The sequence below is a fragment of the Syngnathus leptorhynchus genome, chromosome 7 (assembly GCF_054491065.1).
Source record: "Syngnathus leptorhynchus isolate UIUO chromosome 7, UIUO_Slep, whole genome shotgun sequence".
NCBI lineage: Eukaryota > Metazoa > Chordata > Actinopteri > Syngnathiformes > Syngnathidae > Syngnathus > Syngnathus leptorhynchus.
Genome location: NC_141201.1, coordinates 982,230 through 1,190,272, shown reverse-complemented (window position 1 = coordinate 1,190,272; position 208,043 = coordinate 982,230). Strand labels below are relative to the sequence as shown.

Sequence of the window (208,043 nt, the reverse complement as noted above, 5' to 3'; positions counted from 1 at the left end):
GTTTGTCCAATTGCTAGTTTCTAATAATTTGATTATATTGTTATAATATTATGTGCTGGCATCTTCTCCGTTTCGCTCCACTGGCTGTGACTCAACGGAATGGACACAAGCAGCAGTCAGGTAGCGATATCGTTGCAAACTCTTGGAGGCTCTGAGGTCTTCTTTGGTATATGGACTTGAACAATCCATCAAATTGTTGGAAATGTCTGCATATGTTACTGGCGGAAAAGTCGCCATTTTTAGCTCTTCCTAATCACAGGCCACTTCATTAGGGAAAAATCATGGTCAAAGTTTAAATGAAGGTGAAAAGTGCCACACCCGCCCTCACCCCCACTTTCTGATTGGCTGTTGGATCTGTGACGTCACACGGACACTCCATTAGGTACATCGCCATTTTCAGGTGTTCCTTATAACAGGCCACTTCATTAGGGAAAAATCATGGTCAAAGTTGAAATGAAAGTAAAAAGTGCCACACCCGCCCTCACCCCCACTTTCTGATTGGCTGGTTGAGCTGTGACGTCACACTGACACAGGTGTACCTAATCACTTCATTAGGGAAAAAGTTTACGTGAAAGTGAAAAATGCCACACCCGCCCTCACCCCCACTTTGTGATTGGCTGGTTGATCAGTGACGTCATCCGGACACTCTATTAGGTACACCGCCATTTTCAGGTGTACCTAATCACAGGCCACTTCATTAGGGAAAAATCATGGTCAAAGTTTAAATGAAAGTGAAAAGTGCCACACCCGCTCTCACCCCCACTTTCTGATTGGCTGGTTGAGCTGTGACGTCACACTGACACAGGTGTACCTAATCACTTCATTAGGGAAAAAGTTTACGTGAAAGTGAAAAGTGCCACACCCGCCCTCACCCCCACTTTCTGATTGGCTGTGTGATCTGTGACGTCACACGGACACTCCATTAGGTACACCGCCATTTTCAGGTGTACCTAATAACAGGCCACTTCATTAGGGAAAAATCATGGTCAAAGCTTAAATGAAAGTGAAAAGTGCCACACCCAAACAACCCCCCACTTTCTGATTGGCTGTGTGATCTGTGACGTCAGAAGGACACTCCATTAGGTACACCGCCATTTTCAGGTGTACCTAATCACAGGCCACTTCATTAGGGAAAAATCATGGTCAAAATTTAAATGAAAGTGAAAAGTGCCACACCCAAACAACCCCCCACTTTCTGATTGGCTGTGTGATCTGTGACGTCACAAGGACACCCCATTAGGTACACCGCCATTTTGAGGTGTACCTAATCACAGGCCACTTGATTAAGGAAAATCATGGGCAAAGTTTAAATGAAAGTGAAAAGTGCCACACCCGCCCTCACCCCCACTTTCTGATTGGCTGTGTGATCTGTGACGTCACCAGGACACTCCATTAGGTACACCGCCATTTTGAGGTGTAACTAATAACAGGCCACTTCATTAGGGAAAAATCATGGTCAAAGCTTAAATGAAAGTGAAAAGTGCCACACCCAAACAACCCCCCACTTTCTGATTGGCTGTTTGATCTGTGACGTCACAAGGACACTCCATTAGGTACACCGCCATTTTCAGGTGTACCTAATCACAGGCCACTTCATTAGGGAAAAATCATGGTCAAAATTTAAATGAAAGTGAAAAGTGCCACACCCAAACAACCCCCCACTTTCTGATTGGCTGTGTGATCTGTGACGTCAGAAGGACACTCCATTAGGTACACCGCCATTTTCAGGTGTACCTAATCACAGGCCACTTCATTAGGGAAAAATCATGGTCAAAATTTAAATGAAAGTGAAAAGTGCCACACCCAAACAACCCCCCACTTTCTGATTGGCTGTGTGATCTGTGACGTCACAAGGACACCCCATTAGGTACACCGCCATTTTGAGGTGTACCTAATCACAGGCCACTTGATTAAGGAAAATCATGGGCAAAGTTTAAATGAAAGTGAAAAGTGCCACACCCGCCCTCACCCCCACTTTCTGATTGGCTGTGTGATCTGTGACGTCACCAGGACACTCCATTAGGTACACCGCCATTTTGAGGTGTAACTAATAACAGGCCACTTCATTAGGGAAAAATCATGGTCAAAGCTTAAATGAAAGTGAAAAGTGCCACACCCAAACAACCCCCCACTTTCTGATTGGCTGTTTGATCTGTGACGTCACAAGGACACTCCATCAGGTACACCGCCATTTTCAGGTGTACCTAATCACAGGCCACTTCATTAGGGAAAAATCATGGTCAAAATTTAAATGAAAGTGAAAAGTGCCACACCCAAACAACCCCCCACTTTCTGATTGGCTGTGTGATCTGTGACGTCACAAGGACACTCCATTAGGTACACCGCCATTTTGAGGTGTACCTAATCACAGGCCACTTCATTAGGGAAAATCATGGGCAAAGTTTAAATGAAAGTGAAAAGTGCCACACCCAAACAACCCCCCACTTTCTGATTGGCTGTGTGATCTGTGACGTCACAAGGACACTCCATTAGGTACACCGCCATTTTCAGGTGTACCTAATCACAGGCCACTTCATTAGGGAAAAATCATGGTCAAAATTTAAATGAAAGTGAAAAGTGCCACACCCAAACAACCCCCCACTTTCTGATTGGCTGTGTGATCTGTGACGTCACAAGGACACTTCATTAGGTACACCGCCATTTTGAGGTGTACCTAATCACAGGCCACTTCATTAGGGAAAAATCATGGTCAAAGCTTTAATGAAAGTGAAAAGTGCCACACCCAAACAACCCCCCACTTTCTGATTGGCTGTTTGATCTGTGACGTCACAAGGACACTCCATTAGGTACACCGCCATTTTCAGGTGTACCTAATCACAGGCCACTTCATTAGGGAAAAATCATGGTCAAAATTTAAATGAAAGTGAAAAGTGCCACACCCAAACAACCCCCCACTTTCTGATTGGCTGGTTGATCTGTGACGTCACAAGGACACTCCATTAGGTACACCGCCATTTTGAGGTGTACCTAATCACAGGCCACTTGATTAAGGAAAATCATGGGCAAAGTTTAAATGAAAGTGAAAAGTGCCACACCCACCCTCACCCCCACTTTCTGATTGGCTGGTTGATCTGTGACGTCACAAGGACACTCCATTAGGTACACCGCCATTTTCAGGTGTACCTAATCACAGGCCACTTCATTAGGGAAAAATCATGGTCAAAATTTAAATGAAAGTGAAAAGTGCCACACCCAAACAACCCCCCACTTTCTGATTGGCTGTGTGATCTGTGACGTCACAAGGACACTCCATTAGGTACACCGCCATTTTGAGGTGTACCTAATCACAGGCCACTTCATTAGGGAAAAATCATGGTCAAAGCTTTAATGAAAGTGAAAAGTGCCACACCCAAACAACCCCCCACTTTCTGATTGGCTGTTTGATCTGTGACGTCACCAGGACACTCCATTAGGTACACCGCCATTTTGAGGTGTAACTAATAACAGGCCACTTCATTAGGGAAAAATCATGGTCAAAGCTTAAATGAAAGTGAAAAGTGCCACACCCAAACAACCCCCCACTTTCTGATTGGCTGTTTGATCTGTGACGTCACAAGGACACTCCATTAGGTACACCGCCATTTTCAGGTGTACCTAATCACAGGCCACTTCATTAGGGAAAAATCATGGTCAAAATTTAAATGAAAGTGAAAAGTGCCACACCCAAACAACCCCCCACTTTCTGATTGGCTGGTTGATCTGTGACGTCACAAGGACACTCCATTAGGTACACCGCCATTTTGAGGTGTACCTAATCACAGGCCACTTCATTAGGGAAAAATCATGGTCAAAGTTAAAATGAAAGTGAAAAGTGCCACACCCGCCCTCACCCCCACTTTCCGATTGGCTGGTTGAGCTGTGACGTCACACTGACACAGGTGTACCTAATCACTTCATTAGGGAAAAAGTTTACGTGAAAGTGAAAAGTGCCACACCCGCCCTCACCCCCACTTTCTGATTGGCTGGTTGATCTGTGACGTCACACGGACACTCCATTAGGTACACCGCCATTTTCAGGTGTACCTAATAACAGGCCACTTTATTAGGGAAAAATCATGGTCAAAGCTTAAATGAAAGTGAAAAGTGCCACACCCGCCTTCACCCCCACTTTCTGATTGGCTGGTTGATCTGTGACGTCACTAGGACACTCCGTTAGGTACACCACCATTTTCAGGTGTACCTAATAACAAGCCCTCATTTTTAGGCAGCAATCATTTCTATAGTTGATGCAAGACTTTGGATCAGCTTGATGACTTGGTCTCTTGTTTCTGCGGCGAAGGGCGTGAGGTCTTTGCGAGCGCTGTTTGGAGTGCATCTTGATGACAGCCGTATGTTTTTGCGCCGACCTTTTAATTGCACTTCCTGCATGCTTAACGTGCTGTTAGCGTATCAATACATCTGACGGGCCCAGTCAGCCAGCCAGCCAGCGAGCCAGCCAGTCATCAATTCAAACAAGGAGCTCGCTCTTAGTATGCACACGTAGTGCCGTGCTGCTTGATGTGGCTCCAACTGGCCCCTGGATGTGGAATAGAAAAAAAAAAAAGCCCAAAGTATATTACACATTTTTTTTTATTGAAGATTGCAGCTTACAGCAAGATTTTCTCAAAACGTAAAGAAGATTGGAGAAGAAAAGATGCGCAGTCACCTCCTACTTTGACGATATTTAACCGAGACAGACCAAACAAGGTCACAGCTGGTGCCAAAACTCATTTTTGTCTGCTGTGTGACAGCCCAAACCGCTTCATTAACATCCTTCTCAAACGAGGAGATAATTAAGGCAACATCTGCGCGCTGTCATCTTCGGAAGACGACGTTGCAGATGCGCCCGAAGAATCTCACATCTCTTTCTTGTGATTTCAGACCGCAAGTGGGGCTCAGTCACAATCATGTTGAAAAAAACTTGACCTTCAAGCTTCAAACAAGTTCTGACTTTGGGGCCTCATAAAAAAAAAATCAAAAAAAAAATCAAGCAGATCGAGGTAGCTAATGAGTTGCATTACGTGTCGTTCGTTTCCAATGAAGTAGACGTCTCAAAACGAATCGATTAATTGGCAACAAATCAAAAATTAATAAGTAGTAGTCAAGTGATGAAAGCACCGGTGATACTTGTCATCATGGTCCCGAGCAGCAGATGGAGGATGCCAGTCAAGCTTAGACTGGACAAGCGCATCCGAGTGCAGCCCGTTTTGCTAGACCAGCCTTGCTCCTGATCCATCTCCTTATGTTCCAAAGTCTGTTGGAGGGACTTTTTTTGGCCAGCTTAGTTTTACTGTCGGAGATAATATTCGCTACCCATAGCAGCTTGAAGTGAGCTCTTTGGAGTTAATTTCTCAAAAACGACAGCGTGGAGGTGTACCTAATGTAGCGGACTGTCACTTGTGGTATTAAAAGTCCATCAGAGCTCGATGAAGACGGATGGCTGCACACGACCGTGGTCTCAACTTTGCAGCATCTGCTACTTTTGGGGGGAAAAAGAAAGCCGCAAATAGGAAAGGGCAAGACATTGGTCAGAACAATGTCATGACATTTGAATATTCTATTAACCTTTTTGTCCTGGTGTGTGTGTGTGTGGGGGGGTTGAAATATTGGCCAATCAGGATGAAGCCCTCACTTTGGATGGTGAAAGTCAAAGGTGTTCCTAATGAAGTGTCCGCTTGCCATCCTGCAGCAGCATCGGCATGAGGTCCAAGTTTTAATCACCTGCGCATAATTGGAATGGTTCCCTGGTCTTGATGTGTATTTCAATCCATCTGTATAATTACGCCCCCCCCCAAACACACACACACATATACACACACACACTTGATCGGCTGCAATTAAGCAACATCCTGAGAGAGGGAGGAAACGACTCTTTTGTGCTTTCATTTTTCGCACGCATCAACAATTAATGCATCCCGACAGTGTGTGTGCGCACGGCAGCCCCCCCCCCTCCATTAGCATATTGCACCTTGACTCATTAGCCTCATGCTGTTGTGAGTGCTTTCGAGAAGCCGGCTTGTGTTAGAAAAGTACAAATAACTGTGTACGATTTATTTTGAAACCCTAATCCTTCATTCAAGCGCAAAATCTAGACCCTAACCCAGGCCATAAAGAAAAAAAAGCAACCTTAAACCCTAAATATGTTCTGAAATCCTCCTCTAAAAGGCTAACAACGGCTTGACACCCTACTTTGAAACCCTACCCATGATTTGAATTTGTAAAATTTGAAAAGCTGTCTTTAAACGCTGGTTAGTAAGCCCACCCAGCCGCCGACTCGACGGGAAGCATTGCGCTTTTCACTAAAGTCTTGGCTTTATCCGCTCATCTCGTATCCCCCCCTCGCTGCCGCCCGCCCGCCCGCCGCTCAGCGTATCCTGTTAATACCTTATTTAATGAAGCGTGCTGGTACAAGTGTAATACAAGATTAATTAGACATCTCCCAGCTAGCTGCGCGCTACATTCTTATCTGATGACAAAAGGCAACAGAAAGATGGAAAACTGATGGTATTATTTCTGTATCTTCTTAACTCCAAACCATTACCCTAACCCTGACCCTTAACCCTAATGTCAAAGCCTACCCTAACTCCAAACCGTACCCCTAACTCCAGCAACATCTTGTGGCCGCATCTCAGCCTTCAGACTTGTGGACGTTCCACCATCCCTTGGTGTTAATTTGCTGCTTCAGTGACACACATCATTGAAAGAGGGCTGGGCATCTTTCCTTCCTCTTTCTACAAGTCAGGTGCCCACGCAGCGTTCAAATGATGAAGCATAATAGCTACAATGGTGCATTCCTAAAGCTTGCCATCAGTGGCTGCTTACGCCGCCCACGTGTGCCCCTCGGTGCACGCCCACTTATTTGCAATCATTTCTTTTTTTTTAATAGCCTAACTATACATGGTCATTTTTGTTTACTAAAAAAAATGGCTTAGTATACATGGTCAGTTTTTTTTTTTAATAAATAGAAGCCTTACATAGTCAATGTTTCCTATTTTTTCATGGTCTTCAAATGTGACTATTTTTTTAATGATTAATATTTAATGAATTAATTTAAATAATTAACTAATTAATATTTCTTTCCTTGAATTACAAGGATAAAACATCGATCAACGCGAAGCTACGTGAAACTTCAAAGTTTGGACGACATGGTTGATTTTCAAAAATATTTTATTTGATATTGAGGCGGGTACAAGGGAAACCAAAAAGAACATGGATTCATTTTTATCTTACAGGAAGGAGGACAGTGAGATGTGCATGGCCGTCAGTTCTCTTTTTGGGGACGAGGAGGACATGCAAGTGAATTCAAAGGAGGACGTGGAAGAGGACGTGACTTACAAAGCAAATGAAGCGACTGTAGGAAAGACGGCTGGCTGATCGGGAACGGACACAAAGATTTCCCCCGACCACTTCTTTTAACTTGCATTTTTTTTCCTTTTCTTTTTTTTTTTTCCAATTAAGAAAAAGGCAACACACACAAAAAGGCTACAAAGAAGCAACAACTTTGAAAGTAAAAGAATTTGGGCTCCTCCTGCGTACCGTAACCACCTCATACGGAGCGCCTCGCAACTTTACGAATAAAACAAAAACACATTTCGTACACCACAAATCGTTATGCATATTCCACGTTAGACTTTTTATCTTTTTTTTTTTTTTTTTAATAAATACAAAAGGAGGCCGTGGTGTCAACGTAAAAGGAGAAACACGATTATTAGACGTTAAAAATTTGGTCTTTGTCGGAATGTGGGGGGGACCGACCGCATGTGGATAGAACGTTTATGTATACATACATAAATATACACGTATATATACATGGACACCAGCAGAATGAAAAAGAACCTGAGATACTCTCGTGCACCTCATTTCCAGAAACACTGGCCACTGTGCGGACTCAAAAGATGAAATACCATCACAACAACCTCAAAAAACAAAAACATTATCCAAAGCACAAAAATACTGAAGAGCAGCAGAGTTTTGGTCAAAGGCAAAGAATCAAACAAAGGATGACATTGTCTGATGTTTTGGGTGCGCGCCCAAGTGTCATCCTCGTTGCGTATTTATTCTTTCAAAATGTCTTTTATTGTCTGAGAATTGCAGCATTTTCTTGTAGAGTAGTTTCGAAATTTTTGTCATTGAAGACACCTTGTAAACATCTGTCATTTTCAATGATCATCCCAATTGAACAAATATCAGCCCTGAAAATCATTCATAATAATCTTCCAGGATACATATAAACGATTTTCAAGAAATAGCATTTAGTAGTCGGTAAACGGCTGTGCGTGTGTGTGCGTGTGTATGAGTGTGCTAATGTCCATTAAGATTTCAGACAAAATCTTGTTAAAGCTCCAATGAGGGCGCTTGAAAATCCACTGAGGAGCAAAGCAATAACGTGCTCCTCAAAAGAAGATTCATTCAAAAGATAAAAATCAATATGTAAACAATTGGGGATGCTCCACATTTTGCTTAAGTGCTGAAACATCACCTCAGTGTGGTCAAATCATTCAGAACCGAGTATAAAAAAAAAAAAAAGAAAAAAAAAAGACCCCCAAATGAGTAATTGCTCGCCTTAAAGTGACAGTTTCCTCTCTGAGCTTCCCAGCTGGCTTGCCATTTTTTTTTTTTTTTTTTAAACAAAACATCTCTCTGTACATTTCTCTCTATATAATTATCTTCTTCTCTTTACAGTACAGAAACTCCTCTTCACATCTACTTTTTCTTCATGTCAGCAGGAGCTATGGTCTTTTTTTTTTTTGTGCTTATCACCAAAACGTTGCAGTGCAAAAAACAATAATTAACCATAATAATAATAATTACAATAATTAATGGCAACCATTAGCAGATTGTTTGGAAAAAAAAAATAAAAATGACAATTTTATGGCACAGCAGCCACACCGTTCACATATTGTACAAGAAGAAACTAAATAATAATCATAAAAAAAAAACAGTTGGAGGCTTGCATAGCAACAGCAAGTTCAAAGAAGATATTTACAAGGAAATTAGAGATTTTAAAAAAAGGGCGCTCACCACAAGTGGCTCTCTTTCCGACACACACACACACATACATATACGGAGTCAAAGTTTTCCTCAAAGACCAAAAGCATAGTGAGATGTCCAATATGTCCGTGTCTGTACATTGTACGTAGAACATGTTCACCTGCGACCGCTCCAGCCAAAACCTTGTCGGTCCGTCTGTCTGTCTGTCTGTCTGACCGGCCGGCCGCAAACCAGGCGAGCGTGTCGTTGTTGAGGGGGTGAGCGTCACCGTTGGGTCATGTGAGACACTCTGTGAGGGAAGGAGGGAGGGAGGGAGGGGCGGAGTATAAAGTACATACATAGCAAAGTCATAAGAAGACAAGCTCATTGGTGGGACTCACATAACTCTCCTGAGTACTGCCCTTGCCCGTTGGCGCCCAGGAAGTCGGCGTGTTCCATGGCCGTCCACTGATGCGGCTGCCGGGGACCGTCCGTCTTGCGGGGCCCCGTCGAGCCCTTGGAGGAGGCGGTGCCCGACGAGCTGTGGCCGCTCGCCGACGGGAAGGACGGCCGGTGGTACGGCAGGCAGCCCTCCTCTGAACGCAAAAACGTTTAGACACGTGTCAGCGACAAGCCACCACGAGCACGGCGACTGACGGCGCTCCGTTTCCGACGCCAACGACCGGGTGCCAACACCCGGTGGATAAATGTGTGGGAGTCCCGCCGAGACGGGCTCGCCCGGATCCGTCTGCCGCCGTCGCGGGGACGATAAAAGCCAAAGTCATTCCCCGGCGACAAGCGGCGCCTGCCAAAGGCTGGCACCGGCTTCAAGGGGGTAGCGAGGGGCGCCATTTTGGAAGCGGGGGAGAGATCGGGGAGAGCCAGCGCAAGTGTCAGACAGTGCCATCTGTTGACCGCGCCGCAGCATGAGCGCTAATTTTCACACGGAGGAGGACGCAAGCGAGGGAGCGCGCAAACGACCAAACTGCTAAGCGAGACGAGCAGCCTCGGTCGGAGGCAACTTTTCCAGGAAGCGGAAAATATTGAAAATGCCTCACCTAACGCTAAATGCTATCATGAAGGGCTGTGTTGGTATTTGATATTGTACAGCGGGTCCGTGTGTTTTAGTGCCAATTTAAATTGACCCCAAAAAAAGGCACGAGAGAATTACACGTACCGGTTTTGTGGCCTGGCCGCTCTTGGCGGTGATGCTCCAGGGTGGCACGCGCCAACTGCCTGTCGTCAGCCGCGCCGGAAATGGGCGGGCGCTCCAGGGACGTGGCCTTCCTCTCCGGAGGCGGGATCATGCTGTTGAGGCAGCGGCCCGTCTGGGCTCGGGCCTGGATCTGGCCGGGCGGGGGCTCGGGAGGAGGAGGGAGGTCTGTTCGGCAAATGGCACAAAAGGGTTTAGACACCCGGCGGAGATATATTCCCGTTCAAGTCAAGGAGAACCCACCGTCTGCAGCGGCATCTCTGCGCTGGGGCGCGGCGGCCTGGTTCCGGGCTTTGCGTGGCGGCCTGGCGGCCCTCTGGTGACCCAGGCTATGCGTTCCCACCGTGCTGCCATCCGTCGAGAACGGGCTGCCGGGCCGGTGTCTGTTGGACGAGCCTTTATCTGCGGAAAACAAACATTAAAGTTAATTGTGAATCACGACGTTCGCATCTAGAAAGACAGAGATCCGGAAAGCCAGGTAAGTCGCGGTTAGCCAAGGTGAAAACCAGGAGAAGCGAGTCGAGGCAGCCATCCCCCAGCCACAAAAGAGCCATGCGCAAAGTGGGCATCCGTAGCAGAAAGGAAGAAGGTGCGTGCCCACGCCGGCGGGAGGGCCGGACTCTGGTCGGCGCACCGACCTCGTTTGCAACGGCCTCGTTTGCTGAGGCCGCCGCCGCCGTCCAGCCGGTAGCCCGCCTTGTCGGCGGCGGCCACCAGGGCCTGGGCGAAGCTGCACTGGGTGAAGATGGAGCCGTCCGACGAGCTGGCCGAGCTGGAGCGCCGGCTGGAGAAATTGCGCTCGTCTTCCGAGGCCGAGCCCCAGCCGTTGGCCATGGAGCCTGCAACGCCGTCAACGTTGGTGAACCGAGCATCTGGCCAAAATTGAGCGACTGCTACCGGAGGATTGTGAGCAAGTTTGTGGTGGCGTACCCTTCACCTCAACTTTGACCTCAATCCGCCCTCCCTCTTAGCAATCTAGCCCCCCCACCCCCCCCACCTTTGCATAATGGCACTTGGGCAGGTGCCACTTAAGACGTGTGTGCCAAAGCTATCACATTAACATGCCTGCTCTGGCGTTCGCCAAAGTCACAGATTTTTACTGACTGGCTGGCTGGCACCTTTTTTTCTCCCCCAGCATCTCCAAATGTGGCCTTGAAGAAAAAGAAATACGAAGGCAAACGCATTCATCTCTTTTTGATCAAACCGAGTCGGGAATATTTTATTTTAATTGTTTAAATTTCCTCTTAAAATCAATGTCACTGCAAAGAACTCGCTTACAAAAGATCCAATTTAGAAAAAATAGGCAACAAAAACAGACACTCTTAAACTTCTACCAACCAGCCGGGCTAAAAAGAGCTCTTCCCTGTCATGTTTCGTGACGCCAAGTACTACTTTTGTACAAACATTTTGCGGTAGGGGTAAAAAAGCGGGAGCAGCCTTAACAAGCTGCCTCGCCACGCGGTCCGGAGCCGACATCAAAAGAGCCCAATGAGCTGCTCATCTCCTCCAATATGGATGGTGAGGGATGCTGATAGCATTATCATTTATTTACATACACTGGCAAAGCCCCTTCAAAGACTTTCCACTTCAAGAGTTGCGCCTTCTCCCCCAAAGGTTGCAACATATTTGGACTTTTTCTGCAGTCGGAAAGTTCCCCGATGAAAGGAAACTTGTGAAAAATGAACGCTTGCGTCAGGTACAGGAAGCTATCAAGCACCCACACACTCCAACATTTGATTTTTTTATGCCGCTGGAATCTGAGGTGGTAACTACTTTGAAATTCCTTGCAGACGTTGGCTCTGAGACAGACAGACAGACAGACAGACAGACAGAGATTTCCAGCGGGTCCAATCCCGCCACGAAGAATAGCGGTGATAATGAAGTGGCGAAAGCTGCCGTAGCTTTGGAGGTGGAACACTGCCTCAGTATATCACAGAATGACCCCCCCTTCCCCCCCGCCCCCTTACTTTCTCTTTCACATCCGCCAACAGCCACTTTCCACTGCAGCGCTTTCATTCCCAGAAAATAGCGCCGCAATCAAAAATGTCGACAAAGTAACGTAATTTGATAAAAATTCAATCAAGTTTTCTCTTGAAGCTCCAGGGGTGGAAAAGTTCTCCGACTTTTTTCAAAGCGACTCTGGATGACACAAATTGATGGGAAAAGAAAACTTCTAGATAAATTATTCTATTTCTCGTCACGTTGGAGAATATGGGGGGGGGGCAAAAAAACATTTTGTTTTGGGGGGGGTTACAAAAACCAACACCTCAGCACTTTGTTGACCCAATTGGACTCGCCATTGAAAATATCTACGATTGACTGGGCTTCAAAACGCCATTTCTTTCCGTGTTTGTCCAAAACAATGACAAACGTGTGGAGGATTGACAGGAAGCTTACGCTTATTTGTACAGCCGGCGGTGGCCGCAATAAATCTTCAGCTGTCGCTATCTCTGGGAAGGAGGGGAGGGGCTGGTGGGGGTCGCGAGCGACGAGCAGATAGATTAGAAGAAATAGTGCTGTCTTGCCAGTAATACAGTGCGGGCGAGATGCAGCAGATTAGGCCGCAGTCAGCGCTAGCAAGTGTCAGCACAAGCTCAACCGCACTTCCATCACGCCACGCAAAAGTACTTTACTCAGCCAGCCAAACCTTTGATTCCCTTTTTTACGTTTTCTCGACAACGGCGTTTTACGGCCCTCGGGGTGGCCGGACGGCAACGCTCGTTTCTTTAACCCGCAACTTTGCGGCGGCCGGCGTGTTAGCCGTGTCGTGCCCTTCATACGTCCCCCCCGATCGTTTTGACAGATGGCCGTAAAAGTTTTCAGAGAGTTATAAAAAAAAATGGAAAACGGTCTGGAATGAAAATAGGCACGTGAAATTTATATCAAATCTCCTTTGTGAGATACGGCGGGCGCCAGACTCCTTGTTAATTTCCCTCGCAGTCTCCTGCTTAAAATTCATGGTCTTTTTTTTCTTTTTTAGGAGGGGGGGGGGGTTAATTATAATTCCCCTGAGTGGGCTAGCGGTGCTTAAAAACTTGATTGAGGGACATTGTGTGGATGTTCTCATATCTACGAACACGTTGCAAAGCCACGCGGAACACGCCGCCTCGTCAACAACAATAATCGGGCAGAACAACGAAGATGAAGGAAACAACGCTGGCTAAGCACCGAGGAAGGCGGGGGGGGGGGAAAAAATCATCCTCAAATCATCCTCAAGTGTTGTCGGTTAAAATACAAGCACACAATTCCCCTGAAATTTAGCAGTGTTTGTGCAACCCCAGCGTAAATCAGGTCAAATAAAACAAACTCGTGCAAGTGTTCTGACCTGTCAGCGAGCTGTCCAGGTTGTCCATGCTGGAACCCGGCGTGCGCTCCATCCCTCGGGGCCGCCTGGCTCCGTAGCCTTCGTCTTCCTCCTCCTCGTCTTCCTCCTCCTCTTCGTCCGCCAGGTCGGTCTCCAGGTCGGACACCATTGTGCTTGACACGTAGCCCACCGGCGGCGCCGGAGCTTGGGGCGGGAGCGAGCCCGCTTGCATGTGCCTGTTGGCGAGTCGAGTACTCATCGACGTGTGTATCACAATAGAGCACGTGGTAAGCCATTCATTGTGGAGGAGGCCGGTGAGGCCCCCCCCCCGCCCCCACCTTTGTTTACGCGGCCTTTGACGCAGCAATGGCGTGTAATTAGCGGCCCTCCGGTGTTGTCACAAATGCTCTCCGAGCAACATCGTCATTACTGCGGCTAATGTGACATTTTCTTCCTGACAATAACCTCCCCACCCCCCGAAGCAACGGGTGTCCTCGTCCTGCTACAGAATGGCTGCGTGGCCTTCATCTGACTTGCATGAACAGCCCTGGAATGTGCGTGCATAAATACTAGGACACGTGTAGAAGTGCGGCAGGCGGCGAGCGTGCCATTAAAATGAAATGATGAATGGGTTTATCTCCGCTGCGCACACAGGCGACACAAAGAGGAACGGCGAGGGCAGCAACAGAATCAATGCCGCCGCCGGCGGCGACCAATATGCGTACGCTAAGCCTTTTCAAAGAACACGCGTGTGCAGGTGCGCGTGTCTTTCATTTTCAGGCGGAAGCTGCGGCTCGTACTCAATGCTTCCGTTGTTTTTCCTCTGCCGGCTTCAAACAATCCCCGGTGAGACCGTTTAGTAGAAAATGCTACAAATGGAATCTGGAAAGCATTTTGCTCATGTTGTGCAGCGAAACAAGATGTTTTGATACCATGTCTGCTTGGCCACGTCCATCTGGTAGGCTCGGGTCAGCTCGTCCAGATGGGCCTGAAGCATGGGCTGCATCTCGTCGCGGGGCGACGGGGTGAGCGTGGCCGTCGACTGCTGGCCGAAGGAGACGGCGGCCGGCGAGGAGGCCAGCCCGCGCACGGGCGGGGTGGGCACGCGCTCCTCCTCTTCCTCCAGCTCGTCCTCCATGCCCTGGTGGAGGTACGTCTGCACCGGCATGGGCGGACCCCAGCCGTCGCTCTCGTACCTGGTCGGCAAAAGAGGCCGTGTAGCTATTTGCCGATATTGAGGACAATTATTATCAAAAGAATTTAGTGTTTTTAAAAACGATCCATTGACTTGTTTTTTTTTTTTTGCAATGAGAATGCTGAAAGATACGCGCCGCTAGCTGTCCTCATAGCAGAATTAAGAAAACGTTTATGAGGGACATTTGTCAGCGGGCGGCCGTGTCGGACGTTGGACGGCTGGCGTTTGGAGATTTACAGCGCACGCCGCACCTCATTTGGCGGCCAGCCTATTAAAGCGGACGACTCCACTAAATTGCAAACCTACCCTCCTCCGTCGTGGTGCTTGCCGGGGTAGTGGTCCAAGTCGGTGCCGGGAAGAGGGTGGATGGGGGGTGGGGGCAAGGGAACATTGGCCCAAGTGGAACCGTTGGCTTTGGCGCCTTTGGAAGAGGCCTTGGTCTTCTTCTTCTTCCCTCCTTTACCACCTGAAACGGATCGCCGCTATGAGAGCGAAAACAAGCCGAGGCAATACAAAAGAACTCAAATGGTTTTGGAGGCAGCTTCCGAAAAAGAAGCGCAAGCTTCTTTGAAACGGAGGCAGCCTTTCAACCGGCTGCCGCCTACACACAAAAATTCAAGGTCGCTTGATGAAAAGCATCCTCCCGTTGATCGATTGGCTGAAAAGGCGCCCATCTCCATAGAAACAGCGGCGAGGAGCTGTCCTCGCGTTTTGCCGCTCCACCCGCTTTGTGGAAAGAAAGAAGGGACAAGGAAGGAAAGAAGGAAAGAAAGAAAGAAAGCTAACGAGCGGCATGCGTCTCATCCTTTCCGTCTGTCTTTGCTAAAACGCTAACACATCACAACGCAGAGTTTTGCATGTGTGTGTGTTTTTTTTTTACTTTTGTCAGAGGAAACACAATTTGTCATTTTAAACGTTCAAAATCTGTCAACTGCCTGACGACTCCAGCTCCTGCTTCTTCTTTTTCTAGGAAGTGTGGTGGTCTGGCAAGGAGGTTCCCTCCAAATATGAAAAGTAGAGAGCGCGAGGGGCCTCTCGGCTCTTCTAAATTTAGACGCCTTGGGGTTTTTGGGGCACATAAGTGCAGGATTGCTCGTGTTTTCATTGGGTGCAGAGGAGGGAAAGCCGCACATAACTCAAAATAATCGGAAAGCATCTCCTATTTGATTTGGCTTAATGGCCCAAAAACAAGACAAAAATAGCAGTAAGGTGAGACGAGCATGACGGACGACAGCGGGAACTCAACCAAACTGGTTTGCTTGCTTGGCATCCGTACGTGGACCCAAATAAGAAATTCTGCTGGGGTATGGCTTGGAAACTGTAGGACTATTATTTCGGAACATGATGACCACGGCGGTCGTGCTCCACCATTAAAAGGCGTACGCAGGCAGCAAATTTGGCTTTTCAAATTAGGCTTGTAAAATGGCCGACATCACATCTTCTGAGATGATTGAAAAGGACTTTTTCAGCTAACCTGGAAGAGGGTTAGGTTGGCTTTTTAAAAATGTTTTACTTCTCGGGCGGGGGGAAAGGGAGCTGTCGAGTTGAGGCTCAAGAGGCTAATTGGGCCACGGCGTCCATTTGAGGGAACGCAGTCATGACAACGCCAAAGCGGGGGAGGCAGCGCAAAAGCTTCACCGGCGAGGGAGGGAGGGAGGGAGGGACGGCGTTCATCAAAAGCGTCGCGGATGTCGGCCTTGTACATGCAAATTCCAAATCAATGAAGCAATTAGGAGAGCTGTCAATCAAGAGGCGGAGCGGCCCCGGGGGAGGCGTGTCCCGCATAAAGAAAGCCAACCAACCTGAGAGGCTGCCGCTTCGCTCGGAGCTGTTGTGAGAGCTGCTGGTGCTGAAATCTTGCGAGTGGTTGTGCGGAATTCGATTAGACGGCCCGTCGGTCAGCCGGTAGTCGGGAATGAAAAAAGCTACAAGTGGGGAGGAGGCCCAGGACAAGCAAAGCGTCAAAGTGGCGTCAGGTGACAGGCAGCGCCAGCGCATGCGGTTAAAGCGCCCAGCCAGCCAGCCAGCCAGCAAGCACGACGGGAGCCCAACTTGAGTGACATGACATTTGAAAAATGCTTTTCTTCTTAGGAAATATTGTTTTTCGGAAGTGTAAAAGATAAATAGATTAAATTATAATAAACTGTAATCAATTATAAGATGTGAAATACATGAAAGTGGCGCCTCATTATTCTTTGGCTCAACATAATGCACAGTGGCACCAAAGAAACAAACATAAGCGGAGGCTTCAAGACGCGTCTTCATTTACAGATCATGTTTTTCCCAACAGGCGGAAATAGCGCCATCATTCACACGCACGTGTGCATTCTATGGCCACAAAGTGGAATCAATCACTTTTCAGACTGTTGGCAAATGAGACCATACATATGCATGAGATCCCGTCTGAGGAATACTGATTCCGCCATTTACAAGTAATTAATCTGTGTCGCTTTTACAATGCGAGTCAAGCTTGGTTGAATTATAATTCACCTGGGGAACCGGAGCTTGTTTACTCAAGATGGGAGGAAACGGAAGGAAGAGCTCAAACAAAACCACACGAGGTATCGGGGCCGACCGACGCCGTCCGGCTGCCCACTTACTGTTGTTGCAGGAGTTCTTGTCGGGCAGCGAGTAGCCCAAGTTGGCCATCTCCTGCTTGGCCTGGAGCGAGGCCTTCCACTGAGACTCGGGCAGCTCCACGGCCAGCTCGTGGATGCTGCCCGAGTGCAGGATCTGCGTGGTGGCGTAAGGGGTGGCCTGCGACGCCTGGCCCGGGCTGCCGTAGTTGCCTTTGGTGGTGAAATCGATGCTGCTGTAGATGGCGCCGTCCGACAGCATGGTCCCCGTTTTGTCACCCTGGTTGTTCGGGATATCTGCCACAAAAACGGGGAAGAAATACAAATTGTGTAAACAGCGCACGAATGTGGCAGGGGCGGCGCTAGTCTAGTTCCGTGCAGGGCCGGGCCACCCCAAACATGTTGACTTACCACCTTTTTATAGACAACGCAGGTGGGTATCAAATGATGTGCTAAAATCAATGCTAATTTTGCAGACGCTACAATAATTGTCCACCCAATGCTCTGCTTCTTTGAAATAGCCAGCCCTGGCTTCTATCTGTCCAAAATTTGTATGCACGACGCTGGCTGTGAGTGAGAGCGAGCCTGGGAAGTAGCAGCCATCTCCCCCGCCCTGCTCACATGCCCAGCCAAGGGGAGATGATGTAGAGCCACGGCGGAAGCTTCCGCATCTGCGCCAGTCGAGCTGCGCCTGTCCTTCACGACTGGCTGCCTCACATCGTAACCCCCCCCCCCCCCCCCAACTCCCGTTCCTCTGCTCAAAGCAACGACGAGGGTGTGACAGCAACAGGATGAAACGTTCTCCATTAGTCACCCCGGAGGCTTTGCGCCGTGCGTATCCTACGCATATGTGCACGCGAGCGGACATGATATGGGTAAAAGCGGCGAGGAGATCTCCCCCGGCTCACCTCCGCGGCCATAGTTGGCCAGATCATTGGGTCCCCCGGAGCCGCTGTTGACAGGCAAGCTGGTGGCGGGCCAGGAGTCGGCCAACCAGGGGTAGCCCGGGTCGCTGGCGTTCAGTAAGCCCGGCCGACTGGGAAGAAAAACAAAATGAGAAAGCAGCTCGTCGTCTAATGAGTGGCCTAAGCCTCATTTAATACCGAGCCCAACCTTAACCCTTAAAACCTCGGACCTGCTCCCCCCCCCCCCGCCCACGCGGTTTCAGGCGTGAAGAACAAACGCCCGGCAGCAGTCGGCATCCAAAGTCGAAATGCAACACATGTGAGAGAGTTGCCAGGTGGCGGTGCGAGATAAGCAGACGGCGAGCCTCTGAAGAACCGTGAGAAATCCGCCAATATATTTCTCCCCGCCACAAAGTCGCAATTCCGTTTGGCAAAAAGCGTGGCTTCATCTCCATCGCTTCTCCCGCTGAGTTTTTGTCACGCGAGAATGCGCTAATTCACACATTTGCTTTTATGACCAGCTTTTTTCTTTTTGACTGCATTTAATGTCCAGACAGCTCCAAATCTTTACAGTCAACGACACTCGCACTTTTTATTGATGGGCCCTCGTGCACGAAAAGCCTTGTAAATAAATAAATCATAATAAAAAAAAGAATACACAAATAAATAAGCAAATAAATAAATTAATAAAAAAATATACACAAATAAATAAATCTGTCTTGTCCTACTGCATGTGTGTGTGTGTGTGTGTGTGTGTGTGTGTCGCCCTCCCCCGCCAGCCCAGCGGTGAGTTTGAAAGACGAGCGCCTGACAGCTGAATGGCTGCGTCGTCCTTGCATCCGTCACACCGCCGCACTCCTGCTCGGGATAATTAGAATAAGACTGATTTCTTCTGGGGATATTTGTGATACACACACACACACACACACACACACACACACACACAGCGTGTCAGTGCGGACGGCGGCGAATGGGCTGCTCACGGCGAGGGGGCGGTCATACATCCAATGAAAAGTTGACACCTAACTTTTAATCCCCCGCCTGACCCAAGATGGATGGCAACCTTGGCGGATCAAATCTCATCGGTGTCGCGTTGGACTGACAAAAAGCGCGCCGTAAATATGCCAAACGGAAGGAAAGTTCATTCATCAGGTGTTTATGGTCTCGGCCGACGGGCCCGATGGGTGGCGGATTAAAAAAATTGACGTGAGCCAGCGTAAAACATCCCTTTGGCCTTCAAAAATTGCCAATTGCCGTAGCAACAATGTCGAGCGGCCCGAGTTGGCCGCTCGTGGAAGTGAATCTTCACTGCTGAAATATTGATCAGAGCAGATATTAGCCGGTGAGGAATTAGTCCGAGTCGTCTTTGATCAATTTCAAGCGGGAAGCAAATCTACCAATCTGCTGACTATTCATCTTCCACAAACCATTTATTCTATGATTGATTGGGCCTAATTGTTCACTCATGGTGATTTGGCAGCAGCCAATGAGAAAGCTGGAATGGATTTATGATCATCTCATTTAAGAAGAAAAAATACCCCAACCTTGGTCACGCTATGAAAATGCTGCATGTTCTTATTTGGGGAGCAGATGGGCAAGCTGCAACATCTGGAATTTGACAAGCGGATTGGCGAGCTCCTAGAGGCGTCGCCCACGCTTGGCTAACTTCCGATATAACGGGCGTTTCAATTTTCTATGCCGGCGTGCAAATCAAAAGTGCTCTTGAGAGAACAACTTGGGACACACAACAAGATGGAATCCATGCCAACCAAATATTGCCAACTTTGTCTTTCTTGCAAAGGTTTGTTTATATAATATAGAAATATATATATAATCAAAATATATAAATAAATATAAATATATATAATATTTAGTATATTTACATATATTTATATGAAAAAATCTAGAAATAAAAATAGGTTAAAAGGACATGTTGATCCGTTTTGTTGGCTTATTTTTGCCCCGACTGTTTTTACAGTACAGAACACAAATAAGCACACACATGAATGATGTCACCAAGATGCTCTTTCAAGACCTTTCAGCCGGATGGAGCAGTCTGCACTTGGGGGTGGGCTCGGAAAGCGCACGCACACACTCACACACACGCACGCACCTTTCTCCTGGGTAATTATTTTTACATTATTACACGTGCTCAGATCCCGGCCGCCCACGCGAGGTGACAGGCAAATTTATCACTCGGGAGGGCTCCTGGCTTCGCCCGCAAAGATAAATGACAAAATAAAAGCCCTCTCTGCTTAAATTGTTTCGCTTAAATCCGCCGAGGAGATTGATGAGTTCATCTAGCGATGCATGAACGCACGCACGGGATGCGGCCCGAATGTATATTTCCGTATAATGTGCAGCTTTTTAGGAGCCGAGAGGAGCACAAACATCTGCTGGGTCGTGATGCATCACAATGTGCGTAGCTTTGGCAAATGGAGTCATAAAGAACGCAACTTCCTGTTTTGATGTGTGGTGGAAGGCACAAGTGGTGTGACCCGCTGATTTGTGCATTTTTGTGCATTTAATATATATGACGTCTATCATCGTCAATGACACTGAATGAGTTCAAATCTATTTTATACACACACATTTGAAATGCTTTTTTGACTCACCTCCCGTTGCTCATCAGGCCGCCGCCGACTCTCTGGAACGTGACTGCAGCAGGAGAAAAAAAAAAGACAAAGCAAAAGTGGCGACATATTAAATTTCCATGATTGCATTTAGTCAGGGGAAAAAAAAAAACAAAAAAAACAAAAAAAAAGGCCAATAATGAGTGTGACATGTTATCGCTTTGCATATGTCGGAGACGTTAGGTGTTGCTCAAGGACACGGCAAGCAAAACTCATTTTGTCTTATTTTTGCTGCGAGCTTCTTCTCATCAGGTGCGTGATTAAATCTGGAAAAAAAATGATTAAAAAAAGGCAGCGGGATCGTTCATCAAAGTGTCTGAATGTGCCTGATGCAGATAACAACATTGGCAGCCTTTCATCTGGCAACAGCGTCCACGCGTGTGGACGTATCCATTTCAAACCTTAACTCTCACTTCAAAGCCTAAATATCATTTTTGAAACCCTACCTCTGACTTTGAAACCACAAAGCCCCAAATGACAGACCAAAATGAAAGCCTAACCTCGTCTTGAACTCTTAACTACCACCAGAAAGCCAAACTTGATATTGTATCTTGGATTTTAAAAGCCTAATCCTTTCTGGAAACCCTGAGAACCCCACAAGCTTGAAACCCTACTACGAGAAACCCTACCGACATGAGTGGCAAACACTTTCTAAGCATCCCTAACCTTGAGCGGCTAGCCTGAATTTGCAGCCCCAATTATTATTTTTTTTTAGGGCGGCCTCTCAAGTTGACAGGCTCCAAAAAACACTTTGAAGCGGGACCGGCGTGACGTTTGCAACCTCTGTCGCCGCCGCCACCTCACAGAAGCGCCCGATGGCGCTCGGAATGCAGATGAATCTTTTTTTAATCAGCACTAAATGCAGGCAGGCAGGCAGGCAGGCAGGCAGGCAGGCAGGACATGATCAGCGTCTAAAAAAAAAATGCCATCACATCTCGCGGGCTGCTGATTTGACTTCTCTGGAGCTGACAGCTTTAGGAGGCCCAGACGTGACACATACATCACCTTCTTGTCAATACAGGCAAGAGCAGAGTCGCTCTTCACACTAATGTTGGAAAAATCACCCTGAGCCCCTGCCCCTGCCCCCCCTCCTACGTTTTATCTTTCTTTGCAGTTTCTATTGGAGCAAAAGAGATTTGGATATCACCAATGACATTTCCAAAATGTTCAACAGTTAAAATCGTAAGAAAATTTTTTGGGGGACTGTAAATATGGGCGAGGAAAAAAAAAATCAAAAATCAAATAAACACTAACAAATAACGCTAAGCCTGCAAGCTTGCGTTTTTTTTGTTGTCACTGTGCTCTAGAGGATTTTTTTTTTTTTTTTAACACACACCACTGGCTGCAATTCAAACACATACACACAAACAAAGAGAATGCAAACATGTAAGAAAGACTTTTGGGTCACAGCCAATATTTGGAAAGAAGACGTGGGCAAACTTTTGTTTAAGGGCCACAATTGACTTAAAACCAGACGAACGGGATGGAAAAAGTCATTCAAAGCTGGAGATTGTTTCACTTCCTCGTTTAACCTAACCACACAGACGCATTTACATACTGACATTAAATACAATTAAATCATTCACTGCCAGCCCAATGGACATTTGACATTTATAGCCGTCAATGGGAGTGAATGAGTTAATAAAACACCACGAATGGAGGTCTTGTAACCAACAAATATGGAGGGAAAACATGGATAATATTGTACGACGGGACTCGGTGGGTCTTGCTCGCCCATTCCTGCTTTATAATCCGTCCGATTAACATTAGCCATTAGCACAAGACGTTTTTGGGGGTGATGAGACGGGACAAATGAACAGTACCTGCAGGGGTGAAGGTGAAGGACTGAACTGCAAAACAAGAAGACAGAGAGGTTGCGTGTTAAAGCCTGAAGAGGGAAGCGCCGCTTTGGCTCAGGTGGGGGTGGGGAGGGGCTGTGTTTGCTGTTGATTGAAATTTTCCATTGCTATCGACTGCTTAGGACCAAAGAAGGTGCCCTTAAACTTAAGATGAACGCCCAGCTGGAGGCGAGGAAAACAACCACAGAGGTCACACCAAAGCAAAAGTGAAGAAAACACAAAATGGCACAAATGAAGTGCGTCACACAAGCCGCCATGGCGCCTATCAACGTTCCACCGCAAAGCTTCCCTTGATTGAGGGATGCCGACCTGCATAGTTGCTCAGGCCCTTCCTCTTCTTCCTGCGCCAGTAGAGCCAGATGCTGAAGCCCATGAGGATGACCCAGCAGGCGCCCCCGATGCCGGCGATGAAGGCGGGCTGCTTGACCACGTCGGTGATCTGCTCCGTGATGCTGTTGTTGCGGTTGCCGTGGATGATCACGTCCTGGGAGGCCTTGCCTGCCAGACAGACAGACAGACGCCGCACCAACTTTAAAACCATGGCTCCATTTCCAATCCCGAACCGAAACGTGACGCGGGCTAGCTAACCCTGGTGCTAGCTTGAAACTCAGCCTAAATTTAGCGCGCAAGCCTAGCATCATCTCGGAAGCCCGGTTTGTCGCACCTTCTAACTGAAGAGAAGCAACCACAGACAGGTGCAGAAGTAATCCAGTTGTGTGGAAATGGGAGTCAGAACATTGATTAACCTCAGACAACGTGCAATGATTTTCTGTGAACGATATCGACCGACGGAGCGTGACACCGAGTCGCCAGTGCAATATAATGCCGGTGAAAAAAAAAACAGCGCAAAGACAAAGCTTATAAGAAAAATCCCCAGGTGAGCGGCTTGTTTGCCAAGCCGGGGCCTTTAATTCACTCGGAGGCTGCTAAAACATAGCGACGGCGAGCCAAAGCTAGCGAGCGGACACACGGATCGATGGCCGGCGTGTTCCAGCGCTTCACACTTTTGATGCCGCCAACAGAGTCGGGCTGTGTTCTTAGGGAGTCACGCTGGGGAAATAAGGCCAACTACACTCAGAGTTTGGGATCATAATAACGGAGGGGGAGGGGGGGAAGCCCAATGGACACTCCATTAGGTACAGCTAAAATGTCCTTACCGATAATGATGGACTGGGGCTCACTCTTGACTCCGACCCCCGCGCTGGTGCTGGCGGCCACTTCCACCCGGTACACCACGCCCACCTGCAACCCGCCCACCACCACCGAGCGAATGGCGGCGTCCACCGTCTTGTTGACGTGGAAGCGCGTCTCGTTCGCGAGGCACCAGATCTGGACCCAAGAGACACAAATGGACGGAAGTCAATCAAGAGAGTTGAGAGAATTTCAAACTGGCTCACTCAAAACAGACATCAGAAGTCCACGTTGTAAGCTAACGAGGACATAGCTAACAAGCTCAGCTAACCTGGCATCCGTGTGATATCAGTGATTTCCGACATAGTCTTGTTTTTGGACTGACCTTGTACTCTTGGATGATACCATTCTGATGGTCGGGCGGAGGGGGGTCCCAGGAGATACTGATCGAAGTGCTGTTTTGGTTTCCCACGGTGAGGACGGTAACCTGCTGAGGTGGCGCGCTGGGGGCTGTGAACACAAATGGGATACAAGCGTTAGGAAGTGCTCACAGTCAGAAATGAGAACCATGCCTCACTATTGGCGCCACTCGGTCCTTGTACGTCGACAAAACAGTCTTCAAAATGTTTTCTCATTTCCGCAGCGGGGCGGAAGCAGAGCTCCGACTACTGACAGGTCAATTACTGGAGCGCCGGCTCCGGCTCACCTCGCCTCCATCCAAAATGGCACTTGTCACCCAGTAAATCTGGGCTCATCCCTCAGCGCCACTGGCCGTGGGTTCCCAAGATGAATGGGCCCCCTTATGAAGTCGCCACCTCCAGCAGATTAGAAACAATCCAGCCAAGGAGAATCTGATCAAACGGCCTTTAAATCCAGGTGACTCGCCGCGGCGCCGCAGCCAATGTCCTTCAAAGTCAATGCTAAGAATGATTTAGCGGCTTATTATCATGCATATTTGTGCTAAACAATTCCCATTTTTCATTAGAGCCCACCCTCAGAGGGGCGCTAATAGAGCCATTAGCCGCGTGATGTATGGCGGGCGCAAATGTGACCTCCTGTCTCTCATGTCGGCGCCAACGCCGACGTGCCGGATAATGAAGAAATACAAACAAATCTTACGGGAGTCGGCTACGATTGCTCATCGGACGATCGGGCTGCGTCACTTTGTCAAGATGACTTGCGGGATAGAAAAATAATATATTATTTCTGAGTCAGTTCAGTTCTAATGAGCACAAATGGAAGCTATGAGACTGATAAGGCCTAGGTCGATATTATTTGTCCTCGACAAACAGGTGGTGACAAAGCGTTTTTTGCTTTTCCGGAGACCATCTTGGGAAATAAGAATCGGACACCACGTCCAGCCACGACTTCTATCTTTACGGAACAACACAACCAATAACGACCCGTCCAAATGGACTCCGAGGGAAATCTGTAAAGGTGCCGGCTAACGGTCAGCGCTAAATTTTAATCACTCCCAAAACTTGACTTCTCCATCCATCTTCCCGCTGTCTCAGAGGGGCTCGGACGGACTATCGGCTCCGAACAGGCTCGGCGGCGGTGAGAGTGGGGTGAGGGTGGGGGCTTTCAGGACAGAAATAGAAAGCGCTCAATCGCTCCGAGATGCAGATAGAAGCTGAAGCGGGAAGCGTTATCTGCGCCGGTCATAGCTGGGACGCAAAGAAGAACCCTCGGGGGAGGCTGCCCGGCGTGTTTTCTCGGTCTCTGACGACACTTCCATCGCTGCGAGTGGAGATACGCTCTCTCGGAGCAAGGGCGGGGAACAAATGGACCTGTCACCCTGACGGGATGTGAACAACACACGAGGCGAGCCGCCGTGCGCCGAGGCGAGATGGCCTTCGTCACCGCAACGACCGTCACGTCTGTCCCGGGAGTTTGCTCTATCATTTGAAGGCCACTTATAACGGCCCAACTTCCTCATTCCTCAACAAAGCTCCTCGACCTTATCCTCTCCCAATCGGGTTCCAGTTAACGAGTCGTTTTTTCCGAAAATTCCCCCAGGATGGCGGCCATTTTATTGACATATCGGCTGCAGCCGTGCAATAAACAGAAGTGTGTGTTGGGTGGGTGGGCTCCCTCTCGTGGTAGGTGGGTGCAAAATCACCGCTTAAACACAGTTCAGTTGTATTTCATCTTGAACTCATTCACTGACAATGACGGGTATAGCCGTCAAAGATCTATTTTAACTAGCATTAAACGAGTTAAATTGGAAGCATTTTCATTTAATCTTCTTCTTTTTATGGACACATTGCGCAATGCACAGGCAGTTGTCGTGATTCATGCCGTCACTTCTCTCAACAGCTTTTTGTGAATCATCGTGGGGATAAATACAACTACGAGAAATATTTCACTCATAAAGGAGACAACGAGCACCCCGGGCACGAATTGTACAGTCATAAGATTAAAGCCATCATCATCGATCGCGTCGTTTGTGATACCGTCGACGTGTCAAAGCAGGCCTGAGGTACTGTTGAAGAACCTCAAACATAACGTTGGATCCTAGAAGTCAGAATGGTACAGATGTGCCAACACCAAAAGCAGACCAGGTACAAGATGAGACCTGCAGCCAAAGTGAGCGCAGACTAATTGACGGCCGGGAGCACCGATGACTGATTCTGCAACGGTGCAATTAGAAGTGTGAGCGTGTTGGGGGAAACTCCCGTGCACTCGGGACATTACGCCACACCGATGAAGACAGTGAAGTCCGGAAATACTGCAATGTATCTCAAGGGGGTGACAGCAAGTTGTTCCCCGAGGAGATACTCGGCTTCAGCAAAAAAAAAAAAAACTTTGCTCCAAACTCATTTGGGCTGCGGAAAACTGGGTTCTTTAACTTCAATAACATTGGTTTTAATGTTTCCTACTTTACTTTCTACCAAGTCCAGCATCATAATATGCCACAGTTAATATTATTTTAATTTTGTAGTTTGAATCCCGATAGTCTGGTAGCTTTATGCTCCGCTGAATATAAAGATTATTTCCGCAAAGCAATTCCCGGCCCGGGTCATGAGAGTAACTTCGGCCGTGCACAGACTTGTTTTTTTGTGCGCCACACCGCTCTGCAACCTTGTCAGAGCTTGTCCGAATCAAACGCGCCCGCCGCCATCTTCGCACGGCTCCAATGGCACCTCATGCCGACACCCGCCGGGGTGATGGATTAGCGGTCAGGATGCAAACGCCCCGCACACACACGTAAACAAGTCGCCGGGCAAAAAAAAAGCAGCATTTCGTCTCGGTATCCGAGCGATATGACAAACGGCGGCCTCGGGCCCTCACGAGTCAGCCTTGGCGTGGCGAGACATCGTACCTTCCTCGGTGGTCCGCGCCGTCTTGGATTCGCTGTCCGTGCCTTGGAAGTCGTTGAAGTAAGGCCGTGCTTTGATCTCGTACACGATGCCCTTCTTCAGGGACGACAGGAGGGCGCCGCGCTCCGACGGCACCTTCACTTCCTGCGTCTGCCAGTGTCCCGGCGAGGGCAGCCCTGACGTCTGCCTGTACAGAACTCTGTAGCCCTGGATGAACTGCGACAGGCGATCCACCTGAAAAAGCCCATCAGAGGTTGGTAAAAAACCCCCCAAAAAAACCATTGAATGCCATTGACGGGAAATGTCGTCAACAAGCCTCTGCTTAGTTCATATTCCATGAAAAATGAATCCAAATGTTACGATTAGACGAGTGGGGGAAGATAGAACACATTTTTGGAAAGACAATTTTTGACTTGAGTTCCCCTTTAAGACAACTATTTTAAATATGTCCTTAGAAAGTGGCCCTATTAAAAATGACAGTTTTTTTCCTTTTAGGCCATGTACTCCCTCATATTGCTTCCATGACACTTTAGAGGCCGTTACTAATTTAATGGTCACTTTTATCACCGGCAACGTCCACGTTTAGCTTAATGAACGCTCCGACATTAACGGGCGTCGCCCGCCTTACGAGTTACCACCTTGAAAGACGTCAGCGTGTATTCTAAATACCAGCCAGCACCTCCCAAATGCGTGCCATTAAATAAAGACAAGAAGCCCCCACTAAGCAAAAGATCGCAATAGTCGCATCATTCATCGTAATGGCTTGTTAACAGTACAAGCAAAAGCCCAGCTTTCCAAACGACATATTAAACAGATGCTTTTTTTTTCTCCCCCCCCGCCAGAGTAAATCAGTGAAATGGCATCGGCTGACTTATTAAAGAAATGATTTGGGAATATAAAAGATCTCGGAGCGGAGGTTCGGGCTGTTTACAGAAGGCGCTGGTGATTGATGAGGGTAGTCGCTTTTTGCGTTGATTGGACGTTGTCGTCGTAAAATAATAATATTTTTTTGAAAAAAGCCTTCGTCTTAAATTAGCTCGGCGAGTCCCGAGGTGATACTTATTACTCGGGTAAATAAACATGTCAGCGGGAAAACTGCTAATGTGGTGCGCCTTTGGAAATGGAAACAAGCGCCCCCCCCCTCTTCTTCATAATAGATGCGTGCGTGTGTGTGCGTGAAGACCTGAGTGATTTATACGAAAGAAAAAAAAAAAAATCAGGTTAGATGAGTTTGTGGCTGCTTGGTGATTTGTCACATGCGGCAGAATGCGCTGATGCTGTGAAATGTAAGCGTTTGCACATACGGCCAAAGAAAGCAAGATAAATGCGTCACATCATAGCAGGAAAAATACTGTTTGCTAAACACTTTATTACCATAAACATTCATTTCTGTCAAATTGAAAATGCGGCTCGCAGAATCAAAACAAGACGGATCAACGACCACGTGGTTCTACTTACTTGGAGCTGCTTCTGCTGTAGATGTCAATTACCACCAATGTGTGTGTGTGTGGTTTTTTTTTTTTGCACTCACCGTCCAGGTGACCTGGATGGCCGTAGGACTCAACACCACAGGGTTGTGCAAGCGGACGATGACCTCGCCCAGCTCTTTCTGCACGTGTCGGTGGTCCACACCTTGAGCCGGAGGACTGATGTCTGCAAGAGCACAGAGATCTTTTTATGAAGCGCCCGCCTTGATGCTATTTAGCCAAAAGGCTGATCATCATCAACTGTAATAAAATCTCCAACGAGGCGGTAGGAGGTCCTTTCTGCCCGTTATATTCATTAACGTAGCGGGGACGACAGTAACTCACTTAAGCCGTTCCGAGAGCAGACATGCTCACTTCTCGTAATTGCTTAAGTGTAGGCAGTAATGAGGCCGGGCTGAGATGGACCCATTTGACCTCTGGAAACCTTCTGCCGTATTTCAACGCAAAGATGACGGCCTACCTTGCGTTCTGACAGGCTCGGACATGGGACTCGGGTCGCTCACGCCGTGGTTGTTGACCGCCCGGACCATGAACAGGTAGATGGTGTTGGGCCGCAGAGCCTTGACGGTGAACTGGGTGGTCTTCACGTGATCGGCCACCGTTTGCCAGCTGTTGCTCACCGACTGGCTGCGAGGGGCAAAGTTCAAAGTAACAATAAAAATACAATCGGAATTGACGGCCAGCGAACCAACCCGGTTGAAATTTCAAACCTGAAGGCCTCGATGACAAAGGAGCTGACGGGCGACGCGCCGACCAGCCCGGCCTGCCAGGATAGCGACACGCTGCTCTTGGTGACGTCGGTCACCTGCGGCTTGGAGGGCGGGCCCGGGAGCTCGTCGTCGCCGTGGGGCTTTGGGAGAGATACGCCGCCGGCTTCTGCACAACGTGAGAACGGAAAATAATAAAAAATAACGTAGCAAATTGAAAAGCGCCACCATGTACGTACCTTTGACCTCAAGAAAAGCGCTCCATGACGTCTCCCCGCTGGAGCTGGTGGCTACGCATGTGTAGATCCCCGAGTCGGATAGCTTTAACAGAAAAACACACCAAAAAATTAAGGCTGGACAACTATCAGTAGGTTGCGGGCGAAATTTAAATGTATCGAGGACACGCGAAGGCTGTCGATACCAGCCACAGCAAAAGAAAACACTTGAGTCCCCTTCGACAACAGAGGGCGCTACCACTGCGGTAGCCTCACCTGTCATTGTGTTCAGTGAAATTTGACGTCCTAAAAGTCATCAAGGGTGAAAACTAACCTCATGCAACACCAATGTGAACTGGACCACTTGTCAGAAACACACACACAGAGAAGAAAAAAAAAAAATCACTGGCGTTCCAGGGCCGTAAAAGCGCTGGCGGCGACTTTTACGAGCGGGCTATGCCTTCCCGGCGCTGACGCTAATTTCCTAATGAATTTCATTTCCTACTCAGCACCCTTCCATCACCATTCGGGCTTCCTTCTCTCGGTTTCATCGCCGTCCCTCCCGCCGACCACAACAAAGCTAATTCACTTAGGGCATGCCGGGCGGGCCGCACCGGCCCCCGGGAGCGACGACAGCTGGCCCGTCCCTCGGTCCGTCCTTCCTTTGTTTTTGCTTGTGTGTTGTGTCAAGCGTAATCGATATTCCGCCGAGGCCTCGGAGTGTGGAAAGGAAGATGAGGGCGCTTTCGATTTAATCTACTCTAAAAGTCTGCATGTGTGTGCAGCGTATCCTCCAGCTGGAGACCATCCAAGTGTTGCTCCATCAAACTATTAAGAGCAAAAATCAATGCAGCCTATTCATCTCCTCCTGTCAATCAACTTGATCGAAATGCCTGCCACAAGTCAAAGCAACTTTTTTTTTTTTTTTTTCTTACCTTGAGGTTGGTGATCTGCAAGCTGCCCAGTTCCTGCAGGGACATGCGAGGGTCTTTCCCCAGCAGACTGATGCCGTCCTTGAGCCAGCTGACCGAAGGGATGGGGTCCCCCGACGCCTGGCACTTCAGCAGGGCCACGCCGTCCATCCCCAACGTCTGGTTGGAAGGCCCCTGACGGATGACGGGCGGCGGTCTGTCCGACAGGACTGCCGAACCACAAACGGCAAGATGAAGAGACCTTTTGGACCTTCTGTTATTGGTGCTTAACAATTATAACATGATTCCAGCACTTTCATTTCTTTCATTTCAGTTGATTTGTTTTCGCAGACCATATAAAAAGATGTGGGGGGCCGTATCTGGCCCCCAGGCCTTGAGTTTGACACCAATGCTCTACAGGCAACTTCCTCAGGTAATGAAGCGTTTGTGCTCAAAAGAGTATTTCTGAGGGGGGCGGGGCAGGGGCGGGGCTTCTTTCTATGACAGAGAGGACATCAAAATGTGAACTCAGGAATTAACTGCGGCGCATTGCAGCTGAATAATGGCGCGCCCCCCCCTCGGCGAATCACAGAAGCCACATTAATTAGACGCTATGGATTAATGACACCAGACCTGCGGGGGGGGGGGGGTAATTAGCCAGTCAACTACCTCTGTAACCTTTCAACACGTTATCGCAGCCTTCCCTTTTTACACGAAGGGCAGAATTGACGTGGTGATTTATTTTTGTTTTGGGGGATTTCAAATGAAGCTGTGGCTCCACCATGTAAATCAAAAAAAGGAGGCGAGGCAGGCGCAGCTGCTTCTTTTCCAGAGCCTCCCTCTCGGCCTTGACCACCAAGGCCCGGTTGAGGATGCGCCCGTGCGTTGTGGGAACGCGGGCCGCATTCCGAGCCTGATGGATGTGCGAGAACGACGGCGGGAGAGCGGGCCGAGGGGCCTTGGATTTCCGGATCAGGAATTTCTCATTACCGATCTCCTTGACCCCGGCTGACACGTCGTCAGTAAATCACGTAGCGGCCGCCGCGGCTACACAAGGCGCAGCCCTGACCTCCCTCCCACCTTTATAGCCCCCTCGTACCGTGTCACCTCGTATGTTCATTCCAACTTCCTGGCCAGATGGGGGAGGAGGGGAGGGGAGGGGACGGGAGGGGGTCGTCTCCCTCACTATTGCAGTCACTCAATCACAGAGTCTCTCAAGCAACCGACGGGCTCAACTTGAACTCAAGGACGGTGATTTAGTGGGGAATTGACAGACCTTGTAGTTTGTTCTCACCTCCATTGTCAAAGAACAAAACAAATTCTGCCTGGCAAGAAATGGTCACCCAGCCAAGAGTCATCATTTGTTCATCTGTTTGATTTGATTTGGAAAGTTGCTAGGAGTGCCATTGGAAAGGAAAATGGGTTTTTACCGTCGGTGACCTCCAACTGCGCCTTGGCCAGGATGCTGCCGGCCACGGTCAGCGCCTGGCAGATGTAGTAGCCGGCGTCGGCCCGCTGCACCGAGGCGATGGTGAGGGCGCCGCTGGGCGACACCGAGAAGCGGCCGTTGGGCTGCTGCGGCTGGTTGGGGAACATCAAATTCTGCGACGAGAAGAATCAACGGCCCAATTAGACGCACGCTAGCCCGCTTGCTAACACCACCGAGAGAAATCTTATCAAGACACCTAAGAACTGATCTACGCAAGGAAGGGGAAGAAAAAAAGTCTTGGCTCTTCGCCGCTGGAGAGCAAACACATTAGAATTAATGACGGCAAACTGCTTGAAAGCAACAAACGATGAATTTAACAAATTAGTTTAACACTCCTCGAGAGGGAAAAAGGCGGCAAAGAAACATCGTTTTCCGTCACTTAGTCCAATTAACGACGCCGAGTTGGGTTGTAAATAATTAGCGTCGCACCTCTGCGGAACCCGTCCGCCTCCGTTCAACAGCCAGACACTCGCCAAAACATGTTCATTTGCCGGCGGTTTAGCGCTAAACGTCACGCCGATGACGTGCCCCTCTTCTACGGAGGACTTTGATGGCCTTCGGCGTGTGAATCTGCGTTTGTTTGAAACCGCGGCTGAATCATATCAGCGGGCTTCATCGACAAGTCCCGACCGGCTCCTAATTGGCGCTGTTGTCGAGTGTTGCGACGACTCGCAGGTATTTGAATGGCTTAACCGCTCTAGAGAGAGACGGGATCCTTCTTATCGGTGCGCCGGGTCACAGGGAAAAGCGATTAGCGCGCCGCCCGGGCTTTCCTCCGCCGGTGCATCGGGAGCATCAAGATGCTGATGGCAGATTGAGCAAGCTCTGTGGATTTCTTCGCGCGGGGATAGAAAGTCAAAAAGGCGTGGAATTTGATCAGGCAACCGATCCACAAACGACTGCACGCGGGCAATAAAGACGACAACGAGCATAGCGTTTACAACTTCGGGAAGTCGCACGCTCCTACCTGACTTCCTTCCTTCTGCCAGAACACGACAGGCTGCGGGTTGCCTTTGGTCTCGCACGGAAAGGCGGCGCTTCGTCCCTGGGCCACGATCTGGTCCCGCGGACGGATGACGAACTGCGGGGGAGCTGAAATGACAGATGACGTCAAACATCGGCACGCCCAACCAAAATCCACACAGCCTGATAGCTGCTTTTGCCTTGAACTCCACAACCCTCATCGCCATGGCAACCAGGCTGGCCATTCATCCAAAGAATGAATGGCAGTCACACTGACAATCACAGCAATCGCTACACAGGTCAGGTGCTACCATTTTTACCCGAAATGGGAGTCGGAGGCAAATGTTTGCCGCACCTCACGTCCGACGAGTCAAGTGTCAAACTTTGAAATGGAACGGCAAAAAGCCGGCGCGGTCGATAGAGCGGTAACGCGCTGCCGGTCGAGCACCCGAGTGAGACGTCGCGCCGTTGACAACTTGACAGAGGCGGTTCGATAATAAACACCAGATGGGAGACGAGCTAGCTTACTAACGGCTTCTCTCTGGAGCCTGCAAACAAACACGCTGCGGCTCAGCATCTTGACGGCTTGTGCGCTTTTCTCGGGAAACGCTCCTACCGATGCTAAGGATGTTAGCATTCAAATTGGAACTGATTGACTTTTGTGATCGGACCTCATAAGACTTGAGCGTGACAAAACAGCTATGACTTTTTTCAGTGTCCGCTAGCATGCTACGATTTAGCCGACGATTGCTACACGGCAACATGGCGCGCCCCGCTTCTTTTTTTTTTAATCATTTCTCAAGTTTGACAAGGCAGCTCGTTCCAGCGAGGCCAAAGTCGCTCCCATTTGGCGGCTTTTTCCGTGTAATCCCTCCGTCCGTCCCTCCCTCCCTCCCTCCCTCCGTGGGTGTGTGTTGCATTTGTGCAGTTGGGAAGGGTACAGATGGCGGCAGATTTACAGCCTTCTCGCTTGGCCTTGCTCGGCTTGGATATCTCAAAGCCGGCGACTGATACTGAGCTCCTAAATCTCGTTCTGGCGGGGACTCGGCCGCCTCCCTCGCCTTCCGCCATCCCACGCATCACATCGATAAACACGTCCAAAAAAAAAAAACTGCCACCGGCCGTCTTGTCCTTTCTCACGCTCTTTTATTTTTTTTTTTAAAGCCATCTTCATCAAATGTACCCACGCAAGTTAACTCATTCAGTGCCATTGACGTCAAAGATATGACCTGGCTTGGCAATGAATGATTTCATATTTACATAACTCGAAATGTTGCTATCTTGTTTTTGAGGCTTTCTGCAGGTCGCCAGGAAAGCCTGGGCGAGAGAAATGGGTCGATGGAAGTCAGCGCATGATCCTTTCGCAGCTTGAAAACTGATCTTGTTTTGATTTGGAACACATTAATGACACGTGAGACTCGGCATCCTGTCGTCACCCTAGCCGCAAAGAAAATGATCGTTGCCCATATTTAATTCGTGACAAGTGACATTTATCGGTCGGACAGGAAACCCGAGTAGAGAGGTTCATCTCCTCCTTCCGTGTTGTGCTAAGAGGTGATTGGATAAAAATGCAATTGGTGGCCTATTTTGGTGAAAAGCAAAAAAAGTGCACGGGGATGCAAAGAGGGCATGCGGGATGGAATCAAATCAATAAGGATGGTTGCTTACTCACCCACACGGCCTTCTGGAGACACGACAATGGAGGGGTGGACACACACACACACACACACACACACACACACACACACACACACACACACACACACACACACACACACACACACACAAAGAAAGAAAACACATAGGAAAAACATACAAAAAAATAAAGAAATCAAAGTCAGAATGAATGAAACCAAGCAAGACAGGGAAGGTCCAGTTTTTGCTCCCAATCTACAAAGCCCGCAAATTTTCAATGTCCAGTTTTGGGAGGTCCAACGCCCCCTGTTGGCAGACACTGGACCTTCTCTGTTTACCATCATGAACGCTACAATGCGACGTGTGCTTTGCAAAAAAAGCCAGGCAAGGGTGCAAAACATCTCAAAGGTGTTATTTCAATTTTAAAACCCCAAGATTGCACAGAAGCTGACATAAAAACTCTCGGGTAGGCACCCCCCCCCTCCCCTCCTCCTCGGGCCGCCTTTAAGCGCTCCCCCGCCGGGACCTCCGACGCGTGGCGTTTAATGGCGGCCAGAGTGCCGACAATGGCGGGAAATGATGGTTAGGGCCTTTTTATTAACCCCGCAAAGCCCCAGGTGAGGCAGTGGCGGCGTGCGCCAGCAAACTGGAAAATGGCTTGGCTGGCGACTGGATGATTGCGAAAGAGGGAGGGGGCTCCTCGCGATGGTAAATAATTAAACAGATTCATAGACTGCCGGCATCTCTGCGGGCTTGCGGGTGTCAGCGGTCGATGCAAACCTTGACATTTGGATTTTGCCCCGTTTATTTAACGGGGGACAAATGGACGTGATCCTTGAAAAGATGTATTGTTGGATAATATAAAGTGCATCAGAGGTTTTGGGACACCCTGAAGAATGTGTGCGTTACCTCGTACGGTGAGGGTGGCGGAGGCCTCCAGTTTGCCCACGCGGTTCTCCGCCGCGCAGCTGAAGGTGCCTTCGTCGGCGACGGACGCTTTCCTCACCCTCAGCACGTAGTCGTCCTTGTCGTACTTGATTTCGTACCTGCCGGGCGAAACGGATGATGCGTCAGGTCTGACAAACAAAAAAAAAACAAAAAAAAGACAACCAAAGTCCAGCTCCTGCCCGCCGCCGCTCATCCTGACAAATGGAGATTGCGAGGCGGATCAATTATTCAACGACGTTCGCTCGCAACCCTGCAAACGTCTTCAATATTCATGGAGTGTTCTTTTTTTTTTCTTTGCAAGAGAGTGCACGGTGTGCATCTTCATAAAGCGAGCATGGGGAGGAGGGGGCTCAGGCTTTGACTGAATGCGTGCAGGAAGCACACAAAAGTGCTTTCAATTGGCCCGCGGTAATTAAATATGTGTGCATTGTAAAAGACGTCGTCAGGATAAGCGTGGGGTGAAGTGGTGGTGGTGGGGGCTTTGCTTTGCTTGAAAAACGTTTGCCGCCGCCGCAACAACAGAATTGGCGACGTGAAGGCCATTTCACAGAAGCAACTCAATGAAAAGCATTGTGTGCTTATGCGTAGGCTGGACGATGACGATGGCGAGGAAGATGAGGATGGCTACGCACCAATCACGCAAAGTCTTTACGAAAAAAAAACACACACACAGACAATGCAAGTGAATTTGAAAAGAAAAGTCAAGTGTACCGACCCGAACGGTACTTAAGGAGTTGAGATTTTTTTTTTCTGCCTGTATTTCTAACACACTTTGTGTTTTTACGAGGTCATGAAAATCAATAATGCGTGCGTGTTTTCACGAGTCACGCGGCGCAAGAGAGCAACTTTAGAGGGATCTCAAAAAGGTGATGGACGCTATTCTTTGAAAAGCCCAGCGATGGCGAGCGCCGTTTAGCGCCGCTGATTCTCTGGACAATTTCATCTGGCGGCAGTTTGCAAGCGTACGCTCCATTTCGTCCTGAGCTGGAAACGCTCCACACACGTGCCGAAAGCACAATCCGAGCCGCCCGCCAACCTCTGGAATTGTTTCTTTTTATGTTGTTGTTTTTTTCTTGTGTGTGACATTTACCATTTAAAAACAAAGCAATTTTGTTTAGTTGCTTTTGATTCCATCCTTTATTTGTTTGTTTGATTATTTTTTTGTTTGATTTAATAATTTCAAAAGCAATGTATTCTTCATTATTCTGTGGCAAAATAAATGAGTAATAAATAAATAACAAATATTGAATAAATTAATATATAATGAATACATAAATAAATGACCAAGATAAATGAATACTTAAATGAAGGCTTTCTCATTGGCCCTTGATTTGCTTTTAAAGCTCAAAGCCAAAATGTGTCATCATCTTTCAAATTGGAATCAGAATCCCCCACGAGCTCATCGTGGCCACATGGAAGCAGACAACAACAAGGGAACAGTAGCTCTTTGTTGGCCCGTAACTCTCTTTTCCACCACCGCAGGAATGCCTGACCACAGCGCAGCCAACTTCACTCTTCCTGTACACACGCGTCTACAATCATCCAACACATCGTTGGCAGAGTGAATCGAAGAAAGTGCCGAGAAGCACTTTCCTGCCCCGATGTCTGTGGAAGGTACTACTGAGATAAAAAAAAAAAAAAAAAAAAAACGGGCCTTTAAAGAATTCTTATTTCTTTTACTGGCATGTTTGAGAAGCCATCAAAATAGCCCAAAAGGTCCGCAGCCCATTTTGAGGAGGCGGAGCGGTCTCATGCAAATGAGCCATCACGGCTAGCCCCGCCTCCTCTGCCGCAAAACCAATGCCGGGCACATTTTGTTGGCACATAATTGAGGAACTTGAACGTGGTCGACCAATTGTGATTGCAAGCGTCCCCCACCCTAGAGCTGTATGATGATGATATATGAAAATAGAATACAATGATTCAGAGGTTTCGATCCCCCCCCCCCTCGCCGTTTTGTTTTCCGCCTTCCCATAATAGTCCTCGCGTAATGAGACGCACTGAGGAACATATAAGATCAGCGGGCCGTTCAAAGAAAGCATCTGTTATGTCTTGACAACTTCATTTCCCATTTATGGATCTTTTCCCTGACATGTGCCAGATTGTCGTTTTAATTGTTTGCAACTCCCCGCGGGGTTCTTATGCAATTGCGAACAATTGAAAAGGTCCTCCGATGGTATCCTGGCACAGGGGATGCGTTTGGCTCTCGGCCGCGTTTGTTTGTTTGCTCAGCCGAGGCACCAGCTTGCCTCCTCCGAAAGGCAAAAGCGTCTATTCTGTGTCGTTTTCAGACGTATCAAAGTCAAGCCATGATTCCTTTTCCCGTGGACAAATCAATGAATTGGGATCTGGCCCTTGGTTGATCATCTAACTTGGAAGGTGAAAAGATGGTCTTACCTCCCACGAGGGACGTCAACGTCATCTTTCCTCCAGCGAACGTTGGGCTGGGGGTCTCCGGTCACCTGGCAGCGGAACTCCACCGTCTCGTCCTCCAACACCACTTGGTTGATGGGCCGGCGAACGAAGCTGGGTCGTTCTGCCAACGGAGAAAAAGGTAGACGCCAGTGTTTTCCAGCCCACGGGCGGAAATCAATCTTACCAAACACGGTGACTTGTGCCGTCTCGCTGTCCCGTTCTCCCACCATGTTGGTGCCCACGCAAATGTACATGCCGGCGTCGCTTTTCCTGGTGTTGGAGATCATCAGCTTGCCTCCGCGGATCTACGACAACAAGACGAGGCGTGAGTTTGGAGTTGGCGGACCTGGAGCGGGTCGGGCTCGCTCGGGCGCTCACCGTCACTCTGTCGTCCTTGTCCTCGATGCGCACTTTGTCCTTCTTCCAGTAGATGGTGGGCTCGGGGTGACCTCGGGGAGGAACGCACTCCAAGATGGCCGGCTCGCCCGCCGCCACCACCACGTCGGTCGGGTTCTGCCGGAAGTCGTCGCGCAGCACTACGAGGCAAGAAGTGAAAAGAACATTTTCAGCCATGCGGCTAGCTTAGTCGACGAGTTCCTCGTACCAATCGACCGTGAAAATCGATGAATCGCTCATCCAAGACTTGATGAATTCGCCGAGCCCTTTAAGTGTTGAATTAGCCGCTTCTACTTCACAGGGACTGGGCGAGCTACGGGAAAGCTAATTGGAGCTAATGGGTGTCCCGGCGGAGGGCGCTGAACAAACACAGACGGAGAGCCCCCGAGCTGCCGGCTAACGAGGGCCTCGCACATACGCCAAGCGCCCCAACCCCCTCCGACAGACGGCAAAAAAATGCCAGTGACAATATCGATAGCTGCTATCGCTATCGGGTACTTGGCCAGCCCCACTTAAAGCCCTAATTTGCAACCCAGCTCTGGTTTGAAACCTTAACCTTGACTTCAAACCCTAAATTGAAACCTTGTCCGAATCCCTTATTTGAAAACCTAACTAAGGTTTAGATAAGGACTTAAGGAATCCATGGGGGGGGGGGGGGGGTCGCCCTGACCTCGTCTCGCTGCTCTCAACTGCCCCCCCTACACTAATCCCTGGAATGCCACTTGGGGAATCCCCCATTGCGCCTGTGATGGATGAAGAGTGCCTTGTCCACGCCTGTTGGAAGTCCCTTGATGAAGGGGCGGCCACAGGTCCTCATGTCCATTCCAAAGGGCTTGTAAGAGGGGATAACTGGCGGCCGCGCCCTTTTTAGCCTCTCGGCGGAGAAGCGCGCCTCGTATTTATTTCCGGCGGGTCGAGGCGAGGGGAAGCTTTCAAGGCAATTACGCCGGGCTGGAAAAGGGGACTTGGAATGCAAATGAAGGTACTCCACGCAAAACACAGAGAAGGTAGGAGGACGTGGAAGGAAATTAGCCACAGCCCCGACCCCCTCTTGCCGTATGCTGCCCCGCCCCCTCCTCCACTTTTGTTTGCTTTATCCATGAATGAACCCCCGTGGTTAAAAGCATGGCCACACACACAATATGTTGTTTGCGTTTAATTGTTCCCCTCCATTCCGTCCTGATGGCACCCGAGGGAGTCGAGTCACAAACACACATTAGGTGGATGATTGAACGCTAATCTAATCTAATCGAATCTACCCAGATCCACCCGAGCCTTGGCAGTAAAGCCAACATCTGGTGAAAAGGAAAATATGAAAACACAAACTTTGATGTGAAAACCAAATTGTATTCAAATCCGAGGGGCAAACCCTAACCCCGTCTTGAAGCCTTAATCTGAAATTTTCTCTGGCTTTTGTTTTCCAAGAACAAAGTATTCTGGCAGCGCTCCCGCTTGGTGGCCCTGAAGGCATCCAGACCTAGATGAAGCATAATTGCGTTCCCGTGAAACAATCGCAACAACACCGTTGCCTCCCACTGAGTCCGAGGAGAGCAGCCTGCACCCCCTACAAACTCTCCCGCCTGGTTTATTAATATTTATATATTTGGTTGCATTGACCCCCCCTCTTGTGTTGGCAAGCGTTATCAGCGGATCGGGCTTCGGGCTAAACAGGAGCCGTATCTGAGAAGTGCTAATCGCCTTACAATTTCTAGGCCTCTTTTCTGAGAGGAGTGGGTTGCTTTGAAGAAGGCAGTTCCTCTGCAACATCACCTTGAACCGGAGACACCGTGGAGCTGGCCAAGGGGCAGGTGGGTGTTGCCTGCCAAAATTGGACTCCCACGCAATGTTTGCATCATTACAAAATGATGATACAAAAGCATCGGGACGCCAAGAAAACCCAGGGAAAATGGACAATGTGGAGGAGATGCAGCTATTAGTTGTGCCACACCTAACATTACTCACACGGCGGCCATGACATTGCCCGTCAGTAAGATGAGTGGGCAGCCTCGACCGAGGCATCCTTCCTACCAAGAAAAGTGCTGACAAAGCCATTCGGTCACAGGATAGGACCTCAAGCACAGATTCACAGAGGACACCTTCAACGTGGAAAAAAAAAAAATAGGATGTCGGCAGTGAGCGGGGTCGCAGGCCTTGTTGGTCAAACTGGTGACCCCTGTCCTTGAGATAACTGAATTTGAACAGGACGTGGCCTTCCACAAACATGCAGAATTGACTAAATTTGCCTGACTTGGAAGTATATTTTCCATAATAGAACACCATGTGTGTATTTTTATTGCTCCCCCCGCCTTCCAGTTTACAGCAGAAAAGACCTTTTGTGCTATTCGAGATACTCTTGCCAGGTCAGGAGGCTAAGAAACAAGAGAGGCCGGCCGGGTCGGGCCGCTCGGAAGCCCCGGGGATATACTGCGGCACCGAGCGGATTGCTCTGATTGGAAAAATCAGGCGCGAGCCGCACAATATCTGGACTGGCTGTAAAGAGGTAGCTCGGAGCTACCGTATCATTTCATTGGAATGGAGTTTTTACAAAGAGTGCTATTATGTACGTTGGTTTCAATTCCGCCCTGAGAGGAGGCAGCCCGTATATATGTCAGCAAACAAAACACACCAGCGCGCTGACGCTATTCGCACCCCGTCTCCGTGCTGAAGGCAGTCCGGGGCTAATAGCGGCTCAATCTGTTTGCCCCTACCTCACTAAATTCTGAGGTTAACCTGAGTTAAGTTTGACTCCCAGTTTCGCTGACATCTTTGTGTCAAAGTAAGCTAGCTAGCTTGCCACGTACCTACGTTGCAGCAACAAAATAAGGCCATGATTTGCAGATTAAAAAGAAGACGCACGGGGCTTTTCACACTTGACCGAAGGGCTCCATATTGCACCACGCAAACCGCCTCGGATCATTTGCAGTCATCACTCTGACTGCAGATGCCGTCTCAATGAACCGCGGCCCACCGAGCCCCCCGATAGCATCTCCCGACGCCATCCTCCTCCATCGCGGCCCGGGGACCGTAAATAACACTGTCACTTTTTTAGTGATAAGATGCGGCAAACGCGGTAAAGAGAAGACGCGCACGGCTGACGGGGAGACATTCAAAAGGCGCTGGCGATATGATGCTATGAAATGCGCATCTTTTAGAGACGCCTCGGAGGGAAGATGGAGGAGAATATTCGCTTTGATGGAAAAGAGGCGAGACAATAGACACGACAAGGCGGCGTGATGAGAAGGATGCTCGCTCAAGGTCAAAGCGAAGAGGCGGCGGAAGACTCGAGAGGTTCTGTTTACACGGATGGTGAGAAAGGCAAACAACACATTCTGCCCATTTGGACAATAAAGACAAATAAAACTGCATGCAGCCATCAACAAGGCTTTCATGTGCTTTTCCCAAGGCAAATCCTTCAAGTAATCATCAAACTTGGCTCCGCCCACATTGGCTAAAGGAATAATTGACCAACTGGAACAACCATCTGCGTATTACAGTAAAATCAAGTTTGATACTTTTTGGCCTACTTTATCGGAATGTTGTCGTGATGGTCGTACTTGGAGAACCGATAACTTTCGGATGGCGCTTAGTGTGAAAGGTTCGAGACATCGGTCTTCATGATGGCGGTAGTAATTGAAGCTTTTGATTACGCAGGCCCGTCCCAGAAAGAAAACAACAAAAAAACAAAAACTAATGTCGCTCCTGAGAAACAATATAATTAAGTCTTAATGGACCTCTCCCCTTCGCAGGCAGCAAATGCTCAAGCTGCAGCCTAATCCCTGCGTTGGGGTAATGTATAGCTCATTAAAATGTTAGCTAAAAACTCATTAGCATTCCCTTGAAGAAGTAATGGCTTCATTACCGTAATGTGCTGAAAAGCAAAGAAAAAGACGGGAAACAAAGGGAGACGCCGAGCGACAGCTTTTCTCATCACTTAATTGAGTCGCAAATGGTACTCATTTGCATAATAAATAATGACGCGCCCGCCGCAGCCTTTGTGGCTACGGTTAAGGATGCGTTCGCCCGCATCATCACTTCTTGTTGACGCTTACGAGTGTGTTTTTCGAAGGGGGGGGGGGGGGCGATTTGGTTCACGGGTTTCGGCTTGGCACGTGCCTTGGGCGCGCCGAATGCCGAGCTGGCCGATACAGATGAACAATGCGCCTTCGGGGTTTTGTGCCCACTCCGATAAGGCCCGACGCCCAGCGTGACGGCTAGGCTCAAGTCTGGAGTGGACACTTTACAGCCAGAAGGCGGGAGGAAGATGGGAGGAAAATGGGGGAAGAGGAGGGAAGGGATTGATTTCCTGCCAGTGTTGGCGGGAAGGCAGCGCAGATTTTGTTACAGAGCTGGTGCCTTCTGTACTTAGGGGGGGGATAGAGAGGAAGTCGAGCAAAACGAAAATGTAAACCTACGAGTGAAGGCAGGATGCAATTCAAAAGACTCCTGCAAATGTTTGAGGCTGAAGAGACTGAAATGAAACCACCAATTTATCTTTTGGAGGTTACATTTGAAGGCAGTGTAAGCTAAGCTCGCTTGTTAGCCAAAGAAGACTCCCTGTAGAATGACCTCATCAATAAATCGGAGGTATATTCACAATCGTATTTATTTGTGAAACATTTTGTGGCAGGGTTTGGTTTAAAAACTAACACTGAATTTGAGAATGTGCTAACGTTTCCGTTCATATATGCACTAGCCAGATAGCGTCATACCACAAAAGAAATAGCGGTACCCTGTGGCGCAAACGGGAAATCTGACAACTTCTGTTAGCTAGCTTCTGATGCTACATTAGTTTCTGTAGAGTGTGACATCAGTGTAGAGTTTGGAACATACGCCGTCCTCTCACTCCCCGCCGCCATGCCGCTTGCCCTCAAGTGCTACAATCGAGGAAACGCGATACAGTTTTGGTGGCCTTCGGGTTCATTGGTCTCGGGAGGGTGTCACTTTGAATTAGCGCTGGCTAGCATGTTTTGTAAGCGGTCGTCTTGGAAACAGTCGACTCGCCAGACCAGTCAGCTCCAACCCAGAGCCCAGATTCTATTTATGACGTCTGCGTGAACCCGCGGGTCGGAGAAGGGGAAATGAAAACCATATTAGCTCGGGTTGCCTTTCTCAACCAGGCGCGTGAAGCGTACAATATACAATAGCTAACGTCAAGTGCGCGCCCTTTATCTAGTAATGCGCTGCTTTGCCTTTGAAAACTCAGATTATTTGAAGGGGAATGAATCCAATTTTCAGTTTGTGTATAAAAACACCGGATTCCAATTAATAATGCGCTCATGGAATAAGAGATAAGCATTCACATTTAGAAACAAATCTCGGAATTTATTTAGTACAGGTGGCATGTACTATGCACTTATATCATATTTGTGTATTTTGGATGAATAACATTTGACATTATGAAACTAAAATAGCTTGCAGTGCGTGCACGAGTACAGTGTGTTCACTCCAATGATATTGAGGTATTGACCTTCCGCGGGGAAGGATAATCCTTGGAGTGCTGTTTAACAGAATGGATATTACACACACACACACACACACACACACACACACACACACACACACACACACACACACACACACACACACACACACACACACACACACACACACACACACACACACACACACACACACACACACACACACACGTACAGTACATAAGGTGAGTGGCACACTTTACACACGAGCACCAAAGCCCTGCAGCAGCTCTTGCAGTAGTCTTCTGCGTCAATCTTCTTGTAACCATTAATGGCCCCTTTTCTTTCCCGCTATCAATTTAAATTATGCGGCAGCCTATATTTGACAGCGCTGCGTCTTTCCCTTTTTTATTGTTTTGCTCCATAATTGGATTGGCAGTAAGGGGCGAGCGAGTAGTTAGGAGCTTATAAAAAGGTGTCAGTCGGCGTTTTAATGAAGCACTCGGCGGGAGATGTGCGCCTCTTTCTCTGACTTCCCGGCGTGATCATGTGACCGTGGCCGAAGAGGAAAGAAGGGCTGAGAGCCAAGCCCCAACAAATAAATGAATGAAGGAATAACATTTTTGAACCACCACTACAAACTTGAAGCTTGCTGCGTGACACATATTGGAGGAACATTTGTAGTTTTTTGTTTTTGCTTTAACAGCAAAAAGAAAATGGTTTTTTTTTTAATGCTAATGTGTTTGCACGCGGTAGAGATACAAAGAGGATTAAAATGCAGCATTTGTGCAGTTTGTGACAGAGCCCCACCCATCAGCCATGTGCGCTCGCTCATGTGCTGCAGATGCAGAGCCGGCTGCGCGACACAGGCAGCAAATGGAAATCTTAAAAGACAAAAAAAACAGCTCACATCGCTGTAAATCATACACAATTGCGGCTTTTTTTTTTTACGAGCGGCAATGCGCAGGGACGGGTTGCTTTTTGAGCCCTCTGCCGAGCTCCTCGCTCGGATCATCTTTCCCTCGGATCGATACCGGCCGAGAGGGTCAAATCCAACACCTCCACTGTAGCTCAGCGGTGAGACGTTGGCCATATGGCGAGAAGCTTCGCTCAACCAGTCCATGAGACACCAAAGGTCACTATAGCCCAACCCGAAGACCTGTGAAGCCTGGATTCAACTTGATGTGTTAAATCACCTGAGGAGACATTTATTGATCACTTTATTGATCTGAACTCTGGGAGGAGAGCTAATATTATACAGGTAGGGTTCCTGTGCAAAGGTTTGCCTTGCGAAAGTCTATTTGTCCGAATTCAAGCAAAACATGCAAAATGCCATTTTAGTTTTTTTTTTTTCCTTTTCTTTTCATGAACTCTAACCCTGGTGATTACGAGATTGAAATTGTCGACAAATTGGTGACGAATCACTGCCACATGACACTTGCGTACACAAACAATCGATTTACATACAGACATACGCACGCCAGCACACAGCCACGACGCAACAAATTCACTCCCGTTTACGAGTGGGAGATTTATCGCAGCTGCGCCTGGCCCTGGCGTCGTCCCGCCGAGGCCGCTACATCTCGGGAGGCGGAGGCGGCGTGACAGGCCTCGCTCGCTTATTTGGCAATCCAATTTGCGTTAATTGCGTTACGGTGCGAGTAATTGTGTTAGCCGCATCTGTAATAGGCTCTCTGGCTCGCTGCGCTTGCATACTGTTTAGCTTTACACCAGCTCCATGTCACACGCTAACGGGAGGATTTCATTCAAAGCGGAGGCGGAACCACAGCAAGGTAAGCTAACGCGAGCGCGTGGGCTTGCTAACAAACAACAAATGAGGTTATAATACAAACAAGACAAAAAAGTTCTATATTTCAAGTCAGATTAACCCTGATTTGGTTTCAGATGAGTCTTTCAAATTGAGATTGTAAACCTCAGTTAGGTTTTAATTCAGTGTTTGAAGGCAGCGTTATGATTTCAAGCGAAAGCGGAGCTGTGGCTAGCCGTGTTGTACGGTGGAAAGCACATCAGACAAACAGAATCATGCCAATGTTCCTACTTGTCCGATTGCGTTACTCGAGGTCGCGCTTGTTTGCGTCTCCACGAGGTTAATCTTTCAGGCAAAGGAACAAAGCTAATGAGGCGACTGGTAATCTGGAGCTCCGTGTACGCCGGAGTTGTGTCAACAGTATCGACGGCGGAAGGGACGAGATCTCGTGACCTACACGGCAAGGACGAGGCAGCGGTGATCCTCTTTGCGCATCATCGGCATGCATTTCCATTTCATGAGGCTTTAGTGCCGCCTTTTATTGCGCCAGATTGCGGCCGTCCACACGCCCAACGCACAATCAATAGCCATTCCAGCTGACAATTAGCAAATAATTCAATGGGCTGCGACCACTCAGCCAGAACGTGGAAGAAAGTAGTCACCACCATCTTAGGTTGAGTAGAACAACAGATACATGAATCCAAAAATTAGTCTGAAAAAAAGAAGTAAGACAGTAAACCTTCATTTATGGCGCGAGGGTTATCTTCACACAAAACATCTTCTCGAGTACAACATCAAAATATTTTGCCACCAGCGGAGAGCATCAATAAGGATGCTGAGGGTGGGCGTGGAGGCTATGAGGGAGAAGATGAACCGCATTGAAGCAAGAGGGATGATGAGAAGAGCTCCACGCTGTGTCATCGGCAATCTATACGTCATTAAAATGATGGCTGGCGTGCTTAGTCGGTACTTTTTGGAATCATGCCTCCGTTACATGATTGTTATCTGGTGTAAATCTTATCTGGAGACAGCTATGAATCAATACTAATTGCTTGCTCTTTTAAATTAAACACGCTGCAAACAGAGCACACTCACTTGGGGAAGACCTGCACTATCTTTAAAGTAAGATCAACAATTGACCTTGTTTAGCTTTTTTTTTTACTATTTTGTTTTCTGGTATCTCATTCAACACGAACATCATCAACGCAATGGCTAACAATAAACAATCATCTCAAATTTAGCAATCGAAGCCTTCTGGTCTCTGGACCTTGGCCACCAGGGGGCAGTATAACACAGACTTAGAGGTACAAACAAAGAAGAGTTTCACAACAGACCGTAAAATATTCGCCTGTGAGTTTTGTTATATTGTCTCTCAACGTGTTGCTCCACCATTTGTGTTTGAACCCGCCAAGACAATCGACTCCGATAATGTTTGCCTTTGGCCAAAACGAAGCTCTTTATTAGCACATTAGATGCTTCAAAGCTATCAATTACACAGACACGAGAGCACCGTATCTTAAAAGGATAATGTGTTCCTCGCCCCCCGAGGGGGGGGGGGACGGAGACCTAAATGGCCATTTCTACATCCCGGCCGCCGCTCAATGGCACAGACGATTCCATCAAGACTCGGATCAAAGGTGACGCTTCCTGCCATTTAGGATGGAAGGCGCAATTTTTCCTCTGATTAATTCCAGGTCCTTAAAAGGTCGGCGGCGTACGGTGACATTTCAAGCGGTCATGCCTCACCCCAGAGAAGGCGACGCCAGGGAGCCATTAGCGGCCACGTCGTTGTTTGCCGGAGACGCGGCAGACGCCACTCCCGACACGGCGGGGGTCCCCGCGTCGCACGTAGCGGGAGGCCGTATGCGTACGCACGTCCGTACAAAGACCAGCGTGTTATATACATGCGCCTTGTAGGTTTGCGTTGGCCGCAGAAGCCAATTAGCGGCTGCACTTTTATCGGTTAAAGCCACGTGTCATCAGATCCAAAACGACGATTGGCACGTATGGCGCTTCTGCATCTAACATCTATAGACATCTTTTTTTGAGGGGAGTGGGGTCCTCAATTATTCACAGATTTCCACAGCAGGGCGGTGTCGCGACCCTTAACAGTACGGCACGGCGCCGCAGATGCGGCTCGTTGAGGTAAACAACAGAAATAAAGACTTCGCAATCACACAGCTGAATTTCCTTCCCTTCAAACGAAGGTGGCGGCGGCGGCGGCGCTTTCTCCGTGCCTTCAAACGCCTCCCGAGCGCAACGGGGGCGCTTCTTTGCACCAGTCTGAGCTCTTTGATTGCTGTCAAAGACACGGCGCCGGCGAATGTGAAAGAAACTAGCACGGAAAGCAGGGATTCTCACATTTCAAATGCTATTCTTTGACTGGCACGGCATGGCCCCGCCCCCTCCCGCCAGGCAGCCTTTCGCATCCTATTTGCTAGTTGGCAATTTAGCATCTGAATAAAGCATCCACCCAAAATATTGGTCTCAATGCGACTAACCCGGTATCAAATCAAATTTGTAACGACACATGGCACCACATCGTCCCTTCATTCAATGCAACTTGACTTACTTGAGGACTCTGGAATTCAAAGTATGCCAATGGCTGGAGTTCATTAGGAAGCTTTGCCAATGTGACAGTGATTGATATCATTTGATTAGCAAAGACTTGGCTGATCATCTTCAATTCCTATTAACATTATTGAACAGCAAACTCAATTTGAGTGACTCCTCTTCCGATATTATTGACGCCGGCGCTCAATGAGAGTCGGGAGAGAGACGGACGGGGACAAACTAGCCGGAGTGCTTTTGGGTTGTTCTTTGTCTTCCATTATTCAGCCTGGTGCCGTGATGGCACACACACCAAGAGAGTTGTATATTTCATAAAGCGTGTCTGGAAAAATAACACCACACCATCCTCCTTTTAAATGAAGAGCTGGCAGCATGTACGAGCGTTTTCTCGATGTTGCTTTCCATCCTTTGCTCGAAAAGGCAATAACTTCCACCAAGTGTCTTCCATGAACGAACGTGCCTTCGTATTATGTTTGTCTCGAAAAGTAGGCCAAGATGGCCACGCCCTTTACCCGCGATTGTCATTCTGCCTCTGAATTAAATATGACGGTCGAGGTGAAGAGGAGGCCGGGTTACGCCGAGTGTTTTGTTTTGCACAGATGCAAAACAAACAAAAGCGGCGGACAAAAAGCCGTCATTAAAGCAGATCATTTCACAGAATAAAAGGCTCACCTGACTTTTAGTCGATCAACAAATTGCTCACTGGCTATTAGCATAATCGCTTCCTGCTCGGTCATATTTTCCTAAATGCGTTGCCGGCAATTACACGGGTTAAATGCAACCCGGGTGACGGACGGGGGCATCAATCCAAACGAGCCAGGCACATTTCGTCAAGTTAGCTCCAAAGCGGAATCCTCCCAGACAACTCATGGCCGCTCGTCTTGAGTCGAGCACCTCGGAACGCTCGCTTAGTTATCAACCTTCATTAATGGCCGACGCTTAAATGAACTGGCGGGCTATTAATTAACACGGGCGAGGCCGGGCTTGGAGTCGGACAGATGGCGGACCACTGAGATGGATGGATGGATGGTGCTGCGTCTCGCCTTGTTTATTCTTTAAAAGCGAATTCCAGATGCCTGCCGTTTATCGCCTTCTGCCCAGGAGCGAGAACTCCCGCTAAACGGCAAAATAAACATGGGGATTACAAGCGCCGCATAGCGAGTACCTGTCGCCGGATGAGGCGTTGGACTTTTTCGATAAGCCGACTACAGTAGCCGTATGGATTTACGCAGCGATACCAGACGTCCGTCCATCTATCTTGCGCTTTTTTCCTGATGAGTTAATTTCCCTCCTATCGTCCGACGAGCCTGGAGATTCTCCTCGCCATTGATCAGCTAGGCGGCCGCCTGTCAGACGCGATCGATACGTCATTCCTTCAGTAACAAGGGATGGCTGGTACTCCCGCATCTTATTATGATTTCTGGCTGCGGATCGATGCGGTGAAAAACAGGCTCACTGTAAAGCACCTCGCAATTAAAGCGCCGGCTAATCTCCTTGTTGACGCCTTGTTGTCTCCTGCACAAGCAAATCAAACACAAATGATCATGAATTCTAATGGGATTTCGTTTTTGGATTGGGGCTTTCTTTCAAATTTGTGCTTTTGATGGGCAGACTGGATTTGAGATGTTTTTTTCTTATCTGACATCACTTGGCACGACAATGAAATCGCAATGAACTCCTGCATTAACAAGGCAAATTTTGTGACAAGAAGTCATTAAGTGTTGAAATGTCAGAGCCCGTTTTACTGCAAAGCTTCCGACAGCATCATATTTCCTCTTAATAGTTCCAAATGGTCTTTGGCGTTTATAGGAAAAGCGAGAGAGAGAGAGAGGGCGCTAATTTTTGCAATGTCATCACATTAGCATTTGGTTTGAGGAGAGACCAGAAATAGACGCTGTGCTAATTTGATCATTGAATCATGGATTAAGCACGCCTGTGCAGTTTGGCTTGAGGTTTGAGGGGTCCGTCCGTCTGTCTGCTTTGGTGGTACGCTCAGCAATTAACAGATCCCCCCCCCGCCTCCACCCACCGGTTTGACATTTAAAAGAGGGCGGCTCGGACCTCTGATGTGCCGTTTGCGAGTCTTTCCGTGATGTGGGAGTCGCTAACGAGGCCTCATCCATTACCTTCTGAGCCGTAGCGTAATTAGCGTCGGCGACGGTGGGATGGAGTACGGCCAAATAAGAGTGGCTCAATATGGGCTCGTCTGTTGGCCGCCGGGTGGCAACAGCTGAGGGATGAAGTGGAAGGAGACTCCCTCGGGGCGGAAGAAAAAGATCTGCGACCAGACGCACGGTCGCGAGGCTGAACCGAGCTGGCGGCAACAAATTCTTTGAATGAGTTTCTCAAAATACAACATATGGTTATTTTGACACGGCAGTGACAAAGTTTTAACTCATTCAGTGCCATTGACGGTTATAGACGTCAAAGATATTACCTGGGTTGGCAGGGAATGAGTTAACTCATGCCTGAACTAGCTCGCTATTAAGCAGCCAAGTCAATCAGTCAGATCTTTATAAAAAAGCTTGTGGGCACTGTTAGCTAATCAGTTACCTACTAATTATTTAGCTATCAAGCTAGATAGTCATTTAACTATCTATAAATAGTCGGTTAGTCGGCTAACTAATAGTCGGTTAGTTAGTCAGACTGCCACTGAACACTGTAGCCTTGCTCTTATTTAATATGTTGCTAACATTGCTAGGGATCTTGTTAGCTAGTCACTTAGCTCGATTGGAGGAGAGTTAGTTTGTCAGTCAGACATTTAACTCGTGATTAAATTATCCAACATTAAGAACGAATTTGATCAGAAGTTGCCTTCCATCCTTTTGTGTAAGGTTCTAGCGTGATGGATTAGTCAGGACTCATGTCATGACCTCGGGTCACAGCAGGGTCAGGTCAGGTGTGGCTCTGTTAACTGTTTCAGTTAACCTTTCACCCCCCCATGGAGGGGTTGGGCTCCCCCGGACACAGGGTGCTAAGAAGGGGGCGCGTGGGTCACGACTGTTTGCGTTGGACATCAAAAGCCATTTAATAAAATCCTAATGAGCCATTCGTCTCCATCTCGTCATCTCCCAATGCTACAAATTGAAAGGCTTGGAAAAAGCTGGGTGGCCGGATCTTTCCAGAACACCTACACACAATCCACCTCGCACTTGGCTTTCTGGACATCAACAACAGCTGCTGGCAACAGCGTGCAACACGGAGACGGTGAAATCAATGGAGCCTGGAGGACCTTTTCCCCGCTCCGAACATCCCCGCTTCACGATTAACGAGCAGATCGTGAGGCCCGTCCGCTCTCGCCCGTGGACACGCGCTGGAATTACCAGACGTGAATCAACGCAACATTTATGGGGCTTGTGAAAGTGTCTCTATCTGCAAGGGCGAGCAGACCTTGTGTACATGAGAAGATCATAGGCTCCAGAAAGATTCAAACGGAATATATGAGGGAGGTAGCGCGTTTGGGAAAAAAATACACTCGTAAATAGGAATCCAAGCATCTGCTTAGGTATCGGCCCTCATTTGAGTGCATGACAACAGTAAAAAGCCATTCAGATAGAAGAGAAAGGATAAAAAAGGACAAAGGCAATAATATCCAAACAGGCCGTATAAATTACAGGCATGCTAAAACAATAAAAGGTAAACAAACAGTAAAAGCTGAAGGGGGGAAAAGGGCTTTTAAACATTTAAGCACGCTGGCGGCGGCGGCAGCGGCGGGAGATGCCGCCGGGTGACCCGTAATGGTGGACAGAAGGGGGAGGCGAGGGCGGACTTATAAAAGCCTCATAAAATAAGGGCGAGGGTAACCTTACTTCTTCTAAAGAGACGCTTTGGGAGCCGGCGAATCGGCGTCATCGTAAAACAACAAGATACGCTTCTGCTAAGTGTCCGTCCGTTTGATCCCAGAGAGCGACAAAATTAAATACAATGGGAACAAATGTATCATTTACTCAAGACCATACAACCGCTGTATATCACGGCTCACGATTAGCATTAGCACCTGGAGTTAGCCTTCCTGAGAGAGCTTGATTTTTATTTCATTTGATTTCATTTTACCCGAGTACAACCACAAACGGCGTCGCTGTTGCGAAGACTAGCTTCGTTTAACGACTTTTGAGAGTGGCGGCCTTCTGCCTTGGCGCCTTGATACCTTTTCAATGCAACGCACTCTTGTTTGTAGGTCATTGTGCTTTTCTGACAGGATGTCAAAGCATGTCAAAAACTAAAATGCCTCAAAATTGGTGCCCTGTATAAAAAAAAGGTGGGGAGGGGGGCCTTGGGACCAGACCACTCACCCCCCTTCCATCTCCGGCGTGACAGTCCACCACGGTGGGGGAGACGGTCTAATTTTCCTGCAGCCTGACATCCATTCAGCTTGAGTGATGAGAGGCCAGGGCTGCACGTAGTCACACAGTGCACACGTGGAGAAAATGATGGTGAAGCGGTAAACTCCGAGTGAGCTCGCCTGTGTTGACAGGCCCATTAACTGGCCTCTGCCTGCCATTTCAGTCTCGTGTCACGCCGGACCATTCCGGGGGAAATATCCCGGGCTCGGGCCTCCGGTACGCTCCGGTGCACTGGAGTCGGTCTCGGGCACTGTCCGCTTAGCAATGAGAAAAGCAAACGGCTTGGACCTAATGGGAAGCCATTCCACCTGTCATCAGGTGCTCCTCCGGAGAAGGCTTGATGAGAATATGCACGAAGCCTTCGGGGCAGGTTAGAGGCAATGAAGGCGACACGGCCAGAAATAGGGGGAGGGCCCCCTGGGGATCAGGAGGCCTCTGCTGATGAAGATAAATGGACTGCACTGGTCCATTCATGGATGTTTCGGAAAATGCATGGACAGTTAGCCGCTGAACTTGAATTCTAATTGATTGTATTTTGGCAAAAGCTAAGGAAACAGTACAACCTCCAACACAGCACAGATTGGCGGCAATATCTCAACCCGCTTCCGCCAAGTGTCCATGACACTAACCCAGAAGCGTGTGAAGGGCTTCCTACAAAATGCTTTTATTGTCTTTACGGGCTTGACTTTGAGGAACGACGGCGTCGGCGGCCACCATTGGAGGGCGGCGGCCGGAAGGCTTTTACTGCTGACTGACAAGACTAATCGCGCCTGGGCTCTGATTGGAGAAGAATGAGACACAGATGACCATTAGGGGAATCCATGTGAGAGAAGCTTCTGAAGCCTATGATTTGCTACCAAGGCAACACAAAGCGCAAATGGAAAAACATTTATTGTCGGAGTCTTGGCTAAAGTCCCAAAATAATGGCTGGGTCAATACCATTTTTTTTTTTAAAGGTTGGGGGAGGATTAGAAAGAGGCGTCATTTATTTAAATCCACGTCTGGAGCGTCAAATGTTTTCTACCGGCCAAAAACAAACAATTGCGTCAAAGACTTCAGTCCACAGTTCTAGCTGAAAACAAAATGCCAAATGATGAATTATTTTACTGGCAGGAAAGCGAGAACGGGGTTGTGTTAAACGTGAAAAAGAGGCTTTATTTATTCAACAACCACAATCAGGCACGATTAATTTTCCGGTGGGCGTCGGGAGGATTAATCACAAACATAATTGCCGTGCGGATGTATTTCAAAGCGCTCGTATAGTTCAGGATGTGATGTATTTATTGATACTGCAAACGAGCCGGCGTATTTTACCTCGAGGCCCCGAGGCGGCAGCGCTATCGCATTTTCTGTAAAAATGACGAGACAAAAGACAAAACGGCGCACAAAACAAAACCGTCTGGCTTCGGCGGAGGGGGGGACAGGGGGCGGGGGTCTTTATCTGGAGGCACCATGTGGGAATGATAATGACCATCTTGGATTGAAACCAACACGCATTCATCTTGAAGCTCCGGTCCGCCTGGCAAAAACTCTTAATCCCCTTAAGACCCACAGGAAAAAAATGGCACTTTGAAGGCCACAAAAACGAGCCGTTCTTCGTGAGCGTTTAACAAACCCGCGGAGTTCCCTCCATCTGCTCGCCGCCATTGAGAGCCTCCTCACACCTTTTAACTGCTAAGACTGAGTCATGAATCATTGCGGCCATCCTTCCTTCCTGAACCAAAACAACGAGGCAACTCCACCCGCCGATAAACGATTGAAAACTGGCGATAAAAGCAGAGGGAGGCCACAAGGCTAAAGGCGACGCGCTTCTAGCCGTGCGCTAAATCTGATGATGTGTCACGAGCGAGGCCGCCAAGCAAAGCTAAGTGACCCGACGGATGAGTAAGTGGATAAATAAAGGAGTGAAGATTGCCGTGGCCGCCTGCCACATTATTTGTGTACACAAGCTGCCGCCGCTTCCTTTCTGCAAATGACTCCACGTTGGCGCGAGTTCTGCGTCGGCGAGCTAATTGCACCTCGGCGAGCGCTCGGCTGCTGGAGTGGAAGATGAGGTGAGTCACCGGGGATGCAGATGGAGATGCCAGCTTGCCGTTTCTCACCTCAAGGTCTCTCACAGCGCAAGTTTAGAGGAGGAGAATGGGCCCCGTGGGGGCCATTACAGACCCCGCATTTGCTCCTCGAAACAAGTCCTATTGCCATCCAATCTCCATGGCGACCACTGGGGTACTACTAAAAGGAAAAGGGAGGATGACACCGTGCCCATGCCAGTTCCATATTGAACTGTTCATTTGAAGCTGTAGTTCAATGCAGAGCCTCGGTTGACCTAACACTTGCCCTCTGACCGGACCCCGACCCCAGACACTAGCTCGACTTAAACGTCCTTCACGGGTATCAGACTTTGAACAAATCTCTTCAAGAGAACGGGATGGATGAGGGTAGATGTAGCAAACCAAATTGGGACTGAGTGTTCCAAAGTGCAACGGAGCTCGATACCCGACACGTAGTGGACTCGACAGTTTAGACATTCTCAAATGACTCTATCCGAAGCTTCTAACCATAGCAGCTCTTTAACCCCAAGCAAAGTGGAGTTAGCCACTTTGAAGACATGACTAAACTGGAGTTAGCCACTTTGAAGAAATGTGGCTAATCGGTTCCAAACCGCACCATGACTTTAAGCCTAATCCTTAACCATGATACCTAAGAAGAATCAACTTTAGGGAGGCAAAACGGATGCAGCATGGAAAAGGGCCATCATAGATGGCCGCTATTTCTTTTTCCAAATTTCCCTTTCCAAAATCCACGGCGACCGCTGAGGTAACCCGATCGCAGGGTGTCAGCGGCACCGAGGCCGGAACTCCTCCGGTCCCGCTCTGCCCTCGGTGCCAACAAACACAAGGAGTTCACTCTGGACAAGCTGGCAAAACAAACACGGCGAGCCGCGTCCTTTCTTAAAAGCCAGATGGGGGAAGAAGGAAAACAAGTACGGATGATTGCCCCTCGTTTCCCAGACATTATTAGCCGTCATGTAACCGTTAATTGAACCGCGGTCTCGTCCTAATATGAGGCCGGCTGCACTTTTTCTCATTAGCCGGACCCTAGCATAGCGGCCAGCGTAATAGCGGCTGGTTGAAAATGTGCTCCGAAGATGGAAGCAGATGATGGGGGCTCGGCGGGTAATTGGGCTCCCCATCCGCCAATTAAAGGGGAAGGAAGAGGCCGTCACTTCTTTAGCCGCTTAAGCGCCGGCCGGTGAACAAACACCTCTCACTTTGTGAACACTGTTTAGCAAATAACTTTTCACATCAACACAATGGATCAAGAGCAAAGGTGAGGGGGCGGGGCATGGGATCACTTTGACAAACCGGTTAACCATTGCAGGAATGAAGCAATCCAAGGACATACGTGTTTATTTGGACGATTGTGTCCTCCTTATCCATCCCAAGCTTGACTTAGTAAATGAAACATGGAAGTGGGCGTGGTCGATGAAACTTGATGACATGTCACGGCCACACGGTCGTACCATGTCTGCTTGGCGGTTTCCACTGGGTCTGAACATGAAGTGAGGGGAGGAATCCGTTTCATAACATCATTTTTAAATAACAATTAGCCCTGACTCACTCGGGCAACAATTTCAGGAATGCTCTCTGGAGCTTTGGCTCCTTGTCAAGGAAAATAATTCAAATAACACAGCAGGTTCCTTCCACCAGGGATCTTAGCTCGAGTTCAAAGCTTGAGTCATAAAGGAAGTCCAAAGTGGACTAATATCACACTCTCGTGGATTCTTAACAACTTCTGGATGGTGTGTAGCTTTTATTTCAACAGTGAAAAGCCGAGTGTGGTTTGGCAGGGACGACCAGCGCTTTCTGTATGACCGTGAACGAAGACAATGACAATGAGATGACTTTGAGGAACGACGAGCTTTCTACACGAAAACGTTTTCAGTATACCAAAAATGGAGTCAATATTTCACTTTGATGTTTTCATGTGATTAGGGATGACATGGCCTGTTTGCATTCGGGCCAGAGCAAAGAACCCCCCGATGGGTTCAGACTCTGCGGGGAGGCGGACGTGTTCCCATATCACCTTGGAGGAACCCATCAGAAGCCGAAATCTTTGTGCCACTTGCAAACGAGCCAAAATTCACTCCATGTCAGTAACGCGCATTCAAAAAGCTAAATCTGTCAGACGCTGGAAAAACTTGGAAGGCTTCAGACACAGAAACACACGCTCACCCGCAGACAAAAGAAACATGGTGTCAGCAAGTAGGGGAAAGTCCAAGAAAAAGAGGTTGAGGGACATCCAAGACTTGCTGCGCGGCCTGTGCCAGTAATTACAAAAGGAACTGCTGAAGCATGGCGTTTACTGAGACTCATTTACAGCCTCTTATGTCATCAAATGCCTCTGGAGAAGAATAAAAAGGACCTTCTGGCTCTTTTCAACACATGTTCATCACCTTTCCAACACATTTAAACACGAGTGAGTCTACATTTAGATACAGATTGATCATCGGAACCACAGCGTGATCGGGACACGGTCTGTCTGGATCTCCTTCCTGGAGGCCTTGGATTCTGTCGGGCTGGTATCGTACTATCCTTACAGGTGTGCGGGCCAGATGCCAAAATGATGCATTGTCGGGGCTGTAAAGGAGCGGGACCTGGCCTCCGACCACGGGGGATTTAGCAGCTGTCGAGGGCGGAAGGATCACCGCAAATAAAAGTTTAACGAGTCCTCGATACGACACGGCGCGACTCCGTCCTCCATATGGAGCTGCGGGGAGGCCTTGCTTCCTGTTCTATGTCCGCAAAGGGACTTCTCAGCTGCTCCTCGCTAACGGTGTCCATCTGGTGCCAAGTACCCCGCCCTGAAGGACTCGCGTTCCGGATAACTTCACGTTACGACCGTCGCAAAAACCTCTCGACTTGATTTGGTTGGGTTTTGCGCTTCTTCCTGGCTCTGCGCTCCCCACAGAATCCCAGCTGGGCTTAAGCACACACCAGCCGGCTGGGTGTCCTTCGAACAAATATTAACTCCTCATCTAGTGGGATTCTTTTTGAAGTGGGTCATTGGGGAGCCAACAGAACATGTGAGGAGCTATCCTATTAGCGGCATTAGTTCTAAACCTATTTGCCCTCTTTTTTCTTGCATCTGTATCACCAATTGTAACGGAGCCACCAATTACATGCATTTAAGCGGCACTTAATATGCATGTAAACTAACCAAACAGCATTTCTATTAACTCATTCAATGCCATTGACATTAACTGGGTTGGCAGTGAAAGATTTAAGGGGTAGTATCAATAGCAGACGAGAGGAAATGCTATGATACTTGTAGATGCCGGGTTTCTTCAAGAAAATTGAAAAGACCATGGGTGGTAAAACAGGAAAGCAGCAACATTGTAAATGCTTCCATATGATAAACGATGGTGCAACGATTGTATTCCCATGAGCGTATTCTGCGCACGGCTAACTTCTCTCCCCGCGTCACCTCTCCCTCTGACATCTGCTAATCCTCCCGACCCTTGACCTCCCAAGGAAATGCACTCCCTCAACCTTGACCATTTTTCATTCTTTACCCCGCCTGGCCAAATGCCCGGCGGAGGGTCCCTATTAGCCATCAACATTGCCAAGAGAAACAATTTGAATTCCCGTGCGCATACATGCACTCGCGAGCTCAACGGAACCAGGGTACAAAAACCTTGAGAGGTGTTATGCAACCGGAGAGGGATCAGGAACGGACTAGCCAACAGTTGGATTGTTTCTACATTTCATCGCACACGGATGATACTTTTTCCAGATGATGTTTGTCCTGCACATTAGCGCGGACCCAGTTGGTGATGTCTGCGCATTGAGCCACCTGCTCAGAAACCCATGCCAGGTTATTTCTATACCGATGAACATATGGCGTGTCTAGACTGCATCTCTCGGTGGATGGGAATGCCAGGAAATGTCCACAGAACCTCCCAAAGGCTGAACGTGCCACTCTTCTCCGCCGTTCTTGCTTTTTTGCTTTGAAGTCGTCATCCGTTACCTGAACGCAGAGCTCGGTCCTGTTCCATTATGAGAACATAATAAGTCGTAGCTCTCTCCATTAAGGGTGACATGAAAAGCCGAGGCGGGAATCAAATTGTTCCTGCCAACTCAGTGGGCTGTGTAAGCTCTTTGACACAGCATGTCGAAAAACATGATTTGAAACGGGCGGCATTGCTCCACGGAGGCGTAGATTAATACAGGCTGTATTCCGCTCGCTTTCTTTCTGTTTGTGCGGAGAGACTTGTAAAACAAACTGTACAATGACCGAGCCGGGAGGTCGTCAAATCTTCAAAGTCTCTCAGGTGGTTAGCGTAGTAGCTCACGTACACAAAATGCTACACTAGCAGAGTTGTTGAGAATGGATGCGTAGAAAATGCTTGCGTTGTCTTCAACTATTAAAAAAATAAACACGAGTGTAAAGTATGCCCATCTGAAATCTGAAACGTGAAAACACGCAAGCTAGCAGTAGCTGATGTAGCTGGCCACAGTAATAGCCTGACTAATTATTGCTGAATTCACCAATTCCCACATAAGATTCACAAGGATTCTCTTGAGTTGACACTTTCTGAAAGAATAGTAGACACTTGATTTCCAGGATATCTACTCTCAGCAAAGTCGCAGATGCATTTTCCAGACTATTCCATCTGGCTTTCCACAGCTATTTTGCCGCGCGCTGCGGCAGGCATGCCATGACCACGCTTTGGCCATAATGCTGCTTTTCTAGTTAAAAAAAAAAAAAAAAAAAAACATGAGCGAGAGCGAGACGCAAAGAGGGAGAGGAAATGACACCACCCTCATCTCATTTCATGCATCTCTTCCCTCAGGCGGGCTGCTCGAGCTCAAGTGAATTGAGGTGGAGTGCTGCGGAGAAGTGGATTTGCGTGGAAAATATCCAAGAGGACGCTGGCCCCATCTCTTTCAGGTCAGCGTACTAAGCGTTTTGAGACGCCCCCCCCCCGGTCATTCCTAAGTAAGGATATCCAATCAATTCCGATAGCACCCCCCCAGGGCCGCCACCATCCCGGGAAGTGCTCATCCCCTCTTTTGCCCCAGATTGGCAAGCTTACCCGTTGAGTAGATTGCTGTTAATTGCTGGAGATGTGACCTTGCGCCGATGACGGCAGGGATTTTATTTGCAGTTGTTGCCTTGGCCGCTTATCTACACAATGGGAACGGCCCAACTTGTGGGACTGAGAAGATAAGAACTCCCTATTAGCTCCCTATTGAAATTAGACATGTCAACTTCCCCCTATATACAGAACATTTCCATATTTCCATATTCTATCTACATGCTAAATAAAGTTTCACCGAGATGACACTGTGACATCACTCAACTTGTTTATGTCATCTATGTCCATATTGAGCCAATTATCTTTGCTAAAATATGCAAAAGTCAACTTCAAAGGACACAAGATGCATATTTGTTATAATGACATGTCCCCCCCCCCAAAAGAAAATCCTGCTCACCAAGGCCCGACTGTGGCGTGTGCTTATTTTGGGTCACATCGCAGCAATTAAACGAGAGCCCGTGATGTCTTTGCTGTTATTTTTACGCTGGCCATCCGAGCCGGAGGACGGGGGGGGGGGGGGGAGACCACAGCGAAGCCAGTGGCCCGCTCCGCTTGCGGTTCTTCTGGCGCGTTACAAATACAGCTCGGCCACCCCTTCTTTTCCACCCTCGACTTGGCTGGAGCAACACGACGAACGCCGGGCTGCATTGCGCTCTGACCTTAGAACGGTGTCATTTTCCACAATGAAGAAACCGGGCCTACACGTACACAAACAAAACGCACACATTTTTTTTTCTTTTTCTGGTCCACATCTGCTTCTGTGCTGGTTATTAGTGCACACTTAAAAATACGCATCCGAAAATAAGACATCTGCACATGATCAAAGTCTCTCTGCTGTGGTTAAAACAAAGCCGAGAGGGATCCGAGAGGCACGCAAAAATGCTTCTTCTCAAGCGAAAGACGGGAGGAAGAGGGAGGAGGCCGACAGCGCGTAAAAAGAAAGAATATATAGAATAAAAAAACTCTCCGTGGCTCGTAAAAGCAAAAAAAGCAGAAAATAGAGTGTTTACACACAAGTCATTAAGAGCCAATAAGGTGAAGTGGAGGCTGCTCATTTGTTTGCGTTAAGACTCCCGCCTCCGTCTCGCCGCGCAATAATAGAATATATTTAGCATGCTAACGCTGGCCTAAACACACACCCGCCGCAGCTTGAGGGTCAAAGGTGAGGAAATGCATAATGAGGATGAGCTCGGCAACAAAATCTGCCACAATAACTATCAGCGCTCCATTTTTCTTCCACGCTTTTAAAAGTGCATTAAGATAACACATTTGGTGTAACGAGCATCTTTAACATTCTGCTTTTAATGAAGTCCATTGATTTTTTTCGACACAGCATAAGGTACATGGAGATAACACTAAGCTGTGTGTGTTATTGATGGAAGACACATCTGAAATGCTTTAAAAAAAAAAAAGTAAAAAAATCATGTAAAAAAAAAAAATAACTTGTACAACACAAACGCAAAAAATAAAATCATGTTTACATACGGTGGTGACAAGCGTCATGTTGAAAGTGTTCAATGATCTGCTGGAACCAACCAGCGGGCATCAAGCCTCCAACAAGCGGCCACAATTACAGACAGCTACCTGCGCCGCCGACCGGCCGGACGCACCCACGCCTGAGCGGCGGCCTCATTACTGCCGCCACGCACTCGAGCGTGAGCCGCAGTGGAGGGCCAAACCGTGAGCACTTGGCAGAACGGCAGGAAGGGGGGAAAAATGTGAATCTGCTGTTTGGAGAGCCAATTACATGAAAGGAGGGCAGGACTGCGGTGAGACGCCAACGATTCACAAAACATCTGCTGCCAAAGCGGGTAAACTTGGGCAGTGGCGGACAACCTACTCCAACGCAAAGAAACGGAAGCAGGCGCCGGCTAAAAATAGCCCGCCCGCCAAACGGGACGAGGATTCTTCCGCCTTTCTGCAGCTGAAGCCTTTTTGCTTGGCTTGGGCACAAAACCTCCAGCTGTGCCTATGCCACCATATGCATGAAAAAGGCCCATCAAAGAACATATTTCTTTCATTCCAGGCAATTTCCCTAATCCTCGATGAGCTGCAGGGGATGCTGGGGGTGAGTGAGCAGGTGGTGCAGGCGAGGGAGAGAATGTCACACGTGTTTATCTGCGTGCATTATTGTCGACTTACAAAACATTTCTTTGTATTTGTCAGACAAGTTTGTTCCAGAAGAAACATCTAGATCTGGAAATACAACTCAAGGATTTGGCTCGCCATTCTGCTCAAAGCTTTAATATGGGCAAGTGGACTTCCTGGAGGTGTAAATATGAATTTACAAGGAGCAAAAGGTTTGGGTTGCAAACATGACATGGTTGTCACCAGCCAAGCCAAGCAAAAACAAAAGCTTCTTAGCCCCGCCCCCAACACTGCATCTAGTTGGAGAACTGCCATTGTTAGTTGAGGGAAAAAAAATGTCAGGTGATGACTGGTGGATTGGTGGTGGTGGTTGCAGGGAGGGGAGGGGAGGGGAGAGGGAAGGTGCCCTACGGAAAGCAGTCTGTTCAATTTCCCCCACGTCACCACCATGCAACCAACCTGACAGCTCTGAGATGTGAGTGGCAATAACGAGGCGGGCGCGCTGTGTCAGCATTTTCATTCCCTTTGCACTCTGACGAACCTCGGGGCTCTGACGGGAGGGAGGGAGGGGAGGGAGGGAGGGAGTGGCGCCAAGGGACAACTTGTTTTTGGGAACCCGTTGCAGGGCAATGTGCTCAGCTTTTATGTTGTGATGATAAATGTTTGTGTTTCCCGTCCTTCCAAGGTCAGCGACCGCTTCCATATTGCCACAGCAATGGGATGGAAAGAACCAACGTTGATATGATGGGTCTGCCTCGCAGTCCATAAGTTCTGAGTTGAAATCCCACACGGGTGGATGTGCCATTGGCTGACATGCGTCTAGAAAATGGATGGATGGATCGCAAAAGAAAAAGAAAACTAACAAGAAGGTCAAGTCAGAGTGCAGTCAAGCAATAGATGAGACAAGCGCAATTAAATACAGAGCCGCTCTTCTTCTTCCACGCACGGGATAGCAGCTACAAGGGAGTTTCCATTTCTTTTTGGCTAACCATCTTGGCAACGACAATAAATAGAGCGGGCGGGCGGGAGGGAGGGAAAGGGGGGAAAAATGAGAAATGGCCACCTTCCAAGTCTCCTATCCTTCTCTTTATCTGAACCCTGCCCTACACTCTGCCTGGCTGCCCGCCAGCGAGACAGATTTATTATTCCCGCGTACTGGTCGCATCCTCTCGCTGGCGTCTCTGCGGTAAGATTGCCTTCCGCGCTTCTGTTTCACGCGCTACGCCTCCCACGGCAAAGGTCATTACTCACGCTACGCATGCTACGCATCTGCCTCTGCTTCCGGTTCCCCTTGGTGGGTAGAGTCGGTGGGTAGACCACACCACAGCAGCCACCCCTCGTTCTTTATTCTGCGCAGATTGACTGACGTGCAGGTACGTACAAGCCACCCCGACCTCGCCAGTTCTGGAACTAATGTGCTGGAACAAGACATCTAACGGTCGCTGCTGGTATCAAAGGCAAGCCTGCCTGCAATGGTGGGGAAACCCCCCCCCAGGCAACAACAGAATTGGGAGTAGGCAGGGGGGCTGGGGTCCCTGTGTGTTTCAGATCACAGAGCAACCGCACCAGGAGTGTAATAGGCTCCCATCATGACGAGAACCCAAATGAACACACATGTGGAGATCAATGCGGGGTGTTGATTTGCCATTGAAACTTTCAATGAGATTTCCATTCAATGTGTGTTCCGAATCAGCGTATGCAATGATGTCCCAAAAAAATCAAAGGTCTTGTCTTCTACAGTGAACGCATATGGACACTTGAGACCTTTTAGCCCGCCGGCCGGCACACTCCGACGACATCCGTGCTGCGTTGTTAAAAGCATCGGCGGAAATCGTATTGCTTAGTTTGATGACTTGCACCGAGGCGCCCGCCCGTCCCCCTCGGACGCCCCTGGAGACTGTCAGTCCCCGCCCAGATTTGCCCTTGCCCTAACACCGCTTGCTATTGGTGCTGTTCCCAAGGTGGTAGAAACCACTTTGGATATTTGTCCTCTTTGAGCATCAAAACATTTCTGATTTATTGGCGCTCTCCGTGAAGGTGAAGTCAAATGAGGTGTCCAATGCGCCGGCGGCGGCGCGAGGGCACACGTCAGGACGATGAGAGCGCCGGCCTCCAGTCGAGTGACGAGGCAACACAACACCTTTGCTAATTAGTGTAGCACAATGTCCTCATAATGACACCTGATCACCTGAGCGTGGCAGCGACCATACGGCGACGGAGCGGCGGCCATATTGGCCGAGAAACCGCCGGGGAGAGGAATGAAAGAAAAGGGGCAAATGCAAAAAAGGCGTTTGCCACTAAAACATGCATGACAGACTTGCAAATTGTGCTCCTACTCTCAGGCGGCACGCTTAGGTGTTGCACCTCGGATTAGAGGCGCCTCTAATTAGCCCACTGGGCACCGCCGGGAAAGGGGGAGGAGCCGGTAGTTGATTTTGCGCTGACAGCCATTTCCTGCTCAAATAAATCATCCGTCCTTAGTGCTCATAGTACACTTGAGTTGCTAAATTTTTCACGATATGTTTTTACCGCCGTTGATTGGCCGTCAGGAAGACACTGGCCAGATGGGGTGCAAAGTATCGGTTCACGGGACTTTGACCGTTATGAGGCTGCCAAACTAGCAAGTCACCAGGTGTGGTGATCAATACGAATCGGGGAAAAACAGCATTTCCAGGAGGACGCTTGGGTCTTAATAATTGCTTTGCTTTTCTGCTATCACTCCCACAAGTGTGTGTGTGTGTGTGTGTGTGTGTGTGTGTGTGTGTGTGTGTGTGTGTGTGTGTGTGTGTGTGTGTGTGTGTGTGTGTGTGTGTGTGTGTGTGTGTGTGTGTGTGTGTGTGTGTGTGTGTGTGTGTGTTGCCATAGTGAGCGAGGCACTGCTGGCGAGATATTGCTCGGTGGGCGTGTAGAGGCTTGTCGTGCCTGCCTCAACTTCCAACTGGTCGGTGCATCAAAGAAAAATGGCAAACCTGCACTCAAAAAACACTCGAGGGACACCGCCGACTCCTTGGCACTATCCTCATTTCCGGATCGGATTAAGCAAGCCCGGGACACCGCGGGGACAAGTGGGAGGTCAAAGCACGTGGTCAGGAAAATACAAAGTCTGACTTTCTCCTTGCAATATCCGTAAGAAAAAAATAGATAGTTTCAAGCAAGATTTTTCCGGCTACACACTGAGATCAATTGAAGACGAGGCTTTGAGCAGCCCCCGGTATGCCTTGAACTCGGCGGAAGATGTCTCTCTGCAGGGAAGGGCCTTAAGAGGGGAGCACTATAATCATCTCCCTGTACATGCGTCTGGGTGGTCGGTAAGGGGGAGGAGCCGGGGGAAGATGCATCCAAAACCAGGGGGGCTTTTCTGACAGCGCCTGGGAGTCTAGGCCAGATGGACTATTGTCTGCCGAGTCCAGGGGAGTGGGTGCTCAGAGTCGTCCTTGTGTGGCCCATTCTTTAGCCGCCCGTACCTCAGCTTAGGGCTTTGTACCATACATCTTTTATTATTTCCAGAGAGGAGGTCGCTCATTTTTCTCAGCTGGTGCTTTCTGAGGAACACGTCGGAAAGACAGCGGGAGAATGCTGAGTCGGGGCGTTTGGCGGTCCCCGCCTCCCTCCCAAGGGAAACAAAATGATGAGAAGACCAGCGTATAAATCACGGGGCGAAGGCAAACCACGCTGGCTGAATCCGACGAGGACCACCAACCAACCGCCAACGACCCTGAAACAAAAGGATACTCCAACGTAACACGATGGGGACCACGGGCGACCTAGTAAACTGATGACATTGACCTAAAGATGGACGCCATGGCCTCATCCCATTGAGCTGCCTCGGATGCTCGCTTCCGATCAGAGTTGTCCAAATTGATAACGGGATGCGTCAACACGCAGCAGCTACATGGAATCAAAGCCTCGCCTACGCAATCAACCTGGAAAGCCAAAGCTTGCGTCACCGTGTCCTATACTTTTCTCAGGCCATTAAGAAAGACTCTCTCCATATGGTAGCATTTTTCTGGCCCGCTGCGGTTTTCTGCCCCTGCTCTGTTTCCAGCCATTAATTACATCGCCGCTTTAATTCCGAGCGATGCCTTTACCGCACTTAGAAAGGTTTTGAAGAACACCAAAGATGTTAAGGTCCTGTATCTCCCACCACCAACAAGAAGGGGCTGCCTCTGTAATAATTCTAGCCTCTGAGGTTGTCTACTTGAGCGTTACAAGGTTGAAGGAGGTGCCTGGAATAACAATCCTCCGACGCCTGTCTCAATAGCTTGAATCAGCAAAAGCCCCGGCAGTGAAGTTACGTCGCTTATAAAATAAATCCTGGGATTATTTATGCTTCCCTATAAAAGCTCCACTTAATTACAGCGTTTCAGACTTATAAATTACAGATTGCAAAGATGCTGCTATACTTAGAGCAGAAGAGGGATGGCCTGGCTATTCCAAGAAGGAGGGCAAAGAAGAAACAGGAGTGGAGCAGGATGAGGCCTCAGCGACTGATGTGGTCCACGGCGCGGCCCTTGATCGCCGGGCCATGCGGTGTCCCAGAGTTGGCCAGGAGCGATGGCGGCCATGTTGTCTCAATCAACTAACTTAGGTTTTTTTTTTTTTTTTTCCCCGACTACGATGCAGTGCTACTAAACTGAGTCTCATTGCAATGACCCAACGCTGACTTACTGATGTTTTGACAGAATTACAACTTTGGTCTGGTTTTGCTTTGAAGCCATTTTCAACCAGCTTCCAAAAATGATCTGCTTCTCAGGCATGCCGAAATGGCCATTTGCCACTTCCCGCTGTTTAGGTCCTAACGAGCGTGTTCGACTGTCTGTCTCGGCGGCCGGCTGGCTCGACACTCTCCCAAAGAGGTGGGAAGCAAATGCGCAAGTGCACTTTTTACTTAACAAGCCACCTTCGCCGCATGACGTCTCTTCTTATTGATCGCCTCTTGGCGGGGGCCTGGGCCGGCATACGGTGGGATGCTAAAGAGGGTTAATCCCGGTCATCTCCACACTCATTATCTGAATTATCAATGGCCTTCAGCACAGTGCAACATATGAGGACACAGGGTGGTCGTTCAGCCCTCCCCACGCAGAAACGCCCCGAAGCCGGCGAACACCCCTGAGATGTCCACGGTGTCAAAGGTTAAGCCAGTGGTCAGTTTTAATGCACTGCAGAGGGTCAACTTGATCACCGTGACCGGGCCAGGGCTTAACCACTTATGATCATTTCAATTCTATTTCCGACAATATAGAAATAAAATACGATTAATTTGCAATGTGGCAGTGTGGCTTCTGCCAGATCATTTGAAACTTGGACTTGCACTGCACTGTTGTGGAGCGCAGGTCAAAGAGTCCAGCTGAGGTGCTGTTTGTGGAGGTCAAGCCTGCCATTTCTCATTTGCACACATGTGGCCCGAGGGCTCGAGTGGAGGCGTAAGGTGTTACACCAGCTCAGGCTGCTGACGCCGAGTTGAGGAAAGAAAAAAAAAGTCCCTCAGGTGAAGAGGGGGGGGGGGAGACACTCGGCACCACAAGGCATCTTTACAGGCTAAGATTCAACTAATCCGAGGGATTGGTAGCTTGCTTAGAAGCAAACAATGCTAACAGTTAGATGCTGAACAGAAACCTCTGAAATTCAATTCCTGGCACTGGTCCTTGAGATGTTTCGAGCTTTTTTTTGTTCCTGGTTGAGTTTGGGAGCGTCGCCAAGATAAAATCATTTTAACCAGGGAAAAACTCATTGACATAAAATGCGCTCAAGACCACCACAAAGTTTGAATCTTTTTACCAGACCCATTAGTAGTGTTCATGCAAGAATCCCAAATTGGCAACAAAGTGTCACTGGAGGCAACACTCAGCCTTTGACACATTATAAGCCCCCCCCCCCCCTTGGAGCTAATATGCCGCCTCCTCCCTTCCTCCCTGCCTCCCATCGAGCAGCTCGATTCTTTCCACGGGCCTCGGGCTACATGGACCCCTGGGCTCATTAGGGGGTGCTGACAGGACCAGTCGTCACCGTGATCCCTCATCATTAAAGCATGTAAATCTGCCTGTCACGCAGACATACACGTATGCCTCTGACATCTTTGACAGGCTGCTTGCTGGGATGTGGGGGGGTCCCATCACTTTCACCTGAAAATTTAGAAGGTCCTGCTCATGCATACGCTATGATCATAAATATGGAATGGGCCAGGAAATGGAATCATATAAGCCTTCCATTCAAAAGGGGTCAATAGTCATGAGCACATTTGCACACTTGCTAGTTAAGTACACCTACAATTCCTATTTGAATGTTTGAAAAATTGCTATTGAGAGCATTAGAAATTGCACATTTCTGGGACTCATTTATTGTAAGACCTCGGACCGGGTGTCTGGTTTTTGGGTGTCAAGTCGAGTCAAATTTATTTACACAGCCTCAAAGGGCTTCACATAGCCACTCTACAAGTCAAACCGTCTTTTATATCATAGGTGTCAAACTCAAGGCCCGGGGGGCAGATACTGCCCGCCACATCATTTCTTGTGGCCCGCCAAGAGAAATTTTGTGTCATTACTAACATGACAAATTGTCTTCACTTCAAATTGCCTTCACTGCTGACATCATATCCCAAAATGAAGCACACTGTCTTTGTGTGCAATGACGTTTGGACAGCAGCAACCGAAAAAGGTGTCCCGCAAGTTCGCCCAGATCATGCCAAAGGACTTCATGTGGATTTAAGCAGACACACCGCACGCTAGAAAGCATTTGGATTGCGGAAGCAGCCGAGACAAAAGTGGCCAAGCTGGAGGGGCGAGCATCTGCTGCGTCCCCCCCAACACCGAAGACGGCTACATTTATAATTCACACTCGGCTCGGCTCTCCTTTCCTGCAGACGCGGCATATGGAGACTCGAGTGGGAAGTGGGAGCGGCTTTAACATACTCGCCGGGAAGCGAGCAAACAAGTTCGCCTTGTTGATTTTACCGCGTGTCAAACCACTACGTACTGCGGGAACATTTCCAGCCGCACAAATGCCATATCATACATGTCATTTTACAGTTAAACACAGGGTGTGTGTGTGTGTGTGTGTGTGTGTGTGTGTGTGTGTGTGTGTGTGTGTGTGTGTGTGTGTATATATATGATATATATATATATATATATTTTTTTTTATATATAGCGGAGGCTGGTATACTCATCAAAGACCCAATGAACTCATCCATCAATTAAGCGATGACATGCACAAGAAAAATATGAATGAATGTCACTCACCTGAATGTTGCCATTTGCAGCGGAAACATGAAAGACAAAAAAAAAGGAGACATGAGTTGCGGTCAACAAAAACTCAAGCCAAAGTATTGTCAAATAGTCTAATCTTATAATTAAAAAATAATTTAAAAATAAATAAATAAATGTATAATAAATAAATTGAAATAAATTAAAATAAGTTTTAAAAAGTCACTCATCAGGTATGTATTGTGACGACTTGAAGTTGCAAAACACACACAAAGCAACACTTTGTGTCAACATACTTATCAGGCTCTCAATCATTGGCCAGCGGCACGCTCGCAACTTTACAAGCATTGTTCTGTCATAATCTGGCCTCTGACTGCTAATTTAAGGCTGTAAAGTGACTTCCTTAAAAAGATAGCAGGAGGAGAGGAAACGGCAAGACAGAAAAAAGACTGTTGGATGATGGTGGCCTCGCTGCGCTTTAAGCGCAAAGTAAATACAGCCCAGGTCGGCTAATGCGGGTCGGCAGCGATGATATTTGATAAGGACGCTGAAGTAGATGGTATCGGGGCAGATGGACGACTTCATGCCTGGTTTGGACCTGCTCCACTTCAAACAGCAACGCCGACACTCATCCTTCATCTTGCAATCTCTTTGTTTGCTTGGATTTCATTCTTTTCTTAGTGTCGCAATTCACTTCTGAGTCTCATTGTAAATTCAAGGTATAGAACTTGCATGAAATCTGGTTGTTTTCTAGAAATATCTAAAAATATTCATTTGTAAAAAAAAAAAAAAAATACCAAAAAATATATTTGAGCTATGAAGAGCCAATATTGAATTTTGTAGATTACTGGTTGCTTCACAAATCCACATTTTACGACCGTTCTAAAATGAGTCTCTGCAAGCATAATTGAGCATTTCAATCTGGCTTTGCCCATAAACCTTTTCCATCTCCCACGTGACCGCTAAAGAGGGAGGGGCTCCGCGTATCCCCCCGGTTGGCCAAATGACCTTGCTTAAGCGACGTTTGGAAAGCCAGGCGGAAGTAATGACCCCATAAAGAGAAAAAAAAAAAAAAGGCAAACTGGGTTCCAGCTGAGGAAAATATTATGTCGCCTGGACGGAACTCCGGGACGGGTGCAGAGGTTAACAGACAGCAAAGTCAAAGGACAGCTCCCGTGTTGTTTTCACGTAGACGAGCTTACAATGGAGACAATGTGCAAACATGCACGCACACCTTCGGCTCCCCCTTGCAATACAAGTTCTCGGGGCTTGGTGTTGACACCAGCGAGGTGTGAAGCCTGTGATGGGATCACCCTGGCCTCTTTCATCCAATTACTCAAGCGTCCGGCCCGGGTCTAATCTCCTTCCTCCAAAGCGCCGAGGCTTGGAATCCAAGCAGAAAACAGCGGGTCACCCGCCGGGCCACGCCGGCTAATTTCGGGGTCACTGGTTCACTGCATTGCTTTTATACATACTAATGCAGGCAGGCACGTGTCCCGTCTTTCATGGATCGACTTTTAGCAATGAAGCTCGAGTCAATAATAGTCCGTCCATCTATCCGTCTTCAATTCTGCTGATCCCAACGGACTTGAAGCGACTTGTTGCCAGCCACTCACATGTAAACAAACAAGAGTCCGCAAAATTTAGAATCTTTAGCTAGTAGCGGGAATAAATTCTCGCATATCCTGGATGGAAAAAAGTTCAAAGGCAAAATGCAAAACAGTAAGTAGGACATATGTAAAAGGGCAGTTCCAATCAAAGTCGGGTCGGCGTGGCTTTGCTTGGGCATCCGTCATCGTCTATCCGTCAGCGAGCTAATGAGAATTAACACCTGAAAAATCGGCCATCGGTTCATCGGGATTGAAAATGACTGATGGCTCCGAAGGCACCTCTCAAAATACCGAGCGGCCCTCGGGCCTTGCCTTGCCTTTGATCCCCGGTCTCAAATTCAATTGACTGTAAGGCTTTCAGACAGCTTCCTCGGTGTCCTTCAGATCCCAAGTAACGGTTTCATCAGGTTCTCATCGTGCGGATTTCCCCGGAGCCATCCGCGCCCACCAAGCGGGATTGCCCTCCGTCGGTTCTTTGCAAGACGACGGTGGCGAAACTCAAGATGGCGTCAACATGGTGCACAAAGCGGGACAAAGCGGCTTCATCCCTGGCAGCCGGCCCAAATGCCCTCACACTCAAGGGCGACCACTTGGCCTGGCATGCCCACGGCAGCTGTTCCTCATCTTGTAGCTGACCCTCCACATCTGGTGTCAAGACTGCCAACAAAGACTCTGTCTTAGTCCCGCTTATTTTTTTTTCCTACTTCCATTCCACTGTAGCCAAAGGGAAACGTTGACCTCCATCATTCTCGGGCTGAGCACCTGTCCGCCGTGTATCCGAGGGCGCTCAAAGGTGAAACGATATATTTCCTTTTATGGTAGAGCTTAAGGTCTCTCGCACCACGCCTCCGACACTAAATTACTCGGCACGGCATCACCCGGCTGCCATTAGCCGTTTTTTCAATATGCCTGCCTTCAGCGTGACGAGCCCCGCGGCAGTTCGGGATGGTAATAATGGTGTGTACTCGACCCCCCCCCCCCCCATACCTTTAACACCCAATCAGATATATTCCACACCACTATTCAACATTTGTGCAGATTCGGCGTGCAGCGTATTGACTTGGGTGGAGGGTGGGGGGTTGACTTACAGATGCAATACCCCCCCATTTCAGTCTCTGAGCAGACGTTCTCATCCATTAGCGACAGAGAGGGGCGGACACCCTGTAAATTATAGACGAGCCCCGGCGTAGCGAACAAAGGCGCGTCCATTCTGTAGTCGCCCGCTGTTTCTGCATTCCTCTGCGGGCATTTCCCAAGAAATACAACAAGCACATTTGTTTTCAAGGCCAAAATAAAAGCCATTAGCCACCTCCCGTTTAAAAGAAACATTGTTTAGCTTAACACAGGTGTCTCCATAAGGCTTTTTTCTCACGGAGTCACCAAATCTTCCAACCGATACTTTGGCCAACTTTTCTTACACGGACATTTTTGGGGCCTGCCAAAGAAACAAATGTAAGACCGAGGGGCGGCTTCTTTGCACTTTCCAAAGAGTAGACAGTTAGCGCTGACCTTAGCGGGCCGCAAGATAGATCGAGCCGCTGGCACAAAAGCCGGCTTTATCAGAACAATGAGTCGGAATCATCCGCTCGGGGAAAATGAATGGCGATAATTAACATTCTCCCTCTGTCAGCATCCTTTCCCATTAAACACGCATTAATGAAAGCGCCAGATAAAGATGTGAAATATCCTCTGTCACCCCAATTCTCATTTCTAGAATGAGGTGATTCTTAACTCGTTCGCTGCCGACCGACCCAGTTAATACCTTTGACGTCAACGGCACCGAATGAGTTAAAAGGTGCCGATTATGTTTCCAGATGATGGGATCGAGGGCTCGGTGTATGGTTCGGAGTCTCCGGCGGGTTTAGTCCCAGACGGTGACCAATAGATTGTCTCAGAAGAATCCAATTGGATTCGAAAGTTGGCTTTTCAAAGGTAACGCAGCATGACGCCCGCTCTCGGCCGACGCTTGGGTTTTGTAGTCTTTCTTTCCACGCTCATGCGTCAAGCCGCGTTGCCGGGTCTTCTGCTTGAAATGAGATGCCTTCGCAGGCTCCCATATTCCCCCAAGATGGGCTCGCGTCTAATCCTCAAACACTACGAACGTGTTCATCCATTAGCAGCCCGGCCGGTCGGCCCGGAGGCCTTTCCGCGAGCCCTCCAACCTCTCCACGGAGAAGATGGGGTTAATATTAGATTGGTGCGGGGAGACATTTCTTATTTATTGAAAGGCAGTCTAGCATGAAAGAGTGTTTGCGGGCGGGGCGGCCCCAGTGAATTACCTGACCCCCGTCTTCGCCTTCAATCGCATCGCGGAGGCCCCCGCCAATAGAAGAGACGGACGGCGGCTTTCCTAAAGCCTCGACCCGCGTCTCGGCGCTAACCTGATTATTTACAGGTTTCCAGCACTGGATGCTCGCCTTCTTGCCCTTTGTCCGAATATCTATCGATGTTCATTTGTGGGGGGAAAAAAAAAATAGATCAAACAATCAAACAAACGCCAATGTCACCTTAATAAATAAGTCAAAACTGTTTGGAATTATTTTGGAAAAAAAACAAGTCCTCCGATTCAAGGGCCATTGCCACGCAATGACAAGAAGCACTTCATTGGACGAGAGCAAAATCACCCAGAAGAAGGACAACGGGGACGTGGAGGCGGCAAGTAATCAGGAACGCAAACACGCTGATGAGCCAGCCGGCCGGCCGGCGAGCCAGCGAGTCGCTTTCAAGAGAAAAAAACATCCAGCACGACCAAAACACAATCCAGATGAAAATTGGCTATGGCTCAGCTCGCATTTTTTTGTTGTGAAGCATCTTGTGATAAACATTAGCGTCTGCCATTTAAATATGGAATCACCGTATCCTCGATTCCTCGATAGCGGAAAAGAGAAAAGCCAAACATCTCCGGGAGCGCTTTCGCACCCGACGCTAATTAGCACGTGTCGAAGATTTGCATTTTGCGCACCTCGGGATATCAAAGTACCACGGTGAGTTTTGCACCCATTTATTTGCAACGCCGGTATCCGCGAGGGGGCATTATCCACTTTATTAATTGGCCTCTTCTCGCTAGCGGGGATGTTGACGCCTCAAAGATGCGGCGATATTCACAGCCCGGTAATTGATTGTGCCGATTCCTGGTTGAGAAGGTATCGTGTTGCGGGCTAGGCCAGGCGGCTTAGCAATGGGATGGTGGTTGGTTGGGAGGGGGGGGGGTGCATATGGTCCCTCCTTGACCCATATACTTACACCCCAGAGCTGCACGTTCAGCTATGGAAAATGCAGGTGGAGTGATCAGCAAAGTGTGATTCACGGACGGAATGCTAAGTTACAAAAAAAAAGGTCGTTTTTACGAGCAGACTACACCACAAGCAGCAACATCCGGCACCGGCGTCAAAAAACAGGAAGAATATATCTTGACTGAATCATTTGTAGTAAATTGGCCTAGCAAGGTGGAAATAATTTCCAATTTAACGCACCAGCGCTTCCAGATTTTCAAGGAGCAACAATGGTGACAACAACTGCGCTATGCAAAAGCAGACAGCCAAGAAAAAACGTGCACCCCCGCCGCCTTCGTCAAATGGTTCAACCCGAAGCCTTGGAGCAAAAGAGGTCGCTGTGAATTATTCACAAGGATCAATATTGACACAAGCTTCACATTTTATTGCACTAAATCTTTCACTATGTCGCCACACACAATTACTGCGATTCATTGGGTCGGCCTCGTTACGAAAGCGCCGCAAACAGCCCAGATGACCAAAGATATGGGAATGAGTCCTCCTTTCTTTGAATGGGCTCAAGTGAGATTTTTAACAATTGACCAAACGTACGTTGATCACCCGACGATCGGTCGCCATTTCACCGAGCCAAACGAGCACTCGGAGCCAAGTTGCAATATGAAACGGCTCAGCTCAGTACAAAGTGATGTCAATTATCGTCTATGGCGGCCCAGTACAAAGCGATGTTTGACGTTGAGTCTCGTCTCTGGTGGTGAAAGAGTTAATGGGGGTTGACACCACGGGAGGGAGGCAGAATCTGGCGTCGCCCGAGACAGCACGGCAAATTAGCTGATAATTACATTTGGACTTCATTAGGGAGAACGGCGAGTAATAACCGGCGCGGTCGGACCGGCGTCGACCCTCTCGTGCAATCTGTCGTTTTGACTTGACACAATAAAAGGAGTCATCGGGCTACAGGTGCGCGGCGGCGGCGTGAGCCTCCAGCTGCCGATGCCACGGCCTCCAACTTCTTGCTCACTCATCCGGGGAATGACCTCATCCGGCCGTCCGACCCCCCCCCACCCAACATCGGTTCTCAACAGCTAACTTTTTAGTACGAGGGGAGCAGCTGTTCAGGTGCTGCGCTCCCATATCTTGTGGGGGGGGGGGGTGGGGGGGCGGTTCTTAGGGCGCACAGCAAAGATTTACTTTCTCTTTTCCAAATGATATTAAATCAGGAAAAGAAAAGTCTGTCAGCTGTGAAATTACAGCTTCTCTCTTGTTCCCGCAGAAGGCGAGAAAGCGGGCGAGGACGACGGGGGGCTCAGCAAGGTTGATTGCGCCCCCCCCCCCCTTCCGATGATGGCGGCCACCAAAGCCGTCAGAGGGTTACGACCTTCCCCTGCGAGCTCACCTCCGGGGTCACCCGACTCCAAATGTCTTTTTTTTTTATTTACCCACGCCGACAGCTCGATGCCCAGAGCGATTATTGTTGATTACCTCAGTCAAGAGTCAAAGTGAGACGTCGTCTCGAGCGGGCTGAAATTCTGTTAAAGTAGGAAAAATTGGAAGGTGGAGTCCTGGCTGTCAATTACAAACGTCATTTCATTTCAAAATAACTGTAATTCATGTAATATTTTTATTTTTTTATTAATTTTTTATTGTTTCATTATTCATTATTGTATTTTTTTGTTGAATTTTATTACATTTTTAATATTATTTTTTTTGGGAGGTGCATGGCGGACAGACAAAATGTTTTGTTTTTTTTTGCTGCCACTGAAAGATTGATGTTGGTGTTGTCCACCATGCATGGCCAGAGTTCCCCTTTACTTCTTTTGTGGCACTCCACACCTGTTCTTATGTCCCATTCTCATTCCATCGTCAGCAGGGGCTGCGTCAGCTGGACTGGATCGGACTGAGCCGGGCCGGGCCGGACAGGGGGATCAATTCCGGGGGAAACGGCCTTATAATGACTCGGATTAATGATGAAAAATGTGATGTCATCCGGACGGCTCCTGGTTATTTATCACATGGCGAGCGTGGAGGTTTTGCCAATAGTTTGCCTTTTAGCCCGACCCGACCGGGAGCAGGAGGGGGGGTGGACAAATGCGGTTCCAGCTGGTGGCGCTCTCTGGGGGCATTCATCCAGAACCACAAGAGGAGGGACACACACGCTGCTGACACTGTTGCTTTTTATAGACTCGAGAGATGACGTAAGCAACACTTTGAAGACGTTTTTCTTCATTGCATATCCAGCCCTGCAAAAACTGGGCTGGGGCTCGGACCACGTCTGGCGGTCTTCGATGCTTTTACAAACGTGTTACATCTCTGGTTTTACTTTGTACATCAAAAGACAGCGAACAGATTTCCGGCTCAACTTGATTCCCGTAATCCCACGTCAGTACCTTGCTTACATGGTGTGTGTGTGTGTGGGGGGGGGGGCAGTGTGAAAGGGGCTCACGATTGCTATCATCATGTGCTGCATGAAACTCCATTACCATGGCAACACACGTCGGTAAAGCTGAAAACACAGCTTGACTCAAGTAGCAAAAAATGTGAAAAGAAAATCCAGAGCTTTGGGACTTTGATCATCTCCTCATCGGGAATGAATCCATCCCCGAAAGCCATCCTTGACTAAATTGCCGCGCTCTCTACGACTGAGTGTTAAAGTTGGATGAATTTTGCTTTCGAGGAGCCATTTCAGCCAAACTAACAGCAAACTCCAACGAGGCGAAATTATGAACCGCTCGTGTCCGTGCCTAAACTCGGTTTGATGATGATTTTGAGCATTTGTGCGAGCCCCTCCCCCTGCTCCTCATCTTTGGAGCGAGAAGACAAGCCTTCCCGGCCGGCGACATTGATTCCTCTACGTTGCGCCCACGCCGACACAGCGCTAATGGACACCGGGTCGCTCTTCGGCAATGTGGAGCATAAGCAGATACGGAGACCCAAAACAGGAGGTGGCGGGGAGCAATTAAGTCTGCGGCGCTGGGAGCCGCGCAGGTGTGCGCCCCGGCGATAAGGACAGCCGCACCGCCATTACTCATCCGCCAGCCGCGCCAGCAAATGGACTGACGGCTCGGCTCGGCTCTGGCGGCCCGCTTAAGCTTTTTGCTTTTTTTTTTTCCTTGCCGCGAGTGTGTGGCGGAACAGAGTGGATAAGGGATAAAAGTACCATTTCATTATGCCCGAATAGACACGAGATGGAGGGGGGAGGGGCGGAGTCAAAATGCGGCACCGCCACATTAAGTGGACTTGAGTCGCCAAGTTGAAAGAAATCCAAACAAAACCTGTGCAAGCCTGATATCCATTTCAAGAGAAGTAGTCAGATTTAAACGCCGAGGTCAAAGGTCATGAGGCAGATTGCGTCGGGGCTTCCAATCCTCCTTCTCGGCCCCTTTCCGACGCTCGGCGCATCTTCACCGGCCCGGAGGGGGACCCAAGGACGTCCCGTCGACAAGCAGATGCGCATCCAAATGGGTTCAAGCGCTTGACAAGAGATGGAGACCCCGCGAGGGTGTTGCCGGCGCTCGGGGGACGGCGGGAAAAGGGCATCTCTCTACGGAGACAAACTCGTTGTCATCGGTGACATTTGTCGGCGTGTCGCCAGGTAAAGCCGCCTCGTGTCGCAATTACATGATGAATGGGCCGCTAAGCATGCGAAAGGAGGAACAAAGGAGCTCGGATGGATAGCGCCGAGCACAACCAACGTAGAGCGAGGAAAGTCGCTTTTATTTGGTGCGTTTGATTGGAGCTCGTCCATCTCATCACTTTTGAAATGATCACAAAATCATGAAACCAAATTTGAATGAAGATGGGTTGGAGAGTTTTTCCTTTTTGGATAATCCCACTAAGGGACAAAGGAAGAAAGCTCAAGGAAAAAAAAAAACAATAGCTCCTGAGCAGAGCCTGTTTCCATGTTTACAGCAAAAACATCCCTTCTATGACTTCTTTTCTTCTCATTGAAAAAAAAAAAAAAGAAACAGCTTACGGCTGCAGATGTGTGCAGCGCTTTACTCCCCCACATGCACGTCAGGCTGAGAAAGCCCACCAAAGCTTCCCGCGGTTCAGTCACAGGCAAGCTAAAAGTCAAAACTGGCTCTTATTTGCGGGCGGAGGCGATAAGTCGCAGAGGAAAAGTGAAAATATGCAAATGGGATCTTGTTGGGCAAGCGGATAAATAAGCAGCGGAGCTGGCTGGCATCTAGGCAGGACCCCCCCCACACACACGCCCCCCCCCCCCCCCCCTCGCATCATCAAGCCATCACCTCGCTTTAATTAGCTGCCAGTAATCAAACAACGTGCAGATTAAGACGCCTGAAAATACTGGAGGCAGATGATAAATCCTCACGAGAGACAAAGGCCTCGCCCGGCAAAAACAAAAATGCTGAAACTGTTTATTATGTTGATTTGCGGGTGAGGATTGGACGAGAGAGAAGGGGAGGGGGGGGGGGGGGGTCTTATCGTCAGAATACCGAAAACCCCGGTGGGGGCGAGCCATGTGGAAAGCACCAAACCAAGAAGAGGACTGCAATAATTAGACCACACGTCGAGAACAAAATATATCAGTATATATAACATCATAAAAAATCTATCAATAAAATAATGTAGAAATAAAATAAAAGCAAATAAAATTAAGAAATACATTTCAAGTGCGGCTTTTGGTATGGCTTTTGAAATGAGCCTGGAATGTGGTTTAAAACCCGGATTGTTAGTTTCAGGGTTTAGGTTGTTGCTATGTAAGGGTGCAGCCAAAGTATGCGTCAAAAGCACTTAGAGTCTCATATCAGATCCTTCCCATGAGTCATACTTGCTGAAAAATTCATGGCCATTAAAACGGCAAGATTTGCTTACAGCTCCATAAAGAGCCAAACGACCAATCCATACACTTTTTACTTGGCGTCAACCCAATGGCGAAGACGAGAAAAGAGCTTCCTGCCGCGGGAGGAAATTCGTGACTCGCCTCGGTTGCCCGTTCTCTCCGTCTTTTGTCTGGCCCGGCGCGACGCGTGCAGACAGGGCCCGCGGACACGCCGAAATCGGCGGCAAGCTATTCGGCAGATGAAGCGGCGCTACGGGGCGGCACCCCCCCTCCCCCCGCCCCTCCGGATGTTAAATGCAAGCACAGAAAAGACAACACGGTCAAACGTGCGCTCATTTTGCTTTGGGCTGCTTTTTCTTCCTGACGGTGACCCCAATTTCTCTCCCGCACGAGGCGCAGCACGCCAAGGGTGATCCTCAGGAAAAGCCCTGTTACAAATGTTGACGGAAGACCCAAATACAACTTTGCGCTTTCTAAAATAGATATATATATCCGCACGAGTGCGTCCGCCGAAAAACGGCAGAGGTCAATACGACAAAATTGACGCCATTGATCTCTCGGGCCGGACTGTCTATCAGAGTTGGAACGCCAATTGAGTGGCGGCTCTCGGGATATTGCTTGACGAGCGGAGGGAATCCAATGAAGCGCCGGAGTCCTTGAGATAGCCGCATAATCAAGCGCCGCGTAGCAACGCTCATCGATTGGTCAGGGGAAGAAGAAGAAAATATCTTTGCTGAATTATGTACAATATTTTAACGGTGGCGATGTGAGATTAGTAGCACGCGGCAATATTGTCTCCATCTCCACTGAGGATGGGAGCTTTTGTTTTTTTTCCCATCCGCCACGGCTTGACCTCCATCAAATGTGGCCTTCCTGCAATTTTCCAGCTAATGTCCTTCACAGTTGACAACATTGAAATGTTCCATTTTATTTTTGGGGCCATACCACACAGCGGCCTTCGAGTTCTTCATTCAAATCCGACGATTAGCTGTGTTCTCCGCAAGCCATCAATCCGTTTCATTGCCATTATGTCTGTCGGTCAGAAGGGAAGAAAAAAAAAAAAAGTCTGCAGCAGCCTCTCATCTCCTCCTCTTCCTCAGCATGTCGGCCTGCGCGTCTGTGAGGATTCATCATGCATCCTTAGGACTCGATCAAGGGGAAAACACCCTCCCTCTTGCTTTGCCTCCTCCGGCTCTTCTTGGCCTCATCCAACATTAATGCTTCTTGCTTTTTTAATGAGGAAGTGAGTGTCCCTGTGCAGCATGTCCGTAGAGGGCTTGCAGCGGAGGGTGGGGGGAGGGGTTGGAAGGGGTGGGGGGGTGGGGGGGGGCAAAGGGATGAAAAAAAACAAAAAAACATCCCCTGGCTGGTGAGGCTCAAATGCCAGCCTAGCAGGGTAGGACGGAAGGAAGGGAAAGGGGGTGGAGATTGTTAGGCCTGCCTGGAGGAGCATGTATGGGGGGGGGGGGCTCTCAGTAAATATTGCCATGCCCCCAATCAGCCTGCAATGTGGAAAAACAAGCCGAGCGCAGCCTTGGGATCCGTTAAGATGAGCGAGCTGATTTTCCATTTTCTTGTTGACTTCTGCCATTGTTGCCAATTAGCCGACGTCTCTTGCTCTACACACATATTGCAAAGTCAATCACTTGGCGCCCCCTATAGGCGCGCTTGTGTTTCTGGGTCAGCCTGCGGTCGCAATGCAGGCTTGGTGTGGGCGCGGCCCTTTGTCACGACTCCCACCCCTCGCTATCTGCGCGCCGAATCGTCCCGGCACTCGCTCGCTCGCCGCCGCAGCAGTGGCGTGTTTTTTAATATCGCAGATTTATGTTTTTAATAAGCGCTCGGTTGCTCGGCGGTGAGCACGGCGGCTTTTTTGCAGCCAAATGAAAGCCAGCGTGTTTGGAACATAAATGCAAGACAGATAAAAACAGCAGTGAACTTTTAAGAGATCCTTGGGAGAGATTACAATTTTGGCGGGGGACAAATTTGGGGCTTTCACACATTCATTGATGAATTTCTTTATAGCAGTTATTGAACAGTCTACGACTGAAAAACACATTTTTGTCGCGGGCCCCATCGTAGTCATAGTTTTCTTTCTGAAAGCCATGATGACTGTCAACGCCTTATAGTATTGTATATATTGTATACACAGTATAGGCTACACAAAAAAACTGATGAATGACTAGTTTTAAAATCAGAGACTAGGAAAACTGTTTAAATATTTTGAAAAGATGACAATGTGCCAAATAAAATGATTTGGTGGGTCGTGTCTGGCCCCCGGGCCTTGAGTTTGACACCCATGGTCTACATAGTCAACTCACTTGAAAAATCTCTCATTCAGAGTACAAAACAAAGGAGGACATCTTTGTTTATTTTGCCCAAGTTAAAAGAAGTCCGCTCAAAAGCAAAGCTAAACAAAACAGCTCCACGCCGACACACTTTTCGGGGGCATGTTTGTGTCTATTAGCCATCAAACAGAGGCACAAAAGACACTTGTTTGATAGGCCGCTCCCTCCCTCCCTCCCTCTCTCCCTCCCCCGGCTAAAAGCACACAGCGTGCATTTGGAAATGATGTGTAACAAAGACGCTGGCAGCCAATTAAATAAAGGAAATGGCCTTCATCATTGTAGGATTAATGGAGCGCGCCATTAGTGCGGCATAACGCGACCTCCCGCCCGACCTAGCAACACTTCCTCCCTACCTGCGCGCGTCCCCGGGGTGTCGTCGCCGGAGGTATTCATCTCCTCCCTCCCGAGTGATAATTCCACTCTTATTCAGACGGGAAACGGGACGGGGCGGCGGCTGAGTCCGTGATAAAGCACCGTGGCCTTTAGAAATTCATTTACAGACGCCATTCATCTCCTTCCCATTCAATGGCGGCGAGAACTCGCTGGCCGGCGGGCGGGCCGGCGAGCACGCTGCATGGGAGACTTGCTTGCCAGACACCGTACACGCACTCAAAGACGAGTCTCTAGGCGATCATTATCCACCCCCCCCAAAAAAAGAAAAGAAGGGTGACATCAAATTGGAGAAATGGATCCATGCAAGTACTAGTCGGGTAAATGGAGTTACAAATAAAGTGGAACTGATGCCAACGTACGAGTGCCGAGCAAAGAAAAAACAATTTTTTTGCTCCGAGCAGAAAAATAAATTCTAAATCTTTTTTGTTTGTTGTTAAAAATGGATCCAAATCAAATGTGTTTACTTCCTGTGCAGCAGCCGCTCGGGATGAATACATTTGAAACTAGTTAATTGAGCTTTGAAGGACCCCAAGTGTGTCTTTTACACTGTGGAATGTTTCCAGTCTAACAGCAGGCCGGGACGTGTAATGTCCTTTTTTTGCACGGTCCCTCGACCGCCCTTCAATGACCGGGTCACAAACACACCTCCCCAAAACATCTGTTGGCCAAACTAAAGCTTCCACCCCCTCCAACGTCCACTTAGTCCACCCGCCCCCCCAAGCAAAGCGCTCCAGCTGCCCACTCTGCGTCCATATGTACACTCTCCCCCTTTAGCCAAAAGTAAAAGGAGATTCCCCAAATTTAAGGAGGGGGGGGGGGGTCAGTATTGGCGCCACACCACACAAGTTTCTCTACTGCCAACCGGCGGGCCGTTCTTCCGACCCCCCCCGCGTGTGTTAATAGGCAGGGCCGTGCGCTAATTGCGCGCTGGAACGGGATCATGTTTAATCTTGGAATTCATTAGGTGCCGGCTCGTGCCAAATGAAGGACGACAAAGGCGTTATTGGAGCAAATGGAAAGAGACAGCAGCGGCGCCAGGAAGGCTTTGACGCGGCCACATGGCAGATGTTACTCACACCTGGCGAGTGGGGAGGGGGGTTGCTCCTTCCCATTAATATTTTCGTGCTTCTCAGCGCATCCCGACTGGGAACACATTCGTGCCCCTTTCGGAAGTGGAACGAGTCCAAACGGTGATCTTGGACTTCATATCTTTGTCGTCGATCACCGTCAATGGTACTGAATGAGTTAAGCGGCTCGGAATTGGTCGTACAAATTCAAGGACATGGAAGACGGTGAACCGGGAACATCAATACAAGAAAATGTTCCATTCCCATTTTTTTGCTCGATGTTTTAACGCCCGCTCGGCCATCCGCTGGCCGATGTTAACAGCGGGAGTCGTAAGCTTCTTTATTTGACGAGACTTTCAGTCATTGCTCACGCGGGACAAAAAGTAAAAAATGATTTTTCAGAGCTCGGAAATTCCAAAGGACAACATTCGTAAACCAAAGCGGAGTCTCAAACGCAGAAGTTATTGCGTAATGTTTAATTGATCCCTCGAAAGCCGGCCGCCATCCATCACGGAGCCGCTCGATACGTTGAATAGTCGCACGCGAGCCTCGACGTAATTGCTCAGCGACGAAGGCAAGCTGACCCAAACTAAAACGTGTGTACATTGCACAATTAATCCTATTTCCTATCAATTATGCATCCAAATAAGCGCGGCGGTTGATGTTGTAGCGGCGGCGGCGTCTAACATCTGTTCCGCATTAACGATTCCCGCCGCAGCTCCCGACCTACTCCGATATTCACGAGGTCGAGCGGCGAGCGCCGTAATTGGGATGCTCAATGCGGCGCCAACCGAGGGTTCGATCGCAACCAAAGACTCATCAAATATGTACTGAAAACATTTGCTTTGGGCCCGAGTCGACAACCGTGCGCGGGCGTGACTTTGACCGTCGCCAGGAAACGAGGCTTTAGGAGGAGGCCGAAAATCATGGCCGGCCGCCCGCCCGCCACGCAGCCCTTTAGAAGTTCACTCTTCTGCTACTGTTCCTTCAATTGCTTTGATTGTAATTGTGGGATGGGGGAGATTATTTCATGTATTTATTTCCATATATTCTTTTTGTATTTTATTTTTATGTCTGCTAATGTACCAAAGGAGTGCGGTCAATGGAAAACTGCACTTCGCGCAAGCATTTCAATTGCAATACTGCCGTATTTGATTACGCAGAGTTATTAGACAGGTCAACAAAAGCAATAGTTCGAGGTTTTACAAAATGCCACTAGCTTTGCACGGAGGATCTTCTGCCAGAACTAATCTAACGAACGTCATCCTGATCGTAATCGAATGTTAACTTTCCCGATCAGGACTAAATGATTGCTCGCTATTAAGTTTTACAAGAGCATTAATTGCATCCCGGAGTAAATGAGGCTTCCTCGGCCGGCTGCTTAACAAGAAACTTGCTTGGCAGACTAAGGGCCTGGCTGCTGCTTTGGATGCGAGAGCGATCGGCACGGTCGCGCCATGCATCAACGCCGGCTGACGCGCCCATCCCAGGGGCACCGCCCCTCCCCCCCTCCAACATAACAAATGGCCGGGCCATCGAAGTCTTACTAATTGATTACGGAGAAAACAGAGTATTACTCTGCCGGCGATGGCATCTCCTAGGGGCGGAGGGATGTTTGGTCGATGCTTTATGTTGCTCCTTGTCCACGCTAGAGGGACTTTAAATAGCACGGCTTGGGCCCTCTTGCAATGTGTGCGTGCGGGGTAATAGTTTTATATTTCTATTATCCGTTTGACTGGCGTAATTGACACGATTTGAGCAGATGAAGAGCAAAGCCAACCAACCAGGTGTGATTTTTGAACACCTCCAGGCATGCACACAGAAGGTAAAGGTCCATTGTCTTTGATGAACTCACATTTCCCCCAGGGAGCCCCAGCCGAGGTCGGGACCCGTCCAGAACGAGTCATTTTGGGCCCCTCTAATTGACTTTTGTGCGGCTCGTATCATTTGAGCAGCGGAGGAAATCGGCGACGCGCTACAAGACACTCTGGCAACGAGTTGTTATCGCCGCGGCTGAGGGCTTTTTTTGTTTTTTATGGAGCTTATGCTTAGTGTGCAATATTGTAATTCGAGTTTAAATATCAGGGAGATTTGCTCCATAGACCTTTTCACGTTTGACAAGCGATAGAGTGATCTGGGAAGGAACGGCAAGTAAATGAACCTTTTGATGTGGTTTGAAAAGGGCAAAGCTATTGAGAAAACAGAGTTAACGGCTTGCGTGATGACTTTAGCCTTCGTCGTCTCATTTACAAGACATTTATTTTCATTTTACAGCGATGCCGCCGCAAAGTTGGGCCAATTCTCAAAAAGAGGTATGGGAAAATAAAAAGCCTCTTATGTTTACAGAACTTGCGTTAGGGCAAGCTCGGGACAAGTTGCTGCAGGGAGAGCAATGAAAGGCATGACTGTCTGGAATTAAAAAAAAACATTATAATTCACTTTAATTATATACGTAAATGTAACACGGTTGTCATTTTCACACGTTGGCATAGCACCACCTCAAATGCTGCAATCGTGGGAAGAACACACACACGTTTTAAATTGTAATGCTCCTTAGCGCTTTAGTTAGCGTCTGCAAATGTTAGCAGCAGTCTTACAGAAGTAGCTTTGTGTTTGTGTGCTTGAATTTTTTTTGTCTATTGTCTTAATATCTGCGCTAACCTTGTTTTTATTTGATTAGTAGTTTACATGTAATATCAACATTATTTCTCGGGCTCTTGCTAGCTAGCGAGCCAATATTTGACGTTAGTGATTTCCGAAGTGTTTCACGCACATTTTTGGAATATTTCAGTAGTTTACAAGTAATATCAACATTATTTCTTTGGCTAGCCAGCGAAGATTTGACGTTAGCGATGATTTCCGTACTGTTGCACGCACACATCCTGGCCTTGACCGATGTGGCTAGAAGGTGAAAGAAAGACAAGGCGGCTGGCTCAGAACGGATGGCTCCGGTCTAATTGAGTCCTTTGGGCCTGGGCCGATCAGAGACTCGTTACAGGAATCCGGTTTCATGCTTTCTACACAATAAGCTTTCAGAGAAGGGATTTGGCCTCCTTTGGGAGCTCCTGCTAACCTTTGTGTGACTTGTGCGCTTCTCTCTTGGTTGGCGGCCCCCCACGTCTGCCTCCATGTTGAGTCCAATTATGATCAAAAGGTGACACGAGTTGAGCGCAAGGATTCCAGCAAAGGGGATTTTTGACATGAATGGACCACGTCCAGATTCCATATGGGGAGAAGCGCACAGTAATGGATGCTCGACACAAACAAAATGGCTGTCCGATTTGGCGCTAGTTTGTTTAGCATACTTGCTTCTCATTTTGGATGAGCCACAATTCCTGCGCACAAACTGGCGCTCACTCCCTCATCAAGTTCAAGTCTTTGCCTCAAGGTAACATAAATCTTTGGACCGCGTTCTGACATGCTGTTTGAGTCACAAACTGAGGTCGATTGACAAGACAGATAAGTGCGCTACCTGATTTACACCAATTGAACACTCTGTATCGGATTAAAAAACAAAAACAAAGGACAATACAAACTTCAGGACTGCGGCGTAGGAGCCTAATCCCTCCCGCCGCCTCCCGTCTTTGTAAACAGTTCCCGTGAGATCGCAAGCAATAAGAACAAATGACTTTGGCCTTTCAGCAGAGAAAAAGAAGAAGAAAATCTCACTCAAGGTGTTCCTCGCCACCACCCCCGCTCGCTCGCTGGCTCGCGTGTTGGTATCAAACGGCTCGAGCGACAAAAAGCCCGGACAAACACGGACCCGATGGCGGTTGAAACAAGGGCGAGCCTGCTGCGCTCAAGTGCGGCGCTTCATAAATTACACAGCAAAGCAAAGAGAGAGGCGAAGGCGAGCAAATAGGAGCACGGTCAACACCGCAGAGAGCTCGGGATCGTCACTCACCCACGGCGGAATGTGACAAAGGAGGAAAGAAGGGAGGATGCGAGCAAGGAAGGAAGGAAGGAAGGAAGGAAGGAAGGTAGGGGCGTAGATCTTTGCCAAGAGTGGACAAAGGAGCTCAGAAGAATGAGACAAAGGGACATAGTCCTCAAATAGCTTGAAATGACCACATACAATGAAATTTGCCCTTGGAAACTTTCAACAAACGGGTGAAAGGTGAGCTGCAAAACATTGGAGTCCACATGGCGACGGCATAGCGGGAAAAACTCCACACAATCAAAGCCAGCCAAGCCTGAGCTGTAAGCTTTGTTTTTCTTGTAGGAGGGAGGGAGAAGCCACCTGATGCCATCGCGCATCCTCGTGTGGCCTCCTTTTGTAGCCCAAAGAGAAGGACGCTATCAAACAAGAGACAAGACTCACTGCGGGACGCTCTTGTGCCATCACAAAGCCGGCCCCCGATGCCTCGTTAGCTGAGGGGGCGACGACGAGCCGCCCGTCGGCCCCGGCCGGCAATAAAACGCACCTGTTCCGAAGGAGGTCCAAGCCCTCAGCGACCCTTTTCACACTTTTCGCCAAGATCGTTAAAGCCGACGATGGCCACCATTAAAGGGGCTCAAGTGGGGTTCCAACGTGCTTACTTGACATTTCCACCAACTGTCACAACGCCTCTCGTCATACAAAGCAGCGTTAGCACGCCAGGCTCGAGCCAAATAAATATGCGGGCATTTGTTCCGGCTCCGTACGCCGTCAAAAGCGCTCCAAACGAATCTATTTGGATGGAGAGCCCGATGGAGCTCATATTGATGCAAAGAAATGAATTTCTCCCAGCCAGCGGCGTTCCCCATGAATGCAAAACCCAATAACAGCCAAAATGGAGGCATAAACACAGCAATGGCAAACACGCCACATTTATTGCAGGCATATCCACACGGACACAGCACTTCACGACATATTGCCATCTTGTGTTGACCATGACACACACAATATATTGCACCTTTTGAAAAATCTCCCAAAATGGTGGCAAAGTCAGTTCATATCTTTGACGTCTATTTCCGTCAATGGCGCTGAATGAGTTCAACATTATTTATCCTCCAAGGCTGCCTGTTCTTTGATTCTTGACAATGCAAAAGCCCTGAAAAGGTTCATTTCTCGGAAAAGGAATTACAAGGCCTAATTAATGTGCTTTGAGTTTTAGGAGGCGTGTTTATAAAAGCATGGAACCGGCAAGACTCATTTAGAGAATGCGCGGTGGCGGGCGATGCCTGCGGTGACAATTACATTCCTTCCCTGTCAACAGCTGTCGCCTCACATGTTGCTACCCGCAACCGTTGGTCCCCAACATCCATCAGGCCCTCCTAATGTGTTGGAACCCCTGTGGCCCCGCCCACACGGAGCATCAGCCCCTTGGAAATTACAACAGGGAAAGGTCACACCATCCAATTAGGATGCAACGCCGGAAGGTCCATCGCCGAGCACCCCCGGAGCACATCATAGATTCTCCATTTGGCCGCCCCGTTTGGATTGATTGCGGCGCGGCTAAACGAGGTGGCGGCCGCCGCTTTAATGGACGACGGTGCGCGTGATGTATACCTCGCTCCAGATTGATACTCGCTGTCACGCCATTTGAAAGTGTCGCAATTGGTTTGTACCGTATGATGAAGCGTGTCATTGTCACTCGGTGTACTGACCCGGCGACGACCCGCGAGGGCCGGATCAATGGGGTCTCCGATCGAGATTAGATCTAGCCCCGCCCACTGACTGTATCCTCATACTGTCATACTGCCCCGCCTCCTGAGAGGGCTTTAGCGTCCACTAGTGGAGAGCGTTGTCTCGTCTCGGCACACAAAGACACACGTTGGGAAAGACGAGGCGGGTCAGTGAGCTTTGAGCCGATCTGGGCCAATTAGGGACAAGTGACAGCGCAGCTACACGTCGGTGACACAACTAGACCGTGGAACCAGTGGCAACAGCCCACAGCTTTCCAGCTCCCCTTCAAACAAATACCACTCGGAATTAAAACGGATACTGAATTAGAGGATGGAGAGAATATAGCTGAGGATGGTTAAACAGTGTGGGAGGTGGCGCCTCCCCCCCTCCCCTCCACACACAGACACCTCCCCTCACCCCCCTCGCCTGTCTGCCTCCATCCGTCATGCTCGAGCAGCTCTCCTGACGTGCGACGTTGCTGAGCGATGCTGAGGCGACTTCACCGACCTTTGACCCCTCAGTTGAAAACTTGTGAACCTCAGACAAGGGGAAGCCAAACCGCTTGGTAGGGTAGTGGGGCGGACACGTGGACTTAAGGGGGCAGGGAGAAGGTTGGGGTGGGGGGGGGGGGGGGTTGCTTGGGATGACCACTGGCAGCTGTTATTGCCGCACCGCCTTCTTCCTGTCGCCACATAATGACGCCTTCCCGGAGCGCGAGGAAATGGCAAGCCACCTGGTTGCAGGGGCTGTCGGCGGCGCCGGGCCTCGTGTGATTAATGAGACGGGGCACGGCGCAACGGGGAGCTCGGTGGCACGCGCCGCGCTAACGCTAACAGCTAAAAGTCACCTCACAGTCTTAAAAAAACAACCCGCAAACATCATCTACATCTCGTTCACCCTTGAGCGAGTTCATAAAATATGCGGCCGGCGGGTGGATAGATGGATGGATGAGGGACAGCCTGTGGGCCGCGCTCAACAGCTGCCACTCCAAGAAGGTAATGATGCCACGTTCCCCGGCCCACAATCCCCCGCTGTGGGTGCCGGAGTGTGAGGGCTGCCGCTGCTGGCACGCGGATGCAATTGTAAACTGGTGGGGGGGCGTGGGGGTTCTGAAATGAAAGCTCGGACCATAATTGAATGGGCCCTGACAAGTGAGGGGCGCCTCTTTTTTTTTTGACATGATGGGTTTAGTGAAGGCTTCTTTTTTTAAATATGTACAAAGAATAACTCCATTTCAATAGTTTCATCTGTTATGATTCAAATTTGGCAGCAATTGGCCAAAATTGTAAATAAAATAAAATGGCGCTCTGTATAATGGGAGGAATAAAAGCATTTGGCGAGTACCTTTCCAGCGGCTGCCTAATTACTCCGCCCCGGTCGGCATTGAATTTCAGATGAATGAAATCCCAAATGGTTTTGTTCTTCTCTTCTCAATAACGCCGCTGCCCTCATCAACGTCCATTATCGAGCCTATAGCGGCACATTGGGCTTTTATTAGAAAAGTCCGCTAATTTCATTTTCAATAATGCTCTCGCTAGCGATTAGATTCGTTTTCACCGAGACCATTTTCGATTGTTATCGTCGACGCCCGATGAGGCGGCAACGATTTAGGAGATGGAAGCGATGGAGGGGAGAGGCAAAAGGGGGAGGGGGCTTAAGCCAAGGTCCGGTTTCCCCGAGAAGCGTCTGAAGGCCTATTGTGATGTATAAAGCCGCGGGGACAGCGTCGCAAGGGTTAAGAGCGGCAGAAGTCGTCATAGCTTTCGGGGGCCATTTGTCATAAAGCAGGAAATGAGGTGAAACTGACAATGATTTATGTCGGAGTTTGCCGCATTCACGAGAGAAGCGCACAAGTGAAGGAACAAACACGATGACAGATGCCACGTATCCCCCCGGCCCCATATTGAACGATGGCCGCTTTTCTTGCTCTGACAAGAGGAATCACTCGGAGATGCGGCGATTGTTGGTGCCGCCGCCGTTCTCTGGGTTTCTCGGGGGTCGAGCGATGGTCAATCGATGACCGGTCGCGGGGTCGCGTCTGGAGCGGGGGCCAAACGTGGGATATCTGGATCCATCGGAGTCATCGACGGAGATAAATGACGGCGACAACTTCCGTATGTCGGGGAGTCGGACCGTGTCTGACCTTTCCTTCCGTCCATTCGTCTTCTGTTCAGGCTTTCGGGGCGCCGGAGCAGACCCCGGCCTTGGCCCAGTCGCCACTTGATTGATAATAGTTGATGAACTGGCTTATAATTCACAGAATCATTATCGGCCCGTTTGATATGTCGGGCTAGCAAAGAAATATAGTCCATTAAAGCGTCAACCCATCAGGTGCATGAACTAACCTGCAATTAATTGCAAATGTAAACGGCTTGGCATATTTTCCACATTTTCCGCAACCTCCCACTTAGCGGCGGTGGCGCCAAATCGATATTCATGAAGTGTCAGAGTTATAATTCACATGCACACCGGGGGACCTTTATAAAGGGGGGGGAAGTAAAAATGCAAATGACACAGTTAATGCATGGGCGTGGATACGTCGGCCAATTAAGCCATTCTGTTTCAGCTCCATTACGACGACGCACGCGGGGGTTGATTTTTTCCAATAACGGCGCCATTTAGCTTTCAAATGGCACACTGCCGCTTAGAAAAAGTTAGCGGCTGATTGCGTGCATTAGCGGCGACGCTTTTACAAATCACTAGCAAGCGCAAGCGACGTCATTGCTTGTAGATTAGGAGAAGCCATCTCCCGCCGGCGGTATCTTTCCAAACACAACCTGACTTCAAGAGAAACATAGGAGGAACTTACACAAATAGCTCTGCCCCGGTCGGTGTGGAGCGCGGAGGCCAGCAGCAGAGGTGGCCAGATAAGATTCTGCTTTGCATTTGAATGGGCTTGTTCTGATTTCCATTCAGTTGGCCTTTGGCCCCGCTTAAGCGATCCGTGCGAGGACGACGGCCGATGTGCGCTCTCCTATCTGGCAATGAGGTGAAGCGTGTCAGCATCCCGTCTGCCATTTTTGTATTTATTTATTTATATTCATCCGTTTATTGTTTTTATTTTTATTTATTTTTTCTTTTCGGGAATTTATTTATTTATTGATTTATTTATTTGGATTTAGCTTTCAGGATTGACCTTCCCTCTCGGAAGGCTGACAAGCTGAAATAAACACCACTGACTCTTTGACATGCCAGGTGAGCCGAACTTCCGACAAATACAAGAGTCGAGCCAAAGGTAGCACGGCTTTCTGAACGCCATCAAATGCTGCGCGGATAGCTTTCATGTGGTGGGAGGGAAGGAGCGATGGAGTGAGAAGAGACGGAAGGATGGGGTTTCAAACGCTGGCCTGCAGCTGTCCATGACCACCAGCGGCCCTTACTGCAAAATGTAATCGGAGAGGGGCGCAATCTCGCGCCGTGTTGTGGAGAAATCGCTAAGTCATAACATATCCGGTGATGCAAGAACTCCCGACGGTTAAGATTTCATTCATCGGCCAACTGTAATCCATCCAACCATCCATCCATCCATCCATCCCTCTATCCATCGTAATTGCAATCATCCTCGCTTCAAAGCCAAATTGTTGGCCACCTGAACTTCAGTCCTCAGTCACGCAGTCACCTTCTCTGCGCTCCTGGTGACAGATTATCATTTTCAGGGCTCCTTAGGGGAGAACTTGCGTGAACTGGCTTGAAGAATTAAGGTCCGAGGGCGAAGAGGGGAGGGCAAAGGGTTCTGTAGGGGTCACAGAATCCAAGCCACCCCTGAGAGGTCACAGCACCACTCACTTGTTCTCTAGCCCTTTCCTCTGCAAAAAAAAAAAAAAAAAAGAAACACAACCGTACCACAACAGCCTGAAACTGTACATAGCCCAGAAAAAAAAAACAGAGGCTCGAATAAATCACCGATATGAAACCAATCGATATGAAACCTGAAATCAAAGCGGAATCCAGCCATTAAAGCAGAAGCCCAGCAGCGAGTCTGTGCTTTGGACTTGATCAATAATCAGCCCGCAGATACGTATCAATAATTTAGAGTGCAGTCTGCTGGCCGGCAGGCAGGCAGGCAGGCAGGGGTACGCTTATTTCAACCTCCTCTTACACTCGTTTCTGCAAGTTTAACAAAAGGGGGAGAAAAAAAAGAAAAGAATTCAACGCTGACTTTTTTTTTTTCACGGTGATTGGATTGTGCAGGTGTTGCTAAAGTTCCATTTAAATGTCAATTAGACCCAAGCCAATGTTCTGATTTCACATCCGAACCGGAGCATGCGTCATTAATGTGCGCTAATGATTGGATTGTTGCCTTCATTATGACTCGAGGACTTCCATGTGGGGATTTTCCCCCCCCCTCCTCATCCATCTCGGTTGTTTGTGTGTTGATGATGAGCGCCTGCCACGGCCACCGTCTCATTTGTGAAAAGTCATAATGAGCGTTCGCCTGGCTCCCTCCCCACCTGCTCTGGGTCGCTCCCTCTTTTTATGAGCCGCTCCACCCTTCTTCCTCTTTCTCTTTTTCCTTCCTCCACCACGCGTTTGCTCCTCTGCTCCATTTCCTGGCTAATTACTCTGTCGAATGAAACCGAGCCCGCCACTTAATTGGAGAAGCGGCACATTAGGTGCTATCAGAGGAGACTTTGTTAAAAAAAAAGTCAACCAATCCCATTTGAGGAAGCATTTGGAAAAGCATCTGTTTCATTTGCATATTTAGCTCCATACAGTTCCCCGGTGTCTTCATAAAAATGTCCGTAACATGCGAGTGGCTGCTTTGTGGCTCATGCGGCTTTTTGCTGGCCGACGATGCCGCTTAACTTGGCCTTGAGCAACAGAGGCAAAAAAAAAAAAAAAGTTAACGGTAGATCTTCGCCCAGATCTGTTGAGTCGGGCCAAAATGTCATCAGCTTGTTTATTTTATGATTTATTTAATTATTATTATTTGTTTAATCAAGCAAGCCCAAAAATCCCAAAATTATTTCATGATTTATTTAATTATTATTATTTATTGAAGCAATAAAAAAAGACATGTCTTGCTCACAAAATGATTTGATTATTTATATAATTATCATTATTATTTATTATTTACTTAAACAAGCCAAAAAAAAAAGTCCTTTGCAACAATATTGCCCCCTTGATGGTCATTTTATGATTGGAAATACCGCAAGCCATACATAGAAAGTTGGTGACATTCTTTTTTGAATTCGAAAATGGAATTTGCATTGTGCAGACGGTACTAAAGGCGACTAATTGCCTTGATGTGCCCTGCAAATGAGCACTTTTGGGTTTCAACATTTGCGTGTCACCGGGCTCAAGCGGCATTAAAACAATTACAAGCGCAACCTTTCTGCTTGCGTGCGCCGCTACCTGAAGACACCCAACCAATTAACATTTTTCAGGCGATGCTCTCGCCCCAGGTGAGCGCTGTCACACTTGGCTATACGCACACACACACACACACACACACTCAGTGGCTGGCTATATATGCCGCGCCAGCAATTTATTCAGCAGCGCCGCGGCTAGCGTTCCTGACACGGGCTTCACAATGATTTATGAAGCTGCTCATTGACCCGGTTCAGTCGGGAAAAGAGAAAAGGGGGGCAACATCCTTTCTTATAAGCGACAGATCTATCGCGCCGCGTCGACTCTCGGCCACTTTTGGAGAGCTTGAAATGACAAAAGCGGCTCACTGAGATTATTTGTCTTTTGAGGGAGAGAAAAGGGGGGAAAAAACCAAATCAGCCTCGGAAGCAAATTTTGGTAGGCCTGTTTGCCGTGACAAAAAAAAAAAAGTGTCAAGAAGCCATCTGGGAAAGCATACAGCCAATTTACTGGAGGCTCATGTTGTTTTGCTCAAACTTTCAACCACACATACTCGCCCGACGCTTAAGTGTGAATAATTGTTGTACTTGTCACTGCAAATGTTTTTTTGCACGGCACTGACTACTGCTGACACGCCATAAAATGAATTTGGAAGCTTTTGTCTTTTCAAGTCGACAAAGGAAACATTTGAGTTCATTTCGCACCATGAAATTTTGTCCATCTTGAGTAAGACCCACTTTTGCTATTTGGGGTTCCGTTTCGGCCATTTGTGAGAAACTTTTCTTTCCTCCACATTGTTGTTGTTGACGGGACGGCCGGGATGACGTCCGGCCTTCAGCCAGGACTCCAATCCGTTTTAGAGCCGCAATTCAATTATCTGAGCGGGGGTTCATGCTCAGCCACTCGTGAACGGGTGCACGGGGATGGCGAGGTAGCCCCATCCGCGGGGGCGGGGCGGGGCGGCGAGCACAAAAATCATTGCAACACAGATAGCGATTCCAAGGTTGCTTTTTCTCCTGCCATTAGCTTGAGCTTTACAATCACTAGAGGGATGTCAGGGCCTGATAAAGCTAATCACCGTGGTAAGCCAAAGGCAGGGAGATTAAGCCTCCCACCAGCAGACACCCCCCACCCCCTTAGAAAGAGAAAACCAAGAAAGCCCCGAGCCCTGAAAATGAGCCGGCAGAATGTGTGATCATTCCATTTTGGAGGCTAAGAAAAATGATCTTTTCTATTTAATGCCGAGTCTTCAAATGTAGCCAAAATAGCCAATTGTTTGCACGCTATTAGCCGAACACTGCACAGTCACTTCCTTTCTGCAGGTTGCATCAAAGGAAGGTGTGCGAGGAGGTAAAACTCCAAATAATCCACCGAGTCCATCTATTTTTTATGAGTTTTCATTTAGACCCGGAGAGCGCCTCTTACAGCGATCAATAGCTCAAGCTGCTGTCACACAGTGTTGCACCTGGGGGGGGGGGGCTTCTTATAAGGCCCATGGGAAAGCAGGGGGACTAGATCAAAAGGTGGGCACCCCCACACGATATTCTCCCAAACACATAAGCCAATTTCCTGCAGAGCTCAAGGCAGCAATAACTGGAAATACACTTAAAGGGAAGTCGAAGATGGACTGGAGGCGGCGGAGGAGCTTTAAGGAGCACAAAGAACAACAAGTACAGCCAGAACACGAAAAAAAAAAAAAAAAAACACATTGCAGTGGAATTATGTTTCCAATCCAAAGTCCCGTGAAGCCATTGGAAGACCACCTGAAGCTCTTCTTCAAAGGTCATTTGATCCAAGGGTCACATTTTTTCGCCCGAAACTTGCTACCGACACAACACGGCTTAAAAAAAAAAAAATCCATTCCCACTTTGATCCCAGCGACAGATTTATGTCCAGACCTGCCAACAAAAGACTGCTCGTGTTTTGACCTTCTCGCCTGTCAGAAACTAAAATGCTCAACTTTCTGATCAATTTCATCAACCGAGCAGAGCGGGACGTGAAGACAACCAAAAAAAAAAAAAGTCTGAACTCACATGCCACTTCCAGCGAGGCGTTGCGGCTGACGGCCTCGCCCAGGTAGTTGCGGGCCACGCAGACGTAGGCGCCCTCGTCGGGCTTGCTCCGCCTCCCGTGCACGATGCGCAGGAAGAAGAGCGAGCCGCTGGGCAGCAGCATGCGGTGCGAGCGCGGGTCGTCCTTGTCCGTCTCCACCCGTTCGCCGTCCTTGTACCACTCCACGCTGGGCGTGGGCCGGCCCTCCGCCTTGCAGTTGAGGGTGGCCGGCTCGCCCTTGGACACGATCAGGTCAGAGGGGTGCTCGGCGATCCGGGGCGGCGAGTCCTCCTGGCGCAGACGGGATCCTAGAGCAAGGGGAGGGAGGGAGGGGGAGCATTTAATGATGACAACTGGGTTCGGTTCCTACGCTGTAAACATCAGATGGGGTCACGAAGGTGTCTCGCAAAAAGTCAAACGCTGTCAACTCTCTTGCTGACCAAAACAGCAGCACCTATCGACGCATATTAACAGTGTCTCAGGATACTTAAGCGGTGCTAGCCCTTCAAAAATATATGGACTGCATTTTGCAGCTCACTCAGCAACACGAGACAATGCATTCCAAAAAAAAAACAAAAAAACATAGCAGGTCCTTTAATCAGCATTTGAACCCGTACAAAAAGCAACCATCTGCTCTTCGCTACGCTACAGGCACAAGCTTGTGGATAATTGGACCCAAGGGTGACCAGCTAACGGAGAGATAAAAAAAAAAAAAAAGTGCCCACACTGCTCCTCCGTACACAAAAGAAATGTGCAAACAAGTCCAAAACTGTTGAGTACACCGTCAGTGTGTGATGTGAATATTTATGTTGGGGGGTCTCGGCTCGTGTCAAATGCTAATCCCCCCCACGGGGGGTTGGCGAACCTTGCCCTCCTCCCGATTTTATTAGGCGGGAGTCTGGCGGCGAAGATAAAACTGTCCGAGTCTGGACGCCGTGGCATATTTAAATGGCGAAGGCCACTCCGCCATCAAGCAGGTGCCATATTGACCCGTGAACGCAAGCTAGTCCTAATTTGTGCTAATTCCTCCCATTTGCCAGCCATTGATTGGCAATCAGGCCGCTATCTTGCTAAACGAGGGCCTGGGACTACGACGGACAAGGAGAACAGAGCTCGCCGCTGCCACCGGGCATCAATCAAATATTTCAACCAACGCCCAGGAAGTTTGGCTAGGGAATATTGCTCCACGCCCGGAGATTGGGGACGGGTGTGCCGCCAGCGCCGGTCGCTCTTAATTGTCCAATGGGCCAGACGGCAGATGTCACAGTACAAAAGTTGGTCATTGACGTGCGCCCGCCTGGTCACTTTTGCCCTTCCGCCGTCCTGCTCTGATTTGAAGAAACGCTCTCGCTGGGTTCGTTGTTTTTAATGCGATCATGGCTCTGCTGTGTAATCAAGTGCTCTCGGCGTTTGAGGCGAGTGCACTTGACCGGGCTCCAGGCGCTCCAACCAAAACAGAGCCCCCCCCCCCCCCCCCCGCCCGGACCGCTAAGCTCAAACCTCGATGTTGGCAAAGGTTTCACAGCCACCACTCGAGGTAAACAGGAGGCCACAAAGCAACTCATGAAATCAGAAGCGTTATCTTTCGTCTTTGAAATGACTTGTGGAGTCTGCTGTCATTTCGCCAAGAACTACAAAAGCTACAACTGGGGAAAAAAAAAAACAAGTTTTGGTCTTTAGCTATTATGAGCTTCCGCACGTCGGAAGCGGCGACGGCCAAGGAATGACGTTTCTGACCACGCGTGTCTTGGAGTCAAGCCGGCGGGAAGCTTGAACGCCGAACGGGTCGCTAACCCAAGATTCATCTTCCCGACTTGTCGGCCACGTATGAACTGTGTGTTGCATTTCTAGCCACGACGTATCGCCTCTGCGACGTGTTTTGTTTGCGCTTTTTTTCTTGGAATCTATTCATGTGGAAAAGCAATTCTTGCATATTAGCAGGCTTTCGCTCATTATTCTCAGCAGGGAGCTGCTTTTGAAGCAATTCGCTCCGTCTGACTCAAGGATTGTTGGGCAGGAACATCATCAAGAAACTGAAAATGAGATCGTATTGAAGGACCGACTCGTCAAAATTCATTGTTTGGTGTGCCACGTAGAAGCGATGAGGTGAACGTGCTTTTGAATTCCGTGGCAAACGTTTTGGACCGTTGACAAGCTCCATTAAAGCTTCGTTGCCAGGTCCAAGCGTGTGAATTTCTGCAACGGTGTGGAACAAAAGAGTGTTGACATTCCCGTGTTGTGGTGCCGCCGTGCATGCTCACACAGATGCGATGGGAGAAATCACACACCGCAAAAACTCCCGACTTTGGAGCGTGTGGCTACTTGAAAGTGTGAGAAGAAGCTTTGAGAAGAGCTGAATGGCATCAATTGATTTGGGCTCCTCAAGCCTCGAGCATTGTCCCCGCCGGCCGAGCTGAATGGGAACATGTGTGCGCTTTATTTCTGCTGAGTGACTAATAGGGAGGCGCGGCGTACATAACGTCGTAGCGCCGCACGTCCGTGAAGAACACCTGCCCCGTCCGATTTGATGAGTTGGCAGCCGGCCTTCGACCCAAAGAAGCACAGAACAAAGTGGTGCGCTATTTGTTTTAAGGTGCGGCCTTGCGATTCTGGAATCACGACAAGCAAGGCGGCGGAACTACTTCACAGTTGAAACGTTCAAGGGCGCCATTAAGGCTTTAATCCAAACGAGAGTCTGAGCAGGAGCCAGGAGATGCATTAAATCAACTGGCTCACCGAGACGCTACTCACCAAGCGCCACTTGACATAGGGCGATAGCACCTCTTCATCAATTCGTTGGACCCAATTCCGATTAGTCTTCTATAGACAGGTATGCATTGTGTAGGCGGCGCAGGTGCGACAGACAGGTGAGGGCACGGTGCTCCCCCATCGGCGGCCTCTCGTCGCACAGGTGCACGGCCGTGTTTAAATTCCTCCCTCATGGCGGCGGCGGCGGCGGCGAGATCCGATGGCTGCATACGTGCGCCGCCAAGCAAAGTTGCAGCTTCTTTGAGAGCCAAAGCTATTTTCCACTGTTGTTTTGTGTTTTGCCTCAGGGGCGGAAAACATCAAAGACGGAAGACATTTGGAGTCCAAATGAAGCGCTTTCACACTGGCTCCCACCTAGCATTAGCATTCCGATTAGCATTCCTTTGATGAAACTCCGTTTCGGTCGCTGCTGTCCTAGCGGGGGTCCCCGTTGCTCTACGCAGCCAAATATTAAGGGGGAAGGAAGTCAAGCGGAATAAAGTATTAACCGCGGGTGTCAAACCCGAGGCCCGGGGGCCGGATACGGCCAGCCACGTCATTTGATGTGGCCCGCCAAGACAAATTGAGCATGTGTCAATAATGAAATTACAAATTGTCTTCACTTTTAAAAAATAGAGAAGTTGCTTGCAATTCTCATCATATTAAGATATTTGTACAGTTTTTACTCGTCTGTGACTTAAACGATGTCTATGTCTTAGCAAATGTTTACATTTAGGGCAAACAAGGGTCATCGTATTTTGATCAACTTTTCAGTTCCAAGTAAAGGTAAGAAGCCAAGTGAAACTGCATGAAGGCATGAGGTGCTTTTGCCTTTTCTTCCCTGTTGTGAAAATGTCAAGGCTATGCTTCACTGCAGCTTAATAAAGCAAAGGTAAAGCGGTGGAAAAGGTGCTCCCGTCCCGCTTTCATTTGCTCGACAAAGCGAGGGGAAAAAAAGAGCCGATACCATTCTGCCCTTTCTTTCACTTTAGGGAAAAGGCAAAGTCATTCCCGAGGCCCGGCCTGCCGTGGGCTACCGAGGTCATAGGAGCTGACAGGCCTCCGTGTTAGCGCTCGTGTCCGTCCCACCCGAGGACCGGCTGATTGGTAACTCTTGGCTGGCCCGCCTGGCCTCGTTCCCGCCCTCCCCGCCTCTTTGCTCCCTTTTTTGACACTAATCAAAGAATAAACACGAGCGGTCTTGACGAGAGCGCGGCCGACAGCGGGGAGACGAGTCTTTCCGGCGGATCCCGGGATGAAGCTTCCTCATTACGCGGCGGCCCCATTCGGGCAAATGAGCCGCCATTACAATAATGCGCTCCAAACGCGGCCCACTGATGCGGAACCATCACATTTGGGGCGCGGCGGGACACGCCGCCTCGACTCTCACTTGGACTCGTTTTATGGAGGAGGCGCGACACGGCGGAAATGTCGGCTCGCCCTGTGCGGCCTTGATATTTTATCGAACATTTTTGCTTGTATTTGTTTCTGACCTGATTGGATGATTAAACACAATCTGGGTTAAATTGACCCAGAAACATAATTGCCATTTTATGAGAAATGTATGAGGAGGGTTGATGACTTGCATCTCAATGATTACATTTGATTCCGCGAGCCCTTCCTTCTTAAGGATTTGAGTTTCTCTGGACTCGGCCGAACCACGAGGCTGGTCGCCAGGGCGGTGAGCGAGAGGAAGGGAGGGGCCGTGGGCCCCCGTGGGCTCCATCCAGCCATTTATATGAAAAGCGCAGGTTTGCACAAGGAATATGCAAGTCATGTTTGCAGCATTAGTGAGGGGCGGGGCCTCGGTCGAAAGGGCGTGGCCGCAGCATTAACACTTTTCCTACTGTACCCCTGTGATCTGCCAGCAAAGCCCCCCCCCCCAAGCCCCTCCTTACTAAATTAAGATGCACACCCCCCCGCTCGGGTCACGGCAACATCTCCCGTTCACCTTTTCTCGCCCCGCGCGTTAATCACAGCGCCCGGCGCCATTCACACGCCTCGTCTTTGTTGGCGGAGAATACAACTCCGGAGCCTTTTTTTGTCTGCTTAAGTGGACTCTTAGAGGGGGGGAAGCCCCTCCCCTCTTCTCCCCTCGGAGAAAGGATGGAAGAGGGAGGAGAGGGGAGGGGAAGGAGCCTATGATTAGGGAGATCCGGCGTGAGCGGCAATGCCACGGAGCCACTGCTTAGCAACCGCTGGCCCGACACCAAGAGAAGGTGCCGGATAGTCAGAGCCATTTTTCCAATGAGGAACCCACATTGAGAAGTTCTTAGGACTCGCTAGACAGCAGATTGAAACTTTGCTTAGTGCGCCTTGATGGGAACAAAAACGAGTGTAGAAGCAGCTGTGAGCATTAAATGCAAAAAAAAAAAAGCAAGCCGGGTTTTGCATACAACGCCCAACAAAACGCTTTGCATGAAGCGCTGACACGTACTAACAAAAGCTGCAGGTGCTGCAGATGACAACATTGACTCAATGTGAATCTTTAAAATGCAATTTAAAAAAATAAAAGCATTCAGGAAGCCTGCGTGAGTCACACTTTTGTGTGAATCATATGCAAGTCAACAAGTCCGTCATTCCGCCATATTGACACGCGGGGGAAAATGACACAAAGAGCCTTTTTGCATTGGAAAATCAAATATTCACTTCACTTGATATGACATCAGCAGAAGGAGAAGCAAAGCCCTAACAAGCTCCTCTTCCATTTCACCATCATGTCGTGGTGACATGAGACAAAGACAATGTCAAGATGACTTTTTCATTTGAATGTGAGAAGAATTTCACAGATGGAAAAACTCGAGGAGCAAGTGGACCGGATCGAGCGAAACCTCATGAGTCACACTTTCGATCTCAACCAGGTCAACGTCTCAGCAACAGTTGACAGCGATCAAGGTCCGACATACAGCGAAAGCTCCTCGTGAGTCACACTTTCTTTCCCTTCAAGCTCGTTGAGGTCAAAGTCTCAGCAACAATTGACAGCGCCTTCATTCCAGCATGAGCCCATGCACAAAACTCAATCCAGATCAAATCTAGAAGAGTCCAAATGTATTGAGGCGGCCATCCACAACAGGTTCAAAAGACTTTCTGTTGCATTTCATCACCAATCAGCACCTCCAGCACACATTTAGCATTTCAACCCCATTACTTTCAAGGTCCGTTCAGTCAGATTCGTACAACAGCCTAACAATTGCAATCAAAAAGGTCCAAATCTTAAATACAGTGACTCGAGCGTTCATTTTACAAAGGAACAATTGACAACTTTTGGGCTCAACTGACTATTAAAAAAAAGCAAGAAAAAATATAATAATAATAATAATAATAATAATGATAAAAACGTCTTCAATTTACCATCAACTTGAAAGCACGATAATCCAGCCAGCAGGATGAACGCGAGTGGACTCATTCTAGCATATTAAAAGATCCACGAGTGGCGCGCAAATCCTCCAATTCAACACAACGGGGGAGATTAAAAAAAAAACCAAAACAAAAAAACAAGACGCGCAGATTTATTCTGCGTAAAAACTGTCAAAAATGCACTTTGTGTCCACAAAAAGCAGAGGATCCATGAAGAGGGGTCGGAAAAAGTAGGTCACCCGGCTGCTCGGGCTTCTTCTTCCACTCCCGTCTTGGTCCACTCGTTGCTTGTCGCGACACCCACGGGGGGGACCTGCTCAAGCCCCGAGGAGCAAGGAAAAAAGTCCTCCCAAAAGGCGAGCGTGGCCCCTGCGCACTTTCTTTCAGTCGGGGGGCTCCGCTCGGCTCCTCAAGCGCGTCCCGTCGTCAGACGTCGCTGGGCGGCTGCGGTGACGCGCGGGGCGCGCATCAACCGCGACATTCCCACAACAAAACCAAACAAGTTTAGGGGCGAGAAGAGCGGCGTGCACGGCTGTTGAATGGAACGGAGTCTCTTCACAAGCGCGAGGACAACAACAACATGGTCCTGCCCGTGTCGTGTGCCGCCGCCGTCGCCGACGCCTCCTTCTTGGACGCACGCAGCGCGCACACTCTTTGCGCAGCCAGCATCGCCCGCGCAGGAGCAGGAGCAGAAGCGGGAGCAGGAGCAGGACGAGCAAGGGCGAGCTGGCTCCGAGCAACACCAAAAGTCCACTTTGTCACTGTCCGGATAAAAAAAAGTTGTATGTCGCTTTAAACGAAACCAATTGTTGACGCAAACAAAACAAAATCTGCCAGATGAACGTAGTAAACAAAGAAAAGGAGAAAAATGACACTTTTGTGCATGGAGATGTGTTGGATGAACTGATGATCATTTACATTTTTGTAATGAGCACGCGCGGACGAGACTCTGCTCAAATGGGCATTGAAATGAGCTTGATCCTGACTGAGAACTTCAGGAGGTCTCAAGTCATTAAATTGCATTGCGTGCGCACATCTTGAGCTATTAATGATCAAATGATTTGAGGCTGCCTCCGATAACCAAACAATGCGTTAAGATTCAAATGCTGGATTATTTTCCTAGTGAAGATGATGATGACGATGATTTTTGGCTGGCAGCAGTTGTGACACAAGCTGTTGAGGTTCACGGAAAGGGGAGGGAGGGAGGGGGGAGGAGGGAGGGGTAAGGGAAGGGCTGGGATGGGCTGGGATGGGATGCATGTGGTCTGCCCAGCAACCTCCTCGTCTTAGTGAACTATGAGCTCCCCCTACTGGTGATTCAAGCAACCACCCCCTCACCACTCCCCCTCCCATCAAGAACAGCAGGCCACAGAAATGTGGTACAAATGTTCAATTTGACGTTTGCAAAAGCTTTGCTACTGTCGTTGGCAGTTACTGGAGAAATACACTGCATCGTGCTGAGGGCGCTTTGGAATGCAAAAAAAAAAAAAAGAAAAGAAAAAAAATCACTGCATGGTGACCTTGCTCAGCTCATATTGGATTTTGCCTTTAAAGACCACCAAAATGGATGAGGGAAGAAATGTTTTTACATTTTATCGCTTCCATACAATACAAGTAAACATTGCTTAGTGATTTTTTTTTTTCAGGGCGAACAGAATAAAGGCGCAAATAGGTGAATTCCAAACATGCAGGTGTCCTGCCCCCCCCCCCCAACCCACAGGTATTTAGCTAATTACAAACGAGGCCATTTCAATGGCATTTCTGTGCCCCTAGAACGAAAGAGTCAAAGCAGTCAAAGATAAGAGCTCGCCAAGCATCACAAGCAGCAGCAGCAGTAGCAGCAGCGAGATGCTTAGATGTGGCCGTGTTGTGATTTACAAAGCCCTCCGCAGTCAAAGAGGACTTTTTGCTGCGGGCCGTGCTGTGAAAATCTTCCCCTCTCAATAAAGCCACAGCCACTTCTGTGGCCTTTAATAACACCTCTGGCGAGGATTCGTCTGTTAAGTTTGCATGGCGGCGTGTCGCGGCTCGCCCTACAAAGCTCGCCGCTTTTCCCGTCTGCTCCCGTTTTCAGCCATCGAGACAGTGAGCCAGCCGCATGCAAATATTCACCAAAACGGAGCGAAAAAAAAAAATATTCATGCCTTCACATGCTTTGAAATGTTTTGTTTTAACAAAAGCACCAGGGGCGTAGCTACATTTTTTTTTTCTCTGTGGGGTGGGCAGAGACTCACAAGCCTGAAATATAAATAAAGCTGCCTTGCTTTGCCATGGAGGATTTTCCATGCAAATCAGCTTGATTTTTTTTTTTTTTTCTGTACTTGGCATGGCATCAGTAAGGACATTTGCCGTATCGCCCATCACGTCTCATCAGTGTGGCTGATGGAAAAAGGGAGGGGGATTGTAGAAAGGTCAGTTAGGAAGACGAAAGGCCCGCCTTCTAACATAAACAACGGCCGGCGCGGCTCCACTGACGGAAAAGAAACGAGAGTGTAATTCTCCCTCGCGGCGGCGCCGCCTTTAATGCGGCCATTTCAATCAGCGTATGGGCGCCTGATGTATTTCACCTCTTCTTAAATATCAGCCACCCTGGATTTATTTTAATTAAAAAAAAAAAAAAAAAAGCCAAGAACTTCAAGACATAAAAATGAGATGTGGTGAGTCTTAATGCCAACTTGCGCCCGATAACTATCGAGGTGTTCGCCTCAGCACGGCCGGACAAATGCCATTTTTCAGGCAATGAGATGAAGCGGCAATTCCCAAAGGGGGTCATTTCTTATCGGGAAGTGATCACGACACACGCGCCGTTGTCACTTTGTGCCTAAATGATGCGTTTGTAATCGCATAAAAAGTAAGAATGAAATCACCGCCGCATCGTTGGCCTCGGCCCATCTGCTTCTAGATGCGAGGATTCCCGACTCGTCATTTTCACGACAGCTTGTGTATCTTTGAACCGCCGGCCGGAAAAAAAAAAAAATCTAATTGTGGAGAACTGCGCCGTCGTGGCGGTCGCCCTCGTGACAGCTGGCAAACCGTCCGCCGGTCGTCGCCATTAAATATAATATAATATATATATATATACATAAATGTATCAATATATAATGAAATATAAGATATTACATAATATATACTAATATATAATTAATTTCACATTTACAAGTGAAAATGAGTCAAGCAGCAGCGGCTGAGCTCCACTGTGTTTGTTTGTGGCCACAAGGCCTGAAAGCGGTGTGCTTTTTTTCGTCCGACAACAGCAAGGCGGCGGCCCGGCTGCTGTGCTGAGCAGCCAACCTGGGCTCTCAGGAAAGTCTTTTTAATTGCGCGGCAGGTCAGAGGTTGCGTCGGCGGTATCGCTCACCATCAGACGGGAGCGGTATTTGGGGAGCTCTTAGCCGGATCCTCTTTCATGGCCGAGTACACCCCGGCGGGCTCGGGGCGGCCGTGATTAGGAGCTGCGTGTCGGCGAGGGGGGTGCGCAGGGGGTGATTAATGTAGACGTCAGGAGCGGCCCCTCCCTCCCCCGTAATGACACCTGGGGAGGGCGGAATGGGCCCTACCTGCCGCCCGGGCTCCCCGAGCAGGGCATGATTCTTCCCCGTGATCCTCCTCCGTCAGCACTCCTGTCAGCCGGCCCGGTTCCCGTTAATGGGCCTCTGTGTCAAAGAGCCAGATTAAGCTGTGCTCTGCGCCGCCGCCTCATCCTTCGCCACTTTTAGCTTTGGAACATTTTGCAGATGTATGAAATGTGTCATTTGCAGACTTTAATCCTGCCGCGTGACAAACGCCAGCCACGGAAATCATCTGCGCTCAGGACGGAATAAGGTGGATCGCCGCACTGCTTCATCGCCACCCACGCCGTCCGCCAGGACTCATCGACTTCTTTTTTTCTCTCTGTTTATGACTACGGCGGGAATATGACGAGACACGCTGAAGAGACTAAATGAAGGATGTGATGAGATTTGAGGAGGGAGAAGCCGGACTGAATGCTAACATCGAACCTCATGCTTACATGTCAGACCACAACAAAAAGAGGGAAGTTTTTTTTTTTTTTTTTTACGATTCCCACCAAAGTGCAAAAACAACGACAAACACTGGACCAAAGTCGACCTGCTTGAAAATAAACAACAACATGTAAACACGGCCGTGGGCAGCCCAGCTGCAAGACTTGGCGCAAATGTGAACCAGCTGGGATGAAGAATCCCTCCTCAACATCTACAAGGAGGCATTGAGAAGTAGCATTCCTTCCACGCCACACGCCAAAGGCTAATGGGATGTTTTGTCTGGGCCGTACATTTTCTGGGAACTTCCTCCCCCGCGTTTGCCTCAAGTCAAGGCCGGAATTTTCCCCGTTAAGTTGAAAAAGAGACTTTTTGCCGGCCTCCGCTAACGAACCGACCTCCAGCACTCCCTCTTCCCGAAAATCATCACGAGCGTCCTCCCCAGGACCGATAGCGAGGTGCCGGGCGGCGGCCGTGACGGGACGCCATAAACAATGGAGGAATGGGAGAACGCCAGCCACTCAAGTATCTGGCCGCCGTCCTTATCATTGGGCAACACACACACGCACACTTGCAGAGCTCATCAACCAGGGCACCGCGGCCTCCGCTCACTCATTTTGCCTACTAAACAACTGAGTAGGCGGAAAAAGTTACAAAGCAACGCACCGGGAATCGTCTGCGGATGCGGTCGGACGCCATCAAGGCGGTGAAATGACCCACCGGGGCCGCATTCCGCCGGAGCGGCCGACTTCATTACGGACAAGAAGAAGACTTGAATTGACCGGATGTAAAAGAGTGAAGAGGGAATGAGCTACAGCACAGGTGTCAAAGTCAAGGCCCGGGGGCCAGATACGGCCTGCCGCATCATTTTAGGTGGCCCACTCTGCATTCACTTCATGTGTCAATGCTAAAATTACAAATTGTCTTCACTTATAAAATAGAGATATATTGTTAGCAATTTTTATGACCATCCATCCTTTAAAATAATTTGTATTTTTCAATATTTGATTTGATTTTAATCTTACATTTTTAAATATTCGAAAAGTCTCTGTTTTGAAAACGACTTATTCATCAGTTTGTTGTGTAGCTTCTTCATACGTTTATTTGGGTTGACAACTTTAATGGCCCTTTGAGGCAAACTATGACTATGATGCGGCCCGCGACAAAAATATTTTGACACCCCTGACCTACAGTAAACGCCGACAGCTTTGTCCCTGCCCCCTTCCTGCCAATCAATCGGAGCCTCACGACTGGGCCTTTCACCCAAAGTGGAAAGTGATTTAGAGCCTCGGGTGAGCCCAAATGGAGTACCCCCTGACCCACTTTCAATCCAACGCTGAACTGGGGACACTGTGACTTCTGCTGGCAGCTTATTGCTGTCGCGTGCAGCGTAACAGAAAAAGGCCGCGTCAGCACATTTGCATTAAGCAGCCCGTCGTTGCTCTCGAACGACTGAAAACAATGGGCAAAGTCAAAGGCTGGCTTTTGTTTCGCCGTCCTCTAATGAAGCCGGCCGGGGTCGCCGGGGCGACGTCCCTCAGCGGCACCTCGGGCCGGCCGCTCGGCGCTCTAATTGCTGCCTCATAAGCGGCAAATCCACTTAAGTGCAGCAGCATATTGATCGCCGCTCCGCCACGCCAGGCGGCCGGCCACCTCCCGGCCTTTTACAACCTGAGGGACGGCCCGATTAAGAGCGGGTCGCCGTGACTAGATAAATAGCAAAAGAGGGTCAGAGCCACGCAATTACTGCCGAGCCGGCCCGACCCGGGCTGAAGGTGAACAACAGGCGGCGGCGGCGGAGACGGAGGAGACCTTTTCAATTTGCTGCAATAATGAGCGCTGAACAAGCACTTTTGCTTGCGTCCGTCCCAGCAGAGCCGCAACCGGAATCGGCACCCGGGCGGGCGCAAACACACCTGCCAGTTTATGACGAGCCAAATAGGCGCATGGATGGAAATCGCCCATCGATTGCATCCGGGCTGCCTGGGCTCTTAAAATGAGCCGCATTCATCCACGTTTGCTAGATCATTTGGCCAGCTTTGTTTTTCTGCAAACCACATTTTGACTCCTATTTTAAGCATCGCCACAACCTCCCAAAAGAAAAACTCAATCGTCTTCTTTCACGAGGAAAAAGAAATGGTTTCCAGGTCTGTAGCGCAATTGGCGTGATGGGGAAAATAATCCACAAAGCAAAATGCGACGGCTCCTCTCGCCATTTATTGATGAGAAAACAAGTGGCAGTTAAAAGAAGACAAAAAGTCAATGTTGCATTTTCATGTGCGCCAGCCAAGTGACGGAATGAGGTCAAGAACGACGAGCTTAGCTCGGCTTCCATCAAAGATGATTATCCTCCTCGTTCGTTGGTTCGGCGAAACATCAAAGTGAAAAGCAATCAAGATTTGCCATTTTTTAATTCGCTAATCTGCTTTAACGCAGGACTAAACGACTCTTCTCTCCCGCCTTTGTTGTCTTAATCTGTCTTATTTTTAACCCGCGCCGCCATATCGGCGACGTCTGCTCCTCCGAGAATCTTTCCCTCCCATCCTGGCATGACTGATGCGAGCTTTCGTCTAAACAAGTTTTAATGAGACTATGGAGCACACATAATAACGATGATATTAATATTAATAATATAAATAATATATTATTAAAATCATTATTATTTAAAATAATATTGACAATATTATTTGTATTATTATTTATCATTACAATAATAATTTATAAATAATATTAATAATAATTGTCATCTTGTTATTCCTACAAAATATTTACAACGTAGTCTTTTTTTTTTTTTTTTAAATATCTGCACTTGAGTTTGATTATTTTTTCCTTTGCTCTTGTTTTTGAAAACACGGACCTGCACTTGCTGCTTTTTATTTCATCAAAATGGGCTTTTTTTCTGCTAGCAACCTCAAGTCAAGTCAAGTTAAATGTGCTTGAAATCTTGATTGAGTGACAATGAAATAGGAACAGCAGAGTCAGAGTCTTTACCTTCCAGACGGCTTCACACCTTTGAATAATGACACGCGAGGCGATGCTAGTAAATAACAACAAGAATGAGGCCGAAGTAGAAAGGCTGAGTCTTCCACAGCGACGCGGCCTTGAATCTCCAACCTTATTTTTCATCGCGCCGAGACCTTCCCGTTTGCCTTCAAGGTCCGAGACGTAAAAGTGAAAAGTTCATCTGGGCTCTCAAGTCGTCAGGCTGTTATGCCTTTACAACGGACGCAGACGGGTAAGGCCACCGAGAGCATTTTTACAATCCAACTTGAAAGAAAAAAAAAAAAGGCGGGCGAGTACAAGCTGTTAGATAAGAACTATAAAAATCGACATCCATGTCGTCGGTGTTTTCTTTCCTTCTCCTTGCTGGGATTTATTGTTACTTTATTATGATCCCATCTCTGGGATGAAGAAATGAGGATATTAATGACACTTTTAATACATGGGTGCTTTTACTTTGATTGTAAAAGGTCAAGAATAGCTAGCTACGTGCATGCATTGTTTGCAGAGGCCATTTTTAATTCAATTCCTTTTCAACTGTAAGCTAACATTGCTAAAATGAAAGAAAAAAAAAAGCACACAACGTTTTGTCAAACATGATTGGTCTCGGGTTATCCGGAAGTTGAAAACAAGAGAAGATGGCCGCTTGAAATTCGACAACGGAAAGCGCGACGAGCGTAACGATTTCTGTGCGGTGTTGTCATCCTCGCAGTGGGAAAGAAAAAACGGGCCAGCCTTAATAAGGCTTGTTGTCTGAAAGCAACTATTGATTTTCACGCCGACAGCGACTGACCCGCTCGGAATCGGCGCTCGTCATCGCCAAAGCTAAATTGAGCCGGGCGCAAGTTGGCTCTGTCACCCAAGATCAACGCTCGGTGACAATTTATTTCCATCAGTCTGACTCTTTCTTATTGTTGTTGTTTTTCATTCCCTCTATGGAAATGTGGAATTTCAGCAGTCAATTGTCAGGAATTGGATTTTCTACTTTTCCAAAACACAACGCGGTGGTCACAAAATGTTTCGCATGGGTCATCACGGTAATCTTTGATGACATGCAACAGTGGAGAATCTGGTGCCGGCGTCCTTTTTTTTTTGCCGCTTCCCGGCTGGCCCGCCGACAAACGTCTGCCGCATCGAGCGATAAGGCGAGCGACGAGGATTTGAGCGTCTCACTCGGTCGGTCGGAGCCGATGTATCACTCCCGTGTTGAACTAGCGAGGAAGGGAGGGGCCCCCGGGGCGCCCTGGCAGTAGTACACTCATTAACGCCTTCAATTTGCCTTAATGGCTTTCTCTATCACGGCTCGCATCCGTCCGTCAGGCCAGACTGTATATTTTTCTGCCTGTAATTAATCCATTCATCTCAGGCAAAGACGCGATCAATGCGGGCCGGAATGAAAGCGAGACACGCGACCCCGGGCGAGCTGAAGAATGCCACGGAGCAACGGCGTCCAGCCGGCCGCGCTGTCGGAATTAATGTCGCGTACGAGCCTCGGGGCCCGAGAAAAAGTGGACCCCGCTCTTGATAATAAGGCCGCCTATTTTGGTTCCGAGCTAAATGTCGGGCCGGGACTATACAAAAATCAATTTCAAATGTGCTTATCAGAACAAAACTAATGGAATCGTTTCTACTGGAACCAGAACATTGAACATGAGGTTTTTGCTTGAGAGGGGGGAAAAAAAAAAACATGTTTGGGTTGATTTGATTCATTTGGAGTGGTGGATGCCTTGTGTGTGCAATCATGCACCACAGTCCCTCCCACTGACCCCGAGGCTGAACCTCCCCCCCCCCCCCCCCCTCCTCCCAGATTTGGCCTGAAGATCAATAAGTAATTTTTTGGAGCTGATTAGTTTGCAGCAGGAAAGTGGCCACTGTCTACTCTGTCCTGAGGATATAATCAAACACTATAACAACCACAACAAAAAAAACGTGCTAATATCACGGCACGCTACGTGCTTTTAATAATGGCGATTAGGGTCAATGGTGTGGAAAAAATAAAATCAAAATCAAAGCAACACGGCACTGCGGGCTGGCTTGCAAAGATCAGCCATTTTGCTTATTAAAGACGAAATTCCCATTTTGTCGTCAAGTCATGAAACTGCAACCAAAGCAAAAATGGAAAGTAAATGTATACAACCCCCTTCTTCCTAAAACGCAATATCACTCCAGTTAGTTATTTCTACATGCGTCCATACGTTCATCTCCGCGGGGGAAACGGACTCAAAGTAGGACGCAGGTTGTTATGCAGATTGTTTGCACGCCGATGCTGCGACCTCATTTGAACAAAGCGACTCCCCAGTGGGGTCTTGAGACGCACGTAAAGGAAAAGTGGGGCAAATTGTTGTTTTGCTGTCCTCTCCGGGGTCTACAATCAAGATGAGACCTCTAAAGTCCGGGCCGGGGGTCATAAATCATGGGCGCTGACGTGTTTAGTACACGCCCAAGCTATGCAGCGGTACCATGTTGAAGCCAACCTCCCCGGAGTCTCATAATCTGGCTCATAAATTGGGCTGGTGCCCAAGAGCGGCTTGATCTCCGCTGGTCGCATAGCATACTTTAATTTAAATCCGAGCCCGGCGTAGGTGATTTACGCTCCGGCTGTTAAAATGTACAGCTCGGAAGGCGACGTCTATGCACCGATGGAGAAATTTCCCGAGGCGCTATTAGGGTTGGGCCGATGGTTCGGTGGCATAAGCTGGTCGCTCAAAATGGCGTATGCTACGAAGGGCGACCGGTTTCGATCCAAATGATGCACGCTCCAACAGACCAAATGGATTGTGCCAATGATCATCAGAATTGGCTACTTGGGGGGCTGCTCAGGTTGGACTGCTGCTCGACGGCATATGCTAGCAGCGGCTACTAGCTTTAGGCAGATGGTCGATGGCGTGGCCTGGTAGGGGCTACTAGGGCTGGACATGACAAACGACAAGGGGCGTAGAGCAGATGGTCGTACTCGGTCGGGGCTGCGACCATTGGCCCGGTGATGGGTGACATTCAGTATGCTAGCCGAGGCTGCCATTTGGATAGACGGACCGTAAGCAAATCGAGTGTGGAATGGGCCGTTAGACTTGGCCCGAGGGTTCGCTTGTCATCAAAAACAGAACCTTTCAGAAGTTCCTCTGCCAATGTCGTGAGTCATTCCCGCTAACTAGTAGCTAAAAGTTGCTTCTGTGGCTATACGCAGAGCCAACGTTGACAGCATTGACTCGAATACGACTTTGGTGCCGCTCCGCTTGAACATTCCTGGCCCAGCGTTTCAGCTATTTGGTGTCAAAGGATCAGCTCCCGAGGGAGGCGCAATAGCACTTGTTTTATGTGAGCAAATGGCGCTAGCATCCACACCTGCCTGTCGCCGATGACTGCAATGGAGGGTTCATTCCGAAAAGGGTGCAAGCACTTTAGCTTTTTCTTGCTCAAGACGGGCGGAGGCGAAGGAAGCGCCCCCCTCCCCTCCCCGCCGTTACAGCTTTGGTTTTACAAGCAGCGCCCAAATGAAAGCAATTACACCGTAATGTGCACCATAAACCTGAGAGAGGAGGGTCTCGGAGGCTCACAACATATTTACATGCACAGAGCTTTAAAGGGTGTTCACGGCCATACTGAGGAGAAAAGCAAATTAGGAAGACACAGACACTCAAAATGGCATCATCTAATCGCATCAGCGCCGACCCGCTGCGGCTCGACTGAAAACCGCGGGGAGCCTACACGTGACGGAATGGATTTCAAACAATCCCGATTGCCGTTTCAAGAGGTTAATTGCTTGGTGTGACGCCAAAATGATGCAACGGCTGCTGAAATTGCACCGGGCGGGGCCGCTTCGACCCGAGCCAAAGAAAAGCCGAGCTTCGGATTTCCTCCGGCGCGATCGCGACAAAGCCCACGGAACGGAAAGGTCAACGTACTGAAGCGGCGTTGTGATGTCCGGCCACGTAGCAGATAAATCCGTGACTGATAGCAGAGAAGGGACGGAAACACGGCGGCCTGGTGCCGGCCGGGGCGCAGCTGTAATTCTAACAAGCGCTGAGTGATGACCAAATAGAAGCCGTTTCCTTTCCATGACCCCACCTAGTCCGCCGGCTAAAGGCGGCCATAAACAAGACAGACCTAATAACGGTGACAGGCCCGGCTAAAGACAGTCGGGTGACCCAAAGCTCGGCAAGCCTCCAATAGCAACAATAAAACATAGAAATGCTTGGATGCAATTTGCCCAAAGCGCAGCGGCAGCAGCCGCCGCCGCCACCGCAAAACATAGCAGTTAGTCTGCTAGCTAACGTCAGCGTGCTACGCTACATGCTAAGTATTCTAGTTGGCCCTGCCGCACAATAAGAAGCTAAACTAAACATCTCATCCTCCTTATCTGCAGGAAAACACATTCCAGTCCTGCTGACGACGGGTTGGCCGGGCTTTAAGCCCAAATTCGCGACCACCCCCTACTCAGCCTTGGCACAAAGCGGTATTTACAGAGCCCGTGGAGTTATTAAACTTTAATCCCGCTAAGAAGAGCATATTCTGACAATGAATTATAAATGACACAGGTTAGAGTCTCATACATGACCTCCATTCCAATAAAGCTGTCACCGCTGGCTTTAATAAAGCATAATATCAACTGAGAGAGGCCACTATCTCAAAGTAGGTCCATACCCGCACGTATAGATGAGCCGAGCATCTAATCCTGCTGCGCATTGCAGGGTGCGAGGGTGTGTGGCTCTTCAAGCCGCCGCCACTAATTAAGAAATCATCACTTGGTCTGAAACCAACAATTTTATTTGTTTAGTCTTCTGGGAGTTGAATTGGATTGCCAGTTTACCATCTGTCCAAAATTGGAAAATTCATTAGAGAGCCATTGTCCTTCAGTGAAATGATGCTTTATTCCGTAAGCCCTTGAGTTGAGAATTGCGGAGGAGGGGGGGGTCTCCTGACATTAGCGCATCGCGCCGGCGGGCGGGCGGGCAGCAGAACCTTCATCTGCGGGCTTTCCAATCCAGAACATCGGAGGTTTACCGTGATACAAACTTCAAGGGATACTACAATCTTTACTTCAAGACTCGTTTTTTAAAAATATCCAAGTGCTGGTACAGAATTGTGTAGGTACAAATTTGGATGCCACTATCTTTTTTTGTAAGTGGCTTTTCTGTGGCCGCGAGAGGCTCGACAAAACCCGTTGAGGTCACAGCGCTAACGTCACGCCACCCAAAGTGAGAAGGCCAACTTCCTGGTTCACATGGCAACCCCCCACACATCGTCCAAACTTGGGGAGGGGGGGGCCTCTCATTACAGCTAAATTGCAGGCCACGGGACGTCGACTCCCTCATTGGAAGGCTAATGGGATCCAGGGTCATCATTATCAAGTGCACATCGTGGAAGCAGCTGCTTTGCACCCCCCCTCCAAAAAAAAAAAAAAAAAGTCGCATTCCGCTCCCATCCTTCCCTTCCTGAGGCTGCTAATCACCAACTGAGGAGCCTTGTATTCAAAATATACGTAAATATCTTGCAGCTGCTGGAAAAAGCAGAGTACCTAAATAGAAACATACAGATAACTAAAGCTAAAGCTAGCAAATGCTGCTTTTCAAAAGATTTTTTTTTTTTTGTTAACCTTCATATTTTAGAATTTTGCTTCATCAAATCCCAAAGCATGTTTTGAGCCAATGCAAGCTAGTTTTTCTGAGCTATTTTCTCTGCACCAGGACAATACTTTTTTTTAAAAAAAACAATGCTAATCTATGCTTTTTTTCTTTTGTGCTCTTTTTTTAGGGGCGCAAAAGGGAAGACCACAGTGTTCAATGACTCTGTTTAAAAAGAACGAAATGTACAGGTTGGTACAAGTAAAAAAAAAAAAACATGGTGCCATGAGCGTCTGCTCAGGGTGCTCAGTGTTGAACAAAAGAAAAAAAAATTGGCGTGGCGCATCAGTACATTGGTAGCTGTCATCCGCAGACACGCCTGTCAGCATGGCGGAAAGGCGCCGTACCGGCGGTAATTACCACATCCTAGGATGGTGTTTGTGGCTAAATGGCGGGTGGTTACGATAAGTGGCCCAGGCTACCTCGCCGGCTGAAGGTGCGGCTGAGTCGTGCTGAAAAGTAGATTACCGCTACACAGCTGACATTATTTTTGCTACATGCCATTCCGAGGCAAAACATATCGCGTGCAGGCTTCCCGCCCGATAAAACCCGAGAAGGAACTCGGCGTCAGTAATTGCATTATCATCGGTGACATAAAGGGGAGAAAAAAAAGTCAATTGGATGGTGGCGGTGGTCGGGTTTCACATGGCATAATTGCTCCATTTCCATTTAAATGAGGTTCACAACACACTGTGGGGGGGGGGGGGGGGGGCAAGAAATGTTTGTGCTTTCATGACGTCGAGCATATTCACCGTGGCAGGGGGGCATCGGAAAGCTTCCGCTGCGAGGTTGAACAGATAACCTTGCAAATTGGCGGAAATTGAAAGGGCATTTTCAATGTGTTCAAAGGCTGCCGACCTAACTCGTTTGTTTTTACTCATGTGGCTCAGCTCTCAAAGAAATATTTTAGAGGTGAAACAAATCTTCCATTTTAAAAAAAGTGAAAAACATATGAATTGCGCTTACAATGTGGCGCAAGTGTTAGCGATAGCAGCTAACGCTAAGCCAAGCAGAGAAAGAAAACTGAGAAAGACGACCTCCGCCTACGTTTGCATTGTGAGGCACATCACAAAATGGGGAAAAAAAAACGAGTTGCCTGCAGAGAAGTACTGAAAAGGTCAAAAGGTCATTTAAGTGGTCGGCAGTGCGCCCTCCAGCTAACAAGATGGGCACAAAGAGTTACTCTGACTGCAAAATAATTCGCCGGTCCACAGGCTGACTAATAAAAAATAATAATGAAAATTGAAAAAAATTATAAATACAATAAATGATAAATAATCTAATAAAATAATAATAAAAACAAAGACTCGTGCCTGCAGGAATGTGCAAGGCAATTACAGCAAGAACAAAGCCCTCTGGATTCACGTGTTGGCCTTCGCCGTTACAAATCAAATGACCAATCAACTCCTGAACGAGCTTTGCCGTTTGCGGTCGGTCCAGCCGACAAAGAGGAAGATTGTAAATCTGTAGGGAGAATGCGATGGAGAAAAATGGAGCCGAGCCGAGCGATGAATAAGAGAGAATTATTATGGAGACGCGAGGTGTTTTCCGATCAATCGTGTGAGCAAATCTTCAATTTGCCGCCCGCCCGGTCGGTCGGTCGGTCGCCTCCGTCCAGACAAGTGAGCATACGTCGCCGACGCATCGCTTAGCCACATTACCCGCTGCGCATCGACCCAAATTTCATTAGCGACTCATTACCGGCTAGATGTCGGGCGTGGGAGCGTGGCGCAGAATCATAAACGTTCATTTAGTCGCCGCGGATGAAGCCGGCGTGCGGACAAAACCGCCGTCCGGCTTTGCTTAAACAGGAAGACACGAATGAAGCAGTCGCCGCTGAAGATGTGCAAGGCTGCTAGACTTCATGACATTGCAATCAAAATCAAAGAACCAATATATTGTTTCCCACCTGCCCAAAAAGAAAAAGAAAACTACCCAAGAAGCGTTTCTAGCCTAGCTTGAATTTCACAGAAACTGCAGTTGCCCCGTGTCAAGTCAGCAAGACCCGAACAATCCGACGTTCTCCCTCACTTTAGCTCCAGCGCTAACTGGCTACTCCGAGGCCAGCTAATCAATGCGCGGAGACAATCGCAATTGTGATCGAATCAATAGAAGCGTTGCGAGCGCTTTGAGGCCGAGACTGAAGGCGGCCTCATCTTTCATGTTAACACTCACTGGCCATTTCCATCTTTTCCTGACGTCAAAAATCTGTTGAGGCGGCGCCGCCGCCGCTTCTAATGAGATGTCACTTGATTTAGGGTCGGCTCGGCCGCCGGACTACGGTGCGCCCCCTCCCCGCCCGCTCGATAGGGATCAATACTGCCCCCGTGCAATTATTAATACAGTCCCGGGCGGTGAGATGCGAACGAGACAGATGACATTCGGAGCGGATTGATCGAGAGGGAAATGGATTTCATAAAAGCGCTCAATGCCTTCATTATCCTGCACACAATGCTCGCCGGCCTTGTAATTTGACTTGATCAAAGTTATGTTGCAACAACGCATTAAACCCTGGCAATGTGGGGGGGGGGGGGAACGCACGTAAGCAAATTTTCCTTTTCCTCTCAAGCTGCGAGGCCACTTAAAAAGCACCTTCAATGTGCATCCTTGAGAGGAAGAACGCCGCCAAGAACGCGTAGCCATCACATCGCTAATGGAGAGCGAGAACGCCGTCACGGGAGCCTCAGGTGTGGCTCCCCGATGAATATTCACCTCGCCGACGACCAAACAAAAGCCCGGCTTTCCCCGGCGGGCCGGGCGGCACTAAATTACATAGCGGCGGCGCCCGCCAGTAAACACAAACACAGCTCTGCGCTTTGTTTGAATAACCTCCGGCTCAAGGCGGAGAGTGCCAATAAAGCCGGCTTAAGATCCGCACAGCTTCATCTGCGATCGGCGCCGGCCGCCATTTTGCTCGACAGAATGTCATCACGGCCGACGTTATTTACGAATCCAAACTTCCTTGGCAGCGATTTAAAGTGAGCCTCGGCCATCAAACATCTGGCGGCGTCCGCGGCACGTTTGCGCCCGGTCTTCTGAAAACGACCCGGCGGGAGCCCCCGGTCCAAATAAAGCCTTCTGTCTATCGGAGCCATCCAATTGCAATTAAGCGGCGCTTTTCATTGTCCGGTGCCATCCGGCCCATCCATCTTGTCCGAGGGTCACCTGTCGTCCAGTTGGCGAGCCGCTGGCTGGTATTCTTTTGAGGAAATGGGTGAGGTTAATTAAGCAGCTGTTGGTAAACACACAGGTCACGGGCTCCGTCGGTCTGCACCCCGGTCCCGCTTCCACGCATAAATCTTGTGTCAGAAAATGAGCGCATATGGCACAATCGCCAACATGTGGCAAATGGGCAATTTATCTGCAGCGAGCGGCCCCTTAGCTGTCCTGCCACGGCTGAGTATTGCTATGGCGACAATGCGAGTGGGGGGGGGGGGGGGGGTCATTACAATCCATTATGCGACCCGCAGGCATGGCCGATAAATGCTTAACGGATTACAATGGTTTTCCTTATTTTGGAGAATGGAGACTTATTGTCATAATGTGACGCCTCATTCGTGTGGAAATTCTCAAATTGTCTTTTGTTTATCTGACAGTAACTCATCTCACATTTAAAGACAATATCGATTATTTTAAATTCCATTCTATTTTTTTTTAAGTGCCGCAGATGTCTCCATGCAACATTTGATGGGAATGAAAGGAGCAACTTTGATTGGCTGTGACTCAACTCGGTTGTGTTCACACCCACAATGGCGGACGCCGCCCTTTTTTGTGATTTGTCCGGGAACTGGCCAACAAATGCCGACCTAGCGCCGACAACCGTGTCGTCTCAGAAGCCACCTGTTGTTTGGGGAATAAGCGAAATCTTCGACGAATGAATATTTGATATATTGCTTTTCCTGCAGCCGAGCAAGCCTTGGCCGGTGTCCTCCGTCCTGCGGGGCCAGACACAAAGAAAGGCCAAGATTGGGTTGGGCCCATCAAGGACATAATGGCGCTGCTGGAGGATTATTAGATCTCGGGCTACAGCTGAGGTACAATCGGCGGCGCGGCTCCTCCGCGGGGACCGACTCCCAGCACCTAATGCAATCAGCGCAACAAATCACACGTAGGGACGTCGCAACCGGCTCACAAAGACCTTTGCGGCGGGTCAAGTCATCAGCCTCGCAATGTGATTTGGGTCCGGAGACTTCTGATTGCAATTCACTTCATTATTCAGAAAAGTCCAAAGTCGAATGAAAAGGCATGCGAGGCGTTTTAGGGCAAGTCGTCAAACTTGGCGGCCATGATGACATAAGCGCTGTTTTGCAAATAAGAAACTAAAAATCATATGATAGAAACAACAAAATCCATCATATACATTTATAGCTGAAAAGCAATCCAGTAAAGAAGCGAGTTGCTTCTCTTTTCCATGAACTATTTATTGCACAGGTTATTTTTTTTCTATTTTCATTTGCTGCACAATTTACTGCCGACAGCTTGAGCTGATACTTTTTCAATAATGAATGCCCTGGTGACATGTGAATTTTTCACTCGATAAGAAACGGAGATGGATGAGAGTCGCTCGGACACGCCCTCTGACGCTCGTCGCCATTTTGATGCACGTCACACGCTAATGTCATTTTTGCCACCCGTGACCTTGAGAGGCCCGCTCACTCTGAGTACTTTGTGTGCTTTTAATGAGACAAAAAAGTAATGACCCCATCACGCCGCAATCATACAAGGCATACACACACACACAGGCAAAGTGACAGCATTCCAACGTGTATCATTCAAATGGCGCGCGCCACAGTGCCCATCTGTTGTTGTAAATTATGAATGAGTCATTAAATTTTTATCCAGCTTAAATGTCTTCCATTTTTTTCACCGTGATGAGACATGGGGGGTGCCCCCGTCGTCATCACAAATTAGAATTTTTAATTTCCAGAGTAAAAACGTGTCTGGCCTTGCAAGCTTTGGGGCTGAAGCTTATTCGGTGCATGAATGCTGCCACCTGCTGATCACGCGGGGCATGTGAGAAAATGGGAGGAAGCGAGGGCGTGTCATGGACACCCTCAGGCCCGCTCAAGCTCAGAATGTTCAAATGCTGTGGGGAAAAGAAAAGGAAAAAAAAAAAGCTACGTTTCTGACAAGCATCTCTGTGACGGAGGGAGAAGCCATGCTGATTGCTAAGCGAACACGTTTGTTACATGATTGTGCTTTTATTGTTTCATAAAACCCTTCAGGTCCCTGGGAATGAGCTGCTTTAAAAAAAACAATGCTCCACCACATTAAAAAACTGCTCAGCTCAGAGAAAAGGAATATATTCAGAGCCTTCTGCTCTAGATTTGTGTGGCCAGAAGAAAGAACCCAGAATATGAATGAGCTCAAAGGTAATATTGAACGTGAGAAAGACAAAGCGAGTGCAGTAATCATGCTTTCGAGTTATGTGGCATCCTGGGGGGCTGTTTTATCAGGAGTGCGCGCATCAATCTAAAAAAAAAAAAAAATACTAATAATAATACACACAAAGCTGATAGTAATCTGCTGCAGCGGAGGAAAAAAAACATGCAATTCGTCATCGTTTTTACGGCTAAATCGGCGAATGATAGATTTTTTCTGGTGGTGTAAACAGCACATTAGCATAGAAATGGCCTCTTATGGGCGCACGCGAGGCCCAAAGTGGCTGGGGGTGGACAGGGAGCTATATGCTCATGCTAATCCTGTTAGCATCCCCCCTGTGGCTACTGTATCGCTCGCTTGAGCTGGGAATTGGAGCCCTCTAATTTCACAGACTCAATCTAAACTCTCCATTTTCACGCATAAAAAAAAAAACATGTTCAAGCTGAGTCAATGTCTTGCAAACGTGGAATCTTAAATGCCATCAATGTGGGGACTTTACCTTTATTGTTTGTCTCGTAACTCGTCAAGTAGGTAGTGCAGCTAACAGTGCATTTTTATACTAAGAGTTTTTTTTTTTTCCAATAAGCCTGATTCCAGTTTGCAGTGGCGCCATTGTTGCATTCACTCACAATTGCCAACAAGTGAATGTAGAAAAGTGGCAATTTTATGCAAAGCGGGTCAAACGTGAATGCCGTATAAATACGCCGAGTTAGCAGTATTTTTAAGTGCCGCTTGCTCTCCCTCTCAAAGATAACAAGAGGAGGAGACCATTTTAAACGTCGCCGAGTCAAACCGTGCTGCTGACTCGGCTTTACCTGCCGGTTGCGTGTGCGAGGTACTGATAGCTGAAGGCCGAGTGCTGGTGACATTATCCGTGCTGGTAAACAGCAAAGCGATCATTAGTCTTTGGTCAAATGCTCCACTAGTGTCGGCATGTTAAAAATGCACATGTGAGAATTTGTAAAGCGGGCTTTTTCTTTTGGGTGCAAAATGTGTCGCTACGTAGCGCGGCAGCGGAATTAGCTTGACAGGCAAACGCCGGCGCTTTATGGGAATAATACGGACACCTTTTGTTTTTCAAAGAACAAGCACGGTGCGGCTAAGAGGCTTACGCGTGTTCTATTTAGTGGTTGACGGTGAGACTGGACCTGTCAGGAGCTGCGGCTCATCCTGTCCCCAACACTCTCTCCGCTGCTTTTATGTGGAACCCAAACAGCAGAGACAACAAAAGAGCCCCCAAACACACCAAAAACAGAAAACACAAACTCTACAAAGCGTCAAATTGCACATGAAGCGTTTCATTCTGTTCTCTGGGACAAACGCTAGCGCTAATCTGGTTAGCGCATAAGCAAAATGGCACTGAGGGATTGTTACCACGCTCGATGTTTTGAGCAAACACTAATTTGGTAAAAAAAAAAATAATGCTCATGGGATTTGGGGCATCTGTATATTTTGGGACAAACACTCTATTTGTTGCCACGTGCTTAAATCGCTTATTGTTGACAAGGAACTGCAGCACAAACACAAAAAGACCCCGCCCCCTCAAAATTATAAATGTACATTTTTATATTCGATATAAATAGAAAATTGCACATGGAATTTGACAAGTGCTGTCCGGTTGATGGGCAGGTTTTAGACCCGGAACAGGCGGGCCGGCCTAATCCTACCAGACGGGACTTCCGGGCAGGTAAGCGGCGTTCATCAGCAACTAAAAGCACATTAAGCTCGGTCGGCGCTATCTGCCGCTTTTCAACAAACCTTGTTTGATGTCAAAATGCAAAGCCCGAGCCGTGGCTTCTGCTCAACGTCTACTGGAGAATTTGTCCTGGGCATGCTTGTCAGTGGCTGACACTCACTCCCCAACATCGGCGCCAGCTGAGCGGGAGGAAGGAAGCTTGTCAGCGCCGTCTCACGGGCTGATGTTAATATGGCAACGTTAAGCTGGCAGCGCCTTTAAGCGGCTTACAAAGTAGCGGCGAATGAACTTGACGATTTCGCAACACTTTCGGAGAGACTTTTTCAAATCCCGGTGAGCATCCCGCCTCGTGCTACAGGACAAAGTCTAGCATGTCTTCTCATTCGGTTGAAACGTGGTTAAGAAAAAAAAGAAAATATATGCAACAAAAAGCAACTCAATATACTAATTGTCGACATATTTTCATTTGACCGACAGGAAGAATTTCACATTCATTGCTCGCATCGTGGCGGGAATGCGCCTCAATTTAAATGTATTTATTCTTATCATCATCATTATTTATTTATTTAATTCACTTGTTTGTTGATTTTCTTTTTTTCTTTGCACAAATGATCTCATGTGATTGACTGCTTGAATGGGCTGCTTGGCCTCCTCTGTAGGAATCAATAGTTATCGGGATCGTTGCAAATCCCTCAATTAACTCGGGGACCAAGTGAAAACCCAAGCCCGTATTACGCGTTCCATGTCGTCCCTTATCTCCTGCTGGGGGGGTGATAAATTTTTTTTTTTAAAAAACAGCTCGCCGTGCAGAATCGAGCACCCAAGACCCGATCAATAGGAATTGGCAAACGGGAGGAAACGCCGGCCCGTAAATCGAAAGCGGGGGTCAGGACATCCATTTTCCTCTTTGTCGCCGATTCCTACCAATGACGATTAAGACGATCAATCTCTCCGATGGAGCCGCTAGTTAACGGCAAAATGTAATTGCGGATGTCATCTCCGATATGGAGAAGACGGCGAGCAGAGCGAGATGATGTTTTATTGTTTAAGCGTCACGCTTGTATGGATTTGCTGTCAACCCTGACCCGAAGATGCATCATGTCACATCGGGGGTCACAACCTGGGGTCCTCTTTGGCCCTTTTGGTTGTGCCATGTATGTAAATATTTTTCAAAATACGATTTTTCCACAAATGCTTCTAACCTGGGAAAAAAAAATCATACAATACGTGCAAAATGTCTACTTTTATATTAGATATTTGCCCCACGCTGTCATACGGTTGACCCGAGGTTCAGCGTATAAAGCCTTCCAATCCTGTCTTGAGTGGCAGAGGATTCCAGGCACCCCCACACTTTCACCCAAATTTCTCCCTGCAACGATAATACCCCCCAATAACAGGCCTAATCCCAGCATGCCGCGCTGCTCAATTACAGTCTTTAGGAGGATGGGATTAGGAGGAGAGGTGGTGGGAGGAGGAGGGACGAGGATGCTGGAATCAGGATGAGCTGGGGGGGGGGAGCTTTTTACTGCCATGAAAGGCGGCAGATGAAGAGACAGGCACAGCAGCAGCGGGTAAATCCCAAATAGCCTGTCAGCGGCCGACGACGCGGCCGAGCGTGCAGAGCGCAGACTGGCAGGTCGGGAACGGGACGGACGGGAGGTCGTCTCGGGACGTTAAGGTCCACAAGAAAACGGGTAGGAGGGGGGGAGGGGCATTTTTCCTGTCATTTGGTTGACAAAGTAAACAATTTATCGATACATGGCTATCCTCGCCACATTAAGGAGTGTCCATGAATTTCAAACTGGTTCCCAGTCGTGAGAAATCATCTCTCTTTCAACGAGAAAAAATAATCATCATAAAATTCCACCTCCAAAAATCAGCCGGCTCAACCAGACCACAAAGTGAAAACGGTTAAAGATTTTTCATTTCACTCACAAAGCCGAGCGCTGATTGAATTGTCGGCGATTGATTGTGCACAGTTCATTGTATGAGATCAAATCATTTTCAACAGCGGATCAAATATTCCCTCCTCGCCTTGTGTTCCTCGACTACCTCCGGAGGGAACCCTTCATGTTATCCTGTCAAGTTCTGTTCCACTGATCCGCTACTGTCCTGGTGTCAAATCCAAAAGCACACACACGCACTCACCCTGATGGCCGTGGCTACCGAGGCGGAACGAGACCAGAAAGAAAAAAAAAAAAACACAGAGAGGGTAAACAGAAGAGAAGCCGATAAAGTGGTTTGATCAGTTAGCAGCGGTGCTCAGTGGTCCGGAGGGTCCACCGAGTTTGCCCGTGTGCATCCGTGGCACCGGCCAACTGGCTAAACAAACACACAACTTGAACATTTGTACTATACGGCTCTCATTTTCAAGCTTGTCTGACAATCTCATCTCTCATTCCAGCAAATAAACGCCGCCGCCGCCGAGCCCAGATAGCGATTTCCGATAGCGAGGACACTTGAACACAATGGCGTCCATTAGTCTCGTTTAATCAAGTCCGAGTGGCTCTTCAGATTAGTCCACACAAATCTCCGTGTTGCCGCTAAATACGCTTAATGCGCTAAATGCGTGGAGATAATTGGGCCGCACCGTCCGAGCAGTGGAATGTAAACTTGATGTGGACTAGTTATGAAAACACACAAGGCGCCATCCTCTTCACTCAAACGTAGTATCGGAGATATTTGCCAGCAATTAGCCGAGTTTAAGGTGCAGTCTGGTTAAGGAGATTCCCCCCGCAAAGGGGCCAGATTAATGAAAGGGATTAACATTAAACACAGGCAGGAAGTGGCTTTCTGCAGAGAACGCCGGCCGACCTTCTTCCATGGAGTCAAACACTGCCTGGTTGTGGAAGATCAATGTGTTAAGCCTTGCTAGCTTAAGCTACATTTTGCGCGCCTTTTAAAATCTCACAGCAAAATATCTGATGCATCGTGATGACGTCATCTCAAGTTAGTCAATTGAACGCAAAGCTACGTTTGTTCCCCGCTAGCTGAAGCGCTAATATGCTAACACCAATAAATGGAACCTTGACGTTTGCAGACGCGAGAGACGTGGGTCAAGGTGAGGAAAGACATTTATCTGGCAACTTGGACGTATGAAGGACAGGCAGGCAGATGGATGTGTTGTCACTCAGCTCTGGGAAAGAGCGAGGGGAGGGAGGGGAGGCGACTCGCAGCGCTCAATCATCACCTGCTCCGACGGGTATGATCACAAAGATCATTAACCAGCGGCGACTCCGAATATTGAAGGAGAAGGAAACATGGTTACCTTGTCTAGAAAGTACCTTTTGGCATCTCTTCAGCCCATTTGTCATAATTGATGGAAACAACAGCACTGAGTCGAGATGGTATCCCAAAGGCTTGCGGGTTCCACTTTAGCTCAATAGATGTCAGCACTGTGATTGACTGGCGAGGTGACCTGGCTGAAGGCCCGCCTCTCGCCCTTCGCCCAATGTCAGCTGGGCCAGGAAGAGGACAAGATGGATGGATGGATGGATGGATGGATGGATGGATGGATGGATGGATGGATGGATGGATGGATGGATGGATGGATGGATGGATGGATGGATGGATGGATGGATGGATGGATGGACAGGAGAAGGCACTTGCAGGTTTTGGGCTAATACTACAACCACATCCAAAATAGCCGACGTCATTTTAGATAGCAAAACGGTTGTGTGACTCTTTTGAGTTTTGATATCGCCGACCCTTGACCCGAGTCTGAAGTCACCTATGGTCATTTCCCCGTCCCCCGTTTACACTGCGTGTGGCGTTGATATCAGCTAGCGACGGCGCAAAAACGGTAGCCGGAACCTCCGCAGACCTGATGCGGAGTGACACTGGAGATGCCACTCTGAAATATGGATGCACTGGGACACGCTCCATCATGCTGCATGGTGGGACTGTTATGGCTGCAGCAAGAATGATGTAGCAAGGCAAATGGGAATCAGGGCTTAAAAGCGCTTTCAAAACATTTGCTTCCCGGCAGATTATTTGCATTATTTTCTTTCATGGGAAATTGCTCCCTGAGAAACAAACACGTTTCAGAGTGAGTAAGCCTGAAGGTATAAAAATAAGCATCGAAAACAGGACTGGGAGGAAATGTGTTCCTAACCTCCGCTCTCTGTTTGGATAGGCGGACAAAAAAATCCATCCAGTGAGTGCTTGCGTGTGGTGCTGAAGTTTTTTTTTTGCTGTCACCCTCAGGTTTAGTAGTGTAATCGATACCGGCAATGATCAAGCTGCAGGGAGCCATCGCTACACGGGGGGGGGGTTAGGGTTAGGGGGGGTGTTCCAATTAATTGCTTGACAAAAACATATTAGGGCTTGACCATTTTTTGGTACTATGTGTTTTCGTTTTGCATCGACAGCTTGTTCTATTATTAGAAAACAAATGACACGGCCAAGCGAAACAGTGGCCGACTGAATTATGATGTTCTAACAACACCAATCTGTTTCAGATTATTCCCAAAATGTGAGCAAATCAATAAATCCCCCCAGTGACCCAATCTGTGCCTTCTCCCATCTGCACTTGAGTAAACACACACTATTTGGCAGGAATGCCGTATGCAGAATCACGACTATAAATTGACACGGTAAAGTAAACAAGGCCAAATTGTTTGCCTTGGGATTGACAGCCTGGTGGGCACACACACACACGCGCGCGGACGCACACACTCAGCAAAACAAAGGTAGCGTCTAACTATGTTAAGGTGGAATCTTAAACCTTCACATAATTTCCTCGGCAATCCATACGTTAATCATCTCGACTCGCAGAAGAGATTGCGGATCCCTAACAAAAAAAAAAGAAGAGATGTATGGAAAGGGTTTGATTAAAACTCCCCGCCTCAGCAGCCATCAAAAGCAAAGAAATAAATGCACGGGAAAATAAAGTTGTTGCACGCCGTTTATAAAAATCATTTCCTGGGCGCCCTGAACGCTTGCCGTGCGTGCGTGCGTGCGTGACACATTTACATATTTATGAGCTATAAATAATTTGAAGGAAAGCAAATGTTAGCAAAGGGAAAGTGGAGACCAATTGTCCACACCTGCATGGAAAGAGATAAAAAAAAAAGTGGAGCAAATCGGCAGTGATCGATGATCATATTATTGATTGATTGATTTTACTTTTTCACTTCTTCTCCGAAGAAATCAGAACAACAATTGATTCTTCATCGGCAAGTGGCGGTTCGGGCAGGTTGACCAAAGCTTGACTCAACCCAAAAAAAGTTTCAGGTCGGGCACCGCATCCACCGCTTTCCATTCATACGACGTTCAGCAAATGAAAAGGTCGCCATTTGATTTGCTCACGACAAAGCAAACTTGAAGCGGGCACGCCGGGAGCGCTGAAGAAAAAAAAGCCGCTCCCCAATTAGCCATTCATTTGTCACGGCGCCTCGTTCTGTAATTAAATGTAGCACCGGCGGCGGAGACGTGAAATATGCTCTTATTAACGCCATAATGGCGAGGTGGCTAAGCGCCCGGCGTGTAACGATGTGGCCCCTGAAGACTGGCAGAGGGCGTGGCAGATTAGCCCTAAATCCGTCAAAAAGACGCATTTACCAATTCTGTGAGGGTGGTTGGAGCTCTTAAATGATGATGTTGCCGGGCAGGATAGGCCCTGTTTTCGTGGTGATCCTTTAAATGCTACTAGCAGCTTTTGTTGTCGTTTATTGCATGCGAGAATCAAAAACGTGCAATCTAAAGCTCATGAGAATAATTCTTGCTCCAAACTTGCCTTAATAGACTGGACAGTCGTCTCGCTTTTGGCAAAATGACTTCCAAACGAAAGCGTAATTACAACGTGGCCCCTAATTTAAAAAAAAAAAAAAAAAAGAGGGGCACTCCGATTTACACGCTCTCTTGTACAATCCCTTCGTTCAACTTTAGAGGTTGAACTATACTCGGCTTTTTATTTGCTAGCCAATTTATCATCTGTGGTCCCTAATCCTGCAGTTTGACGGCAATGAATTAGAAGCGTATAGCAATTAAAGCAAACTCCGCCCCGGCTTTGTCGAGAGCTTATCTGGGCTTTGAGCGATCACGAGCGTCTCCTCGCCCCGTCGTCTGGCGCATGAAAGAGAAGCTCGCCGCATTTTTTGACAGACAGCAAGCTTCTTTGGGTTTTTACGGCCAAGAGTTTGTTGGAGGTCGTCGAGCACATTTAGAATCAGGCCGGGACGAGGTGCCAAATGCCCACGTCTAGTTTTTATGGAGCCCTTGAGCTTCTTCGGGCAGACTAATTAACAACGCCGCTTGCCCGGTCAAGCCTCCGGCTCGCGTCGGCCCCGCCCAGCGGCCCCGGCCGGTCGATGAAACACGGTCGGCGTGAGAAAGTTTATGAGACGGTGCACAGACGCACACAAAAAAAGATGGAGGCCACACGGGGAGAAGCAGACGGCCGCTGTAAATTGACCAGCTGCCTTTGCTGGCAAATTGAAATTTAGTGATGTGGCAGTTTTGTTGCTTGGACTCGACTTTCTTATACGGCCCGATAAATCCGGTCGCGGTCTTGATGAGTCGCACTGCACTTTTAGTTGTACACCGAAAAAAAAAAAGCCACTTTTCACTTTGTCACTTTTCAGAGTAGCCTTAAACAGACCCTTGCAATTGAATCATTTTGAGCATATGACATGAAAACAGCAGGGGCCCCAGAATTGAACCCTGTGGAACGCTAAACGACAGCTAGTCAGATTGGGACTCGAACAACCAAGGCTAACAGAAAAAGTTCTGCGCACCTTGGAGGATCTAACCCAACAAAATACTGAGGTCCACCATATCAAACGCTGACTGGAAAGGTTCACCGGGGCTCCGGCCGACCGACACCATTCCAGGATGAGCAAAACTAGTGATTAGCCACCGAGACAGCTGCATTACTCCCTTCAAACGTAATGGCTCGCCGCTTTCATTTAGTTCCATTCCATTTACGACGGGTGGGGACGTAAAATACATTTTCACTCTTCGTCTGGAACGATGAGACAACGGCCGCTTCATCAGCACATAAAGTGGAGCAATAAGAATGCTTTTTGCTGACACAAATGCTTGCCGCCCTCAATTTGCACTCATCTAAACAAAGAACAAATTAATGTACTTCTTTAAATCAAAGTATTTAAGGGGGCCACATCTTTTGGAAAATTGACTTTTTAATGACTCTCGTACAAATACTTGCGTCTCGGGAGTGCCCGCCTACTCGTCGAGTGTGAAATGAAGCAAGTCACTCTTCTGTGAGCTGCCATTTTGTTTGAGAGGGAGCCATTACCAGTTTCACCGTTGATGACGATGAAAGGCCGACAATCACAGAACGACAAACCGAGATCGTCAGAACTGCGAGGCAAACGCGCTAACCACAACAAATCTTCCTGGCTGGAAGGTAAACTCATCAGAGCAACTCCCCGAGCTAAAAGGACGGATGGACGGACAGACAGGCGGACGGGTGGGTGGGTGGGGAGAGAGCGCTGACACAGGAAAGCCAATAAGAAGGCAATAACGGCAGACGGAGCAGTTAGGCGGGCCTGCGGCATTTCTTCCCTCCGTAGGCCGGCCGGCCGGCCGGCCGGCCGGCCATCAATAACACGTGGACACCAGAAACAGCCACGGTTGGCTCAAGACACAAAAGGAGCAGGTTGGTGAGCTTGGCATGGCTGATGAGCGAGCAGCACAAGTTGCATCCAACCTCTAATAAGCGCCATAAAAGCCACAAGAAGCAAAGGCGCAATAAATGACACATCCTCCTAGTGGCGTAATAACGTTGGCGTTCATCATTCAAGCTCACTCCGCGTTTCTCGCGCCTCATTGGCACTTTTTTCCTCTCTGGGGACGGATTACAAGACAAAAGGGATTGATTGATTGAACTGCCCTGTCGTTTGATGTTTATTTTAGCTGGAGGGAAACCTTGATAAACCCCTTGATAAACCTCTGGCAGAGAATATACCTGGGCCATAAATGACAAGATGATATCCCACCCCGGTGTAACAAACAGGGCCGCCACACCCGTACAAAAAAAAAAACCTTTGCCAATACTGGAGCAGTCGACAAAATTGTGTAAGCCTTAAACAGACCCTTGCAATTGATGTATCATTTTAAAAAGCAATCCATTTTCCTTTCTTAAAATGGCACCCAAAGGCAGCAGATACAATGAAGACAGCAGGGGCCCCGGAATGGAACCCTGCGGAACGCCATACGACGGTCGAGGCAGATTACTGACATTCCTTTCCATTCTTCAGTCGCTACAGGTGTGAAGCGGTACCAAAATCCATACCAAATAGAGTAAATATCGTCCTGTTGAATAAAAGTACATTTGGTTTTGCCCGACTTGAGAGGTTCAAGACGAGCGCATTTGTTGATGAGCTCGGCACCCGCCTAATGGATGTAACGGAGCCTCCCCCCGATCCAATCGCCTTGCAAACAGATGTTCCGCTAAGTCCAGTTAATGCTTGCGCTGACGCCTGCAGAGTGGAACCAAACAACTTGGCAAGATGCAAGCTGTACACAAAAAAAAAAAAAAAAACCTCCTCCTCATTTCACACGGGACCTCGCAGCAAAACTTATTTTACCGGCAAGCGGGTAGTCATAAATTACCTGTCCGGAAAGCTTCCTGAGAGGACAGCTCGCCACGCACCTTGACAAATATGTCCGGCCGCTACAAACCAGAACACGCTACAAACAAGCACGTAAGCGCCAGCCAGAAGAAATTCATCTTGGTGCATTTATTTCGTTTGCTTTCATCCCACACTATTTTTACACTCATCCTTTGGCCTTGATGCAGTTTCGTGCTAAAAAAAAAAAAAAATGCCAGGAGAAGAAAATGACATCCGCAAGTCCTACCAAAAATGAAGCCACATGAAGACGTCTACGACAAACCAATCACGACATTCCTGGCCTCTGTCACTCACTAGGCCACGCCCTTCAAGGCACACATACCACAGTAATCAGATTTTACAAGTGGTAATAAGGCTAATCAGCTAATCTGTGTTAGCTCTGCCTACCTTTTGTCCCTGATATCATCGCATTTCAAATGCCATGTCGAGCTTTTGCCGCTTCGGAAATGGCGGAGGTGAACGACGGCCATCTCCCGAGTTCAAAGGGGCCTCGATTAAAAAGTGGAAGATTTGCAAGATTTTTCCTCCCATTTGTCACACCGGCGAGCGTGCAAAATAGAGAGAAAAGGTGATGAATCGTCTGGATGGTGGCATCCGTCAGCCGTCCGCCCCGATGATTTATGACCTTAATAACCGAGTACGTTGGCAAGCCTGTTATTTTTGGGCTTTTGCTCTTTTGACAGAAATATAGCCGCAAAACAAAAAAACAAACGCAAAACTCCATTTAGCCTCTTTCCAAAACACATAAAGCCCGGACAGGACTCTCAAATGAACCATTTGAGCCTTTGGGCAGCAGCGTTAGCGTTGGCTGATAAAAAACAAAACGAAAAAAGCCAGCCAAGGCCGTACCGCTTTCCAAATAAAAGCTAAAATACACTCCAATCAACTTTGCAGACGCACCAGTGTGACTAACAAACACAAGTGGAGGCTTTTGAATAGAATCGCACTTTTGGGGCAGAACAAAAGCAGAGATCCCGTAAACCTGCCTACCGAGCCGTTCCAGAGTAAGAAAATATAAAAATATGTAAATATAGAATGCATATAATAGAATAATACAATAAAAATATGGTAAAAAAGTAATAAAAGACATATATATAGAAAAATTCATTCAACAGGACCATTATCGTAGTTGCCACCGTGAAAATTTTGAATAGTCCAACCACAAACATACAAATATGCCAAAATGGAGCGCACCATATTGTTTCCATAACTTAGTCGCACAGTTTGTCACAGTGACACGACAACAAGGATTTTGCGAGCTATAACCGGATTGAAATGCAAAGTTATTGATATGAAGATGTGCAGCAAGAGAAAGTAGGACACCTGTTTCCCCGCTGGTACAATGGGCGCATCCCAGATACATGTACAGCAATAAAAAGCTAATTGGGAATCCCCCGACCGTGCGCCGTCATTTGGCGAGGCCCTTTAACGCGCCTACGTTCCGTTGAGCCTCGGCTAATCTTCACAAGAGACTCGGAAATTGGCTCCCTTAGCGTAGCCGTTGCGCTTTCTCCTTTTAGCTGCGGACGCGCCGCCTTTGAAATCCACATGAAAGCCGAGAGCAGGTAAAAGAAAAACATGCTAACGCACTTAGCGCTACCGTGGCGACCGATTGCTTTGTTTAGCTGCAACTGAAGATAGATGAGGCTAATAAGCGGGAAATGAAATCACGTCGAGCAAAAAAACGATAAGCGCTACAGACTAGGCCCGCTTTTGCATTGCTTTGGGTCCGGGCGCTCCGATTTCAGGATGGACATTTTAGGTCAGGTTAAAATGGCCGCTGCGGTTTTGCCAGGAAATTCCAAAAATGTACAGTGACGCCAGTCAAGTCATGTGACCGCTGGTGTGAGGACACGTGCGAGACAAATTGGCCCGTTGATAACGATGACGGCCAAAACAAGGCGCACTGCCAGCGCCGCCGCTTGATGGATGAGCGTGCCTCCGGTTGTGTGCGTGAGACATGCACTCGCACAACAGAGGGCGTGATTAATTACCTCAAGCGTCCTCCCGTGCCGAGACTCCAAACAAATTAGCCTCCACCTCTATCAGCCACCAACATTGTGTCATGCAAAAAGAACTCACACAAAGAAGACTTGGCCGGATAATAAACGTCACGTCGCGAGCGACTTTCGCTAGGAAAGCCGAGCCAGTAGAAAAGCAGCGTTTTCTAATTCCGTATTCATATTTGCTCCAGTCTGAGAACGCACGTGGAAATATTCCCGCGCTAGCAAATTTGGTTGACAAACGACGCTTCCGGTTTACGGCCGAGTTGCGAAAGGCGGGAACCCCCGGATACATTTTGATGATTTTTTTCCCCATCAAACGATGCGAGAAATAACTAAAAACAGCAGGTTGTCAACCGCCGTTCCAAAATGGATCGCAGCGCAAATTTGAAAATCTCACAATGTCAGCGGGCGACACGACAACAATCCATTTGCTTTGCCTCCGACTAATAATACGGTCGGACAAACAACAGCGCCGGCTTGGACTTGATAAAAGACTTTAGCTCTTGGAAACGCACTTTCTGTTTGACAGACAATTTGGGCCCCGGAATAGATCTGTCGGTATACTTAAAGCGCGACTCGGCGACGGCTTTGTCGACGCCTTTGAGGCCTTGATGTGAGGACAGAGCGATGCCCGTCCGTGGCTGTGAAATGGAACGGAAAAACAGATACCTGGAGACGACTGGGCAGTTTATCAGCAAAGCTGTCGTTAGATGGCCGCAACGACGGCGGCCACTTCAGAGGCACGGCGAATTCACTCACGCTCGCGGGCGGGGGGGGGGACGGTTACGCCGCCGATGGCTAATTTTCGCATGAGCGGTTTCACAAGCCAACACTTGATTATGCGCGCGGGTTTAGATGAAAGAGCGCATCCTCCCCCCCCATCACTTGTTTACTAAGCAACCTTCTGAGCTTGGCGCCAAAGTGGAAGTGGCGGGGTTCAAACAAACTGCCTGCTTGCTAATTATCTGCAAGTCCTCATCAGAGGAGCCCCCCCTCCTTCCCCCCCCACGTACTACATAAAGAGTCTTTTGCAATCGACTCCATTTGCACAATAATTGCCAATTGGCCGGGCACAGCGTAAAGAGGCGACTCCCTACTTAGGCAGCGGATAAGGCTTCTTAAGGAGTCGCGTCGTCCGGGGTGCCGTGATTATTATGAGCGATGGACATTTGGCTTCACGGCGCAGTCATTTGCAGTTTCAACTGGAAATGCTGTAGCTTTTGTGGGCGCGTGGTGGATAAGGAGCATCTTCACCACAAAAGACGTATCACATCCCACAACAGCGCAGACGCCCCTTTGCGGCCACCTCTGGCAAAAATCGCGAAATAACGACAATCGCTTGTTTCCCACATGTGAGGAAACTTTTTGCGTTTCGCCTTCCTTCCTTCCTCTTCCTGCAAAATGGTGGCAAGCCAATGGAAAGCGCCCGCGTGGACTCCATCCGGGTCGGCGATGTGCTTGGTCATGCTCTTTTCCTCCATGTGATCGCTTGGTATGAATGCTCAACCATTAGAGTGGAGGACTAGTAAATATTTTAACATAAGAGTCAGAAGACGCTTTTACACACAGGACCATGAAATATTCCTGAGGAATTCATGAAAATTTCAGTGCACTGCAAAAAAAAAAAAGGAAAATTTGCACTTGCTTTTCAACACTCATCACTCACTAATTAAGATTAGTCAAGTCTTTAAGAGACTTTTGAAACAGAAGGTAAGCGGACGGGACGGGACGTCTGGGTCGGTATCTCGGACGCACACAGCGATTCATGGTTTGCCATTCAAAGAGTGCAGCCAGATTTTTACTACCGCTCCATAAAACTTTGTCAAGTCGCCGAGAAGAAATCAACATTAGTGAAATAATGGCTTGCACGCTGCCATTTTCATCTTAATCACAGCAGCATTTGCCGTCCTTTATTTCCTCAAATTGCTGGAGAGAAAATAAGCTAAAACAATTGCGCCAGACCTCATCCTAAGTTGTCTTCGTTAAGGAATCGTCTTTTGTTGTTTCTTTACTTTGAACCGTTTTGGGGTTTCTTTTTTTTTCCTTGCCAAAATTCCAAGAGCTTTTGAGACAGCTGCGGATTTATTTTGCCACATCGGAACAAAAGCCATTTCTTTCTTTTCTTATAATAATAAATAATGAAGGTGGAATTGGTGCTGATCCAAATGAGGCTCACTCAGCCTTGGTGTACTACTTTCTTCCAAGCATCAAGACACGCAAATAGGATCCCGTAATATGTGCCAAATGGGGCAACAAAAGCAGAGCAAGTCAACAAACAACTTGAACGCAAACATTAATGTTGTTCATTTGGAAAGAAAAGGAGGAGGAATATTAGCCCCGCCTCCTCACCTCCGGAAACCGATGAAGAACGTGTAGGATGGGTGGGGGAGCTCCTCTATGGAGGATTATTCAAGAGAGTGGGGGAAGAAAGAAAAAAAAATCACCCACTCAGTTAAATGACAGCACGGCGAACAAGCCACGCGAGCTCCGAGTGGGAGCGAACAGGTGACTGATCCCCTCTCGGCATGAAGTGCTACAAAGCTCAGACGCTCTTACAGAGACCAACGGACGGTCACTTCAAGAGCAAATCTGCAGTGGAGCAAATGATTGCTTCCAAACCAAACCAAAAGCCGAAGCAGTCGGATGACTTTTGCAACTTGTGAAAGAAGAACTCTTAAAATAGTCCAAACGGGAAACCAGCGCACATAAATCAGGTGATTGCTTGCCGAGTGGGAGTCGTGGCCACCAGGGATGGGCTTTTTTTTTTTTTTCCCCAGCAAATATGGGATTGTGCATCTCGCATCAATCTCTTTAGAAAGTGGGACACTTCCGTTTGCAATATGCACAACCAACAGCAGTTACAAATATTGCAACTTTTCCAAAAGATCGTTCCCCACGCTTGCATTTTTGCACATTGATCATTTCAAATTGTGCCTTAATGATGAGAAAAGGCGAGCTGAAGGACGGACGGACAGACGGACGGCGTGAGAATCAGTCATTCTTGGCCGCTAATTGCGTACGACATTTCATTTCGGCGTGTCATTTCATCAAATGTATCCTCCTTCCAGCATCTAACGAGTCAAGGTGAAAGATGCCATTTGTTTGCTGCCGCGAAGGTGGACGAAAAGCACAGACTGTGTTGTTTCTTTTTTTTTTTTTCTTAAATGTCGTCACCAGCCGCCCGCATGAACAACAAACTGGCCTGATAAATGACACTCCTGACATTAAAAAAATCGAGGGAAAAGATCACAGCCCCTCCTCCTTCTGAAAGGCAATTAATGTCAAGTGTAAAATTGTCAAGCCCGCAAGTGCGGCTAATATCCCTCATTAGGATAATAAAGGCGGCCGGAGCGCCTACGACCACGTGTTCGTGCCACTCAGTCACGTGTAGACCTCAATTTCCTCCACGCTCGTAAAATGACGAGGTGTGAAAACACTTAAGTTTCTTTTCTATCCGTCGGGGCCGAGGACGTGCGGCTTTCATTACGGCTAATGTCCAAATAGACGCGGCGAGCGCAGTTACGCTTTACCTTCAGATAAATAAGAACGGCGGGAGGGCTTCAACTGGAGGAATTGTTGGAGGGCTCCCCGCTGGGGCTTTTATTGTCTGTATTTTTCCACCATTGATTGTTTATTTAAATGGCGGCGCAACGCTCGCTATCCCCTTGGCTTACGCCTTTGCATCTCGCAGTGCCACATGCGATGGGCGACCATTTTGCGACACCGGCCGGCCGGCAGCCTTTGAAAGGAAAAGCCGCGCTATCCCGGGTTACCGTGGTGGCCAAACCGGGGGCGCACAAAATCATCAACCACGGAAGAGGAGCCCAGATGGAAATCCGACAAGCGGCCGAGGTTGCCAGTTTTCACAATCGGGTAGCGCAGCGTCACCCCGGGGAAACGCCGTTTGATTGTCGCCCCGGCCGACGTCCGGGCCGGGCCGGGCTTACCGGTTCAAACCCGCTTTGATATTGCAGACATGGCGCCTTCCAAACCGTGGGTGAAGGATTAGACGTGGTGGGATTGTACCCCCCCCGGCGCAAGCTTCTGTTTCTTGACTTCCCAACGTTTGACTCCCGCCATAGTAATTTATCGAAGCCACGTAGAGGCCACGACGGGCAGAGCCCCCCCCGCAAGCTGCCTTCTCCAGTTAGGAAGGTGATGGTGATCCAAAGCCACTTGGACCCGCCATCTGTTTGGCCCCGGAACTCGGGCATCTGCTCCCTCCCATTGTCGGGCTCCGTCAGATGACAGGCCAGGACCCTCGCGGGAAGCTCGCTCGGCTCCGGTGGACGCGCACACACACACTTGTGTTTGTTATTGCCTCGGAGAGGCCAAAGTGCTGGCCGGGGTTGCCGTCTTTGTTATGGCGGCAGACAGTGGCCAAGGTTTGGGGGGCCAAACTGCCTGGGTGACCTCCAGTGAGGCAGTCACATCTCTTTGAGAATGGCGGAGGGTGACAGTGCCAAGACATTTGACGCGACAGCCTTCAAGACGCATCAACGCCAAAGACATTTGCACTTACAAATGAGCAAATATAGTCAAGGTGACTCATTTGCGTTGAAAAACATTGGACAGAAACATTTGGCCATAAGCCTCAAACCTTGCGCTAACCGCTAGCCACATTTGTGAGCGCTTTCTCGTTTGAACGTCTTTTTCCACATTGAACTTTTGGTGCATTTTGCAGCGCTGAATAATGGAGAATGTTGATTCCCTTATCATGAAATATTAATGCCAGCGTGCAGAGGATGCATAATTAAGAACTTTAATTCCAGGAGTCCTGACACACTCCTTGTTTAATTATCATTTTGTGGAAGATGAGAGGAGACAATAGGCAGAAACAAAAAAAAATAATACAGCAGGGCAGCTATGGGGGGGGGGGGGGGGGGGTAACTTTTATCTCACGCGTGTGCCAAACAAATCCGAGCCTAACCCAACACACAATTTCATATTGTTTACAAAGTCCGAGCTCCGCCGTTCCTTTTCTCCCCACACACACAAAATACCATTTTCTCAGCTTTTTGTTGAGAAAGCCGCGTTTTTGTTGAAAGCAAAACACCTGTCACTGATGATGACCAAATAATGACAAAAGGTAGAAACAGCCAAGCAAACTTGAAGCAGTTCATTTGTTGGCTGCTTTTCCTGATTGATGGCGCCCATTATGCAATGAATAACAAGACACGGAGAGGATTTATTGCACGCCACGCCGACGAACTTTGGCGCTTGAAACGGCAGCAAACAACGTCCTTTGTGAGCGGCTGCTCGCTCCCTCGCTCGCTCGACGATCAATGACTTTCATTTATCACCGATTGTGATTAACGATTCACTGACAATCATTGTCAAGTCTTGACTAAGTTATAGCCAAGCCGGTCCAAAGTCTTTAAATTGGCCAATTCAATGGGACACAAGTCATGTGACTCAAATTCACCACTTCTGCCGCCGCTTACACGCAACTAGAAATTAGGCACCAAGGGGAAAAAATTCTCATCAGCCATTTAGTCACCAGAAGACTTAAAACTTGATTTGACTCGAGTAAAAAACAGCTCAACTTGCAGTAAGTACAGAGGCTGAGTAACTTTGCCACTTCTGTATTTCTGCAGGCGTTTTGGAAGAAACATCAGACGTGTGGCAAATCAACTGTGTCAGGTTGTAAACTGTACACGAGTGGGAGGGAAACCGAGAAGAAGACGCTTGAGACGTGAAGATGAGAGCATATCGTCGGGATATGTTTTCAGGTAGCATCAAAAGTAGCCGCCCAAAGAGGCGCTCGCCTCCATCGCCCGTTAATTAGCACCCAAAGGAAGGGGAGGAGCCAAGTGGGACGAGGGCTGCGAGATTACCGGTGGTCTCTCGAGGAGGCACCAGACCGGGAAAAAAAAAGACAAATTCTGGCACCGATATAGTGAAAGGTGCCAACTTTCTTTAGAGATGTTTTCCTTTTGTATGAGCGGCTCAAGTTTCTTTCTTTGTGGTTGTGCTCATGAATTGTCTTGAAGGTGAGAGGAGTCAATAACAATTATAAATGGAATTGGAGTTGGGGGGGGGGGGGGTGCCATACTGCACATTTTTTTCATACTCACGATTTGTAACTGCAAAGTGAAGCAAGTGTGGGACCCGACGTGCGCGGGTGGACGTGGCGCAAAAAGACCATCTGTGCTCAACATAACATTCTTGGGTACATGCATTGCAAAATAGAAAAAATTCGATTGAATAAATAAATAAATACATTGCAAAATAAAAAAAATCTGAATATTTGGACAAAATAAATTGAAAAAATTAAAATAAAATCCAAAAGAATCCTCTGCTGAGTCAGAATATTTGGGCGGATTCAAAAAAAAAAAAAAACTCCAGCCATCTCTATGCGGCAGAGTTCAAATCCTCCAGTGGCGCTCGCTCTGGTGTCGCCCGACGGCAACGTTTCTGCTCTCAAGGAATAATTAAGCCTCCCATTATGAAGACTGTGGCTAATTATCACTTCAGAGGCGTTCCATTCCACCACAACTCGCCTTGTGCGCCATTTTAATATTCCATACTAACTAATCCGCTCGTGTAAAGAGAAAGTGATTTGCCATCAGCCGCAAATCTGCTTTAGGCCAATCGACTTGTTAGGAAAGAAAAGAATTGTGCTAATAAGAGTTCTTGCTAGAACAGCAGCGTGAAGGATTTGCCGCCACGCCGGGGTTGGGTTGGGGCCCTTCCGACTTAGGCGAGTTGGTACCGAGGCTTACTGCTAGCGTTACAATCTTTGGATTTCAAAAACACCTATGATTATTTCCACAAAGAGATTTGGCGACATTCTCATTTAAAAGTAGGTCACACTTTGCTGGTTAAACTGCAAATGGGTAGATGATGATGATGAGCTACCTGCAGCTGAGATGGTGGGGGGGGGGGGTGCGTGCAACTTATTAGCCTCCGGCAATTAGCCTAGAAGTGCTACAGGCCCTTTTGATGGCAGCGGGGTTGCTTAAATATGGAGGAGATAAGAGGGGCGCAGATGTAGCAGCAGCCCGCCGGCTGGATAGATAGCGGAAGCTCCTCAAGGCTCAGATAGGCCACGCAGGAGCGATCCCGCCAGTGATAGCATCTGTCAATCACGCCTCGGGCTGCGTTGGGCGGGGGGGCGCAACTCGGAGGTCCGGTGGCTTCTCGTCACGCCGACCGCTCGCATCGGGTCAAGGTCTCGGTCGATCTGTCGGCGTCTTACGGTTTGCGTCACTCTGGCGACTGTCACTGTCAAGTTGAAGTCCATCAAGCCGTGAAGGAAAAACACCGATGGTGAAAGAAAAAAAATCAGATGGTGTTTTTCTTCTCCGTCTTGCATCAAACCAGCAGCAACGACAACGCAAACTTTTTTGCCAAAAGCTCCCTCCCCTTATCTTTGGAATAGCAGTGCCCGCATTTTAATTGGAAAAATATCTCAAGTAATTAAAGTGGCTCTCTACATGCTCCTTAATAAGTTAAGCACACATTTTATTGAACGGCCCCCAGGCTGATGCTGCCGCGTTTTACCGCACCTGCCCTTGAAGCTTTTGTACTAAATCTCATACATCTCGCTTTTTTTTTTTTTTTTAAGGCGGTCGCCTCAACGACCCGAGAAAAGAAAAAAAAAAAAAAAGGAATTCTCTGCAAGTTTTAAATGTCTGATTAAGATAAAGCCAAGCTTGTCTGCTCTCCTCTGGATCCAATTGTGTTTGCTTGGGAACTGCAGCAGATAAAAGTTGAGAGTCAATGACTTGTCTAATCAGTCGCTTGGGGTGACGCCAAAGAAAAGACACACTTGGGTCCGGATGAGAATTACAAAAAAAAAAAAAAAAAAGACCATCAGCTTACTCTGCGCCCTCATTCTGTTTTACTGAGCAAATTGACGTCCATCATAAATAAATATTGAATAAATATTAAAGAAATAATGTATTATTTTGAGTCTATGCCGCAAAGTGCTAAAGAATGGCTGGCTGGTTGCAAAGTTGGAAGGAGCCTGGTCTAAATCTCCAGAAATAGAAGACTCCAAATGAAATATTTATATGATATCCTGACGGCCTGACACTCTTAAAAAAAAAAAAAAAAAAACACTGCCACAGTGATGGAAAACGAAGCGCGTTCGGGTGCAAGTGGTGAGCTCCGCCCGCCCGCCGCACCCCATCAAGTCTTCATAATTCAGCCTCGGCCAGCGGCCGTCGCCTGGCATCTGCTCACATCTATTTGAGTCGCGGCTCGTCCTCTCGGCTGTGCGCAGGTTTGGGCAGCGGTGTGCGTGGGCCATCTTCATTAATTGGAACAGCGCTCCGATATGCTAATTACAAATCACAGATTTGGCTGTTTTTGCGCTGGGTGAGCAATGAGTGGCAACAATTAGGTCAACGCCGACTCCAGTGGCTTGACAATGGAGATTTTGCACTTTTACTTCTCCTTGCTGGTCTTTGCCACCTTTTTTTACGGCTCCTGCAAGACTTGCTTTTGGGGTACTTGAGTCCAGCATGGATGCACAAAGTGGAATAAATGTCCTTTGACCAGGTGCAAAATTGAAAATCAACAGCGTGCTTCAAATGCATCGTTGTGCTTTTGAGGAAATAAACGCCCCCGGCAGCCGTTTGAAGACACGCAAAAGGTTCTTTGCCACAGAAAAGAAGCACTTCTTCCACCTCCGGGCCCACGAGAGCGGGTCAAAACGTCTCCCGGCTCCAGTCTGCATTGAAGCCCAAGGATAAGAGCCTCTCGTCGAGCCAGACGGCTTTTCTCGCGCTAAATTTGCATATCCGAGCGAGACGCGGCTGGCTCCCGATTCAAAGGCGGCGGAAATGGAAACAAACAGCCACAAAAGCAAATGAAGCTTTTGTGGCAGAGTAATCCAAGGATTGCTCTCCTTTTCAAAGAAAGAAATATTGGACGGCTCCATATTGAGCGCAAATTGCTAGATTAGAGCGCCTGTTTTGGTAGAAGGCTTCAAAGTCTGTCGAATCTTCTCATTTCAAATAGAGAGAAGGGGGAAAAAAAAAAAAGTGGTGCCAAGTGCTTCTTTTTTCTTCTTCTTGCTGACTGATTCATTCCTGGATTGTAAAGCGCTTAAAAAGTGAGCTTGCAGCATCGTCGCCTCGGTGGCAGTGATGTTGCCGCTGCTCCCCCCCCCCTCCCACTCCCCAAAAGATTGCAAACCCTGCTCGCTGGATTAAGGACAGTGAAAGGATTCAGCTGTGACATGCATACCTGCCGCTGTGAAGCGGCCATGTTTTTCACGTGGCCGCACACTTTTCCACACGACAAATCAAAAGCGCTCCAGGGCGAGCGGCCAGACACTCCGGGTTGACCGAGCGGAAATTTCAGGTATTTATGGCAGTGCCGAGCAGCAAAACAAGGCGGTGGCGGCGGCGGGCGGGCGGGCGGGCGGTCGGCCTTCCCGAGCTCCTTCGTCTTCTGTCTTACGCTTTGAACAAACCGGCATCGAGTTGCTTCACAAAAACCAGACGACGAAGGCGCTTGGCATTTCTCGGGCGTTAACGAAGCCCGTTAGCTTGTGATTAGCGTCGCGCGGGGACGTAGCTGACGACCCGTTTGGAGCAAACAGATGCCTCGCGTTTTCAAGCACAAAGCCAACGATGCCCCCGAGCGAGCATTTTTTTTTTTCTCTCCCGTGTGTGAGCAAACGGCAGCAAACAAGACATCCATCACGCTGACAGACAAAACAAATTACAAGGGAAACTGAACCTTAATATGTCAGCAGAGCTAATGGTGTCATGGCGGATGTGGGAGGGGGGGGAGGCTTGCTTACAGGAGTATAAAGACACCCCCGGGGGGAGGGGGGGGATGACTTTTGGATACACACTATTAACGATGCATTAGAGCGAGATTCATAAACGTCCGTTACATGGCGGTCCAGAGTTCACAGGTGTGTCCACCCCCCCATGAATGATGCAGTGCGACGGTAGACAATAAAAGTGTAATTACATGCCGCTGGCTCTACTGACAGGTGGGTAAAAATGAGGAAGAAGGGATTAGCTCCACTTTTCATGGAGCCCTGGCAGCAGGGAGAGGGAGGGAGGGGGTCACCTTGGATGAGAGGCCATCGCTTTTCCCACTCATTAAACTCCTAATCCACACACACACACACACACACACACGCGCGCTCGATCTCATCTTTCACGGCACCTCTGAACTTGAAACTGCTGCATCATGCGTCGCTGCGACAAAATATAGCGGCGGTCCCAAATTGAACCAGCGCAACTTTGATTTTGTTTTAGCCTCATCATTTGGAACCTGCACAATTTGACAAAGGATTTACAACGGTCTTATTTTAAGAATTGAATCGGAGGCGTTTTTTTATCCAGTGCTACTTTTGACAATCGTACCGTTCAAGTTTTTTGTTTTTTTTCCATTTTTAATGTGTGATGCTGCTTTGTTCTCCACCAAAGGCCCGTCGGTACTTTTGGAAATCCCGCTGTCAGCCCCTTTTTGTGCGGGGCATCAGCTGCAAGATTGCAAAAATCATTTGTTTACGCGCAAGATTAAGCTATAACATGTTAGACGGCTCCAATTTTCACACGTGAGCCTTTCACACAGAACCCAGCAAAGCATTTCGACAAGTTTCGACAGCTTTTCTGAAAATGCAGAAATAGGAAAAAAAAAAAAACCTCTCCATGGCCAACACTACTCGAAAAAAAGTCTCATCTATTCTCCTAAGAAGGAAGAGCGAAAAGGTGATTTCCTTGAAGCGTCGCCATCTCAATGCAAACCCACAACGAGCGCCACTGCTACACTTAACAAGGCCATTACGCAACAAAGAAAAAAAAAAAAGCTTTTCAGAGACGGCGAACAAAAGCGCACAATAAAGCACAGCGGCTTACTCGTTGGTCGGATGTTGCGTAACATACTTTTACCTTTCGTATGGCCTTGGCACTGAGAATCACAAAACCTGCAAATAATAAAAGGATGAAGTTACGCAAGGATGGGCCATTAGCCGCTAGCCGTCGCAAAGGCGCGACGGGAAAACAGGCAATCGAGCGTTTTTCCCATCTCAGGTGTGACTGAAGCGTCGGGAACACCAAAGATAAAAAAAAAAAAAAAAAAAAAAGATGGTAGAACCTGCAGCCAAGCTTTTCAGGAGTCTCTTTCAAAGGGAGCGCTTGATCCGCTCTCCCCGCAAAGACTAAAACCAGACAAAAAGAGGCCAAAGTGATCCGCTTCTCCAAAAGGCAAAACTCGGAGCGCCGCTCAAGCCAATCACGGCAACTTGCAACTGGAACAGAACCGATAACGGAGGCGCGATTTTAATCAATCAATCTTCGTAATGAGAGTGGAAAGTTAATCCATTGTAACGCATTATTGGAGCGCAAATGAAGGTCTTGGGGGTTAATTAACTGGCGGGCCAAGGACAATGTTAATATAAGACGGCTCTAATGCGAGCCAGGTAAGAAAGTTATGCTCCGCGCTTAAGTTTTCAGGAGGAAAACTTTGTGCTGACGGCTTCCATCCTGCACTCGGAACAGTAACGACTTGGAAGTGTGTTGAAACGAAACAAATGGTCCCCGCCTCGCCTTTGATTAAAACCCAATTGCCCAAATCCGCCATTTCCAAGCCCCGTGAGCCAATTAATGTCATCATCATCGAGCGGATGGAGGAATTGTTATTCCTCGCCAAGAGAGACGAAATGATCGGTGAGCGGCGCTACCGCCTCGTCGTTTCACGCAGTCGGACGGTCAGCCAATGACGTCAACGATAATCTACCGCCGAGTTAACTTTTCAAAAAAAGTCACATTTCTATGAAGTCATTCAGTGTCGTTGACAATTATAGACGTCAAAGATATTAACTGGGTTGGCAGTGAATGAGTTAAAAGGTGCAATGGGAGGGGGAATCATCAAAATTTTATCCCACGGGAATATAAAGTCAACAATTCAACGTAGTCCATCTTTGGTTTGGACTTCAAAAATTCATTTATTCATTCATTTCACAATATAAACAAGAGGTAGGAAGCTATTTCTCCGCTTCTTTCCAGCTTGTGTCGAGCCAGCAAAGCCAGCCAGCCGCCTCTGCCGCTATTTTGGAAGAAGAAGCTGCGCACTAATGCAAAATGCATAGGTGGCCTTTGCGGACCTTAATCTTGGCTTTCCTCTAAAGACTGCACTGACATGCTTCTCGCACGGAAGGCGCGCACTTGGTGTCAAAGAAGTGGTAGAAAACGAAAAATGGAGAGAAAGCAAGAAAAGATGTGCCCCTTGGATGTAAACTCAAAATGCGTTTGCCGTCTTTGGGGGTCATCTCAAGTCTCTTCTGATTGAAACGCGAAGGCCCGTCGGGTTGCGCGCTTTGGAAACGTCAATGTGATGTCGCAACAACGGCGACAAGACGTGTGATGGGTAAACAAACACAGCGATGCTCAGCCTCTGGCAAAAAGCTTCCGGCGCCACGTCAAGCTGAATGTCAAGTTGGGGGGCAACTCCAGGTGGCATTTAAACGGCCTTTCCTGAGCTGGCCGTCCCCTCAGCAAAATGGACGCCAGTTTCAGTTGAAGCTCCCGCCTGTGTGGTTGCCTGACTCGCCGTATTGGACCAGACAGTAACACGGAACGTCGGCCAGGGTGGAGCGCGGCGCCCGGGCCTCGCCAGCTGCGATAACGATGTATAATTTAATTGAATGCTGTGCTTTTCTATCCTCCGTAGGACTCAAACTGTTCCTCTCTCTCGCTCGCCTATGCATTATTCAGGCTAATGGTGACCCTGAAATAGAAAAAAAAAAAAAAGCTTCTTATCTTTTGAAAGTTTGATGGCAGAGAGCAAAGAGAGGTAAGGCGGCACGCCGAGAGAGACACTGAGTCAGAGCGGCTTGGCTCGCCGATAAGCTGAGTTGCGTTTCCGATTCTGACCGCCGATGACGTCAGCCAAGCTGGCGAGCCAGATGGGTTTGGAGTTTCTCGTCCAATATCGGAAGACGGGATGATGAACTGTCTAAACATAGCTATGCAAATGTATCCATATTGGTCGTCTGCCTGCCATACGGCGGCGGCGGCCGCGGACTTACATAACAAATAAGTTGAACTGCCACATTATTTCCATAGCCCTGAGTTTGCTTGGTGGCGAGCATATATGTGATGGCGCCCACGCATACAATATGACATGTGTTTTTCAAAAAGCGTGGGCGAGCGAGAAAGTGATTCTTCTTCACGCGTGAAAAGCTTAATTATTATGCCTGTGAGAACAGCAGGCTTGCTTTGTGCCTTTCGTGGCATATTCAATTACCAGACAGCAACTTTGTCATCACTTTGCCAGCTTGTAATTACGGGAACAAAAAAAAAACAAAAACAAAAAAATATTTTCAGCACGACATCAGGAAAAAAAAAAAAAAAAAAGATCAGAGTGTGACTGATTTTACACTCGCTCGTCAACACACATTAATTAAAAGCAAAGGGACTCGTTGGATTTTTCTGATAGGTCGTTGCCTACGATGCCACCCGATTAACAATTCAATTCAATTTGAAAATAACATACCCTACCGACTAGACTTTCATAAACGCTGGCTGCAGCACTTTAGTTGACGTGCTGCTATTTTTGGCAAGCAAGGTTTAAACGATGCGTTCCGTGCGCGTCGTTGCCTCCAAATAACAACCCGCGACGACTTTCGGCTGTGATTGCATCAGCCAAATCTTTTGCTATTCCGTCTTGAAAGCCCCTCGGACTTGAAAGGTGACAGTAAAGTTTATCCCTTCCATCTACCGGCAGCTGCGATTGAGGAAGGATTCCATGCAATTCAAAAAGCAGTGTGTCATGACTAGAAAGGGGGGTGGGGGACTCCCTGCGGCTATTTTGATCATTTTCCAAATTGAAAACTCACCACTGGCGCAAGAAAACACAACAGAAGAGACGGATGAGGAAAAAGAAATACACCAAAAAAAGAAAAGTTTCCAAAATATGCAATTGAGGTGTCAGGGATGGTCAAAAGGTCGGTGGTTGTGCTAACAGTTCAAAAAGCTAGCATTAGCTTTTGACACAAGCCTCACAGATGAAACACTCAACTTTCTTTTCGGAAACTAGTTTGGCAACAAGAAATGAAATCAACCCTCGACCTAATTTTGACAATTAACGCAGCATATAGACACAAAGCAGGAGGGGGGGAAAAAGTGCATGTAAAAAAAAATAATAATAAAGAATCTTCAAAGGGCTAGCGTTAGCATTTGACACATTAGCCTCACAGATGAAATACTCGACTAGTTTGGCAACAAGAAATGAAATCAACTCTCGACCTACTTCCTACGTTAATTCTGACAATTAACGCAGCATATAGACCCAAAGCTGGACGGGAGGAAAAAGTGCACGTAAGAAAATGAATCTCTTTGCTCACGCATGAAATATCCATCAAGGGCGAGCTGCGACTCATTAGGGTGCAAGGTGGAGTACGACAAGGGCAGAAGAAGAGTCAAAGTGGCGAGGAATCATTAAATAGACGCCGGCCACCGCCGCCACCGTGGCGCTTTGAAGACAGCCCGAAATCCCGCTGAGCGCTAACAACGCCGACGGGCCCGCGTCTCAGCCTCCACGCCGAGATTAGAGGCTCCCTTGAATCTAACAACGGGGTTTAAATCCTACTAGACTGGCCGGCCGGCCAGCGAGTGATGAGCGTCGTTAACGCCTCTGCACTCAGTTGTTCAAAAATCGACTTGTCTTAGACATGGAAGGAAACTTTACAGCTCATAAAGTAGATACTTGCCAGAGTAAACCAAAAATGGCAATATTTCAAAAAGCGGCTGACTTTATCCCTTCAGTTATGTTTGCATGCCTCGAGAACAGCATTGAAGTTTCTGGCTCAACCTGAGCCAGAAATGCCTTGAACATGAAATCAAAGTAGAATGACCCTCCCGTTATGACATTGGTGTCGCTGGGTCAATACGCAACAAATATGGAAATCTTTGCTGTAAAACTTCACGGTCAACCCGGATATCATCAGCATCCAACCCGAGACCCGGTGTGAAGAACAAGCCGTCTCTTACCTCCCTTGTTCCATCTGCCTTTGGTCCGAGCCGGGTAGGCGGCTTCGGGACATCCGGAGAGCACCAGGAGAAACAAAACAAGTTGAAAGGCGGGGACAAATCCAGACGGGGACCTGGAGAACATGTCCGAGACTTGCTGGTAGCCCGAGACACTGTCACATGGCTTCCGGAGCGGGAAGCCGCGCGGGCGGGCTCGCCTCCGTCACGTCGGCGTTTAGGTCTCCGGCGGGGCCGGCATGCCGCCGGTGTCGCTGGAGCTGCTCGTGCGCGATGCCGCCAGCCGGGGGCCGCTCCTCACTCCATGGCCGCCCGTGCTGGAGCGGCGCTGGGGGAACCGTTGGGAAGGAGCAGGCTGCCACGCCGCCGCGCTCAGAGCAGTGCATGGGAACGCACGCACGCACGCTCACTCACATCCACCCGCTCGCTCTCTCTCCTCCGCTCTGTCGCGTGATGCCGTCGAGGATGCCGACGCAGCTCCTGCTGCTGCCGCCGCCGCCGGAATATTCTCTCTCCTCTATCACGCCGAGGGGAATTCATTCCACAGCGCAGGAGCTTCTGTTGCCAGAGGTGGGAGCGCGTTATCCACCTTCTGAACTCTGGGAAGGAGCGCTGAGAAACCTGGGAAACACAAAAAGGCTCTCATGTTTGTGGTGATGACCTGGACCGGCTTAATGGGATTAGGTTTCATCGGAGGCAAGGCGAGGCGTGACGCAAACCAGACAAGGTGAAGAAGCCAAAAGAGGCAAGTTAGCTAAAGAGCAAACATGGTGGTGCGGTGCGACCCGAGCCCCGATGATGACCATCGGCGCCGTGTCGTCGCATCATCCAATAAAAAAAAGTCGTTTCGGCCAAATTGTCAATGCAGAGAGAATTCTTTTCAAAGTAAAGAAGGGGAAGGTGTCTCACCTTGAAGGGGAGACACAAGTAGTCTTTACGCTCTTGTTGCATTGTTTTGGGGATCGAGTCTCGCATAAATAAACTAAAAACTAAAGTGAAGCCATTCATGATGGCCAAGGCTGAAATTGAAAAAAACATCCTTTCACAGTGTTACAATAAAACCACTAATAAGTTTTCAAATCAAGGTTACTTAACGTTGGTAAACTTCCAAAGAACAGAAAATAAATGCCACGATTGAATACTTGGAAAAAAAACCTCTAGCAGACTTTTTGGGAAAATAAGGAGCAGATCAATGAAAGTCGAGCCCAATCAAATCTGTGAGAGGTTATCCCCTAAACTTTACAATTGGCGCTTCACCGATATCGCCGATTTCATATCCTAATGGCAGCCCGATTTGTTTTCAAATGAATATCAACACGCAAGCCACCTTGCTCATTTTCTAGCTGCCCACCTGATTTTGCCGCTCCGTCACACTTTCCCGGGCTTTGCGCTAATAACAATCAGTGTAAACATAATGAGATGTGGCTTTTGCTGTTCCAAGAATCAAACAGGAACATCTGTCGCCAGGGCAAACCTCATAGCCAAGAAGTCCGTTTGCTTGCTCGCCAGATAAAACCTTCGAGTTGGAACTTTTTCAAGCCGTCAGTGTCAACATTTCAAAAGCAGCAGGCATCAAGTACGAAGCCACAAAAAAAAAAAAAAAATCAGGAATGATGCTAATGTTATGATGGTACACGGTGACCCTGGATTCTTTTTTGGCCACTGTTTTCATAATTAGTCTCTGGAATCAATAAGAATCAAAGGCGGCAATAAAACGAGGAGGCGAGCGTCTTCCGAAACACATTTGCATCGACGACGGGACCTCCGAGAGCAGACGCCGAGCTGATGTGGATAAAAATATGCTGCTCGAAGGTTAAAATTGTGTGCTTAAGATAAATCAAGATCATCATGTCATTACAACGCTCGCCATAGGCGCGTCGAGTCGAAGCGGCGGCGGCGGCACAGTCGATCGATGCTGTGATGTGAAATCAAACTGTGAGTCTGTGTCATCACAGTGCCTTTGATGTGCCAAGCCCCCCCCCTTGTGTCAAATTAGCTGCCGCAGACAAAAGAAACCCAAAAAAAAAACATCGCCGGAATTAGCATCCGCCGGCTTTGTTCTTAAAGTTGTTTTCACATGAAAACGCCGACCAAGTGGTCGTTAGATGCCGGCCACGGCAGAACAAGCCATTCTTTGTGTCTGACGTGGCTCTTCTGCCTTTTGTTGTGACCTTTGACTTTTTGGGTGTGATCAGTCAAAATGCACAGGGACTCTACACGCTTGGCTTTCCAGCTCATGAGAAACCGTTAAGGTGAAAATAGCACTCAAACTAACATTGGCCGGACCCGATCACCGATTAGACTCTAGGGTAAAAGTATTTTCCGGTCCCCGGCGGAGGCGAGCGCCGGACGCGGGTCCCGCTACGTTTGCCGGCTTATCAGCGGCAGACAAGAGCCTCTTCTGGATAAAGGCGCTCAAGCGGGAGAGGAGCCCGACTGGCGGCTGTCGCAGTTGCGGCGCGCCGATAAGGACCAAGCCGCGCCGGGCAAAATTAGGCCAGCCCAGATGCCGACAGCCGTCTCGTGCTGCTTCAGGTTTGGCTGAAACTCTTTCCAAATGGACGTGCGGGCATTTGCCATACTCAGCAAATAAAGCGGGAGATGTTTCAAAGCAAACCAGCGAGGATAGTGTGTGTGTGACAATCCAGAGTGTAGGAGGGAGGATCAAGAAAGAGGTTGAGACAAAAAAACGCTCGCCTTGACATGTTGACGGCGTGAAATTAGCTTTCTCGGAGCGAGCACAATCAAGTGCCTTGATGGAGATCTGGCTGTTTTTTTTGTGCGACTGTGGGCTTTTTTTTTTTTTTTTCTTCCTCTTTTCCCTCATGGGCGCATCTGCCTGCCCAGATACTGGATAATCTAGTGGCTCGCAGCGTTCCTAATCCCAGAACGGGAGGGAACTCGGGAGACGACCACATCGCCAAACACATTTTAATCTCTTTTAGTGGAAGAAGAAGAAAAAAAAAAAAAACATAATAAAAAAAACAATTTAAAGTGCTCAGCTGATTCCACATATATCGGGAACTCTTTTCCACATTTCATGATCATTTTTTGTTGTTGTTGAATCATCTCATTCCAAAACTAAAGACAGTTGAGCCACTCTTCTGCTCAACTCACACATTCCAACATTTCAAGGCGGCTTTCACGAGCAATTTCAACAATAATTGCTTTCTCTGTTGTCATGATGATTCCAAACATAAAGGAACCTTTACGGAGCCCCTAAATGTGCACGTTGAATCATTTGGAGGTGAACATTTATGGGCAAATAACATACAATAGCTCATAAAAAGATGTCATCATCATAAATGTACGGGGGCCCGCGTGGCTCTTAGCATTCTGCGCTTATCAGCCATTCCATCAAAACGCCAGCAGGAGCTCGTCCATATGCAAATGTTATGGACGGCCGGGCCGGGCAAAGTGCAATTACCTCGGGATTACATTCCCTTACGTGCGTCGAGCTAAGCGCACAAAGAACACAACAACGGCGTAATAAGAATCCCAACGAGTTGCTGATGGCCGTCATAAAATACAGCACGGCTTCTATTTACAAGCGGCAATGAAAGTGCCTGGCGGGCGGGCGGGCGATTTACCGAGGAGGAGGAGCTCAACCTTTTTTTGCCCAAGGGCATGTTCATAACCTTTGCGCCGCATATTGGCAGATGGACATTTGGTCTAATTGAGTGTCTGGCATGGTGCAACGTCTTCTATATACAGTATAAGCTACAAAACAAACTCGTTTTGAAATCACAGAGGAGTAAAAACTGTTCAAAGATTTAAAAAATGGTCAAATCATTGCAAGCAATATCTTTATTCTTGTCATTTTAGTAATGACACAAAATGGATGCAAAATATATCTTTGTGGGCCACATGAAAAGAGATGGCAGGCCGTATCTGGCCCCCGAGCCTTGTGGTGTAAAATATAGGCGTGGCCTCGCCTACGTGAAACGGTCTTCTCTCTCTCGACCATCGTCGGGCCATTTTGGATTCCGCAATTTGGATGAAGAGCCGGCCGTGCCGACTGCTCAGCTCATCGGGGTCAGCGGCTCTTCACGCAAATAGCGGCGTGCCCCGGCTACGGCCACACTCAATTGAATAACACTTTCCAACAGCTAGCGTTGGCGCGCCCCCAACGCCCCCACCCCATTTCTCCAAACACTAGAACATCTCAATTACAGCGGGCCGCTGCGGTCGGCAGAATTAGGATGGTGTTTTTCCAAGCCCGGCGCATTAGCGGCGCGCCGTAAAGCAAGCAGACATTAGTCACTGGTAATAGACGCTAACCTTAATGACACGATTAAGATGGCTCGCTGACGGACGAGGGAAGTGGCACGTTTGTTCATTAAGCTAACGTGAGAGAGAGGGGAAAAAACAACTGACGGGCTGGTTTTGTCTGAAAAAGAAGCAGGAGTGACATCCAGTTGATGGCCTCGCTCGTTCGGTTAAGTCATGACAATATTGGCAACAAAAAGCTTTGAAAATATCGAGCGATAACATAAGTCGCGCGTTTGCTCAAAATGCATTAGCATTAAGCTAACGTGGGGGGGGGGGGGAACAACAGGAGCGAGATCAAATTGATGGCCTTGGTCACTCGGTTAAGCCACGACAACAAAAAGTTTGGAAAATATCCTGGTCTTTATCGACCAAAAAATTCAGGGGTTTTTTTCTCCCCTCGAGTAATGGCGTGGTCACAAGCAAGCTAACACTTGCTCGTTGACATGAAGCCGCTCAGGCTTTAGGAATCCACGCGAGCGCCTATGATGGCTCCAAATCGAATAAGGCCAAGAAATAAGATCATCACCTCCGGTTGAAAATGCAACTAACTGCAGGAAAGAAGTGCACTCTCACTGAATGAAAGCAGGTGTTTCCATAATCACATTCCCCGACACGGGGGCTGATGGCGCTCAGCCTTCCGCTGTCGCTTTGTTGGCACGTGTTGGGGAAAACATGTCCGCCTGGAGCGCACCGCAAAATGAACTTGAACTTTATCAGCTGCAGTCGTGTTGGAAATCCAACCAGGCAAAAAGCTATTAATAGATGCACACTGGAGGTTAAGGGCCACGACTATCATTATATGGACACCAGTCGGAAATAGAAACACAAAATAATGGTTAACTTTTGCCATTTACATGTGGGGGGGACGCACAAAATAAAAGAAAGGTTGACTTTTGCCATTTACGAGTGTGAAGGCCGGCGACGCGCAGATTGTCCGCTCCGCCGTCTGTCGGACGAATGAACTTTCCTTGAAGGTTAGCCAAATTATGATGGCGGGCGCCTTGATGGACAGCCGCATTACATTTTACAGTCCTACTTGGCCTGATTAACGGGACGGGGCGACGTGATTAAGACGTCTCCGATGGCGCTGTCAATCTTTCAAACGGCCGGGACCCCGGCGCCGCCGCGCTGCAAATGGCCCGGCCGGGGGACGCGGCGTCTGCCTTTTGCAGCACTCGCTCATTTAAAAGAGACCGCCGTCGCCCACTAAATCTCCGCCGGCCCATCTGGAGACGGGGGCCTCGGACGGGGACGCGAGTCCACTCGAGCTAGCCATCACCTTTACGGTCGCCGGCCGAAACGCCGCTCCATTAGCATTAACGGCGGCAAATCGAAGACGAGCTGGCCCAGGCGCTAATAGCAGAGGCGGGACACTTTGCTTTTGATGAGGGACGACTTTTTTTTTTTTTTTTTAATGTATTCCAACACGTGAATTTAAACTCAAGGCAAGTACCAAAGTAGAAGCCCAAGTTGTTAGACATTGCACTTTTTGGCCACTCGAAAAAAAAACTTTGGGCCACTCACTAATCGCATTTTTTTCAAATGCATACATGCACGTGTTTGCATTGTATTGCGCAACAGACTAAGCATCCAAAAAGATGAGCAAAAGAAAAAGTAAAAATCATGCACCCAATGAGTGTAAATCTGCCTAAAGCGCAAACGAGCTGTTCATTTATGAGGGAGGGAGGGGAACGAGTGGAAATACCTAATCTGGCGGCGAGCGAGCGAGCGGGCACGCCATTGTTTGATCTGACCACTGGAGCGTGTTGTTTGCCAAGCGCATTTTCATTTTGATTTTCTCTCCAAACATCATGTCATCATCATTAATCAGCCGGGCTTTGCGGCCCTTAATTTGACGAATGGTTTGCCCCCCCCCTCCCCGCCTGCCGCCTTTGTACGCCGGCAAACAACATACGGACGTGTCGTTCATCAACAACAATCCCGTGCCAATGTTAAAGTTCATGTAGCGGCGCCGGGATAATTAATGGTGAGGCAATAAGATGAAAATGTCAAAGAAAGCAAATGAATGGCCGACACGGGCCGCAACGACACCGAGAAAACTCTGACAAATGCGACGGCGCTTTCCGAGCTGTGAATTGACCCCGTTCGGTCTCGCCTCGAGATACAAGTCGGATTGGTTTTGCCACCGAGCTTGGAACTCGGGTCACTTCACGACAGAGCTTTGTTGAAGTGTCAATCAAAATAGATGATAACTTTGGCGGCGAATTTGGGATGCGGCGCCGGGCGGATTCCTTAGCGTCGAGAGCCGGAGGAAGGTGACGCCGAGGAGAAAGGAGTCTCGGGCCAGGAGGGACGCCGGAGGTGTCAGCGCGCCTTTAGAAGGCGAAGAGTAACACGGCCTGACAGATGAAGTCGCGGAAGGAATCGAACGCCGCCCGTCAAACGGGAGCTCATCTGGCACCGGCAGAGCTCAAGTGTCAAACAAGGGTGGTGGTGATGGTGGGGGGGGGGCAGAAGGACGTTTGCGGGTACAGCTGCCCCCCAACTCACACACACGCTCACACACACGCTCACGCTAAGCAGCTTGAATGAGCAACAAACAGCAGAGGACGCGAGGACGACGGTTCAGATGACGGCCGTGCCTGTGATCCCGTTTCTTACCATTCCACGTCAAATGGCGACAAGGAAGCCAGCGGACTAAAAATAGCAGAGTGACCATTTTGATCCATTTGTCGTGGTGACAGCTGCGGGCCTTGTCGCAAAACATTTCAAAGTTGCCACATGTTAGGGACAGCACCTTTTCCCAAAGAGGATTTACGGATAATAATTGTTTTAATCCCGTTTAGTCAATTCAAAAAATAATCATGATTATGATGAAGTGTACCCAGATTATTGGGGGGGGCCAAAATGTCACCGCTAAATTGTTGCATCCATTCAGTTTTTAACTTTGTCTTGAGTTGGCTACTCAATCCACATTTGTAGAAAATGGCACAATGTCACCAAGAAGGCTCCTTTTCTTCCATTCGCTTGACCACCGAGATGCCAAACACATGCGAGAGTGGCAAAAAGGGAAAAAGAAGGAAAGGAAGGCGGCAAAAGCAGGCGGAGCGTCGAGCTTTTCCGGCCGGGGCTCTCGGGCCTTTGAAAGCAGGAGAATCGATGAAGCTTTCAAAAAATACATTTCCATCTCCGGGATGCTGAGCCAGGAAATAGCCACATATCATTTTCGGGCCGACAACGAGCGGGATGAAAAATAGCCGAGGTGCTGTCACCCGGGGATATTGATTACGGCTGAAAATGCCATCATTTGGCCCATTTGCAGGTTCACGCCGGCAGATACGGACGGATGCCTAGGAAACCTGCGCCCAATAGACTCCGAGAGGTCCGAGGCACGCTTACTCGGGCTTTCAAGTCTGGATTTGGGAAAGTTGGAGGGCGGCGTTGCGGCAAGATTTCAAATGATTGCAGCTTGACGCTTTCCAATTAGCGACTGGGCCACGGACGACACGGGGACCTTTGTGATGTAGCCGTCACTTTATAGACATGGAGCATGTCATGGTTTTGATCATCGCCGCCGACGGCCATTTAATGGAGTAGCAGACGTACGTTTCCAACTTCAATTTGGCCTCATTAAAGTTGTCAGCGTTCAAAAGGCAAATTGCGGACGAGGGAGACGCCATCCAATTGAAACGTCCTTCTCCATCAACGTCTGCGCTCGGGAGGGGGAAAAAAAGCACGATGGGAGCAGACACTATCGAGCAAAATCAAAGTGTCCCTGAAGGTAAGCAGAGCTGCGTTCAACTATGCACACGCTAGTGCTAGCAAACAGCGTTAGCTTCTGATAGACAGCACTTTTGAAACGATCCAAGCAAGACAGCTTTGAAAGCGGGTGAAAAAGCAAACTTTGCAACCCCAATCGTGCTCGGAACCTCGATTCCTGCCCCAGACAACTTCATTCCAAAGAGCCCGAGGACGGACAGATCCGTCGTAACTAACGGCCGCTAGCTAAAGCAGCCCTTTGCTTGTGGATTCTGGCGAGTGTTTTCCCGTAATGGACAATTCAATCTATCTGGGCGCTGAGATTCAACTCTCACATCAAATAATGTTGCGCTCCTAACTTTGAGAAAGTCATACATTAAACATGGCCAAGTAATAAGTTGTGTTTGTTTTAGCGGAGTGCATATGAAAAATGTAATATCAAGTATCGCCCGAGGATATTAATATCACGTCTGTGGAGAGGGGGGGGGGAAATTTAGACATATGGAGGCGGAAGCATGCTCGTGTGAAAGCCACAAGGTAAGCAGAGCTGCAGGCTAATACCGGCCTTATTTGGACTTCTAGAGTGGTTGCGGAGGTTGCCGATACTGAAATCAAGTACATATATCTCAGCAGTAGATGGCGCTAGACTGCGGATTTCGGCCAATCGTCATCTGGAGCAGAAAGCTTTTCGATGGCAATTTCGGGGCACGGAGTTCTCGCCGAGCATTGATAAGAGGAAAGGAGGCTTCGGAACTTTTGCGAGTCGCAAGCGGCAACTTCCCACAGCTTTTCAAAGGAAAAATCATCAGACGGAGCTTTGCTTTGGCTCTCAGAGATACGCAAACGGCGGCCGGCCCTTCTTCCCCGGACGCCGTCGACGCTTTGTTGGCTAAGAGCGAGGATAAGCGGCGTGACAAAGTTAACAGGACAGCGAGGGCAAGAGCAATGCATCATTGTTTCATTGGACTTTGATTTCACAGAATGCCAAAGCCGTATTGTCGTTCTTGGCCGGCAGATTGCGACGGGCTCGGGAGGTTCTGCTTCGCCGCTGATAGCCTTGTTTACTGGCGCCCGTTTTCAAGCCAAGACTTAGTCGGCAAACAATGACCATTTTTAAATTATATATTTATCCCAGCGGCTTGCGCGCAACATGAAAAATGTGATTTTCATAGCTCTACTTGTTTTCAAAGGATTGTTTTTTTTTTTTTAAAGCGCATTACAAATACACAGTTCTGGACATTTCTCGGCTTGGGCTACGTCCAGGCAGACGAAGGCCAAATTTGCCACCGCGGTGTCAAAAGTAAAGCTATCATGAGGAACAACTGTGCCCGAGAGCTCATCGACGACTCCTTTTAGCCTCCTACGGCGTTTTGCTGGAGGACCGTGATGGAGACCACGCCCAGTCCGCCTCAGCAGAAGCATCAAACATGCACGAGGACGAGCAGCCACCCAGGTGGGAGAAGAAAAATTCACGCCAGGCTCCCAAACAAAAGAGTTGCCAACAAGCGAGCGTCCCACGTGAGCCGCTTTGAACCCAAAATAATCAAACGCACAAAAATCCTCAAAGATACACACACAGAGTGGAATAGGAGATGTCACGTGACCTCTTGAAGACACAAGTGAAACAAAGGATGTGGAAAGAACTCCATCGTGAGGAGGGCGTTAAGGAAGAAGATGGCTGGAAAGATGGCCAAGCAGCGCCACCTCACGGGCAAAGTACAAAAGAACATTCACAACACTCAACTCAAGCAGATAAAGGCTCCAAGATGGATGGGGTCAGGGTTAGGTTGCCATTTTAAGCTTTCAAAATTTGGGCTTTTATGACTGCATTAGGCTTTCAAATGTTTGGTGAAGAGCGTATTAGAACACTTTTGTGGTTTTAGAATATAGTTTGGATTCCAAATTATGGTTAGGGTTGCAAATTGGTTGGAAATTAAAGGTTCAAAACCAGGTTGAAAGCCTCAATTGGTGTTTCAAGCTAGAGTTAAAGTTTACAGTCAAGGTCTAATTTCATAAAGTTTGAAATGAGGCTTTCGTGCTGTGCAGAAGTAACTCGAGTGCAAATCCAGATCAAAAAAGCCTTTCTGTTGCACTTTGACATTTTCTTCAAATGTAAAGTGCAATATAAATGTAATTTATTTATTATTAAATGCGGAGAAAAAGATTCACTGGTCAATTGAAAAAAAAAAGTTAATTTCGCGTCACGCTCAAAATGCTCCAAAATAATAATAATAATCACAATTCCCTTGAAAGACGGCACAAAACAGCAAACCAACATGAGATTCAAAAACTCCTTTAGTGCGCCATTTTCAAATATTGCCGAAAAACGCTGGCTCACTCACCTGTTGACTCCATTGCAATTTGTCCAATTAAGAATTTGTCAGTCAAGTGCGCGTCGCTTCAGTCCAAGTTGCCATAGCTCCATGTTCAACTTTAAAAGCAACTGTGGAGGGCAAACATTTTTGTTGTGTACTCCCGAGACGAGACGGCCGGCACCTGATGACAACACCTGTTCTTCGCCGCGGGCCCAGAGCCGCAGGTGAAAAAAAAAAAATCATAATAAAGTCCGCCACCGTGTGGTTAACACTGGTGTTACACCTTTCAATGGTATTGTCATCCTTCAAAGTTGTCCTCTCCTTGTCCGTTCAGTTCGAGTTCATGTTGAAGGACAGCCGGAGAGCCTTGAATCCAAATTTGATTGACTTTGAAGCTTTTTATCAAACAAGCGCTTGTGCTAAAGTCTGTAAATAATCCTACAAAGCGCTTGAGTTGCCCCTTCCAACCAGCAAAGCACCTGATGTTCTTATTAAAGCTGCCCGCCGTGCCGTGTGGCGCATATTTCAACATGCTCCCGCGGTGCGCCGCTGTCAAGCAAATTATCCGCCAAGACAAATGCACCACACCAAAATAGAGCGCACTTCATCAAGCAGCACGCTCACCTATTTTTATTTTTTATCTTATTGAGTTTGTAATGAAGCAGCAGAAACAAACAAAAAAGTGTTTTGCATGTTTTTTTTTTGTCTAAAATAGTTTATTGCTTTCATGCAAGAGTGCCGTAAAAGACTATCACGGGAGATGCAAAAAGTTGTCTCTGTACAAATAGACGGATGTCATAAATAGAAGTCAAAAGTGACAAGAGGGCGGCGGGGCGGGGTATAGTTGCAGCACTTTTGACATGCATCGACGACAACAAACATTCGGGAGTTCGTGTACGTACGGGACAGCTGGCGTGCAAATTGGAAAGAAGCCCAAAGCAACCGCATCTTGAGAATTTGGCCGAGAACTTTGAAAGTACTGCTGCATAGTCGCGTGAGGCCTCTCGACAAATGTAAACATACGAGACGAAAGATTTGCGGCCGGCCGAGCAGCCTTCCGCTGTCGAGCCAGCCAACAAATATTTGGCACTTGAATGCGGGAGGGAGGGATCCTTGCTCTCCCGCTTTTCTATTTGGGTACCAAATTTGAGCCCTTTTCCAAAAGCCACGACACATCGATGGCCTACACGCTATCGTAAATACACACACACACACACAAAAAAAACAAAAAGATATGAGAAATTCAAACTCCGCCCATATTTGATGACGCGGGAAAACAAACATTAAAATTCAGCATCATCGACATCCATCTTGGTTCCTGGGATGCTGCAAACAAATAAAGTGATGCCTTAGTCAGGCGAGTGCGAAATAAAACGATTCGAAGAAGGCCTTGGCTTACAATCGTAATACAATGCCATCCTGTTTGTACCATAAGAAGCCAATGGATAAATTCAAACAAAAAAAAAAGTTTTTTTTTGGTAACATTTCTTCTCTCCTGCTGTCATGTCTATTCCAATAAATAACGCGTTTCAATTGAGAACACAAAATAGTAAAGAAACACAAACAGAGCCAACACCGCCAGATAGTCTCCTACAAGTTGCCCCCCCCCCTAAAAAAAAAAAAAAGGAGTAAAACTCCCACTGGACCAAAATGAGCCCTTTTGAGTCATTCAGAAGTCTGTGATAAGATTTGAAAAATGAGCCACAATTCAAACCAAAGACATGCGCGATTTGTTTCCCTTCGAGACTGCCATTGAAAAATGACCTCTGACAGACCCAACACACACACACACACACGTCTGGCAAAAGGTTTTTGGATTCAATTTCAGGATGGACAAACAAATGCACATTTAACGTAACAGACGTTTTGAAAAAGACAAATCTGTCAAAATGCAAAATCCACCGGTGCACCCAATGCTCCGTCAAATTAGGTCATGCACGGGAGCAGTCACCTTTTGTGTGCGTGTGTGTGTGTGTGTGTGTGTGTGTGTGTGTGTGTGTGTGTTTGTCATTGCATGTTTTTTTTTTTTTTTTTTTTAGACAGATTTGGGTTCACGGTGGAATTTCACTTCAGCCAAAAGTTTTTGTGAGTACTGTAAGCAGGTAGCCCCCCCCACCCCCCTCCCGAAAACAAAAAAGAAAAGGAGTGATTCTCATTTCTTCTGCTTCTTGAAGATCTTGAAGGTGTGTTTCTTGCGCACGGCCGAGGAATCCGTTTCCTCGCCCGTGGAGCCGCTGTCCTCCTCCAGCGGGCTCTTCTTGGCCGACAGCTGCGGGATGCGGGTGGTGCCCTTGACCCAGGTGGGCGAGGGCGTCTCCGCCTCGGTGGAGCTGAGCGAACGGGTGGACTCGGTGGGGCTGTGGGCCTCGCCCGCCTCCGCCTGCGGCGACGCTCTCATCATGAGCGCGGGGCTGTCGGCCAGGTGCTCGCCGGCGCCGCCTTCGTGGATCCGGGCGCCGCCGTTGGGCAAGCCGTGGAGGAGGGAGGTGGGCTTCATCAGGAGGCCTTTGGAGCCAAACGCCGAAAAGCGGTCGCCCGCTTGCGACAGGGACAGCGACGAGTCCGAGTCGGAGCGATTCAGGTCCCTGCCGGGTAGAAACGGGAGAGGAGACACCTCAGCCAGCGGGTCAAAGGTTATCCAAAGGTGTTTGCGTTCAGGCAAAGGGACGACTGTGAGCTTGGACCAGGAGGAATGCAAAACAAGCAAAAGGAATGTCGAGTGAAGCAAAGTGAGCGAGCCAGCGAGCGAGCGAGACTTCGAATCTTCCGAAATGCTTCATCGGATGGATTGTCAATATTTGGCCAAAAGCGCTGAAAGTGAGCATATTAATCCAAAAGATTTCATTTGGTTAGTTACATTAGGAATCAGCATCAGGTTTTTGCTTTGGGCTGGATTTGGGGTTACGGCCCGACATGCCAGGTTGCACCACACTGCACGCCATCGCGATGAGTTACAAACGCTGCTGAGCGCAGCCGCTTAGCTTAGCGTCCGCGTGCATGCCGCACGGCGACGGATACCCCAAGCTGTCGCTACGCGGCGGGCGCGCTTTGGAGACGTCGGAGAAAGCGAGGTCGGGAATCGGGTCCATGGGCTGGAAGGAAGGCTGATAAACGTGGGAAGGATGAAGGGCCACGGAGGAGCTACAGATGATGGCGGGGTGGGACACGGCGGAGGACAGCGGGGGCAGGCACAGACTCTCCAGGTGGCCGAAAGAATGACTGCGGGACTCTCGGAAGGCGGGCCGGGGACGACCCGGGTGCGAAGCTCCCTCCCCCTGCTGACCCTCTGGCGGGGAACCCTCTACCAACCTCTGTGAGCTCAAAGCCAGGTGGGGGTCCATGTGGCGCTGGCGCAGCGACATCATGCTGGGAGCTGCGGGCACAAAGCGACAAGCACGTTATCCGGGAAAAGCGGGGATTCAAGCCAAATCAACTAAGTGGTGAAAATGGGGCAAGAAATAGGATGAGATAAGATCGTGCCTTGACCACCAGGGGGCGCTGTAATATAGACAACAAAGCTCCAATAATATCGCGTCCGCATTTGTTGTCTGATTTCTATGATTAGATTTAAACGTGACATTTGACAATCAAAGCAGACCCGCCTTTGGATACGGGAAATATGCACACAGTCCACTTCCAAAAGTATTGCAAGTGCGAGGTCCTTTGCATTGTTTTGGTTTTATTTGTGTTTCAGACCCACACATGCACATAGGATAACATCAAGTACAAATTGGTTTCATATTCATCTCTTGATCTGAGTGCCAAATGTAGAGTACAAAAGCAGGCATGCCGTTCCAATACTTTTGGAGGTGACCGACCGCACATACCCATACTCTTGTTATTAATAAGGCCCGACATCGGCACTTTAAAAAAAAAAAGAAAACATCCGAAACTATACATGAAGAGTAACAACTTCTTCTTTGGTCCCTTACGACAATTAAGATTGTAATTACAGGCAGGAGATTGGAAAAAAAAAAAAAATTAACTCAACAGTCAATTGGAAGCAAGTTGGATATCAAGGCGCCAGGCAGGCAGGCAGGCAAAATGGCTGCTTTGACAGGCGCTACAACACATTTTAGGAGACGCTGGTGAGGGGAAAAGCCAGGGGTTGGGTTGGGTCGGACGGAGGGAGGGAAGTGACTTTGATTTGGGCGGTTGGGGTTAATCAATCAAGAAAGAAGCCAACCGAGATTTTTCCACATGGGCTGACAATCGGAGCCGACGGACCACAGGTCACTGGCTCGCCGCTCCAAAAGCCCAGCGCCGTCTGCAGTTGAGCAAACGAGGAAGACGCGAGCGAGCAGAGAAAGAGCAATTAACGCCCATGAGGAGACTTCTGGAAATTCCTCCAAACAAAAGTTTCAAGTACAACTAAAAGGGTGGCAAACTATTATTTGGGCTTTTGCATAGAACATTTACAGCGTGGCCAAAAAGTACACATGGCACTTCAAGAATTTTGCAAAGCTACTGTCCAAAAAAAAAAAATCTGTCTGTAAAGCTTATGATACAAAAGGCAACACGGTGGATTCATCCATCTGTCTGTCCATACTCTGTGGGTGGCCTTAAACAACATGCACACTTGGGGACCCTGAGTCTTCAAGCAACCAAGCCTCGTTGGTCATCAAGGACCGGCGGACACACGCATGCGTTCAGGGGGATGGATGATGGCAAATGGAACAGATATCAAACTCCGCCTCCAGCCGGCCGGCCGTCCGTCCGACCCGTCACGAGTTGTGCTGTCTAGATTTCCCCAGCAGGCTCTTGGGGTGCTTAAGGGATCGTTTGCTACTCCCCGCCGACGAGCCCAGCGACTCGGACGAACTCTTACATTGCAGCACGGCGGGCACCATGTCCTCGTCCAGGTCGTCCATGTCGTCCGACACCATAAAGTGCTGCGGCCGGCCGCCCGCGAAGCCCAGGTCCAGGTTGAGGGCCGACGCCAGCGAGGGCAGGCCCGGGTTGTTGACCACGGTGAAGCCGGTGAGCAGCTCGATCTGCTGCCAGCGGTGGAGACGCTCGCGCAGGGCGGCCGTCACCTCGCCCAGCGCTTGTCTGGTGAGCGGGTAAACAAAAAAAAAACAACAACCCGTCAGTCGTGCGTAGGATTCGATATAAAGAAACAGACCGGCTCACTTTGCTGCCAAAATCTTATGGTCGACGTCATCCAGGGACGAGCTGTGCGCCACGTGGAAAGTTCCAAAAAGGGTGTTCCTCTTTTTCTTGATCTTCTCTGCCTGTAAACAAAAAGCGCGTCACATCCGGCCGGCCAAAGTGCAAATCTATTATTTGAGACTGTGTCGTACCCCTTCTTTGGCCACCAGGAGCTGGCGTTCGGCGTTCTGCTTCTTGATGTTATAGTACTGGACCTCCACCTCGTGAGTGAGCTGCAGCCACTTTTGGAGGGGCTCCGGAGGGGACCAGCCACTCCGTGACTCCAGCTCTTTCTCGGCGTTCTTCAGAGCCATGCGCACCTGCCGACGACGACGACGAATTGAAGAATCGTTCGAATCGTTCAAAGTTCTCTTTGTTCAAATTCTCTGGCGTTTGCTGGCAAACGAGCGATGAACAAAGCCAAGCGCGGGTGTATTTTTACGCCTGTGACTCGGACAGGCGGCGGAGCGCGATACGACGTCACGCATTTTCCACATGGGCCTGAGCTTTTAATACCTGCTCCAGCTCCTCTTCGGCGTACTTCTGTCGACTGAGTTCGTTCTCGGTGCCCTCGCGCAGCTCCCTGAGCCGCTGGGCTTCCTGCTTGGCCGTGCTGATCTCGTCCCGCAGCTTCTGCTCCAGGTTGACCTTCTCCACTTCCACCGAGCGGTGCTCTTCCTGGGCGATCTGCAGCCTGCCGGCCACACGGGGGACAGCGTTGAGCCAAAACAAAGCGGGCTAATGAACGAGCAGGCGGGACATTGACAGACATTTTGTAAAAACACACGTAGCCGTACTGCTTCCTTTTTTTATTGTTCTGAAATGACTGTGCACTTTTCAAGTCGTTCCTATTGTCACACACCAAGAGAAGCCACCACGGCACAGAACGCTCCTCACAATAAAATGGCAGCGGAGGCTTGGACAGCTGTCGGCGCGCAATTATAGAACAGTACAGTGTGTTGCTCAATGCGACCCTGTGCATGTGTGTAGCGCTTCTATTTTTAGACTGGAGCATGACTTTACAAAGGAGGAGGGCTTCATCAGCCATGACTTAATTACTCAGTGCTTAGTCACGCACCGAGTGAGCCAGCCCATCATCACGGCGTGGCGTGGCGTGGGAATGAAGGCCATCCCCATCAAAGAAGGAGCCGTACTTGACTTGCCCTTGTCGGCACCGCCGCTGGGGCAGAATTAGCAGCAGAGCCCACCCCCCCCACACACACGTTAAGCGATCACGCTTAACACCTCGTCTCCGAATCGCAGGGTTCTGTAAAAGGCTCCCAGGAAATCCCGCCTCCTCCTAACGCCTCACCCTACAGGGACGCGGCGGTATCGAGTGGCTCGGGCCGGGCCGGGTCGGAGGCTATGGAAAGAGAGCAGCTGGCGGGAGGGATCAGGAAGGAGCGGGGAACAGCTTCAAGAACTGCGACATTGGACTTTCATTCTGAAGCCAGAGTGGACACACACAAAGTTGCACACGTGTCGGTTTTGACCGCAATAGCATATCGGCTTCAGCTATTTGTTCATCAGAACTTGTCAAATGAGGTCAGCGCGCGAGATGGTGTCGGAGATTCGCTGGACCGCTGCCCGCAGTCGAGCGCATCTCACCGCTGGGATCGAGAGGCAGCGTCTCCTTGAAAGGAACAAGACGAGACTCGGGAGCGCATTGTGAGCATTCCTCGTCGTATTAACGGCCCCCAAAATAGTTTCTTCAATCACCTTCGCCACAATGGCGCTGGCCCCACGAAACAAGTCTCCCTGATCTTATCAGTTACGCAAGGCTGTTTAAAAAGTAGGAAGCACACTACCTGACTCCCAAAAAGGAAGCCGAGAGCCGACAAACCGGTTTGGTTTAAAGGAGTCAAAAAGGACTCACTTTTGTTGCAGGTCGTGCAGACTCTGCTCAGCCCTCTGCAGGCCCTCCAGGTCCTTCATCATTTTCTTCATGTGATCTTTGGAGTAGCGGTTCTGGATGTACGCGAACCAGCAGCCGCCCATCCCGATGACGATGGACACCACCAGCATGAAGTCTTTCAGGTGGTTGTGCCTCTTCACTGAAACACACAAAGTTTTTTGTTTTTTTTGTGCTGCAAACAAACACAGAGCGGCTCAGCCTCTGGATAGGTCTGCTTTCAATCTGAGCTTAAAAAAAAAAAAAAAAAAGAAGTGACTCAATCTCATTTTTGTCATCCTCATAAAATATCATAATGTTGAGTACATCCCACCGAGCAGCTTGTAAGCACAGGCGATTAAATATTCAACGGAATACGATCCAAATATTTGGGCGAGGCCTAGGATCAGGTTGCGACCTGCTTCCAAAGTCAACTCGCAAACACATCTCGTCGGCTATCTCATTTTGTGCACACCAGTAGTCCCTCCAAGGGGAAGTTGCCGCAACGCAAGCGCCTCTCTCTTCAGTTCAAACACACCCCGGATTCAAATACAACCGCTCAGTTCCCGTTTTGTCAGCGCGCCAGCGAGCGTTCACAAGTTGCACATTGTGACAGCCATTTTGAAACAGGATCGGACGCACATTTGCAGTCAGGCATTGTGCCGTCATTTTTATGCGAGGAGAGTCGCTGTTCAAATATGTTCGTAATCAAATCAAACCTGTTTTCTCGTATGTTCAAAAATATGCCCTCATTGTGCGCACGTCTTCAAATGCTGCGAGAGACGCAACGGGCGCTTAAAGAGGCTGTCAAGGCCAGACGGCGCTCGCTTGTGTCCTCCCTCTCGGGTGGCAAAATCCACGGCGACATGCCACGTGCAGATTCCCCTCTCTCGCTGCACATCGTCAAGAAAGTAGGCCAAGCCCCTCGCTCGCTCGTGTGGTCAGATAATCTGCTCAGATAAAAGCGACATAATGACGGCCTTTCCTGGTTTCCCACGCAGATGTTTCCAATATTGCAGCAGAGCTGAACGTCTGTATGGACTCCAGAACTGAACATTCTTTTTTTTCTTTTAATCCTGATCTCTTATCTGCCCTCCTCTCGAGCTAACAACAAAGTATGCGGAACTGATGAGAGAATCACACAGACGAAAACCAAAATGTGACGCGGCCGGCCGCTCACTCACTGAGAGGCGCGCCGAACAGCACGGTGTCCAGAGATTTCAGCTGCAGCTTTTGAACGTGGCTGCGGTCCAGGATCTTGAGGATGGCGTGCGTCAGAGTGGTGTTCTTCACGGCTAGCCTGAAGGAGAACAGACGCGGGGGGAAAGGAAGTCAGGAGCCAGACGCGAGCGCAAACATCAGGCGGCTTTGGCTGTTTGTAGCCGACCTGGGCATGGCGCTGCCGTTAAAGCTCATCTTACGGAAGACCTCCACGTACTGCGGAAGCTCCACGTAGCTGATGAGCCACTCCACCACCTCGTCCACCGTCCAGTTATAGACTGAGGACAGCAAAAGGGAAGCGGAGGTTAGCCCCTATAATGTAGCTTGACGAGCGACATATTAGAAACAGCTGTCACGTGATGGAACGTCACTTTTGGAATGTCTGTTTTGCAAATTGCCGCGTCTACTTCTGACAAGTTATAAAACAAGGTGCAATGCTAGGCTAAACCGCACCCGTTGGCTAATGTAGCGCTTGGCTCCAAATGAAGGTTTACTTTGCGTGGCAGCCAGAGAGCGTCCAAACGAGCTATCCGGTGTCATAACAGAGGGAGGGGTGAGGGGAGCCAGGGGGTAACGTAACCCACACTGCTGGCGCAAAGTCAACGTGCGCGAGTGAGAGAAAAGGCGGTAGACATTGAAGGTGTGAAAGACACAATAGGCACAAACGAGAGCTTAGATTGACATCACGACAGTATCTGTGTCGACAGGCTGGAGGATGTTGCAGAGTGTCCCGCTTTGCTCAACACGGCGGCAGATAGAGCGAGCGAGCGAGCGCCTTGACCGCTAACCAAAAAGTCAAGTGACAGATTAAGAGAGCCGCAGATTAGATTGTTCACTTACACAGAGGACAAATGACAAACAGTGCGAGCGCAGGGGGACGGCGACTGAAACAAAGTGTTGCATCATCGCAACATTCCGTTTCTTTTTTTTTTTTTGAGAGCGCTACCTTCCGAGCCCTTCCAGGCATTCCACAGATCCTCCACGCTGATGAACTGGTCGTCCCCGTGGAAGCTGTTGTGCTTGGCCTTGGGGTCGTGGTAGTTGAGATCCTCCCTCAGGAACTGCGGGGCGAGCACATTTGCAGTTTAGCGAGCCACGCCAGGCTCCTTTTGTATTATACAACGCAGTCACGCGCCCAAGGGGACGACGGCGGAGACGTTCCAGCTGTTACCGAAGCTGCGAGAGCGGCGGGAATGCACAGTGCTACTCTTGATATAGTTAACATGCGTGAAAACACGTGTGCTTGCTGGTGTCAAGTAGCACAACTCAACACCAGAGTTGTTTGAATTCTCACCGGCACAAGACAGAAAGGCCTCAAGTGATGCTTTCGACTGGGGCCGCCATGCGGGGAAGCTCTCCCAAGAGAGTTTCATCAATTGTGTACTCCAGGTTAATGATTAACAAAAACGACTACCGGGAAAGAGCAGCCGAGAGCGCAAATGAGAAACCCTCGCCGTTGGCCCGTGGGCTGATTTTTTTATGAGCTTCTTGATGACAAAGCCGCTTGAGGTTGAGCGAAGCGAAGGCATCGGCGTTTCCGCAGGTACGGGCGACTCCAACTTCATCGAGGGGTCGAGGAGTGCCCGCCCGTGTAGTGCACTTTGAGAGCTGTAGTATCTCGGTCCGCCGCCGCCACCTACCCCGTCCGTCTCCGCCACGTCCACGTTGCCGTTCTTGTCGTCGTCCATCTGCTTGTGGATGCTGCGGATGGCCTCGAAGCTGAGGATGGGGTTCTCATCTCGGCACAGCGGCTGGTCGATCCGGCACAAATCTGCACGGGACAAAGCGGTGCGCAAAGTCAGGACGTGTCCAACGAACGCTAGAGTTGTCTTGAAATATCAGCACGGGCTGGTTTGCGCCAAAGACGGGCGAGGACGTAAATGCGTAATTGGCCAATCTGTCAGCGAGGCATTATCAAGTGTCTCCCGATTTCCCGCACCTCCTTCCTCTTTGAGTTTGCGTCCTCCTCCGTGCACGCGGCCAGAAAAGCTTGTTCAGAATGCGCCGCGCTTGTCTGCTTTCTGTGTGCATTTGCAGATGACGCCATGTGCTGAATTTTTTTTTCAGCCAACCAAAACGGCACCGTAGTGTCGTACAATTTACAGACACTAAGATTTACGGTGCAAAGTTGGCATAGCAACTTCAGCAACATGGCATAGTTGCACTTTATTCACAGCGGCACGTGTTACGGCAAGTCTTGACACCAGACTGAACAGGAAAAGAAGAAGTTGGCATCATCAGCTGCTGGAGAGTGACATATTTCTGTCGCCCCCCCCCCCCACGAAGAAAAAAAATAAAGTGCAGCTGACAAGTTGTCGTCGTGTGAAAGCGTTCACCTGCGACTCTCCCATCATTTGCCTTGCAAACCTCTGTTGAGCAGGCAGATAAGAGAATGACAAACCAGTTGGCCTGCTTTTTTTTTTTTCCCTTCTTCTCGAGAGCTGCAGTTATGCAAGTCATTGGCAGCGCAGCGCAGACCACATGCCACACGTTTACAACCACGTTTACAGCAACTGACAGCAGGAAAGAAAAACTGCAAAGCTGAATGCGAGCGTGCATTGCGTTGCGTTCTCACTCATATCCGCAATTTACAGACACGAGGCCCAGGTGACCGACCGTCTATGCTCGGGAAGCAGACGTGCTAACCGCTAACACACCACGCCGAATATTGCACGGGCCAAACAGATGCCTGCTTCTCTCTTGTACGATATGGAGGAAGCACAGTCTTCTGGTTTGCGTGGTGCACTCAGAAAAACCACCCGTGCATCGGAAAGCGCGCTGCAGCTTTTTTGACGCGTCCGTTTCATGTTAGTCAACAAGAAGTGGTCCCACACAAAAAGATCTCAGCCTGCCTGCTCGAGATACATTTCGGCATCAGAAAAGAACTTTTGCGCTAGTAGTCAATAATTAGGCAACCCACAGAACCTTTTACACACTTTTCACTGTCACAAATTTCCCCCTAGACGCCAAGGAGTGACTGACCACTGCCCACCGTGCCAATCAGGATGAGAATTTCATAGTGCACATGTGCATCAAGCAATTCAAAGGGAATCTGGCAATGATTGACAGCTGCCATGGCAGTTAGGTCAATTGCTTCCTTTCTGACTAAGCGTTTTGATGCGCGCCGGAGAATGCCGAGCCAGCCGGACTATTCTCAGCCGGGCCACATATAGGCCAGCCGCTAAGACGCACGCCGACTTTGAGTCCGGCTGCTCGACTCCAACTAACATCGTAAGTGACTTGTGCAATATCTTTTCACATTGATCTATCTAAACTCTCTGTGAATATTGACTGTATCCGATCTTTTTCCACCTGCTGACAAGCCCGCTCACCTGATATGCCATTTTCGGCCGTATCCGCCGCCGAGGGCGAACTGGGCCTGTTGCTGCGGCTTCCTCCGATGAGACACAAGCAAAATATCCACAGGGTCACCATTTTGTTGAGCTCCATGAATGCTCCGCTGCTGCAAATACAAGAGAAGTGCTTGAATCATTCTCGCAAGCAACGGCAGCACAATGGCAGCGTTGTCTCTGGTGAGGATAAATAAGAATGCAATATTACGTCTCGGGTGAGGCGCGTCTGTAACAATGGCAAAGTTGCTAGCGTTCCTCGTGAGGCATCAAATTGAAATGTGTTATCTAGAATCTGTATTTCTTCTTCACTTTGCACACTTAGTACATATCAGATTAGCTATTAAATTCGGTTCCATTCGTAGATGTCAAAGGTCTCGCAACTTAATGCTTCTGTTTCTTGAAATGGCCATGATGTAAAAAAAAATAAAAACACACACAAATCCAAAAATAAATCAAGATTAATTTAGATGTTTTTAACAATAGACAAACACAGGATATTGTATGAAATGTGGAGTGACACAATTATTGATAAGAGTAAAAAAATGTGATCAAAGGTCTGATCATCACTTTGAAATGATCCACTTGTAAAATAAAAATCCTCAAGGGGGATTTTCAGGCTAAAATCTCTGAATGATGATAAACATTCTTATGAAAAATCCTGTTGGGAGCCAAATGACTGTAGTGTCAAAATGTCGAATCGCTTACGACATAGAAACACGTCGAAAACAATCCCGCCCGTAACGCCAATGCTAATTGGACTTGAAGCTAGCTTGCGTGACAACCGAGTCATTCAATGAAAGACGCCAGCCACAACAGTGCCATGCTTTCAATTGACATCTTCTTGACGGCTGCCAGCGAGGCCAGTGTGCTTTCAAGTCCGACGGAACGACTTGACGGTAATCAACTAGCCGCTACGATACACTTCATCAGCACCCAAGCGCCACAAACTTACGTGTCGTGTCATAAATACAGAAGCGGCGATTTTACGGCTCAATTGTCATCGCTTCGGACATCCAAAATACAAGAAGGCGCGCGGTCCTCTTGGAAGGTCTCCCCCTCGCTCTCGCTCTCTTCCTGGCTTTCTCCACTCCGAGAAAGTCAGCGACTGCCCGGACGAGAAGAGGCGAAGCGACTCCGTCAGAGCCGCAGAATGTGGAGACAGACACAAGTGGATCTTCTTCTTCTACGCTTCGCCTTTTCCCTTCTCCTCGTTGTCGAGTGGCGACGCTCGCCTCCTAGCAATCTGGAGGCCACACGGAGCTCGTTTGAGGGGAAAAACCCAAGCGCGCCATCTTGTGGTTGAGTACGGATGCTTGCTAGCAAGACTGTACTCGTGACCTCGCTACTAAGACTATACTAGTAGAAGAACGTGGTAATTGACGTCATTATAGTGACGTGACACATTCATTTGAATGATTTTTTTTTATTATTTCCAAACAATCCTCTTTTCCCATTTGAGAATCAATGCATTCATGGCAGCTCCAGAATTGACAATAACATTGTGCTTGCTGCTCTGCAATAAATATGGATTTATGATTCTTTTTTTTTTTTAGCTTAGCTAGCTATCACCTTGGCACACTGTGATCAAATCAGCTGTTGAGTCTCTGCACATGGAAGCAAAACAAGCAGCCATCTTTCATGCACTTCACTAGTTAAGCAGCGGGATGCGTCTGGGTGTGCTGCCGTCCGGCCCCTAACCTCCGTGCATCTGCTTTATGTCATCTCACGTGTGCCAATTATTCATTTGCCATCTTCCTCCGCAACCCCGGCCGGTCATGGACGCCGGCGTCCTCGGGGGGGGGGGGGGCTCTCTATTCAGAAGCCCTTTGGCTCAGAGCAGGAAATGACTATCACCTCGCGGCTCTTGAAGTCCCACGCCGCCGTCAGGTGGAAGGCCATGTTGGAGAAGACGATGAGATACTCAAACAGGGCAAACAACGTGTAACCTGGCGGGCAAAAAAAAGGCAACAGCTCATTACGGACGGAACCTGCAAAATGGAGCTGTGCTAAAAGGGAGATTATGATATCATCTAAGACATTTCCTCCGAGGTCAAACGGAAGGCCGTGTTTGGGGAAAGCTTGACAGTTTCATTGCATCCTCATAAAGACGGAGCACTTGAAGCTTTGTGACGTGCCAAGAAGGCAGCACAAGCTTTGCTTCAAAGAAGACTGATGCCGTACCGAGCTCATTCGCGATGCCACAAAACGGCCTCAATGTCACCTCCCTTATTGGGACTGGGGGCTAATGGCCAATAAACAGCACAGATTTGTTTTGGAAAGGCAAACAAACCCCCCCCTCCACATTTTTATGTTCAAACGTGCACATTGACATCCATATGTCAGAACTGACTTGGCGCATGAACACCTTCCGTTAGAAGGAGAAACAAACTCGTTAAAGAGATCCCAGAACTGAAAATGTTTCTGTTTGGATTACAAAGACCCGGCGACGGTGTCTGGATAAAATGACAACTTTTTAAAAGATAAAACGGGAATAAACCTGACGGGCCGGCCATTGGCTCATTGTCAGGTCGCAATGACAAAACCATTCCAAATGGAGCCATGAAATTCAGACACTGCTTTTCAATTGTGACACACCAAATTACTCTTCCAAAAAAAGAGAGACTTGAATCGTAAAAAAATACATATAAAACTTTTTAAAAGAAAACCAAACAATATTTTATATGACACTTAAATATTCTACGTATGGGGAATGAAGCCGTGTCACGATGATGTCATACTTACTGCCCGCCTCGCAGTACAAGTTGTGTTTGATGTAGAAGAATGCCGCAAAAGCGCAGAAGCACAAATTGAAGATTAGCAGACTCACTTTCCAGTGATGGGATCGAGCATCCTGCGGGGAGGGGGGGCAATTCGTTAATTGATGAATGACAATCATCCTAATCATGTGGCTGCTAGATGCGTGCATTTTATTTGCTCAATGATTTTTGTGGAATTTTTTCCTCAAATATTTTTACCTCGGGATTCAACGAATACGTCTTAATGGCCTTCCACAGACGACACGTTATGATCATGTAGACGAAGGAGCTGAGAATGAAGAGGATGAAGCCTTCCTTGTGGACAACTAAGACGCAATGGGAAGGTCAAGCACACGCATAAGCCCCGCCTTCCCGTCAGCTACTCACAGTAGGTCTCGTTGGACGACACGTAGGTGAGCAGCAGCAGGCCGAGGTTCTCGGAGACGGAGAAAGCCAGGCTGAGGTAGGCCAGCGAGCTCTCGGGCAGGCGGGAGGCAAAGCGCACCTTGTAGAACTTGAAGTAGGTGAAGGCCACCAGCAAGCGGGGCGCCGAGTGCAGGCCCACGCACAGGCGCCAGATGTGGCACTCGGGGCTCAGGCTGATGGAGGCGCTGATGGACGGCAGATAGTTGGGAACCTGCACACGTAGATTAGATCCAAATCTAAAATGTATCATTCCATTTCATTGTACAATTTTTCTTAGAAATAAATACAAAAATAGATAAAAAATACAAAAATAAATAAATACATACACCTCTCATGATATCAATAAATGCACTGTCAGCAACAAAAGGACATTTGCTCCTCTGGCTCCAACCTGGCAGTGCGTATAGGTGGAGTCCTCAAAGTGAAAGACGGACGAGATGAGGACGCAGCTGAGCAGGCCCAGTAGCGGCAGGCAGACGATGACCAGGGCGCACGTGGTGAAGGAGATGCGGATCACCAGAGGCTTCTCGCCGCCGTACGAGCCCGAAATCATCGTGACTCCCGATCCCTGCTGCTGCAAACCAAAGACAGAAAAAAAGGAGCGGATGAGCCAAACAAAGATTGCCAACATCCCGTTGTGTGTGTTCAAGTCTTTTACCGGAATAAAAAAACATGCCGGCGTATGGTGGTCTTGGTGCAGGCGCAAGGCCGGCTCACTGCATCCATCGGCCAATTTGGCAGAGCGGCCCATGCTAAATGTATATTTGGGCCAAGTGACTCAAGATGGGATACTTGCAAAAAGAACTTGGTGTGCACAAGCAGTGGCTGAAAGAAAAAAAAAGTTTGATTCCTTATATAATTCTTGACATCATGTCACAAGCTGACACAAGACAAAGGCCTTTTGCTTTTGTCTCAATTCCATTTTGCTTCTTTAGCACTAGCTTGTTGTCTTTCACCTGACGGTGGATGGATGTCTTTCCGTCCTCTCAGCCCAATTTGGCGACATGGCGAGCATCCATTCTCTGTGTTCTTACTACAATATCGCTGGCGTCGGGCGGAATCCTCGTACTGCCCGAACTATCACTTCTCAGGAGACCCAAAAATGGTTCCAGCATTAAAACTGACAACACTTGACAACCACATTGAAGGTTTCCAAACTTAGGCATGGGAGGCTTCAACCCGACGCCAGCGATATGTCCAACAACGGCGGATCACGTCAGCGCGCCAACACGATTGCAGCCAGCCAAGGACTGAGTGGCGAGCGGAGCGCCACTTTCAAGTCTTTGACTGTGATGCATGAGGCATGATGCGCCTTGGTGGCAGGTGAAGAAAGCAGCCTAGCCATGCCAGTGCATCATCATTGCCAGGGCTGAGCCCGACTGAACACGGGGTTTCCAAAAAGGTCAGTAGTTGCACTATTTTCAAAAAATACACAGCAGAATGAACTTTTTTTTTGCAAATGTAGTGGAAAAAAAACGGGTTTTTTTTAGCTTTATTTTTATTTTATAACAGTCAAATGTCTGCTTTAGAACTCGCAAGTTGAAAAACATCATTTATGTGTTAATAGAAATTGCTTGATCTTTTTCTGAAACTTTATAGCTATAATTTACAACCTATTGTAAAATCCTTGTTGCATAAGCCTTTATAGGTCAGCAGCTTTCAAAAAGTCGATTGGTGTAACAAAGCACTGTAGGAATAAAGATGTCTTAAAAATCAGCATCAAAAGAACTTTTAGGGACAAAGTTTCTCTGATATAAAGAAAAAAATGCCTATTTTGGCGGGTCGCCATCTTGACTTCCTAGACTGCGACTTTGTTTTGTTATGTGGTCTGTAAAACAGCAGCGTTTGAGTTGAATGAAGACGTCAGCCCATCAGAGCGCCGTTGCCCCCCGAGGCTCGACTTCAAGACAAAATGGAAGTGTAAAAAGTGCTATGAGCTCCAGTTAAACAGCAAAAGATCATTTCATCAAGCAGCCAACTGCTCCAGTTAGGCAGATGAAGTCGATTGCATCCAGCCTGTCCAAAACAAGGTGAGAAATCGCCCGCTCACCTTTCTGCCGTGGCTCTCTCGTTCTCTCTTCATCATGAGATCTTGACCTGTCTGGACCTCTCAAGTTGAAGGTGATAGGATGCCTGCCGCTTTACACTGAAAACGTTTTTCGCCTGAGATGTTTGCGCGTCGACTTCTTCAGGTCAAGGTGCTCGCTTGGCATGAAACTGACGCAAGATAACTGGGAGTGGAACGCAGATGACGCACGATAGCGGGCCCGGCTTAACCGGACCGTGCCGTGCGACATTGTTGCTAGAGAATGTCAACAACAACATGCCGTCCATCTTATCCTTACGCGAGATAGACAAAAACATCCATTGCTTTCATTTTCTGGAAAAAGCCCGACTGCACTGAAATGCTCACTGAAGTGTGAAGGGAAACGGAGAGCCGGAAAGGTGGCCACTGCACTGCGTTCATGAACGTCTTCAAGTATCTGACCTCCCAGTTTGCAACAGGCCGAACCCATTTGAAATGACAACTCCCATCAAATGACACAAACCCACGTGACACTATAAATTGTGAGTTTCCAATGTCAGATCTTGAACAGAAAACAAATAAACTAATCAAAGAATATTGTGCTGGCCTCTGGGTTCAGAAATATATAATTTTTTGCCACTCTGATCTCTGAGTCAGCAAAAGTAGCTTCCACGAGAGAAACCCAACACTCATTTTGTTTGGGCAAACAATCCAAAAGTCAACACGTTCCAGTTTGCTCACTTCAAACATGGGTGGCTACAAAATAAAAGTGAAAATTGCATGAAATAATAGCTGCAATTCATCTTTGAATCTGAAACTCAAGTTGACCTTGCCGTTCCAAAACTTTTGGAGATGAAGTGCATTGATCTTGACTCTCCTGTCAACATGCCTTGGAGATGATGCAGCAAGCTAGTTGCAATTCGACGACGAGCATTCATTTCGGATCGATCATGCAGCTTTGCAGGTGTACCTAATGAAGTGACCAAGGAAAGATGGCGTCGGAGCGTGACAAGACCATGAAGACGCCGGTCACTGATGAGCCAGTCGTCGTCGGAGATGAGGAGGAAGAGGAGCCGCCCTGCTGCAGCGCGGGCGAGCCTTGGCGCCAAACGAACGACGCGCACGAACGCCGGATCACGCCTTACATGATCGATTAATAATGTCTTAAATTGCTGGGCGGGGGAGCTCTCCGTGGTGCTGAGGTTAACATCAGACGTGATGCTGATGATGACGTCGTCAGTCAGAGTCCCCGCCCCGCCGGGCTCTGCAGGTCTACAAACAAACGCACACAAGCGTAGCGCACTGTACCGCTGTGCGTGCGTATTTGGCTTATTTTTTTATTTTATTTTTTTTTGATTGTCTGTATGGAACAGTTCAAATGATCGTGGATTTTGGTAGACCACTTTTGACAGCATGAAAAAATCGGAAATGCAAAGTTTATTGTGCTTGTTTGTTTGTTTCTCGGTATTGTCAGGTAAGCTTGCTTTTGTGTTTGTGCGCGCGGGGCGGAGTATTAAAAAAATGAATACTTTATTGATATAAACTATGAGAAATGTCTTGATTGAATTCAATTTGTATGTACACACACACACACAGTTTTGTTTTGTTTTAATCAGAGCTGTTGGTTGAAAGGACAAAGCAGACATTTCATGTGAAAGTTTGCATGTTTTCAAGCATGCAAACTTTCTCATGAAATGTCTTCTCGTACATTTGATTCTTTATGGATGCCTGTTTGCTTCCATGCAAAACGCTTTTGCGGCAGACAGCCAGATGTTTGGGATTTCACCTCAATCATAATCCCTCGCTTGCCTCCTCCGCGTGTGCGTGTGTGCGTCATGAACATTTTACACTCACATGCACAAGGGATGGATGGATGGATGGATGGATGGATGGATGGATGGATGGATGGATGGATGGATGGTGTGCGCAGGTTTCAATAGCGGATTTGGGTCAGGCTTTCCTTGCGAAGGCGTCACGGCGAGGGCCAATCCATCCCGATGAGGCCTCGGCCCACCATCTGCCACGACTGAACCACCCGATTCACTTAACTGCAGCATACACTGAGCAGTCGTAGTACAAATAGTGTGACAGGAAAAGAAAAAAATCCAAAATCATCTGTTCCAAGCGGTGAATCAGATCTAAGTTCCCAATTTGAGCACTTTGGACTTCCTCGGGAGTGCTACGCAAGTAAAACAGGGCAAAGTCCAAACATCAAGGAACCTTAACCAATCCGTTATCAACGGATACCAGCTAAGAGCAGCAACGACTTCACTTGGACACGCTAACTATAGCTAGCTGTTGTTACGTAACTCGCGAGACGAAAAATAAGACATCAAAATAAAACCAAATACAACATGAAAAGGAGTGCCGTGTTTTTGTCCGCAGTCTCGCGATGCGCCCACAGCAGATTCGCCCAGAAGCTCCTCAACCATTTCTTTGACAACTACACCAGCGCTCTGAGGCCGGTGGAGAACACGGACGCCATTCTGAACGTGACCCTGCAGGTCACGCTTTCGCACATCATCGACATGGTAAAACTTTTCTTTTCGTGAGGTTTTAGTGGTGCTATTTTAATCTGTGTGTCTTTTCCGGCCTTTCTGGCACCGGAACTAACGATGGCTCTTTTCCAGGACGAGCGAAACCAAATCCTGACGTCCTACCTGTGGATACGACAAGTGTGGCTGGACGCGCATCTCCAGTGGAGTAAGGACGACTACGACGGCCTGGATACCATCCGCATACCGAGCAGTTATGTATGGAGACCCGATATAGTCCTATATAACAAGTAGGTCGGAGCCGCCGTGTCTTTATTAAACTTGTGCTAGTCTTGGATGACAACGTTTGGGGCCGTTTCTCGGGTCATCTTATTTGAACTCCTTCGGTGTTTTTTGTGACTCGCAGTGCCGACGACCACTTCACGGGTTCCATGGACACCAACGTGGTGATCCGCCACGACGGCCAGATCACGTGGGATTCGCCGGCAATCACCAAGAGCTCCTGCAAGGTGGACGTGTCCTTCTTTCCCTTTGACGCGCAGCAATGCAGGTTCACCTACGGCTCATGGACCTACAACGGTAACCAGCTGGACATCGTGAACGCCATGGAAAGCGCCGACCTGGCCGACCTGGTGGACAACGTGGAGTGGGAAGTCCTGGGTATGCCGGCCAAAAGGAACATCGTTTTGTACGGCTGCTGCGCCGAACCTTACCCCGACGTCACCTACACGCTGATACTCAAGAGGAGGGCGTCCTTCTACGTCTTCAACCTGTTGATACCGTGCGTGATGATCTCCTTCCTGGCTCCGTTGGGCTTCTACCTGCCCGCGGACTCCGGGGAGAAAGTGTCTTTGGGCGTCACCGTGATGCTGGCGCTGACCGTCTTTCAACTACTGGTAGCCGAGATTATGCCGCCGTCGGAGAATGTCCCGCTCATCGGTAGGGTTGAGGTGATTACTTCCGGGACCTCTGGGTTCTGGTTTACGCCTCTGTAGCCTGCTAAGCGAAGTGAAATGGGATGTTTTGTCTCTCACCAATAGGAAAGTACTACATAGCCACCATGACCATGATCACGGCTTCCACCGCCTTGACCATCTTCATCATGAACATTCATCATTGCGGCCCGGACGCCAAGCCCGTCCCCAAGTGGGCCAAGAAGGTCATTCTCCAGTACGTGGCCAGAATGTGCTTTGTTTACGAGGTCGGGGACAACTGCATGTCTTCCGGCTCGGAGAGGCGGGAACCTCGGTTGGTGAGGCGCAACGTGAACGGCTTGGCGGATCGGACCTATGCTACGGAGGCGCTTTTCCCCGTGAGCGCGGAAGAAAGCGAAGAACGGGATGGGCCTCTGGAGAACGCCGCGTCGGTCAGCTATCGCGATTCGGGCGGCGCGAGAAGAAGCCGGAAAGGTGGCGTGAGCGAGGCTCCAAGTGACAGGAATCTGCTTTTGGCTAATGTGGAGTACATAGCTAACTGCTACAGGGAGCAGAGGGCCACTCAAAAGAAGACTGGCGAATGGAAGAAGGTGGCCAAGGTACTGGACCGCTTCTTCATGTGGTTGTTCTTCATCATGGTCTTCTTTATGAGTCTTCTCATCATGGGCAAAGCCATCTGACACATTTCTGTGTGGATGGTGAAGGGAACATACCGTGAGGCAGCGCCCACTTTTACATCATCGTTCGATTCAGATGTAAAAGACCAAATGTTGATTTCTTCTCCTATTTTGATGTCCAAAGCAGAAAAAAAAAAAAGATTTGGCCTCCCTGTTGAGGAAAACATAGAATCCTATCCTAGTCTCCTTATTCTGTGGGACTACTAATCAACCAAACTGCTAGAATGAGCAAAATGCTAGCATTAGCTTGAAAGGGTCGTTAAAGGATGTGTAGCCGCTCGCAAGCTAATCAATTAAAGGGACCACGGCGGGTCTCACAGGTGACCCAATTAGTCCGTTCCAAAGGTCCAAAGTGTCCCATTGTGGCCGCTAAACATGTGTGATACTTCCCAAGGACTCTGTGGCCACTCGAATAATTTAATTAGGGCTAAATAGGACTCCAGACGGAAACGAAAAGGCACAACGTTTTGTCTTTTTAGCGACTAAGTGCACCATTTCGCATTGTTAGCTCCGTTCATCTGAATTACGATCTATAATAGAGTCTTAAACTATTTCATAGAAATATTTCCATTTGTTTTGTACGTGTTTTTGAAACGTTTGTTTTTCTTGATGTTAACTTTGCCGCACGCCGAAGAACAAAAACAAGTGTCACCCGAGAGCACGAGTTCAATTCCAATATTATCTCTGTTTAAAGTTAACAAAACAAAACAAAACAATAGTGCTCACCTTGGAGGTGTTATTAAACACGCTTGGTTAACAAATAGCAACGTCATTAGCTAGCGCGTGATTAGACCAAGCCTGCGGGGAGTAATTACCACGCCAGGCAGTTAATAACACTAACAATAATATTTACGTGGCTCCCGGAGGAACTCATTAATGTGTTTTGACAATCATGAGGCTGATGTCATTCTAATCGCAAAGTTTGCCAATCTTTGTTGATCGGGGTTTGCCATCAATCAACTAGAATTCAGAGTGGAAAACGACGCTAACTAGATAAACAACTAACGCGACTCCTCCATCATCACTGTAATGGCCTTTGGATCGATTTAGCGCCAACTGAGTACCGGTGCCATCCGAGTACCGGTACCAGCTTTATTTCAAAGCGTCGAGTCCTTGTGAAGGCTGCGACCGATACTTGGGGTTCTTGCCAGTACTCAGCGCTACCCTGCCACGGATGAACAAATCAGAGAATCCGTTGAAACGTTAGATCGACGGACGGACAGACAGATGAAATCGAGGCGGTGGTGTCACTCCACCGCCGGCGACCGCAACTTCATTCAGAGTCTGTACTTTGTTACTTTTCCTCAAGCAAAGGTGTTGTAGCAGAGGCGTGGAAGCAACGGCGTTGAAGCCACGGCGTGGAAGCAAAGGCGTTGATGCAAGGGCACTTTGGCCGCCGATGTCATAGATACTGGCATAAACAGGGCCGATCATCCCCGAGAGGGGACGCTGATGTCACCGCTTGGTTCACGTTGGGCATAAAAAGCACAAGAAGCGGGGAGGCGCTCCTCCATTCCTCACGCTCCTCCCGTACGCCAAAATGTCCAACGGGTCTTTGGGCTTGCCGCCCTACGTGAGCCTGGACACCTTTGCCATCCCGCCTGGAGCCAAGTACCCCATCTTCTTAGCGGGCCTCCTCCTCTACCTGTTCTGCGTGTCGTGCAACGCCACGTTGCTGGGCGTGATCGCTCTCCGCCGCAACCTGCACAAGCCCGTCTACTTCATCCTGCTCAGCCTGCCGCTCAACGACCTGATGGGCATGACGGCCATGCTGCCCAAGGTGCTGTCGGGCGTGTTGAACGAGAGCAACCGCATGGCGTACCCGCTGTGCGTGCTGCAGGCCTTCATGCTGCACCTCTACGGCGGCGGCATCCTCTTCATCCTGGCCGCCATGTCCTTCGACCGCTACGTGGCCATCTGCATGCCGCTGCGCTACGGCGCCGTGGTCACGCCCCGGGTGGTGGTCGGCGTGGTCACCCTGGTGTGGGCCTTGGACTTGGCCCTGATCACGTCGCTGTTCTCCTTGCAGAGCAGGCTGCCGCGCTGCCGCTCGGCGGTGGCCAACGTCTTCTGCGACAACCCCTCGCTGCTCAAGCTCACCTGCGGCGACACGTCCGTCAACGACGTGGTGGGGCTGGTGAACACGGCCGTCATGCAGGCGCTCAGCGTGTCCGTCCAGGCCTTCTCCTACACCAAGATCCTGATCACCTGCATGGTGAGCCGGCACAGCGACGCCAAGAAGAAGGCGGTCAACACGTGCGTGGCTCAGCTGCTCATCCTGATCATCTTTGAGATCGTGGGCACCTTCACCATCTTGTCGCACAGGTTCCGGAACGTGCCGCGCGACCTGCAGAAGATCATGGGCGTGTTGATATTTCTCATCTCGCCGCTCCTCAACCCGCTGGTCTACGGGCTGTACACCAGCGAAATACGAAACACGCTGCTCGGGGTTTGGAGAAACCGAGTCAGAGGCTTCTAGAAAGAGCGCGCGGAAGACATCGGGCTGTGCGTTCAACTTTGCGGGGGGACCTCGGTTTTTCATGATGCAACCTTTCAACTCATTCAGCGCCATTGACGGTGATAGGCGTCCAAGATACGAACTGGGTTGGCAGTGAACGGGTTAACGAGAAGCGGAAATGCAAAATTGGCGTTGCGAGGGGCCACGTCGCAGGTACCGATGACCGGTTGATCTGTCGATTGTGACTACATACAGTTTAAAAAAAAAAAAAAAAAGTGGATGTAAATGTGATTTAGTCATTGCGTTGTGTCAACAGTCATCATGTCGGATGTCAGATTCCATGACTCGATTGGAGGAGGATAATAAATCTACTCGATTAATTGTGACTATGTTATTAAAACAATTTTGACGACTCTTCGACTACAATTACTTCCTATCATGACTTGAAGCTCTACTATGACTGAGTTTGATCAGATTCTGTGCGTCAGACAGAAAGAAGACAGATCCATCAAACAGACACATCCAAATCCTCCAGAGAAAGCGCTCTGTTTGTGTTGCGTCGATGAGGTCACAAAAACCAAACATCTTGCGGCTCCCCAAAGAGCTTTCTCCGTCATGGCTCAGCTCCCGGCGGCTTCTATAAAAGCAGCGCCGAGCTCGCACTCGGACCATCTCGGGTCGCACGGCGGCGGTGCCACGACCTCGCGGGCGCTCTTTTGAATCATCTTAGCGCATAGTGAGGCCGTACATTGGTAAGTATAAACTTGCATCCATCCACAGATTTGGGACCAACCTAATGTTTGAGCACCACAGTAAACCCAAGTGATCTGTTTTATTATGGAATGCGTTTGTTTGTCCTGTGTCAATTTCACAGCTGGATAGAAAAATAAAAAGAGAGATGGACAGATGAGTACTTGACCTTTGACCTTTTTCCCCCCACCGCCCACCCACACAATTCTTTGTACTTGCACTGAAGTAGAGACGGCGAGCACCGATGGGGAACCCGTACAACACGTCGTCCGTGTTGGCGTGGCATCACGTGCGCATCCCCCCCGAAGGGGCGACGGCCACCTTCCTCTTTGCCAGCCTCAGCTACATGGTCATCCTTTTCTGCAACCTGCTCCTCATCCTCACCATCGTGCTGAGCAAGAACCTGCGGCAGCCCATGCACCTGTTTCTGCTCAACATGCCGATCAACGACCTGCTGGGCTCGTCGGCTTTCTTCCTGCAGCTCCTCAAGGAGTTGCTGAGCGACTCGGGGCGCTTGTGGTACCCGACGTGCGTGACGCAGGCCTTCTTCATCCACATCTACGCGGCGGGCACCATCTTCATCCTCACCGCCATGGCGTACGACCGCTACGTGGCCATCTGCCTACCGCTCAAGTACAACGTGGTGATGACCTACGGTCACGTGATGAGGATCATCGCCGCCATCTGGCTGGCCTGCTTGCTGATGATCGGCGTGCTCTTCTGGCTCTTGCTGCGTCTGCCTCGCTGCCGCTCCGGCGTCTACAACATCTACTGCGACCACCCCACTCTGCTGGCCCTGGTGTGCGCCGACACCACCCTCAACCAAGTCTACGGCCTGTTCATCGTGGCCGTCACCCAGCTGGTGGCCAACGGCGTCATCCTGTACACGTACATGCGCATCCTGCTGGCGTGCTTTCGGAGCGGGCGATCCGACACCAAGGCCAAGGCCCTGCAGACGTGCGCCACGCACCTCTTTGTCTTCCTGCTGCTGGAGTGCCTGGGGCTGTTCACCATCATCTCCTACAGGGTCAAGCAGCTGCCGCCCAGTTTCAGATCCTTCATGGGATCCTCCACTCTGATTTTCCCGCCATCGCTCAACCCCATCATCTACGGGATCAAGACCAAAGAGATCCGGGACAATATCGTGCACTTTTTTCGGAGTAAAATGATCAAGTCCTGTGTCAGGAATCTACGCTCCTCCACCGCATAGATTTTGATCGAGGTGTAAGATTTGCCGTTTATCGGTACAATACTACAATTGTGACTTTCTCATCTCCAATGATCATGTATGGTCAATAATGCCTTTGTCTCAAGCAAATATTCCCACATTTCCAAGCAAGATTATTATAAAGTAGTGACATTTATGTTGGCTGCTATCGAGACAGAAGTGTGAGATTTTGGTCTTTCCTGAATTGCCTCAATAAAATTTGGGAAACACTGCGTTGCTGACATATAGCCAACAGGTGACGCCCCATTCAAACAAAATCATTCTTTCGAGCCTTTGTGAGGAAAGGAAAAGTGCACTTTGGCGGTAGTAGGAGAGTTGCAACATATTCACAATTATCACTTAAGACAAACATTTCTCCGAGTCTCCTTCTTTAGAAGAATCCTCCCAGTTTACTGAAAGCCTGGTGACATTTTGTAGGAGGGAATAAATGTACTTATCTTAAACGATGTTCTGTATCTTAAACCAAGTGTGCAGGTTCAGCTTCCAGCCGTCTACATGTATTCCATTTCCAAGAAATATTTTTGAGAATTGTTTTGTTTCAACACGAATCTTTTAAATGACTCCATCTTATTTAAGAAGGAGTAATTCAAGGAGAGCCTTAATGGGGGTAAACAATCACGTTTGAGCAATTTGGACTCTTCTTTTGATATTAATTTTCGCTCATTTCTGTAGATTTGCGCACATTACTGCCATCTGTCTGCGAAAACTGTAACTACACCCATAAAAACCACTTTCTCACCGTAGAAGTTTTGTGAATTCTCATACATTGAAAGAGTTATGGAAGAAGGAGAGGGCGTCGAGTGAGTATTTATAGATTCGTGGCCAAAATTGAAAATGCAATCTATTATCCTGATCAAAGAATACCAAAAGAGAGATTTTGTGTCATCCTCGCTGGACTGACTACATGTCCCAGAGTGCCCTCGTCACACTTTATATTAAGATTAGGAATAAATGAATATGGCCTCGCTGTGATGTTTTTCGGCGTCGCTGACAACGTTGCCTTCTAATTCCCCCAACGGGATTTGCGAGGCACGCTTGGCCAAATGTTTGCTGTTCATTACGTTTAATGACTTCTTTTGTTTGTGAGCTGTTGACGGGAAATGCAAAGTCTCGAGACTCCGCAGGCGCTCGCTCGATTCTCTTAATGAATCTCCGGGGAGATTTGTGACACAGTAAACAGCTGAGATTGTGTTTTGCAACACTTTCAATCGTCTCCCGGGATTTACACTTCACTCACGCAATGGCGACCGTTTGCAAAAAGAAGAAATTCAACATTGGCCAAGATAAGCATGATTCATCTTTGATGTATTTGGAGAATAAATGGATTGCATATAACCATTTGAAATATATCACAACATACATCAATTGTATGTTTGTGTTCCTTAAATGCTTAAAGTATAGAAAATACATCCCGACCCAAACATTTCTTGAAATAAAAAAGCGGATCGAATTCAATATGTGGGTAATTTGGAGATAAATAAATACACGTTCAATAAAAAACAAAGTAAAACAGATATTGGCAATATTTCTTTTTTCTATCAACTGTTGTTTTACTTTGCAATATCACCATTCCCCACTAGATGGCAGACATGACTTTGTTACACCTACACGACGTTAAGTAGGACAAATTATTTTTGGAGGATTAGGAATGATATTTGTTTATTTGTCGTTGGCTTAGTGGATCTTTTATCCACGCGTCGTGCATTAAAAATGTACAATCAAAAATAAAATGATTGAAATTGCACAGCGCTGGTTTAAATCCTCCAAATGTGACAGCAGCCAGCTGTGACAATGCAGACGGTGCCACAATGACAAACTACTCACACACACACACAAATTCAAGGCCGCGTGCTGAGAGCGAAGCATTAATCACATGGGATATTAAGGCGTCTAATTGAATCAAAAACAGGAGTTTGTCTCATGTGCACTGCTGGGATTTTCAATTGATTAGGACGATGATTTCAGACTTTCCCTTGTGAGCAAAAATGCCTTCAGTGTTTGTACTGCATTCCTTATTTGCTTTGTCTGAATTCTTGGAAATGCCTTGGTGAGCTTTTCCTGCAAAAGCCGTTGACTCACAGATGACTAAACACTTGAATGGTGAAGGTGTGGAAATGAGGAGCAAGAAGGCCCAACTTGAAGGCCAGAATTAAGATTGAGTTCCCATTCAACACAAAGGGACAAGTCAAGAATGAAACTACTTTTGCCACCTTGGTCTTTACTTGGGTGGAAAAGAAGTACTCGAAAAGAAAAAAAGTGCTCAAATTGTATTGATGCTCTTGTCGTCAAGGGTAACGTCAACACCAGCTTGAGTTTGAATCTCACCCCGGGGAGCTTCGCGTTCGCATAAAGTCGGCGACGGAGGGCGCACGTCTGGGACGGCGCTCTGGAGCTTCCGAGGTTCGTATCGCATCGTTCTGAGCGCTCGATTGCATTTATTATATGCTCTACTTTTCCAGCCCAGGATGTTGTCCGGTAACGACACAAGGTTCAAGAACTTCTTTCTGCTGGGCTTCCCGGGCCTGGAGCCTCGCTATCACGGCGCCGTGTCGGCGTTGCTCTCGTTGCTCTTCCTGGCCATTGCCGGGGGGAACCTCTTTATTTTGCTTCTCATCAAGTTTGACCGAATCCTCCACAAGCCCACCTACCTCCTCTTCTGCCACCTGGCCCTCACCGACCTATTCTTCGGCACGGTCACGCTGCCCCAAGTCATCTGGAGGTAAATGTTTCATCGTGATTTTGAGCAGGGACTGCTGCAAAGGTGGTCCCTTTTTTTATTTTGTCGGGGGGATCTAAATTTGGGCAGGTACTGGCTGGACGAGCCGCGGGTGGCCTTCGCCGCCTGCTTCACGCAAATGTACTTTGTGCACTTCCTGGGCGCCACGCACTCCTTCATCCTGATGTTGATGGCGTTGGATCGATTGGTGGCTATCTACAACCCGCTGCGCTACCACGCCGTGGTCACCAACGGCGCCGTCACGTTGCTGTGCGCCATCTCCTGGCTCATGCCGGCGTCCTGGATGGTGGTCGTGGTCAGGCAGGCCGTGGCGTTCCCTTACTGCGACTCGCACGTCATCCGCCACTGCTACTGCGACCACATCAGCATCATCAGGCTCAGCTGCGACCAGTCCCAGGTAGGGCGCCGGCCGGCCGGCCGCGCGCCTTTTGTCGCCAGCATCCAACCAATTTTTCCACCGCTCAGGTGAATGTGTTGTCCTTCCCCCTGGCCATGTTCAGCCTCCTGTGCCCGCTCTCCTTGATCGTCTTCTCCTACTGCGCCGTCATCGCCACGGTGGCCAAGAAGTACGGCGGCGGGAGTCGGCGCAAAGCTCTGTCCACGTGTTGGCCGCAGCTGCTGATCACGGGCCTGTACTACACGCCGCGCTGCTTCGTGTACATGGCCAACCATCGGGGCTACCTCTTCACCGAGTCGGTGCGCATCGTGGTGATCATGGTGTACAGCCTGCTGCCGGCCGCCGTCAATCCCATCATCTACTGCTTCAAAATGCAGGAGATCAAACAGTACATCAAGAGAAGGTTTTGTAACAGGAGGACACCGCAGACGCCGTAGCGGCGGAGTGTTTTTTTTAAAAAGCCTGGGCCGCATAACGTCCCGCTTAGCCTGGCCTGCCTTTTGGGCCACGTTGGCTTGCCTTGCACTATATTCTGACTGTCTGCACACTTGCTCCATTTTTGCTTCTGTTATTCATCAGTCTCGTATGCGCCTTCTTGTGTCGTTTTCTCGGATGTTTTGTAATATGTCTTGTCACCGTGGGATAGTGGGAAACGCAATTTGGATCACTTTGTGTGTCTTGGCGTGTAAAGAAATTGATAATAAAGTAGACTTTGACAAGTGCTGCCAACAATATATGAAGTTATATTTTCCATCAGTTTACAAATTGCTCCTTTTAGTCAAACACAAGCGTGCCGGACTTTTTTTTATTTTTATTATCTCCAGAGCCGCAAAATCAGCAAAAGTGAAAGTTTCGCCACCAGCCCCAGCACACAGCGAGCAAAAGAATGACTTCTTAAAAAAGAACAGAAAAACGTTTATTTTACGATAGGACATTCTTGAATGTCGACAGCTGCACTTTGTTGATATTCGAGTGGTTTTTCAAACAAAATACTTACAAGGAGGATGGCACATGGAAAAGAAGACTTTTCAAAATAAAAACAGTACCATACAATCAAAAGTGGGAAATCTCATTTCCGAGTGAGAGGGAACACCTAGAGCGACTTAATACTGTCCTGCTGGCAGGGGAGGAAAAACGAGCACAAGAAAAGTCCCCCAAAAGGGAAGATATGTATGTGGTTGGTTTTTTTTTTTTTTTCCTTTCCTCAACACTGTACAGTACATCTTAAAAACATTAAATATACACATGTTCCATCTGAACGTCAACATGGTGGCTTGAATACATTGTGGTTGGTTATATGGCATCGACAAAAATTCAGGTCCCTCGCCCCTCCCTCGCCTACTCATCGTCCTCCTCGTCTTCATCGTCATCTCCGTCCTCTTCCTCGTCTTCATCGTCGTCATCGTCCATCGCCGCCGCCGCCGCCGTCGCCACCGGCGCCACTTTGCCCTTTGTGCGATAGGCCACGATATCCTACGGCGACACCGAGACAAAATTATTTTCATCAACTCGTGGTGCGTGCAAAAGTTGACACACCCCCACTCCAACGCCACATTTGAGTGATATTAACAAATACGACAGACATTTTCAAAACTTGTTATCATATTCATGTGAAGCAATTAAAAAAAGTAAATATTAAACAATGAAATATATTGGTTGGTTGCACAAGTGTGCACGCCCTCGTAGAACCGCAACGTGACATTACCTTGTCGTACTTCTCCTTCAGCTTGGCCGCCTTCTTCTCGTAGGGCTGCTTGTCCTCCATGGACGAGCCGTTCCACATCTCTCCCAGCTTCTTAGCCGTGTCGCCGATGGATAGCCCCGGGTGCTCGCCTTTCACCTTGGGGCGGAAGTCGCCGCAAAACAGGAAGAAGGCCGACCTGTTGGCGCGCGTAGAGTTAACCGTTTGCTCAAACCAGCCGAGCCTGAACGGGTAGCCCCGCCTTCAGACTTTAGAGGTCAATGGAAGGTGCACTCACGGCGGTCTCTTGGGGGCATTGGGGTCCTTGAAGCGCTTCATCTTCTGCCCCTTGGGGGGGATGTAGTTCTTCATCTCGGCCTCATAGCGCACTTTGTCCTGCTTCGCCATGTCTTCAAATTTGCCTTTCTCCTTAGGGGACATGGTCTTGAACAAAAGAAAATACACAATATAGCACGCCTTTTTTTTTTTTTTGAATGATCATCACATTATGTGTAGGGAGGTTGCACAGTGAGGAATGAAGTTTGAAAGCCTCGGTCATCTCTCGCTTACCTTCCATCTCTCGGAGCATTTCTTGGAGAACTCGGCAAAGTTGACGCTTGCCTCAGGGTGCTTCTTCTTGTGCTCCTCTCGGCACGTTTGCACAAAGTAGGCATAAGAGGACATTTTGCCCCGTGGCTTCTTTGGATCCTTTCCCATTTTGTCTTATGCTGCACATGGGAGAAATGAGATGAGACAGAGATATTGATCTTAAGAAAGAATGTAAACACAACACAATGGAGAAGCACAGGCAATATGCAAATGTGTGACTAGGGGCTTTCTTTTGTCTGTTGTTTAATGGGGCTGGAGGGAGGAGAAAGCTAAAGTGGCTGCCTGAGTGAGTGAATGACTGACTGATTGATGATCTGCAGTCGTACCACCTTGATTGCGAATTAAATCAGAATTAAAAAATAACCTTTGCTTTCCAGTGACATGCACGAGGGCTATTTTAGCGTCAGGTAAAAGTTGTCAATGAATATATTAGCATTAGCTCCGCCCTTAGCGATGGCTTTGTGTCCTCCAGCTTGTTAGCACACCGACAGCGAGCTAACCATTTCAGGTGGCTGAGCTGGGGCCGACGGCTAAGAGTAGGCCGCAGGCCATCCTCGCTCGTCACATACCGGCGCCACGTTCGGAAAAAAGTGTCATAGTGAAGATGCATTCGTGGTGACAATAGCATATTTTCCTAAATTCACCTTCTCTACCAGGTTTGGGCTTTTTCCTAGCACGCTACAACGAGGCGAGGCTATGCTAGGCTAAGCTAACGTAGCGAGCTAGCTGTCGGAGGTTAGCGCTCCGTTGACACAAGTGCGGACGTTACGCTGACCCACGCACGCCGCGAGTGTGTGTGTGTTTGAGCTGACATTGGGAGGAGTCAGCCGTTACCCCACGCTACGAGTGGAAATGGATCCACTCCCCTTCCAAGCGTGTTTCGCCTTCCCCAACATTCGACAGACTCTCGCGTCTCCCTATGCTAGCACCCTTTGCCTATCGCTGTCATTCAAGTAAGTTCTCCCCTTTTTCGCCCTCACACCTCGCCACTCGCGCACGGGTAACAGGCAAGGCAAGGCGCTCGCTCCGCCGTCCGTCCGTCCGTCCGTCCGTCAAGGCTGCGCTCCACGCTGCACAGAAACGTCCAACAAGTTCGCGACAAGCAAATGCTTACCTGGTGCGCGTGTGTCTTCTCAGACAATGGGACAAAAAGCGCGATGTGAGTGCGCAATGAGGATGAGGAGGAGGATGATGATGATGCTCCTCGCGTGTTTATCCTGATTGCGGCCGGCGGACATTGGCTGCCGCCGAGCCCCCCGCGAGTGTCTAATTGGGCAAGCGGCCACTTGAACCGGCGGGACGGTTGGCTGCTGGTATGGAGCGGGCTGTGGGACTCCGTGGCGCTAAACTCGAATAGTCGCGAGCGTTACTTGCAAAAGATGCACAAGTGGAGATAGAGCGGAGATTCAAGAGAGAGAATCAGAGGACGAGAGTAAGTCAAGTAGTCTGTCGTTACCTGAGCAGGTGAGAAAAATGATTCAAGTACAAAGTCACTAGTCAGTCACTTCAGATCTCAATGGATGTCGATTAGACACAAATATAGAAGGGGGAATGCGCCAAATCAAATATTGGCCAGCAATATCGCTTTCAATGAATGATGGGTAGATAATCAACCTGTAGACAAGAGGTTTTGATCACGGTTAATTGCAGAAAATTAGAAAATTGCTTGGTGTGCAAATGTGGCAATCCCAATAAGCAGGCACGACCTTTCTATTCTCGCAGAATGATGGCATCCGGGAGGTTGCGGAGGGGCGGCCCGGAATTTGCTCGCCTTCCATGGGGCTCCCGGACTCCAGCTTATCTCCTTTAAGGTACACTACACCACAGTAGTAATTTGTACCTTCAAAGTACTCATGTTGGCCTGAAGGTGTCGCCGCAGCGGCACATTTCACAGCCTCAAGCAGTATTGGCCAATATTTTCCATCGTGCTCGAGTAAGAAGTGGGAAAATCGATCCTCAATCGAACCCTATCAAGAAGACCTCAAAATCTTGACGTCGAGTTTCAATTGTTTATATACGTTTGTCATCCGAGATGGATTGGGAACTGTCGTTGACGACGAAGCGGTTGCTAAGGAACTGTGAGAGCGGGGCCGGCCCAAGCTAATGTGGCGCCTCAGGGCACATTTTATAGGGCGCCCCTCTCCAGCCAACCTTTTGCATACGCTGACAGAACGTCTTAACTTTAACACTGGAAGATTTTCTTCACTTCCTGTTTGTCCGTCCGATTGGGACTTAAGCGAGGCCGAGTCGTAACTATATGATTGTCGTTTCCGTGCCCCCCCCCCCCGTTGGCTTCAAGTTTAATTGCGACTGTAGCCGCAGGGCCATCCATCCATCGCGCCTCATCAACAAGCAGCCGGTCTTTACGGCACCAAATATTGCCACCTTTTTATTTCTGCGCTGAAGTTTTTACGAGGACGCATAAATGACTTGCACGTGATTGATTTCAAGGAGACAAATTGGCTTCCTCTGTCGTCACCCTGTAGCCACTTGAAATCAACTGCACTGAAATAAAGTTGTTGGTTTTTTTTTGGCTTCCTCTTCCCTAGTGAGAAGATCCCCCCCCCCCCCCCCCCCCCCGAGCTCATATTGGGTGAGCTCCACATCCAGCGTGTTGAAGCAAAATATCAAGTTGTGATATTTGACTATCATTGCATTTACATCCTGAAAATTGCAAAATCAATATAGCACATGAAAGCATGATGCAGCACAGGATGAATGACTTTTGCCTGCAGCTCCAATTCTAATGGGCACCCCAGCGCACCGGAGACGACTCGGTCCGGCAAAATCAATCAAGCCCACGCATTTGACGTGACGGCGTTCCGTCAAGGTGAACCTCCTTTTATGGCTTTGCAATCGATGGGAGTACACTCGAGAGGGGAAATGAATGCCCTGCAAACAGCGCACCATCCAATCAGACGCCTTCCCGTGATTCCTTTCATTACCGCTGATGGTGACACGCCGAACCCAAAGAGGCCCATTTAGAGAGGGGAAAAAAAAAAAGAGCAGAGAGCGCTTCTAGTGGAAATTGCGACCCGGCGATAAGAACCACAATCTTCTGATATGGTTTTATGAGACCAAGGTCAACCCGGTATATAAGATGAACTCGTTGAGCCTCCCAATGTGCGATGGGGACAATTTAGTGGGTAGAAAGTTTTGCAGAGGTCACTTTTGGGGCTATACTTTTTCTTAAGAGTTATTAACATCATTGAAGGTTTCTTGCCAGTTATTCGTGAGACCTTACATAATAGAAATAAAGTCGAATAAATCCACAAAGTCAGGCCAGCCGCCTCTTTGCGAGAGGCCACCAGGGTGTCCTTTCCTTCTTTCCATCCTCCTGGCAGCTGTAAAGGGAACATTACGATGTGGAATCGTTAAAAGTCGGGTTTTTTCTTTTTTTATAAGACCAACTTTTATTGCACCGGCGAACTGGATGCCATTGTCCCAAAAGTGTGCTCCTCATTCACTTTATTGGTCATTGTTGGAACAAAAGACATGATTATTATTGTGTTGGGCTGTTTCAGCTGTAAACCTGGAGATCGGCTTGCGGGACATGTGGACACTCCTGAACCTGAGCCTTAATTGTGTACTGAAGTAAGCCGCCTCCTGCTGCGGTCTCGCATTCCCGCAATCCTCTGCACGCTGAGCATTGTTTAAACTAGACAAAACCAGTTCAGAGTGGAAAAAAAAAACAAGACAAATAAAATCTTCAATGTTTAGCCTAACTCCTTTCATCATTTTTATGCCATCATTTTGTTCACTGTCTTTTGTTGTTAACCGTGGTTATGAGCGCGTGTCTCTTTTATCGGAAGCCGCGGCTGGAGGTGGGAAAAGGCCAGCATTTTATTGGCAAATAATAAGCTGGTGTAACCTTTCCAAAGCAGTTAAAGCGCACAAAGCTGGGCCTGCAAAACGGCTTTAGCTTGGCCATGCTAGTTCAAATTATTTCTGTTGTTTAGCCACAGGAAGCAAATGTGAAAAATACTTTTAAAGGCCTTATCCGAGGCCAGACACTTTGCCATCAACGGTGGCCTGAGAAAATCTGCAGCGACACGCAGGATTTGGGTTCCAATAAACCCGATTGCTTCACTTTGTATCGGTTGGAAGACGAGGAAGTGCAATTTAAGGGACAGTGAGCCAAGGTTGTTAAAACAAATGTGCGCATCCCTTGGTTTGTTTTATAGCTCTCCATTAAAAGAAATGGTGGTCAAGCTCAGAGTGGTCTTTTTTTGGACTATCCAAATGCCCTTTGAGTCAGGCAATCTCAGGCACGTTTTTGATGGTTACTCGGTGTCTAAGGTTTGCGAACCACGTGCAGTTGTCAGAAGGTCCGCACGCCGCACAGTGAGGCTGAAGGAAGTGATGCGAATGCCGTTAGATGCGCGTTGCATCACGGGGAATGCGTGCAAAATTGCATTTTGCACAGGCCACCGTGTACGATGCCAGCGAAGCGCGAGAGGTCTGCATGAATCCCGCAGAGATCCTTCCTTCAAAGGCGCCACTTTAGCATCTCCACCTTAATTTGCTCCCCCTCCTCCTTTCCACACATTGCGTTATGACAACTAACGACAAGAAGAGCTTTATATGTTGTATTTTTTTTTTCCATATTGGTAACTAATAGCAACCGTGATTTCCATCCGCGGCGACTGCTTTCATGAGAGTTTTGAAAATGCTAATGAGCAGGCTCTGACTCAAATTGATGTGATTTATATGACTGGCGCTATAGGGGAACGCTCAGTTTGATGCAGTGCAGTTTGACGCAACCGTAAATCACAATATCCACAATAAGCATGCAGAGCTCCTTCATATATTTATTTCCCCGATGAAATAAACTATAATGCCATTAATCCGTTCCAGCCCCCCAAAATCTCGATCAATTTAAACATGTGGAGAACAGCAATAGAACTTTGGATGATGAATGGATGAATGCATGAATGGCTTTATAAAGTGTAGCTATCACACACTGCACGCTTATTGTTTTCATTTTTTATCCCCCCCCAGGCAAGTCCAAGCATCATTGGGACACATTAACATGAAGGTTACATCTCATGAGGGGGGATACAAATAATTAAGAAGTAAAATATTCATAATCCTTGTTTACCTACAAAGAAAAATGACAACGAAATCGAGCTGATTTCCCAAGCATCGATGCATCGACGCATCGACCCAACTCTGGGTGCAGTGTCTCTCCTGGCCTGCCAGAGGGCGCCCCTGAGCCGCGCTGGTGGAGTAACGATGCCGCCTATCACCACGAGAGAAGAGGAGAGGAGAGAAAAAGAGAGAGAGAGAGAAAAAGCTGAGCGAGAGCTCCCACTCCCACTCGCGCTCTGCCTCTCTCCTCACTTCACTCCCCCGTTTGCTCGTCAAAGTGCTCGGAGCTCCGACGGCCGCGTCGTATGTGCCTTTCGGCCACGCTTAGATAGCCTCCGCCCGACACGCCCGTGCGGGACCGGAACCAGTGTCCCCGGGCCTCGGCGAACCGAAACGACAATGATTCGGGACCGGCAGTGGCACGTCGCGGGTTTGCTGTTGCTCTCCCTCGGTGAGTGGCCGCCCTCACTTCACTTCGCTTTGACTTTATTTTTATTTCTTTTTTTTTTTTTTTTGCAACAACGCTTTGTTATTGTTGTTTCATCAATAAAGACGTGACGTTTACACAAGTGACCGCTGACAACTTCCAGAGGAAGTTTGCAAGGTAAGTACTGGAACGTCAGAAAAAAACCACACAACTGCCAGTAGGGGCAAGTAACGGAGTACAAATACTTAAGTACCTTTGTGTACTTTGAGGAGGAGGGGGGGTGACCTTTGACATTTTGCAATGCGCATAGTTACTCCTTGGTGACGTTAGAAAGAACGTGGTGACATTTCATGCTAGTTTATATATTTGTTTATCTAATATTCATCATGCACATCCACTAGTTTGTGTAAAACAAGTATTGGAAGTTAAACTTACGAATGAATTGCTGTATCGTGGAAGATAATCGGCTTTGTGTTTTAATAAAAACAACGGGGATGTTTTATACGGATATTCAAATGCAGTGAAATGCTTTTTATCCATTCCATTTTTGGGATACATTTTCAAATACAGAAAAAATGCACCTATTGATTTAGTCAATACCTCAGCAAAGAATAAAAAAAAACTGCAAATAGGCCAACCATGACCAAGTGCAAATATGAACTTTGTCAGCATACTTTACTTGACATTTTTATTTAGTTCTGTGCCGTGACCTTTTTCCTCATCTCAAATATGCTCCTTGGCTTAGGAAAACATCGCCGCCGCCGCCACCGTCGTCCATATTGCGTCTCTTGGCACACGCCTCCAGCTCCCATTTGATTTAATAAGCAGAAATTGCTTGCCACGTTAATGAAGCCACCCCACGCGGACGGCATGTGCGCAATACGAGCGGCGTGAGCGCGCTTGTGTTTGTCTGCCACAAATGTGTTTCAGCGGGTTCGGGGCATCTTTGCCTGTGTGGAATATAAATGGCGGCACGCAGGAAGAGGTCAGGAATGTGTGTGCGTGTCCAGTCGTGCCAGTTCTGCTACTGTCGAGTGTTGTTGCTGTGTGTGTGTGTGTGTGTCCTCCCTGATGTGCGCTCGAGAGGCCGGACGCTGAGCTCAGAATTAAAAGCAGCAGCAAACATCGGGGCCACCTTCCAACTGTGACATTTTGAAAAGAGAAAGTGATTTTTATGCGGCTTCCGTTGGAGAAGCTGGACTCTTTGCACAGCCAAACATTCATCTCCTTCGGTCCGTTTCTACGTCCGCTACGAAAGGATGCGGCAAAGAGGATCGATCATTATTACGAAGGGCGACAGCAAACGTGAAAAAATGATTGCTTCTTCTCAGGAAATCCCCCCCAAAAAACAAAAGCATCTACCTTGAGTTACCTTTTTTATCACTATCGCTCATTCATGAAAACGTTGGAACACGTATCAAAAGCCTTCGCTACTTTGCAAATCCACTTGAAAGAAGTTCCGTCCTTGCGCTGCTCAGGAATCAAATGCTGACTCACGGCACCGCGGGAGGGCCGCCCTCCATCATCGGCTCATTTAAAGCTGACGGCGGTTAATTAGCTTTCCCGCTAGCACGCTCCACCTTCGCCAACGCCGCCTTCCTTGAAGCCCCGGCGTCTGAATTGTCTCGATGCTCGGCCCCGCCGCCGTCGTCGGCTTGTGTGCGCTCTTCAACGTGTCCGTGGCTTCACCTCAGTCTTAAGCGCTCACCAAAAGTGTTTTTGGAAGCCAAATGGGAGCTCTGAAAAATAGATGAGATTCCCCCTCAGCGCCAGGAATCACATCTGGCCGAGCCAGCGCATGCACGCAAGCACACACGCACACGCGCTTGTTTGCTGGCTGGCCGGCCGGCTTTGAAAACAAAACAATGTCATAAATTGTTTTGATGCCGAACTGGGCTGCATAGTGAACGTCTGCAGGCCCGTCGTTCCTTTTATGTCTTCATCAACGCTCCCGAGTTGTCCTCTTAATAGCTGGCGCAGCACTTTTTGTACTTTCTCAGCGTGGCCGGCTAATAGAGGTCACCATCGTGGCCAACCGCTCTCGGCGTCGTGTCTCATTTAATAACCGGTGACTTTTTTTTTTTTTTAATCGTATTGATTCCTGGGAATTTCTCTCCGCGGAGGATGCGAGTCCCGGATCAATGCCGGCCTAACCGGAAAGAAAGCGATCACGGCGGCCTAATTGTAAACTGTGATGGATGACGATGCAGACGACGCGCTCTGGAAAACGTGTCCGCCAGAAAGATTGATGTTGATCGTTTAGATCCCGCAAAAGGCCTCTTCTCGACTTTTCACAAGCATTTCCAATTTGCCAGTCAAAACCTCAAGGACGAGGTCGTCTTTGAAGGAGTTTCTGAACATTTCCGAAAAGGCCGCATTGTACAAGCGAGTAACGCATCCTTCCGATTGAGAAAATGTATCTAAACGTTTTTTTTTTTCTGGCCGCAGGTCGCATGGTGTTGGCCGCCGGCAGCTCGGAAGAAGCCTCGCAGGTAAGCAAGCGTCTGCTGGCAAGGTGAAACGCCAAGTCTGGCTGGCGCTGTTTGCTTTTAAGACTTTAATTACCTGCTAAGAGGAAACAAAGGTTCCCCACCCCCCGTCGCTAATTGCCCAGTGATCTGCTTTGGGATCAAAAAGCTGCCTTTTTTTTCCCCCCTTCACATCGGCACTTTGCAGCGTGATAAATAATCAACGCTTTGCGTCTCGGGCGCGCCGCGAGCATGTTGACAGCGAGCCTCTTTGCTCGCGGCCTGGTTCAGCTGGGCCGGGCCGGGCCGGGCGGGGATGCCAAACGGCCCTCTCGGATCTCGTTTGCCTTTGTATGAACTTTTCAACCAAATGCGAGGAAGGCTTGAGGAAAGGTGGCATTGGGAGATTTCAACATAGACAGAATGTCAGAGCAGCTACAAGCGTAGTCAAAGCGAAAGCGGGCCGACTCGCACGCGTTCACTTTCAAAGACAAGAAAGACGCCAGCGGGAAAATACGGAAAGACTTCTCGCGTCGCGCGTTTCGACTTAGTCAAAGTCAAGGCGAATCGAATGAATGCAAAGTCAAGATGGCTCTTTGAGAAATTTGGAGACTCGACGTGAGTCATATGATTCGAGTCGCCGCTTTTGTGATTCGATTCGAGTCTTTTGAAGAAACGTGCGCGGACGTTCTCATGTTAAAAAACAGTTGACATTTTTTTTCATGCTACACCTATTCTTAGACGTGGCCGTCTCTGAAACTCTTACGGGGTGACCTAAATCATCTTCGTACCTTGACACGAAGCGGGAAGAAGATCGCATTTGTCAAGACCTGGACCAACAAGCCAAAGGTCATTAGCACCCCGCCCTCAAGTACAAGACAACACTAACAAATTAAGAAAGAATGCACATTTTTGGGTCATGCCAGTGCTCCAGATTAGTCTTGACCCAAAGCGGAAGCAAAGCTTGAATTATAGCACAGTCCAGAGTTTCTTTGGGTAAAGTGTGAACGGGCGGATAAATAATCAGAAGAAGAACGAATGTGATTTCCGAGAGGGCCTCGGCACGGCTTCGTGCTCGGGCTCTAATTATTACTCGGGCTTGTTAGCTTTGTAAACTTTGCCAATTTATTTTGCTTTTAATCTTCTCAAAGCAACGGCGCGCGTCTGATCTAATCACTGTTTGGCTCCGAGTTGTTTGGCTGAAGGTTGCGATCAAACGAGGTAAAGATGAGATGAGGAAGCGCTCCCGACTCCGAGCGGCCGGACGTGGGGAAAAAAAAAAAAAAAGAAAAGAAAATCCGGTTAAATACTCACCTGTTCTGCTCCTGTCTCGTCCCGATATGCTTCGCCGCTCGTTTGGTCCCGCAGGTGCTCGGAGGAGATTTTCAGGAAAAAGCAATCAAAGTTTCGACTCCAACATAGATTGTGATGAAAAAAAGCCGCATCTTGATGCTTGTTTATTGCTTTTCCGGCAAAATCATTTGCATGGACGGGGTGTCGAACCGCCGCCAGCTCTTCCTCCGTCACGGCGTGGCGTGAGCCAAAAGTCCTTAAGCGGCTTAAAGATGGCCACCTTGAAAGTGGGAGCCATTGTGGCCACCGCTCATCATCCATCCATCCGAGCGAGCGAGCGCTTGGGCTTCAAATGAGTCGCACGGCAGGGCTGTGCGGTCACAGTCACCCCCACCCCAGCGGTTGCCCGGGGCAACAAGATTTAGACCACTGTCAACAATTTGCTCCAGTCTGGTGCGTTTTCTGGCAGCTGAGCCGGGCGCTCAAGCCACGGCCGCGTGCAGTCTGACCCGTTTGCCCTTAGTTACATCTTTTTTTGATTGGCCACCACGTTATGATCCGTATATTCTAAAAGAATAATTATGAAGCGTGTATTCAGGTTGAAGTAGTTAACCATTTTTTTGACTGCGACCCACAGTGGGCAGTCGGGTGCTTGTTGCTACGGTTACGGCCCCTCTTCTGGCCTCCCTCCCGCTACTTAATTACGTCCTTAATTTACCTTGACGGGATGTGCGTAATTACACCCGGCGCAATAAAGCCGCTACGGTGATGGAGTGTGACTAATAACACAAGTTAGCGTCTCGCCAAAGTACATCCGTACTGCCCAGTTGAATCCATCCAACCTTCAAACACGTATCTAGGCGTCGTCACGACATTTTTGGAGCCGACGAAATGCGAGAATTAAAAAACGCCACAACATATACGCAAAGCTAACCACATAGTGGGAAAGTTCTTTCTGTCATCTAGTGGTGAAGCATTTGAATCGCACTCAAAAGTCCAGTTTGAGCTTGCAACAGAAAACAAACCCAAAAATATAGCTTTGGAATTGCAGACACTTGTAGTTCATCCTCTAATCTTTCCATTTTTTTTTGGAGTGGGGGGGGGGCGCGAGCACTTAACCGTATTTTGATGAACGCAACAGTCCACAGAGTGTTTGTGAGATTTTTGCCGCGGCGTATCGCAAACCTGCAACCTTGAGTGGGTCTGGCCATCACCGCACGCGAAAGCTAATGTGACCTGACACATTTGCACGACGTGTGTGTGTCAGTGTGAGTGTGTGTCCTCTGGGATGGATTGTGGTGCAAGGCATGAGCTTATGTGTGAAGAGCTTCCAAAGCCAAGGGCTTTTAGGGCATCTTGATCGCTTACATAACACTTCTTTTGTTATGTAGGTGGAATATCAAGGAGTTTTGCAATTCATCACAGTCCATTTGTTTACAGGTAGCAACAAGAGAATTTACTATTGTCTTTATTGGAACAATAGCAAAGCTGGGCAAAGTGCTTTGAGCAGCGTGCCAGTCACACAGGCAGTAGTAATTCAGTGAACCAACTGCCGCTATAGTGTGGTGCAGTGATTTTCAAGTGACCTTTTTTTCAAATGGATTTTTGTAGTGCAGCGCGTCATTGGTAGGGGGAAAAAAAAAAGTCAAAACAGTCTAGTAGCACCACTCAAACACCCAAAGACAACATAAAAACACTCTCAAGGAGCTGCTGTAGGTCACAGCTCACGCCCAGACGCTCACACGTAGATTGACAGGCCTCGTTGTTGCCGCCTCGTGCCAGGCCACGCCCCTTTAAGGCACACGTAACAATGCTAACTGCACTTGGGCGTGGCTCGTCATGAATCAAAAGAAGCCTCTCTTTTTTTTAAAAAAATGTTTATTCTTGCCCATTATCTATTAATACTCCGCCGCTTTCCCGGCCCAAAAGACGAGGCTTCAAAGTCGCGCTCGGCTTGTGATCGATTTCCTCGTCATCTCGTCGGTGGCGCGGCCCGCTCCAGCGCTATCGGCGGAATTAGCATCGCGGCGAACCTGTCGCCGGTCCTCCGTGGTGGTAATTACCCGTCTGGCGTCTGTGATGTTTTGCTGCAAAGCGACCACGTGGAAGTTTGTTCGCAACTTTGAGTTGTTGTTGTGCAACTCCCGCTCTTTGTTGTCAGCCTTAATAATGAAAAATCTCTCTCTCTCTCTGTTTTTCAGACTCGGGAAGAAGATGCACACGGGATCCCTGCCAGGCGACTCGGTGAGTCTAATCACAAAAAAAGGAAACAAACAAAATCGAGGAAAGTGCCGACACGACAGCCGGTGTCGCAATAACGCTTTAAGCGAGTACAAATGCGTGTCTATAAATATGAATGCATGGTACTTAAAAAAAAAAAAAAAAAAAAAAAAAAGAAGCAGACTCGCGCTGCTTATTAAATAAACATACAGCTTTGAGTCATCCACGCCGACTGAGACACATTTGGCAAACCCTGCATCGACTTGTTGTTGGCTTTCAAGCTATGTGCCAATGACAGAAAGAAGTCGACGTTGCATTCATGCTTTGCTTTCTTCAGTGTTCGCCCAAGAAATACATATTTGCAATATTGGAGATTGAAACTTAGCACGCACGAGTCACAGTGAGCATTTTCGCACCCCTCCGCTGAACTGACAGCGGCGGCGCCCGGGGGTCGCGGCGCCGGCCCGCCCTCCTTCCCACTTTGGCAAGTGTCACTATTGATTTGGGCCAACCCGGCTGCTGGCCAGATGCGGAACATATTTCACTTTAGCGCCCTTGATCCTTTTAATCAGCGCCGGCTGACCTCCAGGCTGACTTGGCCACAACAGAAGCACACGGGTTCCCCTCATGCTCCTCCTCACTGGAATAGCCAGGGGAGCTTCTGGAGGACTTTTTTTTGTGTGGGTATTCATTTTTTTGCCCTTTCAATCTTTTGGACATTTCATCTGTTCCAAGGTGACCTGAAAGTCTTAACTCCAAACCAAAAAGCTGCCTTGTGACCTGAATGGAAGGCTACTCTGGCACAATATTTGTAAGTGATGGCTTTTCACCGGCGACGGGCCCAAACGAGAGCACGTTCTGTCGGTGGCGGCCAGCCTGTTTCCGGTGGTATTTGACAGCCAAAGCCGGCCGCGTCCGTGTATTGATGGCGCCTCGGCCGGTCGGATGCTGGCAGGTGCTGATTTTCACAATGTTCCCTTCCTCCTGCAATTACTCGATGAATCGAAAACCATTAGTTTTGAGTCCAAAGCCTGCCCGCACGTTCCGTCTTAATTAGTCCCCCATTTTTATTTTCTATGCCCCAATTTTATCTCGACAATGACGGCTTGGGAAATGGTTTATCTGATTGGGCTGTCAGTCTGGGCTTTGGGCAAACATGCGCGCTGGAGCGTTTAGCCAAGCTAAGCAGAAGGACGTTTGCAGGTTTGCTCTCTAAGCGAGGGGATCGATGGGCTCTTTGTTGTGAGTGACGAGCTGTGCGCCTGGGATAGCTGAACTCACATTTTGTCTTATTGCAAAGGTGCTCGTCGCCTTTTTCACCGAGACTAGTTTTCTTTGCCACCGACCGCGATTACATCCATGTCGAGAAAAGGTTGCAAATGAAAATCCTGCTCTATCTCGGCTTTTTTTTTCCCCTTTTTTCCAAGTGTGAATCCTATTTTCCGAGGACACTGTGATTAAATGAAAGTGTCGACGTTGTCCACGTGCGGCGCCGCTCATTTAAAAGCCAAATGAGTCCACAAGGCGGAAATAACAATTGATGAGCCTCATCAAGCCAAACGCCGGCAAATGTGTTAAGCGCAATTTCTTCCCAGCCTGGTGAGAGCCGCATGTCGATACCAGGACAAACTGAGACGTCAAAAGTGGAAAAAACAATGGCCAGTCGTAGCACTTCCAAATATTTTGCGGTCACGGCGCTCACCTCCGTTTTATTGGGCAAAATCTTTTTTGCAATTTCACTCTCTGACAGGAAGCGGCAACATCAATCTGGACGCCACGGAACATAAAGGGAATGTGTTCCCCGCTGATATAATCTGCCTCTTTGCTCCACGCCGATGACATTGGCCTCACAGACGAGTGCACCGCCCGCCGCTCCGGCTCTGATGTCGCCATTAAAGCGGCCGGCTCACCCCCCGCCATTCGTCTTCACGTGACATCCATTTAAATGTCGGCAATAGTGACGGATGATATCGGCTGCCCAAACAAACCCTCTCGCGCGGCCTTCTTCCAACCAAAATACGGCCTCTGCGCTTGTCCCAGTGACTAAAAATGAACACGCCAAACTGATCATTGGAACTTGGAGCCAATTGTGAGCGGCGAGACACGACGATGTCGCGCATGGCTTGAATTGCGTGATGATGACCCGCGTACGGCAGCTGTTCGCTCAGTCGTGTGAGATTGCCGTGCCAGCTCATCAAATGTTTGATGGCGTGAGGAGGCCATAATCACGCACCCTGAAGTTTGTGGTCTTTTTGTGTGGGGCAGATCTTCAGCAGGTGGTGTTTGTCATCCAAAGTCAGAGCAACTCTTTCCACGCCAGGCGGGCTGAAAAACGGCGAGAAGATTTGCTGCGGCAGGCGCACGCTCGGTCCGAGGTAAGATTGGCGCTGGCTCGATTAAATTTAGCGAGGTTTATCTTTGCTGTGTTTATAAATGCACTGTCGGGAGCATCTTCATCACAAGAAAAATATGATGCTCATGTAAAGTTCCTCACGTCGTTGTCTTGCAGAAACCTCCGGTGGTTTTGCTCCTTCACACTTTATCCGACAACGAGGGAGACTGGAGCATCCTTCCTCTGCTGCCTTAGTGAGTTCATTGAGGGAAGGAATTTGGGGGATTTTCCTCCCGCTGGTTCTTTTTCCCTCATGAGAAAATGATATCGCTTTGAGGATTTGTTTGAAAAAAATGAGGGTGAGCTTCTCACATGAATTCCATTTTTTCTTGTTCCGAGTGGCCAGAGGGAATACGAGAAGCATAAAAAAAAAAAAGAAGTTGCTTTTCAAACTGTATTTCTCTGCGTCCTCAGTTTGTCTCGCACCTTCGGCAAGAATTCCTCGTGGCTGGTGTTCCTGGAAGAGGAGACCGGCGTAAAGACGACGAGGCTCGTCGAAGCGCTCGCCAAGTTTGACGAGAAAAAAGTAAGCTGTCTCTTCCAACTTTTTCCTTCTGTCTTTCTGAGAGAGAGGAGGAAAAAAAAGTCAAGCAAGCGTCGTCAGGTACAAAGCGTCTGCTCAATTAGGAACTCCGCCATCTGCTCGCCTCGACAGACGTGTCGCCGCCTACGTGCTAATTAAAAAGTCTCCTGGCTGGTGGTATCAATTTGATCTTTTTCCTTCTTTTTTTTCCCTTTTTTTTTTTTTTTTCCTGCCAATGTGGGTCGAATGTTGAAACTTGAAGTAGCACTCAGCCTTTGAGTAGTGCAAATGACACTTCCTGGATTGTTTCAATCTCCCTCTGAACACGACATATCCAGTTTTCCACTTTGAGGAGGTCCACCTCCATTTTTGGAGTCCAATCTGACCCGGTCAGCCACAACATATTTTGTCAGCGTTTTGTGGATGTTTTGTTTATTTCTTTTTATTTTCAGGAATGGTTCCTGGGGAAGCCGCTCCACGACGACGAGTCCACCATCATTCATCACTACGCCTTTGCCGAGAACCCGTCCGTCTTCAAATATCCCGACTTTGCTGCCGCCTGGGCCTTAAGCGTCCCCCTGCTAGTCCGGTCAGTGAGCGCGTGTCAACGTTATGCTTGAAGATTCTCAAAGATCACCGTAACGTTTTTTTTTGTTTTTTTCCCAAGGCTCGCCAACAAAGTCCGAGAGGAGCCACTCAAATCGGACTTCACCATCGACCTGAAACACGAAGTGTGTCTTCTTCTCATTCTTCTGATGAGTGTCTCCGTGAAAAAAAACAAAAAACAAACTGATATACAATTTAAACAATTAAAAAAACCCAAAACTCAAGTCATTGCAGGTCACGTGTGTCCCGCCCGGCAGGTGGCTTTGTACATTTGGGACAACGGCAACGGTCCTCGTTTGACCGCCGTGCCCGAGCTGTGCACGGAGCCCGAGGACTCCCCGAGGGCCGAGTTCTGCGCCACCGCGCTGCGCCCCGAGCCCCCCCCTTGCGTGAGTATCCCTCGCATCGGGCAAACAAAAGCTCGACACGATGGGCACACAAGAAGAGCCGATCTGGCAAGGTGTCGGCTGCTTTAGCCCGGCGGCTTTGTTTATCCGTCACTTTGATGTGTTTGATTTTTTTTCCCCATTTTCTTCTCAGGAAAGTTCAACATCAATAGCTAGATTTGCATCACAACCAAAAAAAACAAAAGCTCAACTTTCTTTCTGCGTCCTTGACGAGTCTTTATTTGTTTGTTTTTCCCAAAAAAGGCTGAGCCGGTACATCAGGACAACGTCTTTGTCGCCGTGAAAACATGCAAGAAGTTTCACAAAGAACGAGGTGAGTGTCGATTTGTCACGTCCTTCCAAATGCCGAAGGTTGGCTCCCTTCTTTTGTTCTGCTCAACCTAGTAATAATGCCGAGGCTTGATTGGCGCCGCCGTGAAAAGCTTTTATTTCCAGCTGCAGTCAGGCGCTGCTGTAAATGTCAAATCAATTTTCCATCCCTTCTTGTCGAAATGTCATCTTGTTTTTTTTGGGTTTTTTTTTTGCCTTGCCATTTATGAGTTGTAGCTATTTATTAAGAGATGATCTTCCAATGCAACGCAGTGCCCGTCATCAAGAAGACTTGGGAGAGGGACGCCGTCTACCTGGAGTATTACAGCGACCACGCCGACGCTTCCATACCCACCCTCCATTTGGGAGTCGCCAACACCGAGAGAGGTGAGCGCAGTCGGCCGAAGTTAGCCACGGGCTACAAAAAAAAAAAAAGAAATAATTGTCTTCCTTCTTCCCTTCCCGAGTGTCCAAAAGTTCCCACTTTTGCTGAGTGACTTACAAAAAGTTGCTATGACAGCACGGCGTCCCCGGCCACTCGGGGCCAAATGATCCCAGACAGCCGATCGCTATCGGCGACCAAAAGACGACTTGCACCTAAATGGCCTTTGAAAGGAGCAAAGAGAGCAGCGCAATCGGCACTTTTCCATCCGGGCAGGCGGAACCGGGCATCCGAGTCGCTGCTCGTCGGAACGCGACGGACTGCCAAGCGCGTAGGAGCTCTCTTTTCCAGTTTTACCCAGCGCTGCCCAAATCGAAACACTTTGCACATCTTCTCAACACTCCGTGGCACTTGCAAAAGAGGGCCATTCAATTAATACATGTTAAAAACGTCTTCCTGCTTATGCAAGAATTTTGGGGGGGTGGTTAAAAAATGCATTCTTAATATGCATCGTCGCTAGTTGGCAAAATTCCATTTGTATCTTATTGATTGGTTGTGGCAGCCAATATTGAATTCTGCATTCAGAACTAACTTTTTTTTTTCCCCATTTCGATGCATGTCAATACTTTCATTGACACGTCATTTCACTTTGGTCGATGTTGATTAATAACGAAAACCAAATCGAGAGGAGGTGACTTGTCCTTGGGAGCGAGAAAAACCCCCGAGTGAGTTTAAAGCAGACGGACGCGCATCGTTTCCTCCTGTCTGTTTCTTTTTGCTGCGACAACCCGCGGCGTTATGCTAATGACGCCCGGCAGTCACCAGCCATCTTCGCCTCGCCGCTCGCCTGTCGCTTTTTATTCCTCTCCGTATTTATTTCTCTTTGGCCGGCACGCCTCGCATTAATGCGCTGGCACGTGAAAGTGCGTCCATGTCAAGCGGAGGTCAACAGATGTGAACTGAGCTCAATGATGGACGCCGGGCGCAAGTGCTTTGATGCATTATTCAGCACCGTAAAAAATCACGGTGGTAGAGTTTATTGATAAACACCGGTGCCTTGCTATGCGTGTTAGTAACCCGTTCTCTGCCAGTCCAGTTCAAATGGACGTCTATAGCTCGGCAAATGAGACGGAAGGAATGTCACCTTTGCGTCTTGCGGCCTGCCTGAGGAGAATGACGCTCGTGTCGCCGTGTTCTCGCAAAAGCAACATCCCGACCAGCGCTGGCATTTCCATGACAGCGAACGGCAGGCGTCTCAACGAGGAAGCGCCCGCTCTTCCCGCCGGCCCCGAACGTCACTCAAAGCCTCGGAAACAAGCCGGGCGCGGCGCCTTTGTGTGCATCCCCCCCCCTCCTCGAAAAATACAAAAAGATGAGCTTTTGATTTCCTCCCTGTCAGCGGTTCAAGGTGTCTGCTCTTATTGTGTATTCAGTCGCCAGCTAAGACACAAAACAACACCTTGCCTGCCCCATAAATAATCCAGTCATGCGTCTTATTCTTGTCTTGCCACCGGGGATTTTGCGCTCAGCCCCGATGAGGACAAAGATGCCGTGCGTGCCTTCCTTCCTGCCTGCCTGCCTGCCTGCCTGCCTGCCTGGTCTTAGTTGCTGTTTGAAGAGAGCAGTGCCCTGGTCCTAAACTGGTTTTCACGGATGTGAACTAGCTTAATTCTAAATTGCTCTTCATGTTTTTCTTCCCATTTCTCACTTGCAGCTTTGACTTCCTTGTCACTTTTTCTCAAGTCAGTCTTTGTTCCTTCAGCGCAGTCAGCCCACTCCCGTCCCGTCCTTTGAAAATGAAATAATCTCCAAAATGGCCACTTGCCTTGGCAGGTCACTGCGGGAAAACCTTCGCCATCCTCAAAAGATTCGTCAGCGGCGCCGTCCCCGACACCGAGTGGCTCCTCATCGTGGACGACGACACGCTGATCAGGTTGTGCAAACGCTTCATGTTCAAATACTGTGACAGATGTTCCAAAAAAAAAAAAAAAAAGCTTTTAAAACGCCGGCTGCCTTCACGTTCTGTTCGTCGAGTTGCTTCATCATGTGGAATGCTGGACACGTGCGGTACAGCCTGAGGGACCGACCGACCGCACGTATTCCCGCACCTGTGGATGATGCGTGTGTGTGTGTTAGGAGTTGGATGTTTGTGGACTTATCATGATGAGTTGTGTGTGTGTGTCAGCCTCCCCAGACTGCGATCGTTGCTGAGCTGCTACCAGCCGCGGGAGGCCGTGTATCTGGGCGAGCGCTACGGCTACGGCCTGGGCCAGGGAGGCTACAGCTACATCACGGGAGGCGGCGGGTAAGCTTTGCCGACACGCCGACCCCGCCGGATGTATCGCGTAAATCCCGTTATCTCTCCCTTCAATATCAGCCGCTACCGCTCGCTTCAAAAACGCCACTCAGCCGGCGGTGAGAATTTTGCCTTTTGCAGGGTACGCGTTTGGGTTTGCGGCGCAGATTTAAAATGCGAACGAGCGAGCGAGCGAGCGAGCGCATGGTAATCGTCGCGCTCCTCGTAAACATCCAGCGTAAGCGTCGACGGACATGCGCTGAGGATTTCATTTGTCCCCTTTGGGAAGAAAGCAAATCAAATTCCATGTTGTTGCCACAACAGCAAAATTCCGATTTAAGTCGTCAACAGCTCGGAGCGCGCACCCGAAGCCTATTTTGGAGCCAAGTGTGCCGAAGCACGGCTGCTAAAAATATAATTCATTGATTCCCATTGCTTTGTGCAGCATGGTGTTCAGCAGGGAGGCGGTGGCGCGCCTCCTGCAAAGCGGCTGCAAATGTTACAGCGACGACGCTCCGGACGACATGGTGCTGGGAATGTGCCTCAACGCTCTCGGCGTTCTCGCCACGCACAGTCCGCTTTTCCATCAGGTGAGCGAGCCACAAAGGCTTTTTGTGGGGGGGTTATTTTAAAAACAACAACGACAGTAGCAGCAAAAACACAAATTGCATGACGTGACGGGCGGCCTTTTAAATATATTTTATTTATTTTAATTGATTTCTTTTTCAAAGAAATTCTTTTTTTTTTTAATTAAGCATCACATTTATCTGCCACAGGTTGTGCTTAAGAGACTTGAAGTACCTTTTGGCATCCCTCCAGCAGATAATTGCAATTAGCAACCTTAAAAGTGATTACAATTTGTTTGGATTGTGTCTTTTCTAACTCAGGCCCGGCCGGAGGACTATTCAGCGGACTTGCTTGCTCACCAGGTGCCCATTTCTTTCCACAAACATTGGAACATCGACCCCGTCGTGGTCTTTAACAAATGGCTGAGGGACGGCCGCCATAAAAGCCCGGCCGCGCACGATGCCAATGAAAGCACCAAGACGGAGCTGTGAAATAAAAAAAAAAAAAAGTCAAGCAACCATGGCGTGCGTGTGCGATGAGCTTGCGTCTCGTCAATATTTATATATGTTCGGTATCAGATGGAAACGGACGGGCAATGTTCTCCCCGTTCATGTTGTCAAATCTATTTTTAAATAAATGTATGTGCTTTTTAATCCCTCTCGGCTGCATGCGTAATCTTTCAACGCACACACACGTGTGCGCTCGTCTGGGAAAATGACTTCAGGTTATATTTAGCATCACTGTATGACATTTCAGCACACAATTACAGGATGGCCGCAATGTATCTTTTGACAAATTCTTTGTTTGTCCCTCAAGTCGACTCGCTCGGCGATGGCCGTGAGAAGCGATGACGCAGCTGGGAATTAAAGCGCTAAATCTCACAGACATTATCGCACAACTCCAGCTTCCAAACATCTGCTTGTCATGTGCTGTGAAAGAGAGAGATGGGGGGGGGGGGGGGAACTCTCCAGGCGTAATAATAAAAGCGAGGCATTACTTTCCGGGTTCATTAGTGCCCACTCAGCCGGAATAAAGGAGGCCGAGCGCAAATGCGCTAAGCAAATTGCAGCAGGGAGGCCTTAAGAGGTGGATTTTAACGTGGCGCAAATTACTTCTTTTTGATTACTGCTGAAATAAAACACAATCGAGTTGCGAAAAGCTCCAGTGTAGTTATTACCTTATTCTGCTTGCTCTGACTGGCTGACATTGCTTCAAAGATTATGTACATTTCCCCCCCCCCCCCCCGCCCAGAAAATTCTAGCTGGATCAAGTCCTCCAAAAGGTTCAAGACAGAAAATAAATCTACTAATCTTAAATGTTGGATCCACTTTGATGCACAGTCATGGAACAGTCAAGTCTCTTTCTTTTTTTCTTCCCTTCACCTCTGGGTTTGCTATCATTAATTTATCTG

At 48.6% G+C, this 208,043-nt stretch overlaps 9 protein-coding genes and 1 long non-coding RNA gene across 20 annotated transcripts; 6 read left to right on the top strand and 4 right to left on the bottom strand.

Moving 5' to 3' along the window:
* Positions 1-7,631: 7,631 nt before the first annotated feature.
* robo2 (roundabout, axon guidance receptor, homolog 2 (Drosophila)) lies at positions 7,632-157,058 on the bottom strand. Its single transcript, XM_085916553.1, has 32 exons — positions 156,888-157,058; positions 146,557-147,174; positions 95,167-95,493; positions 38,258-38,415; positions 38,064-38,184; positions 37,862-38,000; positions 35,426-35,562; positions 34,554-34,565; positions 32,886-33,010; positions 31,860-32,031; positions 30,454-30,659; positions 29,543-29,624; positions 29,307-29,472; positions 29,057-29,223; positions 28,641-28,762; positions 27,112-27,343; positions 24,172-24,296; positions 23,813-23,984; positions 22,965-23,153; positions 22,620-22,646; positions 20,779-20,821; positions 18,167-18,294; positions 17,283-17,555; positions 16,485-16,607; positions 14,989-15,148; positions 14,420-14,683; positions 13,509-13,723; positions 10,822-11,022; positions 10,427-10,585; positions 10,148-10,351; positions 9,372-9,566; positions 7,632-9,280 (listed from the first exon to the last, which is right to left on the bottom strand). Coding segments are annotated over exons 2-32 (4,770 nt in total). The 5' UTR covers positions 146,681-147,174; positions 156,888-157,058; the 3' UTR covers positions 7,632-9,278.
* A 493-nt stretch (positions 157,059-157,551) lies between these two features.
* On the bottom strand, positions 157,552-169,701 carry stim1a (stromal interaction molecule 1a). 3 transcript variants are annotated; one of them, XM_085916545.1, is made up of 14 exons: positions 169,429-169,701; positions 168,456-168,586; positions 166,764-166,894; positions 166,070-166,184; positions 165,290-165,401; positions 165,087-165,202; positions 163,888-164,065; positions 162,528-162,705; positions 162,164-162,331; positions 161,994-162,094; positions 161,689-161,912; positions 161,047-161,127; positions 159,879-160,233; positions 157,552-159,445 (listed from the first exon to the last, which is right to left on the bottom strand). In XM_085916545.1, the coding sequence occupies exons 2-14, from the start codon at positions 168,571-168,573 to the stop codon at positions 159,013-159,015; spliced, it is 2,310 nt and encodes a 769-aa protein (XP_085772671.1). In that variant the 5' UTR covers positions 168,574-168,586; positions 169,429-169,701; the 3' UTR covers positions 157,552-159,012. The 3 variants fall into 3 exon arrangements, with proteins under 3 accessions (XP_085772671.1, XP_085772669.1, XP_085772670.1); XM_085916543.1 differs by lacking the exon at positions 161,047-161,127; XM_085916544.1 differs by lacking the exon at positions 161,047-161,127 and having other exon boundaries at positions 157,553-159,445; positions 160,170-160,233.
* Positions 169,702-169,881: 180 nt separating this feature from the next.
* LOC147053988 (acyltransferase PGAP2-like) lies at positions 169,882-174,809 on the bottom strand. Of its 5 annotated transcripts, none has more exons than XM_085916549.1 (7): positions 174,655-174,806; positions 172,317-172,483; positions 172,050-172,232; positions 171,620-171,869; positions 171,452-171,558; positions 171,219-171,327; positions 169,883-170,422 (listed from the first exon to the last, which is right to left on the bottom strand). In XM_085916549.1, the coding sequence occupies exons 2-7, from the start codon at positions 172,407-172,409 to the stop codon at positions 170,292-170,294; spliced, it is 873 nt and encodes a 290-aa protein (XP_085772675.1). In that variant the 5' UTR covers positions 172,410-172,483; positions 174,655-174,806; the 3' UTR covers positions 169,883-170,291. The 5 variants fall into 5 exon arrangements, with proteins under 5 accessions (XP_085772678.1, XP_085772677.1, XP_085772675.1 ...); XM_085916550.1 differs by lacking the exon at positions 174,655-174,806 and adding an exon at positions 173,709-174,137; XM_085916548.1 differs by lacking the exon at positions 174,655-174,806 and adding an exon at positions 172,615-173,004.
* Positions 172,591-177,910, top strand: chrna10a (cholinergic receptor, nicotinic, alpha 10a). 2 transcript variants are annotated; one of them, XM_085916554.1, is made up of 6 exons: positions 173,081-173,688; positions 174,641-175,158; positions 176,070-176,215; positions 176,315-176,469; positions 176,586-177,118; positions 177,220-177,910. In XM_085916554.1, exons 2-6 carry the CDS (start codon positions 175,098-175,100, stop codon positions 177,792-177,794), a joined length of 1,470 nt encoding a protein of 489 aa, XP_085772680.1. In that variant the 5' UTR covers positions 173,081-173,688; positions 174,641-175,097; the 3' UTR covers positions 177,795-177,910. The 2 variants fall into 2 exon arrangements, 1 of the variants encoding a protein (XP_085772680.1); XR_015066706.1 differs by lacking the exons at positions 176,070-176,215; positions 176,315-176,469; positions 176,586-177,118; positions 177,220-177,910 and adding an exon at positions 172,591-173,060 and having other exon boundaries at positions 173,498-173,688; positions 174,641-175,083.
* Positions 177,911-179,331: 1,421 nt separating this feature from the next.
* LOC147053986 (olfactory receptor 52B2-like) lies at positions 179,332-180,270 on the top strand. Its single transcript, XM_085916547.1, has one exon. The coding sequence runs from the start codon at positions 179,332-179,334 to the stop codon at positions 180,268-180,270; it is 939 nt and encodes a 312-aa protein (XP_085772673.1).
* A 973-nt stretch (positions 180,271-181,243) lies between these two features.
* Positions 181,244-182,209, top strand: LOC147053985 (olfactory receptor 52B2-like). The gene has a single exon (XM_085916380.1). The coding sequence runs from the start codon at positions 181,244-181,246 to the stop codon at positions 182,207-182,209; it is 966 nt and encodes a 321-aa protein (XP_085772506.1).
* A 739-nt stretch (positions 182,210-182,948) lies between these two features.
* LOC147053984 (olfactory receptor 52E8-like) lies at positions 182,949-186,093 on the top strand. Of its 3 annotated transcripts, XM_085916206.1 has the most exons (5): positions 182,949-183,027; positions 184,518-184,627; positions 184,687-184,946; positions 185,034-185,361; positions 185,430-186,093. In XM_085916206.1, exons 3-5 carry the CDS (start codon positions 184,693-184,695, stop codon positions 185,796-185,798), a joined length of 951 nt encoding a protein of 316 aa, XP_085772332.1. In that variant the 5' UTR covers positions 182,949-183,027; positions 184,518-184,627; positions 184,687-184,692; the 3' UTR covers positions 185,799-186,093. The 3 variants fall into 3 exon arrangements, with proteins under 3 accessions (XP_085772332.1, XP_085772334.1, XP_085772331.1); XM_085916208.1 differs by lacking the exon at positions 182,949-183,027 and having other exon boundaries at positions 183,193-184,627; positions 185,465-186,093; XM_085916205.1 differs by lacking the exon at positions 182,949-183,027 and having other exon boundaries at positions 183,193-184,627.
* A 168-nt stretch (positions 186,094-186,261) lies between these two features.
* hmgb1b (high mobility group box 1b) lies at positions 186,262-188,933 on the bottom strand. The gene is made up of 5 exons (XM_085916209.1): positions 188,766-188,933; positions 187,613-187,770; positions 187,341-187,486; positions 187,067-187,241; positions 186,262-186,834 (listed from the first exon to the last, which is right to left on the bottom strand). The coding sequence occupies exons 2-5, from the start codon at positions 187,757-187,759 to the stop codon at positions 186,700-186,702; spliced, it is 603 nt and encodes a 200-aa protein (XP_085772335.1). The 5' UTR covers positions 187,760-187,770; positions 188,766-188,933; the 3' UTR covers positions 186,262-186,699.
* Positions 188,130-191,376, top strand: LOC147053982 (uncharacterized). Its single transcript, XR_015066661.1, has 3 exons — positions 188,130-188,604; positions 189,374-189,462; positions 191,176-191,376. It is a non-coding gene; the product is annotated as an uncharacterized LOC147053982 (long non-coding RNA).
* Positions 191,377-192,890: 1,514 nt separating this feature from the next.
* b3glcta (beta 3-glucosyltransferase a) lies at positions 192,891-207,283 on the top strand. 2 transcript variants are annotated; one of them, XM_085917143.1, is made up of 15 exons: positions 192,891-193,193; positions 195,618-195,661; positions 199,132-199,174; positions 201,416-201,525; positions 201,660-201,736; positions 201,957-202,068; positions 202,518-202,654; positions 202,733-202,796; positions 202,929-203,060; positions 203,322-203,391; positions 203,661-203,774; positions 205,603-205,702; positions 205,955-206,074; positions 206,511-206,655; positions 206,953-207,283. In XM_085917143.1, exons 1-15 carry the CDS (start codon positions 193,142-193,144, stop codon positions 207,121-207,123), a joined length of 1,491 nt encoding a protein of 496 aa, XP_085773269.1. In that variant the 5' UTR covers positions 192,891-193,141; the 3' UTR covers positions 207,124-207,283. The 2 variants fall into 2 exon arrangements, with proteins under 2 accessions (XP_085773269.1, XP_085773271.1); XM_085917145.1 differs by lacking the exon at positions 192,891-193,193 and adding an exon at positions 193,282-193,346.
* The last annotated feature ends 760 nt before the right edge of the window (positions 207,284-208,043 follow it).

Bases quoted from the DNA above. Each gene is read 5' to 3' on its own strand.
- b3glcta (XM_085917143.1), top strand. From the start codon at position 193,142: ATGATTCGGGACCGGCAGTGGCACGTCGCGGGTTTGCTGTTGCTCTCC. The intron at 201,737-201,956 runs GTGAGTTCATTG...CTGCGTCCTCAG, and splicing joins ATCCTTCCTCTGCTGCCTTA to TTTGTCTCGCACCTTCGGCA. The intron at 206,075-206,510 runs GTAAGCTTTGCC...TGCTTTGTGCAG, and splicing joins TACATCACGGGAGGCGGCGG to CATGGTGTTCAGCAGGGAGG.
- chrna10a (XM_085916554.1), top strand. From the start codon at position 175,098: ATGAAAAAATCGGAAATGCAAAGTTTATTGTGCTTGTTTGTTTGTTTC. The intron at 175,159-176,069 runs GTAAGCTTGCTT...TTTTGTCCGCAG, and splicing joins TTGTTTCTCGGTATTGTCAG to TCTCGCGATGCGCCCACAGC. The intron at 176,216-176,314 runs GTAAAACTTTTC...GCTCTTTTCCAG, and splicing joins TTTCGCACATCATCGACATG to GACGAGCGAAACCAAATCCT.
- stim1a (XM_085916545.1), bottom strand. From the start codon at position 168,573: ATGGAGCTCAACAAAATGGTGACCCTGTGGATATTTTGCTTGTGTCTC. The intron at 162,706-163,887 runs GTGAGTCCTTTT...TGTGGCCGGCAG, and splicing joins CTGCACGACCTGCAACAAAA to GCTGCAGATCGCCCAGGAAG. The intron at 162,332-162,527 runs GTATTAAAAGCT...CGTCGTCGGCAG, and splicing joins CCGAAGAGGAGCTGGAGCAG to GTGCGCATGGCTCTGAAGAA.
- hmgb1b (XM_085916209.1), bottom strand. From the start codon at position 187,759: ATGGGAAAGGATCCAAAGAAGCCACGGGGCAAAATGTCCTCTTATGCC. The intron at 187,487-187,612 runs GTAAGCGAGAGA...CTTTTGTTCAAG, and splicing joins AATGCTCCGAGAGATGGAAG to ACCATGTCCCCTAAGGAGAA. The intron at 186,835-187,066 runs GTAATGTCACGT...GTGTCGCCGTAG, and splicing joins TGAAGGAGAAGTACGACAAG to GATATCGTGGCCTATCGCAC.
- robo2 (XM_085916553.1), bottom strand. From the start codon at position 146,680: ATGTTCTCCAGGTCCCCGTCTGGATTTGTCCCCGCCTTTCAACTTGTT. The intron at 30,660-31,859 runs GTAAAAACCCAT...GTGGTTCGGCAG, and splicing joins GCAGTTGGAGGTCACCGACG to TCCTGTCGGACAGACCGCCG. The intron at 9,567-10,147 runs GTACGTGTAATT...TTTTGCGTTCAG, and splicing joins GCGGCCAGGCCACAAAACCG to AGGAGGGCTGCCTGCCGTAC.
- LOC147053986 (XM_085916547.1), top strand. From the start codon at position 179,332: ATGTCCAACGGGTCTTTGGGCTTGCCGCCCTACGTGAGCCTGGACACC.
- LOC147053988 (XM_085916549.1), bottom strand. From the start codon at position 172,409: ATGGGCCGCTCTGCCAAATTGGCCGATGGATGCAGTGAGCCGGCCTTG. The intron at 172,233-172,316 runs GTAAAAGACTTG...TTTGGTTTGCAG, and splicing joins CGGCATGTTTTTTTATTCCG to CAGCAGGGATCGGGAGTCAC. The intron at 171,559-171,619 runs GTGAGTAGCTGA...ATTGCGTCTTAG, and splicing joins GTCGTCCAACGAGACCTACT to TTGTCCACAAGGAAGGCTTC.
- LOC147053984 (XM_085916206.1), top strand. From the start codon at position 184,693: ATGTTGTCCGGTAACGACACAAGGTTCAAGAACTTCTTTCTGCTGGGC. The intron at 184,947-185,033 runs GTAAATGTTTCA...AAATTTGGGCAG, and splicing joins CTGCCCCAAGTCATCTGGAG to GTACTGGCTGGACGAGCCGC. The intron at 185,362-185,429 runs GTAGGGCGCCGG...TCCACCGCTCAG, and splicing joins TCAGCTGCGACCAGTCCCAG to GTGAATGTGTTGTCCTTCCC.
- LOC147053985 (XM_085916380.1), top strand. From the start codon at position 181,244: ATGGGGAACCCGTACAACACGTCGTCCGTGTTGGCGTGGCATCACGTG.